Below are 255,226 nucleotides of genomic sequence, written 5' to 3' on the forward strand. Positions count from 1 at the left end.
CTTGAAAATTTGTTCTTGCGTCAAGTGGTTTCGCGATTTATATTCCTCCGCGATCAAAAAGATACCTTTCTAAGAACTGTGATGCAAGTGCGATTGCAGAGGCTGCTCCCTGAAAGGATTGTGTCATGTGAAAGCATGCCTGGTACTGTGACTGGCTACCTGCGCGAGGTTGTTTTTTCGTGCAAGTTGCTGGAAGTGCGGTTTTCTTTTGAATATCTTTACAATGTTCCCAGGAAAAAACTGTATAAAGATCTCATCGACGTGATGCTGCCGGTGCCTTTTTACCGGGCATTACACTGTGGAGGCCCAGGGCAGGACGTTTTGAAAAGAGTTAAGATGCCCGTGAGGCCATCTGCTAAAACGTTCCTTTTCAAACTTCACTCTAATACGTTCCCTGTTAAAACCTGGCTGAATGAAAAAGGTATCTTCGTCAAATGGGCAACAAATTGCCTGTTGTGCAAAAAACCGGAGACAATTGAACACGTTTTCTTACAGTGTTGGGATGCTGTCTTGCTATGGGACGTCCTCCAAAGGACAATTAAAAAGGAACTTCCCTTAACTCCTTACGGTATCAGATTCCTACTACCGCAGAACGATGATGCACCATATTTCCGCGGAGCCTTCAAAACTGTATTTGTTGTTTTTTAACATCGCCGGCATGCGGTCTTATCACTCTGATTCTGGATCGCGTATCAATTTTGTATCCCGTGTTTGTTCATGCACGTTGTCGCGATACGACGCATTATCATTTTCTTTGTTGCGAACGATGCGCCGAGAGCTGTATCGAAGATTCCGATCACTTGCGTATGTTTCTACAATGTTCCAGGTTACTAGTAGCAGTTTGCGACGTTATCTAGATTGTTCTGAGCAGCCTTTAAATTGAGCGTTGACGAGTGTGTCGGGCATTCTTTGTTCGACGATCCTCTCCTATAGTTTGCCTCTTATTGGCGTTCCTTGCAGGGCTACATATAATTGGTTTACAGGAAAGGAAAGGCGCAGTATTTGTCACTTTTTCTACGGCAAGTGTGGGTTTGGACGCTACACTATCGCTACTCTCGCCTGGAGCGTGCCAACTGGCGCGCTTTTAAGTGTGGCATTGCAGATTGCAGGGTCCCTATTCTCGACAATTCGCCATTTTGTTCAAATTGTGACGTACGCGTTACGTGTGCAGTAGGATTGTGCCGGGTTACGTAAGCACACAATCGTGTTAAGCATTCTGAAGAAAAAGAGAATTAAAGCGACAGAAAAAGCGCGCTGTCGTCTGCTACTATGTATTGGCACCAAGTATGAAAAACGACGATGCTCCGACAGGAACCGATACGCTGCGCTGCATTCTGTGATTCAGAAGCCTCTGGTTGCAGTGAAGCAAGTGAAGTATGTTGTGGCATTGCGGTATCAGTGTGTCATGACATACTTGCGGTCGAACATTCGGCATCAGCTATGCACGGAAAGTCTGCGCGAGTTTCAGCTGAAGAGCGAGAACGGCAGCGGAATATTCGCAGTGGTAGAAAATAGGAGATGAAAGTAGCATTGCCGTTCATTAGCGCCGAAGACCTCTCACGTTCACTTATCATCATCATCATCATCATCATCATCATCATCATCATCATCATCATCAGCCTGATTATACCCACTGCAGGGCGAAGGCCTCTCCCATATTTCTCCACTTAACCCGGTTCTGTGCTAGCTGCATCCACTTGACCCCTGCGAACTTCTTAATCTCATCCGCCCACCTAACTTTCTGCCTCCCCCTGCTACGCTTTCCTTCCCTTGGAATCCAGTTTGTTACCCTAAGCGACCATCGGTTATCCTCTCTTCGCACTACATGTCCTGCCCATGTCCATTTCTTCTTCTTAATTTCCACTAGAATGTCGGTAACTTGAGTTATTTCTCTGACCCACTCTGCACGCTTTCTATCTCTTAATGTTACCCCTACCATTTTTCGTTCCATAGCCCTCTGGGTTGTCCTCAACTTAAGTAGAACTCTCTTGGTTAGCCTCCACGTTTCAGCCCCATAGGTGAGTACAGGCAAGATGCAACTGTTGTATACTTTCCTCTTGAGCGATACCGGTAAGCTGCTAGTCATAATCTGCGAGTGCTTGCCAAATGCGCTCCATCCCAATCTTATTCTTCTTGATATTTCCTTTTCATGGTCCGGATCTGCGGTTACTATCTGTCCTAAGTAGACATATTCGCCTATTATTTCCAGTATTTCGCTACCTAATGTAAACTGCTGTTCCTTCCCGAGACTGTTGAACATTACCTTAGTCTTCTGCATATTGATTTTCAAGCCTACCTTTCTACTTTTTCTGTCTAGATCATCAATCATTATTTGCAGTTCATCCCCCGAGTTGCTTAGCAAGGCAATGTCATCAGCAAATCGCAGATTACTGAGGTATTCTCCATCTACCCTTATCCCTAACTGCTCCCATTCCAAGTCTCTGAATACTTCCTCTAAACAAGCTGTGAATAGTACTGGGGAGATTGTGTCTCCTTGCCTAACACCTTTCTTTATGGGAATTTTGTTGCTTTCTTTATGTAGAACTATGGTTGCTGTGCAGCCACTATATATATCTTCCAGCACTTTCACGTACGGCTCGTCTACCCCCTGATTTCGCAATGCCTGCATCACCGCCGAGGTTTCAACTGAGTCAAATGCTTTTTCGTAATCAATGAATGCTATGTATAAGGGCTGGTTATATTCCGAGCATGTTTCTATCACCTGATTGATGGTATGGATATGATCGATAGTAGAGTACCGTTTCCGAAACCCTGCTTGATCTTTTGCTTGATTGCAGTCTAAGGTTGTCCTGATTCTATTAGCGATTACCTTAGTAAATACCTTATACGTAACAGACAGTAAGCTGATTGGTCTGTAATTTTTAAGGTCCTTAGAGTCCCCTTTCTTGTGAATGAGGATAATGTTTGCATTCTTCCATGCTTCCGGTACCGTCGATGACACCAGGCACTGCGTATACAGGGTGGCCAGTTTTTCTAGCACGATATCCCCCCCGTCCTTCAGCAAATCTGTAGTTATCTGATCCTCTCCAGCTGATTTCCCCCTTTTCATAGTTTCTAGTGCTTTCTTGACCTCGTCCTTCATCACTGGTGGAACGTCTGACTGTTTTTCCCTACCGCCAATCTCATTACGGTCCTGACTACTTTGGCTACTGTAGAGATCTGTATAGAACTCCTCGGCTACTTTGACTATCTTGTCCATATTAGTGATGACGTTGCCCGCCTTGTCCCTTATCGCATACATCTGGTTTTTGCCTATGCCCAATTTCTTCTTTACCGCTTTAAGGCTTCCCCCGTTCTTTACAGCATGCTCAATTTTCTCCATGTTATACTTCCTTATATCGGCCACCTTGCGCTTATTGATTAGCTTTGATATCTCGGCCAATTCGATCTGGTCTGTTGGATTGGAAGCTTTCATACTCTGCCGTTTCTTAATCAAATCTTTCGTCTCCTTAGACAGCTTACCGGTATCCTCTCTAACTATCCTACCGCCTACTTCTACCGCCCACTCAGTAATGATATCCCTGAAATTATTGTTCATTGCCTCTAGGGTAATGTCGCCATCCTCAGTTAGAGCTGAATACCTATTCTTTAGCGAGATCCAGAACTCTTCTGCCCTCCCCCTCACCGCTAATTCGTTGATGGGTTTCTTTCTTACTAATCTATTGCGTTCCTTCTTCAGATTTAGGCTAATTCGTGACCTCACCATCCTGTGGTCACTACATCGAAATTTCCCGATTACCTCCACATCCTGCACAATGGCGGGGGTTGAACCCATTATGAAGTCGATTTCATTTTTAGTCTCTCCGTTAGGACTTTTCCATGTCCATTTCCGGTTCTTCCGTTTGCTGAAGAAGGTATTCATGATTCGTAAGTTATTGCGCTCTGCAAACTCAACTAGTAACTCCCCCCCTGTTATTCCTAGAACTAATGCCATAGTCACCTACTGCCTTGTCTCCTGCCTGCTTTTTCCCTATCTTGGCATTGAAGTCGCCCATTAGTACAGTATACTGCGTCTTCACTTTTCGCATTGCCGATTCTACATCTTCATAGAAGCTTTCAACTGCCTGGTCATCATAACTACATGTAGGTGCATAGGCCTGTACAACCTTCAGTTTATACCGCTTATTAAGCCTAATTACGATGCCTGCAACCCTCTCATTAATACTATAGAATTCATCTATATTACCCGCTATATACTTATTGACAAGGAAACCTACCCCTAGTTGTCGCCTCTCTGGTAAACCTCGATAACACAGTACATGCCCATCCTTCAGTACAGTATATGCCTCATTCGGCCTCCTAACCTCACTAAGCCCTATGACATCCCATTTCATGCCCTCTAGTTCCTCTAACAGCACTGCTAAACTAGCTTCACTAGCAAGGGTTCTAGCATTAAACGTTGCCAGGGTCAGTTTCCAATGGCGGCCTGTCCAGCGGAGCCAGGCTTTCTTAGCACCCCCTTATCAGTGGCTGTTAAAGGCCGGAACTAAAACGTTTAAGAACTTGGTCGTAAACAGAAGCAATCGACAAATTTCCAAAGTAGCTCCGGCACTGACGAAGAGGCGCCGGCGCAGCCGGCATTGCCTATGTCTGAGAACAACGCTCGCAGTCTCAAAGTATCAATACTGTTAGGTACTGGCTGTGCTACCCACGTTTTTCGAAAAGCCGCGTTATGACCAGCTACCGTCAGGTCACAAAGTCTGCTTAAGTTCCTAACATATTGTATCGGCATGAATTGTTTAGAGCGCAGAAAGCAGCGCAGAGAGAGAGAGAGATGGAGGGAGACAGAGAGAGAGAGAGAGAGATAAAAAGAGTCTTCTACACACACGCGAAGTGGAAGGCATACGCTGGGCCTTACACCAAGTCGGTTAAATTTTCATTGCAAAAGGCTCTTGCGAAACGCAAAATACGTCCGAGAAAGAGAAAGAAACAGAGGAACGGAATAGCAGGAACGTTAATTAGGCGATGCCCAAGTACACGTGCAGAGGGGGATAAACGAAGAATAAGGAAAGAATGCGAAAGATGACTGAGGAAATCGTGGTATGAAGCTAGAGTGGTCCCGCGCGCTCCTATTTCTTACTGTCGAAATGGTAAATTGCAAATCAATAAAGGGAGATTATTTTCTGGTTGTAATAAAAAAAGCAATCAACACAAAATGTCACTCAACTACATCATATAATTAGAGCGTACCGTCATAACGTGCTTCGGAGTAATTTATTTAAAAAAAAATTAAGCAAATTATGAGCCCGCATGCATTTAAAATAAAACTTAATATATTAAACACACCACATGTGGCAAGCAAACATATGTCATGTACATGGAGCGTAACTTCCTTCATAAAAATAGAAGCTGTGAGTATTTTTGCTTGCTTTGTTCACCGTGGAAAGGCTGCTCAATTCATTAACATTGCAGCGAGTGCATAATGCAAGATAAAAAAGGCTGTGTTTAGGGCCGAAGTTTAAGACAGTCTTTGGTGATCCCTCGCTGCCTGTCGCGCGAAAGTCCTGCTCAGCCATCGAATCATATGACCCCTCAGGTTGTGCTCACGAACCGATCAGACAGATAATTAGAAACTATCAAGGTGCTCTCTGAAATTCATGATGGTTTGGTGGGCGCTGTTTAACACAGAGACAAAGAGAAGAAAACACGGGACTGGCGCTTTTATATCTCTTCTTTTCTTTGTATCTGTGTTAAAGAGCGCCCACGAAACCATCATGAACAACCTACAACTTGCCCAACTTTCCTTTCTGTTGTTCTCTGAAATGCCTCGTCTCGCTCAGATTAACCGCTTGAGTTAGCGGGCCGTATATCTGCGTTTGACAACGACGGCGCGGATAAATGGTTTCTCTATGAGAGCAAAGCATTTGCAACTGAAGGGTAGGCATACCCTCGTGCGGCTGTAAATCTGTGTCGTCATTATTATTCCTCTAAAAGATTACGCAGCTGAAAAGTTCTCTTAAAACGTCGTTTCAGTGCTTTATGCAACTACAACAAGATGTGTCAGCTTACTTCACCATCCACCAAACTATCTGCCAAACTGCGGTGGGCTAACAGCCGCCTGCACTGCACGTCGAATTGGCCATGTATTTTTCGCGGCCGCTTCAAAAGGTTCGAAATGCGGCGCCCCACTTTGGTCATTTACAGCAATGGCAGAACATCCTTTACGTAATGAAGCGTCATTTTGATGTCCTCATTAAATGTTTATGCATGACGTATTTCCCGCCATACAACGTCAGCCAATCAGATTTCAGGAGTCGGCTTCTGACAGTGGGCAGTTCCGATTCGTAATACAAGCGTAAATGCTTCCCTTTCTATCATATATACCTCTGTTTTCCATCCACAACTGCTTATAAATACCATCCAGACATCATGAATACCGCTGCAAAAAAATCAGTTTTCACGCTCACGTCATTTTTACATCACCGCAAAATGCCATTTCGACACACCAAAATTTCCCGCCACAAATTTGAAACACTGTGAAAGACTGTTCTGAGAACCAATCAGAGAAAGAAAATGGCGCCGGACGGCGGCCATGCGTGTCGAGAATAGGGCCCCAGGAATGCTAGGCACGAACTAATCTCATGGAATCTCGCTGAATATGACAGATTTCGAGCACGAATTTCGCGCACAACTCTTGCACACGGGATTTCGTTCCATGAGCCTAGAGAGGCTTTCGCCTTAAAATGAATAGAAAATAATGGGCTAAGAAAATGCGAGATCAGGATGCAGCCTAGGCGAGTGTTGACACTAGCTTCGTTTTCCATCCACTGCAGCAGTTACCTGGAGGCAGGTTGCGATAGTGGTGTAGTGAGCAAAACCTCTGCGAAGATTTGTCCATGCTAAGAACTTATTTGCGGCTGCTGGTTATCTGCACTGTATTTGTAGGTTGCTTTTGTTTCCTCTTCTTTCTGTTTCCTGATGACGATTTTAAATGTATTGTTATAGATTTTACACTTTCCTGCAATGTCCATTTTGTTGCTGCCGGTATTTCTTGCGCCGAAATACACAAACCTTAAACGAATGTGTCACGCTGCATTATAGTGCTCTAGAATATTGGGCAGTGTGACGACCGGCGCCGGAGAGCGGGCCGCTTTTGCGATGACAGGCACTGGCTTCCGCGAAAGGACGCCACGTGCAACAGGGGTGCCACGTTCGCCGCTCGGCGCGTAGCGGCCGCGGGGATAGCGGGGGTACAGAGGAGGGGCGCGGTTCTCTATGGACCTATTTTCACGCGCTACGCAATTAGTTCAATATTTAATAGAGAGGCTACTTATTCCAGGTGCTTGAAGTGATTCCTGAAATCCCTGTACGTCTGGAGACGCCGTACACGCTTGGGTATCACATCGGTGCAGCGCGCGATGTTTGAATCGTAACTTGAAACACTTTCAACGTTTCTTCTTCCTGTGGACACTCATAAATCGTCCGTTTGAGATATTTGTACTCAATGTTTCCAACGAAGCATGGTGTTTTGCATTCGTTCCTCCTGTGAGGGAATAAGCGCTGCCGCCTAGGAGCGCTCTGACATTCGGCGAAAAACAGTATACATGTGAATCAAAGCTTGTGCTTTGTAAAGCCTCTTTAGAAATGCCTTATTTTTTACAAACATTTGCTTCCATTTTGCAGCTTGTGCTTATAAATACATAACAACGTTTATCATAAATCGTCAGTATAATCTGTAATATATCTCCTTAATCGGTGTTCTTTGTGTGCCCTAATCACTGCTTATAGAAATGACAAATACAGTGTGCGAGCAAAACACGTTTATTCATAACCGTACTAATTTAAAGCTCTGTGGTATTTACCGGCAAAAGAAAAAAAAGAACGTATACGCGACTCAAGTATTTTTTATTTGATAGTGATTAACAGATACAAAAATATCACGCACATTTAATTTGTTACGTGCCGCTCACCAAAGGGTGAACCAGCTGCACTGATGAAAAAAAAAAAAGTACCAGCTAGGGCAATACTTCAGATAAAATATGAAAAAATAAATCTGTCACCTACGAAGGAATACGTTCATGGTGGGCACTTAGTGCGGGTGCTTTACTAGCATCAAACGGTAGATATGTACAGAGAAAAAAAAAAAAAAAAAAGCGTGCGTCGTCTATGATGCAGTTCATGGCACGCACCGAGAGAAAATGGAAAAATGCAATAAAGATGACGAACACCTAATACGCAAGCAATGGATATAAGGCTGAATTCAAATGCGGACACAAATGCTTGATTATTCTTCGATTGTGTGGTACGAAATATGAGCAATCGACTGGATATGCTTGCCAACTACTGCTTACAGAACTATAATCGGGCTACTTGCCGGCTACTCTTTGTAGAAATAATATAATTGTTCCCCCAAGAAAACTATAACAAGATTGACATTACACGTGAAATACTTCCATCATCATCATCATCATCATCATCATCTGCATCAGCCTGACTATACCCACTGCAGGACGAAGGCATCTCCCGTATTTCTTCTGTGCTAGCTGCATCCACTTGACCCCTGCGAACTTCTTAACCTCATCCGCCCACCTAACTTTCTGCCGCCCCCTGCTACGCTTTCCTTCTCTTGGAATCCAGTTTGTTACCCTCAGCGACCATCGGTTATCCTCTCTTCGCACTACGTGTCCTGCCCATACCCATTTCTTCTTCTTGATTTCAAATAGAATGTCAGTAACTTGAGTTATTTCTCTGACCCACTCTGCACGCTTCCTATCTCTTAATGTTACCCCTACCATTTTTCGTTCCATAGCCCTCTGGGTTGTCCTCAACTTAAGTAGAACTCTCTTGGTTAGCCTCCACGTTACAGCCCCATAGGTGAGTACAGGTAAGATGCAACTGTTGTATACTTTCCTCTTGAGCGATACCGGTAAGCTGCTAGTCATAATTTTCATAACCCTGAAATACTTCCAAGGGAATTTAATTATTTTCTCCTTTGGGAACTCTTATCGCAGTTCGCTGACTTTGCAAAGAGCGAAGCCGCAAAAGCACATGAAATTTCATTACTTCAAGTGTGAGCTATCTGGTCCAGCTAAAACGTTTTCACCTCCGCACTTCACAGGAAGGTTGCAAAGTCTCAAGTGAAAAGGCGTCTAGAAGGACCACCCGAGTCAAATTCTTGGGTAAATTGCGACCTAGCTTCGAACCTATGGCCCAGTTTTTGTTCGTGGTGAGAAACCGAGTGCCGGCCTCATAACCTCTCTTTCACATAATGTTAAAAGCCGCATATCCCGCCGTATGTAGTAAACTAAACATACGTTATAAGGATGATCTAGCGGAAGCGTATTATAAGCGCACACTATAGCCTCTGCGTCCTCTATCTTTCCGTCATTCTTTCCTTTTCAAAGCTATTATTATTTATTTCTTCATTTTGTATGTGCAGCAAAACAGGACGATTTTCTAGGGGAAATGATTTCATGTTACTGGTTGCTTGAGCACGCAGAATAAAAGCTACCTAGAATGAAAGCATTTTCTGGAACAATTAAGTTATTGTCAAACTATAACGCATTGAGATTAAATGTCTTAAGTATGGCGTACGTCTGGTATTGAAAGAATGTTCCAGCTTATTCAAAAAAAAAAAAAAGGTTTCTTCTTAGATTATGCACAGTTTCACAAAGTTGTTGACTCTCAAATTTCGACGCTTATACCTTTATACGCATTCGATTGCACGCCCCACTTGTAGCCGGTTTGTGCACTGCTTTCCTCTTCCCAGCTAGGCCTTTATTAGGTTCTTAAGCTCGGTTGTTTCCTTTTTTTTTTTATTGCTTTTCATATATCTCCATTTTTCGTCGCCTTTAGCTGCCCGCTTTCTTCTCCGTCGTGCGTTTGCCGTGCTGCACGAAAATTCCAATCCTTTGTTCACATTCGCGGTCTTCTTCTTCTTGTTATTCCTTGATAAACGCTCTTTTAACGGCGCCGCGTGCCTTCCACCTCTTTTTCCGCGTTTTTTTTTTTTGTTTTTTTTTTCTCTCTTGTGCAACCTTATCTCCCACTTCTTCCACCTTTCCTAGCCTACTGTGTTCCGTTATTCAGTGGCCAGCTTACCATGCTGTGTCGTTCGTTTTTCATGTCTTTGCTATATCTCTACCTCCATGCGTGGTAGTCCACATTTAATTATTTCGAACTTAATGCCGATTTTTCTTTTGACTTCAGGTGACGTACTGTAGTCGGCATGGTTTGCATGTGAAACAACGGAATATACCATTACGAACTGTTTTAATAATGGGTTAGCGATGAACAGCTTTATTTAGTTGCGCTCGAACGCACGTGTTGTGTGTTTTGACTCCTTCATACATCCTGTCTCCACACTGCCCTCTTTTCAGAACGAGTACATTCCAAAACGGAAATTAACTGCTTTATGAATGCTAAAGCAAGCTCTATGGCGACTGCAGCGTGCTGTGCGAGTGCGAATTCGTACGCCCATCTCTAAGCCGTTTTCTTTGGAGTCCAACTACTGTCATGTTGCTTCCACGAGGTGTTGCCGACGGCCAAAATGGAAAATAGATGATTGCTAACAGTACTGAGCCCCGTTAGCCCGCATATTTGCAAAATGTCGCCCCGCCGCACAGCGTGCATACGCGGGCGCCCGGAAGGCTGACACACCAGTTGTTGGTGGCGCCCTCTGCGCTGCGGCGCCTCCGTCATCGCAAAAACGGCCCCCCGCTCCCATGCATTTCGCGGCGCAGTCGGCACACTGCCCAATATTCTAAACCACCGCCGTGCCTGAGGTAGGTATGGAAAACTTACGGCAGATGGCGCGAGAGGTCCTGCCTCGGCAAGAAGGTGTTCTATGACAACTCAAGAGGCAGCGGTCTTCTCTTTGAAGCTAGATCAGCATGTCTTAGAACGCGAAGCTACAAAGGGAAGTTTAATCGAAAAGATGAAATTTGTGCTATCCGCGGTAGACGCCCAGATACAATGCAACATCTTATAGAGTATTCAACCAGATGTCGATGCGGACATAGTCACTCTAGACGGTGGTGGTGGTGAAAACGTTTATTGTATATTTAGAGGTTTGACTTGACGTGGATGAATCGGGTTAGCAAGAGGTGTTTAGAAGATTGGTGGCTAAATAGCAGGGCGTGGACGCAACGATACTAAATTGAAATTAAACAAGGATATTAAAAAATATCCCGGGTCTCAAATTAAAGCAGCTAAAGTTGAAGAGCTGTCTAAATTGAAAAGCATGAAAAGAAGTATTGAGCATGGTAACGACTATTACCACCTCGTTTCAAATGGGACGCTCTTAAAATCCGTCCGTCCGTCCGTCCGTCCGCTCTGGAAAGCACGAAATTGAGGCAGCAATATTTAAACAAAACAGTTTTCACAATTCTTACCATGCGAGAGATTAAAGCCTGGGTAGCGATACTCCCACGGAGGAAAGAAAATTACCGCTGCTAGAGTACTACCAATCCCCCTTCGGTACAGCTTATGGACGTTTCTAGACAAGTGGAATCATGGGCCCTAGGCGAACCAAGATGAGATTGGGTCATATTGTATCTACATAAGCATCCTACGCTGGAGTTTTGAAGGTATGGTAGCACCGCCTTGGGCACAATAAAAACGTTTCCTGCGTAGTACATAGACCAGGTTTTCCTATGCTGCAGGCTTTCTGAGTTGACTCATATTTTTTTCAACCCACCCTGAGCGCGAAAAGCATAACTTTTCGAAAACCAATGCAGCATGTGCGAAATGTTACTATCCAAAGGAAATGGAGCAGTCTAACCGGCTAAGCACTCATCTGGCTCTTAGCGTTCTCCAGTCGCGGCTGCTGTGTCGTAAACTGTAGGGACAAGATCTCGATTTTAATATTCAGCTGTACTGTGTCTGGGTATATGGCGCTAAGTAGGGTGACGGGTGCACTCGATATGTACACCTTTTGTCAAAACTTTAGAGCCCAGAGGGTCTACTTCTGAGCCATATAGTATGTGGCTCGTAATGCATTCCCAAGTTTCCAAAATTGCTGAAGGCAAGATGTTTTGTCCTACCCTCTCCAATGGGTAGGACTTCCACGATTGTTAAAGAACTCATAATATACGGCTCAAAAGCAAACCCTCTGGACTGTAAACGTTTGACAAAGGCTGTATGTACGAGCACTTCAATGCGCTGGGTAAGAGAAACATTCTTCGCACTATTCTTGCTGCCCCTCCCTGCTGTAAACTAAAGAAAAAATATGGTGACCAGCTCACAGCTGCAACACAGCTACCAGACAAACTGCATATTAAGCAACTGTATCTTTTTTCTTTTTTCAGCAGTTCCATAACATAAGCTTGTACCGCAAAGAATAAAGAGCGAAGAAAATGCAACAAAACACACCTGACTCGAAACTAGCTATTTCTCACTGCATGGCGAAAATGCACTGCCAAGACAAAAGAAAATGCGGAATTTTGTACATTCAGGACTAGATATGCAACAGTCTCGGTAGCATACTGCATCAGCTATGCAAAATAACGCGTGCGAAACAACGTCAAATTGATGAATTGAAAGTGGTTGTTCAGACCTGCACGGCGCCAACAACGCAGGCTACGGATTTACAATGGTTGGGTGTCAATGGCAAGAAAGCTGAACAGCAGAGTAAGGCTCACGCGTTTTCGCTCGAAACTGCCATTTAGGGACGAGTGCCCGAGTTCATGAGTGCGATGTGAACGCTGCTGCAGTCTCAGATGGTCTTTATGCGGCACACTTCAGCGGCTGAAAATTCAAGTCGACTTTACGTTCCCAAGCATTATGCGTCTAAATGATCCTTCACTAGCATGCAGGAAGCAAAAGCCGGCGCGCGCAGAACCGACACAAAAGATTAGGAACAAGCCGTCAACCTATAGGCCACGCAGAGAAAAATGCGCGCTAAAGCGCACGACTGTTTGCACCTGAAACTGCATTTTTTTTTTCCGCTACATATCACTATTGTGTATTTGTTACCGCAATTTTTTCATGTTTTCTCACCTGTGAAGTTAGTCTGCCGCAAAGCTTTCCTAGTTTGATATCGTAGCTACACTGACCGGAATTGCGACTTGCAGACCCGCGTCTTTGCCACCGATATCTTGCACGTTGTATACATGCTTGACGTGCCAATATTAAAAGCGATTCCAAGCAAGAAATCTCGTTTCACCCAATGTTGTTCATGCGTGAGCATGCACTCGTTGACTTAACTGATGTTCTTAGATTTTTTAAAGAAGCGAGTGTCTTAAACAAAAAAAATATAGAGCAAATTGAACTGAAATAAGAAACACCATCGAATTGTTCCGCTTGTGCTTAGCGCATGATAGCCTTAGTTGCTTATGCACCATTAAACCCAACACAACACAACAAACTAAGCACGATAAAAGCAATTCCATCGGCTAACATTTTGCGATCCCTATCACAGAAGAAACTTACCCAAAGTTTCCATACCAAAGGGCAGTGAGAGGGCGATTTTCTGCACCGCTTTCTTGGCGCCCCTAGAGTAGTGCAGGATGGTCAATAAACGTTTTTCCATGGCGTATTGTATTCGGCTTTCCTGAGTAGAGCCCCAAATCAGCGATGGAGCAGAAAATCCGTATCAGCCAATAAGAGCTCAGGGTTTCAATAAAAATCAGACATCGACGCAGACTTTTTCAGTTCGGGGAGGAAGGAAACGGTGCTCCGTATCACCGATGGGAATCCCCAGTTACAAAGGCTATATTAGCGTCCTTTAAAAAAAAAGCTTCAATAATTACTTATCTTTCCCCACGGCGGCGTTGAGGCTCATTAGCCTCTAAAGGCCCTTTGCGGCATCCTCCAACGTTCAGAGCTCCGCCTGCATCGAAGCTCTCTTCTTCTATGATGGCCTTGGCACGTCGCACTGGCTGGAAGTGATAAAATTCCTAAACATGAATTCATTTATTTTTTGGTGCTACATATCGATACGGTGATAGGAATATATTTTTCCTTATTTAAATTTTAAAATATCCTGTCAGGAGCGAAATTCGCTTCGATCGCGCCCTTTCTAAAACTTTCTGAAACGGAAGTTTCATCGGCAGAGTACACCAGCTGCATTACGGTGTTGAAAAATGAAAATTGAAAGAAGCACAGAAGAAATGTGCTATTCTTCCAGAAGGCAGAACACAAATGCGCCCTCTGTCTCTGCCGAGCGTCAATGAATAAGTAGCAAATCCTTTTTTTTTTTTTCTATCTCCTTTCTTTTTTTAATTTCCAGGTGCAGCAGTGTTGCCGTTGTTCGTTCTTTTGTGGTGCTGTCAGTGTGTTCGCGGTGACGGGAACGCGGTACCTCATCAAGCCCTGAGAAGTGCCTGGGTGATTGCCTCATAAGACACTTCACCGCGTCGCGCGATATCTTGTGGTAGCCGGGTCTGTCGTCATCCACCGTTTAAAAAAAAAAAAAAAGAAATAGAAAGAAAATAAATATAGACACATTCGGGCATCTGTTCCCGAGCATTCATATGGAAGCGCTTGCATTTAAAGCTCCCGGAAGTTTCAGGTGATGACAGTGATGGTTGTTAATGATTCAAGAGCAGCAAGAGAAGCCGACGCATCTGCAGTAAACGAGTGCAAATCGCGGTACAAGACACCCCTTCTGGCGCCATTTTATCCGGTGCGGCCTCGATAAAAGCATCTTGTGCACAGATAGCAGTGCACCACCGCTGATGGGGATGTCATTTTTCAAGTCCTCGTCGTCGTATTTCTCGTGGATTAAGTTCATCCCACCATTGTTCCAAGATTTGTGTGCGCTCGAGGCAGTTACAGGTGTGGCGTTATAGAGGATGCCAGTCAAGAGAGACCGGCAGATATTTGATCTTCACCAGCCGCTTTTCTCTTTTACACAGCTTACAACATGTTGTTTTTTTTTTTTTTCCTGTTTCTCTGCCAATGGGATGCCCCATAGCTATCATTACCGTCTTGATTATTAAGGTCACTGCATAGTTCTGTGTAGAAATCTTCCGCTACTTGAAATATATTGTCCATATTTGTAAAGAAACATCCTTTTCTTTTAGTGTTTACATCTTTCCAGTTTCTTCTTCACTGTTTTAGACCTGCTTTTTGTTGAACATGCTCGAATATGTCCACATTATACTAGCTTATGCTGGTTATCTTCCCCTTGTTGGTAACTGTTGACAGTTTAGCCAGTTATGTGCTATATTTTCTTTGAGCATGGCGCACACGTCTGTTGATCGAAATTTCGCTCGAAGCATGCAGTATTGTTTTAAGGAGGTCGTAAGAGGTAAAGAAGTCGGTTGTCATTCTGGCTGTAGCTCACGTCCTCTTCAGGTTCTCATGATCAGTAAACTATTTCTGCCTGTGAACTCCACTAAATGAATTTTTGATTCTTTTTTTCACCCCTTGGCATGTTGCGTGGCATCGGGACTCAAACCTCATTATTTTTGCATGCTAAGCAGACGGTCTACTTCTGCATCGCTTAATGTTAATACAAATATAGTTTATGCAATGTATAAATTTGCACATTGATAAACTTTATAAGAGCAGGGCATAAGAAAAAGTATCACTTTCATAATGTAGCTGTGAATAAACTACGTGAGGCCAGCTTTATTGCAGAACTGCTTACCCGCGCTCTTAGCCTGAAACACGAAACGTCCCTTGCAGAAGCGCGTGTATGAAAAGTCCCACCTCGTGGAACGTACCGGCTCTGAGCGCCTGTGTATACAGTTTTAAAATATGTTCGTATATCTACAGTTCCCGGTTCGAGCATTCAGAATCTTCTCTGGAGTCTTGCGCTCTCGCTGCCAGGGTATTGAATGTATTGAGTATCGCACTATCTTTTCAGAGAGACCGTAATTTGAGATTCCTTTCGACGCTCTGCAACTTTTCTCGTTGAAAACTCGCGTCTCTGCGAATCTCTGCAAAGCTCATTAACTGCGGTCAATTAAAGAACAAAATACAAATAGATATTTATTCGAAGAAAATACTTTGTTATTGTACTTAGTTTCCATTTCATAACCCGTTCCAGCCTTCTTTTAACTTTCGATCTTCATTACGTCGGACATTTAGGTTACTAAACTTAAGCTCTTTTGGTTTCATAATGGGCTGAACGAAATAATGTGATTTTTTTTTTTTTGCGAGATACATCTGTATTATCAGTACGGAAAGTTAAAAAAAAATAAACCCGCCATTTGAGTTCTACATTGCGCTCATAAACCACGTATGCGTCGGTACAACTCGAACTGTCGTTTTGGTCTTCGATGAGAAACCCGGACGCAGATATGCTAATAAAGTAAAAACTTGAAATGCTTCTCGGCTAGGGCAGGAATCAACAAATGAGACTTGTTTCCGTGACAGTGGTGCGTTCCATGTGACAGGTGAAATTCCTATTATGCTAATGCTTCTACGATCTGGCTCTTTCAAATTTGCGGGTTCCTGAGTAAGAAATAATTATGAAAATGCAGCGCACGTCCTGCTCACGTATTCGTAATCTTTCTTTTTTATCTTTTGGAGCATCCATAATGACAAACGAAAGTTTTATTTTTAATACAGAGATGGATTTGAGTTCCTGAAATCTCTATCTGTACATTGAAGTTAGCCCGCACTTTCTGAAAACAAATTGTGAGGCTGCCATGCAAAAGCGCAGCATTAATTCACGGTGTGCTCATCGCCACGGACAGGATATTTTGAAACGAACGATAATCGCACTAAAGAGAGCCAGTAAAAAAAAAAAGAAACTCCACCATTCTAGAGCCATTAGGAAAATTAAGGTTCTACAACAGGACCTGCGCTGCGTACACCACATATTCTTTTACACAACCTTGTACATCATGTTTCTGTTCAGTTGTAATGTAGTTTTGCAACAAGTGCATGAGCCTCCTTTAACAAACCCCCCTCCCTTCCCCCCTCCACCCACCCATTGAGCGTCTAGCAATCCGTGTATTGTTAAGGCATACCGCTACCGTCATTCGGCAACAGCGAATGTGCCGTTGGCCTCTGACTGCGTCGGCGTGAAGTGGGAATGCGCGGCGGGCAGCTGGCGGTAGCGGACCAGCGGTATACACTATGCTAAAGCTATCTACTAGCTGACGGATCTGTATTGCAGAAGTGGCTACACCTCTCGCATCTACCATTAGATTTCTTTTTTCCTTCTAAAGGGGTTGAGTGAACAGTGCCGGCCTTCAATATTCAGTACTTCGCTCGGGGCGCTTCTCTTTGCTTATTACGTGACTCGCTTTGCTAATCGAGTCCGTTACCTGTGTGCAGAAAATTACCGTTGGGTTCTTGCGCACAGAGCTCACGTTCTATTCAAAGATCGGGAACGAAAGCATTTTCTTTTGGATTCGTATGCTTTATGCCGCTTTCTCATAGGAATCCTTTGCCTATAGATACGTTGGAGACAAAGGAGCCAAGAAAAGGTTCAATTATTTGCTTTCTAGAGGCGTGCTGCCGGATATTGAGGGGTGCACTGCGCACGTTGCAGGAAGATGAGAAGAGCGTACATTTCATTTCGGAGCTGTGGGCTCAAGCGATCAGGCGGCCAACCTTTTCCTTGATTTTCAGGTTCCGAAAACATCATCAGACACGTGCGTATGGCAAGAATACATTTAACACTATAGCTCTGATTCCTTTGGGCCTCCTTTTTTTTTTTTTTTAATGTATTCCTCAAGACCAACCAGAAGCTAGTGAGCTCGGTGGGTTAATCGATCGATCAACCACATCATTAAGTACATCCTTTAAACCCTTCTACCAACAGATGCTATACGAGAATGGCTTGACAGGCAGGATCCATTCTTTGAAAATGTGCGGCTGTGCTGCTTTCACGAGGCTTTCAGGCGACACCATGCACACACGTTGCACATGCACACAAAAGAAACACGCATCCCGTGAAGAATCGACAGGACTCGTTTTTTTTTTTTCTTGGGAATATATTAATGTATATTCACGAATATGTACACACAGACTACAATCGGTGTCGTTGTGCCCGGAAAAAGAAACTAGAATAAAAGAAATGCCGGGCCCAGCAAAAGTCACTTCGCTGGCGTCAAAAGACACGCCGAGGTACACATACACACGCGCACAGTCAGTGTGACGCGCACCACGCACTGTCCCACGTGCTCGCGATCGCAGAATGGTTGACAACTGACGGCGGTGGTGCAAAACTATCAACATCGCACGCTATCGGCGCTGTCGCGGTGGCTGGTGTCGGGGGAGATGCACGCGGACAGTCCGGCTGCAACAAATCCCCACCGTTAAGGTCTACTGCTCAGGCAGCCGGGTGGAAAGGTGAACACCTTGTCGCCTCGCCCAGCAGCTAAGAATAAAGGAAGCAGGAATCGTCTAAGCGTTTTCTGCTACCTTCATTACGCCACGAATCGAAATCTTTTGACCAAAACCTTGTACACATGCCGCCAGACAGTGTTGCTCACAAAACGGCCATTTTGTCGTGAACTGGTGCGAAGGAAAAACTATATTACCTCACTGCATATTTTTTGTCCTTGTGGAGGCTGCTCGTGCAGCAAAACTATACAAAATGACATCCAAAAGGCGCCGACCGGTATCATTATCTCTTTCATTTGAATGATACCGTCCATGGAGACATCGCTGCTTTTTCAACGCATGTCAAGCGATACGGCCACAGAACGAGGCTGCACTGGCAACGCGCCGTGTTGTGCCATCGTAAAGTTGAGTTACAATTGCTCTTTCTTTCTTAGCACGCATCTCGCTTTGTTTCAATATTTAATAACACATGGACACAGCAGGAGAAGAGAACGCAGCATCTAAGTAGGTCCTCAGTGATGATCCTCGCTCATGACCTATCAAACTTTTTCCGGCGCTGTCTAGTTCACAGCGACTGCATTAGACACTAAGCTGCAAACTGTACACCTTTTTGGGGGACAATTCCTTCATTCTGCTCAAAACATCGGTGCGCTTTTTAAAAACTTAGACGTAGAAAACGACACGAGACACGTGTCATTTTCTGCGTCTAAGTTTGCAAAAGCGCCACGATGTTTGAGCAAGTCAGTCACCAACTAGCCCGATTTTAAACCCTTTTTGATCTTCATTCTGGCACCGTCCCCGCAACAGCTGTCCAGCATTTAGTGTTAGCAGGCCTCCCAGCGCTCCACAGATTCTACATTGTCATATACACTCATCTAAATGGTGTACTGCGCGATTTCCTCGAATATGTGTTTTTCCCAAGTCGTTGTTGACCTTCCTCTGTTCAGTTAAGGCATTAGGATCGGCTCAGTGTGACAAAATAGCAACCGAAAGTCGGTAATTGTCCATACCGTGTGTCCCTTTTCCCAAATTCGCGCTTTCTGATGTGCTTTTCATCGTGAACGACTACTTCGAAAACAAAAACAAAATCGAGATCTTTCCTTTTTCTTGTGGCTTTGAGTCACCGTGATTGTTAAAAACAGTCCATGCAGAACATGTCTCTATATAGAGAGGCCGTGCGTACAGACTGAGGCTGAAATAGAGCCGATTCGTCAAAGACACATACGCTACAGTGAGATCACGAGTTCCACTAATGTCACTGAGAGGTGCATGCTATACTCCTATATGTCGGCAATGATGGTCATGATGCCAGCAACCACCAAACGTGAAACATTGTTGACTTTCCAACAATTTAGCGCTCCTTCGCAAATCACGTCGCCACATTGATGTGGCGACAGGATTTGTGGACGTGGCTTGGCGCATTTGCAAGCGGTAGGAGTAAACGCGCTTTGATTTTGCTTCACAGCATATACTTCGTTATGACGTGAGACCACCTGAAAGTCGCTGTTGTTTGGGTTACAGGACTCGCCTTCAGGGTTGAACTTTAGCGCGTGCACTGGGAAAGCATGGGTTGACTTCACATAAACGTACAGCGCTGCTTGTAAAAAGACCCGTACTGTAAATGACTAGATGAATGCGACAATGAAGTGACTAGGAAAAAAAAAATGAGATGAAAGAAAATCTGATATCACAGCAAGCCCTGGGATTTCCTTGCGTCTAGTCAGAGTACACATTCTCTGTCTCTTTTTCTCAAAAGAATAAATTCCTCGCTTATCAGTTGTCATTCTATTTGATGTAGGAGCCAACACGCGTTCCAGTAGTTTCACCAAATCTAAAAGGACTCTCCCTGGCTTAACTACTACGCACATTTATTCACAGACAGACATTAAAACACTGTCGAAGCACATGAAAAACCTGTGCACGACATTTTCTGCACTTGCCACCGTGAAAGCTAACCAAACTTCTGCTCAGCTTTGCTTGCTAATCACGCAATGTTTTAAGACACCATCATATCACCGGATCACCATTTCTTGACTTAACTGCCGCGCTGGCTTGCTGACAACAGGGCACATTGATAACGGCAATTCCCTTCCCTCACGAGCCGTACGGCTGATATAACATAGAGAACAATGTCAGTATCTTAAAAGCAAGCGTCATGTTATTGTATTGAACTTCAACTCTGTGAGCCCAGACTCAATTGCTCCGTTTTCGTTTCATTGGTCAACACACAACACATATAAGCGTTCGTGTTGTCAACAAAACCGTAAATATTTTGTGCGAAATGTTCCACCTTCTTTCTTAGTAGAAACGGTTCACTGTTAATATTTCCCATCTCTTCGCCTAATTCAAAATCGGGATGCAGCGAAGGCAAAGACAGGAGCGCATGAACCTAGCTTTATCAAGGCCGATCTGAACGTCTCAAAACATACCCTGCAGAGCTTGCCTCTCGTGCTTCTTGAAAGCGCACGGGCAAGCGCCTCTCACGCCGATCAATTCTTATTGACGTTAATGGGAAGAATACCAAGTGAGCAATGCAATTCAGCGGCACTGAAAAATAAAGAGATACGGGCATACGTAGCACAATGTCCACGACAGAATACCGCTCTACTGGAAAGGCTTGTTACTACGATGGCTCAGCGACCGTTACACACTGCTGAACGGCGTTGCTTCGCACGGTGCTCTTGGAGTCCAACGCGCATTCCTCATTCAGTCTGAGGAAAACAAGTTATGAGATGAGCGCTGCTTAAATAGCAGTTGCATTTACGTATTTCCAACGTAAATGCAACTGCTATTTCCAAGGGAAGGAAAGCGTAGCAGGGGGCGGCAGAAAGTTAGGTGGGCGGATGAGATTAAGAAGTTCGCAGGGGTCAAGTGGATGCAGCTAGCACAGAACCGGGTTAAGTGGAGAGATATGGGAGAGGCCTTCGCCCTGCAGTGGGTATAATCAGGCTGATGATGATGATGATGATGAACGTCATACCTAAATCTCACTAGCAAACATTCCGTCGTACAAGAATTGATAGCTGAAAAGCCAATTCTTTTTTCTCACCATGTGCTGCTAAGTGCCACCTCCGAAACACCAACGAGAATCGCATTCACGTAAAAAAAAAAAAAAGAAACGTAATATACGCCAGTTTGTGTATGAGGAGCAGCCAGATAAACTTGCACGTTACTAGTTGGCGTGAATAATGCACTAACAGCATGAATAAACAGCACGGACACTCCTTACCTCTCCCAGGAATTCTGTACAAGACCTACTTTTCCGCCACTCACGCGAGGAACCAAGTTCCAATGCAATCACTGGAACTGAATGAAGTGCGAGTGCCGGACAAGTTACCTTCGGCAACCGCATTGTGAAACCGCCATGCTTTTTTGTTGTCATTTTCGGTTGGGCGCAGGCGTGGACTAGTTTGTGGCTCTGGTTGATCGAGAAACAGCCCTGAGGAAGTGCAAGAATAGCAGAAAGACGGCACATACCATCTAGCTCGACTTTGCGCTACTGTATGCCGTCTTTTCGCCATATTTGTCCTTCCTCACTACTGCTGTTCAGTTCCCACGGTGTGGGATAACACTTGCACGCGGTAGCAATGGGCTCTGCTCATGTCCACACGCTCCTACCCTTGCCTTCACCGCAACTCTAGTTCAAGACAGAGGCGCAACCGGCGTCGTTCTTGTGACCGCAGCGACGCTTCGTTGCGCCGGCACCCACGGCCGATGGCGAGGCGAAGCCGAGGGAGCACGGTCGTCGACCGCGCCGATAGCGCGCACCGGGCCTCGCGGCGCGGACCGCCGTGGCTCAGAAGTTCGCTGACGAGGGCGTGCTGTCCATGTCCTCCAGCCACGAGGCCGGGCTGGGCGGGAACTCGCCGTAGGTATCGTCGCCGCGTCCCGGGAACTGGTCGCTGGGCAAACCGAAGTGGGGCCCCAACTGGCCGCCGGGGCTGGCCGGGAAGTAAGATGAGGCGCCGCTATGGCCCGACTGCTGGCCGGGAGAGCCCTCCGGGTCGCTGCCGGTCAGCCCGAAGGGCTCAGAGTCCTCTGGTGCGGAAACCGGCACGGAAAAAAAAGAGCGGGCGCCAGGGACGCCGTGAGCTGAGGCTCGCCACAGTTCGCCGTCCAGAAAGCAGCGTACGCGAGCACACGCGTCAGTCTTTCCGCCGCCTCCAGGACGGTACTGCACTCTGATACAGCTGAAGAACGAAGCAAGAAATGCTCCTAAAAGCAGGCCCTACAGCTAATGACACACCCCATTTGCCATGACGTCGCGGTTAACCACCTGCGATGCTACGCCCAAGGTGGCTGAAAGCGACATCATGGCAGTAGGTCGACGAGGACCTCATTTGAGAACAATGGTTGCTTCGTACTTGAGCTGTATCCGAAAATTATAGGTCACGCCTTCGTCTTTATGGTTCTCGACGTTTGTTTTTTACTCGCAGTTTCTAAGCGGCTGCTATGCACTAAGTTTGGGAGCAAAAGTGAGCCTGCTGAGAGCAGTGTAAGGCATCTGACTAACCTTGCAGTTCTGAAAGGTCCGGCGTGAACTCGAAAGCAGTCGCGGGCTCGAGCCCTGGCCAAGACACCGTTCCGCGATTAAGTGAACCAAGTGCAATCTGTTATTGCCCTCTCTTCCATACGCTGGCCATCTTTTAGGTAGCCGTTCGTTTACAGCTGACGCATGAAGAAGGCTGTGACGATGTATGCATCGTCATCTGGAAGCTACCGTTTTAAAACTGCACGACAGCGGCATGCTGAGAAGCCTTTGACAAGCTCTTAACAGCTCTATAAGCTAGTGTTTCTCCGATTTGCAAATGCTTCTCCTCGAGTCCAACATACTGTCACGTGCGCTACACTGGCTCAGTATTAACATGTATTTCTTTACACTCATTCTTACGGGGCGCCTTACCACTCGGGACGCGGAAGAGGCACGCACGTCGCCTTGGAGTTCGATGTGCACGGAGCCTATGGGGGACCTCGGGGTCAATCTGTGATTCTTATTTTTTTTAGTTGAAAATTTAAGGTGAGAGAACTAAAAATCGAAGCTTATTATTTCATTCCGAAAGTTTGGACCAAGCAGGCTGCCCGCTAAAAATCCGGCTGCCCGCTAAAAATCCGCGAAGAGGGGAATTGATAGCGGGCAGTAGGTCGAACAGCTTGCCTCGTGTGGCAAGGTGCCCTCTGATGTGTGTAATGGCGCGCATACCTGGATGGTCCTTGACGTCCCGTTTTATGGTTGCGCCAGAGGACGAGCGGAAAAAGTCCCCCCAGCGGGTTTTGCCAGCGTCCTTCTTGAGGCGCTTCTCCTTGGCGCGCCTGTTCTGGAACCAGACTTGAACGACGCGCATGTCCAGCCCCGTGTCTTGGGACAGCTGCTCACGAACGTGGCGCGCCGGCTTCGGGCTGTTATTGTAGGCGCTCTTGAGAGTCTCGAGCTGCTTAGCTGTGATGGTGGTGCGTGGCCGCTTGCTGGACCCCTCGCGCGCTTTGGCCGCCTCGTAGTCGGCTTTGCAAACTAGCTTGTTGTCCTCCATGAGGTAGAACTCGTCACCCGTGTTCAGCTGCCTCTTGCATAGGATGCAGGCGAAGCAGTGCAGGTGGTAGACGTTGTCCTGCGCCCGGCGCACCACTTGCGTCGGCGGAATGCCCAGCTCACAACCGGCGCATTTGGTGCCGTACCGCCTGCAAAAAAACGTGCACAGGTTACCCTGGGTCTCACGGCTCTGTTCATTGTTGTAAACAGATTAAAAGGAAGGTGACCCATCTAGCAAGACAGGTCCGTTCGTAGAGAGAAGGATGTAAAAACTAAACGATGCTTGTCAAGATGATTCAAAACGGTTCATGTTTGGCATTGCTGGTACATAGAAGCACTAGCACTGCATGCTTATGTAGAGCCGCCCCGCCGAGATGTCTCAGTCGGTAGGGCCCTCGACCGCTCAGGGTGAGGATGTGGGTTTGATCCCTGCAGCAGGCGGCCGCATTTAAATGGAGGAAAGCCAGGCTCCCGTGTACTGTGTGATATCAGTGCACTTTAAGGAATCCTAGGGCGTCGAAATTATTTCGCGGAGTCCTCTACCACAGCATCTCTTATAGTCCATGTCACTTCGGGGCATTAAGCCCATTCATATACCTGACCACACTTTCTTTAGAGAAAGCGATATACTAAAGATGAGAATGATATCTCTGTTTACTTGTGTTAAAGGAAATAACGAATAAGCGCTAAATTCTCACTGTCTTCAAATCGTTTCCCAAAAACAGAAATAGTATGTCTGTTTCAATAAAAAATTCATTCTACCTAAGTGTGATACTCTCACGTACTCGGCGTCTCGGAGCCATATACGGAGGCAAGGAGCTTTTATGCCACGGGTCAGTCCAGAGAGAACAACAGGAACAGCACAGATGCTAAAGCGCATGCAACACTTCGTCGTCTTTGATGATCTTGATGATGTATTGGTGGCCGGCCCCTTTACAATGGGTGGACACAAACAATGGGCCCAGGCCTAAAGAAATAAATACTACAAAAAACAGAGGGAACAGAATGAAAGATGGAATGAAATTTAAAAAATTTGAGGGTCTCTTAGAAGTCTCTTAAGTGAGGAATGGCGAAAACCTACCCTTCCTCTTATCATCGTTTGCCTCTTGTTGGCGTTCGTTGCAGTGCTACATATAATTATAATTGGTTTACAGGAGAGGAAAGGCACAGTATCTGTCACAATTTCTCCGGCAAATGTGTTTGGACGGTACACCATCGCTCCTATCTCATGTCATTCCTTGGCGCGCGTTCAAGTGTGGCATTGCAGATGTCAGGAACGCTGACAAGGAGAACACATCTCGCGGAATCTTGCGCGTAGATACAACGGTCCCTAATAGGAGGCATTGGCAGATATCGCGTACAGATCTGGCGCACAAATCTTGCGCACACTCTCGCGTTCGGAATTTCGTTCCATGAGCCTAGAAAGGCTTTCGCCTTAAAAAAAAAAAAAAAAAAAGAATGTGCGAAAGCTGTGTCCTTTTTCGATGCCTAGCGCCAGGCTCTGCGCACAGTGAGTGGCTCCCACTTTCAATCATACGCCACCTGCCGGTGGCAATACGAACAACCCTAAGCGAACTAGTTATTCGGCTATTTCATTCTGGAACTCGCTACCACCGACATTAATATGCTGCTTAACCCCGGAAATAATGAAAAACAAATTCGTGCATTTTAAATTGATGAACCGGATTCCTTGAGGACCTTTACTTTTTTCCCATTAATACATGCATTATTGTTTTCATTTACTCAGTTCAGAAATGTTGTCACAAATGTTTCTATATATTGCATATATCAGTTTCTTGCTTCTACGCATGCGGAGAGTGAATCATATCCTGGGTTTAGAGCAAATAATAGCTAGATTGATCGTTTTATCCCTTAAACTGCTCTATTTTTTTTTTTTTCGTTCTTGTTTTTAATTGCTTGTCTCCCGCTGCTTCGCGGTGGAGAGATATTTCTGCGGCGGAGTATCTCAAATTCCGCAGACTGAGAACAAATATTTCGGTCGAGGCTAGTTGGTGCATGGTATTCATATGCATGGTAACAGATGAGCTCAAGTACTACACAATCCACGGAGAAGAGACAAGAACAAGGATCGGCGCTACAATGAATCCTCTAAATTCCGCTGGTGACGTCAAATTATATTTCAGTGTAGATCTCACGTTTCATTCAGAATGATCAGTGTGCATTATTTCTTCTTTTTCCCGAGCACTTCGGTGTAACTAAAGTAACCTTTGCCAGTTCGCTTGCAAGTTGCTAAATAAACCAGCTTTTCAACGAGCCTACAGGGCAAAGCGCGAAGCGTGTCATTGCTAAGAAGGCGGCTATGGCCCTGTTGAAGATACAAGGCGGGGTGGGTAGTTCAGAAAGAAAGGCACTGTCATCAATCAGTGGACGAATGAAAGCAAAGACCAGCTAGCCGGCGCACGGCTTAGTAGCTGTGTGGAAACAAAATTTGGTAGTGGTGGCACAGGGGTGACAGCGGCTGCTAGTAAGAGAGGCAGACTCATGGCAAGTGACTATGTTCAGTTCAGGCGTTCAGTCGTGTCCGACTCTTCGTGACCCTATGGACCATGTCACGCCACGCTTTCCGAGTAAGAGAGGCAGCGCGTCTTAATTAAAATATCGGACGTATCTGTTCATTTGCACCGTTTACGCTTTATTTGTGGGCCCTGACTATGCTGTGGTTGGCCTGACCTTTTGAGATAGCATTATAATTATAATAATATTTATTTAATTTCCTTCCGTATCCTCAAGCTCACACCTCATGGTATGCTTTAAATCATGCTCTCATTCCTGCCAATTTCGATAACCTAAATAGCGTAAAAAAAGGTCAGTCAGGCTGCTGACAAAAAACACAAAATTTCGCACAAAAATGTCTAAACCTCCGATTCTTCGTAGGATCAAGGAACCGCGGGGAGCTAGCAGTCTTAGCTATAATTATCAGCTGACTTCAAATCCCGAATCGCAACTAGGCCCTTAACGGTAGTAGATAAAAGCTATTTATCAAAAGCTAGTTAACCATTAATTAGCACAATTGGGTTGTTTTCTGATTACCGATAATGTTGATATTATTATCTCGCAGAAGCCGAGTTTACTTGTTTAAAATAAGCCCATTTTTAGAAATTGATGGCGTGCTTGCCTGAAATCTTTGCCATTATCGATGCATAAGCTTTTGTAAACAATATTTTTCGGTTGTTCTAGCACTAAAGCCATGTTCCGGCCTTTTCATCTGCCTTCTCGTTTAGCAAAATATTACACTCTGCGGAGGCCTACAAGAATAAAGCTGGCTGACCTACGACTGTGCCCAAGTAATTCAGGCCTCACCGGTCAGTGCAGAACGCGACGAATAGATTACACGCCATCTAGGCTGGGTATTCACGTTCTGGTTTCGGACAAGGAAAAAAGGTTTTGCAGGGATGCGTTACACGGCCAAGAAGATGTCTTTTTTATTGGTGCACCCTGGCATTTGAAGCATTAAACTGCTCACTTTCTCACACTAAGAGTGCCTGTTCTCGAAGTTGAGCTCCAATGCGAGTGCATTGACATAGTATGGTAGCGCGGTATGATATATCGTGAGTGAGCTGAAAATGCTGTGCATGACTACATCCGAAATGAGAACGGAAAGGTCGCTTTGTTACGCAAAATAAAATGTAAACAAACTCATTCTATACCACCTGAGGTTGTCCTAAAGTCGGAAAGCGAAACTTTATGGAAGCATTACAGGACGAAATGAAAAAAGAAAACAAAACAAAAAAAAAACAAAAAAACAGAGGCCCTGCTTACAGTCCTAAAGGGATAACAAGGCAGGTTTCCATAAACTATTTTGCTTTTGTAGCGGATGCCATCCTTCTTCGTTCTAGTTCCGACTTTATTTTTCGCGCCGAGAGCAAGAAAACCAAAACGAAGAAAGCAGGAAGCCTCAAGAACCGGCACAGCACCCTCGAATGCAGGTGCCTGACCAGCCTTTAATACACTGCTCGAATGAACTATTGAGAGTGTGCCGAACACCATCTGCCAACCGCCGGGATCGCACCCCGTACCAGCATTCCTACGACCATGCGACAGTTAATAGAGAAAAGAAAGATTAGAAGCCCGCTGAAGCTTCCTGAAGCGCCCTTAACACGGTCTTTCCATTCCGCGAATAATTTCTATTTTTTGTTTAAGTTGGTTTTCAACGAAATGAAGGAGCGGAATGTCACTTCTGAGTGGACACATACACTTGGCAGAGGCGCATATGTCGTCGGTTCGAATTCTTGTCCCAAACTGGCCTCCAACGTCACTACAAGATGGATGCTAAACGGGAAGCGAAATGGTATGACGTCACCCTGACTTGCGCACAAAGTACAGTTGCTACACAATTTGATATGAAATTATGTGCGTTTTTCCTCCGACCCCGCTTTTTATTTTCCTGGAGGGGGAGGGGGGGGGGGGGGGGGTACGGCGACGACAGAATTTCGGCCGAACGAGCTGTGTACCCTTCGCGTAAAACCTTATGTTAGTGAGCCAAAGAGCTTTAATGAAAGTGCAGTTCATGGCAGAAGCCGAGAGCGGTTGAGCAGTAGTTATTCTCATTTTTTTTTTAGGCAGCCGGCCCAAACATTAGTAGAGAGCTTGCTAATTGGCGCGTATGTTCACGCATGGTTTGAACCCTCTATTTGTTCGACAATAAGAAATGTAACTGAAGTGAGCCGACTGAGGGAATTTTCCAATGTTACCTTTTCGATCCTATTAGTCGGGAATTGCTGGTCGATACGGACAGTGGTCACAAATACTTCTTTTTCCGTGCGTGTCAGTGCCACAAGTGAAGCCACAGCCCAAGGAAAGCAGCCCATTTCAAGAACTTCAAAAAGGGTTAAATCTAGAATGATGACGAGCAGCACCAAGCGACCGCATCATTATCGGAAGTGCTGCAACCGCAGTGGCGGGCGTGACGATGGCGCAAGACACTGCAGGTCGTCCCTTATCGTATCGAACGGGGCAGCTGGCGGACAGGATGCGACGGCCCACTCTGACGCGTGGCGCTGGGACGCGTCAAAGCGGCCCCAGTGGAGGACGCGCGCTCACGCATAGCAGGAAGCCAAACGTGTAAACGTGCCAGCCCCATAAACAGAAAGCGGGGGTGGAATCCTCCGCTCGGCGCCATCGCAGGAAGGGGAGCAGAGCGGCCGACTCGGTAGCGGCACTGCTGCCCCCGCGCCCAAACCGCAGCCGCGTCGCTGGAGCCGGCGTTTCGACGCGGCAGATGGCGACGCAGGCGCCACGCTCCGCTGGGCGCGTGACCACCTCGTTTCTGGCCTCCCCTCATTCGCTGCGTTTTTCTCCCGTTTCTCTTTAGTTTTCCTATGGCGTGTGTCCGCACATGTATATGTATCTCTTCACGAGGAGCGGCGGCTTTCAGAAGCATGCGCGCGCGACTTTACGCGAGCTCTTCGCGCAGTTATTTATAGCGGACGTGCGAAGAGCCGCTGATCCGTTCTCCGGATTAGCGCGGCACATCATCGTTCTAATCTGCGCGGAGCCCCCAGCCACCGAGTCGCAGCCACCGCCCGACACCACTGTGGGGCTGACAAGACGGAGGTGGGGTTAGAAGCCTACGCAGAGTGGGGCGTTAGGGCGGTTCCTATGGGGTAAGCGCTATAAGCTTTCGGCGACATTGAAGCGCTTCTCCTCGCGTTAGCTCCGAAATGTTTCTTGGCTGTGTGAGAATTAACACGCAATGAGAAACAGCGATGCTGGTTAGCCCAGCTTCGAATGAGTAATCGGCTTCTTGGAGAAACAAAGTTTGCGCTCATGGGTGGATGATCATTTTATGACAGTTCAAAGAAAATCGCACAAATCTGCGCACCGAAATGTAGATGGTTTGCTGGAGTTTATGGGCGCTAAACTTTCCGAAACAAACATGATTAATCACAAATTTAGCGCAACCACGTATGAATAGCTGCGCAGTCGCGCATTAAGCTATTCAGTAATATAATAGCTGATTATAGTTCTCATATCTCCTGGCCCTGTACAATATAGTAGCGTTTTTCAACAAGTCCGGGCGTGTCGGCGGGAAGAATTTTCAATTCCGTGGCATTTCTTAAGGACATTACTAGTTTTCTGTTTATTTTTTATAACATGAAGGACGGCTTATTAGAAAAGCAATTCACCTTTGATTTTTTATGTGCATTAGTCTTCATATACTCACAGAAGAAAGGGAAAGACGGCGGCTCTAAATTCGATACAGATTGTGTCATAAAACTTTCAGACGATCCACGATAAAAGGTGGTGAACATCGCTACTTTCATAGGTAACATTTATAGAGCAGATCTTCTAAAATCCCGTCAGTCATGTAGGCTTTCCCTTACGCTGGCTTTTATCCCCCAGTGCAATGACTGAATATATGCAAAAAGCAACAGAAAAACTGTCATTATGTACGCTTTGCATAAAACAAGAAAAATTGATATGCGTGGGAGCACTTCTTGGTCAATCGGCCGCGCCACATAAAGCATATCTAAACCATACACACATAAGCAAGAAAGTTATAACGCGCACCTTCGCAACTTTCTCGACACAACGTAAAAATGTAATATATATACGGGTCTTTTTTTTTTCTCAGGAAAGAAGACGAACCACCATCAGAGTGTTGGAAAGGCCATTCCATCCATCTCCTATAAATTTTCACTCTCTTAATATATATATATATATATATATATATATATATATATATATATATATATATATATATATTGCACTTTAAAGAACCCCAGGTGGTCGAAATTTCCGAAGTCCTCCACTACGGCGTCTCTCATAGCCTGAGTTGCTTTGGGACGTTAAACCCCACAAACCACAAACCACATATATCGATTACTAACGTTAGTTATTATTGAAGACTAATTAGCTAATTTTTTTATTTGTTCACTTGAGAGAAAAGTCTGGAAAAACGGCTAGCTACATTGTTTCCATCAAACTAGTGTTTACGGAAAGTGACCTTTTTCTAGCCGAAAATTACGTCTAGCGCTATATATAAATCTTCCTCATGAACGCGATGTCACATCCCAGATAACAAAATCCGCTTTCCAGTGCCGTGCTATCTAAGATGGAGCTAGTTGTACGCACTCTGCGAATGATTTAAAATAACAGCTGATCCCGTGACATCACTTTATGAAGGCCTATAAACAGGGCGGCGTAAGTCGTAACGCGATGGAAACAGCTTATAGTCAGCCGTTTTTCTAGATCTATAACTTTTGTATTGACACGCTATCGCTCAAAGCAATAATGCAAAAATAGTTTATTTAGTTTACTAATTAACCTTGGTGAATGAAAAAAATACTACAGATTAGCGGAGGGGACGCTGAAGAACTTTGAATTAGTTTCACTGGGTTGAGGCTCACCGCATTTTTTATAACCTTAGTTGCAGGGACACCCGGTATATATATATATATATATATATATATATATATATATATATATATATATATATATATATATATATATATATATATATATATATATATATATATATATATATATATATATACTTTCCGTTTAATTATCTTTCCCCTAAACAGATTCGTTACTAATTTCTGTGATTATCTAAGCAAACATTAAAAAAAAAGACATAAAAGGACCATCCCCAACGCTTTCCTTGGCCTCGCCGACTGTTGGCTTCTTTCCTTCATGTATTATAACGAGCACCCTCATTTCCCCCTAATTGATCTGCACATATATATATATATATATATATATATATATATATATATATATATATATATATATATATATATATATATATATATATATATATATATATATATACATAAAGGAATTACCAGGAATTTAGAAACATAACCATGGATTATGCAGATTATGTCGGAAATAAATCCGCGCTTATGTTTTGGAACTGCTGCCCATCACTATTTAGTAATCAGCTGCAATCACATCAGGTGCATATATATATATGGAGAGAGAGAGAAGAAGGAGGTTTGGTTTGGTTTGTGGTGTTTAACGTCCCAAAGCGACTCAGGCGATGAGAGAAGCCGTAGTGGAGAACTCCAGAAATTTCGACCACCTGGGGTTCTTTAACGTGCACTGACATCGCACAGCACACGGGTGCCTTGCTTTTCGGCTCCATCACCGCCGCCGAGGCCGGGATCTGATCCCGCATCCTTGGCAACAATCATTCGAGCGCCGCAACCCCTGCGCCACCCCGGCGGGCTGGGAAGAAAGGAGTGTAATGTTCTTATAGCGCAGGTGGTAAACTGTCACTCCTGAAACGGCTCCAACGCCGGACGTCCTGTTCTCTGCTTTGAAATCTCTAAAGAAATAATTAAAAAGTGGCGCAAGACGTAGCGAGTGATAGATGCCCATAAAATCTTCCGTGAAACCGTGAAGCAACTGGCCACTGCCTTTTCGTCTGCACGAAAAAATACGCAGAACAAAAAAGAATGCAAAGAATGCGAATGGAAAGAAGAAGAAATTGCCGCTATGAGCAATGCCCATGTATATATATATATATATAGTAATCAGTAAAAGAAAAAAAAAGATATAAAGCACAATCCCCAATACTTTCCTTGGCCTCGCCGACTGTCGGCTTCTTTCCTTCACACACACACACACACACACACACACACACACACACACACACACACACACACACACACACACACACACACACACACACACACACACACACACACACACACACACACACACACACACACACACACACACACACACACACACACACACACACACACACACACACACTCCGGTTCTCTTCCAACTGAGCTACATCGACCGCTGTCCCCCCGTGCTACTTTCTTGTGTAATAATGTTGTCTGTATACGAACCTTGAGAGTGTTCACCAGCGCCACCCTCAACCATAGCGGCGGACGTGGAACGTCCTGTGTTACCGCCAGCGTTATGTAGAACGTGATCAAGAGCAAGCGCGAAAGCTGTGCTAGAACCCTCTTACGCTACCTATGGCCTCAAGACTGCCAGATCCGAGACCCCCGTAATCTACAAGCAGATAAATGAAGGATAAATGAGGGTGCTCGTTATAATACATGAAGCAAAGAAGCCGACAGTCGGCGAGGCCAAGGAAAGCATTGGGGCAATTGGGGCAAAGAGCACCGCACGCGATATTCGGAGGTCGTGGGTTCGATTCCCACCATCGGCAAGTTGGTTTGCTTCTACTTTGTGTTTAATTATCTTTCCCCTAAACAGATTACATCACTAATTTATGTGATTCCCCAAGTAAAAAAGAAAATTAAAAAAAGGCATAAGGTACCATCCCCAATGCTGTCCTTGGCCTCGCCGAGTGCTGGCTTGTTTCCTTCATATATATATATATATATATATATATATATATATATATATATATATATATATATATATATATATATATATATATATATATGCGTGTGTGTGTGTGTGTGTGTGTGTGTGTGTGTGTGTGTGTGTGTGTGTGTGTGTGTGTGTGTGTGTGTGTGTGTGTGTGTGTGTGTGTGTGTGTGTGTGTGTGTGTGTGTGTGTGTGTGTGTGTGTGTGTGTGTGTGTGTGTGTGTGTGTGTGTGTGTGTGTGTGTGTGTGTGTGTGTGTGTGTGTGTGTGTGTGTGTGTGTGTGTGTGTGTTGTTTTTCTCCCTCGCTGAACCTTTTTGTGAAGGACTGCGTCTCTCGATGGGTGTGTCTTTCCTTCGTTTCCGTACAACTGCGAAGCATGCGACCATACCCTTTCCTCCTCCCAAGCACCCTCACGCAGCCAGACGTATCAGGATAGTAAACAATAGCCAAGCATAAAGAGAGAGGGAGTGGGAGGACGAATGTGCAGGGAAGGGCAACCCCATGAAAGGCGGTAGAGCAATCATTTTAATGCGTGCCGGATCCTGGGGATTCAGCGGGAAGAGGGAAATGGCGCTCGAAGGAGAGGCCACACCCTTCCCTCCTAGAACTGGGATCGCGCGGGCTGTATTGGGAAACAGGGAAAGAATCACATTGAGTGGGAAAGACAAAAAGGCTGCGAGCGTTATCACCTCACGTTCGCCATCGTAGCAGGAGAAAGAGCGATGGGACAAGAAAGGGCCTGAACGTTTATTTTTCTCCCCCTCTAGTTTTCAGTTTTAGCGTGGCAAGTCCTGAAGTTGCACTTTGTGACCAAGTCCCTCCACGCTAGGATCTCTATGGGAGGCTTACAGCGGTCAGAAAGAATGGTAACAGACGAGCCAGGTCAAGGTTCTCACACATTGCTCGGCTCTTCAGCCTCAACAAGGCTGCAGCACGGAACCCGTAGATGTCGTCATCCAACCTTGGCACTCGACGGCTGCAAGTCTTCATTCGGCGTCCTTTTTTCGTACATTTTTCGTTACGAATTCAACACACTAACCAGCTGCTTTGTCCATATTTGCGTTATTTGAAGTTTTGAACGCGTGCGAGTACAGCGGCGAGCGTGTTTTCCTGTACCATTTAGCCTCTTCCGAGCGGCTGCGATGCAGTGCAAAGCATTTGTCATGTCTTTTCTTTGTTTCATCTGCAACGCCTCACATACCCAGATATTTTGGACAAGAACTTTTTATAAGGGGAGGTTGTTTACGAATGCATTGTTTTTTATCCAAAGCGTAATATTGTACCTCAACAATATATCTGCAGATCTTCGCTCGTTACGTTTCTAGTTCTTTAGTGTTTATGGTAAAAGAAAAAAATGCACTCTATCAGTTTTCTGAGGAAGTCATAACTACTTCGTGCGAAAACAGGACGAATTTGAAATTCAAGACTTTGCTACGCAACGAATGCTTAGCCCGATCCTATCAATATGTTTATAACAATAGGTCGCAATATTCCGCAGTTGCCTACCAATTAAAATTAATGTTCAAGAAAGCTGGACTTAGCACATTTGCGCATAAATGTGGGTCTCTCCTCGCCCAACGCAACGGACTCGTCACGGCGCATGCGCAGTGCGTACTTGAAGAAGTCGTCCTTGCAGTAGACGTGTCCGTTGCGGGCGAAGCACTTGTTGGCCAGCTGCGCCTGGCAGTCGGCGCACTTGAGGCAGCGCGCATGCCACGACCGTTCCAGCACCTTCAGGATGAACCGGTCCAGGATGGGCTTCTCGCACCCGGCGCACTTGGGGATGCTCGCTGCAAACAGGAAACGGTAGAAAGCAATGTGTACCTTTGGCACCAACTGCTGCTTACCAGCGCAACAAATCGCTATTGTCTGGCGAGGGAAGTGTACCAAACGCATGCCATAGAGCAAATGAGTAAATAAATGTTTAACGGCTTTCTGAGGCAAGTACAGAACAGACGTATACTCGCCCCGCATTCTGCAGCGCATTTAACACGTTTTCCCAGCAACTACAACCCCTCGCTTATTCGAATTAATTATAATAATTGTTTTGTATAGAACATTTACAATTTGGAGATTTCTTTTTCTAGAAAGCCCTAGTTTCGCTTGGTGTTTTTGCAGAATAAGCATACTCTAGAAAGACCCTTATGGCTTAAAGGTATTCGATTCTAGTTCAGTATATAACTTTACATCTGCCTATAAAACAAAATAAGAAAAAGGATCAGCATTGTATATTTTCTAATTCGTCTAATAATGGGTTAAAAGGGATAAAAATTACAACATATTTACGTCCATTTCTTGGCAGGGGTAACAAGCAGCAAAACATAATGTTAGTGATGTTTGCCAGCGCGTTGTTTCTGGCAAGTGGCTATATGGCTAGTGACTATAGCCCATAACCATATAGCAAGGACAGTGTCAAGTCTACGCTTCGTTGCTTGTAACTTTGCTTCTGTCGCTTCTTTCGTGGTATATTTAACAGCCTTTTGCGTAAGCTACTTTGAAATACATACGTTCCGCATCACGGGGATATCTGAAATGCGTATGTAACCAGGAATATCGCAGGAGGTTAACTCGCGCCATGTTGTCATCCCTAAATGGGAGCCCTGAGTCTCAAATGGCTCTTCGGACAAGTGCGTTCAATGCAAGGTACTTTTTAGTGCTCATTCCCATATTTCAAGATTAAATGAATCGCTTGTCAAAACTTTGGCTTTACCCACGGAGACACGTCTTAAGAACTTTCCCTGTGATAGCTGCTGGAAAACGTACTTTACGATGCAAAGACTTTATTATGGGCACACAAGACACGTTCGTCATTTTTCTCTACTATGCGCAATAATTATAGCGGTCTTTCGAACACTGCACATGCCAAGCGTCACTATATATAGTCAAGCTGCCGAGTGCAATTTTACCTGAATTACATAATAAAACTATATTTTAGGCAATTCATTCATTCATTCATTCATTCATTCATTCATTCATTCATTCATTCATTCATTCATTCATTCATTCATTCATTCTCGGCAGTAAACATTCAGAACTACAGATCCCTTACTTGTCAAAGGAAACAGAGTTTGAGCATTGTGTCGATGATTACCACGTATTTAAGTTCGACAGGCATCCTTTTTTTCCCGTTTCTTACCTCCTTTTTCTCATGCCACGTAATAACTAAAAGTAATCTTCCATTGTATTAGAGGAATAACGAAGAAATTCGTCTTTTTGCGCAAGCTGGTTCAAAACATTCATATTGGAGGGGCATGTGCATATCCGGAACAGCATCCGTTTTCTAAGTCTCCAACCACGACCACGAAAGTTTCAAAATAACGCACAGGGGTGAAGAAATTGCTTGCATCGCACGAAGTAAGAAGCGCGAAGACTGAAACACGGAGCGATATTTGAAACGCACAATATACATTTTTTGCTTGGCGTAACAGCTGTATCCCATAATTAGAAAAAAGAAGAGCACTTGCTAGGTTAATTTTTTTTTTTCTCTTTACCACCAACAGTTTAATTCCACCGCCAAGGACTACCTGCGCCCGCGCATAACCCGGCATACTAGGAATGTTCATGCCCACAGCCTTACGCCGTACTTTTCCCGCACAAACCTCTTCAAACGTCCTTTCTTTGTTCGCACTATTAGCCAGTGGAACAGCTTGCCAGACCACGTCTTTTGCGCGCGTGATCCTGACGATTTTAAAGAGCGCTCGTTCCCTTTTATCTGAGTTTTATCTTGTTTGTCTTCGGGAATGTATTGAAGTCGACAGTCTTATGTTTCGTATCCTGTATCTCGCGAAGTGGTGTCATTAGACAGTGTTCATACAGCAATCCCTGTTACCACTGGCTGTCTTCATATTCTACGTGCATTTTTATAGTTGTGTTTTTAGATTTTTTTTTTCTCTCGTTCGAAGTGTGCTCGGATGGAATTTATCTTGGCTGTTGTAATCTTGCCCCCTCTGCTTGGCCTTTGGGCTGCAGTATTTTGTAAATAAAAAAATTAAAAATAAATAAATCATTTTATCTTTTAAAATTTCGTAATTTTTATTCTTGCATCATTTCTTTTATTGAAGAGGTGCGAGCCAAGGAAAACTTTTGAAAGCTCGGGCAAAGCGAGCTAGCCCGCCACTTTGTTTATAAAATCTATCTGTCTTGTCTCTACCAATCGGATGGAGCAGTATGTCAGTCATTGAATAATATTCAGCAGGGGTTCGGCATTCAATACTGGTGGACAGCCAAAAGGAGACTTTTTTTTTTTTTTGTTTCTTTGAAGGGTACCTGCCCTGTGTCCCTCAAGAATATCTCCTTCAAAATGACAAGCAAAGAACAACGCAAGCGCTTAAAATATGCGGACAGATGGCGCGGAGAGCTTGAGTACACATCGACACTAAGTGGCCCACGCTTCGGCTGAAAGGTAACATTTGCATATATCGCAGCACGCGCTCAGTTATGTTCATTTAATAGTTATTCTCTGAATGAAGAACACATGACAAACCGAGAGCATGAGTCGCATCCTTTTCTCCAGTTCGAAGTGCAAAAGCACGAAGCAATTTAATGCAATGCTTCCAGATTTTCCAATGCATAGGCTGCAAGTGTTAGTAAGCACGGGAACCAGGTGTGTAAGCTGGTTAATGACAATACATTCCTTTTAGTGAAAAAAAAAAAGAGTTATACGGAGAGCAATGTCATAGATAATGCTGGATATCTAACCTGTTGCATGTGCCCAAAGAACTCACATAATTTGCTTTGCAAAGGAATGCGTATGCGAATCTATTTCAGCCATGAGAAGAGCAGGCACTCGCTTATGACAAGTACGCTACCTCGTGCAAAGATACACTTAAGAGGACACTGAATACTTTCATGTGAATTACCACATTCAAAAATTCTGGAAAAGCGCATTTTTCTACGGGAAGTTGTTTACGGCTGCAATATTCTGCACATTATAAGCTTACGCCTTACCAATCCATATGCTCCAAGATTTCCCCTCAGGGCACATGTACTCTTATCCTATTAATTGACGAATTATTGTAAAAGAAGAGCAGCTTGTGGAATTTCTGTGGCAGACCTAACTACTCTACTCGATGTAAGTGCAGAACAAAATTGAGATGGAAAATTTGTTACGCATAGTGGGAAATTAGACCGGTTCTTAAATATGTTCATGGCCGTGTCTTACAATATTCCACAGTCGTTTCACCATTAAGAGACGTTTATGAAAATGAGTTTGAATTCGGTCGTAGCATAGCCTCACATATCCTCTCAAAACCCGAGGCCGGCGCATGCGTTTTGGTTGAGAAATATACCGCTGATGGCGTCACCTGTATTTCGTTCCTCGGTTTTGTAGCTTTGCAATTTAACAGCTGCGTTTTCGTTGGGGCGGCCACTTTATGATTAAAATGCGGTACTCTGTCGAAATAGCCGAAATTGTATTTGTCCTATGTTTTCTTTTAAAGTAAATAAGCATGGCAAGAGTGGCGCGTCTGTAGTAAAAATGCATATCGTAAATACAATAACGCTTTGGGGAAGGTTTTCGCTCGTGTTTTGCGATCACGAACGTCGGGGTCGCTCGAGCAACAGCAACTGCAAAGAAATGAGTTTGAAGCAGCTCTTTTCAGCACAATAGCCACGTCAGCGGCACAGCTAAGACGCCACGAGGCCAAGAGCAATGGGCCAGGCCTAAGCACGCAGAAGGCCCTGGCTGGCGGTGAAACAGCAACTCCACATCGCGCGCGCCGATATCAGAGGCATCGGAATTCCGACGTACTACACGGCTATACATCTTCAACCTAAAGTTCTGTGTGTCAGTATTTATTCGTCAGTTACTATTTACGTTGCCGAGCGTGTCAGCGAGCGTTGAATAGTGGCCGCGCAACTTTACGGTGCAACAAACTCGAGTTAAGCAAGTTGAGTGAAAACATAGCTATTAACAGAGAATATTTGTCGACCTATGCGGGAAGAACTACATGGTTAATAGAGGGTCATCTTCTCAGTAAACGTTAGCTTAAGCCACAGCGTGCATTGTTCAGTAGAGTTCTAGAACTAATAGCCAGACAGCGCTTATTTTACCGAAGTTTTTGGGTGTTCTATTACCGTACATATCATATGTATGTTCATTTTTATCGTACGGTGAATTCAGACAATTTGAAAGCAACCTTTGTTAGCCGGCGGAAAATTTCTTTAGTGCCGTCAAAATATATATATATAATCCAAATCGATATTTGAATGTCTCGTTCAGCCCTCTTCTCCGTGTACTATCATTTGCGCTTGCATATGATCCTGAAGCTAACCGTATATAAGCAACGGACAATAAGCACATTTTGCACCTGCTACAAAGCGTTTAAACCATTTTCTACTGCAGCAGCTTCCTTAAATTTAAGTATTTAATTATGCTACTGATGACGCCCACATTAAAGGTCCCTTTGTTTGCGCGACGTTGTAAGCAATGTTATTGTCTCTTTGCGCATAAAATTTGGATTTCATTAGGAGACAGCGAGAAAACGTTTTCGAAAAAAAAAAGAGCAAAAAAAAAAAACACTACTATGTTTCCAGTCTGATTTCGATGCAGTCACAAGAGCAAACAATGACGTCGGGAAGCGTAACATCTCCCTCGCACGCACTTCGCAGAGACAAAACCAAAGCGGAGCTCCGCTGTCCTAGCAGTGTGGGAGGCGGTGCCACCCAAAGCGTAACGAGACGCGTTGTCACTACGGCGGGTCTCGACCCCCTTTGACGGGACCCGCAAGGGCCCCAGCGACGGCCCATCTCGGCCGGCGACGAGACCGCAAGCGTAATCGGCGGGGCCTGATCCAGTTAACTCCGTCGTCTCAGCGTCAACGGCGCCGGATGACAGCAACATAATCTTGTCCCTGCGGCTCTTCTGGGGCTCGTTCCTCTGCTCGCAGAGGAAGAGCGCTCTGAAGAGACGATGCCGCGGTGACGTGCCGAGTTGCCAGCCGTCTTGTTAGCCCCGGGGCCGCAGCGAGAGAGAAAGGAGAGCGCCTTGACAGGTCAGACGTCCTCCCTCTCTCATGAACCCCCTTAATTAGATCAACTTTGCCGCTCTGTGAGCATTGCCCAAAGGCCAAACACGCAGGGCCCGTACGTGCTGGCGCACAAAGAGTTATTCAACGCTAAGCCCGAAAGAACGACGACGAGCAGAGTTTGTCTAGAGGTGGCTTCCTACAGACGTAGCTGTTGTTCGTCCTTGTGCGGAAGAGCGATGGAAAGAAGGTTAGTCTTCCCTGCTCTCCTCCCTTAACATGTAGGCTTTCTTTTTCGATATGCCCCAGAGAAAACAAGGTCAACACGAGAGTTTACCCAACGAGTGAACGTCGTTTCGCCTTTTTTTTTTTTTTTCATATCGAGTGTCCCCGTCTCCATGTTGAGCGGAGAAATGGAATTCGCGGCCTCTCGGCTCTACCACCTGTCAACGAGTGGTGTCTCGCCCAGGCGTCAGACTAACTGCTAATGTCAATATGCTCAACACTCGAGTCCTGACGGCGATGATCGAGAGAACTGCTAGACCAGTTTTTTTTTTTTCGTTTTTTTTCTTTACCCTCAGAAAGAAAGCGGCCCCACTGCCAATGCATGGACTTAACCCGCAGACTTAAATAAAAGAAAGGGACGGGGTGGCCTGAAACCAACAAGAATAGGAGAGTATGGAAGTGGAGGGGAGGAGGTGGGCGCATGTACACACAAGCAGGCGCACACATAAAAAAAAAAATGCGACGAACGCTGGTGGTCGTGCATTAGGACGGGGGTCGTGAAAGATCGTTCCGATTGAGGGGACACTTTTCGATGGTAAAGCGAGCGGAGAGGACTCGGGAGGAGGGGGAAAGACCAGTAAAGGGCAAGCCGCGCTTAGGAGGCGGTAATCACAAATTACGGGGAAAACATGGAGGGGGGTGAAGAAGAGAGGCGAAGGCAGTTAGCGTAATTGAATAAGCAAACAAGCCTAAACTGAATTACGTCCCTCGATGCAGGCCGCTCATTTGCAGGCCTTCGCTCCGGTTTTTTCATCGCTCCTGCGAGCGGAACCGAACACCCTCCGGTGTAACGTGTTCAGCTGTGTGTCCCCGATGGCTGAAAGAGAACATGCATGGGGCGGGAATATATATGCAGAATAAAAGTAAAAAAAAAATGGGCCCGGCGTAGGGGAAACTTGCGCGCGCAAAGTGCACGCGCGATTTTAGATGCGTAACGATTCACCAGCGTGCTCGAAAGCTTCGCACCGTACATTTTGCGGAGTATAAGCGAAGGGTGGGCGGTTTAGTAGGAGGGGACGTGGTTTTAAGGAGTATTCTTTGCAAGAAAAACGAAACGAGTCGTTGGCAAATGCGCTCTGTGATCGCATTTGGAAACAGTGGTGAGGTTTAACGTTTTAAGAACTAGACATTTGTGTTCCGCCTAGCACCACGAGGCAAAGCTTTACACATGGAATTGGTCTTGCATCATGTGTGTAGCGGTGCGCCAACAAAATATACGAAATGACCGCACAAGACATATGAGCAGACTTTCAACATAACTCCATTTAGTTGTAAGCGGCGCAACTTATGCACGGTACAGTCTCTGGCCGTACAAGCCCTTAATTGTGTGCAGGCATCGGAGGTGGGAAGAAAAATGCACCACGCAGGTGTGGCTGGTCTGGTGGCCAGACTGCGCGATTGCTTACAGTACTAAGCAGCAAATGAGACGTGTTCCGAGGTGACCGAGCGATAAATACGGTGGAAAATCTCTGTCCATATGTAAATGTCCTGAACTCAGAGCCAATAGCCCAGTTTTCTGTCAGTGTTGGATCTAGACAAGTGAAACACAAATTATGGTCGTCGCGACCAAATAACCACGCACAGATAAAAAACAGCATAATCCCTGAATGGCAATATTAAGCCCCTCTTATTTCTTTCGGAGAACTGCCAGCGGGCAGGCACGGCGTGAATGCGTAAATTTTAACTTCTACTGATGTCTCATGTGTTAGCATCCGGTGCCGACTGGCCAGGCAGCTCCATGTCTGGGCAAATTTTTGTGCCAAAGCAGTGTACTTCACAGAGCAACGCTTACACACAAATGAAATTGAGCTACAAGGAATGGGCATCATATATGAAGTATTTAATCTTTATTCGCGCGTACATGTCCGGAAAGCAAACTCTGCTTAAGTATCTGTACACCCCAAATTTTAGTGAATGCTAAAACTGCTGGTAAAAGCGTTCCACACTTTTTTTTTTTTGCGCAATAAAAAAAAGCACTTTTTTTAAAGTCAAAGGTAGCTGCTGAAATATTTTCGTTTTGCGCCAGTCGGAATCATTGCTTCGCGGTTGCTAAAAAAGTATTTCGTGTTAAAATCCTTATTGCAAACGTTCGTAGTTTTTGTAACAGGCTCAATGTATACCTTGGTTATTCGTAAAAATTATAGCAGCTCTGAAGTACCAAACGACAAAGAAATACTGTAACCACAGGATATCTACGGTGCTATTTGAGCCTTTTATCATCACTTTTTGGTCGTCTGCGTTCTTTTTTTTTTCTGGGTGCTGAAGATTCTCATAATTAATAATCGACTAACCAGCATGAATAGTTTGATCCTTCTTTTTTTTTTTTTTGAGCGCGGACTCTAGATCGCTTGCATGCAGGCTAATATTTATCCTTGAGTGAAGACTGCGAAGGTGTGTGAAAACGCCTTCTACTCGCCAGATGACTTGAACATCATGGTATCTGATTTTAGATATATTCCGTACTAAGATGTGTACACCTAAATACAAGATCTGTCGGAAGCAAAACATTTTCTTGACAAGAGTTCTTTAGTAAATTTTCTTTTACCTTCGCTGCACCATGTTCAGCAATATATGGAGCACAAACGAAAGGGCTGTTTTCATAATGAAATGCTGTAACACGTATTGTATTAAAGATAATATCTACGGACAATTCCTCAACACTGGTAATACTGATGACTTGACCGCTTTTGAACAGTATAGGAATCATTTAAAAGAAGAAACTGCGCACTGCTCGTAAATAGTACTTCTTAAGTTCTCAGTGTGTCAGCTCTACTTCTCTCGCGCTAAACCTCAAGGTCATCTGGTTCCGAACATTTGACCTTGAACTCTCGTGCATCGTCGGCTTCATTTTCCAAGGTCCTGCATCTGCGAATATACTAGTATCATCTGCGCCATCAACACAGCGGTGCTGCAAAACATTGCCCCAACTGAGTTTCGAACCAACGCCGGAACCAACAGATTAGCTTCCCTGGCCAGGACATGACGGTACTATGCTTTTGTATCAGCCAATAACTAGTGTAAAGCTGCAACATACTCTCGCGCTGTGCAGTAAACGTCGTCGTCTTCGTTAAGTTTCATCTGACGCTCCTTAATTTAACCTAGGTAAATACGCCGTACACGTACGTCATCTGGGCGAGTGCGGGCGAGGTCCGCGAGCATAGCGTCGGGGGTATCCACAAGGCCGCGCGACAAGAGGAGGCGGCGCGGCGTAGAGGAACCCTCTCGCCAAAGACAGAGACCGTAGCCGTACCAGACAGACTGTCGAGACCATCGAACAGCTAGAACTCAAGACTATAGCCCGTTGCCGGGAAGCTTACCAAGCGCTGAAGAGAGCCAAGATCGAAGCGACTGCGGCTGCGGCCGATGGCTTAATTAAGCTCATTATATTTAGTTCAAGGATACCTGAAGCTGCATAATTTTGGACGTCAAAAATATGCCGAGCGAGTTGCTTTGAGACAAATTAAAAACGCTTCTTCGTCGTGATTATTTACGGAGCTGCATCAGCAAACCAACGATTAGTGGCAAAGATGTGCAAGAGGCGAAACTGGCTGATGCTTTCAATATTTGCTTTTTCGCAAACGTGAGCACACCTGGTAGTTCCTGAAACGCATATAAATATCTAAAAAACAAATATTTATTAGTACAGCAGATCATAATACAGGGAGTGATTTTAACAGTCATAAATTTAGATAAAAGCAGCATGCATATATCAATGAAATCCGCAATAAACTTGAATATGGCTCCTCTGTATGGAACCCGGCTCTGGCAAGCTAACACAATCATCCGAACGTGTTCAAAATAATTCCGCTCGATTCTATTTCGCATCTACTGTAGGACTGCCATCATTTCCACCATGAAACGAACTCTCGGTCTACCGTCACTTGCTTCTCGCCGTTGTTCGTCTCGTAGCTGCCCATTTCATAAAATTTACTCCTGTAACACCCACCTGCGCAGTGAACTAATCTCTTGTGCGTACTATCATTCAGATCGCATCGACCACATTCACAAAGCTCGAATTATCTCTTGTCGCACTGATTCGATTTCGCATCATTGGGCACAGTAGTCGAGTGCCCTAAACACTGTACCAACATGGCGGGGCCGGCATTGCGGGTACTAATAAAATTAAATTAAACGCCAATAAAATCAGTAAAATACATCGCAGATGTCGTAATACCAGTCCTTGCGTATATATTTAAAAAATGCCTGGCGACATCGAGATTTCTGATAAATATGCAAATTGCAGAGGTAGCAATGCTTTTTAAAAGGATAAATCGAAATTAATGGGGCAGTTACCCCCCGGTATCTATTTATTCTGCATTTTCAAAGCCTTTCAAAGAATAATTTACTGTTGCGTCGGAAATGTTGCTGATCACAGCAAATAATTAACACAATACTTGTCTGGGTTCCGGAAGGGCGTGTCTACAGAGTTTGTCCCGCTTCCTCAATAAAAACAAATTTTAATGCAGTTTGAAAGCAAGTCAATAGTGGTTGGCCTATTTATCTACCTTTGCGAGGCTTTCGATCAGGTGAATTATTATGTTCTGCTGCATAAGTTGGACATTTGTGGTATGTGAAAGCGTGGTTTGCAATTAATACAGTCTTATTTATACCATTGGCGTCAAGTCGCCCAAATTAATAACTCGGGATCACGAGTCCTACCACTTCTTCGTGATATTCCAAGGGCAGTTAATGGGCATCTTGATATTTAACCTCTATACATATAACAAACTCGTTAGCATTACTGACAGCGCCAAACTTATTATTTAAGATGATGACGCCAGCATTTTTCTTTTTTTTGCTGGTAACAGCCATAAACTCATCTCCGATTGTAAGGACATCGTAGGTCGACTACAGAAATGGCCCTCATACAACTGTATAAAGACTAACGAAAACAAAACAAAAGCCATTGAATATTGGCCGGAAAGTAATTGCGTTCCTCTATATGCGAATATTATTTTAAACTATCATCCTGCTGATATTACTGAGCGTTTCAAATGTATAGATGTGATAATTACTGCCCCCAATTCCTGAGAATCTGATGTGAACTTATTAACTAATTTACTCGAATAACCGCTGTAATCGATCGTCTCAAATAGATTATCTACGCGAAAACAAAAATATCAGTTTACACCTCCCTCTTCTATTCATATGTTAACTACTGCCAACATGTCAGCCAACTACATTCTGTAGCATACAAAAACTTTTGCTATCCAAAAACGATATTTACGCTATGTGTACAATGCTGGCTATAATGCGACCATTTTATTTTATTTTATTTACATATGCCTTACAGGCCTCCAGAGAAGCATTGTGTAAGGGGGAACAAATACAAAGATATCCGAAAAGTGGGTTAAAAACAAAATCACAATCGCAAGTACAGGGAAACAATGGTAACTACACAAATCTATAAGCATAATATACAACATATCGCAATGCAGAGGGAGTTATAGGAAGTACTAAGCAACAAATCATGTAGCGCAAGCGAGAAGATTGCAAGGTATTATAGAGATTCGTAAAAACAAAAAAAAATGTAGATTCAACTATAACACAGAACTACTGCGCCGCGCCAAAGCAGCCCGGAAGTGATGAGAAGTTAAAAGCGTTATAACTGCCGTAAATGCGAGCATAGCTGTAGCCTTTATGCAATACATGCGATAGGTAGGAGGGGCGTTGTAGTTGACTTAGGGATGACCGAGTTCCACGGGCGTATTTATGAAAGAGAGATAGAAGGGCGATATTTTGACGGACTTTTAATGGATGAAGTGAAAGTTCAAGCTTGAGCTGGATTGCGATGAACTGGAAATTATAATTACGCGAGATGAAACGACAAGTCCTGTTCTTTATTGCTTCCAACTTCTCTAGTAAATGTTTCTGATGAGGTGACCAGATGGAGGAGGCGTACTCTAGGAGCGGACGAACAAACGTTATGTAGGCTAATCTACGAACGTGAGATGTAGTGTTTTGTCGGTTGCGGCGAAGAAATCCTAATGAAAGGGAAGCGTGAGCAGAAATGGTCGTTATATGATCTGCCCAACAAAGATTTGGAGTGAGGTGGACGCCTAGGTTTCTGTACCGTCTAGTCCGAGCCAATGTAACGTTATTAATGTGGTAGAAAAAAATTCCAATTCACTGATTTTCGTGAGAAAGAAATTATGTTACATTTAGAAGTGTTGAAGGTTATCAGCCACGTTTTACACCAGTCGTTAACGCGGTTCAGATTATTTTGAAGTAAAATGTGGTCTTCAATGTTCTCTATTGCACAATAGATGATGCAGTCATCACTAAATATGCGTGTACATGATTAGATGTTACTCGGCAGGTCATTAATATAAATCAAGAAGATCAATGGGCCAATGATGCTTCCTTGCGGCACACCTGATGTGACGTAGGAGGGAGGAGAGGAATAATTATTAACAACGGTGAACGGCTGGCGATTGGAAAGAAAGTTACGGACTTATGATAAAGTTAGTGAATCTAATTTGATGGCAGAAAGTTTAGCTATTAGTCTGCAGTGCGCTACACGATTAAATGCCTTAGAAAAGTCCAAAAAGATGAAGTATGTCTGTAGGTTACTGTTCCTGTTGAAATGTAGGTCAGTGGTCAATTCAAATATCTGCGACTCTCAGGAAAAACCCTTCCTAAATCCATGCTGCCCGGGGAAAAAGGATTTATTAGATTCTAAGTGATTGTACATATGCGATAGATGCGATAATGTGCTCAAGCATCTTGCAGCATATGGAAGATCGGGCGATAATTTTCGCATGAAAGTTTATTGCCACTTTGCCCCTATAATGCAACCCTGAAGGGATTTTTTTTTTTTTCATAGTGCTGATGTTATTACAGCTCACAACTATACCGCTTGCCGTCTGAGTGCTATATTTGAATGTCAAGTGAAAAGTAATATACATAGCCTAGATGCATTGGCACATTTACAGCTGATGGTCGCTTAGGGTAACAAACTGGATTCCAAGAGAAGGAAAGCGTAGCAGGGGGTGGCAGAAGGTTAGGCGGGCGGATGAGGTTAAGAAGTTCGCAAGGGTCAAGTGGACGCAGCTAGCACAGAACCGGGTTAATTGGAGAAAAACGAGAGAGGCCTTCGCCCTGCAGTAGGTATAGTCTGGATGATGATGATGATGATGCGCCTAGGCGTGGAGAATATTGCAATACTACTGTACCACACTTTGATTCTGGTATGGAGAACCTGTGTTTTTCTCTGTATCATTTTTATACTAATATCAGTATATTTTTATTTATTTAGTAGTTTCACTCCTGAACTCAGAGAAATGATTGCAGGTCGAGAAAACTGATTTTACTTATCATGTATTTGTTTTATCCAGCCAATGTGTTTTATTTTTGTTCTGCACTGATCAAGCGTCTTGATTTGTTTATTGCCTATGTTTGTTATTTTCTTTAGTCGTGTCCAAACACCGGGACTATGGACTCATCAAGCCGCGTACTGGCAGCTTTTTTTCATGGCCCTCCATCTGCAGAGCACGTAGCGGAAATGAAGATTAGATTTGACAGCTCGCCCTCAGCTCGCACAGCTCGAGCTTCCCGTCGAAGAAAACATACCGATTTTTTTCTGTCCATATTTTGCTGTTTACGCGCACCCTTGGGTATTATATTTACCTGCTTCTGTTCTTATTTCTAACACGCAACTGAATACGCAATAATAAGCCAAACGTGTTGAGCGATTTAACGCACTGAAATAGCGTTGGACGGAAGACGCTGGCAGTATACCGGGCAGTACGCAGATTGTCTCGATGTCGTGGCACCGTCTTCGTAAGCTGAGAATATGTTACAGTTGCCTCGCAATTAAAGGCCTTTGTCTCAGAGAACCGGAATTGCTGCTTGGACTGGCTTATTATAATCTCCAAAGCCTTGCATTCACGTAATGCGAATCAATCCGAATCGCATGCCCTTTCTAGAGAGACAAAAGCCAAGCGCAACAATGACGAAATCAAGACGGCAAAAGGTTGGGTAGAAGGCAAAAAATTGAAAGAAACGCGTAGCTAGGCTACCAGTAAAGCCTGGTTATAGACCTACCTCGTCGGTAGTAGGACAGGGAACAAAACAGTGCCGCTTCAGCCCTAATAAAGTGTCGTGACCACTAGCTCAGGAGGATTGTTTTGGTCTCTATGTCGCCAACTTTATAAGACATCATAATATCTTGGTTTTGAAACAGACGCGTCAGTTTTTTTTTTTTCTTCGTGTGCTGTTGCTCTCTATAACTGAAGCAAAAGCATCATCTTGAACTACTTGCGCCCCGCTTCAGCTGTGCGTTTTATATCCACTCAATGGGATGAAAAAGGTACAATTTTTTGTTACACAATATTTATCGAAAATATACCATATTAATGCCTTCGAAATTTACCTTTTTTTTCCTTTTTTTTCTGTAATAAAACTTCTACCATGAGCTGGATGGAAAGGCAATACAGACGTTTTACATAGTTGCAACCAATATTGATCATGATATTAATCAACAACATATTCCTATCGCAATTTATCGATGGACTGTGGTTCTCACTGTGTGAAGGCAGTGGCGATAATGTTGGTTACTTCAAAATGAGGCAGCAGTTGACAGAGGGCGGATTCACGACTGCCTAATGTCGTCAGTATTTCGCACACGCGCCTTTTCTGTCGATCACTACTTGACAGCTTTGAGGCTTGGAGTCAAGAGGACTGTGAGTGAACGTACAGTGTATGTTTCAAAAATCTTGCAGCAGCTGGTCTAATTTTTCGTTAGCGCCGATGACTTTATTTTTTTTTACTCACTAACGACTCTCAAAGCTTATCTAAAGATTTTCAATTGAAATAATCTCAGATCTACTCGGCCGCTGTATATTGTTCAGCCTCCTCTTCAAATAATTCTTCACAAGCGCAGAAGAGTGTTTCTGGTCGTCGTTCTGTTAAAACACATATCCAAAGCACAAAGTCTTGCTCAGCTACGTATACATAAAGTTTTCAACAATTATCTGAGAAACTTTTTTGCTCATGGTACCTTGAATCAGGCAGAGACCAGCTCCACGAGTGGAGAATTAGCCTTGTGCCGCTACGATCAGCTGCCACTACGGTTTACCAAGGACATTTGATAACAAGGACCACACAAGGCGCGTTTGGTGCGACGCATGCAATGACTCCCATCTTTCCCTCACCCTAAGGACTTCAATTTATCTAACGAAATAACTCCTTTTTTTTTTTTTCGCTGACTGCCAATCTACACCCGGTGTTCCTTCGTATACCTCATCCTGGCTTCCCGACTCTTTTCACTGATGAGCGGGTTTTGAGCTGGACTCCAGTCGTTTAGCTCAACACATACCACATGACGTCTCGCAGTCTATGTATCTATAGTAGAGCTAGATACGAAGACAATGTTCTTTTTTATTTTGCAAATTTCTATAAACGTTTTTTTTCTTTCGGGTTCGTGCAAAGTGTATTTCTCGGTGACATGGTTGGCCAATCCGGCGTGGTCCGGTGAACATCGAAAAAGATAATCTCCTCTGAATCTGTATGTTCCAAAAACTTGCGAAGCCGAAGACGATGTCACTAAGGCAAGCATTGAAAGTTGAGGGCGTGTGAACGCAGAAATGGATCCGGGGATAACGGTCCCTTTTCTACAATGAACAGTCCTAATTTAGAATGTTATTCCTTACACTAGATGGAATATCAACTGACTGGCTAGCGCGGTAACGCAGGAAAAAAAATTCATACCGTGTAAACCTTTCCTCGTGAATGGTGATCTGATCGAGCCGTACACAGAGAAGTTTATCGCCCTTGATAAGATAAAAAAGAAAAGTCGCCCATGCTTTCTTTTATGTTAGTGGCTGTTAGCTCTCTTTTTATGATCTCATAACGAAGCCCTTCACTTCTTTATTTTCTTGTGTTGATTAACTTGACGAGGGCTTCGAATCCGACGGCCTTGACATCACAGGTAGCGTAAGAGTGTTATCACACAGCTCTCACCTGCCCCCTTATATTACGTTCCACTCGCGGTTTCACTTCCGCTACTTCGGAGGAGGAAGGCGGCACTGGCGAACCCTCTCAAAGATAAGTTACACGCAACATGCATGGCTTATAAAGTACAAGATTGAACAGCCGTCACAGTAGCGATATGTGGTAGAGCACCGAAAGCGAAATTCAAAGGTTGTGAGTAATTCGGATTCCATCAACGACATGTGGTTGTATGTGGTTGTGTGTGTGCGTGTGTTTGTCAGACATCTTCATGATTACGTTATTTCACACTGATCACCTCAAAAGAAAAAGGATTCCCTATGTAGTATTGAACCTTTAAGACGCAGCGAAGGGATAGGAACTAAATGATAAATAATGTGGAACTTCGGGAAACAACTTACGACTGAACGTTTCCCTGCAGGTTAGTACTACATTGTGCTCTGAGGAAGAAAACGAAGGTTGAAACATGAACATGAACTATACAAAGGAAAGAAGTTATGGTCCGCGCAACCCGCTCAGAGTATATCCTTGCTTCTGGTCTAATTTGAAATCCTAACAGGGTTATCACAGTAACAGCGCAGTTAGATAACTAGGCAACCAGGACACGGTTGGGTGCGCGGCAAATGCGGTAAAAAAAATAAAGTGAGCATATACTATAACCTACTTATAGGAAAACAATTATTAACCTCATCTTCTTCGATTGAATACGATGATCCCTGCCCCGAGTGTAAATAAGACCCCTCAGAGAAGCAAACTGTGGGTAAATATAAGAAAATCTGTCCCAATAGAGATCTATCACCCCTTTCTGGCATGCACTCTACGAACAATCGCAGGCGGCGCTCTCTCGTTCATTTGGCCGGATGATGTCGTTCATCATCCCGCCCAACGCTCTGGCGATTAACGCAGTGCTTGCAGTTCGTGAAACTAATCCGATGGTGCCGTATAGCAAGACACCTTTGTCTCAAAGAAAAAAACCTCTCTCCAACCGGACTTCTGTCGATGTTCCATGAGGTACTTGAGTATATTTTCTATTACCAGCCGCTACTGGACTGGCTATCGCTTTCATACTGAAGAAGGAATGAAAAATAAGAAATATCAGTCTAATTGAAGTTGTGTGGCTACAAAGCAACAGTAATTACTAAATAATATTAGTAAAACCATTTGTTTTGAAACTGACTTTTTTTCTCACGTGACGAACTATAGCTGAGTTCGTCCACCAAGCGCCCTATGATGACAACAACAGACAAACCTTCAATGATCTCAATTATTAGCCGACTTTTGATAGTCATATTTACAGCTCGACACAACTAGCCTTGAAAAATATTTCTGGAAGAAGCAGATCCATCTTAATATGAATAAATACGCTGTCAAGCGTACATATATAAAAAAGAATTTAATAAAAAATTTAGTGTGAGTCTCCGTAAATTAAATGGCGGGTGCTGAAAAGCTAAACAATCAATATCATTGAAAAAATTAAAATAAGTAGACTTGACAGATGGTCAGCGTGATAGCTGCACGCAAAGATAATCGCGTCGTATGCGAAAAGTGAGGAGATCGCCTCACCGAACCCAGATATAGTGTCCAGGTGCGTCTTTAGTCTCCTCCATAGCTTCGTGTCGCTCCATCAAATCGCCTTCTAACATGACTGCAAGCGCAGTTCTCAAGGAGTGCGCAACGCACGCGTTTAATGATTCCGTCGCCTTCCCACTCCTCATATTTGCAGGACGGAGAAGTTTGAACGCCGGTTGTTCTTGGGATTGGGTAAAGTGTACATACCCTAATTGTTCGATATCATACTTAGAGCTCTCTAAGATTTTAGCAATCCACGACATTTCCCGACTGTCCAGATTGCCTAAGCTAGGGAAGGAGACACACATCGTGCAACGCGAACCTTCGCAGTAATCAATGCCTGTTCGTCAGCCTATCGCTCGCTGGTCGGTTGTAAGCAAGTGCGACGTGGTGTAGTGCGGCCGTCGTGTCCGTGTTCGCAGCAGTCTAAAAAGTAAGCATTTGCACGCATCCTTGTAAAGTGCGCGAAGTTGTGGGACTTCTTTTTTTTTTTTTTTTCTACATACAGTAGGTCTACAGTGCTGCGTTATTTCTAGATATACTTATAGCTGGCTACGTTACAGTGCCTTTAAGCGCTAGACTAATCCATGAGCAAGGCAGGTCTGACGGAGGGCATTCAACACTGGGATGTCTTAATTCACAAATTTACAGCGAAAGTAAAGCAAGCACATCAGAACGACAATGAAACAAACCAATGTAAGCGTAACTATGCATCGAGGCACTACAATGCATCGACGTAGTACCTCTCTCTAACGAAACAAATTCGTGTGCCATGACGCAATAAAACACTCGCTACTCACAATAAGCACTAATGATAGCTCATTTTTAATGGAGTTTAGCTCAGTTTCATTTCAGCTTTGATGTAGTTTAGAGTTTAATGGAGCAGTAAAACGCGCCGTAGTCAAGCAGTCAGGATTGATTTGGACTTAAGATGCGCCACATGAAATAAAATAGCTGCAACGGGATCCTACGGGTTTCCTTTGCTCGCAAGAGGGGACAGCAGGGTTGGTTTCGTGTGCACCTACTTGGAAAGAAATCATCGAATGAGCCAATAAAACAAATCAAAAAGATAAAAACTCTTAGGCTATCGAGGACATCATTGAACAGTGCTGACGATCTGGAAGTGGAACGTAGACAATAGAGGCTCACGGCTGCGCTCTGTGGCATTGCACATCTCTTACCCAAACATCGTCGGTATTAAGCGAAATACTTAATGTTCATTGCTGTTCAATGCTCCCTGTTATTCCGTTGTTGTTTTCTCTTGTCTTTTAGGATGTATTGTAAACTGTCTGTAAAATTGTGACTTTTTTACCCACTCTTGTATGAGTCTGTCAAAAGGCTTACAGTATAAATAAATAAATAAATAACAGAGGGAAATAGTGAAAGGATAAAAGGAGAGAGAGTTTAAATGTCAACCTAGTACCTGTCCATTCTCGCTACCAAACTGCAAGTGCGAACTCGCTCGAGCTGAGAAGCTTGTGACGTGGTAAATTAGGCTGTTCTAAGTGGCGAATGCAGAAAAAGGTTGCGCAACACCAGTGATGAACGACTGACGACAACAATCTAACGTAATAGCTTTAAAAGTCTCCCCCCCCCCCTTTTTTTTTTTTTTTGTGAGGAGAATTCTTCGGTTATTGTGGGCACCGGTGGGATCTCGAGAAAATTGCGAAGTGGTTGAAAGGGTGATGACATCACCAGGAATAGAAACTGCTGAAAACATCGTATAAAAGAGAATATAAAGCCCTATCATGATAGAAGCCTGATCATGATATTTAAGCCGGTGAAAATATAATTGCGCTGAAAAGAAAAACCGTCAATTGAACATGTGATCCATGCGCGGATCGTAGACTAGCAGGTCGCGGTTCACACACAAGACACGACATGGGTCGCGAGTCTGGCACACTACATCTAGGCCACCGAGGCACATAGTTCCGCTTAGTTAAATGGAAGTTTTTTGTTACTTTTGATTAAAAAAAAAACTTTAAAAAACAAAAAAGAAACAGTGTTCGTGTCTACAAAGTGGTATGCGAAGAGTGCCCCATGGCGTTTGAGGAACCTCTTAACATGGTTCTTACTACCCCAGCTTAACTGTCCCATTTATTTTATTTGGCTTGGTTTGTAGGGTTTAACCTCCCAAAGCGACTAAGGCTATGACAGACGCCGTTGTGGAGGACTCCAGAAATTTCGACCACCTGGGGTTCTTTAACGTGTATTGGAATCGCCAAGCCCACGGAGGCCACTCCGTTTCACCTCCATTGAAACGCAGCCGCCGATGGTCGGGTTCGAACCCGAGTGCTCCGGCACCGTAGTCAGGCATTTTAACCACTGCACCACCGTGGCGGGGCAAACGAGGTGATTAGCACAACGCTAATGCGGCATGCGGATGTCATTATACGTGTTTCCTGTGCACACAATAAATTTAATAAACAGAGTATACCCTACTAACTACAATTATTCATCATATCATCATTTATTATGCATCTAAAACGTAAAAGTGGAAAGTGCAAGAACAAAAGAAGATGATATAAAACTGAGGGAAAAGGCAGGGGAAGTGTCCGCACCGAATGAGCATGATGGAATCCGCGAAAAAACGCGGAAACGCGCGCCTAAAGGAGTAAGGTGAAGATAAGCCGCCCCGCAGATCTTTTTACCGAGTAACCGCGGCTACAATCGCACCTTCACAAGATAACCTTGTTCCTTGATGTGCGTTGCAATGGGTTTAACGATTGTGGAAGGATCTTCAGAGAGCAGAGGAGCACCGTAGCGTGAGCATAAGTGTCCCCTTTGTCGCCACCGGGACGCGCACATGCACGCGCACACAAAGGAAGATCTCGACACCCATTTCGCGTCCCAAAAAAGCGGGGCAATGCAAGAGGCGTCCGTTTATCTCGTGGCGGACGATACGACCGACCGCACCGGCTGTCGTTCAAATAAGGACTGCGAAAAAAAAAACACACACACACACACACACAGTGCAACTAACGTTTAGTTTCCACAATAGAGAAGGAAACCCAATGCGCAACGTACTTGGAGTGAAGGAAAACGAGCGCCCTCTAAGGCTCTTTTGTCCACGTTCTGTATGGCTCCTTGTCCGCTTGAGAGGAGCGCGATTGTATTTCACAAAGGTAGTAACGGAGTCGACGCTCAGAACATGCAATTTCTTGCCAGCGTCTTAGTTCTGTTGCTTTTCAGTTGGTCTTTTGTTGTGTACACGTTATAGTTAACGCAATGCAACGGTTGCTCGCTAGCGTGTCATATTGTTATTCATGTAATCTGTATTCTTGCAGTGTCGTCGCGCCTGCGTCATGAATTGTCCGACTTTCAGGGCCCAATGTCCTTAAACAGCAGCTCATTTCTTGCTTATCGACGGTTCTGTTTGAAACATTTTCGAACTACCGCGCCTGGCATCTTTGTTCTTTTTCATCACCCCGTCCGCAAGATTAGAAGTTCTCTGGCGGGAAAAGGGGTGCTTGGAAAAGGCGCAAGGACATTCCAGCAACCAGTCGTTCTGTATAAGAGGTGGCCTGCTCAAGCTGACAGTATTCGGCGCATGAAGGTCCCAGTAAATCCCACTGGAACCGCATTGCTATCTTAAGGAGGAGCAGAGAGGGAGAGCGGATCATAACTCTCTCCGCAGTGTAACACGCAACGTCCATAATATATATGACAGAAAATTTTTATGAGCCTACGGAAAGGTGTAGATAGAACTAAGATATGCACGAAAGAAAGCTGATTCAGTAAAAATCGCGGTGCATGACTACGTTCGCTGAACAGAGCGAATTAGGCGTTAAAACTGCCACCCTTCGTCCTCCGACTGCTGGAGGCTCTGATCGAGCTCCCGCGATAAATAAACTCACTTTAGTGCACGTTTAATTACGTAGTGTTGGGCAAGCTTGCTGGTTAATTTCGCTTACAGTTGAGCACAAGATAACAAAAGAAGCGAGGAAACTAGTTGGACGTAACCCGAATACTGAAGACAATATTATTTGTGGAGAGTTCGCAACACGCCACACCTCAGGCCACCATTTTCGCTACATCATCCACAAAGCGATATATTGAGGGAAACTGTTCTACACCATGATTACTAAATCCAGCTGGGGTAGGCGCTGTCAGAAAAATATGTTACTGTCAGCATATAATCTTTCATCTTCGCCGATAACAAAAATGTTATCATTGGTCGCCATTGAAAACGATGCGCAGATGCACGGGCAAAATGAACAGAACGAAAAGAAGAAATAAACACGGACAAGGAGGTTCCGTCGAGTACCTTGTCCGTATTTCTTTCTTCCGTCCTATTCATTTTGCGCCGTGTATCTGCTCATCATGTACCAACTAGGTTAACAGTCGCTTCTTCTGAACTTCATTAGAAAAAGATGTTTGATATCTTAATGCCAACACTGTCTGCTACAACGCGTGATTGGTGCAACGACAAAACTGGCATCTCCGAGCAAGAAGTGCAGTCGTGAGCAAGCTGTCTAGAACACTCGAGGTCTGCGCTGCAAAACAAAAGATCAGAAATAAAAAGAAAGTGAGTAGTAGTTTTCGCAATGTTTGCGCTCAGTCGATGATGCAGGGCTATACGCGAGCAAAAAAGAGACAAGCACCAGGCATCCAAGATAACATGCTCGCTAAGAGTTGCGCCTTTCATTTTTCTCCGTGTTTTTTTCCCCGCAGCTGATTTCTTCCGCGCATGAGCTCAATGTGACGTGCTTTCGAGTAGGCATCGTGCGCGGGGCTGAAGCTTTGCGCTGTTAATACTGTCGTCAGAGATTTCAACATACAGAAGTAGGGAAACTCTCAGAGCGTAATGCACTTCTGTAACTCAGCGTCAAGTAAGCGCAAAGGGGGGAGCCTTTGCGTTCACCAGAGCCAAGCGAGAAATGTGGCACGGTCTTTGTGAGTGGAGTTCTCACAGCCGTCGTACAAATGAAAGGCAAGTGACGAGGCTCCTAGGCTGCAATTTCTATTATCACATTCTATCGAAAACGGAGCAGTTAAATGTCCCGGAACTCCCCCCTTGCAAAGGCGGCAGTGAACGAGGTCCAATGGCTTGACTGTTGCAGAATTCAAACATGTACAATTTACGAAACCATGGTAAGTGAGATGGTAAAGGAGCAACTTACTTGCTAGGACTGGATGGCAGAACGGATTGAACATCGTTGACAGCGATATGGACACGGTCATAGTTTGCTCCAACAGACCCATGAGCGCCCCTGTTTCAGAGGCATGGAAACCTCCGATCGCAGTCCTGACCAGCGCTGAGCGAGGTTCTCGTCTGGAGGCGAGCTTCAGGCGCCGCGCTGATCGACGATGGATTTCGCCATCGTGCACAAGTGACGACGATGGCAAACGCCGCCGTGATATCGGCGGCGCGTGATAAAAAGCCGGGACTCGGCCCCAGCGCGCGAAAGCCAGGAGCGCGGAGCTAGCCTCGTACCTGCTGACCTGGACGAACGACGAGGCCGTTTTGGAAACAAATCTCTCCCTCAGCCTGTTGGCCACCACGTGCAGGATTTTGTGAGAGGGCCGAGAGAAGGGACGGCGGGAGTCTGTCGCGTGCTACTTTGGGGAAGCGGAAACAGAAGCACAGTGAAAATGGGGAAAGCCTGGGGTGGCGCTGGAAGCGCCGCCACGCGGTGTCAGGGCTCGGATGAAGACTAGCGAGAGAGCGACGGGGAGAGAGAGGTAGGCTTGAAAAAACGGGACGTGCCCTTTCGATCTCATCCCACTCTGCGCCAGCCAATCGCGACACGCGGGACTGAAGCGGGGGGGAAAGGGAAAGATTTCAAGGGAGAGTGAGTTGAATGAAAGGGAGGATGGCGCAGAGAGGACAACCCGACGCTGCGCGCTAGTGAGTTCAGCGAGTCTGCGGATCACTCAGCGGGAACGCGCTTTCTAGTCTGGGCGTTCGTTTTAACAGCTCCAGTAAGCGCAAGCAGCTGTAGATGTAGTCAGGCTCACGGCAGCCTGACGGCATTCTCAACTGCGTCGTCCTATGTAATACGTTTTTAATATCATTTCCCTCGAATAACGTAGTTTCGTTTTTGATCGGCTTGTGCTGTGTTTATGCTATGAGTTCAGTGGGATAAAGGACCGTTTGTTATGGATGGTATATGTTCAGTTCCAACGGATCATTATTTGGCGAAATGACTTTGATAAAATTATGGAAGCCTGCCGTCAGTATCATGGCGAATAGGAGGACACGTTGAGTTACGAACGAATAAACTTTTACGGATCAGGATTCTGTACAAAGTGAAGCCGGCAGCAATAGTCGACCATGAGGCAGAAAATGATTTTCGGTATAACCGGTGAAGCAATGCAAGAACAATGAAGCCTATCATGATACTGTAAATACTATTTAAGATACGGTTAGACCAAGCACAGTGAAACAAATTCAGAGAGGTTCAAAGTCGCCTACGCTAATTTCCAGCGTTTTCTTCGCTCACCAAAGTTAATTAATTAGTAAAGACTACTTAGCTGTTTTTAATTATTGGCTTGAAAGAAAAATTGTCAATGCAGAAGTTGTAGATCTCGAAAAACGACTAGCTACGTTGTTTCAATCGAACTAGCGCTTACGTGAAGTGATATGTTTACCAGCCGAAAACAGCGCCTGGCGCAATAAAAAAAAAAAAAATTCTTCCTTGTGACTGCAGCGTCGCTCTAAAAGCCTCGAGATGCATCTGAGATAACACAATCCGCTTTTTAGGGCCGTGTTCTCTACGATGAAGCTGGAGCCCTATTCTCGACAAGTCGCCATTGTGTTCAAATTGTGACGTACGAGTAACGTGTGCATCAGGACGGTGCCAGGATACGTAAGCACACAATTGAGTTACGAAGTCTGAAGAAAAAGAGAAATAAAGTGACAGAAAAAAGTGATCTGTTGTCTGCAACTATATATTGGCGCCAAGTATGAAAAACGACGGTGCTCCTGCAGGAACCGATGCTCTGCGGTGCATTCCGTGATTTGGAAGCCTCGGGTTGCAGTGAGGCGAGCGAAGTATGTTGTGGCGTTGCGGTATTAGTCTGTCATGACATACTTGCGGTCGAACATTCGGCATCGGCTACGCACGGAAAGGCTGCGCGAGTTTCAGCTGAAGAGCAAGAAAGGCAACGAAATATTCGCAGTGGTGCAAAATGGGAGCGGAAAGTAGCATTTCTGTTCAAGCACCGATGACCTCTCGCGTTCACTTATCAGCGGCTTTTAAATACAAGAACTAGAGCGTTTAAGGACTTGGTCGTAAACAGAAGGAATCGATAGATTTCCAAAGTAGCTCTAGCACTGACGAAGAGGCGCCGGCGCAGCCGGTAATGTCCATCTCTGAGGGCAATGCTCGCAGTCTCAAAGTATCAATTACTGTTAGATACTGGCTGGGCTAACCACCTTTTTCGAAAAGCCGCGTTATGACCAGCTACCGTCAGGTAACATATGTGGCGGCTTGAGTTGTGTAGAGCACGGAAAGCAGCACGGAGAGAGAAAGAGATGTTCCACACGCACAAGAAGTGGAAGGCATAAGCTGGGCCTCGCACCTAGTCGGTTAAATTTTCATGCGCTGGCGTGCGATAAGCTCTTGCGAAACGCAAAAGATGTCCGAGAAAGAGAACGAAACAGAATAGGAGGAAGGCTAATTAGGCGAGTCTCAGCTTACCGTACACGTGCAGAGGGGCATAAACGGACAGTAAGGAAAGAAAGCGAACGATGACTGAGGAAATCATGGTGTGAAGCTAGGGCAGCGCCGCGCACGCGTATTCCTTACTGTCGAAACGGTAAAATGCAAATCAATAAAGGGAGATATTTTTCAGGCTGTATTAAAAAAAAAGGGATCAACACAAAATGTCACTCAGCTACATCATATGATTAGAGCCTACCGTTAACGTGCTCCGGAGTACTTATATATTTTTCTAAAAAAATAAGCAAATGGTGAGCCCGCATGCATATTAAAAAAAAAAAAAACTTCATATATGAAACACATCACATGTGGCAAGCAAACTTGTGCCATGTATATGAAACATACATTCCTTTATTGAAATAGAAGCTGTGAGTATGTTTGCTTGCTTTGCCTATCGTGGAAAGGCTCTTCAATTCATTAACATTGCAGTGAGTGCATAGTGCAAGGCAAAAAAGGCAGTGTTTAGGGCCGACGTTTAAGAAAGTCTTTGGTGATCTCTCGCTGCTTGTCGCGCGAAGTTCCTGCACAACCATCGAATTATAAGACCTCACGACCGGTTCTACTCACGAACCGATCAGACAGATAATTAGAAAGCATCGCGGTGCTCTCTGGAATTCATGATGGTTTGTTGGACGCTATTTAACACAGAGAGAACGAGAAGAAAACACAGGACTGATGCCTTTATTTCTCTTGCTTTTTTTTTTTTTTTGTCTCAGTGTTAAAGAGCGCCCATGAAACCATTATGAACAACCTACAACTCGCCCAACTTCCCCTTCTCTGAAATGCCTCGTCACGCGCAGATCAAGCACTTGAGTTAGCGGGCCGCATTGCTGCGCTTGGCAACGACGGCGCGGATCGATGGTTTCTCTATGAGAGCAAAGCATTTGCAACGGGAGGGTAGGTACGACCCTCGTGCGGCTGTAAATCTGCGTCTTCATTATTATTCCTCTAAAAGATGAATCAGCTAATAAGTTCCTTTATAACGTCGTTTCAGTGCTTTCTGCAATTCCAACAAGATGTGTCAGCTTACTTCACCACCCACCAAACTCTGTACTAAACTGCAGTGAGCTAACAGCCGCCTACACTTCACGTCGAATTCGCCAAGTTTTTTTCGCGGCCGCGTCAAGTGGTTCAAAATGCGGCGCCCAACCTAGGTCATTTACAGCAATGGCAGAACATCCTTTACGTATTGAAACGTAATTTTGACGTCATCTATACATGTTTATGGATGACGTATTTCCCGCCACACAACGTCAGCCGATAAGATTTCAGGAGTCGGCTCTTGACAGTGGGCAGTTCATTTCAGCCCATTCGTAATGCAAGCGTAACTGCTTCCCTTTCTATCATATATACCTCTGTTTTCCCTCCGCAGTTACTTATATATACCCTCCATGCATCATGAATACCGCTGCTGAAATTCCGATTTCACGCTCACGTCATTTTTACGTCACCGCAAAAAGCCATTTCGACACACCGAAATTTCGCGCCACAAATTTGAAATACGTGACTGTTCTGAGAACCAATCAGAGAAAAAAATGGCACCGAACGGCAGCCATGTTTGTCGAGAATAGGGCCCCTGGTTGTACGCACTTGGCGAATGATTTAAATAACAACTGGTCACGTAACAGCGTTTTTTGAAGCGAGAAGGGCGGCCTAAATCTTAGCGTGAATGTACGTAGCTTGCCGTTTTTCGAGGAGGACTGCAACTTTTGTATTGACGCTTTTTCTCTGAAGTCAATAAACAAACTGGATTCCAAGGGAAGGAAAGCGTAGCAGGGGGAGGCAGAAAGTTAGGTGGGCGGATGAGATTAAGAAGTTCGCAGGGGTCAAGTGGATGCAGCTAGCACAGAACCGGGTTAAGTGGAGAAATATGGGAGAGGCCTTCGCCCTGCAGTGGGTATAATCAGGCTGATGATGATGATGATGAATAAATAAAAATTAGATAATTAGTCCTTAGTATAAAATTTGGTGAACGAAAAAATTACTGGACATTAGCAAGGCGACTCTGAACAGTTCTGAATTGATTTCACTGTTCTGGGGTGGGGCCCATCGCATTTTTTAAATGCTTGGTCCACGTTACCTGGGACACCGGGTAGATATGTATGTATGTATGTATGTATGTATGTATGTATGTATGTATGTATGTATGTATGTATGTATGTATGTATGTATGTATGTATGTATGTATGTATGTATGTATGTATGTATGTATGTATGTATGTATGTATGTATGTATGTATGTATGTATGTATGTATGTATGTATGTATGTATGTATGTATGTATGTATGTATGCATGCATGCATGCATGCATGCATGCATGCATGCATGCATGCATGCATGTATGTATGTATGTATGTATGTATGTATGTATGTATGTATGTATGTATGTATGTATGTATGTATGTATGTATGTATGTATGTATGTATGTATGTACGTATGTATGTATGTATGTATGTATGTATGTATGTATGTATGTATGTATGTATGTATGTATCTTCTTGGTACAAATCTGCTCCAACTTGCGGGATTCGCCTAAAGAATGGCCTGGCTAATTGCCCCTAAGCTTCAATTTTCAGGTTGCACAGGCGTTTGGCTATCTGGTATTTCATTATACGAAAATTAATAATGACCATAAAGCAGCGAAGTAACGCACGCTACAAAAAAGCAAAACATTCAGCCAAAGTTGTTGTCATGCATTTTTGATAACCTTTGTGCTACTGCCTCCAGCCGTCATTTTTTTTTTTTTTTCCTGCTTAATTTCTGGGCACGTTTATGGACACTTATTTTGTAAACGGCTGCGAAGTAAACCTGAAGGGAATACTACTACCTTGAAAAATCATCGCCACATATAAAGAAAAAACTGCCAGATCTAACTGCCCATTTTGAAAAATATTTTTCGCGATAAAATTTTTCTCAAACTAGAGCGGAAACAAAAGAGTCAGAGCTGTAGCAATTGAAGCAACATTGAAAAGTTCATACAAACTAATTTTTCCGCCACTGCCTGTCTTGTCAATGAATTACGCCCGCGGCATTTCAAGTGGAGCCTGTTATTAGCTGTACCCATATGACGTTATGTAGTTTATGACACTTCTAATAAGGTAGATTACTGTGAAAGTGCATAGAGAAGTTATGGCAGCTTCACATTTCAGCCGGGAAATAGGCTTTCAGCAACATTATAATCTGCTTCAGTTCCGTTAATTCTCACCGATAGTACGCATCTCCCAGAAATTTGTAAGACTTCTAAAGGGAAGTGGCCACAAAATGGGTTCCTGCGAAAGTCGACCAGCCAACGAACACGGCTCCACACTACGAAGCCTTCGCCGTTCGAAGCTATTCGAGCCGCGGCACCGGTGCAGTAGCCGTGTCCTAGTGAAGCGGCATACGCGCAGAATGCGGCTTCGAATCGGGCGCACAGAACCAGCCACCTCTTTCTGTACTACGAAAAAGGCGCACAGACGCTTACCAGCGCATCACTGCGACTCTTCGCTTTCCTATTCACCGCACCCTGCAAGTGTAGATCGCAGCGATGTGTTCTACCTCCACTCCCGTTATCGCGATTGTCTACCTTTGTTGCCTCTGTAGGCGTCAATTGACGCCAGCAGAGATATCGGAAATAAAAAAAATAAAAAAACAGCTCGGAAGCATAAGATACAGCGGAGCCAGAGAAAGAAGTTGAGATACGGTTTCCTTCTTGCTTTCATTTGGCCATGGAGGCTTGTTTCGTCACTGCAGCCGCTTCGCCAAGTAGTAGGGCTTAACACGTCTCCGCCTGTGATGGCCCACGAGGACTCCTTGGGACGCGGTGGTTCGAAGTATAGTTACTATAGCGCAATCTAAGCGTACGAGTAAAAGCGTACATCGCTGCACTGCGATCTGTCCTTGGATCACGGATTACTTCTTAAGTGCATTATTGTTTCATTAAGGTCTCGAAATTCGGTGACACTTTCAGTGCCTTTCCCTCGTCTTGAATCATTGGTGTGAACGCACGAGATGCAGGGAAATGACGTTAACAGAGTTTTATCCCTAAATCAGTGTTATCCACCGGCTCGAGTTCGCTGTGCACTTACGTCTAATGGCCTTTATTCATGTTAAAGCCGTGGGGACACAAAACAAGTAAGATGTAACTAGCAGCTTTGGAGGGGGGGGGGGGGGGGGACGGTTTTCCGCACGTATTCGCCGTGTACGTGCAAGCGCACTGCATCGAGCTTGACCGACTCAGAACGCGTCCGCGCTGCTGGCCATATTGCCGACCGAAGCAAAGCGTGCGTACGCTCGGCCCAGTCCAGTCCGCGCGCCGTTTCCTCGTCACAACGGTCACCGTGCTGAAAGAGAGAGATACGCGGAAGGGGACTGGAAAGGAGGTACGGCGCGGTAATAACAGTAAAGCGCCCGCTCGGTTGAGGGGCTCCGTCCCCCTTAGCGCGAACGCCGTTTCATCGGCCCGCCAAGTCCAAGCCTGCCGAAATGAGCTGGAACGCGTTGCTGCTTCGGAGAAGCGGACCTCCCTGGCATAAACAGACGAGGGGATTGCGGGCTGCTGCCGCCGGAGCAGTGCGGGCCGACCGAAAAGCTCGTATGCTAGGCTTCAGCAGTCCCTCGCTCCTTTTCCCGCCAGGAAGGTTTCAGGTGGAGAATTGGATGTGCACTGCTACCAGGGACGCGATCAAGGCTCCGCGGAAACGGGCAGCGACAACGAGAAGCGCGAACCAGCAACGCGATACGCTGCGCCCCTCCCCTTCTTCGCAGATTTTGCGGCTTAAGTGCGGTTTTATAGTGGAAAAGTGGCAGGGGCACAACACAAGTCGCATCGCCCTTCTTCTTAAGCGCTCTTTCAATGTTAGGAAACAATTATATGCAAGTTTCAGCGAGCGTGTTCACCTGTGGCCTAGCCTGCTACGCCGCTGGCTAACAGCAGTTGCAGGCGAAACGAATTAACGAATTTCAACATACCCAAGTGCGAAACGATCCCGAAGATGTATATATATATATATATATATATATATATATATATATATATATATATATATATATATATATATATATATATATATATATATATGTGTATATATATGTATATGTTCGGATCCCACCATCGGCACGTTGTTTTTTCTTCTACTTTGTGTTCTAATTATCTTTCCCCTAAACAGAATACATTACTAATTTCTGTGATTATCAAAGTAAACATTAAAAAAAAAAAAAAAGACATAAAGTACCATCCCCAACGCTTTCCTTGGCCTCGCCGACTGTTGGCTTCTTTCCTTCATGTATTATAACGAGCACCCTCATTTCCCCTTGATTGATCTGCTTGTAGCTTACGGGGGTCTCGGTTCTGGCAGTCTTGAAGCCATAGATAGCGTAAGAGGGTTCTAGCACAGCTTTCGCCCTCGCTCTTGATCACGTTCTACGTGACGCTGGCGGTAACAAAGGACGTCCCACGTCCGCCGCTATGGCTGAGGGTGGCGCTGGTGAACACTCTCAAGGTTCGTATACAGACAACATAAATACCCAAGAAAGTAGCAGGGGGGACAGCGGCCGATGTAGCTCAGTTGGAAGAGCACCGGACGCGTTATTCGGAGGTCGTGGGTTCGGATCCCACCATCGGCACGTTGTTTTTTCTTCTACTTTGTGTTCTAATTATGTGTGTGTGTGTGTGTGTGTGTGTGTGTGTGTGTGTGTGTGTGTGTGTGTGTGTGTGTGTGTGTGTGTGTGTGTGTGTGTGTGTGTGTGTGTGTGTGTGTGTGTGTGTGTGTGTGTGTGTGTGTGTGTGTGTGTGTGTGTGTGTGTGTGTGTGTGTGTGTGTGTGTGTGTGTGTGTGTGTGTGTGAGAAAGAGAGAGGAAGGAGGGGATTTTTAGGGTTTGGTTGAAAACACATTCAGGAGAGGCAGACATGGTGAAGAAAATGAACATGTGATGTTTCGCGCGGTCGAAAGGTCAAATACATTCTTTTTCTTCACCAAGTCTGCGTCTTTTGAATATATTAGGGGTGTGCGAATATTCGAAATTTTCGAATATCGAATCGGATATCATAATATTCGATTCGTTAAACGAATCAAATAGTGGAAATTGAAAATTATTCGAAACTGTTCGAATATCTCCGCAAATTTTCGAATAATTTTCGAATACTTTTCGACTAACTGGCACGAATTAACGTCTCGGTTACCTCCGACCATTCTCGCGAAGACAGCGTCAGCTCCGAGCAGGCACAGCTTGCTGCCGCAATAAACCTACGCGATAAGCAAAGATCACCGTTTTAGGGAGCCTACATGCTTCAGCGTGGCCGCGACACGGTCCATTCGCATGGAAACATTCTTAAATATTGGACATATCACGAATCGCGGAGGCAACTTCTCGTAGTCGTGTCCTAGTTCAGACGTCTCTAATCTGCCGAGAAGTAACTCTACATGTTTATTCCCTGAAAATTTCATTCACTTTCATCATCAATAGTTGAGGTTAAGTTTATCATGCTAGTAGCGCATGACATGAGAGTTGCATGAATGTTGTCAGCTCATGCTCATACATCTCTCCACTATATATCTCAGGTCGCCTAGCGCCAGCTAGAGGGGAGCACGCGAGCTAATTGAGAAAGAACGAAAGAGCAAAGAAAGTCACTGAAAAGAAGAGGACCAAGAGGAGATCGCGCGCTCGGCGATAACTAGTTCGAAGAGCCAACAGCAGGGGAAGCGCAACTCTATGGCCTCGGGTTACGCGGACGCAAGTCGGACAAAAGCGTCGCTCAGCCATTCGTAATCTCTGGCATATTGTATCATGCAATCTAGTTCACTAAATAAACTTGTTGAAACGTAATTGTTGTAGATAAAAACAACCAGCAACTGACAATGTGCGTAGAGAATAATAGTTGCGCCCCCTAGAGGAGATCAGCGTTTTCCCGTCAGATCTATTACTCTACGAGTTATAGCGCTCTACCGCAGCGCTATAACAGCGCTATAATGAATAGTAGAGCGCTCTATAGCGCTCTACTATTCGATTCGTATTCGATTCGCTGCTTTCACTATTCGATTCGTATTCGATTCGCTTTTTAGCTACATTATTCGTATTCGATTCGATAGCAAGAGTACACTATTCGTATTCGATTCGGTTTGGAAAAAGTACTATTCGCACACCCCTAGAATATATATTTATATAGCTAGTCCAGAGCAGAAATCCAATCCTCCTTCGCAATTTCTATAGAATTTTTATGCTGCGTATCCAGTTCCGCCAGACGAGACTGAACGAGTGTGGATTTATTTTATATTTTTGGCATAAGCGAGAACATTTTTTATCAGCTTTTTTAAATCACTGTGTAACCAGGGGTTATCGGGTTTGGGCTTTTTTTTTGGGGGGGGGGAGGGGGGGGGGAGGATGGTTTGCGGGGTTTAACGTCCCAAAACGACTCGGGCTATGAGAGACGCCGTAGTGGAGGACTGCGGAAATTTCGACCCCCTGGAGTTCTTTAACGTGCACTGACATAGCGCAGCACACAGGCACCTTGCTTTTCGCCTTCATCGAAAATCGTCCGCCGAGGCCGCGATTCAATCCGCACTTCCTTGGGAAGGGCCGTAACCACTGCGCCACTCCGGCGAGGTTTTCTTGGGTATACTTAGATGGAATGTATTTTTCAGTGAGTGCAGATAACAGATCTCTGAAATAGGCCCTGAGGTTATCGACGGTAGCGTGCTTGGATTTTACAGTAAATTCATCCAGTGCTTCCTCTACTCTATTTATAATTTTATCAAAATTAGCTCTATTATACATAAACACTTTTATGATGTCGTGACTGTTAGGAATTAGTGAGGAAGCATGAAAATAGCAATTACTATGTTGTGGTCGCTAATGCCAGGAAGGACACAAACGTTTTGCGCAATGTTTGGTTCATTCGTAAATATCAAATCTGGGACGTTTTTTCCACGTGTAGGAGCAGAAACGCATTGCTCAAGGCCGTATTTAACAGTTATATAAAAAGGTGGCAATAAAGTTCCTACTCGTGGTGTTTGTTCATGCCATTGTATGTGTGGTGAATTAAAATCTCCTGCATTATAGATGATGTGATCATCCGGAAGAGGGACCAAGATATATATATATATATATATATATATATATATATATATATATATATATATATATATATATATATATATATATATATATAGGGACGTTCGGGCGGCTTGATTAGAGCGAGATGTTATAGTTTGGACTTTCATATAATGGGGCTGCATGCTAATGAGCATGCTTGAGGTAATATATGCAGAAATTAAACGATTAGTAATTAAGCGGGTAGCAACATGCATGCACAAGAACGAAAATCTGCAAGGGAAGACGCAGGCGGGAAGCTTTAAAGCTGTTACGTCATAGGCTTAAAGGCGGAGCTTAAGTGTCTACCGGTTTGTGCGTTTTTTTTTAATTTTTAACTGCCATTTACGCCATCAACAGCGCTTATGCCATATCCGTCGTCGCTTGCTGCGTTCACATCATTGCCATGAAATTATTAGTCAGTTGAGACTGTGTTATTCTTTTTAATTATTTAAATTGCGATTTGTTTGTGCAAGCTCTCGGAGGGTTCCCTGGTTGCACAGGACGCCACTCTTACCCACGTTGTTGAAGGAATAAGCTTTGTAACGTTCTCACACTACACGGCTCACTGAGTTAACCTATCTCCCCTCCCTTCATGAATATTTTGCTTTCTACCACTTCTATTATAGCAGAAAATATTCTTTTTTCTGTTTTGTTTTCTGCCACTTCTCTTATAGCAGAAAGTATTCCGTTTTACTTTTAGAGAGTACCTTTAAAATACCACCAGCATTCTACCCCGGAGCTTTTTATCAGTGTGTAACCTCCTTGTATACAGCGAAAGCGCGCTCACATGATGGTACTCTACGGGTGGCTGTTGACGTCTACTGTTTATCTACATTGTAGAGGCCAGTGTAACAGACGGCAACGTGGTGTATATATGCACTGTCAAGCAGCAGCCCCCGTTGGAGTGTCGGCAGGTATTCACGCTGCGCCAAGTGAACGGCAGTGATGAAAGCTGTTGAAGCGACATCCTAACGACTGGTTAGTTGAGATTGCAAGAGCCGGGCTCGTGCATGACAAAGGGTAGTTGAATCTGCTGGGACGTGGTCCGTTGCTTGTCTTTTCGGCAACAATAACGTGCTCACCGAGGAGGAGGTTGCCGACGTGGCAGATTTTGAGAGAACCGATGGGCCAAGACGACGGCCACTTATCGCAGTACATGGCGCCAAGAAGTACAGGATGCGTCGAGAAGACACGACACTGCCAAGTTGGCACTGACAGCCGTGATGTTGAAATGACCAGGCGCGATGTCGACGAGTAGGCGACACGGGGCGAAAAGGAGACATTGCATTCTTGTGTTTGCTTGTTTTTCCCTCCCACTGTAAGAGAGGGGCCCGCGTAAAAGTCAGGGTTGTGGGGTAGGACTCGGAATTTGGCAAGCCAATTGTAATCACTCGGATCACTGCCGTTTGTATGTTTTAAGCTGTTTTGTTGCTTTTTGCTTGCATGTATGCATTGGAAGAGCGTGGTAATCTCGAAAGAAGTTGAAGGGGGGTGGTAGGCAGTAAGTAACCAATCTGGTTGATACTTGCTGAAATTGGTTGGCTGTAATGTGGGTTGGACCCCGAGAAATCAAAACTGAGCCGGGGGGTTCATTCGTGTGTTCAGAACTGTGGCTTAGCGAGACATCTTCGGCTAGGCCGGGGTAGCCAGATCAAACTTTGCCCAACCTTGCTGTAGGTGCTGTAAATGTGTAAAGCTTTCCGTATAAACTTCATTTAATCTCTTTGCTATATCTCAACAAGTGCCGTTCTCCATATATCATCATCTCTTCACCACTTTCAGGGAAGAACCACCACACCAGGCATAAAATTCACTCTCATTGTGGAATTATATATTTGTGGTGCCCGACCGACGGCACAGATCCGTTCGCTGAATTGTGAGGCTAGAAAAAGAAAAGCTTGGTAGGAAAAAAAAACAAAAAAAAAAAAACGATCACTGCTGGAGAGCAAGTCAGTCGATGGAAACGGGGAAACAAACAAAGGTATGGTGGCATCAGGCCCAGGAATGTAGAGTATCCAATAAATAGCTCTAAAATCCGCTATTGTAGCACTTTCCTTTGAGTGAAAAACAAATAAATAAAAATGTCATTTTTTTAAGTGTTTCTGAAACGGGCTTCTTCCCCCCCCCCCCCCCCCCCCCGCCCCCTTTTTTTTTCATCAGCTAGAAAAATCGGCTCCAGCACACAAGGAAAGCTAATTTCTCCAGCCTTGTAAACCAGTTTCTTGGTTAAAAAACAACAAAAAGGAAACAATTATGATATGCGCAGTTGCGCTTTATTAACGAAATAGCAACTCGCTAAGAGTAATATTGCTGACGATATGCTCTTAATAGAAAATGCTTTAATTGGCTTTGAATTCTTTCGACCTTTACTCGAGTTTTTATTGCCCTTTTATTAGAATAGTTTTAATTGGAAACGGGACAAATGGCGATGCGACTAGGACGGTCAGGTCGCTCACCAGCAGCGTTTAACAATACCGCGCTCAGGTAATTGTGAAACTCTGGGTTACTTAGCAAAGCACTTCACTGAGTTTCACTGACGAGGAACAAGCTCAGAAATTTAGTTTGTCAGAGGTTCTCACTCAAGTGTGCCAATTTACCCAGGCCCATTCGGCTGTGCTCTATGAAATGACATCTGTGTGCAACGAAACACCGACAGATGGGACACTGATTGCCCTGGTATAACAAGAACTGTAAAACCAGAACAGTCTAACGTATGCGGCTACACCTGTATCGCTTGTCATGACAAGGAAGGCTCGTCCGTGTTAAGAGAAAAAGTTCAAATGAGGCGTGGTTTATAAGAAAATCGCGAAGTGCGCGTCACTTCCATTGCTTCGCAACCCCCCACCCCCCACCCCCCTCACTGCCCAAATTCTTTTCCTCATAGTTAGGCCACTGTTTGTTCACGCCAGCACCCACACTCATTTGAACGAAGGTTTTTCTTCCGTCGTTGACCACGATGATTCACAAGTCTCCGGTTGCAGACTGCTGTTGTGCCCTTCACAAAAGCAGCAATCTGCAGTCACATATTTGCAAATAATTGTGCTCAACAGTGCTTGGTCCACCTCTTGTGTTGCTAGCATTTGCGCCTTCTCAAAAAAACGCTGGAAAATAGCTTTCATTACTTGTTTCGCATCTGCGCTCACAACTTATTTCGTAGGACTGTTGTACATTCGCTCGATGTTTCCCTTCATTTGTTTTCCCGAATAAAAGATCAAATTTTCCTGCATTTGACTCGACTGTCAAAAGAAAAAAAAAGGGCATGGAATAAAAAAAAAAGAACACTATGTCACGCTTGCGCCGTTGTAGCCTCTCACGCTTATGTCCAATGGGCGACACCTATGAAGATCACCTCTGCAAACGCATCGCCAGCCGCAACTCCATCCCGGCGGCGCGCGCGCGCGCGCGCCGTGGTGTATTTTGTGTTTGGCTTCTCGCGGCAGAGGGTCAGGCGCGCCGAAGCGTCGCGCGCGACGTGCATGAGCAGTGGTGGCAGAGAAAGCATGCCTCCCCAGGCACGTCACAGCCCGATGACCTCACGCACGACCGCCCGCCATGGCGGCCGAAAGACAAAAGCGAGCGGGGCCGTTATTGTTATCATCATCGGCGTTGGTGGTGAGCTGGGCACGCCCGAAGCTCGAGGGAAAAAAAAGAAGCGCCCTCTGCGGTACGCAGGGGTGAACCAGGTGCGCGAGCGGTGCGTCAGAACCCTGTCTACATTTGGAAAGCGCGCGCGGCCTCCCGCGCGCAGCGAAAAAGTGGATGGAGTCACAGCGAGGCCATAGCACAGGCCGTAGGAGCTCGTCGCACGTTATGCAAGAACAGACTGGCAATGAAGCTGCTCCACTTCGAAGCTGCTAGCGCTGAAGTGGGGCGACAGCGAATTCAGACAAAATAAGGATGCCTACAGAGCTCGTGCAAAACGATCATACGACACCCGGCACAACGTATGCTGCTCGATTACAAATCGCTCAGCGTGAAAATGTGCAGGCCACTAGATAACCAGGCGTGCGACGATGCCTGTTCCCTCTTGTGTTGCGTATATTCGTCCTCACGGAACTTGGTCGCTGCTCGTTCGCTGGCCTGTGTGCACCGGTTTTTTGGCCGTCAGCAGCCCGATTTCTAAGGCTTACGGACCATGAGTGGTGCCGTAATGGAGGTTTGGGAATAACTACGACCACCTGTAGCCACATGACGTGACATCGCACAGCACAGGGTCGTTTTTATCATCTCGCCCCCGTGAATCCCGGCCGTCGCGGCCAGGATTCGGTGCACCATCACCTCTGTCTTTCGGGAGAAAGCCTTGTTCCCAAACCCGTCTTGGTTAGTCACCAAAATTCCGAAGCTTGCTGCCTGTCTTTGCCCTTCTTTTGGTTTCTCGGCGTCAGCTTAGTGAAGAAAGGATGCGCCGTGTACGGCCACAAAACCCGCTTGGTATAGGCCCGACCGGAGCCACTCCTTTTTCTCAACAGTGCAGATGATGAACGATTTCGAGCCGACAGGAGGGTGCGTTCCAGCGGAGAACTAAAGAACAGGAACAACGAGCTCCATTAAGTTTTCTCTTCTTCCAAACCAATAGCCGTCTGCAATCAAAGAGGAATTAAAATCAAAATAACAGGATCTTCAGCCCCCGAAGGAATAAAGCTGCGTCCGTGGTTCAAGTAGTGCGTCGTCGGTCACATACACTTGCTTTCCGCGGCGCGTGAAACTCGAAGTTCGCCGCTAGCCACTGTCCAACAATTCACTCCTGATACTGACTTATCTTGAGAGAGACACAGGCGTAGCGGCTTGTACTATAGCACACTATAAAGTTTCACTCTCTGGCAATGCTTTGCGGAGCAGAGTGTTCGCACGCCGGTGAGACGCTTTACTATTAATTTATTTATTTTATAACTCACAGTGCCTTAGTAAGGCATTACAGTAAGGGGGAAGGATAACAGTCAACTCTTTAGCAATTTCAGGTAATACATTGCACACGAAACATACATAAAAATAAAAACAATAAAGAAGAGAATCCCGGACGTAACTGAAATGCAAGAACGCGAGCACTCATAAAAAAAAATACAAAAAAGCACAGAAATATGGCAACATAACGTTCAAATTACGATTATGATGTCTGTAAGAGCAAAAACACACGGACACGGTGGGCGTGACATCAGCAAGTCACAGCGATTTACTCCGAGATTACACCGAGAAAAGCCGAAAATAACAAACAGTGCCAAACTTGTTTAAACTTTTGTGAAGACGAATTAAATGCGTCACAGGAAGGAAGCCGTACAACAGCGGCCGGCAAGAGATTCCATTGTCGATTAATTTTTGGAAAAAAAAAAAAAAAAATGTTTCTTTGAATGCTACAGCGTTACATTTGTATTCCTGACTTTTCTTTTTTTTTTTTTTTTTTTTGTGGTCCACACGTGCTAATAGGTAATGAGCGGGAAAGAGACTGGAGTTACGTGTTGTTACGTACGCCATATTGCATGAAGAAGTTTTGGGGTGAAACATCATTCTGCTATGATTAAGTTCTTCCCATTTCAATTATTATTTGGCCTGAGTTGCTCTAAACTGCCTTTCTCGTACTTGTCTGCCAAGCACGTACTGGGCTGCTAAGGACTGCATTTTTTCAAGTTTGACCTTCTCTTTTAAAGTAGGAGGGTCCCATATGGTACAAGCGTACTCTAGTATTAGCCTGACATATGCTTTGTACGACATATACCAAGTGTTTTGAGGAAATTCTCGCGTGTTACGTCTCAAGGAGCCGAGTCGCTGACCACCTTTCGCGACAATAAAATCAATAAGCCGACTCCAAGTCGGAACAAAAAATACACCCAGATACGTGTATTATGTGACGTGTCTTATAAGCGTGTTGCGTATTTTGCATGACAAATTTCTAGGAACCTTTCTTTCTTCAACATGGATACCGTCTTGTTAAGATTTAGGCCTATGCTCCATTTCCGATTCCACTCATGTATTATGTTTCGGTCACCCTGAATTTCAATACAATCAGTGTCTGAACCTATTTTCCTGTACAGAATGCAATCGTTGGCAGGCATTCTTATGCACGAGGTATTTACATTTGTATCATTAATATAAATCACAAAGAGCAGGGGCCCCAGCACAGACTCCTGGGGAACTCCAGAAATAACAGCACTACTGCTCTGCTAGATTCAGCTCCATTCACGAGCGCACACTGGCGCCGAGTATGTAAGTAATCACTATCCAGGATATTACTTCTGGGAAAACATCATAACATGCTAGCCTTTGTAGCAAAGGAAAATGGGGCCCCATATAGAAAGCCTTTTTTTAAATTTAATTAGGTACAGTCGACTGAAGATCGGTCGTCTAATGCTGCCGCCAAATCATGGGTGAATTCAGTTAAGTAATGCAAGACAAAAGTCGAAAACTGGGCGATTTCGTATGGATCCATTTTGTTGTGGCACCAGTAAGCCGATAAATATGTGAGCGCGCTTTCGTTGTTATTACTAGACTCAGAGTATTACGGTTTCCCTTGATACGGTTTTAGTTGTTTCACGTGCCGTTTTGACTCGCCCTTTCTGACTTGAACTGGATTGCGCATGTCACATGTTTTTATTCTTTGTGTTCGTTTTTCTGCTTTTTATATAATTTGCGTGTCCCATTTTTTCTTTTTTTTTTTTTTTTCAGTTGATAGTGAGCACTTATTATGTCCTTCTTCGTCTCAGTCCTCGTTCTTGTGATGTCACAACAAAATGGATACGCAGGACGAGCACTTTCTAAATCCGCACTGCAATGGATGGAATAACCGGTTAGCTGCACCAGCGTTCACAAGCAAACTCGATTGTCTAATGATGTTCGAAGCAGCAAAAAGAATTCGCTAATTAAACAGGGGTCCAACATTTAGTCGCACTTTCTTAGAAAGCCAACCGTTTCTTAGTGCGCTGATCCGCCGACGTTTCCGCCATGCTCTGTCGCAAACTCTCGTTCTCAACCCAAAACTCAAGCCAGTTTCAAGCAATAAATTACCTCTGTCTTTTGCATCCGATGAAACGGTTCTCTTATATAGGCCAGAGAAACAGGTTCCGGAGAGGCAAAAACAAAGGGACAGGAGTGCCAGCGGCTGACGGGATGCCCCGTCCTTGTATTCTTACGTACTGCTTAAAACTATGGGAACGATTAAAGGTCGCAGGCAGCTTTCCAGGCGCTTGACCGGGATCACGTGGTCAGCGCTGATGATGTCACGCGCGTGCAATCTGTTGCCTGTCCCGCGGGTCGCTGTTTGAGGAAATGCGAGCGGTTGCGGAGACTCCGCTGGACCGTGGCCGCCGCTGATAGCGGGCGCCGCGACGGCCGCATCCTCGCTTGAGCGGTCACGATACGAGCGATGGCCGAGTGCGGATGCCAACCGGCGTACACTCCTCCCCGGTACCCGGGTAACGTCTCAGGTAACGTTAGTCAGTAGTCTGGCCAACTGGTCCGCCTAACGTGAGTAAAAGCCAGCGCAGGATCGTTAGCACTCGGTTAGAACAGGTTGTAGCTTACTGACGCGGCATTATAAATGAAAGCCAAAAATGATTTATTGCGCTTGTAAATTTAAACGGTACCTGAAATGTACTCGTTATGCTAAACCGCCGGTGGTCAAAAGAAACCCCGCAAGTAACAATTCACGCTAAAGAAAATAGTTCAATCTAAGAGAGTTTCCTGTTCTCTGAAGAAAACTTATGCGGGAAAAGGGGTAATTACTGATAATACGCTGTAGATGTTGAGTTTACTGAAGCAACGAAGCCGGTTACTCACAGAACGGGGCGCTAGAGAAGGGAAATAGCACGTTAAAAAAACAAACAAAAAAAAACGTTAAAATAAAGGAAAAGGACTCACAAAAGCACGAAATCTTCGCCTATTGCGCGCGTGCTGAGAGGACCTACAGCTGTTGCTCTTTTCGAAGCCACTGACGGCAGGAAACATGCCTCCAAGTTCAATGCCAATGACGAAAAGAGAGCGCGTGCTGCTCCCGAAGGCAGTGACTATGCGCTATTCTCGAGCGCCTGCCTGCCGCAGTCGCAGTTAGCCTTGGTGCCGTCATTGTCATCATCATTTCCTCAATCTCTAAATGGTATCATGGGCGGGATTTCCGGCGCACTCTGAGCGTTTGGTTTGGTTTGTCGGATTTAACGTCCCAAAGCTACTGAGGCTATGAGAGACGCCGTAGTGTAGGACTCCAAAATTTCGACCACCTGGGGTTCTTTAACGTGCACTGACATCGTGCAGCACCCGGGTGACTTGTTTTTCGCCCCCATCGAAAAACGGATGCCGAGGACAGTATTCGGTCCTGCATCCTTGGGCACAGTAGCCGAGCGCCGTAACCACTGCGCCACCCCGGCGGGGGCTCTGAGCGTTCAGTTCCCGAATCGAATCCGAAAACTCTTAAATTCAATCGCAAGTATCTCAATATCTGCTGCAGTACGGGACATGCTGCAAATTGTATTAGCGTTGGACCATTACACTCTTCAAAATTTCGATTGCAATATACAGCGTGAAGTGAAGTGTTGAAACGGTAATAAACGAAATTTGGGTAATTAATTAAATAGCTTTGACCGCTATGCCCTTATCTTGAGGCCGCCGAGCCGAATATACATTCCGTGAAGGCGGAATTAGCGAATTCTCGATATTATCAACGCCTGTCTTTCTGTAAAAAAAAACACCCTGTGCGCGCACACACACAGCCAACGTAGCCGATGTAGCTCAGTTGGAAGAGCACCGAACGCGATATTCGGAGGTTGTGGGTTCGGTTCCCACCATCGGCACGTTGTTTTTCCTTCTACTTTATGTTTAATTATCTTTCCCCTAAGCAGGTACATTACTAATTTATGTGATTACCGAAGTAAAAATAAAAAAAAAGACATAAAGTACAATCCCCAATGCTTTCCTTGGCCTCGCCGACTGTTGGCTTCTCTCCTTCATGTATTATAACGAGCACCCTCATTTCCCCTGCATTTATCTGCTTTCAGCCCGAACGAAAGAAAATTTCTTGCCTGGTTATTACGATGTTAAATTTCTCACAATTAGGGAGGATACTTAAGAGGAGATAAAAGGAGGTAAGGCGTTTTGTCTCTTTCAAGGTCAGCGCTGTAAGAGCGCCTCAAGAGAAGAGATGAAGCGGGTTGAATGCGGACCGTCCGAGAAAAACGGTAAGGTGGATGGGCGTTGACAAGGTGCTTGAAAATAAGCACAGTCCACGTTTCGCAGAGCCCAATGATCGGACATGTTGGTATGGTGAGACGGCTAGTACATGAAGGTGAAGCAACTTATTCTTTTTTTTTTTTTTTTGCTTTTGAAGAAGACCCCGAGTGATAGTAATCTTACAATTGTTTATCGTAGTTTGAGAGACATATAGGACTGTAGATAAAACTCTATGAATAAAATTTGCACTATCGCATCATATTAAGAATATTTGATTAAGTGGATGCTCTCAGGAATGAGACGAATAACCCCCTTTGAAGGGAAATGGTCCGAGTTCAATTTATTTGCGTCTTTTCTCTGGTGTGAGAGAATAAACAACAGTCAATTCAAGCTATTCTTCAGGCTGACCCCATAAGTCTGTTAGTCTTGTTTTCTTAACTCATTCCGCTTCACAAACTCTTAAAAAGGGGATAACATCGCGTCGATTTCCGCCCTAGTGTTGCGGTTGTATTTTGACGCGTAGTTTTGTTTTTCAATGATCCACTGCCATCAAATTCGTCATTTTAGAAAGAGTCAAGTGACAGTACTTGAAAACGTTCCAGCGAGATGAGCTGCCTTAATTTTTTTTTTTTTTTGTGAATAAAAAAAAAGTTGCTTACTCGTGGGTCGCAAACTTATGAGAACAAAATAAAAAAAAAGTTCTTCCCTTAAAAATAACATTCCTGGTAGTTTACAAACGCTTCCAAAGAAAGAGATGACTCAGGGAAAAAATAACAAGCAGAAAAACGCCTGAATCTCCACCCAGCGTAGCTTCTCATAGATCCATCGCATATACTCGCGTTTATTCAAACTTTCTTCTTTTATTCCTACATTGATGAGTCTCTGTTTACGGTTTGCTAAGTGGTTATTGCTCCCGCCTGCGCCGTTGGTTTATGTGTTGTCATATCTAGCTGCACTGACTCCACTGAATGATCGCCTTGTCTACGGCATTTGCATGCCAACGACTGGGCCTCTCCCCCAGTCGTCAGCGATGCATCAATTATCGTTGCGCAAACGAGCCCCGGCGCAAACATCATGGACCAGAAGCCATCAATACAAATCGCCAGAAAGAGAAAGGTACGCGAAAAGAAAAATAATAGTCTTCTTGAGCACCGATATCTAAAGTAAACAGTGAGTCGTCTCGTTCTCTCTTGGCGGGCCAATTTAATGCGTACATTGGGCGTCCCTTCCCCCCCCCCTCCCCTCTATCCCTATCTGCACGCATAGCGTTGTTTTACCATGTGATAGAAAATATCGGCGTCCTGACTGTTTTCTTTATGAGCGCGCAAATATATTTAAAGTAATGCTTTTAAAGGATGTGTGGCTCAAAATCAAGCTTCAAAGGTTTCATTCGCGGACCAATAACTCACCCAATGTATGCCCAAAGAAAACACTTTGCAGTTCTCGAGTATCAAGCAACTGTTATTAATGTCCGCATTAACCCTTTGCACCTGCAGATTTCTCCGAAAAACCCCACATTGTTTTCTCAAATAACTCTGATCCCCAAAATGTATCGTTTGATTACTTTTAATCGATGTCAGAGCAAGGAGATGTGAAAAGAAAAAGCTATTTTTTAGATCACCTTGCCCTCAATGCATGATAAAGAGTTATGCGACCATGTATGTTCGAATATGCGAAGCATTGCTTTTTTTTTTTTTTTTTTGACAGACGCACTGCAACAAAATACCGCACTCCTAGCTAGACGCTCCTCCATACTAGCGCGACCGGAACTGCTATGTACCAGCACTACCTAGAGCGTTGTAGCCGTAGTTACACTGAGGTGTCACTGTCATAGTCCATTTCAGATTCAACGACTATGCCATGCCTCATTCTTGGCGATAAGGTCCATGCCTTCATCATTGCCACTGTCTGAGCTACTTCAAAAAAGCTAATTTCGTAGAAACATCGCCAAGGGTAGGAAACTCTCGCTAGTCTCGATTTCAACTAGTTCAGCGCATAGCGCTGCGATAAGATGTGGTGGTGGCACCCCGAAATTGCTAAAGCGCAGGCATCGGGAAACACTAGGGCTCCTTTTTATCCGGTGACGGTTAGAATCGTGCCCGACGACGAAATTTTTTTTTACAGCGATGAGATAGGCTTTTCTACCGCCGCTATAGAAGCATTTGGAGCTTGAATCTCTAATGGGAGACAATGGCTGTTATGGAAGTTTCCTACCCTTGACATCGTTGGCACCGATATAGAGTCGATGTTGTAATCAATGTTTCCAAGCCGCATGTAAGTCAAACGCTAGAACACCTCTTAGTGGGTGAGCTCCACTTTTTGTACTGCAACTGCCAAGTTCGTCCACTTGTGCATTTGACCTTGAGCCAAGAGACGCCGTAGTGGAGAGCCCCGGAAATTTAGGCTATCTGGAGTTCTTTAAAGTGCACTGATCGATTGACAGCGCGGTGAATTAGGAACTCTCTTGTCGGCGCTTGGTTGCTCAGTCTCACTGTGGATTGAGGCACGTGCAGGTCTGAGTGCGTCAACGCTTCGGCGCAGGTGTCAAGTTAGTGTGCAGCCATACTTAGCAGAGCTGAGGGTCGAGTAACTATAGGTTAAACTGTTTAAACCTCTGCTTTTTTCTCTGACTTCTCTTGGTCTGAATTGTAACAAAAACAGAAACAGAAACGAAAGGAAAGGAAATCTACATCGCAGGCTCGACGGGCGTGACTTTTCATTGGCGGCGTTTGTACAACGTTCCCATACGGAGCTTTCCAGGACACTGAAAATAACTGTTTATGATCCTAATGATTTTTTCACTCACTCAGTCACGACTAGCACCAATCGCTGGCCGTTAGTACTGTACACCATTTTGCTAAATGTGGATGTTTTAAATTCGCAAATCTAAGGGGGGGGGGGGGGGGGGGGGAGAGGCTGAGGAGATATTCAGGGCGCCGCGTAGAAATTCTTAACACCAATTCTCTCTACTCGCTGCCAAATATGGCCTAAGAATTTCCTGCTGGGCTCAGACCAACGATCATACGCGCAGCAAATTCAAAATTCCCGCAGTGATTCTTGCTGGCAATCGTGAATACCAGAGCGTTTGTCCAGACCTCCTGGACTTCCGTGACGAGTACAATTTGATTAATGACTTGGTGTGGGCAAGTCGGCAATTCATTGTAGAAAGTGACAGCGCAAAGAAACGTGGACACAAGAGAAGGCACATAGGTGGCAGCACAAGGGCTATCTACGACTTGAGTATCGTCGCGATCCTTGAGGCGCAGCCGCAAGGCAGTTAAAGAAACCCGAACATAGATTTGAATTTGCCGTTCACCAGTTTAATTTGAGGCAGCACGACAAGGCCCTTGATGTGCAGGCCGTGATGGCGGTGAAGTTGACGCACATGGTAACATTATTAGTGGCCTGTTGTGAAAAGAAGGAGGAGCCTTATGTAGGATAAACGGCATCGATTAATAACTTGGTGCGGGCTAGTCATTGGTTAATCGTAGAAAGTGGCAGAGCAAAAGAAACAAGGACACAAGAGAAGGCACATCGTTTTATAGCTGCCTTCTCTTGCCTTCCCGCTTCTTTTGCGCTGCCCCTTTCTAAAATTGTGCAACTGGAGCTCGAGAATAGAGGGTTAAGTAAGAAGTTAAGTCATGGAGTTACTTGTTAGGCTTAAATTATTCTTCGTTAGGAAAGCGTAAAGTGGATAGTTACCACAGTCAAGCGAATACATTGAGAAAGTGCGTCCTTGTCAAACTACGGCTATCACTTGGCCGCTAAAGTTCTACTATTCGCATCAAATTATTTGGCTTTATCGCCCGTTCAGTATCCTAGGATATTGGTCAGTCAGCGGGCTGGTTATTCCTTCTCTTCTGCTAAAGCCCCTCAGGCTTCGCCTTCCGCGGCTGGAGGGCCCGCCCTTTTATTTGCGGGATTCTCGTTCAACGTTACAGTTAATAAACTGGCACCAGACACAACAAGGTGCAGTTCTTGGCAGTGACAACTTGTCAATTTTTACGAATTCTCGCGATATTACGACCACTTGAGACTTTCCCAACCATTTTCAATGAATTAATATAGAAATTAAGATAACAGAAAAAATACCTTAAGGACACCGAATACTATAAAATTAAGCAATAAAATAATCAAAATAGAATAAAAATATCCTAAAGCAACAAGTAGCCGAGATGAAGAAAATACCGTTGTCAAGAAGGTGAGATCTACAGTCGGAAGGTCTCGAAGTTTGCAATACGAACATGTTCGGTAATAAAGGCAATCTAGACTGGAGAAAGCGGTATTCAGCGAAACGCGAGGTTTCGCCATGTATTGAGCAATCGGGAGCTGACAGGCTTTAATGATTTCGGTCTATGAACTGATCACTGGAGAACGTGCTCAGTGAAAGCTACTGCAGCTGAGAATTCATCGTTGCCGAGAAAATACAGTGCCACTTGCGCGTCGCCACCTGCGCTTTCGTCGTCCGGATGAATGGGAAATTCTTAATTCATTTACACGCCAGTTCAGCGTTAGGTCGGCGTATAAAGGTATGCTCGCTTATGTCGCGTGGTAGCTTCCTGAATGTGGCAATGTGGTCACGTGGGCAAGGCAGAGCTTGCAGCCATTCTTTGTTTTCCCGTAAGCAAGCAATACAAGTGCCACAGCTTTTGTCCCGTTGCGCTGCTGAGGCCTACAGTGATGGCATACGTGAAGAAAGCCGTGAGAGCATTTTGTTTTCCTTTTGTGTATGTGTGCGCGTTTGTAGCATCACGAAGAGAAACAGATATGCACAATCTCTATTAACTACAATTACCCTTTGCCGAGGTGCAACGGTGGCGTAGCGGTCGAACATCCGCCTCGCATGCAAGAGGACCGGGGTTCAAATCCCGGTGCCGCGCAATTCTCCACCGGATTTTTTAAAGAAAAGAAAAGAAAGAGAGAAAAAAAAATACGCGTGTCGATGGAATTGCATAAACAGGTTTGGCGGGGTGCGACCTGATACCGGTGACGCCTGCGGCAACGCACTCCCTCACCAGAACAGGAGTCGGCCACCCTGGTGCAGTAGTTGGCCGCAACCTCTCATGATAAGCTCCATAAAACCCCGGCCCTCACTCACCAGCGGCTGCGGAACAGCTGACCACGGCGGCGGTCATACCTGTGACGCAGCAGGGGGTGCTAAGAATGCCTGGCTCCGCTGGACAGGCCGCCATTGGAAACTGACCCTGGCAACGTTTAATCTTAGAACCCTAGCTAGTGAAGCTAGCTTAGCTTAGCAGTGCTGTTAGAGGAACTAGACGGCATGAAATGGGATGTCATATAGGGCCTAGTGAGGTTAGGAGGCCGAATGAGGCATATACTGCACTGAAGGATGGTCATGTACTGTGTTATCGAGGCTTACCAGAGAAGCGACAACTAGGAGCAGGTTTCCTTGTCAATAAGTATATAGCGGGCAATATAGATGAATTCTATAGTATTAATGAGAGGTTGGCAGTCATCGTAATTAGACTTAATAAGCGGTATATATGCTGAAGGTTATACAGGCCTATCCACCTACATGTAGTTATGATGACCAGGCAGTTGAAAGCTTCTACGCAGATGTAGAATCGGCAACGATGCAGTATACTGTACTAATGGGCGACTTCAATGCCAAGGTAGGGAAAAAGCAGGCAGGAGACCAGGCAGTCTATGGCATTGGTTCTAGGAATAGCCGGGGGGAGTTACTAGTTGAGTTTGCAGAGCATGAATACCTTCTTCAGCAAACGGAAGAACCGGAAATGGACATGGAAAAGTCCTAATGGGGTGACTAAAAATGAAATTGACTTCATGTGTTCAACCTCCGCCATTGAGCAAGATGTAGAGGTAATCGGGAAAGTGCGATGCAGTGACCACAGGATGGTGAGGTCCCGAATTAGCTTTTATCTGAAGAAGGAACGCCACAGATTAGTAAGAAAGAAACCGATCAACGAATTAGCGGTGAGGGGGAGGGCAGAAGAATTCAGGATCTCGCTACAGAATAGATATTCAGCTCTAACCGAGGATGGCGACATTACCCTAGGATCAATGAAGAATAATTTCAGAGATATCATTACTGAGTGTGCGGTAGAAGAAGGCAGTAGGATAGTTCGAGAGGATACCGGTAAGCTGTCTAAAGAGACGAAAGATTTGATAAAGAAACGCCAGAGTATGAAAGCTTCCAATCAAACAGACCAGATGAAATTGGCCGAGATATCAAAGCTAATCAATAAGCGCAAGGTGGCTGATATAAGGAAGTATAACATGGAGAAAATTGAACAGGCTGTAAAGAACGGGGGAAGCCTTAAAGCGGTAAAGAAGAAATTGGGCATAGGCAAAAACCAGATGTATGAGATAAGGGACAAGGCGGGCAACGTTATCACGAATATGGACAAGATAGTCAAAGTAGCCGAGGAGTTCTATACAGATCTCTACAGCAGCCAAAATAGTCAGGATCGTAACGAGATTGGCGGCAGGGAAAAAGAGTCAGACGTTCCACCAGTGAAGAAGGACGAGGTCAAGAAAGCATTAGAAGCTATGAAAAGGGGGAAATCAGCTGGAAAGGATCAGATAACTACAGATTTGCTAAAGGACGGGGAGGGGGTATCGTGATATTGTGCTAGAGAAACTGGCCACCCTGTATATGCAGTGCCTGGTGTCATCGACGGTACCGGAACCATGGAAGAATGCAAGCGTTATCCTCATTCATAAGAAAGGTGACTGTAAGGACCTTAAAAATTACAGACCAATCAGCTTACTGTCTGTTACGTATAATGTATTTACTAAGGTAATCGCTAATAGAATCAGGATAACCTTAGACTGCAATCAAGCAAAGGATCAAGCAGGTTTTCGGATACGGGACTCTACTATTGATCATATTCATACCATCAATCAGGTGATAGAAAAATGCTCGGAATATAATCAGCCTTTATACATAGCATTCATTGATTACGAAAAAGCATTTGACTCAGTTGAAACATCGGCGGTGATGCAGGCATTGCGAAATCAGGGGGTAGACGAGCCATACGTGAAAGTGCTGGAAGATATATATAGTGGCTGCCCAGCAATCATAGTTCTGCATAAAGAAAGTAACAAAATTCCCATAAAGAAAGGTGTTAGGCAAGGAGACACAATCTCCCCAGTACTATTCACAGCTTGCTTAGAGGAGGTATTCAGAGACTTGGAATGGGAGCAGTTAGGGATAAGGGTAGATGGAGAATACCTCAGTAATCTGTGATTTGCTGATGGCATTGCCTTGCTAAGCAACTCCGGGGATGAACTGCAAATAATGATTGATGACCTAGACAGGAAAAGTAGAAAGGTAGGCTTGAAAATCAATATGCAGTAGACTAAGGTAATGTTCAACAGCCTCGGGAAAGAACAGCAGTTTACATTAGGTAGCGAAGTACTGAAGTAGTAGGTGATTATGTCTACTTAGGACAGGTAGTAACCGCAGATCCGGACCATGAAAAGGAAATAACAAGAAGAATAAGATTGGGATGGAGCGCATTTGGCAAGCAGTCGCAGATTATGACTAGCAGCAGAGGAAAGTATACAACAGTTGCATCTTACCTGTACTCACCTATGGGGCTGAAACGTGGAGGCTAACCAAGAGAGTTCTACTTAAGTTGAGGACAACCCAGAGGGCTATGGAACGAAAAATGGTAGGGGTAACATTAAGAGATAGGAAGCGTGCAGAGTGGGTCAGAGAAATAACTCAAGTAACTCAAGTTACCGACGTTCTAGTGGAAATTAAGAAGAAGAAATGGGCATGGGCAGGACATATAGTGCGAAGAGAGGATAACCGATGGTCGCTTAGGGTAACAAACTGGATTCCAAGAGAAGGAGAGCGTAGCAGGGGGCGGCAGAAAGTTAGGAGGTGGATGAGGTTAAGTTCGCGGGGGTCAAGTGGATGCAGCTAGCACAGAACCGGGTTAAGTGGAGAAATATGGGAGAGGCCTTCGCCCTGCAGTGGGTATAGTCAGGCTGATGATGATGATGACCCTTTGCCGTATAGCTATACTCTACGCTGCGTAGCCATATAATGATAGCGCCTACGTCGCCTTCCCTTTCAGCCACCTGCACTCGCGCACCACTTCCTTCCTGTATCCGGCATCACGCGAAAATGAATCTCGCAGATCTTTCATGCAGCTGTCGTTGACGCCCAGTTTTGCTACGGCCCATAATGGGCCTCTTCAGATTACAGTGCAGTATGTGCTTGAGCAAGACTTCCGTTTCTCGCTTTCTATTTGTTTGTTTTTTTTTAATGCCTCCTGGAAGTAGGCTTGCGTGCAATACTTACGCGACGGCTCAGAGTTTTAACGAGAGAGCGATTAAGTTTCCTTGTCGCCTTTGTCGTCGCCGTTCTTGCCAGCGAACGGAAAATCCGACTAAAGCAGTACAATTCCAGAATAGATCAAAGATGCCCGGATGGACGCAAAATTTTTTCTTGTAACCAATGAAAAAAAAATTGTGCTGAAAGGAAAATTAGGTTAATCTGTGAAGTTAGAGGTGGGGACAGAACTCACAACCTTCGGATAGCGAGATAGGTACGCTACATATGCCACGAAGGCTCTTTGGTTTGATTAGAATGACCTAGTCGATGCGTGATGCGAACAGGAGCCGATAACGTATGCAGTCCCGTTCTATACTCTTAAAGGCGATGTTTAGGTGTCCTCCATTTCTGTTTTGTGCAGTAGTACGAAGAAACGTAAGATGATGTCAAACTAACAGAAATATTGGGATCACTTCCTAATTCTTTAAGCTCCACGTGTGCACATTCGACGGAACATAAACGCCAATAACTCGTCATTCCCCAGTATCGCCAATTCGCGACATGCTGTCTGTACACCGTGTACTCATTACTAAATGAAGCTGGCATTCTACATTTGATGTCGTTATCGCTTCAAGTAGCCAGAATTTTCCTATCAAAATGTTGGACGTCGCTGTGGTGAGGGATGCTTGAAAGAAATGGGAAGCACATATAGGAATTCAAGCTCGCGCTCAACAATTACTCAACTCTTATTTTCTAAAACTTTACGACAGAAAATGTAGGCATGCGTTGGCTGAAACCTTGTCTGCATAGCACTGCCCTTTCTAGGTGGTTAGAAGCCTTCCACATCATCTTTCAAAGAAGAACCGGCTGCTCAAATTGTCCCTAACGCTCACTAGTGCTAAACAACGACACGCCGATTATCCCCAATTGAGTGAAAGTATAGAAAAAGCTTTCATCTTGAATTTTGAGCGTGAGTGCATTAGCTAGCATACTGTGTAAATATTAATATGCTTTAATTGAGTACTTCATAAGTCAGGACTTGAAGGGTTAAGGTATGTTGCTAGCTCTACTCCGTTCATATTAACGCTAATATGGGAGCGCATGAGACTGCGCACAAAACGCTATGGACGCAGCAGCGCCCATCCATGTAATGCCTGTACTCCGTCTCTGCGCAGTTTTAAGTGATCTAAATGGGCCAACAAATCACCGCTCGTGCATTCCCGATTAAGGTCGGAGAGCCGAAGGCCGTGGGTTTTGAACGCGACGAAAACACTTTTTTTTTTTCTCGTGCAAAGCAAGAGCAGCATGGAGTGAAAGAACAAGAACGAAGATATAGTTAAAAACTAGAAGGAACGGCAACTTCCACTTTCGGTCGACTCCGGAGAGAAATGGCCACATCGAGTCCAAATGGAGCCTCGTAGCCGGGTGGGCATCACGCCACGCTGTCTTTCGCGGATACATGCAGCCAGTTAGGTATACGCTAAGAGGCGCCGCCGCAAGGATCGCTCAGTGGCGCTTAGAAAAGCCAAGGTATACACTCTGCCCGAGAAAGAGGAGGCCCCGATCTAGACCCGGCGTTATCAGCGCGTAAAGACATCAACGACGACCACCGCTGCAAGCTGGGGAGGAGGGCACGTAGGTCATTTTCCAAATGCGGCTTTTAAGTCGGCCTCCGCAGGAACAACCTGATGCCCGACGTGCGCCGGCTGCCGCCGCAAAGGGAGGTTCTCCCCACTAGATAGCTCGCCGCCACCGGCCACGTTCGGCTGGCGCGCTCGCTGTCTCCGGGCTGGCCCCCCTCCGAGCGGCGGTGGCCGCCGAGGCAGTGCATAGCTCATTTATGTAATGCACCCATCGCGCGCCATCGATCCCCTAAGGCGGCCCAAGAAACAGAGGCCTGTTCCCTCCCCGGGCTTTTTCCTTCCCCTCCGACTAAAATCGATGGCCGCGTGCGGAGAGACACGAATCGGCCTTCCAGATGTATACGTGCCGATCTCGCCTGCCTGCCCCGCTTCTTCCCCGCCAGTCATCCTTTCGTTTCCAGACCTCCCCTTTCCTCCTTACTTTTTTTCTCCCTTTGAGCGACGGGAAGAGCACGCGGCGCGCACGCGGGGTCTGGAAAGGCGTTTTTGAGCTCCTCACGGGTACGCGCACCCTGGCAGTGTCGGGTCTGAGCAAGCGTTTCGAGTCGTGCCAAGAGCGGCGAGATCACGTTCTATACTCCGAGGCGCACCGAACGTGGGCGATCTGTACGCGTATGAAAGCATACGATGTGCATGGGTGTCGAGGTGATGGTGGCAGAGGCCAAGTTGCGCCGCACGATCGTACTTGTATCCTATCCACGCTAGGTGCATTCTGTTTCTTCAGGTCATGAACGTCCTCTCATGGGACCAAGTTTTACTGGGCGACAGGTATTGCGAAAAAGGGCTGCTGCAGCCAGAACATCTTCATATAATTGATGGGTGCGTTGGGATAGACCAAAGTGAACAACGTGTGAATTCAGTCGCATCACTGCTGGTGGGTTTTTGAATTCATTTTGCTTTATGGCCACGTCGTAGCAATTTTTGGCTTGCAGCACTCTCGGTTTTTCTTGCACATCTTAACTATAGCTACAGGTTAATTCATCTCTTTTCCAAATATTTAGTGGCCCCTTGACACAGCAGTTCTTCTTGGACACTGTTTCGTTAACAACATTACACTTGCGGCTCAGACCTGGGCTAGTGCGACTGTTCGCGAGGCCGAAAACATTGGGGCATATGTAGACGGTACAGCAGCGGGCAGACACTTCGTTTTCTACGGTTTCTCGTTTATTACCACAGCAAATGATACCTTCGCTTTTATTTATCGCGTACAACTCGCAGAATTTATGGTAAAGTATTATGCGATATGTGTGGTAGCATCCTGCGTCGTAAAGCAAAGTAGGAAAGCAGGAGTCTCACCCAGGTACGTCGTGGTCGAAAAAAATGTTCCCGCCCTAAACCTGACCGTGCGCGAGTAAATGAACAGCAGCGCCGTTCATTGTGTCCGGTCTGATTTAAAACGGCATAAAATTCGGTTTTGATTTTTAGGTTTTAACATCCCAAACCCTCTCAGGTTATGAGAGACGCCGTAGTCAAGGGCTCCGGAAATTTCGATCACCTGGAAACCTTTACCGGACACTGACATCGCACAGTGCATAGGTACCTTGCTTTTCGCCTCCATCGGAAAGCGGCAGCCGCGGTCGGAGTCGAACCCGCGTCGTCCTGGGGTACAACACTCGATTGCGCTAGCCACTGAGCCACCACGGTGGTCGAAAACGAGAAAGCAAAAGGGCTAAAATGACCGTTTTTACAGATAGGGACCCAGAGTATAGCTGCTCCCCTTAGTTGGGCACGCACGAATTGTGCCTGTGGTGGCGGTAAATGGGGGAGAGTGCACTCCGCAGAGCAGTAACTAGCGAGGAAGCCCAACTTAGCGCGCGTCCAGACAGGGAAGCGCGTAAAAATGTGGGCGGGCTGGAGTCATTTTACGCCGCCGGAGCAGGAAGAGCGACCACGAGGGCTGAGGGGCAGGTGGCTGTCGCTCGTCAAGTTTGCGCAGAGGCTTTTTACCTGCGATGGGGGGCCGCGAGGAGACTGGCTTTGGAGGTGACGTCACTTCGGTTGAAACACATGTCTCTCGCTTAAACAAAAGTAGCGAGCCCCAAGCCACGGGCGTTGTGTTCTGCTGATCCAGTGGGGAGCGGTAGGGCGTATACTTGTACGAGCTGCTATGGGACCCACAGCAGGTAACGGCAATTCCGTGGACACGCATGGAGGTTGAGATGAAATAGAAGTAAAGAAAAAAGAACCCCACCGCTGCGAGTGTTGCCGATTCTCGTACATGCGATGTTCTCGAGGAACTTGCGATGGTACCCCTGTGCTCGATCGGACGCAATGTTGGCGACAAAATATAAATCTTTACTCTCTTTGCACGGAGTCAGGAATGCATAAAGCCTAATCATGGGCGTACAAGTTACACAACACATAAATAAGCCTTGAGCAATGAGCCCTGGATGCAGAGAAATTAGATTTCTTCGGTAGAGTAAACTTTTGAAGGCGAGTACAAAGAGCTTCGCTTGTTTCTGGGCGTACTTGAGGTAAGCATCCAATAACAGGGGCAGCAACGTATGGCGAAAGCAAGACGCGAGTTATCCACCCCGTGCCACGATAAAAAATTAAGCGGTTCAGAAATACCTGCCAATGTGAAAGTAAGCGCGGGGCCCTTTTTACGTGGACTTTTACCAGACGTAATAGCCCACGTACTCTTGATATCGAGACACGAAACAAAATCGGAATTCCCATTTGTCATTATCAAACCACTGTACATTACACCTTTCGTCCATTGCTCTGTCTAGCCTCACGCAAAAGGGCGAGGCTTCAGTATTAGACAAAAGTTTTAACCCCCTTCCCCAGCGGCATAACGCTATCAAATGCGTTGCTATAGGAGACATAAGATAAAACTTGGAAGACAGACAGAGTGAGTGAGCGCACACTTCCTTCACACTTGCCGTTATCTGTTCATCTGGCATGTATTGTAGTACACTCTTATAATACGCAGTCACTAAGTTAAGCAGGGAACGAGCAGGTAAAATTCTAAGCAACAAGTGGCAATAGAGGGCGCTCCAGCGGTCAGAGAGACGCATTCAACTTTAGATGACACAGGGATGGAATTACTTGCGAGGATGCATAGCTGCCCAGCTGAAGCAGTAACTTCGCCTTTCGTAATAAACAAGCAGGGGTGATTTTTCCATACTGTGCGCTAGAAAGAGCCTGTTATGACTCATTATTCTGGATTACAGACTGAAAAAAAAAAAAAAAAAAAAAAAAACGGTTTTGTTGTCGAGTGCTTAATGAAACTCCGCGAAAGCCTCCACAATGCTGGTAATCTTGCGTGAAATCCACGCAAAGGTAGAGTGGCAAGAGCAGTAAATGGCGGTCGACGAATGGCACAGCAAATCCGAAATAACGTAGCAGTTGTAAGAAGTCCACCTAAATTTTGTGCACGCACTTTTTTGTAGCACTTGACAGATCTTCTAATCTTTTCCTGGTCTGTTGTGTTTTCTGGACATTTTTCCTTTCGACATTTAAGCTTTCAATAGCTTCCCTAGCGTCAAGAATTTGAGTATATATAGCTTATGATGACATAGAACATGAGGATGAAGATGTAACTATTACAATCATGTTCTGGAAGGTCGCCATCACCTCAGAAGTATACTGGCCTTCGGAACTCGATGCCCCCCAAGATATCGGCAGAACTAGAGACCTGAAGCTTGTATGTTCAACCGATATCAAAAGTGCGGTCCGCCTTCCTCACCTTGCTCTTAGTTTTCGTTACTTAATATACTTTAGGTGGTTATTAAATGCAGGATGATCAAACCTGATCACGCTAGTGATGGATATCCGCTGTATGACATAGCGCTTACGTTGATATGCCGGTATTATTCAAAGAATATTTCTCTCCAGCACGTGTAAAGTATAACGGGTTATCTAGAGTGAGAGAGCGAGTTATTATGCCGTTCCTTCATGCACACGGCTTCCCCATTTCGCTTAGGTCCTAATCGCAGGTCCCGGTTTTATACTCGACCCGGTAGTTCCGGACTTGCCTCAATCCGCTGAACCCCGCCGGGGTGGCGCAGTGTTTACGGCGCTCGACTGCTGTGCCCAAGGATGCGGGATCGAATCCCGGCCTCAACGGTCACTTTTCGATGGAGGTGAAAAGCAAGGCGCCCGTGCGCTGCGCGATGTCAGTGCGCGTTAAAGACCCCCAGGTAGTTGAAATTTCCGGAGTCCTCCACTACGGCGTCTCTCATAGCCTGAGTTGCTTTGGGATGTTACACCCCACAAACCAAACCATCATCCTGCTAAGTGCGAGGATGAAGCAGCAAGATCCGGCCGCAATGTCTGCTTTGCGGCCAAAGCTATTCAAGATTCCCTTATCTGCAGTCTGACGTCAGTGCACATTAGGATCTCTAGGTAGTCGCAATTATACTTGATGGAAAATATTTAAAATTGCACTGTCTAAAGGTACCCCGCTATAAAAAAAAAAGCCATTTATTTATATCCTTTGCATTTGTTTTGTTTGCAAAAATGCTATAGCTAATGAGCTTAAGCTTCGAGGTATGGTTATCTGAGCAGGCAGATACTTGGATACTTCGTTTAAACATATTTCTCGGTATTGTTTATTTATTTGATCTGTTCAAAGCAACGCCGATGGTTTAAAAGCGTCACGTACAACCATGGTATCCATCATTATTGTGTTTTCCTTGTTGCTATCACGTGGATGATATACAACGTGCGCGTCTTCTAAATCGCCTGCCTTACCACTCCAGCATCATATACACATTTTCTACCACTAATGCATGGAACAAGAACGCTAGCTACTAAACACAGAATGTAAACACTTTTATATTTAAGAAAGGGAAGGTAGCTGCTTCGCATTCATAGGATTTCCAGCAGCTGCACTTAGTAATGTCAACGAAGAACGGACATTAAGATACGTTGTGGGAGTGTTTTGCCACGTCAAACTCACTGGACAAAAAGGCACGAAACCGTCTAGGTGGTTTCAGAAAAAGAGATGAGTTCCGATGAAGTTCTATTCAGCCAGTCCACTACACAACGCTGCAATTCATGTACCGAATGTCGGAATACGATGTTGCTTGTGATATTCATTTAGGTCGTGCAGAAAATTGTTTGGAAGGAACTGAAAGATGTCTGCATAATTGGCTTCATGAGCGCGATAAAGAGAGCAGAAAATGGAGGACACTTCAGGAAGTAAATCATACCCAGGAGTTTTGGACTCTTTCTTTTCTTTAAGGAGGGGGAGGGGGGGGGGAAGGGAGAGTATATAACACTGAACATATCTTATTCACGTTTGCATGTCGTATAGCTTTATAATAAAAATCGCTATATCCATAGAACTTCCACCGAGAGACATCTAGTTATTATTATTATTATTATTATTTTCATCATTTTGGAAAACGCGCCGCATTGACTTTCACGGCAGTCTGACTTGTATTTAATGAGCGTAGGACCAATAATGGAAGGCAAATTTTGCTTCGCATCGCAAGGCTCGACCATTTCTATTAATATATTCGCAAGAGGCATCTTCCAATATCCCACAGTGGCCTCATAAATATTCTCGAAACCGCAGCTTATTGCTTTTTATCGGCAGTTTTAGCTACTCGCTGCGAGCGAAGGGAAACCTTTACAAGACTAATTGTTGTCACGCACCGATATCGTAGACCATTTTCTCAAACTTGTGCATAACGGTATCTTATAACACCCCACAGCTTCTTCACAACACAAAGAAAAGGTGCCCCAGATTAGTTGACTTTTTGACACCGCGCAGCGTGTTAGGCGATGTTTTGCTTTAGTTGCAAATATTTATCCTCTCGAAGGCTGCGGGGAATGACGAGCAGCTCTTTCTTTTTTTTCTCTTCCCAATCGCTTCTTGTTTCTTTCTCTCAACTAGTGCCCATATTTTTTTTTTTCACCAGTGTCTGCTTGACCCTCTGCTCGACGCAACGAGAAAAACTAAATTAGACGCTTTTTTATCACAAGAGTTTTTTTTGTGACAGTTTCATTCAACACTACACGCCTCACGCTACACGTCGGAGAAATTTATACATTAGACAATATTATACTATTTTGTTTTGTAGCGCGTATAGAGTGGGTGAGGTTGCTCTCACGCGTCGCTTTTTTTTTTAGTATAATCCCTCATAAATCGCCAGCAAAAAAAAAAAAAAAAAAAAAAAAAAAACGAAAACATTATAATAATTACTCGCTTGAAGAAGCAAGTTGGCTGTCCTGGCGCATGATCGCTTGTTTAGAAGATTACTTTCGCCCCCGTGATATTGCGTGCCCTAGTTCGTGCCAGTTCTCAGCAAGCCGGCTTTGATCTTCTTCGTTCTCTAAGAGTTGGCATGTTTCTAGGTTGAAGAAAGAAAAAGATGAGGTGGTAAACGAGGCAGTCATGGTAGCTTGTGAGGACCAACAACACTGAGCTTTATTTCACCTTCTTTCTTAAGTCGTCAGTACTAGCACAGGCTTCGAAGCAGCTGACGCCTAGTGGCCTAGTGCATTCTCTCTTATCAAGCCTTATCACTACATCTATCAGGATCGTACGCGGTGAAAATACTGTGACCGACCATGAAGACCTTCACTGCATCTCCTCCCACTACAGTAAGTACAGCTCCTCTTCGTTTGTCGCACCTTTTTCATAGAAGCGCCCAGATTTTGCATGATTCGTGTATCGATATGTGCCCATACAATATTCCCTCAGTTGAAGATTTCGGTCACCCGCACGAACACGAAGCCATTCGGTAAGGTCTTGAGAACTATTAGCAAGATCAGAGAGTCTACTCCAAGCAATGCAAATTTAAATCGAAACTCCTTTAAAGCTTGCGAGAGTTCAAACCCGTCGACCCACCCACATGAAGTGAAAAGTCAGCCAAGCTGATGCTCTGCTTTTCGAAACAGGAGCATAAAAATCATCGTGCCATTTTCACAAACGCACTTTGCAGAAGACGACAGCTGGCAGCGTCATAGTCGACAAGGGCCTTGAATGTTGTCTGATTAACTTAAGCGGGGACGCTTCAGTTATATTTACATTATTTATGCGTAAACCATTGCAAAAGTCTGTCAAAGATATGAAAATGCATCTGCTGATTTCAAAACTGCATTTTATTTTAGGCTAGCTGATGTTGTATTTCAGTAATTACAGTTAACGCCCTCTGACCACCGCGGCGGCTCTGTAGCTAGAGGTCTCGACTGTTGATCCCGAGGACTCGGGTTCAATCCTGGCGTTACCTGGGTTGTGAACTTAGAGCACCACCTTTGTGAAAGTGCTGTCCAACAAAGATTTTTTCGCCCCCACTGGCCGGGGGAACCTAACTATGCAACGTCAGGACACGTTAAACAACTCCAGGTGGTCAAAATTGCTGCAGCTCTCTACCTCTCTACTATGGTTTTCCTTATATTAGATGTGGCTTTGGGGAATTATACCCGGTATACCGTATCATACTGTGCCCTGCTACATTGATATTATCCTCGCAAACGCATTCCCAATGCGTTAAAACAATCAAAATAAAGTGCACAAGTTCGTACTTCTTTTTCCTGAGCCAGCATGATGGCAAGAGACCTTTCTGTGCATTTAAGACATTAGTTTCTTTTGACGCTCAGTACTTAAGGAAATAAAAGTTAAACTGCGTCGTTCTGATTCATATAAAGACGTTTGTTGCAAGAATGGCGTTCAAGAACTGCAACGTGTGTATACAAAAAAAAAATAAAAACCTCCCTTGCATTAGTTACGAAATGCTGAAGGGATGGGTGAAAACAATTGCATAAAAATAGAAAAGCAGCCTTAAAGTTTAACGCTTCGTTTAAATCGCTTATCGTATCGTATGCTCATAATTTTATTCGAATAACTGCGGCGTTGTAACCAATGGAAGCCCTGATCTGATCTCTTCTCTTCATGATGACAGTAAGATGGGTCGTGCGCTTTGTCGGCAGCTCGCGGAGTTTTCCATGCATCGACAGCATCAGATCGGCGATGGCTTACGACTTTGAAGATGCTCACAAATGCAAGTTTGTTTATGGGAAAGCAAAGGCGCAATATCTGTCACATTCCTCGGTGGACAAAATGCAAATCGCATTATGGAAAAGCAAAGTCGAAGTATCTGTAGCACTTCTCGGTGGGCACCTGAACCGCACCGTGCAGGCAAGGAGGAACGCGGGAGCGAATGAAGAAAGGGAGAAAGGGGTGCCATAATGGAGGTCTATGAAATAATTTCCCCCACCTAGGGATCATTATCGCGCAATGATATCACGCAGCACACAGAATTTTTTCCTCTTCGCCTGCATATAAACGCGGCCGTCGCGGTTGGCTTCGAACCCGGATTTTTCTGTTCAGTAACCGAGGGCCTTGACAACTGGGCCACCGCCGATGGCAATAAGCTCTCACATGTCCGCAGAAAAAGGTCATTTTATAAACTTGTGCTGGAAACTTTGCTAACATTTTTGTTACAAAAGATAGGGAGACCTTACGGTTATAAAATAAAATTTTCGTATACAAACAAAATTGACCAAAACTGGTCATTTTGCTTGCCGCGTTGCCGCTCAAGCTTGGTTATGCGCTCAATGCCTTTTTCTACCCCAGACTGTGGCGTTCAAGCCTCTCAACCGGATATGCCAGCAAGCCCAGCACTGGTCAAAACTCTACGGGCCCTGTGACCCCTGTTTTTGAATTCTATAGTGAAATGCGTACGGCACCCTAAAGGCCGAAAAGTCTTATGAGGTAACCACGAAGGTCCTCCTTATCTCAGGGCAGATTTAGAGGCTCACAGATGCCTTAAGCTTCCATCTACGTGGATGTAATAGAAACCATGGGGAATGAAGTGCATGAACCACTGGAAGTGTATACGTGATGTGCTTGCTTAGTGGACCGAAAATAAAAAGGACAGAAACATCACCTAATAAAAATTAGAAGCGATATTCCGCGCGCATACCACGCTAGTTTTAAACCGCTGTTCAAAAATCACGAGCAGGATTGGCATATTCTAAAAGGTTACTTCTTTCACTGTGGAAGCAAGTTGCTTCTGAAGCTTATATCTGTTTTAGTGAACATTATGTGACGCGTAGATACACATGACAAATCTTTTAGTTTCATGCTTAAAGAAGGTGAAACGCGTCCTGAACCTGAGTGAAAGACTTCGGTTATTAGACTGCCGCAGGCGTCTTATCGAGAACAGAGTGTTTAAATTATAGACTAGTTTCAGCAGTACCTTGTGATGTTTCATTATTCCAAACAAGAAAGGAAAATAAGACAGACGGCGAAAATACCTTTTGTTGGAGTGTTACTTGAATGGTACGCTAGTTCCCAGCCCCTAGTTTGAGAAGTCACCCTCGGGGAAAATCAGTGATGTTAAGCTGCGGTCAGTAATTGCATCATCAAATCTGGGGAATATTACTGATATCCCTATGTTAGTCTCTGTTCCGTTCACACCATTCAGACGCCCCAGACGTTTCAGCATTAGGGCGTAATCGATCTGTCCACGGCTGATATATTCGCTCTGTGTAGTGATCGAAGTTCATCATCGTTCCTAGGCCTTGTTTTCACTTCTGACTGAGAACATTTTCCCCTGTGAAATGCCACACTATATATGGTTCTAAGCTATACTGGTTTTCGGTATGGTATGGTATGGTATGGTATGGTATGGTATGGTATGGTATGGTATGGTATGGTATGGTATGGTATGGTATGGTATGGTATGGTATGGTATGGTGTGGTGTGGTATGGTATGGTATGGTATGGTGTGGTGTGGTGTGGTGTGGTATGGTATGGTGTGGTGTGGTATGGTGTGGTGTGGTGTGGTGTGGTGTGGTATGGTGTGGTGTGGTATGGTATGGTATGGTATGGTATGGTATGGTATGGTATGGTATGGTATGGTATGGTATGGTATGGTATGGTATGGTATGGTATGGTATGGTATGGTGTGGTGTGGTGTGGTTTAATGTGTTAAAGGGGCACGTGGGCTATGAGAGGCGCCTTAGTTGAGAGCTGCAGGTTGTGCACTGACAGGTTGTGCCGCAAAAATAATGCCGCCCATTTGTCACACAGACAATGAGACAAGCGAGAGTGACCCCGACTGATCCTGCTGTCTTGCGCTTCCCTTCAAATATTTTCCCACGCTGTTTTGCCGCCATGGCAGCGATGGTGTAACGGTGCGCGCAACCGGCACAGGGGACGGCGGCGAAGTCCGGCGGACTCTTCACTAGCTTCGCGAACCTACTGCTGTCGGCCAAGGGCCCACTGAGCGCGGCCCAAGCTCGCTCACAGCTGCAATCGATGCGCAGGAAGTGGCGCACCGAGGGCTACTCGGTCTTCGGCACCGTCTCATGCGCCGTGTTCGTCACGGCCTTCCTCCTCTTCGTGGTCATGATCATCCGGCTGGTGAGGAAGAAGGAAGTGATCGAGACCGGATGCAGGACAAGTAAAGCACACTTTCCTCGCTCGAGTCTTGCATGTTCTCGGAAGTCAGCTCTAGAGCACGGAAGTTCGATATGGTTTGGGCACTGTATCGGCATGTCGCACTGAGGCCACAGCACGGAAGCTCGCTTGTCATAGGTGACACCGACGATACGCGCCCGCAGGGCGCATAATACGTTTTCGACACACGCAATACGTTTCGATAAGGCTTAAGGTTTTACAGGTTCGTGTAGCTGCGAAATGATGTACCAAGGGGTGGGACTGTTCGGTTTAAACTGAGAAGAACAGAAAAAAAAAAGTTGCGCTGAATTCGTATTTCAAAATTTGGTTTCGACCTGAAAACATCAGCATTTTTTGTTCAAGGCGCACCTATTTGGCTGCTTTTTTCGAGCTGCAGTCGGTCACAGCTGATAGTTAACTATACAGAGGCACCAGGGGTGGGATGGGAAGTTGCTATTGTTGTATAAGCAATGCAGCAGTGAGATTTGAAATATTGCTTCACTAGCTTTTGTATAGAACGGCAAGCACTGTCTTTTTGGCACCTGCTGCCTAAGTGCTGCTTATTCACCCTCCCGCCACCAGAATAGAGTAGTTGGTTGGTGAATGGGTTTATTAACTTCACGAATGGCACTGACACGAAACCGTACCTGGATGTTATGAAAGATCATGGCTTAGCTAGCGTGATTATTACGCGGTAATTTCATTGCTGCCATCGAAACACAGATCACGTGGTGTCTCGCCTTTTAGCTCAGCTCAGTGCAAACTCAATGATAATATGTAAGCATTGCTTTTAGTCCACAGTTTCAGTGTAATTTTTGTCTGCTGGCTAGCGAATTTATTCATTGTCACATTTCAATTCGGATAAAATGTTCTTCTGCCAGCTTCAAGTATTATCATTGGAAAGTTTGCTTCTGGTAACTAAGCATTCCATGCAGGAAAAAACGCCGAAATAGGCTAACTGACTTTCGGCCGCACAGGGTTTGTCACATTGAATCCCCGAAAAAAACTTGGCAATTCGTTCTTCAAAAATAATATCTACGAAAGAAAAGAACATGCGTTTTAAAATGAACACTAAAAAAAGAGATGCGACTTAAAGAAAAAAATAAACGTCTAACTCTCAGATTAAAAGCAATCAAACGAGACCCTCCTGCAAGAGTCATTATGGGTAGTGCGGCGCCATTTAACTTGTACAAGGAAGCCTATTTCACAAATGTATGGGACTAGACAGGTTAATTAACCACGTTCGATATAAACCTCTCTGAAGGGCACTGACTAACAACCTGGTAGCAGCACAGCTCTGGTTACCAGCAATGCGCGCACGTGGTCGCTTCTTGAGTAGAACACTCTATTCTCTTAGAATTTATTCTCCTGGGCATCATAGCTTATCTTCTTTTTTTTTTTTCTTTTCGTTCCAGCTGCTTGCGTATTGCGACAACAGCTAAAGGGCCATTTAGGGATCCTCCTATATAACTCAGTATTTCACTCTGGTGCGGCTGAATATTTTATTATTATTAACTATACCCTCCGCGGGCTCATTTTCTTTGCTATTGCGATTTATTTTAGTGCATGAGAGCAATGAATGTAGAGCACTTCGGCGGCAAGTCGACCTCTAACTCAACATCAACGTCGCCTTGCCTCAGTGAAACCTAATTGATTGTTCGGGTCTGCTTCCTAAATGGTTAGTTGACATATCTTTTCTTTCTGAATATTTTTAAAACTAATTTACTACATAAACTACCAGTTGCTTAAATTATTGGTAAATCCTACCGGTAAGTCCTACTGAGCTCTTAATCTTACAAAGGTGTCGGCATTATATTTCACCTTCTTATCTCCGTAAGACTCCGCCTGCGCCAGAAAAGTCCGAATTGTTCCATCTGTCACGTACCTACTACAACAGATCATTCTTTCATCACATATCCCGGTTCCGTCACGCAGAATTCTTTACATTCATGCTCGTCAAAGGTACCATAAATTGAATGTTAATTCAGCAATAAGCTCGTGCCGTTCCACTACTCACTTGGCCAGGCGTGTTAAACGACAAGCCAAATTGCAAGAAAAACAAGCCAGTGCCCGCCCCTGCATTAAGCAAAGTTTTATATGCTCTTCCTCGTTTTGAACACACACAGCAGCAAATTATGAAAGCTTCGTCAGCGCTCAAAAGTTTATATAAGCATCCGTTATCATGCCTGTTCTCACCTCAAGCACCAGGTGCTCTGACAAGAGCCTCTTTTTTCGCTTTTTTATATATTACCCCCCTTCATAGAGACAGGCAGCTGGCTTGAATGTCCTGCAGTATGCAGGGTGGCTGGGTTTTAGAGAAAGCAAACTTGCCTCGTATTAATCTACCTATTCAAAAATCGTCCTCACCCCTTCCAGCCAACATTCATTTTGCTCCTCTACATCGTTATAGTGCCCCTCGTATGAGCAAATGTTCCAAGGAAGCGCTTGCAGCCCATCACTGCCCTTCATTATCCGCGCGCAGACTGTAACATGCACCGACAGGTCCATATTCGTGAAATATGTAATCTTCGCAGCTTGGCGGCAGCGCTCTTCCTCTAACATATGTGGTCCACACAGTAATCCTCCCCGCATTACTACACCAGAGAGTATGCGTGTCATTCATTCCATCATGTTCTACTCTGACCGTGTTCGCATTTCTTCCTTCACCATTTATACTGGTTCTATGGCGGCAATTTGCTTGTCCTTGAGCCGTTTAGATCATTCTGACTTAGAAGCAGGACTATAGACCCCACCCTGAATCTTTGGCTCCATCGTCAGTCACCATGCGGTGGGTCGCTGACCGCAGGAATCTCATGAAATGAGCTGGCTCATCAGATAACACACGATAACCGCATACTGGCACCTGTTATCCCATGGGCAAAGCCCTCCGACGTGGTAGGAGACGCAGCCCCCCAAAACTCACAATTAAGAAACACTGCAGCCAACTGAGAACGTCATATCGACTCGTATCCATTTCAATCAATATCTCAACATTGCTCAATCACATGTACTTTAGAATTAAAACAAACACTCTCATTACATATTTCCGACAATTCCATTTCCGTCTTCGTTCTGCCCCATTCAGTTCGAACCGGTCTAATATATGGTAATTTAGCGCCTCTTCTCCACTTCTGTCCACCAGCCGAGTTTGTACATTCCCTTCCCTTAACCCCCTCCTGGGGAGCATGGCTGACGTTGACAAAGCTACGAGACCGGCTTGCCTTGGTCAACCAGGCGCAATATATGTTCACCGCTTAATCTCCTTCCTTTTATAGTAAATCTCTCTCTCTTGAGTGCAGAGGTGTGCACTATGTATTCGCAAGCCATGGATTTCAGCCACCACCTGTACGCGGATCCGTGCTACAGCTTCTACGAGTACGTGTGCGGAGGTTGGGCTGCGAGGCGCTTCGACAGCGTGCTCGACACTTTGCTGGTGGCGTTCGAGAAGACCGTGACCAATTTAGCGTTGCGGACCCAGGCGCCGACACAGTTTCAGAACCCCAGCCAGCGCGCCGCCAGGGCCTACACGGCCTGCATCAACGTGCTGCACAAGCGTCAGAAAGAGGTGGGCCAGGAGCGCTTTTCGAGCGTCGCCTTCTCAGGAAGTCCTTAAGCCCTACAGATACTTCTGGGCTGTGATAAGTTCTTTATTGAAAGACTTTGGACTAATGTAGAGACTAGTGTAGCTTTTGCATGTTCATCTAACATTACAATATCAGTGCTAAATTTGCAGTACATATCACACTTTATTGTCAAAAAAAAAAAAAAAAATCTCGTACCCCTCTAGATTTCTCGTTGTAATGCTCAGCACTTCTGGCCGCAATCACGGGTTTCGCTTGTGGCGGTCCGACGCCTGCTCTTTCTCTCTCTCTCTCTCTCTCTCTCTCTCTCTCTCTCTCTCTCTCTCTCTCTCTCTCTCTCCGTGAGCTTGTTAAAGCGCAAAGAAGACGGTGGCGACGCCGCGAGGCTAGGTGGTGTTGTGCCGCGTCACGGGTATTAGACAATGAGAAGCCGAAGCGACCTCACAACTGCTACCAATGACAGAGTGGCGCGTATCACAGTTGCGGCCGTCACCGGCCAATGCTGAACAAGCACGTGCTACTCCGGACTAGTAGCCGCGTGTCGCTCGCATACCCTCAAATTCGGACTCTGTCCCCTAGAGTCAGTCACTCCTCGGCCATCACGGACAGCAGACGTGTACGCGTGGTAGACCTCGGCTCCGAGAAGCTTACTGGGCCACTCGTTGATAAGAACCACTGCAAATGGCACGGAGAGAGCTCAGGAGGTGGCTGCGCCGCTCTTTTGATTGGCGTCGCTATGGGTCAGGCCGGGCCGTCTGGTACTGCGGTTCACCGGACTCGACGTGCTAAACAAGAACGGTTACAAAGACAACGCGAACCAGCAGAGCCTAGAGGTTCTGGTGTTGCGGCTAAACGACAGAAGTACCTAGAACAACAAAGAATGAGGAAACGTGCCGAGCGTGTCCGTGAAACGGCTCAACGCAATAAATGTCGTCGTGAAACGGAAGAAATACACTCTGAAGGACTAGTTGGTTCATATTAATTGAACGAGTAAAACTGCCTGTGTGTTTCTTACGTCCCGTCTTTTTCGCGCAACAATGCTATGCAAATACTTCGCATTTGATTAATCATGCAAATCGACTGATTTTTATTTTTCGCAAATCCTGCGTCTACCACCACCAGCATGTGTCACTGGCCTTGTAGTATTTTCTTGTTCTTTGTAGTGCCTTGCATTATTGTGGCAGGACCTTGAGGTACTCTGTTAGAGTCGATAACCAACTCATGTTATAAGATACCCGTGGTTTCGCTTTCTAGTCCTTGTGTCAAATCCCCCAGATAATTTTAACAATTGGCAGCTCTGAAACAAGCTTTAAAGAAAATTATCTCTATCTGACTCCTGAGCCTTGACTAATACTTTTTTTTACCTGCCCAGAGCTTTTTTATTTCAGCATATTCTAATACTACAACTTCGAATGACTGCAACAGAAACCCAACGAACTTACTTATTTGCAAGAACATTCCTGCAAAAAGATTCGATATAGCTGGCGTACTAGCCTTCTGTAATGTTTTAAAAAAGGCAGCGTGTCCTAGCTCGCTGAAATCCGCTGAGAGTGTATGGCCTAGCCTGCAGTGTTTTTCGTTTTTCAAACTTAATGAATCAGCAAACACTAATTGGCTAACTCACCAGTTAGCCGACTTGTGTTTTCGCTTAGCGGCTAGATGTGATGCCTTAAAAAAAAAAAAAAAAAAAAAAAAAAAAAAAAAAGCTGATTGTGATACTTGCAAAGAATTAACGGTTAGGAAAGCAGTTTTTAATCAGCCTTGAACGATAGCTCGCACAACACAAAGCATCGACGTGAAAGCGGTGCCACCTCAGAGTCTTGAGGCGCGCTTCAGAGAACAAAATCTGTTTTTCTCTGGGACGCTATTCCTGGTACGGTCTTGCGTGTTCACTGGGCCACAGAGATGAGCCAGCACCGGGTCACCTGATAGCTTTCTTTGAAGCTCCCGTAAATAACACCACGCATAAATTGTACTTCATTGCAAACAACGCTCGCAACAATTTTTCAATGACGGTTTACAACTTTTGAATAGACGATACGTTTCCTCAAGCATGTAGTCTTTACTAATAATTAATCTGTGACAAAGGGAAAGAAGTGCAGCAGACTAGGCCGGGTGATTCTCAACAGCTTGCAATTGACTTCCCAATTGCTAAGACACTCCGTGTCTTTTAAGGCTCATGGTTAAATTTTGCTGAGATACCTAGCTGGTATACTTTGGCGAGAGCAGTGGCTACAACGTACGTACACCCTTGCTGCTGAGAGCACTGACCAGAATCCATCCAGAATAGAGAGTCGCAGTGTAAAGTATAGAACACTTTTGGCTACTTCAATGTTAGCAGTGATTGATGTCACTCCTATGTCATACGCCGCTTCTAAATGCTCGCCGCCATTAGCCCTGCCTCCGTGGCCATGAAGTCGAGCCGGTCGAGCCAAGTGATTGAAAGATTTGCATGCATCGCCAGCGGCAGCTTTGAGGCCAGTTTACATATGGAGCTTGTTTGCGGCGTCAGACTGGCGATTTTCGACCGACGGCGCGTATTCCATGCTTGGCCCAACGTCGGAAAGAACGCCCGCCACCGCCGATTTAGACCTGCCAAATATTTTACGAGCAGGTGGCATCGCGTCCAGTTGGACGGAAAGCAGCGGCTGACACCAGCACATAGCTGCGCGAAAAGTACGCTCCTGCGGTTCGCACTGTCCCCGACGAAATGACCGACGAGCAGCGCGGTCATACAGTGCCTAAAATATACTGGCAGTATATTCTACGCACTATAGCGGTCATTTGTGCATGGAAATGTGATTATCGGGAAAGTAAATGCTTCACAAAAAATGGAGTGAGCTTTTTTTTTTTTTTTTTTTGATCTTGGTTCAAAAAAACATTTGCCGATGAATACGTTACTTCCTAATGCGAAATTTGAGCGGAGCTCGTCAGCTGTTTCACTTTTATCGATAGATTGAAGCGAAGATTTCGAGCAAGACTTGTATGTACCATTACAGACAGCTATTTTATTTTTCAAACATATTCCTTCAAGAAACACTCGGCTAACAGTTCTTGACTGCCGTGAAGGAGGCTTTGTGGTCGGAGAAATGAAGGGAGCGATTAAATTATCGGGAGGTTGCCGGAGGCAGCGCGTGGGCCCGTAGAAACGTTGCGCGGCGAAGAGACTAATGCCACAAGCTACAGACGAGAAGAAAGAACCTTCGCAAGTATCTTAATCTGACTTGAAAACGTTGTAGCCAAAGTTAGCAAGTGTCTCATCGAATTTCTAGCAATATATGTTTTAAAGAAAAATGAGGACGGGCTAGATCCGGGCCAAGCCTTCCTCGAAAACTAAGGCACGATCGGCTAGAGATCCGGACTATCAAACTAGCTGTACGCAAACTACATCAAAATATGATGCTTTTCTCTGTGAGTGTGTGAATTCTCGGTTACTGCCCATGTTACCCTGCAGTTCGGTATGGGCGCTCGCATTATTCATGAATTGCTTATCTTAGCCGGGTGGCGCAGTGGTTACGGCACTCGACTACTGTTCCCAAGGACGCGGGATCGAATCCCGGCCTCGGCGGCCGCTTTTCGATGGAGGCGAAAAGCAAGGCGCCCGTGTGCTGTGCGATGTCAGTGCACGTTAAAGAACCCCAGGTGGTCGAAATTTCCAGAGTCCTCCACTACGGCGTCTCTCATAGCCTGAGTCGCTTTTGGACGTTAAACCCCACAAACCAACCAACCAACTTAGCAGTGTGTACCATGTGTGGTCACGTCTTCCACTTGAGCTCTGAAGCGTGCCTTTCATAATTATTTCACAGGAATGCAAAGGCTCAGTATTTGTCACACTTGCTTCTATGTACACCTGAATCATGCAGAAAGGGAAGGAAGGGAGGGGGGAGTGAAAGTGGAGCTGGTTATAATGGAAAGGCGCAGTATCTCTCACACTTGTTTCTGTGGACACCTGAATCCTTCCCTTCCTTCCCTTACGCGCCGTAAGGGAAGGAAGGAAGCTGGGAGTGAAAGTGGAGCTGGTTACAAGGGACAAAGCAACGCCGCGAAACCCAGGAACGGGCGCCAAAGAGCTGCGCTCTAAAAGCTGTTCCCTCCCTGATGCAAAAGGTGTCGAAGAAAACCGCGCCAGCGGTATGCTCGACTGAGCGGCGTCTCCAGCGTCTTTATTCACTCGAGCATACTTTATTTACTCTGAAAAACCATGTTTAGTGGTTATTTGACACTTGTTGGTTATATCTGCTTTCGCGCCGAGGTATATGCGGCGGCGCTCGCAGTTTTTTTGCTTGATGACAGCTGGGCATCATGTCTACGCGGCGCTTTTCGACTGAGTACATCGTCGGAAAACGCGTCGCATGTATCCTGGTCTTTATGCATCCACATGCAAAGGTGAGAAGGCGACTCAGCGTATCTTTAAGCCTGTAAAGCTTCATCATCATCATCATCATCATCATCATCATCATCATCATCATCATCATCAGTCGGACTATACCCATAGCGAAGGCCTCTCCGATATTACTCCAATTAAACCAATACTGTGCTAGCTGTATCCATTTCGCCCGTGCGAACTTCTTAGCCTCATCCCCCCACCTAAACTTTCTGCCGTTCCATGATACGCTTTCCTTCCCTTGGAATCCGATTTTTTTACCGTTGGCGACCATCGATTTTCCTCTTTCCTCCCTGCATGCCCTGTTCATTCCCATTTCTTCTGCTCAATTTCCACTATCATGCCATTAACTCGAGTTATTTCCGTGAACCATTCTGCACACTTCCAATCTCTAAAGTCACACCTACCATTTTCAGTTCCATAGTTTAGGTAGAACCCTCTAGAACCACCTCAGCTTAGGCAGAACCCTCTTCGTTAGCTTCAACATTTGAGCCCCATAGAGGAGTACAGATAAGATTCAACTGTTGTATACTTTCGTCTTAAGCGGTAAGCTGGTAGTCATAATCATAAGTGCTTTCCAAATGCACTCCATCCTACTCTTACTCTCATAATTATTGCTCTTTCATGATCCGGATCTGCGGTTACTACCTGTCCTAAATGGACATATTCGCCTGCCACTTCCAGTGCTTCGCTACCTGTTGTAAACTGCTATTCCTTCCCGAGGCAGGTTAACATTGCCTTAGACTTCTTCATCCTAATTTTAAGGCCTACCTGTCCGCTTTTTCTGTCTAGGTCATCAATCATTCTTTGCAATTCATCCCCCTAGTTACTTAATAAGGCAATGTCGTCAGCGAATCACAGATTACTGAGGTGTTCTCCATTAACTCTTTCCCTTAACTGCTCCCCATTCCAAGCCTCTGAATACGTCCCCCAAGTAAGCTGTCAATAGAACTGATGAGATCGTGCTTACTTTCCTAACATGTTTTTTTTTTTTTTTTTTTTTTTTTTATGGGGATTTTATTAATTCATTTATGCAGAACTATGGTTGATGTGTAACCAGTATATATATCGTCTAATACTTTCACATACGGCTCCTCTACACACTGATTTCGCAATGCCTGCACGACTGCCGAGTACTTGATTTAGTCAAATACTTTTTTGTAATCATTGAATACTAATTATAGCGGCTCGTTATATTTCGACTATCTTTCTGTCACCTGGTTAATAGTGCGGATATGATCGATGATAGAGTACCTTTTCCGAAAACCTGATTGATATTTTGGTTTATTAAAGTCTAAGGTTGCCCAGCTTCTATTAGCGGTTACCTCAGCAAATGCACGTAACGGATAGTAAGTTAATTGGTTAATTTTGCAAGTCTTTTGCGTCTCCTTGCTTATGAATAAAGAGAATATCAGCGTTCTTCCATGATTCCGGTTCTGTCGATGTCACCAGGCATTTCGTATACTGGGTGGCCAGTTTTTTCTAGCACTGTAACCCCCTCCCCTCATCCTTTAACAAATCCGTAGTTACCTGATCCTCCCCGGCTGTTTTTCCCCTACTCTGGCTACTGTATATATGTCTGTGCAGAACACCTCGGCTACTTTGACCACCTTGTACATATTAGTGATGACACTGCCCGCCTTGTCGGCGCATACATCTGATATTTGCCTATGCCTAATTTCCTGTTCACAGATTTAAGGATGCCACCTTTCTTTAGAGCATGCTCAATTTTCTCCACGCTGTACTGCATTATGTCGGACACTGCACCTATTGGTTATCTTTGATAGCTCTGCCAGCTGTATCCTGTTGGGGCTTCATGTGGCACATCAAATAGCTCAAGCCGCGAGAGCCGCCTGGGCCTTGCGCGGAAAAGATAAGCTACTGAACGCGGTGGCTCGTAGCAACCCAAAAGCAGCGAAGCTTATATCGCTCCCTTCTTCTCACTGCTCTCTCCCTTCCTTTTTAATCCGACTGCTTAAGGTAGTAGATAGCAATTGCCGCGGCTGGGAGCATTCTTTTCGTTCTTTTGATTTGAGTGTTTTTGACAAGCCACTATACTATACCGCCTCCAGCCGAGCGGACAGTCCACCTAAGGAAACCGGCTGACTACGGAGGTTTGTCGAGGCGCGAAAATCATGCTAGCTGCATATATACTCTATCTCATTACTTCTTTGCTGCAGTGTGGAATCTGGGAGCCCTCTTCAGCCAATCGCGAGAGTCCGTTAGACGTGCTTCTCAGCGCCGCGTCGTCTGCACGTTGCCTGCTCGTGGTATATGTAGACAACGTTGGAAAACAGTATAGACGTTGCCTACGTACCAAACCTTAAAAGAACATTCGAAAGATTTAGAATAGCGTTTCTAGTGACGTTACGCTGTTTGTGGCATCCGCACTTTTGTTGCATCGTACTAAACTGAAGCCGCGGTGGCAACCTCAGGCTAATGTCGTTACCTGGTGTTTCTGGCTGAAACAATTTTTTTTTTTAACCAACTCACTTTCTTATTTAGGCATGAGAGAGGCAAACCCATCACTCCAAATAAAAATGTAAATGGAGCTTAACGCTCATGGACGTTACTGTAGGTGAGATAAGGCCAAACGAACGCACGATGTTCCGTTTACGACCACTGAGCATGCCGAAAAACCCAGAAATATACGGCGAGTTCACTCCGCAGTGAGACTATACCTGCTTCGAACTGCGCCGGCATGTTGAAAACGTAATTTCAGCATACGCAAGAGTCGGGAACGCTAAATTCGGGAAATAACTTACGTAACTCGAGTTTACGTTAAGGATCGATTTGAAATAGCGTATCGCGAATGGGCACTTTAAGCAATGCTATCCCGTATGCTCAGATGACCCCTTTATACCTGCACTGCATTCCGCAGCGTCAGTATTTCTCATCTGCACTCACCGTACCTTTGGTAGTGCTACAAGGAACTTCTGGGATAGAGCGTATAGGTCGAGGAAGAGAAGCGGTCGTGGCCAAAACCGGTGTTCGGCTATACCTCCAACTTTGAGGCACTTTATAATGCGCGACTTTCCTGCTATGCGTGTACTCCTTGCGACGATACTCTACAAAAACACTGACTACCCATTTCAAATCATCTCTTTCACATGCAAGGGAAACCGTTAGTGATTTCTGCCGTGGCGACGCGAAAACCTGTTTTGAGCTGTCGCGGTCACAGCGATCACAGTTCCAACACGTTGGAAATTTTTCTCTGTGTCGCTGCCGCTCGCCGCTGAGTTCGCTTCATCGCTTTCATGTGAACCAGCATTTACGCGATAACGTAAGGACCCCGTATCGCAGAAAGGCAGACGTCGTCGTTGTCGCATCAAACACGAAACTACGCATGTGATTTCGTATCAGAATTATGACGCAACCATTGTTCATGCAGCGTTCAGGGTGGTGTCATGCCATACCGCTTCCCAAATATATACTCTGTGCTGTTCGAGGGATTTGAACTGACCACATATGTACTAATTACATCCGACTAAATGCCGCTAATCTCACGTGTAGGGGCCAACTGGGAAGCGAGGCGGATACTATATACTCCTTCCCTCCCATTTTTCTCTCCCCCAGCCCCTCTTTACCGTCAGCTAAATATCTTGCATTTCCGCCATATTTTCTTTGCAATCCATCTTTCATCATGCCCCGATTAATAAGCCAAAATATCCCGACTAAACATTTTTCAGAGGTGATCTCATTACTAGACATAACATACGGTTTCCTGGGCGCTCTAGTTTTCTTCCTGAAGTTAGAACTAGAGATGGCAGCCATTAAATTCGCTGGCATATCATTGTGGAACACTTCGAATCATAATGTGTGTTACATTCTTTTAGGACTATACCCGTGTTAACCTGTACTTCATTTTTGCCGATGGTTCTGCGTTACGCTTATGGGCCGGCAGTGCTTCATGGTCAAATTCAGTATGTCCCTTTTGGAGGTACGGCACGTATGCTGCGGGCGACGGTGGACGAGTTCGCGTGGCTTGATTCGCCATCATGATCGCCATCCTATGGCGTCATTTGTGGTCTGTGCTGTGTTGCGCTGGTGTGTGTGTGATCTTTTTTGGAACTTGCTCTGGATTAGCCTGCTCCCCATTTCTTTCTATAACCTGTCGCAAGCTTCCTCTGCAGCTTTCCCACTTCTCCGCTCCTCAGCGCACTGTTTATTGAAACTTGTTAGGCCTCACTTTTTCAATCACATTATTATCAGAATTATCAGAGTATTATTACAATTTTTATCACGGTATTATCGAGGCAGACATGCAGGATGTTGGGTAGGGAATCAGAATTGGCGAAACTCAACGTTCCTTGCATGCTCTCTGGGCCATGCACGTACTTTAGTGTACAATGTTTAATCGGGTGCCCGCTTGGGGCAGGAGAAAATATAGTCAAAAACCTGACCCCTAACATAAGTCACTGATCCATTTTCAATGAAAAAAGTGTGGTTTTCACTAAAGCATCTGAAGTTCAAGTTGTCCTCATTTCTACTCTGATAAGTTGCTCTTTAACACGGTATTGCGGTTTTGCTGGATTGAAGCCATCCATAACCTGGCTACTTATGCATTAGCGCGCAACGAAGACGTTCGTGAGCGTTGATAAAAGGCACTTTAGGTGTCATTCAGGCACTATACGCATTATTTTAATTTATTTTTCAGACCATATGAACAGCTACGAGCAAGATATTGATTTTACAGTGATAGCTTCTTTCAATTAATTACAGTATTATCGAAGCAGACATGAGGATTTTGGTTAGGGAATCGGCAATGGTGAAAATAGACCTTCCTTGCATGTTCTCGGGGCCCATGCACGTCCTCAAGTGCACGCTGTCATGGTGGGACTATCGATGTCATTTCTTCCAGCCGGATTATACCCACTGCTTCAGGAATGCCTCTGCCATTATACTCCAATTACCCCGGTCCTGAGCTAGCTGCATTCACTTGACCTCTGCTAACATATTAACCACATCCGTCCACCTAACTTTCTGCCGCCTCCTGCTACGTTTTCCGTCTCTTGGAATCCAGTTTGTTACCCTAAGCGACCATCGGTTATCCTCTCTTACATGCCCTACCCATGCCCATTTCTTCTTCTCCATTTTGACTAGAATGTCAGTAACTCGAGTTATTTATCTGGCCTACTCTGCACGCTTCCTATCTCTTAAAGTTACCCTTTTCGCTCCATAACAATGTGCGTTGTCACTTCTTAGCCTACTGGAAAAGGCAAACACGTGTGGCATTTTGTTCTATACCCGAAAACCAACGGTCCACTTTCTGTTTTATAAAAGTACTTTCTACATTAATGCAGGTTGGAGAGCTGAAAGCCATTTTGTTCAACGCTGAGCTTCGTTGGCCGCAGTTTTCGTCGACAGGAAACCTGGCGTCTCCTTTTCTCTATTTGTGTAAAGACTGGTCGCTACTCTTTCTTGTGGGCCTTTTCGTGGAACGAGGTGGAGGCTACCTTCTCACTCCCACGTCCCAGTTTACCAAGTTGATGGAAGTTTGGTACAATGCCTTGTACAACTCGAAACACGCCAAGCTATTTGAGCGCCTGTACAATGACCATGTGACCGACGAGTCAAATGCCATTACTTACGCCGAAATGTCTGAGATAGAGAACCGAACGATCACTATCCTACAGCGCATCCCGAAGAAGGAAGTGGACGAGGAGTGGCTGACCACGGACATGTTGTGGAAGCTTACGCCCAACCTCAATAGGAGCGAGTACTTCTGGCACGACGCCGTGAAAAACCGAATGGGCATTGCTCCTAGCTCGTCCGTTACTATCAGAGTACAACAGGCTACCTTCGTGCGCGCCTTTTTAAACCTGCCACACGTTTATGGAGTGGCCAAGTTCATGCTCTACATGGGCTGGGTGGTGGCGCAGCTCTTCTCCCTCTACACGGACAGTGATATGATGACCGAGTTCTACTATGGGACACGTGATGCAGCCGGTACAAAGCACAAGCATATGTGCTACGTTATGGTCGAGAGGACGATGGGCTTCGCCTTCAACGCTGAGTACGTGAACACCCTTGTGTCGCCCGGCGTTCGCAATGACGTGACAACCATGGTCAAGCTTGTGCATGGTGCGCTGAGGGAGAGACTTTCACGGCCAGGCACCTTGTTCCCGACGGACGTGCAGCTTCCAGACTACGACAACGGCACAGGGGCCGCGTTGGAGTTCGTGGACCGCTCGAGCAACGTGTACCTGACACGCGTCTTCAGCGCCTACACGGACATGTCTCCTCTATTGTCGAAGACATGGGAGGCTGTCAACAAGGGTTTCTCAGTAAGTGTGCCCGCAGACGTGAGCCCGTGGCCCTTGGCTGTCGTCATAGACAAACGCAGCAATCGCGAAACCCCACTTTTGACGAGTAAGCAGCAGTATCCGCGTGACGACTTCTCAATCATGCCGTACGCGTTCGCCTACCCCGTGTACGAGCGGGAGGCACCGCTGAGCATCCGGTACGGCGCCCTGGGCTCAGAGGTGGCCTCGGCCATGGGGGCATTACTCTTTACGAACAAGGACTCGTGGAACGCAAGCATCTCCGATGATATTTTGCGCGAAGTCACGTGTTTCTTCCGCAAGACGCACGACAGCTGGCAGAGCATCAGCGATGTCGAATGGCAGATCCTCTACAGGCTAGCCTCGGTAGGGGCGCTCTTTGAGGCCTACAGCATCGCCAACCTTAATAATGATGAGTACCTCAGCGGCAAGGGCCACATTACCAACGACCAGCTTTTCTTCTTCTTCTGGTGCTACCTGCAGTGCGGTGAGCCGGCTGGCCCAAACTCGTGCGATGGACCACTGAAGCACCTGCGTGCTTTCCGGCGCACCTTCCATTGCTCCAAGAGCTCTCACATGGTCCTCGACTGGCGTTGCTCTTTCTTCGGTGACAAACCAACCACCACCACCACCACCACCACAACTGTCGCGCCGACAAGGTGAGCGGCAGTGTTCCGCACGCTCCCCGTCGGTGCTAGAAAAGCAGAATATGTGCATAAATACTGGACACCCTTGAATCGCGGCGCTACAAGTTCATGCTCTGCGTCACGTCAAAATTATCTCAGTGTTATGCATCACTTAATATAGATTTTTGGATTCTATTTCAGTCATGTAGCGCCGCTTATTGTGATATGACTATGTAAAATAAATTACCCATTGTGGGCCTGATTCGCCTCCCCACTCTACAGGAAATGCTGAGCTGCTTCTACAAAGGCAATTACGAATGCAAATGTGTTGTAGTACACGGGATAAAAAATGATATAGATATAGATATAGATATAGATATAGAATTGTGAACGGCAGAAATTTAGCGCCATAAACGACATTTGGTGGACGTGTACAAAAGAGGCAACCATTCCAAAGCCGTCCGGTCCCAGTCGAAAAGTCCAGTACAGAAATATGAGGTGCATTGAAGTTTCTGAAGCGTCCTGTATTTCTAAATCGGACTCCATCTGCTTACCTGAGGGGAGTTTCGCAGCTAGGCTCAACCAGATCTGCCGTCGTCAGCACAACCTCGCGAGCATTTTATGGTTCACGCTCGTCGGGACAACAGTCTTACTTCCCAGAAAAGAGCGAAAAACTCTTTGTTCGCGCATCTAAAACCGATGCGCAGTGAAACACTAGAGTTTTCTATTGCCACGCATTGCGAACCCCAAGATAATGGAATTAGAGTGGCCAGTAGATGTATTGTCAAAGCTCCTATGTCTTGGTCCCATGCCTTTTTTCTTTTTTTGGCAGGATCGTCATGCCTCTTTTATTTCTGTTGGTTTAATCTCGTCGGTTAAAGGAAGAGTTCTCAACGCCGTTGACCTTTATCTTGCGCAGCAAAACTCAGGATGCGATGGTATAGGAAGTATTCAAGTGACGTCACGGGCACCATTTCGGGGTGCAGAGCGCAGCTTCAGCAGTGTAAGCTGGAACAGACAACAGGCAACGATAAGCCAAGGCGAGGGCCTGCAGCCTTTTGCCGTGTTTTATGCACCACAATATCACCGCCACTGTGGAGTAGTTGCATACTCCTTATATGTGCGAGCTCGCCGGACACTGCATTCGAATACGGTTGTCGTTCCCTCACTATCTGCAGTCGAGAAAATGAAATGCATGAAATACTGATAAAAAGGTTACAGATTACGAACCATAGGCAGAAAATGCGCAAACTGCTCTATACTTGGCGTATTTCTCCTCGTTCGCTTATTTTCCTTCCATTTCTTTCTTTCTTACTTTTCTTCGCTCGTGCCCTGGCGCCTGCTTCGGCATGAGCGCACTCGTCTTTAGGCGTTTGCTTTGTTCGCATAAGCGTTACGGTTCGCGATTACCTTATGGGCACTTTGCAAATAGCGTAGCAGCGACGGGCCAACTGTTTAAAGGGCAATAAATTATTCATGGCATCACCCTCCCCTTCGTTTTCCCGGCGGTCGGCGAATGAGCCCTAGTTGGGGCGCGCCTGCAGGACGTGCAGCCGCCTCTCTTGTTCGGCTTAGCACCTCCGTGACCACCCGGCCTGCAGTCGAGAAGCTGCTGCCTGGGTTCCCGTGCCGCCTTTTCAGCCACACAACCTCACTGGTCTAACGGGAGTATGTATTTTTTCCTCGACGCCTTGATCCGAGCTCAATCCGGGTTTGAATCGGGCACTGGCGAACACTTCACAGGTTCTCTGCGAAACAGAGAGTGCTCGCGTCTTTCGATTTGTACTCGCACTATTATTCAACAGCTTGCGATGAATGTCTCCCGCTTGAGGCGAATTGAGTGCGCACAAGAAGGGTGCACGTCTCCAGGCTTAACTGTTGCTGCGCCTTTCTGCATCAACAGCGCCTCGGAGAACCGCGCTGGCTTCGTCGCCAGTCAGCGCTGCAGTGCGGGCGAAGCACTCGATTATTTCTGTTTTGTTCCCTTGACCGTATATTCTTCATACCGAGCGCGCGTCTTGCCAAACCGAGTCCAATACCGTCGTTGCCTCGGCTCGCGACGATTACACTCGAATGTGCCCCGGCGGAGGGTGCTTAATCGCTGGAGAACTCGATACCCCGACCCCGCATGCCGCGTCTCTGCGTGCGGACGGGACGAATCCCTCTCTGGCCGGAGTGACGCCGCGGACAGAGGGAAACCGAGCATTTATTGAAATTTATTCAGGAGCCGGGCGGAACCAGCGCGGCCGAGTTGTCGACATCTGGCCCTGCGGGGGGTGGTGACTGAGCCGGCTCGTGAGTGCCTCCTCTCGGCAGCGCGTTCACTGGCCTCAGCGTGAGACTCCAATGAATCACCGCTCCGGGAGTTGGGCGACGACTTGCCGACTCCGACCGTAGCGGGGCTCGGCTTGTCACCGAGCGCTTCCAAGCCGCACTGAGCCCGATGGGGACAAATCGGCCCGGAGCGGGTAGGTGGGAGGGCACACAGGTCGCCGTGACACTCGCGGTGGTCTCCATGTACAGCCACGATAAGCATGAAAAAGAAACCTCTATAAGATCTTAGTCAAAAGCTTCGGACTTTGGGAATTCTTTAAGGTTGGAAGAGCTCCAGTACTGGCTCGTGTCGCAGTCGCAAGGGCAAGCATCCGACGCATGCTTCACTGAAGCGGACACCAGCTCAAGTTCCTTACTTTTTGATATTAGTTAGAGATTTTTAATAATTTCAATCATTCATCATTAAACCTAATTCGGCTGGAGCAGCATCATTTAATCGACATTCCTGTCTGGCGGCATCAGGTAGCAAAAACTAAAGTAGGGAATTCGACTGCGCCACAGTTGGCCTAAAAATCTCAATGGCTTTCACTGTTCCTAATTCTGCGCTTTGTTTTTCCATTGAAATAAGCACTAAAGACCATCTTCTTTTCTACGCCTAATCTTCGGTGCTGAAGTATGCCGTTATACGAGTGTAAGGGATAACATTTGCGATGTCTAACTGTACAATGCGCTACTGCGCTATATGTAGGATACAAGTTTCAGCAGTGCCGTGGTAATTTTAGATGTTAAAGCAATGTTTCAAATGGTACTTCATATTAAAGTAACACGCAAGTGTTGATTATGGTAAATGGCAGAGCAAGAGCGGCCTGCATGGGAGTCCCCTTTCTCTCTTGCTTTCAAACAGTTTGATTTCTTTTGTGGGCACGAATGGAGGAGCAACGCCAGTCTATTGAAATCACCACTGGACGTGCTCTGAAAGGTATTAGTACCGTGTTCATTGCAAGCGCAGGCTCTTGTCTTGTCTTTTTTTTTTTTTTTTTGCCATAATTCTGGAACACTTGCCTCTCAATTATGCCAGAAGAGGGGGGTGGGGGGGGGGAGCAACCTTGAAGGTGCCATTGAATAATTAGTAATAGCACAGTACATACAATCCAGAGTGCTCCGGTGGACAGTTCAGCAAGTCTAACAAAGGAGAACCCGTGGTTGTAGTTAGCGCCGTTCCGACAGCTTCTACCATGACAGTCCCATCGCTTCTACTCGTCGCTGGAGTGGCTTGGTGCGTCTGAAGCATTGCAATGATTTTCACTTGCGATTTCCTCTACCTGTGCAACTTCGAATTCTTAATTGTCATTTTAGGATGACAGGCTGCGTTTTGTTTCCATCTTCAATGGAAAATACAATAACAACAACAGACTCACGTCGTAGTTATTAGCTTACCCGCAAAGTCACAGTTTCTCCCCTGATGGGGCTGGAACCGGTAGGTCACCGCCGCTGGCGGCGGGGGCTTGCCTGCCACCGAAGTTTTATCTGTTGTAGACCGTCATTGCACCCGCCACTGCTTCGGTGGTGGACAACGGCTGTTGTTGCGGCGCGTGTCTTTTTCTCACTCTTCCTTTTATTTCTTCTCTATTTTCTCTTCTGTCTGCACGAGGCAGTGGAGGGGGCTCAGCTACAGAGCCTGTAGCAGGCCCGTGCATTTTCTTTTCCTTTTTCCTACAGCCACAACAACAATAACAAAGTCACGTTAACCACCTTGATATCGAAGAGTAAACCTGAACGCCGCCAACGAAACGCTTCTGCATCTCTCTGAACATTTAACGCGGTCTCAGCGGCTGAGAAAAGCGCTCGCGACCTCTGACCCACAAAAATAAGTCTGCCTTCCTGCGAGCAACCATCTTACGTGACGGCAAGAATTTCCGAAGGACTTCACAGAGTCCCAGCGCTGTTGACAACGCCTGGGGAATAGCGGGCGACTACAAACGTCGTCGTAGTCTACGCACGTCCGCAGCCCCAGAAGAGCCCTTCTTTTACGTGTCCTCAGCGGTTGCGGATCCTCTCGCGAGGCGCGCCGGACCCACTCCGCGCAAGCTCCCTGTTCGGATCGGGCGAAGCCTCGGCTGGGCAGCCGCGCGAAGCAGGGTGGTCGCCTGGGAGGAGGCAGAGCGGGAACGGCACTGCGCCGAGCTGCGGTAAATATCGTTTTATGCCCGGTCATATATCCGGGCTATTGACTCGCTGGCCGACCAACGCGCCAGAAAGAACCGGGGAGGCTTTATGGCTCGCGCATGCGCAGACAGAGCGCTCCACACGGGGTTCTCTTTGCTACCCTTACGTTTCCTCCGAACCCTCACAGGCGCTAACGAACAGTGGGACGCACCGGACACTGCCGGCAGCCCTACATCTGTGTTCTTGGGTCATGAATGACAGCAGACTAATGCCGCGGAGAAAAAAAAAATGCGTGCGAGCAGCGTGGATGGGCGCGAGCACGTGCTCGTTCGTGCACTTTCAAATGTCATTGCGGCTGTATACAGAAGCCTTGTAAATGGTATACTGTTTTGTGTGCATGCTACAGGAGTAACTATAGTTCTAAATATTCAGAGAAACTATTAAAACACAGGCCAGAATTACGCATTCCACAGGAAGTTAACGTACGTGCAAGGGGGTTAGAATAATGGGTATAATTCAAAATTATGGGGACCCGCAAATTTATTTTAGACGTATTCAGCTGATTACATATATACTGAACTTATAATTTAGTTATGTTGGGTTATATTTTACTTCAGGCAATGGCGCCTGCTTATATATTACGTATAATTACACGTGTAAATGCTTCATTTGGCTTCGAAGTCGCAGCGGGAAAAAAAAAATCGAGGTCGACGTGAAGAACTATAAATGACTTACGCCGACTGAAGAAAGCCTTCCCAAGTTGTTCAATGAGACAGTTTATTACATTCAAAAAGACAACAAGCCTTTTCAGCGAACTAAAGCTATGCTTGCGGCGTATGCTATGAAGGAAATTGCGGAAAATGTCTCTTGGGCTGAGTGGCTCATATATATATAGCTCGCTTAGCAAATTAGCTGCGCGTAATTTGAGTGTTTGTCTTCCGCGTTCCTCTCTGCCTCCGCTGCCATTGGATGTGATGCAGAAGAACTCTTGGGCTGTGACCTTCTTGAGCTGCGAGCTTGCCCTGAACGAAATCACTTGAAACGTACGATGGACGTTAATAACAGGAGCGTCACGAAAGCTTGAAGAATGTATAGGGAATTTCAAATACCCCGAGAGAGGGTTCTTTCAGCAGTCGACGTGAGCGTTATTAGATCTTTTTATATTGGCGAATCCATGTTTGATAGGAGTTCCTATGCTCCCTCTGTGGGTTGAATGTGCGCCCTCCCTTGGCACGTGAATGCTGCAGTACATGCCAAAGCAGTTTACACTAGACAGAGTGAGCAGGCAGCGAGTGAACTTTCGATGTCATCTTTTCCATTGGCCTTATCCCCTGTATTTTCGTTTTTTCTGTGGGTGCGAACCCAGCCTCCTTTTGTTTGCTTTGTTTTTGTGAAATTTCTGGAGGCCAACTTCCTCAGCAAAATGTCGGCGCCTCCTTCTACCATCGAAACTGCGGTATTTGCAGGGAGGCGTTTGCTGTGCTAGAAATGAACTCCATAAACTCCTCGATTCGTTCAAGCAAACTTTCGCGCGGACGCACTCCGAGTATCCATTGTTCCACGTGATTCACTAACAGCCGCAACCAAAGTAACTTTTCATGTCCTCTGAAATGAAATTCTGTGCCCCCGTCCAGATAAAGCTAAGCGAGCTTTTATCCACACAATCTGTGAAATGGTAACCAATCCTAAGCCGTGCATAAAAGTTTGTCGCCTGCATTGAGGGGGACCGGCATGTGCGGTTATGACCAATATGTATAATTTCTCCGTTATGCCACACTGCGAGCTGTTACCAGAGGTGAAAACTTTCAAAATTCTCCCCTAAAGTTTTCACCGAGAACTCCGGGAGGGTTTTATTCAAATATTCAGTTTTTGGTCTCATACTTCTTTTGCTCTTTCATTCGTTCCTTCTTTTGTTTGTTTGTTGGATTGTTATTTTGTTTGCTTGTTTGCCAGTCTATTTTTCGTCGAAGGAACTGGATCCGCTTGCGTCGGCTTCGTTACACTTTTGTGCCTGTAAGTGGGGCAATTGCGTGCCAACGCTCGAGGTAGTGCTCCGTTAGCTTCTACAAGTAGCTGTTCTTTTCCTCGGGAAAAAAAAAAAAAAAAAAAAGAGAGAACTAATGAGTGAGGCCTTCCTTGTCATTTTGCTGCGGTAGGCCACCTTCAAGGCTTTCGCGGTATCATCGCATGCTAACCCTAAAATTAAAGATCTTCGTCTTTCATAGACAGCCTTCTATGATAAACCAAATTCTGCTTGCAACGCACAGTTTTACCTACCGGGCCGAGACCGACAGAAAATGAACACCAAGCAGGATAAGTTGCGGGAGGTCAAATCATTACGGACCCTACCCTTATATCTTTCTTTTTCATGAGGGATCCAACAACTAGAAAAACAAATATAAAGCAGCCAAATGTCCATGTTGCTGACGCCCAGGCTATTTCAGTGAGCGCGTTTAGTGGCTTTAGAGACGCGTAGCGGACACGGGCTGGCGTAACAGATGGCCCAGCGGCGAATATTAAAGTCCCATCGATAACGGCGCATGGCGTAACAGTTGAGACATTAGTTTCGGTCACAATGACAGGTGTAACCTAAAGAGCGGCGGGGTGAGCGCGGACAGCGAGGCGATGATCCGCGAACGTTCAGCGCGGGCCCCGGATCGTGGCCGAAACAACGGCGGGGGGTCCCCTCCTGCACAGCCAACCCAACTCGGCGGGGCTTCTTTCCCCTCGCGTCTCGCTTCCGCCGCCATTGTGCGGGCCGCTACAATGGGACGGCGTCGCAGAGCGAGTCGCCCGAGCTGTCCGCTTGCATCGAAAGAGTCGACGGTGCAAAGACAGGTTGCCGACCGCGTTCATTGTGCTCGTGCGCACAGTCTCCAACCTTGACTTTGACACGGTCGACCCTGCGTTCTTGTTCACCTGATGGTGCGGCTCCCGCACCCAAGGACCCGCAGCTGCTCTCTAAGGAATAAAAATAATGCTCCTTCGACGCTTTTAATAGCGGACTTCCTGCAAGGTGATCATACTAAGAACAGGTCAGTGCGCTTCGCTGTAGTACAAGCGCTTGGCGGCTGCGCTCAGGCGTGGAAGGAGTGATGGTGCGAGAGATCTTGACGTATCTCAACATTCCACAGAATAGCTGCTACTCTTTTGCGCATGCGTTGCAAGTGCCCGCGATGCAGCGTAAAAAACCCTCGCAAAGCAATTGGCGGCCGCTGCCCGCACCACGTGGACGTCGCAAGCGACATGTAAATGCCGGCAAAGACGGGTTCCTGTCGCAGGCAGCACCTGTCCCTCGTTTCGTGCTTTCGTTTCAGAAGTGAAACGCTGTATCGTAAGGTGTCCGGTTCAGTATTGTCAAATAAGTGAGGACGATGGCTCTGACGTCCATTCCGCGTAATTGTTGATGCTTTACCTAAAGCTCGAGGACCTCAGGAACGCGCGAACAGCAGAAAGCGGGACGTGCTGCAGTACGGACAACCCAAATAACAACGAAAAGCGAATCCGCTTTACATCTTCTAAGGTGAGTTGAAGAGTACGGGCAATTGCGCGCGATGCTGGTACTCACCGTCGCGGCAGTCAGCTCAATACATTTTCATCACTTTACACGTGGCGACCAAGTGCTCTTTTCTGGTGCGCTTGGTCTTCTGTGGCACCACTAGGACCACTTGTGAAATCCAGAATAGAACTATACGGCATGCACATCAAGGCACAGGAAATTCAAGAGCCGACCGTGACAATATCCGTTAATGGTGCCGGTAAATACCGTAGCTAACAGGCAAAAGAGACACAAAGAAGAGCGGACTATTGCGTTCTCAGCTAAAGCAAAAGAGGACAAGGATACGATCCTCTCGTAGTCACAACTCGAATAAAGGGCACCGATAAGCAGGGCTGGGCGCCGTCAGCCGTGTAATTTCTCACCATTAGAATGTAAGCACAATATGATTTACATTCAGCAGAAGGCTTTTCTTAAAGACTTTTCTGGGGTGATTATGATGACGATATCTGTCACGGATAAACATAGAGTGCGCTTATAGCACCTAAGGGTAACACACAGTTTGTGGGCTTCGCTGAAGCCCTTCACCTTAAGCTCGATTCCTTGGTCCGTATTCCGAGTTTGCCGCGTTTTCACAAGTGTCGTTATCTCTTTGACCTCAAGTCATCTGACTGGGAGAAACACCGGAAGCGAATGTCAAAGCAGAAAGCTGGGCTAGTTGGTTTGTCATCATAAATAAAAAGACCAGCGCAAATAACATAGACACAGACATACATACATAGACACAGACTCCTATGCGAATGTCAAATCCACTTCCGGTTCCGGCGTTCCCACCAATCAAAAGACTCGAGGTCGAGGAGATAGTTAAACTTGTGAAAACTACGCAAACCGGAATACGGACCCTGCAGATCTTTGACGTGCACTGCAAAATGACGCCCCAAGAAGTGTCATTTTGCCCTCATCAAAAGGTATATTCATCGCAACCGCAGGAAAAAGTGGCCGTGGTTTAAGTACGGTTGCACCTAAAAGCCGAGCTATAAAAAGTGGTCGTGTTCCTTATGCTGGTTTCTCAAGTACAGTCAATGTCCATTTCGCTTCAGTCATCACAACTTCACGGCGCCGGTTTATTCCTTCTTACACAACCTTGCGGGCCCGGTAAAATCGCGTTGCCATTTCATATTGCATCTCCCATAGGCACACTTCACTCTGGAGTCACAACACTGGAAAACATTTTACAGATTTTTGTTGTTTTTCTTCTTCCTTAATGCATCGTGTAAACTCAGTGAATGAGAGCGGGCGCCGTTGGGTAGATTTTAGGCGTTTTATTGCAGATGGGGTCGCCATTTCAAAGGAGTTCGGTGAATCGCTCGAACAATTCTATACCGGAACTGTGTACTCCCGTGCGTTACGTAAGTAACAGAATCGACGCAGCGGGAGACATCTCCCTGTTTGCTCCGCTAAACGTGCATGTGCAGAAGTTGAGTGCATACGCAGCGATAGAAATGGGGATCAAAAAAGAAAACTTTCGTGGGACAGAACAGCATGGCCGAAAACGCGAGAACTGTAAAGCGGTATCTACCGTTTAGATTCAGAACAGCTCATGGATCTCCCTCGCAGCGGGTTAGCTTTCGGCGGTATTGTCAGTATGTCGGGGACGAGCAGGGATGCCGGTTAGAGAGACTTTCGCTCACGCTTCTCGCAGCGGGACCCGATGAAGGTCTGCGCGGATGATTTAGCGAGGTAAGCAATGTATGGCCAAGTGGGTACGACAGGTACGCGGACACAGTTGCTTTGAATATTAAAGCAGGCTGTAGTACTGGTGACAAAGTGAAGTTGACCTGTGTCGAGTGATTTACCGCGCTCAATGAAAAAGAGCTTGTACTCTCACTGAGAACTGAGCTTTAGTAAGATAGGAAAAGGAGAAAAACTAAATACAGGTAACACCACCACCGGCGACTTTTGCAAGCAAGCTCTTGTGGCATCGTCCCGACGTTGACACCGCAGGTTCCAAAGCTTATATAGTCTATACACCGCCATTCACTGACAAACGCTGATCGCGAAGTCACGTTCGGCCTTGGCGTCGCGTGTTTGAACTGACTGATTGCGAAAAAAATATTTTTTTCAGAAATTCTCATTTGCCACTGAACAGACATCACCGTAGCAAGAAGTCTTAGAACAGATTTTCGTTGAGAAAAATAGTTGGTCGCAGATGTCCTCGTTGTCCCTTGCAAATAAAAATAGAGCGCAACAATTTATTTTCTGCTGTCGGAAGTTGCAAGGCCTAACTGCTTGATTGTTACTTGTCCCTACTTAATTCATAAAACTAAGTAAAATTGAGGATCCAGGTAGAACGAAAGGAAGAAGATGGTTTGCACGGTATAAAAAAGAACTGAACAATGGTAAATAGGGTACGCCTCAGGTCGCAGATGAGCCAACGTTTCGACAAGTGGACTTGTCTTCGTCTTGCAAAGTCCGAAGAAAAAGACGGAGACGAAGACGAAGTCCGAAGACGAAGACAAAGTCCACTTGTCGAAACGTTGGCTCATCTGCGACCTGAGGCGTACCCTATTTACCATTGTTCAGTTCTTCTTTTTTAGAAGTAAAATTGAGTATTTTGTCATCTTTTCTTGGAAGCTGAAGCAAAAGCATACAATTATTATTATTCCTCTAGCTCCTTAATAAACATCATTATTACAGAAAAGAGCAAAGCTCGCGCGGCAGTAAGCAGCTTTTCCAATGCGATTCGGGGATGAAGCGTTCGACTAAATCTGAGGAACTTGTTCGATTCTGCAGCCACCTCCTATAGGCAGTTTCCACAGCAGCAACGCGAACAGACCTTTACGCGGTCTTTGGCCGTTACTGAAAGGGCCTTCAAGTTCTCACATAAACAAACCGACTCCCGCATCGCCAACCAATAACCGCGATAGGCGACTATAGCGACTAGTGTCGCAACATGATAGTAAAAATATATATATATATATATATATATATATATATATATATATATATATATATATATATATATATATATATATATATATATATCGATCTCGGAGCTGGCGCTTTGTCGAAACAGCTCAGCGTTGGCGCGCCACTTCTACTAAGTGAAATAGTGGCCCCAGGATAAACAAACCGTCCGGGTGTACACTCTCGAAGACAAAACGCAAGGCGGCCAGCTCTGAAGCCTGAAGCGCGGCCCCACGAAAAAAACAGCGCTGCTCGTAGGGGACGCAAATTTAATTTTTTTTTTTTTCAAACAACTTTTGAGAGGAACGCGTTTTGCTTAAGCAAAGCAAAAGCGTTGAGAACGGGGAAATAGCTGTGGGGTCTGCTATAGCGACTCCACTTGGAGCGCCAGAAAAAGGGGGATGGGGCATAAACAGAAGCTGTTCACCCTGCGCGCCAAGAGACAGCGAAGTAGAGCCAACGCATCCGGCGCCGCGTTCGTCGTCGATTCCCGCGTGGGTGTTGTGCGCGCGAGTAACGCGACGCGTAGCCCTCCTCTGCTTCGCTTCGATTTTCCAAGGAAATAAATCTTTGTTATGCCGCGTCTACTCTTGGTGCGCGAGCGAAACGCAACGTCAGCTCAACGAGAAAAAATATATACAACGGAACGCAAAGTATGCAGAAGATACGAGGATTGTGGTGCGTTTCCGCACTGATTTAGTACCAAGGAGAATGAATATAGGATAAAAATGTAGAAGGAAAAGCTGGTAGTAGTAGAAGAAAGAATAAAGCGAGCTTTCGACTTCGGCCTCGCTTCAGCCATTGTTAGTATCTCTTGGCGCAGTCTATACAGATGCTCGGGGGAAACGCATACGCGTCTTCCCCCACGTCACTTACAAAATGGCTGAATTGAAGCAAAGAGCGCTGACAGACTGATCTACGTGTGGATGAACTGCGCAGTTCAGCAAGGTTGAAAATACTGTACACACCAGCTTTATTGACGGTGCCGCACATCACGCTCCTTATGAAAAGCTCGCTGAATTATCTCCACGAATTCGAGAACGTTTTAATTAACGCACTATATTGTCACAGTTTGGAATTAAGCCAAAGCAGCCGGGGTCCACTGAGCTTGGTGTTACAGACAATTCAACGCATCTGAAGTTACCTTCCAAAAGTCGCGGATTTATGTTAAAGCAGTTTAACGACACCTAAACAGCCGCGGAAACAGATTGTGCAAACCTGATCGTATAAGATCACGAGTGCGGTAGCGGTAGAAGGCTAACAAACCCAGCAATTTTTAGTTAGTGTGATGGTATCGAGAACAAATAGTGTTGATGCGTAGAAGACATACATAAACCAATGCGATAGCTTCAGACTCACGTGAGCAGCAAGTACCCTCTGCTGCTTCGCGTGCAATGTTGACTAAATGTGTCAACGTCACTGGGCGCTGGCACTTCCTATTTGTTCCACAACGCGATAAAACGCAGCTCAAGAAAAAAAAGGCGCATTTCTTTTTTTTTTTCTTTTTTTGTACATGTGCGCAACTCGACTCTTTTCCTCAGATGACGCTGTACAGAAAAAAAAATCGATTGTAAAGGTATTCAACGCCGCGGTTAATGGAGAAGTGATAAGCATAAACTTCCAAGTGCGCTCGCACGCCATCGGGGCACTTCGAGTTGCAAGAACTTGTTTGTTAGTTTTCTTTTTCGCTCGAAGAAAAAGACCTACACGTCAGGTTCGCTTTGCGCCGTGTCTTGATATCATGGTTGCCAGCGTTTTAATCTCACTCGAAGTTACGCCGTCAGGTCAACGCTAAATTTGCGCAACTTGATTAAAAACGCGATTTTTGATTAAAAGCAGCCTCCCTCTGTGGACAACAGACGGGCGCTGCGGCCCTCGGTCGAAGCCCGATCCTTTGTATACGCGCGCCATTGTTGGACCGCCAGTCGTAGCGAAGCTGCAACGTGAGACCGACTGAGTTGTTAGCCGTTGTGTCGTTTGTCGCCCTGCGGCGCTGAAAAGAGTGCTGTTCCTATCAACGCCGCATCGAACGACGCTGTTCCAAGTGATCGTCGTTTGTTGTTCTAAGGCGCGGCTCTCTTGTGGTCCTTTTTTTTTTTTTTTTTTCTACTTGGCCGTCCACGGAATGCAATGATTGCGGCCCGTGGCCTGCGGGCGTGCGATGCCTTAACGTCGCTTTTTCGTGCGTCAGCGGTCGTTCGCGACTGAGGGAAGGTGTGTCGAGTTTCCGGCTCTGGGAGAGGCGAAAGTAACGACGCCACTCAGAGCAACAAGAAAGCACCGCCGCGCCTCGCCGAGACGGCTGCTCTAACTCAAACACGCATCTGTCTTGGGTGCGCGTATACCGAAGCAAAGAATACAGAACTGTAGCGAACCTTTTTGTACGGGCACTAAGGGCTATGCGCTGATTCAGGTTTGTGAGGATCTTGACGACTTTATCGTTAGCGCCTCTAGATTCCTTCGTTAACATTTTTGAAAATATTCGAAATTCCCACACGATTATTTCTAGCCAACACACGGATTTCTACCTCCACCAAGATTCATTTGTTTCAAAATTTTCTTCAAATTTTGGCTCGGCCACTGGCTCTCTCTTTTTTTTTTTTTAACCTCCGCAGTCAGTTTATCAGCCGCTCGATAGCAAATCATGCCCATGCCTGTCTCCAGTCATACGCTTCAGTTCGAAAGTGGTCAGCAATGATAGCAACGACGGCGGTTCGGTCTGCACTAGAACAGCATGAGGCCAGCGCTAAAAACTAAAACGCGAGGGCTGGCTAGAAAAGCTCGCGCTTGCTCTAGTATGGTGTGGCCGACTGCTGAAACAAGCATTTTAGTAAATATGATTTGGAAGCACTCCGTTCAGTATTTCCCTTACAAATCGGGCCTGTGGACAAACTAATTCCGAAAAAAAAAAAAATAAGAGCAGTCTTCGAAGGATGCCATTCCATCATTTTATATATATATATATAAGAAATCAGAATATTTAAAATGAGCAGCAACCGTATTCACTCAAGATGATTGAAACGTCTTGTAAAGGCTAACGCGAGTAATCGACAAGAGTATTATAAGCTTATTTCTGTGCTTCGGGGTGGAGACTTCCGGAGCGAAACCTGAAGTCATTGTATCGCAAAGCAGCGCTGATTTCAAAACCACTCTTCAGCTCGTCGTGGATATAAATATGCATATGCAGCAGGGATACCATTCATCTCTGTCGACCAATTCATATCAATAAGAACAATTAAAACGCTGCGGTAATCGGGCTTCCCAACAGGGAGTTTTTGTTGTGGTTGTTGTTGTTGTTTTTTTTCTCGTACAAAAGAATTCACCAAGTAATATGCACAGAAAACCTACGCTGTGAAGCAAGAACCGGAACCAATGAAAGCAGACCGGCAGGTGCGAGATTGTGCACACACTGAGGTTTCTCTAGGATCGAGGAAACTCAACCTGGCATAAAAATCTTATTGCTGAATGCTTCCACTAGAATACAACTATATGCGGGTATTTCAGCAGACTTATTTTTCAGAGCAGCAACATTGACAAAATTGCAAGAGCTGAACTTTGGGCGGGATCATTTGCCGTAAAAAAAAAAAAAAAAAAAAAAAATAGAAGAGCGGATTGTCATCTGTCGTGTTCTGAATCGCATCTCAGTAAATCATCTCATTAGGTTTTTCCTCGTGCACCATGAACGCCGAGCCTTTCATGTGCGCGGTTATCTAACCTAGATTAAATAAATATCAATCAATGTTTATGCCACAGATGATCATTTCCAGTCTAGTCAAACGCGTGGCTTTGTTGCAATATTTTGGCTTCTTTCTAGGTGTACTTTCATATATGTCACAGGTAACCACATGCCACATGCGGAATGTGGCACTGGGATATTTGTGATATGGCATTAAAATGATTTTCCTCGTTTTCGGCACGCCACGACTTTCTCAACATAGACCCTGCAGCAGGCTATTGGGGATGAGTGTCTCAAACACTCTGGAATCAGAAGTGTTTCCAACAGGTTAGAAACAAGCAGCGCTGGTGAGAGCCAAACTTCATCTCCGTATTTTCTGCACTTGTGTGCGCGTCGCATATGGAGCGCGTTTACCGACCATACCCAAAAATTATCGACAAGCGCACTTCTCATCGGGAAATTCTTTGTGAACTCGATATTTCTGCATTTTTTGAAAGCTGCACCAAGGTAATTAATATATTCGCAGATACCCCTTTAGCATGGTTTAGTATTGGGGCGTTTATAATCAAAAAAGCTCCAGATTGATTTTTTTTTTATTATGAAAGTGTTAACTATTTCATGTGAGCGCACAACAAACTTGAAAAGTAAAATTTTACTACATTAAGGAAGGTTAGTCCATTCCAATCAACATGCTCACACCAGTATTTTAAGTACTCTGCAGTTGCCTGAAAATTCAAAGAGATATTCAGTAAAGATCGACCTCTGTCAGTTGAGGCAGGAGAGTCGGTGCTCACCGCTAGAGCTCATGGATAATAATGTACTAAAGAAAACAGCCTCGTATCGCGGATGAATACATTCGCTGCATCTCTGCGAGGTGGTCCAACTCTTCCGCCCCCTCCGCGTATTTGCAGGGGGAGGGGGTGGGGGGCAGAGGCAGGCGCACATTGATAAAAACTCCACCTCCTCCAATCCACACTGTACAAGACACAAAGCCTACAAAAGGGTGGCGGCGATTCGGGCGTCCCTTCGCCATCAGCGAGACTGCAACGGGTCTGGCACACGTCTTTCAAGCTCCCGGTGGAAAGAAGCAACAACTTCTCTCATCTCGCCTCCCTACGCACATACACGCACACACACCAAGCACCGACCCTAATCCGGATGCCGCCGCTGCAACTTTGTAGCCGTAAAGGAGGCGCGTCCCAAGTATCTAAACAAGCGGTGTAGGTGCTGTTGCAAGCAAAATCCACCGGCAGACGCTAACAATACACAGCGAGTAATCCTGCCGCCGGTTCGTTGTTAGCGCAATTCTTTGTATACTGCAAATACTCCTTCGGAGAACATCGCAGAACGTTGCTGAGCCGGCTACGAGAACGAAGAAAGACGGCCCGAGATGGCTGACGCCCTTGCACCCGTTTCGCGTTGACAGTGAGGCTTAGGACTGCCTGCCGCTCAAAAGAAGGATCCGGAGTCGACGGCGTCAGTCCTGCGCGACGCTGAGGCAAGGGGTAGAAGCCGCAGCTTTCGCTTTCATCGCACACATATCGAAAACAAAAACAAAATGAACGTGAGAAGAAACTATCCTGGCAAGTAAAACATCTGTGTCATGCAGGGAACGCGACTAACAGCGGCGGCACCAATTTCTTAATCTCCTTTTGTTTAAATTTTTCTCAGCAATATATAAGAGGGATACAATCGTCTTCTTCTGAGAAAGTAGCTACAAAGCAGAGTCTGTTCGGGGTGAGCAGCGTCAGTGTGGTGTGCCGTGACTTGAAACTCCAGCGCGCACACGCCGTAGAAGCACATTGTTGTCCACGTGTGACAAAGTTACAAGGGATATGTTGAAGCCTGGTTGCGTATAGGATCCTCTCGATAACACGCCATCAGTGATGACGTCATCACGTTCTGCTGGGAGAGGGGGACGATGTGGATTCTGTAAAGTTCTCAATGTCACGACTTCGTTTGCGGGAAGATTAAAATGTTAGAATGTTGCCTTTTTTCTTAATGCGTTAGCGGCAAAGAACTCATTATCTTAAGTGTCCCGAGCTTTGGCGCTGGCTTTTGCGTATGAAGCCTCCACCTTCTGGGCACCTTAAGCGCTTAGAAAGTGCATCTAATATGTGCGTCCCGTTCCCTTCGTTTCTCACGCAATAAATTCAGAAACACATCTTCCTCCCGTAGTGTCCAGAAAATTTGACTGATTGATAAAGACCCTAAATTTTACACTTACAACCTCCATCTCCCCCCCCCCCCCCCCCACACACACACACACAAACAGAAAGCTCGTTGAATAAAGGGCGAATATTGAGTCGATTCTATGTCACCAACTTTTATGGAGTTCTTTGCGGCAAGACGGTTCCTACAGCGATGGAAACAGCAACTGCCAAAGAACGCACTGCGCCCTAAGCCAGTTGTCACGGAAGCTTACTGCAGGTCTGGTAAGGTGAATCCACGTGCATTACAAGGCGGCAATAAACTAGAAACTCAGAACGCATGCGTGAACAAGAACTGCCACAACTCAATTCCACAATCATTTTTACGTTCCTTTTTTGTTGACTTGTTTTTTTTTTTTTTTCAAAAGTTTTAATCCAAAATTATTATTAGACCTATCGTGCATAAATCAATCTGGCATGGTGGTAGTTGCTGTAGTTTGCATTGCCAACACTCCATATGCACATGAAAATGGCGGCTGGATAATAAAAGTATTTTGAATGAAACAAATTGGTTGGCATTGCGGATCCAACCCGGGCCCTCTGCGCATCAGGAGGGCACGCAACGCATAAGTCACGGAAAGTTTTCTTAAACATGCTATTTATTGGAGTGACGGAAGGTTCTATATACATAAACTTTATGCAAACTGCGAGGACAAGCAAAGTGAAGTCAGCACGGCGCTGGATACGACACAACTGATATACTGTATGACCACTTCAGTTTAATAATTATTTATTTCAGGGAACTGCATCCCCAGACAGAGTTCGAACAGGATTACTACATCCTCTTAATGCTGCACTGGTCTGCACTGCCTAGTTTCTGGTGTGTTGCTGCTCAGTTGTATATAAGCCAGGAAATGTAATTGGTTCAAGCATGTTAGAGGGGGCACCTATTGAACGCTTTTTGGTACTTATAACTTTCTAACGTTTGTTTTGAATGCGTACTGATGTTAGAGTTATAACAGTAATCATTGAACGCAACCGAGGAGCGCTGTGGCTGCGCCTACGCAGTGCTTGATGACAGGTCTCGATGCACTGATGCTCTGCGTGAAATAAACAACCCCGAATGCACTTCGACTACGTCTTGCTACCAGGCTGTTCAAACTAGGAAACTCTCGTCGATTTGTAGTAAAAAGGGTGTTGTTTGCAACAAACACGCAAACACATTGTAGAAAATAACTTCAACGAATTTGAAAAGGATTTCGAGCGAAATTGCGGCCACACAAATATTGATGGTTTTGCATCCTCAATGTAAGCATACTTAAGTGTTCCTACCGATTTTTGTTTGTTTCTTGCAGCAAAAGCTCTCCCCCCCCCCCCTCCCCCCCAGCCGAATTCTACCTTGGAATCTTCAGCATGAGCTAAAGACTTAATTATTTAAAGGATAAAAAATTGTCACCTGTCAGGGTGGGCAGTTGGCAAAGGGAAGAGAGGCAATTCCCCATCTCCACTTTTGTGGAAGGTGAGGGAAAGCGTGTCGGATTGAAGAAAGAGAGGGTAGAAAGCGACGAGTGTCCTACAGTGGTTTGGGAGGGTAGGATGAGTGCCAAGGACGGCGCAGTCAGAGGATGGCTACCGCGGGAGAATTCAGGGCTAATCATTAAACCAAAGCTATAAGAACTTTCGGTGATTTACGCGCTAGTTAGGTGTATAATTGTTTCGCTCGGAGAGAAACTGCGATAAATCCATTTTTCTTAGTATTCATATTTCAATCCAAACACATCTAAGAGAAAGACGTGCCCCCTGTGCAAAAGCAGACGGGACTTCAGCCGAGCCATTAAATTTACCCCAGTGTGAAGGTTTGTCAACAATGCACTATGACCTCGAGCACTCCCATAAAAAGTCATGCACACGAACGAATTTCTGCTATTTTTAAGCTCGCGATGTAGCACAACATGAGAGACAGCAGGAAAACAACATTGCGCGGGCTAAGCGGGACAGATAACGAGACGTCAGCTTATGCGCGGTATAGTTAACGAGAAGGGCGCCGAATAGTTGCATAAAGAGCTGACGGGCACCTCGGCGCAGAGTCTGTAGCGTTGAACGGACAAGATGAACTTGCCAAACAAATCACGTCTTGCATCACATCTTGCATGCAAGGAAGGGCCCGTGACTGGCTCGAGCACACTACACTGACAGTCATCATCAGACGGCGTACGACAGCCGAAGCGGTTCCGTCCAATAACGCCCTAGGGTAGTACGGCGACACCTCGTCCGCTGTATACGCTCCGCGCAGGCGGATGAACGAGGAAAACAAGGTGTCGTAAGAAGGAGTGTGGCAGCGAATCCCTCCCGCCGAGTATCGCGGTGAGGCCGCGTGTACGCGAAAGCCGTGTCACGGACGGCTGCGTGCGTCCGCCCGCCTTTGAAACTGGAGACGATGGCGCGCGAAGCTCTGGCGCCAAACCTAATCCGTCCGTAATTGGCGCCTCGCTGTCGGCGAGGCAGCGCCGCACTCGGCATTTCTTTGATCTCTAATTGGTGCTTCGGATTAGCTGTTGCGCCCGACACCTTCTCTCCTTCTCCGCGCCAGTGTGATATACACGTGCTTCCGTTCCTAAGCCGTGGCAACGGTGAAGACAGGAGAGATGAGCACTGAAGCTTGTCTATGTTCTATATATATATACGCAGACAGCTTAAGCTGTGGCTGTGAGCGGGAAGCATTATTCACCGAAAGATTTCAGAGAGCACTCTAAAAGCTGGTAGCGCGCTCTCAAAGCGCCGCTTTGTCTTCAGGCTGCGACAAGTCTCGCATTGGGCGCTCCAGTTCTAAGAGCTTTGCTTTATTCTAGATCCGGAGGCGGCGGGGACACCTGCAGCTTGTACCAAACTTATAGCTGAGCCGGCGGAAAATATTTTATAACTAGGACAGGCTTTATCAGATCGGAAGTTTAATAAACCTTGCTCTTATGCACCTCGCTGCCACGCAAAAGTCACTGAACTCACTGAGATAAACGTGAAGCATCTGGCAGTACGCAGTGACACAAATATGAAAGCCAGCGGACTTCTTAATGTTACTCAATCTTTATATCGCTAAGCTTGTCAGTGTCATGATACTGGCCTCAGCGGAAGCATTTTCATTCAGGAGATACACAAAAGCCGCAAGTGCGCTCTGTAGTGTCAGTGCGCAATCAATATGTTCAGGCGGCTAAAATTAAGCCCTCGTACTCCACCACGCTGTCTTTCGCTGCCTAGTGCTGCTTAGCGATGTCGAGGCGCACATACCATATCATGTCGGTAGCACGTTACCTTAGAAAATTTACTTCCCTGCGAAAACAATATCTAATTTGTTGAAATAGCTCTAGAAAAGTAAATTTAGAACCATTCAATGAAAAAAATTAAAGAAATCATATATGTATGAATCATATTGGTGTAGTGTATGCTTATTTCTTTAAAACCTTTAGCACTCATTCGCGCAAAATCATCTAAAATGTCAGAAATATGAAATCCCCCACCTAGCTTCGTATTATATTCTCACGTATAAGTCCAGCCGATTACAGCACGTTAAAATAACGGGCGCTTAGAACTTTCTCAGAATACGAAGGCGAAATACAAGTTGGACGTTTCGTTGAACTTTTGGAATCTTTTATCAGACTCTACGACAACCAACTCTTTCAGCACACACTTCAATCACCGCAGCGCAATCTTCCACATCCACTTTCCGACGACAGTTACGACGTCCTTCCGGTTACGATGGTACTTTCTCGGTCTTCCTCGCCCGCGACTGAGGCCTGGTGCGTCGTCCCTACAGCGATGTGGGATGAAGCTCGGAGCCCACGCGACGACGTTTAGAAGGCGGGTGGGCGCGAGCGCTGCGAGCGTGCTGTCGCCGTTTCCATAACTTTCTACGGGCAGCGCGTTTCACCGCTGACCTTAGAAAACCTCCAGCGATGGAGCCCTCCCGCGCCATCGTCAAGGAGGTTATACCAAAAAAAAAAACCTCCTTGGCCATCGCTGCCATCTCCTTCTCTCTCTCTAGTGCTGACGTTGTCCTCTACCTGAACGCCCTCCGGCGTCGCCGCTGATATTTCCCTCAACTCTCCTACTGCGCTATGTCGCAGTTTATAAAAACCCTCCTCCTGTTCTGCTGTTCTCCTTTCCAGGCGCACTCCGTTTTTCCGTACCTCTCAAGTTACTTTGAAACATAGAGATTTAAGGCTTTCGCCTTAACCAAGTATTAGAAACAGCGCACTCGCGCTAAATACGAATACATATGGACTCATTACCGAAGAGATCGCGTCCGACATTTCAGCGCTACATCCAGACATTTGTTTACCTATTTTTTGCAGGGCAATGGCCTGCATTCTGTTTCTCGCCACTAACATTTACCAGCTATATATCCGGCGTATTCACATAGTATTCGCTACTTTCGTGTGGGATTCGAATTTGAAATTTATGAGGCGTGGCAACCTTTTCTGGCCTGTAAGCGCTGACGGCCCTGGTTTCGTCCTCCTTTATGTCCGACAGATAGTTACACGATTCACGCTTTTCTGCGATACTTGACAACCGCTTGTACGTGCATTCGAGCAAATCAATTTACCGAATGTTTTTATAGCGACCCTCATGGTGTCTTCTCATGTTTCTGACCGTCTGTCTATGCGGTTTATTGCAGAAGGTGCATTTGGATGTTTACTTCCTACGTGCTTGTTTCTCCGCTGAGTTCGTGTTTACAGTGTCAAGGAAACGGCTGTAAAAGAGTTTTATTTGTACGCAGTTTCTCCCTGTGCCGATGTACCGCTCAGTGTATTTTTAGGGCCAAAGCCTTTCTTGGCTCATGCGCACCGTGTACAGAAAATGCGGCCAGAAATTGTGATCAGAAAATGTTCTTCGCACTGGTGCTTCAAGGAAAAAATATCTGTCTTCTACGCCAGGAATCGAACCCGATCCCCAGCCGAGTGCGAAAACCACAAATACAAGCTGGGCGCAGAAAACAGATTGTAAATCTCCTTGTGTAGCGTAAGGGTGATAGTAGCGACGACAATGACGATGCAATTAGTGATAATAATAGTTATGATAGTAGCGATGATAACGGGCCCTCTATCAACGTGACAAATATGTCAAGACAAGCCTGCCGTCTCCATGGCAACGTAGGGATGCCATTGTGCCTAGATGGAGGATATGGGAGGGGGTGAGCTGGTGGCTCTTGCTTTGTGCCTTTCTGGACCCGGTAGCTAGCAGACGCGCGATGTGTGCTAAGCGAACTCCAGTGTTTCCAAACGCTAAATGCCGCAGAGTGCAAGCGTCGGAAACGTCAGGAACAACGACAGGCGAGTGGTACTCCTTCACCGACCACAAAAGAACGATCTTGGATGTCGAGCCAACAAGTCACCACACACAACTAGACCTCACTCCTCAAGAGGGCATTTGCATCCCAGAAGAAGAAGTAACACCAAGGAGTAAACTTTTTTTTTTTTTCAAAATATGTCTAAAAAACCGTTCTGTCAAATAAACACCACAGCAGAACTAGCCCCAAAGGCTTCCGCTTCATCGCTCTTAGAGGGTCTTAAGTGCCTCAATAATTTTTGTTGTTGTTTACCGGGTCATGACGGGCTGCTATGAGCACTTAAATACGCCCCTCTCGTCATGTACCACTATTTGTTTCTGTAAGCTACACACCGAGACATGGTCGGTCAAAACGTGGTTATGCCGAAAGGACATTTTACGTCTAAAGTAAATTGCCGCCTAAGTGGTGTTACAGAAACAGCTGAGCATCACTTCATTTATTGTTAAGATATGATACTGTATTGGGATACCTTGCAACGGACATTAAAAAAAGAGGCTTAATTCGACGCCTCATTCTATACGACAGCTCACCGCACTGCCATTCGTTGTTGATCCATTAGACATGATCTTTTTTTTTTTTTTTAACATACATGATGGATCACAATTGGAACCTTCAGAAGAGTGTATGTCCCTGATAAATCTAAGCTCATGCAAGACAACTTTAAACGCTTAAATGATGCCGCAAACTTCATAAGATTGAGGATGGTGTCCATGGATTACGAAAAATAAATTTCAAATGCTAATCAGCATTTCATTAATCATGCGTGTCCACTAGCGAGGAGAAAAAGGGGTGAAAAATACCATGAATTAATAGGGAAATAATGCACGCCAGCCGTAAACTGAAACGAATGTGCGAAAAATTGAAATGGGAAACAGAAAAGTGCCACAATCTAAAGAGCAACTTAGACAAGAAACTCGAAATTGCAAAAAGATGCAACTTCAATGCGATATTACTCTATATTTTAAAAAGTGGTCCATCAAAGTTTTGCGTTACCTCCCCAAAAGGCGATGCTAAAGAAGTTAAGCTTAGGGCAAGATAAGTAACAGAAAATAGGAAGTTAGCAAGATTTTTTATTGAATACATTCAAAGTGTTTTCTGACCTTGAAGTGAACATAGTAACTTAAATTCACATAGCAGTTTTGATGATGTACCAGTCATATCAGTTGGAGAAGTCGTCTCTTCCTTGTACGAACTAGTAGAAGAAGAAGAGTCCAAGAAGTTCAGAAGAGCTTTATTAGGCATCTTTATAATACCAAGCAAATCATATTGCATATTTTCTTGCAAATATTTTTAACCTATTCTAGATACCCGCAATGTACCGGCTAATTGTATAAAGCTCGTGTAGTTCCTTTATAAGAACAAAAAAAAAGGAGGGATACATTGACTGAGCGTTTAACAGACCCATTTCCATTACAAGCACATGTGGCAACCTATTAGAACATATAATGCAATGTTATAATTTGTCCTGCCTAGTTGGAAAACAGAACATTTTATAACACTACCACCACGGGTTCATGAAAGAAACGTCCACTGTTACGCAAGTAGTAAAAAATGTGCATGAACTTACAATGACCCGTTGTTATGATTTTGTAAAGAGTTTAGTAAGGTTTGCGGCACTTTACTCTGTAAATTCGAATGCTTTGGCCTTCCTTGCTACCTTATTATGTGTATAGGTTCATACCTAAAAACCATAGATAAATTCGTAGAAATTATTAGCGGTGTATTTGGTGTCCACGGTATAACCTCAATGGGGCCGTAGGGCTCGTTAAGGTATTAGGCCTCTTGCAATTTTTGTTGTATATCAATAGTTTCACCCAGCTAATTTACTCGTAAGAATTCAACATGTCAGTTAATTCCAATTCCACTTTCACAACTGCCGTATTTCTGAAGTCTCTTTTTGTAAATATCTTAATGACACGTTTTTCCGATGATTTAGCGTGAAGTACCCATTATTTAAACATTTGTTCATCAACTTTGGCAAATATTGTTATTTCCTCCGGCTTAAACTCAAGATGCCCCCTTCAATATTATACTTCTGGCTTGCAACGAATGTATGAGGTCTGAGCTTGAGTGGGCTTCGATCAACTCGAGCCCTCCCACCAAAAATGATGTTTATCGTTCTCAATTAGCTTGAAAAAAAAAAGAAAAGAAAAGCTGCGATTTCATCGTTGGTAAATATATAATACGACAAAATCTTCTCCTAACTGAATAGTGACCCAGAAAACTCAGCCTCTACTAACCAGCAAGAAGCTGGCTCATTTACCTCTTACATATGAAATTTCAAGCAACAAACTGAACCTCAGTCCTCCACCTCGTGTCAGAGTTCTCAACACTGATTGAACGCGTCACCATCATAATCAGTCACCGCAGCCACGCTTAGCAAAACCGATATATTTTATGCACAGTTTTTATCTATGGACATTTTCTGATCGAAATTCCCCCTTAAAGAGCATAATAGAGCCAACAAACATATCAAGTGCTAAGGTAATACAATTTTGGTAGACAGTAAGGTGCACTGCATTCTTCTGTTTGCACTGTTTCTTTAAATGATATCTGGATCGCTTTAAGGTAATGATCACTCTTTTTGCTGCTTTGATTCTTGTTCTACTGAATTCATGCCATTACATACTTCTGGTGTTCAGTTTTACAGGTGGCTCATTTCATTTTCATTCTTTCTGCTTTAATGCTATATTTGAGCCTGCCACTCCTGCAAGTCAGAATACTGGTCTACAGAAGAACCAGCCAAAGCGCGTGGAGAGTATAACTGCCACCAACTTTATTTCTTAACTATTAAATTCGATTCACAACTGTCGCCTGTGTTTACTCAAGGGCTACAGTGCTTTCGCAGTGACAATTAGTGAGTATAAGCAGAAAAGGGCATTATTTTCAACTTCGCGTTTATTAAATAAGCAATTTTTTTCTTTTTTCTCATTAATGATTTTGTATTTCCAACGAACTTCTCATTAGGATAATCACGTAACTACACAAAATTATTTGCAACTTACCGAGAATCGGGGTTAAAATGGATGACGAAGCTTAATGTCAGGAATTGCAGTTTAAAAAAAAAATCGCACGCAAGTATTCCTATGCTACATACCCACAAAGGTAGACACTTGGACTTATTGGTGCGTGATACTAAGAATCAACGGGTCGTTCTGGGCCCGTCATCAGCCACTTTCTTCTTACTATATCTCCATACTCTATGATGTCAACTAACACAGGTTTCATTGCATAAATACTTACCATACCTACCATATAAATCAGCTGCAAACCACAGTGAGATAAGTACGCACCTCAACTTGTCACTGACTTTTCGAGAATGCTATGCTTCATAAGAAGATAGCTTTTCTTGCCACTGCCATCCATCTATAAAATTTCGTCCGAAACTTCAGTTCGCCCCAGACACCAGTACGCATCAGCAATTTGGTCTCGTTGTCATAACTAATTAATACCATTGAATAAATCCAGAATCTTGCGACACACCTTGTAACTTCAGGTTATGATTTTTGCCACAGCACCGACAGTATTAGGGCCCAATATCTGATAAATATCTCGGTATCAGCCTACTGCTCCTTAGAGGCAAACTTTATCGCTTATGTCTGTTCTACGATTTGTACAACTGCATTTCTAACCAAGGCAAGCCACTTTTGCATCTGCATGGGCGCACATTTAGTCAATTCCATGAGAACCTAAAGCTCAAGTAACGTCTTTAACATTTATTTTTTGCCTGCCGAGGTACAACAACTGAATCTGCTTTCAGACGCTTTTTTTTTTTTTTTGTTTACCATTGAACGTGATCATTTAAGGTACTAAAGACGCCAAGTCGGTACCTGTGTCTATTTCACTGTATAAATGGTTGCTACCTGTTCCATTTCATGACAGCGACTTTTTTTTTTTTTTTTCGTCGTAGTTGTCTGATTGTACACTGTTTTATTGTTTGTTTGTTTTTTGACCTCCTATTACAGTGCCATTGCTAGTGTACAACCACTCTCATTCCCCACCCTCTCTTTTATGTGATGTCCTACGAGGGGCCCACTGCTTGATGATGAATGACGACAATGATGACACATGTCCTTCAATCAGTATGACTCCCAGGTAACTGTCAGGTATGACTTTCAGGTAGCAAGGAAAACTGCTCCCCACTAAGCGGCCAACACATGCCCTTATGCAGCTGAACCCCGTTATAAGAGACATGGATGTGACAGACAATCAGGTATAAGAGACACCATTCACCCAAATGGTTGGCCGCCCTACGACTTTCAGTAATTGGACCTCTTTTCTAACAGGCATTGGACGTAGAAGAGAACTGGCTATAAAGAACAAATTAGCCTAAAACTCTGGTACTCAGTCTTCCTTATAAAAGACATTTTAACATTAGATAAGGAACCATCCATTGCCAGGTTCAGTAGAAGCTATAGTGAAAACAAAAGAAGAGAGACACATCTGTGCCGGCATTAATTATAACTTCAGCAAGCAGAGAGTAGGTCGGTCAGCTATGAAATGACTAAAAGAAGCTCCTGCAGTGGGAATACAACGTAGACAAAGTCTTCAGGCTTGCCATGAAGAGCACAAGTACGACTGCATATGCGAGCGTCTGAGCGAGCATATTGGGAGTGCACTTTGGGTTCTCCAATTAGTCAAGCTTCCTGTCACGAATTACCGTAGGTGTTGGGTCCACTAGTCTGAAGAATATAGCGAAAATTTTCTATTACGTTGCATTTCCGTATGAGCGGCAAATCTATCTGATAAATGCAAAGAAAGTGCTCATCTGGTGCCGCTGACATAAACAAGTCATTGTGCCTAGAAAGTGAGACATAGCCAAGCCAAGACTAAAACAAATGACATAGAAACAGAAGTGGTTCCGCTCTGGCGAAGACAAATAAACTGCTCAGTGTTTGCTACTCAACCATTTTCAACTCCATTCAGAAATGCCTCGCTTGTGTTTCACTTATTTTTCGTCCCAGTAGATATTCACAGACTTGTTACAGCCACTGTTACACTGTGTCAAACAAGCATAAATTTCTGAGGGATATTTCGGGTGGTGATGCTTTATAATTTTGGCTGCTTGTTGGTAAACCTTGGTGGTAAACCGGTTGCTTTTACGATTTCGTGGCGCATTTTTTACTTCAATTTTGTAGTGTTATTAAACACCTAGAATTAGTTGCGAATCGCTTGTTGCGGTGCCGCGTCACATCGCGATCGCAATTTTCAATCACTGCAAACATAGTTTGCAACACATACAGCTTTGGCACATCAGCCGTGAGACTCTTGGCCTGATATTCAAGCTAGGAGAGGCTATGTTGAACAGCAACAATGAAGCCATGAAGCAGACCAAGATTTACAACTATTGCAGCAGTAAATAAATGTAATATAGTTGCGAGATGTGGCCAGTGTGGTGGTCCACCAAGCAAATGAAATATGTGAATGTAATCTATAATAACGTTTTTGCGACATGATGCACCCTTTGCGTATTTTAACCGTAGGACGCCCACATTGAAATAAAGTCGGGTTAGAAAATGCAAACGTGGTACCCTGCATATAAGGGACCTCGCATAAAAGAGACAAATACTGCTCCCCAGTGCATGTCCCTTATAAAGGAGCTCAACTGTATAATGTCTATTACACACACACACACACACACACACACACACACACACACACACACACACACACACACACACACACACACACACACACACACACACACACACACACACACACACACACACACACACACACACATACACACACACACACACACACACACACACACACATACACACACGCGCGCACACACACACACATTCGAAGTGTGCACTGCTGACTTGCATGATCCATCTTTGGAACAAATAAAGGTAAAGGGGGGGGGGGAGCAATAAATAAATGCAATTCCATAGCTACACTGTAACTTCTATTCGTTTGATACTTTTCGCCATTTGGCCCAGTTAAAGAGCCACACTCGATGCCTGGCAGACCTCGCTAGCCTCACCAGGACTGCGGATACCGCGCGGCGCTTACCGTCACACAGCCCTTGTCTGTTTCCCCTGTGCGGGCGCGACGGCAGAGGCGGTTGCAGGGAAGGGATGGGAGGGGGGCAATTAATACATCTGCTTCGTTTACGGGGCGAGCGCAACGGCGAACTCTCTGCATTATGCATCCACCGGGGCCATCCTGAGTCATGCTTTATGGACGCACCGTCCCAGGACCGGGCCAAGCACCGGTTTCACCTCGCGTCATCAATAACAACTCGCGCCGCCGCCGCGAAGAGGGACCACGCTCGCAGCGTAGCACGCGCGCGGATGGCCAGCGACGGTGCGTGAAAGCCGACGGGCCGACGACGCGAAAGCAGCGCTGCACGTTCGCAGCATGACCGAGCTTTTTACCGCTGGACTTTCTGGCAGTCGGGGTCTCGTCATGCTCCCTCTTTAACTCCTGCCTTTGCCCACTACGCCTGCCTGAACAGCTCGTTTCCCGAAGTCAGTATTTAGCTCTTTCTCTCCGACGCTCAACTGCAGGAAGTTGTGCATCTCGTTCAAAAAAAAAAAAAAAAAAGAAAAAAGAAAAAAAAAAGAAGAAAAAAAGAAAACGAGGAAACTACGTTCATTTAACCCAAACTTTGGCGCAGCGCTCTATTCATTTGATCGAGCTCAAATAGGGCTTCAGTTTAGAGGAGCCTCATGCAAATTAGAAAGCGCTGAAATCACATGACTAATTCAATGCTCAATTTTTATTTTCATTTTTTTTTTCAGAGAGAAATACTCAAATATAGCACCTTGTCAGAAAGTTTATTTGAGCTATATCAAGTTATTATACCATGACCATGACTGGCTAGAAAGTTCACACAGACAGGAAAGAAACGTTAAAATACGAGTTCGCTGGCCGTCTACCAGAGAGCAGATACCTGGGCTGGCAAACATATTTTTCTTCCTTTTTTTTTCCTTTTTGAAATATAATAAAATCATCACGTACTACTACTGTCTGTCATGCATTTTAAAATGAGACGTAGTAGATGCATTCTGGACCAACTATGCGCTATCTGTGCAATTTTTCCAACCACCTAAACAAGCAGTTGCATCTTTTAAAATTGGCTATTGAGTGTATAAATACCCTAGAATTTCAATATTATGAATCTTTTTTTATTCCTGCCACAAATTTGAAACTGAAAAAGTTCACCACGCTTAGGAAAGAAGAAATGAGACAATTGGGAGTTCCACTGGAAGGTCTGAAACTTCAATTACTGCGCAAGTTGCAGATATCACTTGGGAAACGCCCGATGATGCTCCATTCCGGTAATTTTCCCTTGTTCATGAAACTTGAGGAGAAAATTTTTGCACAAAATAAATGCGATTTTCTACACTTCAGAGAAATTAAAGCACCGAAACTTTCACTTTAAAGAAAAAGTTCAGTAAGTTTACAAGCTTAAAAGAGCCTGAGAACGGAAATTTGGCGTTTAGCTGATGTAATTTTCGCTTATGACATCGAGCATCATTGGAACTGTCCCAGTAATAAAATCTTTATAAATGACGGGCTATATATAGCAAGCAACAAAAAATCTACTCCACACGAGCAGGTGAGCAAAAGCGTACTGTTATGCGTGGTGACAAGAAACAGATTTTTTTTTTTTTACACAAATCTCAACAGAAAAAATTTCTACTGGACCGGAGAAGGCCATCGTTTCAATTTATATGAATAGAAGCAAGTCAGTGAATGAACTCCGGTGAAGAAAATACCTTTCATTAGATATTATTCATAAATTCTGGGCGAAGTCCCCGATGCTTACAAGAACGTTCACTGCCTCCCTTCCGTCGAGCTGGCTACATTAATTGCTAAAACGATGCATTTTCGGACTGGAGTTCTGTTGCTCAAGGAAATACCGCAGATCTTTGAGAATGCGCAGCGTTTCTCCAATCGACGGCAGCTGACCTCAAACGCATAACTAATTTTTTTTTTTATACAATCTGCCTGCAATACTCTCGCTTCCGTGAATTTGTAGACTATTTCGTGGGTCGTCTTGGAATGACTCTAAAAAGGCAGTATGTTCTCCAGTCGGTGAGTAACGCTTCGGTGTTTGCACCTCCATATTCAACTCAAGCGCCAACGTCCTTCGGTTTCCTCAATAAAAATGTAACTTTATTTATATAAAGGAGCCACTTTGTTTTCCTCAGCATTGTGCATGCCAACTGTTCCGGATACAGCGCTGTACTGTTTTTTCGGTGAAAATGAATGAAGTATATTTATTCAACATGCTTTCCCCCCTATTTGCGCATTGCAGTAGCGTGGAGATGCAGTTTGATCGCCTTGTCATCGTTCCTAATCATTTTTATTTAGTCATTTACCCATGCTTGCAGTAGCTCTGCTATTTGTATGTCATGGTGGTATGCGGGATAAATCTACGACAATCTCCGCTCATCACCCAAGCTCGAATAAATTAGACCCGGTGGCTTCATGACCAAATTCCGGCGGTGCACTTTCCCGCTCTCACATGGCTAAGAGGATTCTGTTACAAATGTATGTGCAGAAACCAGTCACCATCTACTGTGTACGACTCTTCTTCACAAGAGCGAAACGTAGGGGAAGGCTGAATGGCCCACAGCAAAACTATTTATTCATTAAAATTGTTCACAACACTTACATATATTGAGTTTCCAAAACAAAGCAGGATGTGTTGGAGTACGAACACCTCTTTTGTATTCTGCAGAACAGCATTGCAATATGCCACAACATTCTACCACAAGATTTACCATCAGATGTTTAACCGATGACGAGAAAACCGCGGACTCAGAAGCTCTCAGAGATAAGAAAGCAAAAATATCTAACCTGGCAGCACGTCCAAACAATGTGCATCAGCAGAACAAATCAAATATTCGACTTTGCCAAAACACATAAGCCCTCTGGCAGTATATAGAGAGAAGAAAGGAAGAAAACAATTGATATCGACTAGCATTAACACGACTGAAGAAAGGAGCTCTAACAAAGGAGCTGGCCGGCCGGCCTATGTAGTCAGAATTAAAACAAAAAGTGTTGTGATATGCATTGTGCTATTTCCAAAAAACTACGTAGTAGTGGTAATGTTTTTCACCCGTGGGGCATGTGTGTCTTCTTTTCCCTTTATTATTTGCGCTGCTACTTCTTGCTACGCTCTGCCTAATTAGTTGAGTTTGTGCCGAATCCACAATGCGTAAGTTTAATTGCTATTTGTGTGTGCAGAATTGAGGAATTAAAACCACCAGACGCTCTATTCATATCTTTTTCCTTTTTGTTTTTTGGTTGGTTGGTGAGAAGCCCTACACAAAAAAAAACAAGCACTTTTTGAGATAAATAAAACAAAAGACTGAGTTGCAGATAGCACCTGTAATATCATCCCACCTCAAACACGACCAAATTCGATCAAGGTTTTGCTATTCGTTGCTGTCCGGACCACCGAATTGTATTAGGCGCATCCCTGCTATTTACCAATTTCCTGTTATCCAAACATTTGGATTATTCATTATTATTTGTTCACCGCTATAAGAGATCTAGGGCAACTGACTACAACATGAGCACTTTCCTGCTCCAGCTGAGTGCGGTCATAAAGAGATCCATGAAATCTTATTTCCTATTTCCTAAACACAATGCTCCTGCTAACAAAATTTGGTCATATTGACGCACGATAACTCTTTTCCGCTGTTTCCGTCCGCGTTTGGGCTTCGATCACCGTGAAATCGTATCGCAAGCGGTTCCAAACTCGCGTTTAACATGTCATAGGTGCTCATGCCGACGAAAGCAGTCATAAGACAGCCGATAGCCGAAGTCGGGAAAGAGCTGCTTTCCTCACACTCGCTCGCCAAACAGCGACGCCGTGAAACTTCGGATCTAGCTTGCCGGAGAAATTCTAGGAATCGGAAGCATCACAAGCATGCTCATTCCGGCTGGCTACGCCTGTTCGCCGCCCTTTCACGCCTGGCTAAAGCGACACGTGGCAGCGAAGCGAGCCTGTCGGAACCAATTTGGTTTCGGGCGGGTCTCCGGCGAATCGCCTCCGAGCGCCCCGCGCCAGTCACTCGCGGCGGACCTTCCGACGACGACTGCGACGGCAGCGCCCTCCCTCCTCCTCGCACACTCGTCAGCGCCCTTGTCGACTTCAATTGTCGGGGCGCGCCAAAGAAAAGGCGCTGGCAGCAGTGGAAAAGAGCGCCGGCGAGTTAGTCTAGAGCGTGGAAGAAACAATGAAGACAGGGTGCTACAAGGGGCTGATGCGAGAGCGTTGGATGCAGTCACTGCGAAGCGCAGCCCTTCTCTCAGTCTGCTCCGCGAACCGTTACGACGACGGTCCATGCGCAGAGAAAATTATACGGGCCCCCAGAAGGAAGAACAAAAACACTAGTGTCAACACTCTACGGCTACATGAAATGCTCATACCGAGGTGACATTCCTCCGAGCAGCAGCGAGTAATTAGCTTGTATAGGAAAGTAAGGTCTCAATGAGAGTGTATGAGAGACTTCCGCGACCGAGACTAGCGTGGTGTCTTTCCATTTGGTAATATACGTAAATTCAGTACACACGAATTGAAAGATTAGAAGCAGCACAACGCTTCGATGCGTTCATTTCGAGCCTAAGGCTGAGTTCTATCGCAAACATACTAAGCAGGTAGGCTGTTTCAGTTGTTTCTTCTTTTTCTTTGCCGTTTTTAGATGACATGCGCACAAAACCATTTCAACAGCACAGAGTGATTCCTCAAACACTCTGCATTCGCGGGCTGAAGGCTCCTCATGCAATTCACTTCTCTGAATTTTGTTCACCAAGTTTTATGGCCACCGCAATCTGCCGCACGTACGTAGTAAAAGTGTTGATTATACGAACGAGCTACACTATAAACATCTAGCAGTAAAAGCCTCTTGGTTTGTGAAAACGGTTTCCCTTCCATTCAAGCATCTTTGTGCGCATCGCAGGTGAAAAAAAAAAAAAAAATGTCGACTGAATTCGACGCTGCTATCACAAGCATGAAGAGGAGACAGAAGAGCAGGTCATGAACTAAAGCTGGAAACATCTAGTCAACACGTGTGCGCAGCCTTGAACCAGCAGCATATCGAACTCGCCCATCGAGAGATTAGGGGGCGAAGTGAAATGTCACCGTTCAGGCCGCTCTCTCGACTCTCGATTGGGCCGAAAAATCGTAATAACCATAACAAAACCGCGGCAATGAATGCGAGTACAGCAGGATTGAGGGGGGGGTGGGGGGGAGGCGTAGCGAACGCATTCACACCAATGTGGCGCAGTGCCATATTGCGGCGCGGTCTGCTCTCCCTGTGCCCCTCGGGAACTGGCGCGAAGCGGGGCCTCGCGGTCGCGTGCGCTGGCTATTGCCGGCGACGAACGGGGCAGCGGCTCTCGTCTCGGGACCCGCATTCTCGCCCAGGGTGCAGGAGAGAGTGAGGTGGTGGGGCCTCGGAGCGGGAAATTAGGCGCAGGACGGACGAGTGCTGGAAGTCACGTGGCTTAGTTCCGTTTCCTGGATCGCTCCCCGACAGGAGTCAGCGAGGGTCCTCTGGAGAGCAGAGGCCGAGCGCGCGACCTTACCTAAAAACAGTTTGTAATTCTTAACGGGATTATGCGGCGCAGCGGTGGTGGAAGCGTGCCCATACGGTGCGCGCAGCAGGGAGTGGCAAGGAGGAAGGAAGCGGGTGGAAGAGAGCGTTGGAGATTGTCGGAAGGGGGCAAACGATAAGGGCCGCGGATAATTTGGTTACAGCGCGCGTGCAGCTCTAGGCCGTCGGCCTGACAAGGGGTTCCCTCCACCCCCTCCAGATGATACGCAGACGCCCTAGCTGGTGGCTGAGCCAGGCACAGCAGCACCGCACATGCCGAGTGGGAAGAGTCGAAGGGATGGGTAGCGAAGGGAGATTGGTTGAGAAATGGACAGGGAACGAAGGGAAGAGGAGGCAAGTGGAATGAAGGGATCTAACGCACGAAGTTAGTCCACGCTTGTAACGCGCGCGTGCGCGGCGTCGCGCGTGGCGTTAGAGGGGTGCGAAGAGAGCAGCGGCTGGCATGCTGCCCTGCAGTGCTCTGCGTAATGTGAGTGGCAGCCCAGCCTGAGACAATACCATGTGGAAATCTGCTGCGTACCGCGGCCCGACTCAGTGTAGTCTACCCTTTGCACTGGCGTTAAGCGAACACATCCAGAGTAGACTGATTTTGCGTGAGTTCTGTGCGTAGTGGCTGATCAAGGCGACGTGTATCTTTCTGTAAACTAAGCAGGGTTTTGAAAGGCAGGCTCTACAACGAGGTTTGTTGTTGATAAAATCTGAAGTGTCTTTTGAGACATGAAGACTCAGAGTCAAGTAATGATTTGTCAGCAAATGGAAAGAAATTCTTCACATGCGACCAACATATTCGCATTAGCGATGATCAAGAAGCACCATCGAATATGTGACGTATCACCATCTAGAACGCTGCAAACGCTTTAAGCCAGCGGTTAGGGTGCCGTGGCTTCTCATTAGCTTGCAAGCACTTCAGCAGCAAAAGGCATCATAAGCATGCCTCTATATTATATATATATAGTCCCCCCCCCCCCTCCTTTCCTCTGTTTGAAAATTTTGCAACAATATTTTGCATTACATCAGCACTTTATTTTATTTTTATTTTTTTAGGATTACAGACAGCGAAATTCCGGAGCTCATATTCAGAACTCCTGTCCAGCATACAAAATGTAGCTAAACTGACGCTAAGTGTGTCTGTGTCCAAAGTTTGATCAGCCACAAAACCATGAATATCACTCATCACAACCGAATGTCGCACTCGAAAATTATGAGCAAAAACGTGAAAGAGGTGAATGGATAGTTTATGCGTTTCCGAAAAGATGTTGAATCTGCAAATCTTTTTGCTAATTTCCTGACTGCGTGACCGCTGTAAAGCGGGCGTCACAAAGCCTTTTCACATTTCTTTCTTTACCAGAAATATTTTTCAGAGGCGCGGAAAAAAAGTAAACTGAGCACTCTGTTGTCTCTTAACATTTTCCAACCATCGCCCAGTCGACACTTTCGGCTGTGGTATATGTGCAGGATGGTAATAGACGCTAGGGCGCTTTCTCATGCACAAATGATGTTTATTTATGCCTGGTGGGGAAGGTGCAATTGCCGTTAGAACGGAGACACACACTTCGTTAAAGTGCTGTTCCTACTAACTCATTACATATCAGAAGAGCAGCACGCTTTTTTTTTTTTTTTTGCGGCCGCGACAGTCTGGCTTCTTTCTTTATTTTATTTTATTTTATTTATACATACTGTGAGCCTTCCGTGGATGTTCTTTAATTTGTACATGCCATGATCTTCCTCTTTCATTTGTACATACCATCATCATCGTCCCGCGGCGCCGGCTCCGGCACGCGCCTGGGTTTTGTCACCGGATTAAAACGCTAGACAAGGCATCGCTGGCCTTGCCATCACGACCTTGCCGTCTCAACCTAGCCTTCTTTCACAAGTGGTGGAGGTCGAATTCTATCCCCTTGCTGCCTCTCGCTGGAGCTACGTTCCGGTCGCCGTTTGGCAACTACCACCATAACCATGTCCACCGAGAGCAATCCCGACCCGGCCGGACCCTCTACCTCAGCTGCACCGATGCCTCCGACTCTGCCCACACGTCAACGCGACCCACCGCTGTTCGCTGGTCGTCGTAACGAAGACGTGGATGACTGGCTTTCACAATACTGCAACCTCGTGGAGGGACTTTAGCAGAGTGGGAATACATAAACAAAAATTGCATTTCGTGAGACGGGGGTAAATGTAAAAACAACAGGTTTCAAGAACGCAAAACAAGATAAATCAAGCCCAGTAACACATGTCTTGACAAGAACCTACGGAAGACCTGCCGATGGAATTGAAATAATTTCAAGGGTGGCTGAAGAACTTGAGTGCTGGACAATACATTCCAGTCAGTAAGAGCTCTAGGGAACAATTAATAGCTAAGAAAGTTATTATTTGCGCAAAGAGGCGTTATTGTCGGATTATGACGCTGCCTTGTGGCTTTCCCTGACGAAAATGAAATAACGTTTACAAAATCCACATTGTAATGTCCGTTAATTACTTGATACAGAAATTTAAGACGCGACACATAACTTCTGTTAACTAATGAGACTAAACGAGCTCTTGCGAATAGTGCGCTTGCAGATGCTTTCCAGAGGGTATTATATATAAAGCGAACGGCCCTTTTTTGCACACTTTCAATTTTATTGGTATTAGATTTCGTGCACGGGTCCCATATGATGGCAGCATAATCTAGTATTGGAAGTACGATGGATTTGTTTGCAAGTAGACGAAAGCTCGGAGTATAAAATTTAAGTGCCCTCCGAAGAAAAAATAATCTTGTGTTGTGCAAATTACCTACGACATAATCTACATGCTTATTCCCATTAAATGTGTTCGTTATCCAAATCCATAAATACTTATGTTGGGACACTTCTTTAAATATGCTTTGTCTGTAGCGGTACTGAAATTCTAAAGGTATTTTTTGTTTTAGTTTCATATGCACAGTTTTCTCAAAATTTACAGGCATTTTCCAACTGTCACACCAAGCAATTACTTTACTGAATGCATTATTTAAAACGATTTGGTCACTAGCGTTTTTAACTTTGGAGTAAAGAACGCATTCATCAGCGTACAATTTAATTCTATCAGGGTATGTCTTGCACAATATCATTGATATATAGTACAAATAAGAGGGGTCCAAGAACTGAGCCCTGGGGAACGCCGGAGTCAACCGAAACTGCATTAGTGTGTTCGTTACTCAATACGACGAATTGATGGCGATCGTGAATGTAGGCAGATATCCATTGTACGAGCTGGACATTTCTGAGCAATTTATCCATTTTGAACAATAGTTTTTGTTTGTGTGAGAGAAACCGTCTCGAATACTTTGGAAAAGTCCATGAAGATAACATTTGTTTGGTTACCGTTTTTTATCGATGAGGCAAAATCGTGCACGGTTTCTACTAATTGTGTGCCGTACGTCAGAAAGAGGCCGTGCGTCAAGGCAAGTAAGCGTACGTGCAGTCAAATCCTTACAAATTGTCAAAGTATGTTCATTGATTCGTTGGTTTGTGGCGTTTAACGTCCCAAAGCGACTCAGGCTACGAGAGACGCCGTAGTGGAGGACTCCGGAAATTTCGACCACCTAGGGTTCTTTAACGTGAACTGACATCGCACAGCACACGGGCGCCTTGCTTTTCGCCTCCATCGAAAAGCTGCCGCCGTGGCCGGTATTCGATCCCACGTCCTTGAGAACAGTAGTCGAGTACCGTAACCACTGCGCCACCTCGTTGGGCTGTATGTTCATTGTCTTGCGCGTTAAGGCGACTTGTCGCGATCGGCACTGCGGCATTCGGTCGCAGGGGAGAACGCCTTACACCTCAAATAAATAAGTTAACAAAATGAAATGATGTCGGAAGACTAGATTGCAGCGAACACCGTTAATGCTCAAGTCAAGTTTATGCAGACTATATTTCAAGGCTTGCAAACTGTGCCCAAGCGTATTTTTCTTGCAGAAGGCTGGGAACTGTTCGTTTCTGGACAGATGTCGAATAAACAATATAATCGCCGTTCATCAAGCAAAGAACTACTCCAACATTCAGCAAAGTAATATACTAGTGGGCTGTCAAAGCTTATAATGTAAGCATCCATTTACGCCCCTCTTTTTCGCTCTCAGTGTGTAGGTGTCGGCTTTGCTTAAGCGTGTACCGTCATGCAACAAAGTCTGCGGGAGGTAAGTTCGCAGAATTTTTTTTTTTTTTTTTTGTGGTCAGTCAACGAATGCATAGGGAACTTGCGTGTTTATCCATTGTAGAAAGTACCACCTGAGTGGTTAGCGACACCATGATGGGATCAATTGCTTTTCCTGATGCCGCAACCCGAAAACCTTGGTCCATGACTGTGCGGGAGGATATGCATGTGGGGGCGCTGCAGCACAGCGGAGCTGTCTTTTGGAATCCCTACATGCCCGAAAGATTGCCACAAAAGTATCCAAAACATGAAACCGGCAAACGCCAGCACAGTAGAGCACGAGTCCGACTCCGGAAGTGGGAGTCTTCCCTCCGGAAGTTCTGGGCACGGCCGCCGGAAGTGGGCGCGCGTGCCGCTAGCGGGACCATCGGCTCTCTTACGGCTTCTCCAGAAGTTCCGGGCTGCCAGTCCGGCAGCCCAAAACGCATTCGGCACTGCGACACGGCCCTGTGTCGTGGAGAAGCAGAACTGATTGAAGGCACGCCGTGGGCAAACTGAAGTTATCCTGTGTCAATAGATTATTGTTCTGATGACGAAGAGGCAAAAGTGGCCATTCATAACCTAAAAAACGAACAAATATAAAATAAGGTTGTTCCCATTATCTTTCCTTTGAAGACAGTGTTCTCTACGCCGATTCCTGGGGCCGAACTACTCCGCGATTCACTTCAAAACGGCGATCCTGCAGTTCATTCTGGTCATGCGGACCTGAAATTGGGAGGAACAACCCCACCACCCGGTTTTAACATGCATGCATAGAATTCAAGGTGAAAATGAATGGCAGCAGTAGTAGTCTGTCACCTCCTTGGATTCAGCGAATGTGCACGAAAGCTCGTATCCATTCACTTTCAATTTGTTTGGTGTTGCTTACTGTGATTTATCCCGTCGGTTACGTTGATATTATTAAATGTGTTTACTTTGTACAAAGAGAGAAAGAAGACAAACCGGTTGCGCGCGAGGCAGATCAGACATTTATAATCTTTTCGCGCGCTAGCGAGCCCAATATCACGTGCGCAAATCCTTAGTTGTGATTCTTGTTTCTATGTGTATTGATACCTTGCTCGTAATGATCTTATAAGCACCACTCGTGCCGCTCCAGCTGTTAACATGATATTTTTGCGGTTTCTTATGGTCATGACCGCAAGTTTTTACAGTCGCAACAAAGTAACCATAGTGAATCGGACAGAGCACACAAATTGGCTCTGAATGAGTACCTCTTGTTTCCACGTTATGCCTGAGGTGCGACACCACCTGAATGTCAGAAAACCATCGCCCTCGAAATCGTGAACATTTTACGAAAGTTCGGCGCCTTCCGTCCTCCTCTTCTGGTATAAAAGATAGAGTGATCCAGAACTCTTATCACAAAGCAGCTCTTAGGGACCTGCCTTCGCTGTGCTCATCGCACCTTCGGCGAGCTGTCCTGCCTTCTAAATGTACGCCACAGGTGAACTTGGTCAGTTACTGCTTCTCTGAGCCGTAGCATCACCGCGACGTAATCACTGCAATCCTCGGACGGAAGTTTCCTGAGATGAATTTCTAGTGGTTTCGTTGACTATATGTTATTGATATAATAGAGAATGGTCGAATCGGTTGTTAGATTTCAGCGCCCATACTGTCAACCAGTCGCTTCTACCGGAGCAGGCATTGTGACAGCCTTAATAACTACTAGGTGCAGCGCCTTCTCATGTGTTCTGTCATTTAAAACTGTGCCCGCGAAAAATATTGAGGAAGTATTAGGAAATGCTGTGACTAAATGCATTCCTCTAGTATGGCATAAAGTGTGTTGAAGAGGAAAAAATAAATAAACCTTGTGAAGCAAAGGATGTTTACTTTGTACGCCTTGCAGGCGTACAGACCTACAGGGCACAGTTTTAGGACGTGAGAATGAGTGGCAGGTGTGACAGTTGTGATTTTGTTCCTCGCCCCGTCTTTTTCTCTTTTCTGTCCTCTCAAATCTCTTTGTCACTGCAAGATAGCCAACTGAAATAAATATCTCTGCCTTCTTCTTCTTTTTTTTTTAATCTGCCTTACAGGGCAACAAAGTGGCGAAAGCTATGGAAGAGATCGTCATATTAGAAAGTCAATGAAAGGAGCAGAACTTAGAGCTGAGCATTCCCCCTCCCCCTCCCTCCCCACTGATTCAAATGGGATTTTCTTTCTTCATGCTGTTATCTGCACAATGAATTTCAGCGACAGTAAAATGTTACCATTAGTTGCAAAATCAGTAAGATACACCAAATAAAGAGTGGCTTGAGTACAGAAAATCTGCGCGTCTATTATTGCTTGTGTTTCATCCGCGTCTTAGCCAATCTCTCGTAATGTGTAAGCACATTTTTTCATTGAACCTAATAACAACAAAAATTTTATGAGGCAACTGCATTTGCTGCCAATATTAAATAATGCGTGACCAGTAATCTTGCAACGGGAACAACTAACCGTATATATATATGGGAGACCGTACACTGAGTCGGTTGATATACACTTGCAAAAGACACGATGGGAAAGTGGTAATGATTCTAGCTTGTACTTGCTCTACAACATCTACTCATTTTGTATTTTTATCACTGCTTTAAAGACACCGTGGTCTAATTTCATTTAGCAGTGACAGGTATATTTTGGCTAGGTTTGCTAAGCTAAGCTGGGGCTGGTCAGTTAGCCCCGTACCAGGACGAGTTAGGGGGCGTCAGACAAGGCAGCCATAAGCCACGTGCGCCTTGATTTCTCCGAAGAATAATAAACCAAAAGCAGAGAACCCAGGTTATTAGTCCGCTACTCTATTGTCAAAAGCGAAGTCATTCTGTATAGATACCCGATCCGCTCCGAGGACGAAAGCGCGCAGCCAGTTTCCACGGCAGGACTCCGCAGTGCCGGGCAGATAATCCGCCCCAGTCTTAATCCGTGGGATAACAGTAGCCGCCGTGCAGGGCAGAGGAAATCCCTGCCGCTTGTTCAGCCTCCTGCCGAAATTAGCATCGGATGTATAGCTTCCGCGCCGCCTCCTCATTCACTGCGTGCACACATGCACGTCGACGGCGCGAATCTGTGGGCACCCCTACCATTGACAGTCGTGGACGTCATTGTTCAAATCCCTGCACTGAATAGGACCACCCTCCACCTTCGAAACCCCGCCGCCTAACCGCGACAAAATATGATTGACCGGAGCTCGGTATTCTGGGGACGCACTTGCTGCTACGCCGACTCTCGCGCAGATTAAGAGATTAGCCTCTTGTCTTCTCCTCTGGCCTTCCGGTTCCCGCGTAGTCCCCTCCGCCTACATCCGATGTGGTTGCAGGTAGTTGCTTCCAGTGACGTGAATGCTGAAAGGCCGGAAACGCTCCCTCACGTGGGTAGCACCTTCGTTGAGCTTCGTATTCGGGAGCACCAGGTTTGCTCTCTTGGCCAAGTATTGTCACCGTTGAATGTGAGGTTAGTTAGAGACTTTTGTTAGACCTCTCTGTCGAGGCAAAATTTTTCTCGCTTGTGTGAAAGAAAAAGTAATTAGACAACAATAATGAAAGCCGTCATTGCATATAAGCTATTTTGTAATATTTCCATCTCTTTTCAAAACTCACAGAAATGTCACATTTTTGCACAATGATAACCTTGTCTTATTTCACATCCTAAAGGTTGCTTGAACGTTCTGTTTAAGGATGTAACAAACTGGAAACTCTCAACTGACTCTAAAACCAGAGAGCCGATGCCGGAAAAAAGTTTAAGCCATAAGAAACGGGCTTACCATTCAATTATATCTACTTCTGCGCAACTAAAATTGACACACTTAAAGTAAATGCCATGGACTGAGCATAACATTGCATAAGGGCACAACTAAATATCTTTTATGTCTTTCCGTGCTAGATGAAAACACACCGATATGTTTTTATAGTAGCAGAAATGGACAACTAAAATCAACGGCAAAAGGGAAACTACGCGCGAACCGCATTCAGTTTTTGTGTATGGAAACCAAAAGAACGAGAAAATAAAAAAAAAACTAAGTATACTCTTTTTACTGCAAGTAATGAAATAAATAGAAAATACTACGATAAGGATATGCCTTTCAGTCATTATGCGCACGTCATTACCCGCACATTTGCGGAACTGAATCAACTCCTCGCTTGGTTTTAATATTATCGTTTCATGAAATATCTGCATGCATTCTCCTGTGCTGTACGCAGAAATATAATCGTTGCGTTCAGTGAGCTTCGCGGAGGAACGTTCTTGCCTGTGCTCAACATCAGAGCTGGGGAATTCAGCTATGCGCACGTGCAATCACACCATCAAGGCTTGTTTATTTTAAGATGACGTCCACCGCGCTTGTAGAAGTTGTAGCCTTCTAAACGTCATCATTACGGTAATGACACGGGAAATTCATCGACAGCTGGAGACATTGAAGTCACCGCGTGCAGCCGCCGCGTCTGTCATAGCCGATACATTCGTCGCATCTGAGAGAGGGAGCGCTGGGAAAATATTTTATTCCGGCGTATTTATGTCACGAACTCCGCATCATACTATGCCGGTAGCGACCAATCTCCACACGTCAATTACCTCGGCCTGATTCTGCGCTGTGACCCATCTCTACACACATACTGCGCTTACTCGCATATCTTAGAACATGAGGAAAGCTTGAGAACGGCCTCATTTTTCCGGTCATTGCTTTGAGTTGGTAACTATGGTTACGTGGAATAGTAATGATCCAGCCGACATGACCTGCACGTGCCTCAACATTAACGGCATTAACGCGCAGGCGAATTTATCTGCGTGCCTCGATCCGCGCCGGCACGCAGTACGGACGTCGCAGCGAGCGAGATCGCGCAGAGAAAACTACTAATACTTCTTGCTCTCAATATCATCAGCAGCAGCCTGACCACCCTCAGTGCAGGACAAATGCCTCTCGTATAACTCTCCAGTTAACTTTGTCCTATGTCAGCTTATTCCGCACACTTTCTAACCTCATCCCTCCACATAACTTTCTGCCGCCCTCTGCTACGTTTGTCTTCTCTCAAAATCCAGTCATTTGCTCTAAGCGACTATAGGTTATTTTGGGTGCACTTTACGTGTCCTGATTGTGCCCATTTAGTTTCGTGATTTCGACTCGTATGTAAAATTTCGAAAATACTAATGCATCTTTACCAGTGACCCTGTGTATGGCTTCTTCGCATGTGCATATGTTAAGGGTGGTGCACGCTTTACAGGAGCACCCACGTTCGAGAACGCATGGGAAGCTTCCACTCCACAGGTCGCTCGACAGAATCATTCGTCCCGCAAAACGTGGGGAAGCGCTTAAGCAACTTTTTCCCTCCCCTCTCCATTGTTATGTAAGTTCTAGGCCTTCAATCTGACGCGTATTATAAAGAAATAACAGTGACGGCATGAAGCTGCCGCAGGCCAGAAATCAGGTCCCGATCTGCATCCCATCTAGCAATGGAAAGCAACCGAACATTCAATAATAAATTTCTGAGAGTTCAGACCGCCACACCTAAGAGACATCCTGCATTTGAACCAAGAAAAGACCGCTGCAAGCACTCGATAAGAAAGAAACGGTGGTTTTTCTAAGCCCCCGGTTGTCTTGAGTGGTCATAAATAAATAAATAAATAAATAAATAAATAAATAAATAAATAAATAAATAAATAAATAAATAAATAAATAAATAAATAAATAAATAAATAAATAAATAAAATGTCAAGCAAACTGCATTCACCTTTGGCTGGTTATTTACTTAGCCTCAACACTTACATTTACGTGGTCTGATTGAGGTTATGGGGATGCTCAGCCGCCGAAGTTTTGGTGTGACGTTTAGCTTGTTCCTCTAGGCATGTACCAAATGCAAGAAAACCTGCCAGTAATACTGAATAGTAGCGTTACATTTCCGAAGGCAGAAGGGGTAAAAAGGTGGCTTCTACAGCATAGTATCACTAGTGTCACTGGATACCAGAAAGCAGGTGGGTAATGTGAACGCCTCAGCTGGTTAAACAAATACTGATATGTAAATCTTTTCACTAGGTGATTATTTTAATCTTTTAAAAATTCTTATTGCAAACCTATGAGAAATAGGTCGATGCGGTCTGTTTGATGGGCTGTGCCGCAAGGCGGACGCTATGTGCGTGATAAAATCTGATTATTGGGCGAATAATTAACAAATATTACTGATAACGTTTTCGTTTTTATTTCAATGGTCAAAATTTAATTGCGAAATTGCAGGCCGTCAGTGTCGAATACGCTTTTTATTTTCTTAATCGAAAATGTGGTTCGAAACAATGAAATTCGAAAACAATCATTTATAAGGTTGTTTACTTGGTTTTATGGCATTGCACGTTTATAAAGTGTCGTCGCTCACATTTTTTATTCGTCGAATACGGATACGTATTTCGCATTTGGTGAACTAGAAGAAAATGGCAGGATTCTGGAGACAATGCCACCCACAGCGACGCCATTTTAAGAGTATTTAATGAGGGAAAGCCCAATCAGCGATTATCCAAACGCGCGTTTTTTGCAAACGCTAATTCTAACTATTGCGAAAATTTAAAAAGTGGCCTCCCCATCACTGAAGACAACTGTAATTTTCCAATAGTGCTGATTCAAGTCAAACATTAAATATTTGAAGCTAATTTTAGTTACCTAAAGGCTTCTCATTATCATCACTTACTATCGGTGTTAAGAGTTTACGGGGTGCTAGTGAACGGGAAAAAAAGATTATTTAAGCGCAGTCACATGACCCAGTCACCTGAACTGTGCAAAGGCATGAGGAGGGGAGGGGGGATGATAAACCCTAGCCTCAGGTACCAAAACAAACATGGTACTAGAATGCGATATGCGATATATATATATATATATATATATATATATATATATATATATATATATATATATATATATATATATATATATATATACGAGGCCAAGGAAAGCATTGGGGATTGTACTTTGTCTTTTTTTTTACTTCAATAACGTAAATTAGTAATGTAATCTGTTTAGGGGAAAGATAATTAAACACAAAGTAGAAGAACAAACAACGTGCCGATGGTGGGAACCGAACCCACGACCTCCGAATATCGCGTCCGGTGCTCTTCCAACTGAGCTACATCGCCGCTGTCTCCCCTGCTACTTTCTGGGGTATTAATGGGGCCTGTATACGAACCTTGAAAGTGTTCACCAGCGCCACCCTCAACCATAGCGGTGGACGTAGAACATCCTGTGTTACCGTCAGCGTCACGCAGAAAGTGATCAAGAGCGAGGGTGAAAGCTGGGCTGTAACCCTCTTACGCTACCTATGGCTTCAAGACTGCCAGAACCAAGACTCCCGTAAGCTACAAGCAGATAAATGAAGAGGAAATGAGGGTGCTCGTTATAATACATGAAGAAAAGAAGCCAACATTCGGCGAGGCCAAGGAAAGCATTGGGGATTGTACTTTGTCTTTTTTTTTCTTTTTTTACTTTAATAACGTAAATTAATAATGTAATCTGTTTAGGGGAAAGATAATTAAACACAAAGTAGAAGAAAAAATAACGTGCCGATGGCGGGAACCGAACCCCCGACCTCCGAATATCGCGTCCGGTGCTCTTCTCTTCGGTATATATATATATATATATATATATATATATATATATATATATATATATATATATATATATATATATATATGTCATGCGCCTACGCTCCGTGCAGAGCGCCACACTTAGATTCAACTTGATCTTTGACACACGTGCCACAAGAACTATGTAGCTATTTCTCGGCTGTGCTCCAGTAGTCACTTCTCTCTGCTCCTGCCGACATGAGGAAAAGAAGGTCACACAGCACGTGTACCAACCATTGAGTGCGGTCACTGACTGGCGTCATTACACGCGCAACACAATCGAGCGATCTCAAATCGCAAGATAAAGTATAGAAAAAAAAATTGATTGAAATGCCAGTAATGGCCAGCTACAAATCTCGAAGTCCAACCAAACTTCCATTTATTTACGAGAATTTACTTAACCGGCATACGCGATTCACATACTTCATGACATCTGGCAGCATTGGTGTTACCACGAGAGCCATACTCTTTATTATCAAACTTAATTTTTTTTTTAATTTACTAGTAGGATTTCTCAGTTCACAACTCGAGCCAACGTTTTTGCAAGGGAACTTGTCTTCGTTTGGGCCATTTGTCAGAAAGTTGGCTCGACTTGCGAACTGAGCCTCTCCCTCTACCTTTGTTCAGTGCTCTTTCATACTGTGTAGCCATCTTAATTTTTGTTCTATCCTAGTAGGATTCCCTGAAACTATAAAAAACACTCTGCGAAGGGAATGGCAACCGGCGAAGGTTACGCTGTATAGTGCTCTTTTATCAACCAAATCGTAATGAAGAAAAGAGCTAGACAGGTGGTATCAAAATAATTAGTTTACCGTAGCTAACGCATCGTCCCTCTAGACACTGTGGACACCTAATAGTCATGTTAAGGAATTGAAGCAACCAGAAAAGAAGGGTGCTGTCATAATAATTGGCATGGCACAAAGGGCAGGACACAATCTCTGGCATGAAAGGTTGTGTGCTGTTTCCCAGCACTTTCAGCTAATAAAGCAGATATCGACCAGTTGGTGGATATTAACGTGCCTGTAACTACACATTATTCCTTAATAGAGCCGTAAAGAGTGAAGCTGGTGCTGAAAAAACTCATATTAATCAATTTAGTGCACGTATAAATTAGGTCCAACCAAAAAATGTTTTAATGGTGAGTCTGAGAAGGTAAAGACCGCCTGCTGCGTATCTGAAGAAAAACGAGCGGGCAGGTAATCTTGTAGAAAATCACATTCACGGCCTTATCTTATTTTACATTTCTTAAATCCAGCAACCGGTGCAGCCGCAGTATTGGCATTGTTTTAGGCACTCTCATTTCAAATTTCTCTAGGGAAAAATGTAGAAAGTTTGAGTTAAATCTTCTTGAAATAATAATAGCTTCTTTCTAAGGCATTTCGGCCTTACTGAGCAAAGAGTATTCAAAAAAAAATATCAGGCAACATTTAATTTTTTCGAATAAGCAACTATGTTAAATATATAAAATTTGTGGGCTCCCAATCTAAAAAAAAAAAAGAAACAACATAAATGTGTTTACGCGAAATACGTTTCGCCTAGGAGTTATAAAAAATTTATAAAATGACCAATAGCAATACTTTAACGGCAAATATGATAAATGCATCGGCTAAAGGAATATTGCTTTGACCTGCTAGTGTAAAAGAGATTGAAAAGCATTCGAAGTAGTAGGACACCGTGAAGGGAAAAAAATGAGGGGGGGGGGGGGGGGGGGGTTAAACGCGACAATGTAGCAAGCTACCCTCGCTAAGTGGGGGCCAAACCACTGGTGCCCATTATCTATAGCACTTGTGTAGTGCTATGAAGTAAAGTGAAAGTCACATTAACTTCATTATACTGCCTTAATATGGTACTTCACAGATCATACAAAATTTTAAGTCTGATGCGTTACAAGGACTAGATAAATATCAAGATAAATCGCATGCACAACTTTTTCTATCTGGAAGGACTTTTTTTTTCCATGTCGAAAGGTAGCAGATGAAACAGCATGAATTCTAACACCAAACTTGATTAAGAAATATTCAAAAAATAGTGGAGTAAAATTTAGAAATAAAAATTTAATTGCTAACGGAAATTTATTCAGAAATCAAGGGAACAAGCTTCCTTCAACAACGAAATAGCATATTTCGCAATCCTCGCCTCAAAAAACATGGTACCCGACTTTACCAAAAGTGCGCTTAATTTAGTAACAGCGCAAGTACAGTGAGCCGCCTGCTTTTACTAGCCTCGGCGATTGAAATAGTCAACGTACGTTTATGGGCTCAGATATTCTTTTTTAAAGAAATAAAATTTACTGCATAGCTCACCTCTTTTGTTCGTAATGGGCGCTTAACATTCTAAAGCTCCGCAGCTGTACGTGTGCTGTGAAAGAGAGCTTTACACAGGGATGTGGAGTAATTTCGACAAACTATGGTTCTTTTTTATCCCACGCTGTCAAATAGAAAGCACACGAGCCTGTTTTCACTCGACCGCCATCGAAATGTGGCTGCCGCAACCACACTAAACCCCATATCTTGGGCCCACCAACCTAGCGTCGTATAGACACTAAAGAAAGTTGCCGGGAAAAGACCCTTTTCTTTCTTTCTTTTTTTTTTTTTTTTTGTAGGGGATGTAGAACCCGTCACCTGTTATGGTCCCACTACAGAGGAAAATGTAAAAAAAAAAGTGGGGAAAGGATGAGGGGGAAGAGGCTGGAAACGGAGTCGGTAGCGCTGCTTGTGCTGGCTAGAAAAGATTTTATGCTTTGTTTTCTCAATAGAGACGCAGCAAGTCGTGATGGCAATTAGGAAACTTCGGCTACCTCAACACAGCCGGTCGCTTTCCACATATTACTGAAGCAGGAGTAACGCGCAAACCCCGCCCAGAACAGAAGTCACTGGCGTGAGCTAGAGGATGATTCCTTTGGTCGAAACAAAGAAAACGCAGAAGGAGCAAAAGCTCAAAAAGGCGCACAAATTCACGGCTGAACAGAGTCAGACACAAGAGCGAAAATATAGCAAGAGGAAAACGTGCGACTAAGCACAGTGCCACAAGGCAGAAGCAGGGGAAGGAATGCGCCGAAATAAAGAGCAGCGGCGGCGTAAAATAAAAACAAAAATGAAGCAAAGACGCCAAACGTGGAACAAGGGACGACAAAACAGCTCTCACCCGTTCACCTTCATGAATTATTCATGGCGCACGCGCGCAGCGCTCCACCAGCACTCGCTGCAGCGCACATCTCTAAGCAAATAGCGCAGCGGCGGCGGGTGCGAGCGCGCAACCCACATCCTCGCAAAACTTCAAAGTGCTGCTCGCGAGCTTGCCAGATCGCGCACAGCCGGAGCCCACACGGCGCGATACGATAAAAACAATGAGAGGTGAGAGCGAGACGAAAAAGAACGTAGCAAGGGGTTGCTGAGAGCGGCTCACGCATACGCACCCTGCTCAAGGAGCACAGCAGCAGAACGAGAGGAGACCGGGTTTGTATCCCTTTTATCCGTCGTGCATTCGTCTTGGCGCGAGCAGTGAGTCCCCGCCCTTTTCCTATACCTCCTCGTTTTTTTTTTCTTTGTTTCTTTTCTCTTTTTCTTTTTTTGTACATTCTGCAGAGACGCGCACGTTCGCCTCTTCGTTTTCGGCATTCCTCAGTCACCTCCTTCTCGCGTTATGCAGGGTTAGAAAGGGCACCCGACCCCCGCGTGCCCCCAGTTAGGTCTCCCGAGGAACTAAGGAAGGGAGGGAAGCGGCGGATAGACATGGCGAAGAAGGAGTCCGTCTCTCCATCCTTCCTGCGCCATACAACGTCTCGGCGCGGCCGCCAAACGGCGTGCCCGGAGAGCGAGGTTACAGGCGATGCGCCCATCGCGAGGGCGCTTCGATGAAAAGGCCAAACGCTGGCGCGGCCGTTCCATTGCTTCCAAGTGGGCCGTGCAGCGCGTATATATACATACGCACGCTTTGCCCTGAATAATACAACCGAATTGTGAGCGTGCGCGCACGCATTGTCTGCTTGCCGGTTGGCGCACTTTTGCCTCCGTTGTGTTTCGTTCGCATCTCTTCCTTTCGCTCGCTTCCCTACCCCTCGAGCTCTGGAAGTTCGTGCGGAGTATAAAAAAAAAAAAAAGAAAAACGAATGCTTGAAATCAACAAGGAAGGAAGCGATGCATCCCAAATCCGACTCGCGAGCGTCAGTCAAGAACAGAAGCTCTCTTTGTTTATAGACTTGAAGACTATCTTCGTTTTCTCTCTCCAACAATTCGATTTGGCATCGAGAAGAAAAATTCGTAACGGCGCTGCACGTGCGTCGAATGACGTCGAGTTTGACACTTCAGCGTCCAAGGCGAAGGCATAAGGCAACGCAATGAATTCTAAATGTGAATAGCTTTTGTTCTATGTGCATGAGCGGCGGAATAAAATTCGGATGTCGGTCTGATGGAGAAGAGGCATCAGAAAGACACTTTGTTCAATATGTAGACGCCTATACAGGCAAGCCTGCTGCGGGGACAACGAGACGGGATCGAATAAATTTCAAAAAAAAAAAAAGATATATATGCAGCGAGGAAGCAAAAAAATATAGCGAGGCAGTGAAGTAAGGTTCATTTGACGACTGAACGACCGATTAAAGTGCTTATGCTCTCAAGAATGTCTGGCACATTCTCGTCGATGACGTCGTTCTAGTCAGACTGGCCCTATTTGTACTACCATTCGGGAGGGCGTCGTTTACCACGTCCGTCACTGGAGAATGTGCCAGACTCACCCCCTCTTTCTCTTTTTTCCCGGACATACCAGAAAAATGAATAACGGAATTTTACGAATGTACTGTAACTGACCGTGCATGGCATCTCTTATGGTAGCTGTCTTGTTGGGCCTACTACCGATTTACAGTAAGGAAAGCTGATGACACATAGATCCCTTCTCCGGCTTAGTTTCTAATTTTTTTTTTGCCTCTTAATTTTTTCGGGTTTGTTCATTCGGAGAGGAACACATATTTACCACTTCTAGCAGTAAGTTTACTAATTTTTCGATCGTTAAGCGTGCGTTTCCTTCTGCGATCCGTAGGTTAAAAAAAAAACGGCAAAGACAGGAATATGGAGCACGTTCAATGACGATGACTCACTGGGAGCAGAAGCTGCCTCTTGTAGAAGTACCCGTGCATTAAGTGTGACTCTTTTGAGCATTCTTTCTGTTAATCCTTCATTCTACAGCTTGTTAAAAGTGTATACAGTGGGTCCCTGCAGGGACTTCTGAAATCGCATACATGCATACGTCAACGCGCTCACTCTCTGTCTCTCTCTCACACACACACGCGCACGCTTGCACACACACAGTAGATAAACATGAAAGTGTATTTACCAAAAAAAGCAATAAAATATGTTAAAGGAGGCTAATAGCTTCACAGCATAAAAATCGAGCTTTAGTGCAATGTTGTGCAGTCTGGAAACAAGCTCGCGCATCTTCTCGCAATATATCGATTGGAATAACGCAGCATGAGGTTCGTACTCACGCCCCTTCCCCCCCCTCTCATATTCGTCAGTGTGTGTGTGTGTGTGTGTGTGTGTGTGTGTGTGTGTGTGTGTGTGTGTGTGTGTGTGTGTGTGTGTGTGTGTGTGTGTGTGTGTGTGTGTGTGTGTGTGTGTGTGTGTGTGTGTGTGTGTGTGTGTGTGTGTGTGTGTGTGTGTGTGTGTGTGTGTGTGTGTGTGTGTGTGTGTGTGTGTGTGTGTGTGTGTGCGCGCGCGTCCGTGTGCACAAATGGATTTCATATTCGTACCCATGCCCCCTCCCCCTCCCTCCACATACATACACAAACACAGCCCATTTAATTTTCTCCCTCCACCTTCCCGGCTGTTTTCGTGGTGTGAGCAGTGTTCTCGTTGGGAATTTCTACAGAGTACAGCATATCACCATGGGCCCCTGCCGACAAAAAAAAAAAAGGGTGGCTACGTGCCTGCGCAGTATATTAGGGCATTTCAGTTCACTTTCAAGCACCATACTATGACCCTCAATGGCCTGCTGTCCTGTAAATCTGTGCTGTTTGCCAAAAAAATGTGTGTCAAGGTGTTTCTTTTTTAATACGTAAAATGGTGCGAAGAAGGTGCTGCAGAGTGTCTTTGCTTTTCAAATGCAAATATTTAAGAAGCCCACCATCGTAGAGCGTAACTTCATTCTCTTGTTTATGTTAGTATGTGTGGGGGGTAGGGGAGTGTAGTAGAAACCTGTCCTTATGAAGTAGTAAACGCGAAGGCAGCGCAGATAGAGTAGGAGACCTTTATCTTTATGAATCCTCCATGTAGACTGGCAAACGAGCAAATACGGGCTCGTTGCTACACAGCATAAATTCGCTCGAGCCCTAGTGTTGAATATTTCTATGCATGTATTTAGTTCCTCACAACTTCATCATGAAATTACTGCAAAACTTTAAACTATTTATAAATATTAGGTGCAGTAATATACGTGCATTCCTCTTAGTCTTTAGCTACATTCAGCCGTTGAAGGGGAATAATAATGGAAACCATGTTTCACGAATCGTAAAGCTTTTCGGGAAAGTTTCACGCTGAGTCAAACAGTGATGTGAGGAGGACTATAATAAAGAAAAATCACCAATCACAATACGTAATTACGTGTCCATTCGTAATACACTTCATGAATATATGCCATGAGGGATGCCGAGAGGTAAACATTTTGGGTTCCGTGGAATTACAGCTAAATACATAAACGTTCGAGGAAGTATTTTCACTGCACGGCTTCAGATCGCCAAGCCAAATTACCTGGCTGAAAATACGCCCCGCAACAGCATTACAGGAGCAGACGGAGGCATTCATATCGAAGTTTAGGCAGGTGCTATTGTTTTCGGAAAGGAGGGGGGGGGGGGGGGTCGAGGAAGGAAGGGGTCGGTGGTTGGAGGGAGTGACTGAGATTTTTTTTCTGCGAGACTAAACATACATAAAACAGATAAAACATTAATTCGCATCTATCGAGGAGCACCAGAGACTCGACTTAGCAATTGGATGGCATATAAATATTGCCCATCAGCGACTTGTAAACCCTCCATGAGGTCTAGAACATTGAAGCCATCGAGCGTCGAAAACCGACGGCAGGCATTTGCCCTGTTCTCGATAGACTTCGGTAAAAGCTTTGCAACAGACGACATGCAGGAGAAAGTGCAGAGCAAGAAGCAACATTTCATGTAGAGTATTTGGTTTGCCAAGCAGTGCTGTGCATCAATGAGACCGGCATGAACAATGCACACTAGCGTGCTGCTGATTATTGAAGCAGAAGTTTTTCTGCATAGTTGCTCGGACGTACATAGCAACTTCCCTTATCCGTTTGAGACTGCCGGATCATACTTTTATGCGTGTCTGCATCTCAATTTGTGGTTAATCGCAGTAACTAGTACTCACAAACTAACTATCGTGCTGCTGCACAGAATGGTGCCGCCCAGTGACCGTTGCTCATTACCCCGCAGAGCAAGGCACAAAGCTAGCCACTGTTTCAAAGAGTGGCGCCAGGAATCTCGTCACTGCAGCAGAAGTAAATGATTCAGGCCGAGTGCAGCCACCGACCGAGGCTGGAAAGAACATCACTTACCTCTTCGCGATGTCCAGTCTAGAAAGGTCACTAGGGATAAAGCGGTTTTACCAAATGCTACGGCTCGAAAGCAGCTGCGTCCTGCTCAGGGGCGCACCAACCGTTTATGCGGACCTCGCGGCAATTCTCTGCTCTTTTCTTAAGAACCTTTCTCTTTCCCCGTCCCTCTTTTCCCCCTTTCGGGAAGAAGCCGGCTCTCAGTCTGGGATCTACAAAGGCTCTGTGCCCTTTTCGTCTAGCGTCCAGATTTTGTCATAACTAAATTTACATCCCGTAAAATTTGCTCCGTTTCCCCGCAATTACGTCCTCACTAGAGCGACTGGCCACGACAGCCGGCAGCCTCGTTTCGCTAATTTAATAAGTCAAACGAAGAACGATAATCCTTTTTCCCGTTCCGAGCCTCTTTTCTGGCAAGGGTGTCCTAACTACTCCACTCCCCTCCGTTCTCGCCCTTCCTCAACTGCCCTCACTTTTCCTCCTTCGCGCGCCCTTCGCTTCGGTCTCGTCCTCCTGTTTTCCGCTCTGGAATGCCAGTTTGAAGTCGGAGTAAAGTTGTGATGACAGCACATGGCAAAAGAATCATAATCTGCCTAAGTGCGGCAGTGACATAGGTTGCACAAGAAGCAGCAACTGAGCCCTTTAGGAGCAGACGCTTTCACCGCCAGGATGCGAAGTCGCGGGTGCGCTCTAGTGTCGCATCGCAGTCGCGCTTCGCAGCCAGCGGCAGGCACTGGGCGGCAGGAAGTGAGTTGCAGTTTTCCAATTTGTCGCCATTTGTCCGCCAAGTCGCTAGGATCGCACGGGTCAAATGCATCAGCAAGGCGTGCCGACCGCGCGAAATAAGAAGAGGTCCTGACCTTCGAGTGCCTTGTTCCGCGACAGCAGGGCCAGAAGCATGTCCCGGTTGTGGTCGGCGGTCACCATGCTCGTGGCGCTCATGCTGGCTGGGGGCAGCCGCCGAGTTCGGACGTGTCGCCGGCGGCCGTAGGGAGCGCGCGAGAGCGCGCCCGCTTTTTTTAATTTGGCTAAGTGCGCCAACCGGCCTCTCCGCGCCAATAAAAAGCCCGCCAAATGGCCGCAAAGAGTCGACGCAGAGGGGAATCCGCCCGTCTGCTGCCAGGCGACGCAGACAGCTCGCAGCGCTGGCGAGCGCGCGCCGGCACGGTCGTCGCAGCGCTCCGCTGCCGACGCCCTTTCCCGCGCCGCAGTTCCCTTTCTCCCGGTTCGCTCATACGGGAAGGCAGCCTTTTCTCCCCACGGCTCGAATTCCCGGCATTCCCCTGCCGTCCAGGGCGAAAAAAAAAAGGAGGCGACGCAGGGTTCCTCACCGCGGTTCTAGGAAAGAGAGATCCCCATGGGGGAGGGCGCGAAAAAGACGCAAAGCGAAGGCGGGGCTTGACGAAGACGGCGCGAGCGCCTGGGGAGCCTGGGTCGACCAATGGGCGGCCGGAGACCCGCCAGGAGTGGCGGCTCGGGTTCTAACTCTGCGCGGGGGATGCAAGGGAGGAGGCTGAGTGGAATGGGGAGACCACGGCGACGCGGAGGGTAGCGCGACGCGCTGGGAATCGACGATGCCGTGCGTCGGCGGCGTACGTCTGTTGTCGAAGCGCGCTTTCCTGGTCTCTCACTCGCGGGATCTTTTGATTCGGGCTCAACCTCCGACAGTAATTCCCCGTGCGTTTTCTCAGGCCATGCTTTTTGCCTTCCGTGCTTTCATCTTGGTTTCATTTTATTGTCTCCCGCTATTTCGCGTCAAGGGTTCGCCAAGTCGCTCGGCTGGTCGGCCGGCAGCTCTTTCCACGTGTGATTACAGGCCGAGATTGGTGCTTCCGCTTCGAGCGACGCAAAGAAGCCGAAACTCCCTCTTCTCCTTTCTTTCCTTGGCTTCGAGTGCTTAGGTATTTTCTTTTTGCTTCCCTCGTGTTTCTCAGCTCCCTGAATACACGGCATTGAGATCGGTAAGGATCACCAATATCAAACCTATAGCCGGCTTTTCCAGGTGAGTCGAGTAAACACGCCAGCGGCCGGTACACGCTTACGTCCCTTCAGAAGTACGCCTATTTGTTGACTCAGTCGACGCGAGTGCTAGTTAGCGTGAGCCCTTTTTTTTTTTTTTCAGAAACAGCGAGAGGATATAAGACATACATAACATCACTTAAAAGTAAAACTTTGGAGATCAGCATGCTCTTTGAAGCATGTTATTGAAAGCGAATGCTTTTCTAATGCTTTTTCTAGCTCCTTTAACCGTGGCCCCGTGGTCTTTCTGAACAGTGACCAAAAGGGCTTAAACTGAAAAACATTTATCCACGTCAGGTGCATAACGATGGACAGAATTCTTTTTTAGATAGTAATTTGAACTAAAAATTGCCTGTTGTACTTATTTTTTCTATGAGATCAATTGCAAGCAGTCATTCTGGGTAAAAGCATATCAACATAATCAACGAGCATAATATTGAGTAATGCTTATCTGAGCAGTAGTGGTAAAGTGATAATTATGAACGGGCATTACGGGCATTATTCTATAGCACAGTGACTCGTTAATGATCTGCCAGCGCTTCTCATTGGTTGCTCCCCGACTGTCGCATAAAAAGGCTTAATTTGGGTTTTGCGCATAAATCTAGTGCTCACGACGAGAGAAAAATTGGTCCTCACTACCACCAGGTCGTTCCATCTTGTCTTCTGAAGGTGATCTGCAGCTAAGCGACTGCGCGGTGCCGGTGCTCGGCAGGCGTTCCAGGAGCTTTTGGAGTCACTTGAGACCATGTTTGATATGCTGTGGATCGGACGGCCACATTCGGCCGTCTAAGCTTTCTGACTAAATTTTTGATCAAGCGCAGAGGCGACTAGAAAGCTCTCGACAAAGGCTGTGTCTTTTACCCATTTCTAAAGTCAAGCACAGCACAGCAAGGGGGACAAAAGGCGGTACAAGATGCCCTCATATGTTTCACTCCTGGCCTTAGGGCTGATATCAGCCCTTTTATCCAGACTTACTGGCTTGCTCTATCCAAACGTAAGTCCAATATTTCAGCGAAAGAGAGGGAAAAAAACTAATCAGAAGTCTTCTGACGTATATAGAGGAGGAGAAAGAACGCCTAACCTTCCGCGAAGGAGGTCAGGCTCGAATCGTCAGTGAACACAGTAAAGGCGGGGCCCCCAAATGGCCTCCCGACCAAGAACAAGGCGAAGCGGGCTCCCTGCAAGCAGCTCCGGCCAAGGAGTGGCGACAACTACGCGAAACAGGTCTCCTCACCACGCAGGGACAGAGGGGGCAGCAAGGGTCGAGAGCCATTGGCTTCTCGAGAACAGCAAGTCTTTTCGCGCCTCTAACTTGTCCCGCATAATAACGACGCCAAGCAGTCGCCACCAGGGACACGCACTTTCGAAGACGAAGATAAAAGAAACGTTAAGTTCCTCCTTTTTCTAAAAAGACAGTTATAAAAATAGTTCGACCATAACTGTGTGGTGTTTGTTTTAGGAAACGCACCGTATACAGGCAAATTCTTTGGGTTGCTTTCAAATTACAAGTGTTTGCAAGAAGGAAGGGAAAAGAGACATTTGAAAAGGCTACTTCTCCAAAAAAAATAAAAAAAAATCGCAATGGTGTTCTTGTGCAAATGCTGCCTATAAACGTTGGCAGCCTGAACGTGTATGCGTGTGAATTCATTTATCTTTGAGAAACCTAGCACACGAATACCTAGCAATCGCCTAGCTGTGCTAACCAGCGATACCTTTTTACCGCGTTCGTAGGCAAAAGTGCTCGCGTCAAAATCGGCGCCTACACAGACTTTTGGTGTTGCATTGTTGCCTGCGCATCTTAGCCTCTGTGCACGTGGAGGAGGGGTGGTCCTAGCAGCGAAGTAAACGTTTGGCAGCGGACACCTGCTGAAGAGCTCAGTGAATTATTCAGCTAACTGTCGTTCAAGTGATGCATCAGGGAAAAGAACATGGCTTTCTCTGTGGGAGGTGTAGCCAAAGTTGCCTGCACATGAATAGCGACCGCCAATAGTTGTGTCTCTACTCAACTCAGTAAATTTGTGTGTATGTTTTCGGATTTAGAATACTGCATGCGGGAATTCTTCAGAACTATGCTTAAACCATAGGTTAGGTTAGCCGCAGTTGTCACCGTAATAATGCATCGTCTTATTTATATAAGGCAGCGTTCTTACAATGGATTTTCTTGCGGCAGGTACAATGTACTAATTGCCGCAATTGTTGGCATTAGGTACCCATTAGCCATGTGGCAGGATTATTGCTAAAGTTATTATTCACGAGATCATTGAACGGTTAGGTTAAGGCGTTTGCAGGCATATTCTAGCCATGAAGTTTCAAAGTCTCCTTGCACTGAAAACAGTTACGTCGGAAAATAGCAGTGTGTGGTTTGGGGAGCAGGACAGGAAACACTCCGGCGCACCCAGTCCCCCATTCCACTTTGTTCCGGTGTCTCTAGCCGAGCAACTTGCAACGGCAGCGCTGGTACATCAGCAACATGACAAAAGTGGACTCATTTAGAGATATCAAGGTTAAGCTTCGAAGCTTCCAGCCACCATTATAGTGTGTTCTAAAAGAAGCGAAATTAAACGCGCATATTCTTAAAAGGGCACCGGCTTTCTTTTGAGCGTTTCTTTGAGAGTCCTGCTTATAGAGAAGTTTCTTATTAACTGCAGAGACCTGGAGAGTCCAGGAAAAACTTTCCTCCCTTGTCTCACGAAGAATCGTCGAACGAGAAGGAAGAACTCGCTCGCGTGTTCTGTTCATCAGTAGCCGAACGTCGGGCCATCTTAATTCAACAAGAGCAAATGATGTGGAGCTAGCGCACACACTCGCTTTCATTTCTGGGCCGAACTGCTATCTAAAACGACATCAGCAAACGGAGAGCGCTTACCTTAAATTAAAGACAGACGGAATCAATTTCGAAAGCCGAGCGAATGTCCACGGTTGGTCGTGCGACCGGCGCAGCGTGCGCTATTTGTCTAGCTGCGGTTCCCTTCCGCGGAAGTCACAAAGGACGCCATCTGCGACTGAAGAGAACGATGATTGGCTCGCGCTCATCAGAAAATCCCCCAATCACCATCATGGAAGAAAGGTACTGGAAAGAAATGCCGAATGGGTGATCAGCGTCATTATTAGCTTAGATTTTAGCATCATCTTGTGTTTCTGAGATGATGTAAAGGGGGCGGTAATCTTTCTGAGCATCCCGTGACACTTCGGGCCCTGTGTCGGACAACTTCAGAAGGGGGAAAAAAAAAGTAAGGTGGCTCAGAAGAATTGGATCCTTGTTTGGTATTACGTGAAGCGGATACAGCTTTTTCGGTAAAAAAATGTGTCCTCGAAACTAGAATTGAGAAACTCGTGTCGGGAAAAAAAATACGCATGTGACTTCGTATCAAAATTCTGACTATTAAAAATAAACTTTAAAAAATATCAAATAAAATCAGGGAATATAAGGCGATGTTTAAAATGATATCGCGTCTACTATTAAGGCGAAGCTAATGTGCCATCCTAAATATTTGAAACGCACCTGCAGCCCAAACTTGAATGCCACTAGACTTTGTCGTTCAATTGCTTTTGTAACGCGGTAAAATGTTCAGATTATTTTCATTTTCCATTAGAAAGTGGGATCTGCATTCTCGTGTCTGCTTCCGAAAATGCTCCCGACAGTGTAATGTGCTCTCTCCCTGTGTTTGGGAGCGATAGCTCTTAGGCAAAGGTTCCAGAGAATTAGCAGTAGCAGGTTTTTGTAAACAAAAAGTGTTCGACAGTGAACACAAAACACAGTTACCTGCATAATTTGTCCGCTGCCGCGCCCGGGCTGTAAAAAACAAAAAAAAACAAAAAACAGCTAGGCTTCACCGGAAAGAAAAAAAAATGCAAGAAACGGCGAAGAAGGAAAACGCAATCTATAAAACAGCCCCGGCATTCCTGGCAGGGACGTAAACGAAAGACACTGCTTTCTTAATTGCCCATCTGTCCATCCCATCGCTCGAAACTGGCGAAGAATCGCCATGGTCAGTTTGAAACGGTGCGCAGTTTTTTTTTTTCTACGCTTTCGACATACCTGAATGTCAGTCCGACTACTGACCGGCATTTCACCGTAGCGTCTATATCCTAAGTTTTTGCTATGATTCATGCTAGATCGCACGTTTAGAAACATTATACCGTGTATGTCTTGCCCTGCAGGCAAAACCCTGCGAACGTTCTGCAAGTACTGCGACGCGTCGCATGGCCTCCCTTACACCACACGCCCCACAATACATCTTTCGTCCTACCAAAAGCCCCTTCAAGAGACGAAGGAGCTGCATGACTTGCTTCTGAAAACAAACAAGCTGTGTTCTCAACGGCGGCCACATCAAGTGAGCACCAAAGCACTGGTATCTCAATTGAACCTTATCCACTGAAAAAGTCCCCTATAGCGTCTCCTCTTTTGTCGGCACAATCCCTCCTGGATTGCCGAGGCATTGGTCTGCATGGGCTGTGTATGCAACGAACACGCCGTTCTGTTTATCAAAAACTTGCTCTCGCTCACTACTTTCAGGATGTTTCGGCCCTCATTTACAGCACCTAGCTGGTACGTTTTGAGCAGCCCCTGTCTGAAGCTTAGTATGAGCGAGAAACAACTCACGTAGAGCAGGCACTGACGATCGCGACGTTCCTTACCACGCCCAATGATAGGTGGATCAACATTCGCGGAGGGTTAATTGTGGACTTCGTGAACCGTGGACTACAGCCTGTGTTTTACAATTCGGCTGAAGCAGACACGAATCGACACATCGCGGCGTACATCAGCAGCGAAGCATGTAACGTCATACACTCGTTGTAACACTACTAAATAGTTCCCAAGTTACTGACAATGCGAGTAATACACACAAAACATGACATAAAGTTAGTGACAAATTTGCGCACATTACAGCACATTGGCTGAACCTGCTGCTCGACGACCTCATGCACCTGAAGGTATTAGAAGAGGTTCATAAAACGTACAGGAAAATAATCAAATACACGAAAAACACACGTGTAGTCGCTGCTGCGCTCCAACCAGAGCAGCAAATCAGAGAAAATTTTGCAACACTAAAACTCCCAGAAAGACGATATGGGCGGCCTCATCCTCTCACTGCAAAGCCAAAAACAAGGAAACAGTGCAGGGGACTGTAATCCCGGCAGATGGGAAAAATATTTTTAAAAAATGCTAAGATTTCATGAAATTTTACAGTTCCAGTTAGGGCGCTCGATTATTGAATCCAAGGACGTGGAATCGAATCTCGGCCGCGGTGGCAGCTTTTCGATGAGGCGAAAAGCAAGATTCCCGTGTACTGAACAGTGTCAGTGAAAGTTAAATTTGCCGAAATTTCAAGAGCTCTGTGGCGTCACTCGTAGCCTGGGGCGTTAAACTCTGTAAACCAAACCATGTTGAAGGGCTTCATTTTCCTGAAATAAAACAGAAGTTCCCAATCGGAGCTCTCCTTATGGCTAATTGGGTACACGTCCGGAAGATAACCGAAACAAGATAACCGGAGAAATCACTACGATTGCTCCATCTGAAGTGCAAATGATTTCGAGAGACAGTTAAGGCGGTCAAACATTCACCGAACATAAATGATTCTTGTTACCTAACTGTAACGTTATTTTCCCTCTCACATTGTTAGCTTGAGACAGACTTACACGGACTGGAATCCTTTACACAGACTACATACAGTCCGTGCAGCTTTCTTGATCTGTTTTTTTTTTTTTTCTTTTTAATATAATTTCCTTATACTTTTGACCATCAGTTGTTTCTGTAAATTTTTCGCAAGTATTTTTTGTATTTATATGTTTTCTTGTGATAATATCTGCTGCGACAATGAAAACTCTCTCAGTGCACACGGTCTGGAGGGAAAGGTAGAATGGGAACGTACAGTCGTGAGCAAACGTGCACGTAAAAAACACTTAGCTGGTGGTGATGGAGCTCGGGAAAACTGCATCCAAGTCCCATCTAGGGACACCGACAGGGATAGCGACAGTGACGCATGCATGCTGATAAAATGCGGCACCATCACGATTGTCTCGATCTCAGATAGCTGTTTCTAGATATGGTCGCAATGCAGGTTTCCCGAGCCCATGGTAGAAGAAAATAGCGCAGGAGACGGGACAAGGCAGTAGACAACACGAGCGCTGGCCTTGCAGTGATAGCCCGCCATTCTGGAGCGCCATATAGAGTGGAGGCCCATGAGCATGATTAAATCATACGGAACGCCATCGAGCATCAGCGGGATGCTTGACCCGCTAGAATATACTTTCGAGAAAGTGTGAATTGGTTTATTGCCATACAGAAAGTAGCTGCTGAACCTCCCGAATGGCTCTCAAGCCTTTGCTGTCCCGCCTTTGCTGTCCCGCAACGACAGCCTTTGCTGTCGTTGCGGGAGTTTTAATGTACTGAGACGAAGCCAGCCTGACATTGGCTGACGATGACCTTCCAATATGTACTTTGTTTTGTGTTATTCGTGTTGTGTTCTTGTGAAATGGTATGAACCAAAGCCAGGAAATAAAGAAAAAAAAAACGAGCGCTGGCCTTGTGGTAGAGCATCCGCCTCGCATTCGGGAGGTACGGGGTTCGATCCTCAGTGCCGCCGGGTACCCACCGGTTTCCAATGGGTACAAGGTTTCCCCCGGCCGGGATTTTGTCGGGACCGGAAGGTTTGTCTCGTCTCCTGCGCTATTTTCTTCTACCTCCATCAGTCACCAACTCCCCCAGCAACACACTTTTATGCAGTTCCCGAGCCCCACCACAGGCTGTGTGGTGTATACCACTTTTGCTCACGAGTGTACGAACAGTTTGCGCATCTCTGCTCGTACACAGTTTCGCAGTGATCCGTGCTTCGTTGTTGTTCGCGCTGTGAGGGGACAAAGCTCAATATCCCTAAACATGACACTGTGCTGTGCCGAAGGGAAGCAATGCAAACCGCGGAATATGGGACTAGCCAAACGCAAGGCTGTCGGGCTTGTATGTCTGGAGATCCTTGAGCGCAAGGCTTTCCTACAGCCTAACCATTGCATCACGAAGGAACATTCCGCGCTTGCCTTCCATCAAGTTGAGGTTCTCGAAGTGATACAAGAGATTACGGATAGTTGTTCGAATAGGTACTAACTCTCTACTAGCAATCGAACGCTGAAAAATGGAATTCGACAACCGAGAACTTTACCCCTCAAGAAAGGAATTATATAATCGCAAAATTGGCAGCAACTATTGTTTATTACAAGTAATGCACCATTTGTTACGGGTTACGTACAATTCTGAAGATACTGTAGCCCACTCTGTCGCTTTGGCGTCTTGTAAATATGAAGGATAAAGACAAAGTCCTCAAAGAAATGAATCACTGTGACGACTTAAAAATCAGTGCAAAGCCATTCAGTTCCCCTGGTTCACTGCCTGATTCTGAGTCCCTGCCTGCGAGTGCAGCGACAGTGGGAATCGGCAGAATGAGTGCAATTCCCAGAGACGTGTAAAAATCATTCAAATAAATAAATAAAATAGTGGTAAAGATGGTTATTTACTGCACAGGTAACATAAAAAATTACAAGAGTTCAACGCTGCTGAACCAAATATTGAGCGAAAGCATTACCTGCGGGTGACCGAGCGTTCTTATTTTTTTCTTCTTCCTCAGCCCACATATAAAGCCCCGCTTTAACCAACCGATATGAACGTGCCTTAGTGGCCTACAGGGGTAACGTGAATGCCAGGGTTCTAGCAGGCTGATTCTGACATAACCGTCCCATGTGAAACGAGAGAGCCAAATTGGCAGCTCCTGCCAACTGAGCCGCGGCTCCGACTGCGTCACGCCGAGCACTTAAGTTGGGAGCCCATCTCTCGCTTTTGTGTCACGTGGGGTGTGACGTCACAGCGTCACGTAGGTAAGACGTGGCTGCCACCGCGCTACGCTGAAGGCTCGAAACTTAGAGTAGTACTGCTTTCGGTAATAAAAACGGCTGTGAGGTCGGTTTGTCAAAGACAACGAGAGACCTTTTGAACTTAGCCCAAATTTAAAACGGTTTCAGATAAAGTTATATGCAGTCAATAAAGGTCATATGATAGTATAAAAAAGGTAAATTCAATGCGCTTATAAGAGATCCGTGTAACACAACAAATCTCTATAGAACATTCACTGACATAGTTCAGCTGAGGGGAAGGTAAAGCGCAAGTGAATAAGCAGTGACTACCTAATTCACCTAAAGCCTATTCACTGACGCTAACTTTTCTTAAATGCAGGAGTATAAAAACAAGGCTGATTTTCACCTGATGAGAAGAATGAATAAGAAGCATATCGTAGTCTGAATAAAATCATGGTTCTGCGCGGAAATTTTAGATAACGAGGTATTTTCTGCAGAATACTGCTGCTACAGATAACATAGAAACTCTCATGGAGGCGGCGTTTTTATCCTTCATTCCAGCATAACTTCTTCGAATATTGAAATTGAAACAGGCACTGTTGAACACGTCTGGTGGTATATTTGCGTACAAAATGGGGAACGACTCGCAGGTGGTGCTTTCCACAGACCCCCAGGTACGCACGCAGATGTATTTACATCATTTAGTGGTATTGTTTCTGCTATCAGGTGTGGAAAATTAGTCATATCTAGTGATTTTAACCCGAAAGAAATCCGTAGGAGCACTAGTAATTTCGGGTCAGGAGTGGGTGGTCAATTATTTATCAAATGTTTTTTTAAACTGATCGACTTGTACGCATTTGCCCAACAGGTGTTAGAAGCTACCAGTGATAAACACACATTAGATTTACTTCTGTTTAATTCACCCGATATAATTTTGAATACGCCTGTCGTCCCCGGCATCAGCGATCACGATGTACTAGTCGCCGATGTTAACTTTTCAAATAATAATTCCAGTCATCATTAGCCATTTTTTTACCGCAGAGCAGATTACTCCAGTATACTACCGCCCTAGAATTATACCTTCCAGCTTTTCAAACCATAGCAGACGACCAAGCATTGAAGATCTTTAGCGCAGTTTCAAGCCGAAAATTGCCGATTTATTTAATAAGTTCGTTCCTTCGCGTGTTCTTACCACTAAGCGTGCTCGTGATAAGACCAGAATGACTCGCATGTTGCGCGCTCGTATCCAAAAGAAACAAAAAGCTTACCGAAAATATCGCTCTACAAGATTATCGGCGCATACGGCCAAAGCTTTGTGACTTAGCTGCGTGTGTCAAAGCTAAAATTAAACAGGCTAAAGGTGCCTTTCTTGAAAGGCATCTGAGCGTTAATTGTCGATTGGTGACTGATGTGGAAGATGGATATTCACTTGAAGAAAACCATACATATATGTGCCTTTCTCAAGACGTCTCCAACCACCTGACTTTTCTCAAGCCATTGACGGTTGGTTAATTAAAACTGTGCATAACTTCAAATACCTGGGTGTAATCATTACATCAAATATATCTTGGAGTAAAAACCTTGACTGCAAGTATCTAAGAGGGCAAAAATGCTTGGGTTCCTTTCTTGAAACTCTTGAGGAAAGGGTAAAAATTAATTCTAAGGAATTTTGGAAGTACGTGCACAGCAATGCAAACAATTCTCTATCTATACCGCCTTTGCAACACGATAATACATCACACACGACGACGCAGATATAGACGAATTACTTTTTTTTTTCTATTTTCCACCCACCATCTCAATGCCACATTCCTTTTGACAGACCATCTGTTAACGAGGTAATGCCTCGAATTGGGTATGAACTTCAAGGTTTGTTAAAATTATTGCGCGAACTTAGCGTTAATAAGTCATTTGGTCCCAGTGATATTCCTGCTTTTATACTGAAATCACGTACCAACATAATTTGCCTCTACTTATTCGGGCCAACCTTTCTGCCTTTTCCTTTCAATAAATTTATCTAATCTAATCTTGCTTCTACTGTCACGTGTTATTTGAAAAGTCTGAGTACTTCTTCTTTACCTGAAGCCTGGAAAACTGGCCCAGTCGTTTCAATACATAAAATTGGCCTCAGGAATTATCTAATTATCGGCAGATCTCATTTACAATTGCTGCTGTAAAACATTTGAACACATTTTATATAGGAACATCATAGCTGACGTAAACAGATGAAACCTTCTAGATAACACCCAACATAGATTCCGTCATGGTTTTTCACGCGTCACGCCATTAACCGAGTTTGTTCATATATAGCGGCAGCTCCTGATGACCTAAACAGCATTGATTGTTTTTTTTCTTGATTTTATTAGGGTATTTGATTCTGTACCGGACGATTTAGCAATAGAAAAGCTCCATGAGTACAAACTGGATAGCAAGGTTATATCCCGAATAGATGAACACCTGCCCATTCAGAAGCAGTAGGTTGTCCTAAATGGCTACCAATCCAGATGCGCTGATGTCACATCCAGGGACCCTCAAGGACCTGCACTTGGCCCTGCTCAAGGTCCTGCGTTGTTTTTACTTTACTTGAATGATATTATTGACAGCGTGACCTGCACTGCGCGTCTTTTTTGCGAACAATTGTGTGTTGTATAGAACGGTGCAAAATAGTCATGATTCCAGTATTCTACAAACACATGCCGATTCAATTGTCGATTGGCGCTGGATGTGGAAGATGGGCAATAATTATAAGAAAACCATACATATTGCTACGGGGCGGTAAGCCGATGAACCCGGAGAACTGAGATATGATGTTTGATGACCGTGAAATGGATTATTTTAGAGAATCGCAGCGGGTCTAGCGCGAGCGCTCCTGCCCGCGCCACTGCACGCTTCTTCCTCGTCCGTGACATTACCCGGAGCCATCAAGCGGTCGTCCCGATCGTGGACGAGGTAGCCTGTCGATGTCGATGAGATCCATCGCATGACGATGGGCGTGAGTCGATGGTCGAAGATAGAAGACAACGGCTTGCCGCCACGGTGATTCCCCGATGAAGGCTGGCACGGGACGCTGTCTGGCCACAGGTCTCCAAGACCCGATGGCCGAGGCTAAGGCACGCACCGCATGGCATGGGCAGGGGTGATGTCTTCATTTGTGGCTGCTTCTTGGGTCACGGGATCTTTCGTCGGCGTCTTGGGTCAATGGGGACTTTGGTCGACACAGCGGTCAGTAGGGTCATATGGTGTTCGGCTCTGTCGTCGCGTATTGTGGTCCTGTGGGTGGGGTCTCTGGTCACTCTCTCCTTCGTCGTGTCTTGTGGTCGGGGCGGGGTGACGTACGGCGAGGTCGCGTCGGGTTCGGTAGGCTGGGACCAGCCGAGCGATGCCTCCTATAGACCTGCCGACGGCGCAAGAAGGCGCAGGGCGGCGAAGCTCCGGGCCAGGATGAGGAGAGATGAATTACCCAGCACATCCAACCAAATATTACGGGGCAGCAAGCAGATAGAGAACAGAGAGATAATGTTCGATGACTGTGAGATTATTATTTTAATGAATCGTGGCGGGCCTAGCGTGCGCGCTCCTGCTCGCGCCACTGCCCGCTTCTGCCTCATTCGTAACAATGTGCCTTTTTCAAGACGTCTCCAACCGCCTGATTTTGCTTACACCATTGACGGTGTGTTAATGAAAACTGTGTATTAGTTCAAATACCTGAGTGTAATCCTCACATCAAATTTATTTTGGAGCAAACACGTTGACTGCACAATATAGAAAAGTGCAAAAATGCTCGGGTTCCTTTATCGCAATTTCAAAATCATTCCCCGTTCTCTGAAGGAAAGGCTTTACTTCTCAAACACTCGCTCCGTTCTGGAGTACGCGTGCATTGCATGGAATTCTTACACGACAGCATTAGGTACGAAACTTACTCTCGTTCAAAACAGAGCTCCCTGATTTTATTTAATGTAATTATGACAGGAATCCAAGCATTACTCGTGCTAAGCAAAACTTGGGATAGTGAGGGCTGAGCCGTAGAAGGAAATGCCTCCGTCTTAACGTATTGTACAATATACATGGTTTCACTGGCATCACCAAAGTAAGCTACCTTCAACCCCCAAGCTATGTATCGCAAGAAGAAGAGACCACCGAAATAAGCTTAAACCATTTCAATGTAAAACTAATACTTTTAAACGTTCTTTCTTTACGAAAACAGTGGAAAATTAGAATAATTTGTCAATTTTCGTGGCTTCTATTCTATGCAGAACGACACTATCTATTCAGCGTCGAAACCTTAATGTTTGGCTTCCTTCGGAGTCCCCTTTCTTCTGTTATTTCTTTTAAAGCAGAGTGTAAGGTCAACGGCTGTCCTGTGTGTTGATATTTGAGTTAAGGATTGTGTACTGCTGCTATATGTTGCAAAGAGATATTGTGACATTTGCTACATGTAGGACTGTACCTTGTATGTTATATCCCCCCTCCCCCCATTCTCTACTGTAATGCCTAACGGTCCTGTAGGATCATGCATAAAGAAAATAAATAAATTTTGTTAGAGCGTGGCATTATTGCTCGGAGCTTCGGAGGGCAGCTGAGTCCACCTGCGAGAACAAGCATAAGCTGCCTTTTCGTCATCCTTCTCATCTTCTTCTTTTTCGGCTATTTCTGGGCGTCACACACCCCCCTATGCAGCCGAAGCCCACAAGGCGAGTTAAACAGCGACTTCACTTTTCGCAGAACGACGCCGGCCGCTTGTCGTGAGGCGCACGAGACAGTAGTTGGACTCACTGAGTTGAGGAAGGACGATAAAGAGTCCATCGTAGTGTCATAGTAGATTTTGGAAGAAACCCTGCTCTCTGATAGGCCGCCACAGCAAGACCAAATATCTAGGGTGGTGACTGACGTGACGGCGGTAGACGTCGTAGCATGCTTTTGAGCGATGCTGAGAAGCAATAATGCGAAGGCGGGCAAGCCAAAGGGCTTCTTCGGCAAGGCAGGATGTCTCGGTTACCGAAGAATCTTCATCACAACCGTTAGGAAACGGGAGCACAGTGTACAGGGGCAGTGAAGGGGGGGGGGGGGGGGGGAGCGCAGAACAGGAAAAATGGGCCTAAGCTAGTAGTCTCTAAGTGGGTGGTATTAAAAACGTAGGTGATAAACGGTAGGATGTTATCCCTGGTTCTAGAGATGGCATGTTAGTGATCGTAGAGTTTGTGTTTTCAGTTGACAGTTCGTTTCGAGATGGTAGAAGGATGTAAAACAACGTACGTGGATAGCATGTTAGTAATCGTACAGTTTGTGTGTTCAGTTGACGGTTCGTTTCGATATGGTAGGAGGATGAATGGCGAAAGTGGCAAGCACAGAAGCATAACAGCTGCTACACGACGTCGGCGGTAGACTGGCGACCCCGGTTCTTAGTAATATTTCCTGGTAGTCCTTGGCGGCGGTGAACTGTCGCCTGAAGCATGTAACAGGGCACATGGTATGCGGTAGCCGCGGGTAGGGCTGCCGTCTCACAATATAAGGCAGCCTACGCAAACTATGATCCAACGGTTCCCATCGTGCAAAAGCGGACGTGGGGCAAGGGGATCAACGCTTAATTGCTCAAATGCTTGACAGGGTGATGATACGGGGTGATGCCACGAGGTAATGCCACGAAGTGATGCCGCGGGGTGAAGTTGCCCCACTGCAACGCTTGTGGGGCGTTTATAGCGCTGACACTAAATGACAACCAGCGACGTCCCTTTCACTCGTTGCCCGCATTTTCGGCCAATAGAAGTGTTCCTGGGCGTGGTGGAGTGTTCGCATAGTTCCAAGATGTCTATATATATATATATATATGGTCATCGATCATGATCTGCACAACCGGGTAACAGAGGCCCTTCAGAGCAACCAGTAGGGAACGGGGGCTCATAGAGTAATAGCTTTTCTACCAGAGCAGGCCATCACGCATGCAAGGTTGGTGGGCACCTGTTGGAACTTTAGCAGCTACGGAGAAAGAGTGTAAGGTTGGACCTTTTTGTTGTTCTTCGCTCAACGTGGTGATGTCGGGAAAAGCCGGTGACACTAAAGCTACGCAATTGTTGAAATCGTTGGCATCAGACTCCGTCGTAGGAAGGGACAGACGCGAAAAACAATACGCGTCAGCGTGCCGACGAACGCTGTTGTTTGCGACGGTGAAGTCACACTTGTAACCGCAAGGGTCATCGTGCAAAGCGGCTGCCTTTCATGGTCGCTCAGGCTAACTAGCCAGTAGAGGGTATGGAGGACTGGGACGACGGTGAACGGGCGCCCGTGAAGATATGAACGAAAACGTTGTGGGGCGAAGATGACAGCTAGGCATTCCTACTCTATGACGGTATAATTCCTCTCCAGCTTAGTGTGGGAGCAACTCATGTACTCAAAAATGTATTCCTTGCATTCCCAGCGTTTGACGACAACCGCGCCGATTGAACACCACTTGCTTCGGTATGTACCAGTTTGGACGCTGAAGAATCGCACTGCGGAGTAGAGTGCGTGACTTGAGAAGAAATGTAGGCGGAGGAAGGCGGAGTAGCACTCAGATGTTTACTCGAAAGCCACATCTTTGTAAAGGAGGTTGCCGGAAGATGTGCGATGTCAGCAAAGCGGTGAGAAAAACGACGAAGTCAAAACAAAACTCCAGAAAATTCCGTAGTTATTTGGCGGACTGAGGTGGCTGGTCCGCTGCAGTCCTTGCAAGGTCAGGCCTGAGGCCGTCCCGTCCTTACCCAGAACAAACACTTAACGTGAAACAAGGCGGCACTTCTTGGAGTTCAGCACAATTAAGGTACGATTTGCGCATACGGGCATCACAAAAGCTCAACGGTCGTTGTGATCGCTAAACGTCTTCCCAAAAATTGCATCGCCCAAGTAGCGCATACATATATCCCATTTTAAACTGCGAAGTATAGTATCCATGAATCTCTCGAAAGTGGTGGGATCATTAATGTAAATGCCGAATATATCATCGCAATAAATTCGTGAACACCATCGTGTGTAATAAACGCAATTTTCTGTTTGTTTGCTGAATGCATAGGAATTTCTCAATAGCCCGATCTGAGATAACCATAGAAAAGTTGTAGGCCGGGAAAAGGCCATCAATGGCGTGCGTCGTCGATACGGGAAAACGAGAATACATCTTTTTTAGTGACCACATTTTGACGACGGCAACCAGAGCATAAAAAAAAACGCCAAGTACCATCCTTCTCCCGGAGAAGAATCATAGCCCAAGGACTTGAGGACTCTGAATAACACCCTTCTTGAACATTTTTACTTGCTCATTTCTCACGTTTCGTTCAGACTGTGACACTTCGTACGGCTTATGACGGATCTGGTGTGATGCGCCAGCGTCGATCCTTCGCAGAGCACGAGAAGGAATTGAAGATGGGCCACCTGTTTCGGAAAAGTCAAACAAGGAATAAAGTCTCCCAAGAATAGCCAACAGGACACGGCGCTCCTTCGTTAAAACCAGTCGGTATATCAAGCCAACCTATCGCAATTAATCGTGGAACTCAGTCACTGTCTTCCCGGCGGCGACGGTAGCCAAGGCAGCAAACATGGGCGGGTCGACGCTGCAAGGTCAATCCGTAGAGCAGACCGACAGATTCGGTGAGGCGATTCACTGCTCAGCGTGCAGTGCTACCTTTGGAGACAGACACCATAGCACGAGGAATAAAGACGTTGTTTTTGACGCGGGTAAAGTGCCTCGGTTCTAAAGTCGCGTCAAACATATCGAGGGTAGTGACATGACAGAAACGCGGTACGTATACAGCCAAAGAAGGAGGCACAACGGTATCTTCGGAAACGCAAAGCACACTCACACCTCTTCAAGAGTACCCCATCAGACCATGGACAACATATTTGTCGATGCTAGCTCAACAGTGTGGCAGTCAACATTAATGCCACTTACCTTCAAAACTTCGAGCCCAAAGATGACGTTGCGCGTTTATTGGACTAGCACCGCCATTTCCGTACGGAACACTTCATCACCCAAGGAAGCTTGAACACTGCACATCCAGATAGCAGGCAACATCCACTCTTACCACAAAACTGCCTGTTTAATACCCTTGAAGCACCACCTTTCGTCCCAGGCGACGCATAAAATAAACACTCATATGGACATGGTGGCGCCGGTACCAACCAAAGCCATGACAGGCAAACCATCAACTAACACTGACTCGTGACATAAGCACAGGCGAGAGTGTCGCGGTTGTCCAGCGACCTCACCCCCATCGGTCGCGCCGACTAGATTTCCGGCGGAGGGGAGTGGCACTGGGGTGATGGAAAGGGGCGCGCGGGAAGCTGGAGATGTCATGCTCATATTCGGCCGGTGAATGGTAACGGCGCGAGGCACGAGGCACGAGACCCTCGAATGAGGAACTGTAAGGCGAGTGCCAAGGAGAGCCAGGTTTGTAATCTTGGTGCGACGGGTAGGTTTAGGATCCGTAGCGCGATGTTTGCTGCGATGACAATCGCGAGATGTAGCCGGGGTGACCACAGCGGTAGAGCGAGAGAGGAGATAGAAGACCAGGATGCCGCGCAAGTAGTCGCCACGCAAAGCATGGCGTCAAACGTAGTTACACGTGATCGGTTCCGGCAGGCTGTAGGCAGTCCGTTTCCACGGAGGTGCTCTCGGCACGTTGCTTTGCTGCAGCCGCTGTTGTTCCCGTTATTCCTCAAAGGCCGCTGCATTAGCGGCGGCTACCGTAGGCGGACGTGGCTGATACAGTGGAGCAAGCACTGAAGAGCCCTAAGCGAATTCTAGCGATTGGTTTACTCCTTCCCGAACTATCTCCAGAATCATGGGTTCCAGGCCGCGAGATGACGTTACGTCAGCAGTGTCAGCAATGGCCACTGAAATCACGCCAGACAGACATCCAAACTTTAGTGTGATTTGACATTTTCAGCGTCTCGGACGTTCAGAAGGGCTCAGTTACGTCAGCCGCAGAGTCGAGGATTGATTTGTCGATTATAAAATTCTAAACGTATTCGACAAACACTTTGAGCAAAGGGTCAACTTGACATATTTCGTCATGCCCGGAGATACAAGCTTGCATCGCTTCAAGAATTTCTCCGCGCATGCTTCGCTGGGTAGCTGAGCTCTTTGAGAGAGCGCTTTTCAGCTCGCTTCTCCTTCGGGCCAGAGTCATGGAAGCACTTCTTGATCTGTTCTACTAAGCGGTCTCACATTGTGAAAGTGTACTCTTGGTTGTCGTACCACGTTAGAGCCGTGTCACTAAGTGCGAAGGCAACATTGACAGGCCGGGTCTAAGAGCCTCACTTATTGCAATGGCTCACCCGCTGGTGATAGCAAAACCACTCTTTCGTGTTTCGCTGGATCAGCCCGTGAACGAACGCGACTTTTGGTGATGCTGGCTTGAGTTACTAGGTACGATTCTCGGAGCGTCGACCTCGAGCGACATTGTAGACACATATGGCGGTGACTCCAGCGCGGTTCAAGGGGAGAATCCGTCTTTGGGGTATCTGGTGAACGCTTATCCAATAACTCCACTAATATATCAGAGGGGTGTTTTATTGCCCGGAGAGTGAGCTTCGAAATCCAGCTGAAGCCGCTTGCGAAAACCAGCATGAAGCACGCCTCCTCGTCATCCTCCTTACCTTCCCTCCCGTCTCTTTTTGGCTTACATAACAATCATAACTATTTAAATACATAAATTCGTTATTTAACGCCTGAAGAAGCAACAATAGTGTCATAGTGCTGCAGTACAAATAAAAAATATAAAATGAATACGCACATTTACGTGAAGAGATAACAGGCAAGGGAAGAACGAGATAACATAAAGAGAAGACGTCAATAAGAAAGGATTCCCACACAAAAAGAAAGCCTTAAATCGGATGGTACACAAGTACACTGCATACATGGAAGAGGGCATGAAAACAAAAAGAGACCGTTGTGTATAAATGTGAATTACATACATAAAAAATAAAAATTAGGGAGGTCACTTAAGCTCCTCTTTTGAGAATTAGGAGCGATAGCGTTAATGGCTTCCCTTGTGCATCCTGAAACCAATCCTTTCATTTGGGCCTCTGATATTCTCAGCTACCTCATTATTCATCTACTATTCGTAAGCTACCATCCGACATAGTCATAAAGCTCCGCTTTAATCACTGCAAGCGAACCTCCTTGCTTGGCCTAGGAGTATAGAGTGCCTGACTCGGCGGCATCCAAGAGGTTGATTAGATCCCACAATCCCACCTCAAATGAGCAAATTGAGTTGTCAGCTCCTTCCAACTTTGCGATATCATGCGTTCTCGTGACGTCACACAACCCATCGACGAATCTGTGCTCCGCCATGTCAAATGCCACCTATTTTGTGCTCACAACGCCTAAAACGACGACAACGCGGACAATGTCGCATTTTCTGCAGAACAGGGCCTTAATAACTCTGCTCTTTAAAACGAACCACAAAAGTAAGTTTTACGAGACAATCATGGGTGGCGCTTAAGCTCCTCCGGGTGTGACGTGATTGCGTAGGCTACCAGCCCACATATAAAGCCTCACTTTAACCGAGCCGTATGAACGTGCCTGCGTGGCCTGGGGGTAACGTGAATGCAACGGTCCTGGAAGGGTGATTCTAATATCACCCTCCCATATGAATGAAGAGGCCCGAGTTTGGCAGCTCCTGCCAAAGGTAATGTCAGGCAACGTCTATTCAGAGCGTGGCCATGTCAGATGCCAGCTATACCACCTGCCAGTTCCATGCTGGTGATTTTTCGCTCACAACGCCAGCGCTGGCAAACGGCTGTCGACACCAAATTTTCGCTGAATGGAGTCTATCTTGCTACTGTAGCACTAATTATAGGCCATAAAATTGCAGAATAAGAATATTCCAGATGCTTGTAAGTGTTTCAATTATCACCATTTTTGTTAGGATGAAAGGTTGCAAATTGCAGCTGTGAATGTGTGCTCGTTTGCACAGCGCATCATTACGCCGCAAAATCATAAAAATTTCTTCTACCGTCCACGGTACAGTAGGACGACGAACGCGCGTACGAAAGGTATGCGACTGTGTCCGCTCTGCGCACCTATATAGGCAAAAAAGAAGCAGCACGAGCAAACACTTAGTAACGTCGAGATGGACTCATCCTGACGACATTATGCGGCTAGCAAGGCGCTGAGTACCAAACGAAAAAAAAAGAGAGAGAGAGAGAGAAAAAGGCTGAGCAAAGACGGTGCTGCAAAGTCTACACCGGAATGGAACGCGTTTACCTTCGGCGGCCCGAATCAAACACGCCACGAGAGGACGGCCTCCTCCCGGAGGATTAGCGTGACTTCGATGCTGCCGCAACGACCCGAGGCGAAGCATCCACAAGAAGTGCGCTCAAGAGCACAAAAGGGATGAAGCAGCAAAAAGGTGCCTACGGGAACGCGTGCTCACAAATACTCAGTCACGCCGTGTTCGAACGACTACGAGGAACGAAAGAAAGGGGCCGCACTTTAATCTCAAACACGTAATCACATTTAAACGCGAACGAACGGCTACGTTCCCAACGCGGGCGCCGAGCCTCAAGCTCTCGAACTCCGCGTAATCCGGTCGCCCGGCGGGGTGGCCTCTGAGATTAAACAAACTTCAAACTGCCTGGCTGGGCGCTGGTGCCGCCGGCGGCCCTCGTTCGGGCCTTTGTTTTCCTTCGTTCCGCTCTCGTTCCGTGCCGTGGCGGGCGGCGAACAGAGCGCTGGTTTGCCTTTCGGTTGTCACGGCTGATTATTCCTGCAGCCATCGGCCGCCCCTCCTTACTTTTCCCCGCCGCCGTGTCATCCGCGTATTGTGTTGCCTCCGCGCCTGACAGCGGCCTAGCGCTCCATAATTTGCGGCCTCTTTTTTTCTTCTTCACTTTCTTATCCTACCCGTTTCTCCCTCCTCCTTGCCTAGGTTGTTTGCGCGTTCGGGTTGCCCATGATCGCTGTAATTCTTTAATTTTTTTTTTTTTTTGTTCCTTGTAGGCTTAACGTTCTCGCAACGCCTCTCCTCCCCCATTTTCCTTCTCCAATACCCCCCGTTTTCGCCAGTCCACATTTCTTCTCACTATTTATTGTCCCCTTTATCCCGTAGCATGCCGTTATATCTTCTTGTTACTCCGCAGTCTGCTCGTAGTGATTACTTGGTTACATCTCACCGTCACCAGCTTCGACACTCTTTCTCATATCTGCACCTCCTACATGTGGCATGTTTTGCTGGGCCTAGGGAATCGGGGCGAAGATCGCGTGCCTCAGTCTGCAGGGCTGCCCTGATTGCTTTCCTGGCATGCCTGGAGTAACAACGAATGATTACGCGAGCGTTAAGGAAGAAGCGGAGCGCAGCTAATTCCGTTTCTGGACCGCAACATAAGTTGTGTGCTTGCCTGCGTCTGTTGCTTCTGGAATCCGCTGACATGTTCGTAAACAACAACGTACAGTACATTGCTGGTTCAGTGAATCGATGGCGTCCTATTGGAAAAAAAAAAACTCGGGACGACTTATTGTCGGTCTGCAGACCCCTCGCAATGTTTCGCAAAGCATCAGTCGATAAAAGTCATTACCTGAAAAAAAAAAAAAAAAGAAAAGGTTATATGTCTTACAGTCTGAATGCTACAGGTGTGTTTTGAGGCCGCATAGCGGACGGCTTCAAATTAACTTGAACAGCTCTTGAACGCATGACGAAACGGTAGTGGACAAGGGCTCTCGCTTTTCTCTTCAATCAAAATTTGAACTCTCATATTGATGTTGCGGAACAATTGTATAGTCGCTAAGGAACCGTTAGGTGCCCGAGTGTAGGCTTTCAGAATGCACACGTGAAGTTCTCGGTAGCTGCTTGTTTTTCTTTTGAGGGCACTTTTAAGAGCGGAGCTTTTGGACGAAATTACATCACCGTATCACTCCTGTCAACTACTAATGTGAGCAGTGCGTCAGAGGTATCCAGAGTAACATTTTCATATAAATATACAGTGCTTGCCTCGTGTGATGCACAAATTTTACCAATCCACACTTTTGCAATGCTGCCACCCACTTATTCTGCGTCATCCATATGCAGGCTTGTAAATGTAGTGCACAGAAATTTGCTTCTCAGTTTTTAAACCTGCAAGTCAGCATGTGCAGCCCGTTTCTTTTCTTTGAAATGCGAATACGTAACGCGAAATAAAATAAGGGTAAATTTGTTTGAAAACGTCATCCGGCTGTTGTTCGAACGCTAGAGGCAGGCATAAGCTAGCAGCTGTAGGATGGCGATATTTTCTGGCCGTTCATATGCGTATTATCCGGCTGGTCACGTGAACGTTTAACTGGAGTCTTTGTCTTTCGTGAAATCGGTCTTGCGAGAGCAGTTCTCCTCATTATTGGCGCTCCTCGCTCTTCTTCAAATATTCGAAAGCTTCTTTGTAAGCATTGCATGTCTCGCTAATGTATTAGTGAAGAAGCACAATAGGGTGACCTACAATGCGATTTATCCGGCAGTGCTCTTAAAAGAGAATTTGGTACGAATTTGCTTGCAAAGTTTCTCGCCGCGCAGCAAGTTGCGTATTAACAACAAAAATTGCTAAGTGGCAGAAATTACTGTTCTTTTAAAGATATCAAAATCGATCGCAGCGAATTGCACACTTCAGACTCCTTTCCGGCCATGAGCGACCAACTCTCAATTCCTCCAAATTCTTCTTCACCAAGAGCAAATAACTGACAATGTGTAGACGATTAAACTAACAACAGACAAACCTTGCAGGCAACGAACAGTCAGAGCTAAAACATTGGGGTTTTTAGCAGACCCAATGTGTAGACGATTAAACTAACAACAGACAAACCTTGCAGGCAACGAACAGTCAGAGCTAAAACATTGGGGTTTTTAGCAGACCATGCACTGGGAACTGTTTGTATAGACGATGCACTGCAGCTTATCCTTGACGGCTACGTCCTGAGCTTGCAAAAAGGAGGCAATTAGCTGTGGCTTTTCGGCGTCCTGCCGACACATTAGGTGATCGTTCTTTGTTTTATTTTTAGAAACGAGAATGGACTTACGAATAAAATGAATAGCTGCTTCACATACCTGTTGTATTTCTCTTTTTGGTTCTTTCGTTCGTTCGTTCGTTCGTGCCCTTCCGTTTCTCCCACTTGTTCTTTTTTTTTTTTTTTTAGACTCACTGTCTCGAGCATAACGCCACACTTCTCGAGCTGAAGTAAGATTCAAAAACTCTGTTCATACACCTTCGCATGCAATTTTGCGTCGTGATTAGCTGATGTCCATATATCTGTGGCATCGTTTGCTAGGAAGACTGTCACCGACGCCTTTCTCAGCTACTGTATTGCTTTCTCTCGTGATCCGCAAGCCCTTAATTGCCCGCCGTCAACGATTTCATCCAACGTACCATCGCGCAAGGATGGCATTTCTTATCTACCTCACCGTTGGACCCCCACTCAGGACCTTAAGTCACTGGTAAAGCCTGCCGTCCAATTCACCTAATGACTCTCCCATTTGAAATGCAATAGTTCTGCCGCCCTACATTACTCCGCGCGCCATGATACTATCTTATGATGGCCTCTACGAATGAGTAAAATGTAGTTTTTTTCTTTCTCAGTTCGTACAGCATAACTATACCTAGCACCAAGGTTGTAATGAATTAGCTGGAATTGTTCACTCTACCACGTGATTCAAGCGCTTAGACGCGGCGCGAAGAAACCTTCAATCAGAGGTACATGCAGGTGTAACCGCTGAACACCTTTTCCTCTCCTAGATAATTATGCGCGAAAAAAAAAAGAAACGCCGAGGGGTGAGCATATGAAACCAGAACGAAAAAAAACGAAAAGAAAACAGCAAAAGATAACCGTAAAAACCGCGAACATTCAAGGTTTCTGTGGGCCCTCACCACCTCAATGCGCATTGGCAAACGCCACTATCAATCTGAATTATTAACGCGTACGTTTGCGTGCATCGCCCGTAGCCTCCCAAACTGCGGTCCCTCCTTGTGTTCTTTATTTTTCTTTCTCATTTCTCTCTCTGCAGTCAGATGTTAGTATGACGTGCGGATGATAGCGCCACGATAAATTACCTGCCTATCAAATTCCTATTGCGAAAGTTATAGGCGCTATACGTTTAACACTTGGCAATAGTATATTTTGCGTGTCGAATAAATGGCCGCGGGCAGCTAAGAGAACAGTGCGTGCGTGCGTGCGTGCGTGCGTGCGTGCGTGCGTGCGTGCGTGCGTGCGTGTGTGTGTGTGTGTGTGTGTGTGTGTGTGTGTGTGTGTGTGTGTGTGTGTGTGTGTGTGTGTGTGTGTGTGTGTGTGTGTGTGTGTGTGTGTGTGTGTGTGTGTGTGTGTGTGTGTGTGTGTGTGTGTGTGTGTGTGTGTGTGTGTGTGTGTGTGTGTGTGTGTGTGTGTGTGTGTGTGTGTGTGTGTGTGTGTGTGTGTGTGTGTGTGTGTGTGTGTGTGTGTGTGTGTGTGTGTGTGTGTGTGTGTGTGTGTGTGTGTGTGTGTGTGTGTGTGTGTGTGTGTGTGTGTGTGTGTGTGTGTGTGTGTGTGTGTGTGTGTGTGTGTGTGTGTGTGTGTGTGTGTGTGTGTGTGTGTGTGTGTGTGTGTGTGTGTGTGTGTGTGTGTGTGTGTGTGTGTGTGTGTGTGTGTGTGTGTGTGTGTGTGTGTGTGTGTGTGTGTGTGTGTGTGTGTGTGTGTGTGTGTGTGTGTGTGTGTGTGTGTGTGTGTGTGTGTGTGTGTGTGTGTGTGTGTGTGTGTGTGTGTGTGTGTGTGTGTGTGTGTGTGTGTGTGTGTGTGTGTGTGTGTGTGTGTGTGTGTGTGTGTGTGTGTGTGTGTGTGTGTGTGTGTGTGTGTGTGTGTGTGTGTGTGTGTGTGTGTGTGTGTGTGTGTGTGTGTGTGTGTGTGTGTGTGTGTGTGTGTGTGTGTGTGTGTGTGTGTGTGTGTGTGTGTGTGTGTGTGTGTGTGTGTGTGTGTGTGTGTGTGTGTGTGTGTGTGTGTGTGTGTGTGTGTGTGTGTGTGTGTGTGTGTGTGTGTGTGTGTGTGTGTGTGTGTGTGTGTGTGTGTGTGTGTGTGTGTGTGTGTGTGTGTGTGTGTGTGTGTGTGTGTGTGTGTGTGTGTGTGTGTGTGTGTGTGTGTGTGTGTGTGTGTGTGTGTGTGTGTGTGTGTGTGTGTGTGTGTGTGTGTGTGTGTGTGTGTGTGTGTGTGTGTGTGTGTGTGTGTGTGTGTGTGTGTGTGTGTGTGTGTGTGTGTGTGTGTGTGTGTGTGTGTGTGTGTGTGTGTGTGTGTGTGTGTGTGTGTGTGTGTGTGTGTGTGTGTGTGTGTGTGTGTGTGTGTGTGTGTGTGTGTGTGTGTGTGTGTGTGTGTGTGTGTGTGTGTGTGTGTGTGTGTGTGTGTGTGTGTGTGTGTGTGTGTGTGTGTGTGTGTGTGTGTGTGTGTGTGTGTGTGTGTGTGTGTGTGTGTGTGTGTGTGTGTGTGTGTGTGTGTGTGTGTGTGTGTGTGTGTGTGTGTGTGTGTGTGTGTGTGTGTGTGTGTGTGTGTGTGTGTGTGTGTGTGTGTGTGTGTGTGTGTGTGTGTGTGTGTGTGTGTGTGTGTGTGTGTGTGTGTGTGTGTGTGTGTGTGTGTGTGTGTGTTTTCTTTACCCCAGTAAAAATTATCAGAAGTCAGCTTTTGCTGCATATGTTTAGGTGAAGATTGACTGGGTTTGTGGACGACATCAGCAGTATTTTTTTCCGTCCTACTCGAAAGCCGTATATTTATTCATAATACCTTACAGGGCCCAGATGGGTGCTGAGTAATGAAGAATAAAACCGTGTCTACAAGGAAAACAAATTAATCGAATACAACGTCAGATTCAAGGCAAGAAGTACACGCGAACTATTTGTATCCATAATCATGTCAGACATTTTGAACATTGAATGGGAAAAATGTTTTGATCGTAATTTCTTCAGGCAGTGTTCAATATCACGATAACAATCAATATTGTTGCGAAGAAGAAGATAGGCAGTGACGCGAGAGGAGTCCTCGGGCTAGGCCAGCCATAAAATCATCCTTCACCCTGTCGCCATATTGTGCCGTCTCCTGGCTTGTCGCCACGCAACATTTTGATGGAGGTGCGGCGTACGTCATCCCCATCCTCGCCTTGGAGCATCGACGCCATCCTTACGCCGGGACCATCGACCGAGAGCCCTGGGATATCGCTGCGCAGCTTTGCCCCAGCCCTTCCTGCCCAGACCCGACCACCTACCGCCGCCCAGTCCCCAGCCCGGATCTCAAGACAAGGCGCGCACATTAACTGACCAGAGACCAGATCAGAGCAAAGACCCGACGGACCCGAAGAACCGAAAGACAAGAGCACGCAACCCCCGCCCCGCCCAGCCGTCCGACGCGACCTCGTGACATCGGTCTCATGAATGCTTTGGTGGCGTATGGCTTAAGAGCTCCAAGGGAGGCGGATCCCCCAAGATCACCCAAGGTGAAGATTGTTGTATGTAGTTGCATGTGCATTGCCTGTACTTTGTACCCGCTGCTGTTGCGCCCAGTGGGGCCAGGATCTCGTCAGGAGACTAATTACCTCCTTTTGTCCTGCTCCACAGGCAGTACCATCCATGTATTGCCCACACAATCACTGAATAAATAAAAATAAAAAAAAATAAATCATTGCGGTCTTCGTCACCGTGGTGACAAGCGCATCATTCTCTTTATCTGTTCTTGAACATCTACACCGTCACGTCACCATCAACTTCAACGAACCGATCGGGATGATCGCTCACTGGCCCCCGGAAGTGTTTCGAAGAAGATCGGCAGTGCTAGGCCAGTCATAAAATCATCTTTCACCCTGTCGCCATGTTGTGCCGTCTTCTTGCTTGTCGCCACGTAATAATTTATTCGCATGTATTCCTTCTGCAGGCTTCTACTTCTTTGCTGTTAACTTTAAAAAACGCGTTTCCTTAGTTTTGGATGGCAATCTGTCTTATTTTCTTTGAGCGCAGAACAAACTTCAAAATCAACCTTTTGGAACGCATTGGACTATTTCAATCGATAGGCTTACGAAGGAATTCCACAACTTTCAGCAGTTGCCCCATACTTATTGGAAAGCACACACCATCGGCTTTCCACGGCACATTTAACCATTCGCTGCTAGCGCAATAGATGGTTTATAATCAAATTTTTGTCACACATCGAAATATTAGGCTATTCCTGTCAATGCATTTATTATAGCACCTGGTAATATACCACACTTGCCCCACAATTAAGATACGTCGCCGAGTCCTGGACCAGTGCACTGCCCTGGTTTATCATTCATGAAGTGTGAATAAAATAGTGTGCTAAATGGTGGGATACCTATCGTATGGCCTGGTTTATAGTTTTTATTGTTTGCATTATGACTGAGTTATCTAAAGCAAAAGTAAACAACTTTTATGAAATAATACATTTGCTCATGGGGCCACCAAAGACGCAGTAACTGGCTCACTCAGAGTAGGTATCCAAGTCACGCCGTGAAGGAAGGATACTTGAGGGAGGGATGGAAGGAAATAGAGTGAGAAAAAAAGCCCCCACAGTTGAGGGGCTCCACATTGATTTCGATCACTCGAGTTTCTTCAACCTGCACGGACACCGCGCAGCATACGGGCGTCATTTCCATTTCACCTCCATATAAAAGAAGAAAAAAAAAACAAAATTGGCTATTAAGCCAAAATTGAACTCACAAGCAAAGACTTTCTCACGGCGACTTTGTTTTGAGCTTATCAGTGCAGAGGAGGCCAAGTAAACAGAAACGACATATGTATTAATTAATTCGCTCCTTCATTATTCAGAGAGTTTATGAATTCAGAAACAACAACGCGCAAAACTATCTTCATAATGTGAGTTTCTTAGATCATTTTCTTCTTTTGACTAGTTCAGCGAAACACATAATATGCCTTAGTTTTCACTCCCAATGAATGCTGACTTCGGAGTGCGCTCCATTAATTAAAGCAAGTCACCCTATCGGATGCCGACTTCACTCCTGTGCGAAAACAACTACTGCGTATGGCGAAGTGCGCAGACTCGCTTGCATTAATTTGGTCTGCATCGAATCGTTCCCCACGAAAGGAAAGTGTTGAAACGCTGCATACCATGGTAATAGTTTGCCCTTGCGTAAGACATCCAAACTGAAGGGAAAAAGTCTATTCCTCTTCTTTTAATTCAGTAAACATTCAATCATCATTTCAAGCAATGAATTCCCGTTTTGATTTGAGACAACCGGGCGCATTTTATGCGTAGTTTTCAAGTGCAACCCTCACTCATCATCCCTTCGCCACCATTGTATATAGGAGGCCTGAATAGAACTTATAGAAATTTTCGCGAAGTTTCCTAAACTGCACCTAGTCCGCGTGCGATTAAACTGCTTCAGTGTGTTGAACTACAAACTCCGCTAAAATAAGCATGTCTATTTTCGGTGTGCCTGCAACTCACTGGACTCTTTGTCGCTCCTTGCCGTCTGAGCCCAATCGAGCCGTGAAAGAAAACGGGTGGGCCGGAGAAAACAACTTCCCTTAAAATCGTATGACCTGAACGTGCGTCCGCTCCTATACCTAGCTTACAACAGCGTCTACTGTTTGCTCATTTGCTTTTCTTTCCATCTGGTGACTACCGCTTTCAGCGCCAACATCGTGGGCCGCACAACATGTACGTACGCTCCTCCGCATTTGACTTCCTGCTTTCTCGTACAAAACCTCCACCTCTCGACGGGAAAGTTTTTAAGCCGCAATCGAAGTAACTGCAGTAAAGGCAAAAAGCGATCGCAGGTAGAGAGACAAAGAGCAAGTAAAGTACCGCTCCAAATGGAGCAGCACCAAGAGGGCAGAGTGACAAGGGTGTGGCGTGCCACACATCACGACGACTCGGTATTACGAACGCGCACACGACTTTGCCCGGTGCCGGACTGCCGGCGGCGGCAGCGATTTTCATTCTGATTGCGCCCTCCACCCCGTTCTCTCCTCTCCTCTCCTCCTGCCGACAGCTCCCCTTTATCCTCCCACCTCCGCTTCTTTCTTCTTATTTTTTTTTTTTCATTTCAACTGGCACCACCGCCGCACCACAAGGCTCTCAGGTACGGGGTGGCGCTGATGGCGACGGCTGATTCCTTAATGCCTGCATTACACGAGTCCGAATGACACATCGAGAGCGCACACGAACCACCGTTTCCTTTGCAGCGCAGACGTACGAGAGACGCAGCGCGGCGCGCACGCGAACTTAACGGTAAGCAATACATATAGATAATATGCACGCGCATTCAAACTGAGGGGAAAGTTTTCGGGCCCCGCGCCCTGGAGAGGCTTCTTTTTATCACGCTTATTACTTTGCTGGCTTTGGTCCCCGCTATTCTCGCAGCTGACCCGGCGGTGCCGGAGCCCGCGCAAACGACACGACCGACCGCGATCCCGCTGATCCCTGCCGTAGTTTTGATGATAAGAGTGGCAGCGACTCCGGCCACGTTTTGTTTTACTCAGTCGATCTCTTGTAGATTTACTAACCTCCCCCCCCCCCTCACCTCCCGACCTGCTTTTCCCTGTCGTTTTTGTTTTTCTGTTTTCTTTTCAAAACGAGCCCATGCTTAGGCTTCGTGCTGATTCCTTCAGTGCTTCGACTCTTAAAAATGTTCTGTCTGCAGCAGCTGTAAAAAATTAAGCATGTTTCTTTTTGTGATGTGGCCCTGCGAGGAAGTGTAGGAGGAACTGTCTTGGCCCCAAAAGAGTTCACTAGAGGTTTCATGCGCATGACGGCGACTGCAAGAAAGCGATTGCGAATATTGCGGATTCTGGTTCGGTTTGACGTCACCGTAATAGGCTAATAACGGCCGCCGCTGCCGGGGCTTCATTTTTTTTTTATTATTATTTTTTTTATAGTGAGCACTTCGGCACTCAGCTGAATACGAGTCAGATTAGAAATCCCGCTACATGAAGTATTACGACAAAAGGAATGTCGCTGGCTTGATAACGCGAAGTACAGAGCAGGGATAGCAGAAGCACTTCGCTGATTACAGCGGCGCTTTACCATGGCGTTGAACATTGTCACAAGACGTACAAAGTAAGCATTAAACAAAAGCTTACAGACCTGTCAAATGGATAACTTTAAGCAGAGAACGACGATGGGGGCCCGACGAGGCCTATTGCTGCCAAGTGCTGGGCCCTTTGTGATTCTTCTTTAGTCTTGAATAGCTGCGGAGCAGAACAGACTTCCACGAGCAGGCAGATGTCCACTTCAAAGTCGCTGCAAGCGCATTCAAGGGCGGCAAAATAAGCCCCGGAAGGGACGCCTAGTTTTTAGTGTTAGCACGATTTAATACCACCGCCACTTGACCTTGGCCAATGATGTTCTAAGGAAGAAAGCAGCATTGCGTGGTTGCTCATAAGCATGATCCTTACCTTAAGCATGTGACAGCAGATGACCTAGGTCAGTTCCACGCGTGTGTGTGTGCGTGTGCGTGTGCGTGCGCGCGTGTGTGTGTGTGTGTGTGTGTGTGTGTGTGTGTGTGTGTGTGCGTGTGCGTGTGCGTGTGCGTGTGCGTGTGCGTGTGCGTGTGCGTGTGTGTGTGTGTGTGTGTGTGTGTGTGTGTGTGTGTGTGTGTGTGTGTGTGTGTGTGTGTGTGTGTGTGTGTGTGTGTGTGTGTGTGTGTGTGTGTGTGTGTGTGTGTGTGTGTGTGTGTGTGTGTGTGTGTGTGTGTGTGTGTGTGTGTGTGTGTGTGTGTGTGTGTGTGTGTGTGTGTGTGTGTGTGTGTGTGTGTGTGTGTAATGAGCGAGTGGTTTACGCGAATAGGTTCGGTGTTGTTTAATTTAGTGAAACCTTCTCTTATCCGAACTCATTGCTCTTCCTGGGCTTGTTTGCGCCTACATTACATGTTTAATAGCCCACCTCTCTCTATCTCTCTTATGACTATTTTGAAATTTTCAAAAATCTGGGAACTAAATACAAATTTTTTAACCCATTCATTGCAATAAATATTGTAAAAGCTTCCCATTTTCTGCTATATTGGAGCGAGCAGTGCTGAGCACAATTTTTTTTTTAAAGCGTGTGCGTTCACAAGGCTGAAACGAGAATTAATAAGAAATATTATAAAAATATTGTGATAGGAATATTAGTATGTTATAAAAAAAATCTCAGCGCAAATATTACCGCATGTGAGAGCACACGAACGTTCGCAGATTCTCAGCGCGGTATAAATACCAAGAAAAGAGTGCTACATCAAGTGCATTGGTCTTTTCCAAGCCTATCTAGGCTGCCTTTACCGCTGCTCACACCACCAAGACACTTATTATCACCCAGAGAAAGTTAGTGACAGCGCGTGGTCCACTTCATACAGACTATCCTGGCAGCCGAGGAGGGCTGGCGACTACAGCGTCGCTGCTCCTCAACCAGACCGCCTTCTCCGCGATCACTGCAGCCTGCTTGCTTTTGGCAAAGACGCTGGCCAAGGAAGACGGATAGATTGCCGAAGCTAAGCAGCAGAACATTCCCCTTGAAGAGAAGGGCGATTCCACGGCTCGTTGCTACTCAGCGCCGGAACACACAGCGAGACGCGCACACACATACACAAAAAAGCGAAGCGGCAGATAGTAGGCAGCCTTATACATCTTTTATGAACGAGCTCGTGCTGGCCGGCGTAAAGCCATCCCGTCTCGAATGCTCCTTCTCTGTTTCTGGCCACCCTCTCACGCGATGCTGTCTCTTTGCCTCACCTTAAGCTACTCGCTCATCTGCGGGAGCCAAGCGCGAAGCAGGCCCTTTACTCCAAAAAAGTTGTCTCGGATTTGTGAAGCGTAAAAGGAAATACTTAAAGAAAAAGGGAAGAAAAATAACGTAAGAAATAAACCTTAATCACTCGTGATGGCGAAGAATGGTGTCCTTGGACTCTGAGAGTGGTTCGCGAGCTTAACAATAAATTCGACGCAAAATCATCATGCAGAAAGTCTCCGACAAATTGTTTCTAATGAGATGTGGACGGGGTGTGTAGTTACATAGCTTGCGTCAAACGCCAAGTCAGGACAAATATGACGAGCATGCTTAAAACCCACGATTGTTTCGCGAATTGCGAGCCCCGCGGTTTAAGTTTTCGAGAAGTGGGCCGATGACTCCATGGTTTTGACATAATCGATATTTTTCCTAGAGGGGATGGGCGACGGCTCCGGACAAACGGCATATATTAAATGTTAGCGCTTGTAAACTCCTGAAGTTTTCTGAAAAATTGTCTGGAAAACAAGCGTCTGACTATCATCAACAGCTTTATTGCAGCCGTAATTCTTGCATTTTTCTCCAAACTATAAAAGCCAGGACAGTATGGAACATCACTGCACCTTTTAGGAAACAAAAAATATGCATTCCGTCTATTCTTCCTACTTTTAACCCTTATTAAGAGTTTAACAATATAAACATGTTAACAACAATTAATGGCGCAATGCATGTTTGGAAACGTCGTCGCGTACTAAGTGGCGTCAGATTGAAGCCTAAACTTAGCGATTATTTTGGCCCTTAATGTAATATCATATAAACACTCAAACCAAGAGCGCTACTGCTAATAACGTTTGTTTATTAACTGCATATTACGTTTTTTTTTTTTTCCAAGAAGTTTAGAGTGAATAGAAAATAATCCCATGATTAACCAGAGCATCAACCTCACTTTACCTGTCAGAGCATTATTATGCGCTCTTCGGTGCTTTTAAAACAACCCGTGTTGAACTCTAGCAACGCAATTTTTGTTTTGCCACAATATTTTAAGGCCCCCAAATAACGCAAAATATTAAAGACATTTATCAACTTTTTTAACATATAGACGTCCTATGAATCGGTTATTAGTTGATAAAAACATTTGTTTCAGCACCATCCTGCACTTTGCAGACAGATGCTGTCGTCGTCTGTTCACGAAGATAAGAAAACGACATGAAAAGCAGGTGAGAAACAATATCACGAAAACTTACGCAATCGTTTATTTATCCGTGTCATTGCACGATTATGAAACGGTGTGCAAAATAAAATGAATCAATTATTTTATTATGTGTGAATTAACTGGGAGTGGCGATTCTGGGGATTTGACACGAAGGCAACGAAGACGATGATCGAAAACAGTGGGCTTGTTTTGTTTTTTTCACCGACACTTTTGAACGCGAAGGCGCTAAAGAACTCATTCTACCCAAACTCCAGCGGCACTGTGAGCTAAATATCACGGGCATTGCTCTGGCAGATGGCACCTGGCAGACGGCATGGCCGTGCTCTAGCTGGTCATCGTGTTTTGTGACGTCACGACGCCACGTGAGATGGCAAAGTTGGCAAGCGCTTACAACGCGAGCTTCCCCTGCGCGATGGAAGCGTGAGACCTCAATCCAGCCTTTCAGGAGCGTTGCATCCCGAGCTAAACACGCTGTCCTTGGGCCACGCAGGGAGTACGTTCGTACTGCTTGGTTTAAGAGGGAATTTTTATCTGTGTATGGTGGCCTTTCAGATAATGTGGTATCCTACGACCGCATACTGATAAGTATATGCGGGGTAAGAGATATCAATATAGTGATTAAGCGAGTAGCAAAGGGCTTGTACGCGGAAGAGGACCTGCATCAGGAGCCTGCAAACGGGAGCCATTGACGCTGTGGCGTCGTACCCTCAAAGGCGGAGCTTAAGAGTCCCCATTTCTGGCCTCTCAGGTAAGTTTTCACATGGCAAAATATGTTGGCTGTGCGATCTAGTGAGCAAGTAAAATTGCAGTAAAACAAAGAGAGAGAGAGAGAGAGAGAGAGAGAGAGAGAGAGAGAGAGAGAGAGAGAGAGAGAGAGAGAGAGAGAGAGAGAGAGAGAGAGAGAGAGAGAGAGAGAGAGAGAGAGAGAGAGAGAGAGAGAGAGAGAGAGAGAGAGAGAGAAACTTTTTTCTTTTTTTGCGCTTGTAAAGTGTGCACCACCTCAAAGACATTCCTTTGCAGGAGAAGCCACAGTTGCAGTTTTTATGATCGGATGAGTTGTCAGGGCCGGTCAGAAATGACGTCCTCCATTATAAAAAACAAAGCCAGGAAGAGGTACAGAATTGAACGCGTGAGTAACGAGACCGACAGTATGATGTAACGACTGCACAAACTGCGAGAAATATTTTTTTGTATAGCCAGGTGAGGGGACGTTGGCATCCGTCGGTCGTAGCCGGCCGCTCCCCTTTCTGGTCATAGGAAAAAGTGTATTGCGGAAAATGAATGGGCAAAACGAAACACTCTCACAACTTCGAAAGAAGGTCTTTGCGAGCGATGTACTACAAAACTATTCATTACGTGGGATCAGCAATCGAAGCTTACAGCTATGTCATCAGTCGGTGGATCTTTATCACGCTTAAGCGCTCTGGTTAGTGGTAAGGGAAAAAATTGATCATTGGAAAAAATATAAGTTAAGCGCGTCGATCCCATTTGGCCTGTCTTGGAAATAATTATCCTCGATAGTACATCATCATCATCAGTCTGACTATACCCACTTCAGGGCGAAGGCCTCTCCCATATTTCTCCACTTAACCCGGTTCTGTGCTGGCTGAATCCACTTCACCCCTGCGTACTTCTTAACCTCAAGTGTGATAGTACATACAAGACGCATTGCACATAAGACGTCTAGTAATGGCACATGTAAATTACCAGGTCGTGTATATGCAGTTGTTAGGTCAATACACATATCAGAGCCTATTCATGATCACGCTTGCTTTCGCAAAGCTCATAGACGCACATGCGCCAAATACGCACACTAAGACAGTTCATAGTCACAAATTTCGAATGCACATACCACATTTAGTGGATATGTTCTAGAACCACAGGAAATAGACGAACATCGTTTCCAGTGCTACAGTGTAATAAGGCAAAAAGACACAATGTTATCATAGCTGTAACAATCGATGGGACCATTATTGTTATTGAATGGAAGTTTATTTGTCCACACACATTATAGTGGGAAGAGAGGACACTGGGCAAAAAACTGCATAATGCAGCTTGAGGTAGCACCCAGTGCCCCAAAAATACATGGGCAGCAGTGTGTTTCGCGAACATCAAGCTTAAGGGGAAGTTAACATCCCCATCAACACAAAGAAAGAAAAAGTACAACAGTATAACACTGATTGATGTAGATAAAAGTCTGCAAGCAACAGTTGATTATTTCAACGGGTGCAATATATCAACAGACCATATTGCTTTAAAGTAAGGAACCGCATGAGAATGCCATGGTACATTTCCAATCAATCTGACAGCACGTTTCTGTGCAATTATTAGCTGGTGTTATGTTTTGTTGTGGTAACCCAGACACGTATGCGATAGGTAAGAATAGGAAGAAAGTATGCATTATAGATAAGTATTTTTATCTTGGCTGGAAGTGTGTATCTATGTCGACACAGCACGCCATTGATTCGGTTCAATTTCTTGCGGATAGTGTATATATATTTGTCTCAACTGAGGGTTTCCGTGAGCACCACACCGAGGCATTTTATACTGTCTACAACTTCGATTCTAATGTTACCCAGCATGAGATTAAGGTTAATGGAGATAGACTTATTCTTTGGACAGAAAATAATTGCATTAGTTTTCCTAGCATTTACTTTTAAACTATTCTTGTCCGACCATTTGCGCAAATATTCTAAAAATTGGTTTCCATATAATAATAGATATCTTTCATTATCACCGGGCAGAAGCATTGTGAGATTGTCTGCGTAAGCTATTAAAGTCACTGGTAAGGGCATGTAAAATATATCATTAATATAGATATTGAAGAGTAAGGGGCCTAATCTGTGGGACACCAGAACACATAGCCTTTAATATTGATGATGTGTGATCATTGACAACCATTTGCATGCGCTTTTTTAGGTAGGATTCAATTAAAGGTAAACCTATTTCACGGATGCCATAATGGTGTAGCTTATGCAGTAGCATAATGGTGGACTAAATCAAAAGCCTTCGTAAAATCAATATAAATTCCGAGAACAATTTTTCGGTCCTCAAAGGAATCTATGATCAGCTCCTATTGTTTATTAAGCGCGATTTCTGTTGACCTCCCTTTCCTGAATCCGTATTGACAGTCAGGAAGCGCCGAGTGTTTTCCTAAAAATTTGATTAGTCTGGTATAAATATTTTTTTCTAAGCCCTTGGACAGTACAGGAAGAACTGAGATTGGTCTATAATTGGAGAGTTCTGTTTTCGCACCTCCCTTACACCTCCTTTACGATTTTCATTTGGTCCGGAAACGTTCCAGTAGAAAGAGCAAGATTGTAAATGCTTACCATTACCGGTGCGAGCAAATTAATCACGAACCTAAAAGGCCCGATTTGAAAGCAGTCTTTATCCTCTGCTTTACTATTTTTTTAGGTTTGTGAATACTGTTATTATTTCGTGCTCTGTTACAGGATCAAAAAACATCGACTCAGGAACATTTGGTGTCTGATAATCATACACCCTGTGGTAGTAGTGAAAGAAGCGCAAAGGTCCTTTGTAAAATTAACAAAAAAACTGTTTAGTTCATTTGAAAGCTCTTCGCCCTTAATAAGTTTACCATTCCTTGCGATGCTATCAATTGTAGTCTTTGTATTAAAATTCAAAATTTTATTCAGATGATCCCTAGGTTTAAAAGTTTCGCTGGGCGATCGAGAAAACTTTCTAGTAAAGTAGGCAAGCTTTGCGTTGCATAGCTCCTTGTTAAGGTGGTTGCGGAATTTTTTGTACTGTTTCAGTTTTTCGAGATGCCCAGACTTCAGAAACTGCCCGTACAGTCTTTGTTTTGTTTTGTTTTTTTCTTTATTTAGCTCAGTAACTCTTCGGTAACCCATTGTTTCTTTGCTCTCCGTTTACGGCTACATACTAGTGGGAAACCCTTATCGTAAACTTCCTTTAATTTAGTTGACAGAGTGTCATATGATTTGTTAACTTCCTTGGGATATTCAATATCGTCCCATGTTATCTCACTAACGTCCGTGTAGAAACGCTCAAGAGTGCTGCTGTCTATTCTCCTAATGTATGAAACAGTCCTTTCTGGTATCGAAAAAGAACTGTGGTCTGGAGTGAAGGCAAACACGGGAAGGCGATCGCTCACGTCGGTCAGAATTGTTCCAGCATGTGTGTTTGTTTTATCAACGTTTGTGATGATAAGGTCAACTGAAGTTGCAGTCGAACAAGTGATACGCGTTGGCACATCAATAAGATTGCAAAACCCGCAACAGTCCAGCATTGTAAGGAGTTCTTCCTGCGACGCAGAAGCAGTTATCCTGTCAACATTGATATCACCACAGAGATATAATGTAGTCTCGTTCAATGATGCATGGTCCAAAAGAATTTCTCAAAAATGTAGCAATGCATAAAATTTCCATTGGGTGGACGATACAGCACACTATACATGTGCTTCCCGTTTTCTACAGTTAAAATTTCGTATTCAGGAGTAGATTCTGTAAAACTGCTATTTATATCTAGATAGCGTGTTTTCAAAGCCTGTATTGAAACGCCACCGCCCCTGCGGCCACTATTAAGAACAAATTGACTATAATCATTGAGGCTTAGATAACTAGAATCATCGTGGTACCACGTTTCCGTGAACATGATCATATCAAAAGAAACTTTAAAGGAGTCAATTAATGACGCTGTTTCTTCACTTTTATTGTTCAAGGAACGACAATTGAAATGAAAAACTTTCATGCAATCCGGGTCAGTACTGTATGCTAGCTCGTTTAAGGCTGAAGAGGAGAGGAGATGATGAGAAGCCATTTGGAAGCAAACAGTCGAAAATGTACTGATGGATTCCTAGTTCAGTTGATTTTGGCTACATCATCCATAGTGTTGATCTTGAGCAATGCACTGCTCTCGTATTTACGCGCGTAGATTCGGCCATTGCGTACGCAGACAAACTTCCAATTCATCTCCTTTTTCCTACCAAGCGCTTTGCCAAGTAGTCGCTTCCGCTCTGGGCACAAATGCTCATTGCCGAATACCACGTCGTTAGCCTGAAACCCAAAGTCTTCGCAAGTCAACCTGGCCTTCCATGCCTTTTCAACAACGACATCTCGTTTCCGCCTGCTTGTGAATTGCACGACAATGTTTTTATCAGTTTCACTGTTCGCGACGGATGTTCTATGCAGCACGTCGATATCAGAACGAGGGATGCTTTCACCGAGCTTATCTCCCATTGTCACCGTGAATTCTTCCAGTTTTTCGTTTGTCTGTACAGGTATGCCATTGATTTCCAAGTTCGCGTTCCGCGAATATTGCTCACATTGTACTATCCGCTGTTCATGAATTTTTGCTCGGGCAGCAAGTGAGTCACAGCATTGCTTCGATATAGAGTTTTCTTCTTTCAGTGTTGTATTTTCGTCGAGGGTTTTCTAGATCTTTACCTTAATTTCTTCGTAGTTATCATTTATGAAGATAAGGCTAGCCTTTATCTCTCGGAGTTCATTGCGAATGTCACGCTCAAACGAGTCCTTGAAAGTCTTTAATTCTGCTTTAATTTTCTTTTTAAACTCTTTAAGAGCAGAGGCCAGTTCTTTGTTCATTTTTGACATGTTCAATGAGAGCAACGTAACGCAAAAAAAAAAAAATCACAGCAGCAACAGTGTGGCAGACTTTTGAAATCCCACGGTTACAGCAACTATGAATGCAAAATCGCCAGCCTGTTGCAATGAAAAGAAAACGGGGGCTCAGTTCCGAGGCGCGGACAGTGCTGCTCACACCACTGCTGCCATGTGATGCAGGCCGTCACGTTGATGCTGTATTTGTAGGCGCAGGCTTGGGACGTCGCAGTGACGCAGTTATTCCTTTCGGGGCTGCCAGCGTACGCTTCTGGCCGTTTCTTGCGATCTGGTGGCAATCTGGTGCGGCCTTGGTCAAGAGCAGGAATCCGCGCTTCACCGCCGACACCGTTGTCATTGTAGCATGAAATGAGAGTTGAATGCGTGAAAGAGTGAGCACTCGCAACTCTTTGGCGAAATTTCTTGCTGTAAGGTTTCTTCATCATTGCGAATGCATTTCGACAAATGTACTGCTGAGGAAATCGACTTCCGAATTGGGTAAAGCAGTTGTACCAATTAGCGCAATACGAGACTCGCGATAGTCATTCATGAGAAGATTAGGTAATACCCAGTTACGTATTGGTCCCAAGCGAGATTTTTCCTGCTTGTATTGTTACAAGTAAACCGTGCACAAGGTTCGACAGTGTCAGCGTCGCTAGAATGTGATTCAAGAAAAATGCACACGCTGTATGCGCCAGCTTTCTTACTTTTCTGCAGTGCCTGCTAGCTTGTTATACTGCTACTTTGTTACCTAATATCCTCTGGTTTCTTCTTCTCTTAGGCTTTTGTAGGAACTATTTTGCTGCCCAATCAAGCCTAAAATTAGCAGTACTGCATACAGCTTTGTCGTCATACCACAGTGTCCTTTTTGCGAGAGTGTCTTGTGCTTGAATTGGTATTAAAAGGTTTAGAGCAGCAACAGGTAACGCAAGTGGTTTATTGATAACATGGTTGATCTTATTTCCGTTCATCTGGAAGGGTGATTAGTTTGTTGTAACTGCTAATTTGGTTTGTTGTTGGCCGTTAATCAACTAGACGACCTTAAGCAATTCTAATGGTAAATTTGTTGCGAGAGCTTCCGCATTTATCGCAACGTATGACACAGTCAGCGAAACTTATTTTCTACCCTCCCGTATCTAGAAATGCTGGAAAATATTTAGGAAAAAGCCTTCGTTCGCTGTGTTTTCATATGTTGTATAATTTCATGGCAAAAATCAATATGTCTTCAGATCGTCCCTCGCCAGGGGTCTGGTTTTTTGGTTATTTATTTCCATACCCATTGGCTTTCTTTATCAGTCTTAATCACGAGTAGTGAGCACAAAGCAAACCTTATAGAAGCGAAATTTTGCTGCAGATTGAAAACGTAAAACAGTTGTATTAATATGTTCATAAACTTTCATTACAATATTTCGCAGCTCCCCAAGATTTATTTTCAAAAATGCGGATTATTTATTAAAGCAGCTTTAATTACTGCGTGCGAGCAGAAAAAAACAACAAAAAGCTTTAGAAGCAAATATTTACTACGCATAGGAAATTTGGAGTGTCCCAATCAACGCCCGGGTAACAGTATCTTACTATATCCCCGCAGTTGCGTCGCAATTTAAGGTTGTCCCAGAAAACTGGACCTGAAAACATTGCTACAGCTATCGATGCCAAAACGATGATCCCACCATAATTAACTTACCACTTTGCTACTTAAATGCAACTCTGCAGGATTATGTGGAATGTGAAAAGAGAGTTTCCGATGTTAGTTCAGACGTGCACTCAATGGCACCGGAAAGCGTGGCGTGACATGGTCCATAGGGTCACGAAGAGTCGGACACGACTGAACGACTGAACTGAAGGATGTATACTGACGACACTAAGAGAAGCAGCAGAAAAACGAGATACTGAAATGGGCGACTGAGACCACACAGAGCGAAAGAAAGGGGAGAAGTGTCCTAAAGAATACTGTCGCGGACCCATTATTAAAAAAGCCTTTAATAACACAGCAATGTACTTTTCCTCTCCCAGAGCAATTTCCGTATTTGGAAGCTGTATGGAGAGCGCCAGCGAGTGTTTATGTGCAATACCGCAAAAAAAAAAAAAAAAAGAAAGAAAGAAAATAAAACGGTCAATGCATTTTTCTTCTTTTGCGTTCATTCTTACCGCACCCTCTAGTCTGCGTAGCCATCATCTCTGTACATGACGGTGCTCATACGGACGGTGCCAGATTCGAACCAACAGTAGATCTTTCCATCAACATTTCGGCGGCACACATCCTCAAAGCAGCTGCGCATGTGCATCACTGCCACGCTCAAAAGGAACGCACCGCGTACGTCACTGCTGCGGTGAGTTCTGATCGTCCTTCGTAACATCGCGTGTCAAAACAAGAGTTTTATGGGCCCATTCGACAATGTCGTGCGGCGACACGGAAATCGACGCTTCTAGGAAAGCACACCCGATGTCATCCAGCATACGCGTTGAGAGTAAAGCGGAGGGAGGACTGAGAAATGGATCTTTGGCGCTGGAGGGGTAGGTATGGTGGTGCACGTAAACGTAAAATGCACACCGCGCGCACGCAAGCGTAAGAGAAGAGCGGCAGCCAGCTTTTTTTCTTTTTTGTTGTTGTTGACTAAGCAAAGAGAGGGTCGAACAGGGAACAATTCTTGTACGTACACTGTGCGGCAGCAGCCGGCAGCTTGGTAGCAGCAATTGGAAAAAATGCAGCAACAGAAAGCAGGCCGGTTGGCGGAGGTGAAAGAGAGAGAAGCGTCCCGATCGACGTCAGCAGCCGCGGCAGAGAGGCGCGTGCGGAAAGCTGCTGGTAACGCAACCGGCCACGAGGCCCAAGAGAAACAACCCGCGCGCCGCAAACACAAGCACGTGCGCGATAGCCGCGCACGGCCGTCGCTCTCGAGGCCGCACGGGCCGCTGTCGTACACCGCGGAACCAGTGCGGCGGCGGCGGCCGCCGCCATTAGGGGTATTAACGGAGAGAAGAGCGTCCGCCGCTGTTGCGTTGTTCGCGTTTTATCGCTTCTCCTCTCTCCTCCCCCGCCTTTCCCTTGTTGCTCTTTAGTGGCCTCCGCCACTGCTCCGTGTGTTCTCACTTTTTTCTCTTCTTAATTTTATTTTCTTCTTCACATCATCTTTAGGCTAGTGTTGCCGTTGGGCGCACTTCTGCCGCTTCTACTGCTGCTTCTGTTGCCTGTCAGATGAGCAACAGCGCTGCGGAGCTCGGTGGGCGAGGATGTGTCCAGGCAAACGGAGCGAGTGTACGCCTCCTGCCGAATTAGAGAAAGGCGAGCTCGCTGGACTTCAAAGACGAAACGAAGTTTAGGGAGTCTTTTTTTATTTTATCTTTTTTTTTAATTTCATGTATGTCTTTCGAAGGCCCGCCTCCAAACTGGCCTGTTGGTTCGAGAACACCTGGATTTGTTAGCGTATCACATTGCACATCCTATGTCATTAAATGTTGTTGTTTCTCACAGGTAGCAGTAGCTGTCTTTTATAGCCATGACACAAACAGTGGCTTCACTTGTGGCGATTAAAATGCTGTCGAAGTATCACCTTCTCCAAGGAGATAGCATTGTCTCTCAGTCTTTGTGGTAGCATCCCACGTGTCGGCAGTCAAGCGGGCTGTTTCACCATTGCAATAAATATATCCACATATCATCCCTTAGAAGACTTGTATCTTTTTTACTCTTTACTGCCGAAAAGGTGCTTCATTGATGTCACATGACAGTGATAACTAATCGGCGCGAGCGCGCAACGAAATTTAAAAGTTAGATTTTGCTACACGCCGTAAATTGAAACTTTTTCCGTAAAACAGTATTTTCGAATTTTCCACACTTGCTTGACGATTAAAAGTCACGTCCAAGAAAGCTAGACTTCATTTAACTTGTAGGCACCGAGCATTAACTGCGCCATTGCGATGGTGTTCGTTGTTTTCTCCTAGTGTGTCCATGTCTCCGCGATAAGTATGGGACATTCCTGAGCAACCTGAAGATTTTAAATGCATAAACGAACACAACTGTTCGCGTTTGTGTTCCCAGGGTGTATACGAACTAAGGTGTACGCGTTATATATTTCAGTTTAATTCATTTTTATTTCTATAAAGACCCCTGTTCAAGGTCATTACACAAGGGGTGGTTACACGTCGAGCTTGGTAGTCAGGTGTTATGATGATGAAAGAAAGCTGTTGGCTCTGCCGCGAAGTTTACATGACAGGTTACCATTACATTGTCGTCAGAAAAGGCATTCCACTCTGCGGTGGTATGAGAGAAGAAAGAAGCTGCAAAGGGTGGTTGTGCGAGCATATATGGACGGATGATCTGGAGCTGATGAAGAGTGCGATGAAATATGCGTGCTGGTGGCATCATGAAGGGTGCAGCGCGTAGATGACTGTAAAAGGACTTATGACATAAAGAAATTCTCTACAGCGGCGCAGTTCAAGTGGCTGTAAGCTCGAAAGTTATTTGAGAGATGATTTGGGTGATGCTGTTATCTAAGCCATTTTTGGACTTTTTCAGAAGATAAGGACCTCTTGTAACATAAGGACACTGATAACAAGTGCAACACTTATTATTTACTACTACAAGGCAGAAATATTGCCAACATAATTATTACGAGCCTTATTCATCCTGCTTCTTGACATCCCCACTGCCACAGCAGCAATGTCCTAGTGGTTTCAGCATCCGTCCCGTATGCGGGATGCGTGAAATTCGATGCCAGCATTGCCACGTACAGGGAGTCCAAAGCTCCCAGGACATCATTTCTGCTTCTGGTCGGCATATTCTGGCACGTGAGACCCTTTTAAAGCTATCAATAATCTCAGAGCTTAGAATAGTGCTTCTTCTACCCTCCTCAGATATTTTCGGATTTGGGTAACCGTAGCTTTCTGACACTGCTCAGAAGCAGACCCTGTGGCTTGGGAATTTTTAGATACCCCTGTACTTACCGGTTTTTGCAATAAGTAGAAGCGTAACCTACCTCTGGTTCTCGCCTTCCTCTCGGGAGGAATTCATTCGCAAAAATGGCGTCCTTGAAACCCTCCTTTGCAAACTAAACACGCCAGCGAGGGAAATGAATGGTTAAGCTACCTTAGTACTATTAAACAATAATCAGTCACCTTACCCCCAATATGCATTCGTGTTAAAATGAAACTAGGGCTACTTGAACTCCGACACGAAGAATCATTTTCTTTGCATGTTAGCATCACGCGGATAGGCATGAAATACTCTTTAAAATACGCAAAATAATTTTTGAGACATGCGCAGATTGACAGCGAATATTAATGAGCAGCGTAGCGTAGGGACGTATTTTAAGGCCGTAGTAATATTTTAACATTTCGCGCACATTTGCTGATCGTACCGACGCAGCTGAGCCCTCTCCTTCGAAGCGACTTTATACAGCGGCTTCAGATTGTATGCAACTGCTGATTTTACCCCCTCCGCATAATAGGACTCACCGTTTCCTTAACAGCCTACGGGGCCCATGGCGCACTCGCATTGCTGATCAAGTTACCCCTGTCCCACAGCCGCTCCTCGCGAACGCTGCTCGACAGCCTACCCAGCCAGTACACGCGCGCTCGTCTACACGAGACGTCATGTGCTCGCCCACCAGAATCGGCGTGGGAACACGGATGTCGCGTGCCTCCGTGTTTGCCCCGAGGATCGGCGCAAGGGGCTCACGTCGCCAGCGCTGAGCCGCAGTTACTGTCGGGCTCATTCGATTGCGTGGCGACCGCGCGCCTTTTCCATGTGCCACGCGTCTCCAGTAGTGCTCCCACCGACCGGCACGGCAGCAACCGTAATGGAGCAGGTGCTGAGACGCTGAGGTTGCGGGGCGGATAAGGCGGCGCATGGATTTTTTTTTTTCGCAGTATAAGGACTAAGGTGGGAAGGGGTGGGGAAGACATGGGTATAAATCTTGTGAATTCCTAAACGCCACTTACAACTGCTTAGGAGGGTATAATAACGGGCCAGTAGATCCCACATATTCAAGTACAGGTAGCGTGACGAAATCGACTCCAGGTTTTCTGGAGAGTGCTTACAATAAACTTGAACGACATAAAGGATGCGAACACAGGAAAATAAGAGGGACAGAAAGATCGTGCTGACTCTGATATAAACCGACGTGTAAAAGGTGGTGTCGTCTGCAATGAACTCGCTAGTATACGCGCTCTTTCGGTTCCTCTTATTTTCCTGTGTCCGTGTCCTTTGCGCCGCTCCAATGTAGAGTATGAACCAACTAGCCCTACTGTAAGTACTTCTGCGGTACTTAGAGGTTTTGCCGTTCTGTTGCTGAGCCCGGGACATGTAGAGATTGAGTCTCGTCCGTGGCAGCCGCATTTCGATGGAGACTGAATGCAAATCTACCAGCGTGCTGTGTCATGCTAGTGCCTGTTTAAGGGGGTAGAAATTCCTTTTTATCCTTCGCTACGGCATCCTTCGTGTTCATATTAGTAGCTTTGGTCGGTTAAATTCTACATACTCAACCAAATTGTACCGAAAGAACGTAATAGCGAAGACGCAGACAGGACGATTACACTCTCTTTTCTTACGTCACGCCCATCGCGCTGTATTGCCTTGAAAACGCCCACAATTATTTCCTTATGAACTACGTTCTTCTTCCACTTATGTCTTCCATCTTTGGGGTTCCAGTAAAAATGTCCCCAGAGTCATCATCATCATCAGCCTGACCATACCCACTGCAGGGCGAAGGCCTCTCCCATATTTCTCCAATTAACCCGGTTCTATGCTAGCTGCGTCCACTTGACCCCTGCGAACTTCTTAACCTCATCTGCCCACCTAACTTTCTGCCGACCCCTGTTACGCTTTCCTTCCCTTGGAATCCAGTTTGTTACCCTAAGCGACCATCGGTTATTCTCTCATCGCACTACGTGTCCTGCCCATGCCCATTTCTTCTTCTTGATTTCCACTAGAATGTCAGTAACTTGAGTTCTTTCTCTGACCCAATCTGCACGCTTCCTATCTCTTAATGTTACCCCTACTAGTTTTCGTTCCATAGCCCTCTGCATTGTCCTCAACTTAAGTAGAACCCTCTTGGTTAGCCTCCACGTTTCAGCCCCATGTGCCCCCCCCCCCCCCCTTAAAAAAAATGGCTCCACAAAACAAAGTCCCCATTTGCAATATAAGAAAAAATGTCCCCAAACGGGTGCAATCAAACACACTGGAACGTTGACCTTTTCGCACAACCTGGCGCCTGGCTTACAAGGGGTGAATTGATTTTGCTGTCACCCACTTTTGCTGATCTTATCTTGCATCTTCTATTACCGTTTTGATAGTAACTACAGTGACGGGGCCCGGCACTTTAACAAGGGTGTTACAGTGACGGAGCCCGTCACTTTAACGACAACGCACTACAGTGACGTTAAAGTGACGTTGCTGTTAAAGTTACGGGCCCCCTCACTGTGACGCCCTTGTTAAAGTACCGCGTCCCGTCACCGTAGTGCGTTGTTGTTAAAGTGACGGGCCCCTCAATGTAACGCCCTTGTTAAAATGCCGGGCCCCGTCACTGTAGTCACTACCTATTGTTATCTTTGACCTTATTTTTATTTCTGTTTCCCGCTGTTTTTAGCTTTCCATGTGCTGTGGTTTTTTTTTTTTGTTTTTTTTTTTTTTGTTTTTTTTTTTTTGGGGGGGGGGGGGGGGGTTATGAGGCATAGACTGTTTCCCCATAGCGAGCAGCAATATAGTGGGCTACAGCACTTTTCCTTTGCGATGTTCATTGCCTCGGGGCATAAAAGAAATGTTGTGAAGAATGAAGGGTACGGTCAAATAAATGAAAAAAGGTTGGCTGATGTAATGAAGTTAAGAAGTGAACAATGATTCGGTGCCTGCATCCAAGCGACATATGACGACGGATTATAGGGGGAGAGGCCAGCTGCCACCAGGTGCCGGATCCGAGTCAGCTTCAGCACTGAACATTCCCACAGCATGGTGGTGGATATTGGCTTCTGTATCTCGGGACCTGCAGACGGACCACCCAGGGTGGGGATACAAAACTAGAAACTGAGGCCACTTTCGAGTCCTCCTCCCGTCGACCTAAAAATAATCAAACATCGACTGTGGTTTTTCATGACGTGACCTGCGCTGCGTTATCCTGGTGTGATCTGGTACTCCAACAGAAGCCACGTCTTCAGTTTGTTTGAGGGACCATCGGCTTTGGTGGACAGGACGCTGGAAGTGGTGCTTCAGGTTGAACATAATCAATGTCGGGCTCAGGCCCGGCCTGCCCGCCTGCATCTCCGTCACCACTGGAAGTGACTGCACACCATCGCCACCGGAAGTGTTGACACTCGTTGCCGAATGATTTTCGAGCGTATTCCAGGGAAGTCTCCTATTGTCGGCGATACCTCCAGACTGCCTGTGCCTCCAGCTGAATGTACATATCTTTCTTGATGAGTAATATTACTCAGCCGATTCGAGCCTTCTTAATGCGTGTTTAATGAGGTGGGAAACTGGGTACCACGCACAGTATAAAAATTATCCTGATGGCATATTATGGTGGGCTCTTTCGCCAAGCTTACTCGCCTTGCCTTCTCCAGTGCCGGTAAAAATGTCAGGCACACAAAGAACCAGATTCCGAACAAAAGCTACATCTATTCTCAACGTCGAGAAGGAATCCACTAAGAGGCATAAATTTTCGAGAACTGATTCCCGAAAGAATTTGATCTTGAAGCCAGTTTTTGTTTTGGGAACTTTTTATTTTTTTCTGGGGGCCGTTTCCTTGGGGACATGTTTTTCCGGGGACGTTTCTGCCTAACCCAAGTTTGTGTGTATATACTGCTCGTTCAGAACTTGAAAGCTTTTGTCTCGTTTGTGTAATTTCTTATTAGGTCATGTTCGTCATGCTATCTATTTAGGGCCCTTCACCTACGGGTAAAAGTCGGTTTCATCTGACTGTTGCACATAGTATTTCTCAGAGTTGTGGTGAATCTGATTTCTGCACGGGTATGCGCATTCAGAAAAGCCTAATTTGCCAGATGATGTCTTGTGCTTACTCTACAGTAGAGTTCGCGGTCAATAATTGAGCATTTTTTGCCTTCGTAACACCTTTCGGCTTAATCAGGAAATAAATTTGTGAAGTACGTCTAAGAAGCGAGAGGCCAGAACGCAGATGCTCTGCAGCGGGCGCCTTACTGATGTAGGATAAAACTCAATATGTGCCTGAAAGGAGGTCGCCTAGCCAATTGCGTCGACCGATTGTAGAAGTCAAGCAAGACGCTGACAGGTACATTAAGAATGATGGGATTAACCACCACGACTTGGCAAAAGGTCGTACCCATTTGCTGAAGAGCCTGTTTAGAGCTTTTCAAGGCTACTCTAGGCCTGGGTGATATTAGGCGACTGTTTTAGTTCCCCAGTACTAAAGGTGTCACTTTCTAAAAGGCCATTACGTACGGATGAAACCTCTTGAAGGTGCTAGTTGGTAGCTGAGATTCCTGGGCAGTCACAGGCTGGCGGATTGTGTGCCGTCACGAGACCACGTGACTTAGCAGGCTCTGCCAACTCATTGATATGGGCGGGTGAACCTATAATCGAACCTTTCAGTACCCCTGGGGTTAAGACACGCTACCCATATAGGCCACGCAGGCACATCCGTGCTTCTTGTTTACAGCCGGGCTTTATATATCTACGTCGGGCGGCTGCAGTCGGTGGAGAGCTGCTGAATACCTCGAGATGCGTTGAAGGGCTGGGCATCAAAAAAAAAATAAATCAAACCAATATAAAATAAAGCTAAACTAAGGTATACGGAAGCAAACAAGGGCAAAGTGTTCGAACGCACCTAAGTCGCAATTAGCTTACCCATATAAATCGGGGGTCATTTTTAGCAGTATACACGCAAAACTCAAGTGAGCACATATATCTAGTATTAAGCACTAAAAAATATAGCTGCATAAAAAAATTTTAATGTCATGTCCAGTGTAGAGTTTATTGACTTAGCCTGCCATTTTAATTCGTACAGTAAACAACAGCATAAAAAAAATATAAGATTTCAAGAATCGCGTAAATCTTACTAGGTAGCCAATTATAATGGCTAAAAATAACTAAAACAACGACAAGAAGACTACAATTACGACAGGCACCGTTAGATGTCACAACTTCTTCCTGAATTTGAAATGACATTTACTGCACCCATCTTTTTACTTTCGAAATTCCGGAAAAGAAAAGCAATGCGAAAATAAAAAGCCTTGCTAGACTTACGTGGCTTTTTTTTTTTTTTTTTTTTTTTTTCAGTATGCTGCTAACTTCGCTCCTTGTAAGAGACTGTTGCATTTTGTTGGCGTATGTCAAAGTTTGGTTGCGCCTAATTCAGTTCAGTTCAGTTCAGTCGTTCAGTCGTGTCCGACTCTTCGTGACCCTATGGACCATATCACGCCACGCTTTCCGGTCTCTCACTATCTTCCTAACATCACTTAACTTCATCTTCAGCGCCTCGAGGATGCCATCTAACCACCGCGTTCACTGCCTACCCCTTCTACGGTGACCCTCAACCTTTCCCAACACCAAATCTTTCTCCTAATACTCTTGGTTTATCCATTTCAGAGCATGACCGAGTGAATGGAAAGGAGAAGGAGGAGGAGGAGGAAAGGCAGGGAGGTTAACCGTTAAAAGAAACCGGTTTGCTACCCTGCACTAAGGGAAGGGGGTTAATGGATATAAAAACAAACGTACAGGTAAAAGTTACGGTACGGCAGTTTCATCGGACAATGCTTACGCAGTCATCGTCCCGCGGCTTCCTTTGTGCGACGAAAGCATTTGGACACGCACAGGATTTCATTAGTAGCTAATCGATGACAACTGTTAATTAAATAGACCCAAACACGAATTAGCATGCCTTATGCGATGTATGTGGGAGCCACCGGATTATAAGCCAAGCGATCCCACCAACCCATTCAACTTCCTAGGGGGCTGAGGCCTACGCCAACGCGGTATCTTCCTCTGGCTGATGCATTAATCTTCCACTGGCAATTTTTTTTTTCTTTTTCAGGGAATTTCTTGAGTAAAATTTGACAAACAAGGAATTCTAATCGGTTTTTTTAAGGGTCAAGATTTTCTCGTTTGCGTCCAAATTTCTAGGCTTTGCAAACTACAGCAAGGCAAAAGTGCCAGAAAACTGGATGCATATGTTTCTGTCTCAGAAGGGATTATCACTGTGCAGCGGATGGGAAGCACTTTAAGAAGACGCCGCCTAGACTGATATTACTGGCGCTTATTCTGATTACAGCGTCTAACTCCTTTCTCTGTGCAACGACTGCGACTCGTCCTCAATATGTCAACCATTTATCGTGACTACTGAATGCAGCAGCGGGAATCTGGATTTTCTAGCCTCTGGGGCAAAGCTATCGTTTTGCGCTCCCTGCTTAGTGCAGAGCTCAGAAAGTGCTCGCACATCATGTGTCAATTTCGCTTTGAAAATTCATAAGTGCTGGCTATTTTTCTGCTTAACCTTCAGTGGCTGGAGATTCAATACGACGCCAACTTTTTTCATACCATATACCATAATTTTATTCTCTGGAATTCAGATTCATAAGAGAAAACAATGCGCTATACGAGATATTCACTGATTTCCCGGACGCTATTATGCCGCATAGTTCACCGCTTCAACGGTGCAGCATGGAGTATAGGTGGCGATAAGCCGCTTAATCATGAGCGGGAACGAATTCGCCGTGCTCAATACACAACTCAATTGCGGCCACCGTGACATCGGGGCATATTAGCTGTACTGAATTCTACATCCCTCACATAAGTTGTCCTTTCCTCAATCGAGCTGCTACTTTATGCTTTCTCTTCAGTTTAAGACACGAAGCGGTTATTAAGGACGACCCATGGCCCGCCGCTATGACATTTGTTGGTGGGTGTCGATGCACCGAAGCGCGGTCCACCTAAAGCACGGAGATAGAAGGACCTAGAGAAGGAGATAAAAGATGGAAAAGCCTTTTATCTCCGTCACCTAGAGCCTCTCTTTGATGGTGTTTTCCGCTCACGAATTTGCCTTGAAGATTGAATCCTTGCATGGCGTAAACCGCCGGATGGTGGCAGAGTGAGACCTCACGAAACTTTTAATGCGAACGCATTTCTTCTCTCATCTGTGGCGTAGACAGGATCTGTGGACAGAGCGTGTCTGCACGAACTGTTAAAAATGAAACACATTGCTGCCACTGGGGTTTGAACCCGCGCTAGGACGACCAGATGAGCTTCCCTTGCCCAAGCCCGACAGCACTGTACCATCGCCGCAGAGAATCACGCCTCGTGTAAAACTGCAACACACTCTCGTGCTGTGCAGAAGCATTGTCGTCTTCATGAAGTTCCATCTGCGTCGCTCCTTCATTTAACTTAGGAAATTATAAGCCATACACATACGATCTCGCCGAGTGCGGCGAGGTTCGCTAGCGTATAGTGTCAGGCGAATCCTTCAGGTGGTGTGGCAAAACTCGAAATGCATTCGCGTTACTTAACCTAGGCAGACGTAAGTGCACCCCTAGAACTTTTTTTTTTTCCTCAGTGCCAATGTTTCAAGTTTTGTAACTGTTGCTTTAGTCGCTACTTGTACGCGATTTCTCTGCATTTCCAATCATGAAAACTATGCCGCTTCTCTGCAGAAAATTCACCTCATTTCTGCACGACGTATTACAGTGGACACTTTCTTCTTTTTTTCTTCCTAACTAAAATCATACATTTGAGCAAAAACAAGTCTAATATCTAGATATGAGCAGGTGGTAAAAGTGACTTTTATCGCAGCCTCATAATCAGCATCCTTGCGCAGCACCGTCGTGCATGTAAGGTACGCTTCCACAGTGAGGGAAACCAAAGCAACGTGATTGATTCGGGAGCGTTCTTCCGGTTTTTATATTTTATGCTTTATTATCCAGAGCGGAAGAATGGTTTGAAGGTGATATCACGCAAATTTAACGCAAACGATCGTCAAATGTGCACACGAATACTTCGTCCAAGAAATGTAAAATAGTCTTTGTTAGCATCTTAGTGCATTATATTATGATTGCATTGTGTGCTTCTGCATGGTACATTTTTGTGAGATAAAGTCATGGGACGAAGTTCTATTGCTGAAAGAGATAGATTCAAAAAGACTTACTGACGCGTCATCTCTTTGAAACTACACCTGCATGCTTCCTCTGTCGTCATGCGCTAATTTCACACATGCTCCACTATGGACCTCATTCGAAGCAAAACTTCCGTTTCGCTCTGTACATTTATTCCTTGTAACAAGAGCCTTGAATGCGTGCCGAGGGGATGAAGAAGGTACAATTAGTCGTTGCAACATATGTGCCGAAGGCTTTAGAAAGCCTCAGGTTTCTCCTACATCTAAGTCAGTCCGCGAAACAGGGTGTCAGACCGGATGCTGACGCAATGACCCCATTCCCTTCGAACTTCTGTATAAAATGCATAATATACATGGAGAAGCGTACCATCACCAGCGTGTGTGCTACGAAAACGAGCAATCATACCGCTGAAACATTTACTCTGCATGCAATACTTACGCATAAATGTAAGAATTATCTAAAGCCGCCTTTTTTTTTTTTTTTTTTGAGGACAGGGAGCTTATAGATAGAACCTTCTTCCTTGCTTACTGTCCATTTATTTCTTGCGGTGCCGTTTTTATTTGCTTTAATCGTTATACTATAATTATATTCCTCACTGCGTAGTGGTTTTTCACCAGTTACTGTTAGTAGTCCAGGCGTGTGTATTGCGTTCTCCTTTGTTGTACACTGTGTGTCGAGCGCTGTTTTGTTTTTGTTTTTTCTGTATTGTCAACGTCGCTTCACGACAACACACGTCACCCTCCCTATAATGCTAGGAAACGAGACTATGCCTCATCGTGTTCGAAACAGAAAGCGACGAAACCATTGCATCCCCATATTGGACTACGTCAGCATGCTGCGAGCTTTATTACAGCGTAGCAAGGGCTAGCGTTGCGCAGGCAGTACATGCGAGCTAGTACACGGGGACGCTCCCTAAGTTTCATACTTTATGTACATCCGCCGTTATAAATTTATGGAACGCGACTTTTGAGAACAAATCCTATCATTTTCATCTAGGAAGCATTCATCGAGATTTAATGACGTAATGTGTAATTTTCGCTATAAAATTTAAGCTGCATATATTTATTCTAGGCTGGCTGCATAGACAGCGATAACTTGCTTTTTTTTTTCTTTTTTTTTTTTTTTTAAGAAGAAGAAGCTTGGTAAGCCACTTTTCTTATGCTGCCATCCAAAGCTTTTCAAAACAGGTAAGCAGTTCGAACTGGCTGCAATATATAAGCGTTTAACAAGATGGACAGCCAAAACTTGGCGAATGGAGAAGCCATTCGCGGTCTCCCAACTCCCTGCGTCGGCTTTCTACCGTATTCCACCACGCTCTGGAGCTCGAACCGGCACATGCTGCAGTTCGAAGTCCGTGGGCGAGAGAGGGATTCCCTCTTTTTCACCTCCGCGCCAGGCACCGCCCTCACCCGCGACTGGCGCATGCGCAGTGGGCGATTTAATTAGGAGCAGACAGCCGGGCAGCCCGACAAAAGGAGGCTTTGAGCCGAGGCAAACTGCAAAGGAGGCCGCGCGCTGCGCTCGCCACGCCGCTCTGGTCCCCTCCCCACTCCGTTTTTATCTTCCTGACTGCGTCGCGCAGCTTCTTTCGCTCTCGTTGTTTCCTCCTCATTTCTAGTTCGCTGCGTTTTTCCTGGCCGCCGAGACTTGACATGAAAGGAAGAACAAAGCACGCGGATACGCGGAAGAAAAGAAAAGCTGGAGAAGGAAAAGGTTCAAGTCAGAGAGGGAGAAAACGAGCAGCGAGAAGAAGAAACGGGCTGGAAGATGGAGAGGAAAGCCAGAAAAAGGGCAAGAAAAAGAGTAGAAAAGGGAGGTGTGCCGTCGGCCTGCGCGCTTGGTTTCTAGCGTGGCTTCGGGCGTAGCTCATGGGTTGCTTGTGAGCGAGAACAGGAAGAAAGTAAGAAAGCTGAGAAGAAAAATGGAAAGGCGCTCACTACGTCCCGTATAAAAGGTGCAAACTCTTGGAAGGACTGCGGTTACGCGAGTCTTCTAAGAAAATAAAGCAAGCAAGTCTCATGGCAGCGTGCAACAGTTAAACTCTTCGGCATATTGAATACCTAGCTTACAGAATAACTAAACTGATGTTACGCCTCTTTGTTTCTTTTTACTAACAACCTGCTGCGGCAATAATTGGCACTACGTCTCGAATTCATATCATTCTCCTTCAGGCCAAATGGACCGATATTTTTTGACGCGAGGCCCCTCCGGTGCATAGTTCAGCGACTACATTTACTCGGTTTTTATAGTTGCACTTATCGCATGCTATTTTTCGTGTGCCCTCGGCGTCTTCCACTGCAAGCTGCAGAGTGAGTTGTCATATTGCAACTACGGCCCGAAGACAAGAGTTGAATCCCGGTCGCGGTAGTCGCGCTTCGTTAGAGACCGAACGTGAGGCACCTGTCGCGCGATACCAGTGTGCGTTAAAGAACACCAGGTGGTCCAAATTATTCGACGACGGTTTCGGACGTTAAATGTTACCTACCATATTATGCAACTGCAGCATGGTGCTACAAATTTGTTTAAAAAACTTAAATTCACAAGGAAAAACCAGTGGTGCACGGGCTGAGAACTCCACGCCTATGCGACACGTTTGTATATACGCACGCATATGTCAAGGCGGACAATAACATGAGCTCTAAACTGAAATCCCCATAGCATTTAACAAACGCAAAATATTGTTGAGATCAAGGCCTGCAGAAGAGCCAGTAACATTTTAATGGCCTGTCTCTTTTATACTTTATTTTTTCATCAGTGGCATCGGAGTGCAGGTGTAATATAGGTCGAGTATGGCGAATCCGGCTGTTCCGTGTGCACGCCCAATCACCCTTAGGTTACACTGTAGTGTAATGCAAACGTTCTCCCCGATAAATCTCTGTACAGAAGAACTTTATTAGGTCCCTTGATTATTGTTGTGTTACGCATTCACTCTCATATCTCCTGCATTCCTCTTTCCTTCAGTACACTGTACACGAAAGAACTTTCACGTATGGCCCTGGATCACTGCCGCACCACTCTCGCAGGTACACTGTAAAAAAAAAAAAAAAAAAAAAAAAAAAAAAACAAGAAAAAGTTGAAAAATACAAAATTTATCTGTTCTGCCATATTTTCTGTTTTTCAATTTTCCTGTGATTTCACAGTTTTTTCTGTGTACAACTGATCGAAAACTTTTGTAAATTGACAAACTTTCTGTGATACATTTTTTGTTTTTAGTTTATGTTATTTTTTTTTGCTGTCGCAGTGAAAATGACGCAAATATACTTTTTTTCTCGCCTTTCATTTCACGTTTCCTGCCTGTAACAACAATAAAATTGCGTTAAGCGTCAACTACATCTCACGAATATCTCACGGCGCTGGCAACACTCGATGGCACCCATAATGTTGACCTAGCAACAGCCGCTGTCTAGCTACCGAAAAATCGAATCCAGGCCTCGGCGGCCGCTTTTCGATGGAGGCGAAAAGCAAGGCGCCCGTGTGCTGTCCGATGTCAGTGCACGTTAAACAACCCCAGGTGGTCGAAATTTCCGGAGTCCTACACTACAGCGTCTCTCATAGCCTGAGTCGCTTTGGGACGTTAAACTCCACAAACCAACCTAGTTAGCGAAAAGAGGCAAGTGGAAAAATGCGTAACAGATACCACTGTAGCAAGCAGCCAACCAACAACCAACCTCAATGTGGCGCCACTAGTTATCTTCTTTCGAATCGAAACTGTTAAGCAGCCGATCATCGGACAGCGTCTTCGGGGTTGTCATACCATTTTGATTTTTATTAAGAATGTAGCGACTATTAAAGTAAAAATCGGTTTGCGGTAGAAAATAGAACAGATGGCAAAAATATATCGAATTGTTTGCCTTCCAATCAAGGTTTCGGTTTGGAAAGCAGAAAATTACTGTTTTTTTTTTTTTTTTTTTTTTGTGAACGTATTTCGGTCAACGAAGTAGAACAGATATTCTCTGTACTGGTACAGAAATTTTCTTTAAAAATGCCTGTAATTTCGCGCACATTTTTTTACAGTGTACGTTTGTTCTTGCCTCGTCAAGCCGACTCCCCCGCCAATTAACCACTGATTATGCTGCCACGCTAAGATAGCCGTCAAGTCTTCGACGACGGAAATATTTTTGGGGCGCCGCTACGAAGGTTTCTTTGGTTTATAATTAGTCCCTTCAAACATGCGGAGCAGCGGCCCTGAGCACTGCGTGCTCAAATTTGCATGTTTGTTTCAATAAATGCAAGGGGAAATATATTTAGAATCCACAGGAATCCACTCGACAAGAATATAACTTTTCTTTTTTTTTTCAGAACTAGGTGACCCTGCTGTACCAAGCTTCAACCATTCATAGACGATAAAACTTGTATGAAGTCAACGGGAAACAACTATCGAAGCCGTCACGAGGCATGCAACGTTCCATTTTCGGAAAAAGCCAGTAACAATGGCTGTTCTTAAAATGTGGCCCTAGACGAAGAAACTGCTTTCACAGTAGCGTTCACAGAATGCCAAAGGCCATTGATATACACGCAGATAACATTGTCGTGTCTTGCGAGGGGAAACGACACTGTAGCCGAGGTGCAACAAGAACTCGGGTTTATTGTCATCCGGCCGTCAGACCGCGCATCCCGCTAGTCGACGACTCCCCGTGCAGACCAACACGCATGTGCTTATATCGAGATACAGACAGGCAAGGGGGCGGTGCCCAAATACCGGCACGTGGCCGTGAGTTGGCCGTTTGCTTATCGTGATACAAACACTACATTCCCCCTTCCCTAGACGATGCATGCTCTCATTACACATGGTTGACATTTATAACAAACCGTTAGTTTTTATACAGAAATAAGAGAAACAAGTGAACGGTTCAAACTCTAGTTCCAACAGTTGGTTGACACAATCACGGCACTGATGTGTACCGATCCGGCGGACGTCTTTCCCTTGTCGGATACCGATGTCGTGTTGAGGCTTCGTAGCCCCTGTCGCCAGGAGAAGACCCCGAGTCGTGATCGATGTCTTCGGAACCGAGGGCTTCCGTCGATACTCCGCCTCCTGCGGCAAACGCCCCTGGATCTTCCTCAACTGTGCCCGCTGCTTGTTTCGGCGGCTGCATAGCACTTTGTTCATCAGTGCCCGTCGATGACCCAGATGGTTGCCACGGCTGCCAGGAGTCTTCACCATGGGCGCCACAACCGCGGTCTGCAGACGTTGCCTCCGGGTCTGCCTGCCTTGTGCGTATGTGGTCTTGATGCCTCTTCCACTCCATGACCCCACGTGGTGTTGTCACCTGTAGCACATAAGACACTGGCCCCGAGCGTGACGTCACCGTTGCCTCTAACCATCTTGGACCTACTCTAGAGTTCCTCACAAACACTTTGTCCCCAACGAAAAAACTTCTCGGAAGTTCTCTTCGACTGCCAGTTTGTCGAAATTGCTTTTGCTCGACCACTTAACGAGTACTAGGCTTAACTAAATCGAGTCGCGTTCTGAGAGGTCGCCCGATCAAAAGCGAAGCCAGAGATTGCTGGGTGGTTGCGTGAGGTGTATTCCGGTACGCTAGAAGGAAACTGGCTAGTCGCTCTTCAATGGGCCGGGCTCTGTTCTTTCGCAGAGCTTCTTTAACTGTTCGTACAAATCTTTCAGCCAAACCGTTACTTGACGGGTGATATGGCGCGGACCGTACATGTTTTATTCCGTTCACCTTGAGGAATAACTGAAATTCTTCGCTGCAAAACTGCGGCCCGTTGTCTGACACGATGACCTCGGGCAATCCAAAACGGCTGAAGAGGTCACGCAGCTTACCGATGGTAGCTTCTGCCGAGGTCGACGGCATCAGGAAAACCTCCGGCCACTTTGAATGAGCGTCTACCGCCACCAAAAAGTTGCCCTGAAGAAACGGGCCAGCAAAATCCAAGTGGAGTCGGGCCCATGGCCTCGTAGGCCAAGCCCACGGATGAAGGGGAGCTTGGGTAGGCAGCGCTCGTTGCTGCTGGCAGGCCACAATGCGCATTCCCCAAAATAAACATCCTTGGTTAACCGACAACTCCAGTCTTTTTGAAACGAATGGTTTCATCTCATCAGCCACTCGCTCGGGCCATTGACCCGTTACCGCGTGAAGAACCTGCCGTAAGGTATGGTCACGTGATGTTTCCCGCGCAATGTCCGAGCTTGTTATCGGGAAAGTCTCCCACCGAAGTGCGTAGCAGGCGGTTACTTCGTCGTCCTCTTCCTTCTCGCCACTCCCGGGCAGCGGTAGACGCGACAGACAGTCTGCCTCTACGTTGCTTTCCCCTGAACGATATACTATATCGTAACGGTAGGCCGACAGCGTAATTGCCCACCTCTGCAAACGAGCCGCGGCAATGCTTGGTATTCCTGTTTTGGGACCGAGTATCGTCTGTAAAGGCTTGTGATCAGTTACCAAGCTGAACTCTCTACCGTAAATATAGTAATGGAACTTCTTAATTCCGAAGACTAAGGCGAGCGCTTCTCGCTCTAACTGGCTGTAGTTCCGTTCACTCGGCGATAATGTGCGTGATGCAAACACGATCGGCCGCCTGGAACCATCTTGTTCCACTTTCGATAAGACTGCACCCAGCCCATAAGATGAGGCATCGCACACTACCTGAAGCTGAGCTTCCGGATCGTAATGTGCCAGCACCGGCGCTTTTATTAGCAGCCTTTTTATCTTTTTGAATGCCATGTCGCACTGTTCACTCCAGACCCACGGCACATTCTTGCACATAAGCTGATTCAGTGGGAAGATGACTGTTGATAACTCTGGCAAAAATTTTCCGTAGTATGTCACCATGCCCGTAAACGTTCTCAGCTGTTTCTTATCGGCTGGGACGGGGGCTTCTAATACGGCCTTTACCTTCTCTGGTGATGCTGCAATTCCTTGTTTACTGACCACGTGACCCAGAAACTGCAATTCTGGTTTCAAAAATTCACACTTCTCTGCCTTAATCCGCACTCCTCTTTCGTGCAACCTGTTCAGTAACGCATCCAGGTTCACTAGGTGCTCCTTTTCGTTCCGGCCCGTGACGAGAATATCATCTAGGTAGCATATCACACCTTTCAATCCTTTTAACATGTTGTCCATTATCTTTTGAAAAATCGCAGGCGCGCACGCCACCCCGAAGGCTAAGCGATTTACTGCCTACAGTCCTTTGTGCGTGTTGAGGGTGAGGTACTCGCGCGAAACCTTGTCCATTACCACTTGCTGATACGCTCTACTCAGGTCAATCTTCGAGAACACCTGCCCTCCGGAAAGTGTGGCCAAGATTTCTTCGATCTTGGGCAAGGGGTAGCTGTCAATGTTTAAGCAAGGGTTCAAAGAGGCCTTATAATCTCCGCAGATGCGTACGCTGCCATCTTTTTTTACCACAGGTACAATTGGTGAGGCGAAAGCACTGTTCGAAATGGGCTCGATCACGCCCAGACTAACTAGTTTTTCCAGTTCTTTCTCCACCGCTTCTTTCAGTGCGAACGGAATGCTTCTAGCTTTACAAAACTTTGGATGCTGTTCTGGCTTCAGGGAAAGTTGAGCTTGCTCACCTTGAATTTCGCCGAGTTCATCGTTGAACAACTGCGGATATCGGTTTAAGACTTGTTTCAAGTCCCGGTGGTCTTGCGCACCCAAGTGATTAACGCTACTCCAATTGAGCCTGAGCTGATATAACCAGTCTCGTCCTATGAGAGCAGAACCCTCCTGGCAGAGAATGTGCAGAGGTAGCTGGAGAGACTGGTGCTGATGCTTCACGTTTACTGTTGCCACTCCTTTCGGGCGCACGCACTCCCCTGTGTACGTACGAAGCAACACCGATGCCGGGCGTAACTTCATCTGTGGGAAGCGTGAGCGAAATAAACTGTACGGCATCACTGACACTGCTGCTTCAGTGTCCAGCTCCATGTCAAGCGGCATTCCCTGAATACACAGCGTAAAGCGTATCGGCTCTTGGCGTGGTTTCTCGAGCGCTGTTTGCAACAGTGGCTCGATGTCTTCCTCGGTCTCGAACACGCCGAAGCTTTGCCTCCGGAAGTTTCCTTTTCGTGCGTCTTGCCCGCTCGCTTTCGAAGGGTGCGAATCAGATTCAAGCTGGGGGCGGCAGACTTTTTGAATATGTCCTACTTGGTGGCATTTAAAGCAAGTCGCTGTTCGGAACCGGCAAGCCCGGTTGCGATGACGCAAGCCACATCGACTGCATGGTGAACCGTTCCGTGCAAGGGACTCTTCTGCAGAAAACTTCTGAAGGTCTTCCTGGGTTGCACTGCTAGATCGGCATTCTGTGACGTTCTTGGAAGCAGCCTCAACTGATAAGGCTATCTCAACCGCCTTTTTGAAAGTCAGAGATGCATCCTCAACAAAAAGCCTCTTCTGGATGCCAGTGCTAGCAATACCACATACAAATCTGTCTCTCAGAGTTTCTTCTAAGTTAGCTCCAAAGTTGCATGTTTCTGCAGATTGCTTGAGGCCTGCCACGAACTGCGCGATGCTCTCCGTTTGTTGTTGCGTTCTTCGGTGAAACCTTGCTCTTTCCGCAATAACCGATGGCTTGGGTGACAGATGCTTTCGTAATGCTTTCTGCAGTTCTGACAAAGACTGACTAGCAGGAGCGTTCGGGGCAGTCAAACTCTTCAATAACTTGTACGTCTTCGGACCCACGATACTCAGGAAGGCATCTACTTTGTTCTCGTCTGGAATCTTATTCACTCTAAGGAATGCATTAATCCTTTCTTCGTAAGTTTCCCAATCCGACTGAGATTCATCGAAAGATTCCACTTGCCCAATCGTGACCATCCTGGCTGTTTCCGAGTCGCTCCGTCGTTGTCCTTCTTGTACGCTTGGCTGAATATCAGTCTTTACGGTCCCCGTGGGATCGGTCATCGTTCTGCTTCAGAATCCCATCCTCGTCGCCAAAAAGTTGTCGTGTCTTGCGAGGGGAAACGACACTGTAGCCGAGGTGCAACAAGAACTCGGGTTTATTGTCATCCGGCCGTCAGACCGCGCGTCCCGCTGGTCGACGACTCCCCGTGCAAACCAACACGCATGTGCTTATATCGAGATACAGACAGGCAAGGGGGCGGTGCCCAAATACCGGCACGTGGCCGTGAGTTGGCCGTTTGCTTATCGTGATACAAACACTACAAACATATTGCCCACAACACGCACAATGTGCATTCTAGATTCCAACTGCAGTGTTAACTCTGCCAACGTTGTGCGCTAAGTTCAACTAATAAACGGAGTTGCATTATTTGTGTCACATTCGGAAAGCAATCCCTTTCCGCAATTAGGAACGGCAAATGTTTTGTTATTTTTGCTGTTGTTTTTGTTAACGAGTTCCACTCCACTCCATTACTGTGTCTGCAGAGTTCTCGAAGCATTTTACTAGGGCAGCCGGCTGAATTGGGTGAACACATTGATACCCATGCTTTTCGCCCAAGTTCGTGCTCCTTCGTCTGGGCTACAACAAGAGCATGTGCAGGAAGCCTGCTCTTAAACTTTTTGTCGGCATTTTACCCATGCTTTTCGCCCAGGTTCGTGCTCCTTCATCTGGGCTAGAAAAAGAGCATGTGCAGGAAGCCTGCTCCTAAACTTTTTGTCGGCATTCTTTCACAGCAGGGGACGGGTAACCAAAGTTTACCACGGAAAGCAATCTCTGCAAGGAGCCTCTGCTAGCAACCTCTTTCTTATCATCATCATCATCATTTATTAACCCTTAAAGGTCCCGTTCGGGACATTACATAAGGGGGGGGGGGGGGGGGGGGGGCCTCCTTCTTACTCCGCATACCATGCCTAAGGAATAGGATTGTGGAGTATTCAATATGCCATGGCCCTTGATTCGACTCTCGTTGATGTCTTCGCTCGATGACGATCTGCACAGCGCCAGCCAAACGAATTCAGTGCGCGTTCGGGGCAGGTTAGTGTCATCGCAGGCGAAGTCGGAAGGAGCATTTTCTGCCACAGTGCTGCCGGCAAACCGTTATTTTTGAATCCGTATTTGGAATGTGGGAGCATCGAGCGCACCCGACAATAATCTGTTCCGCAAATTTCTTCGCAACGTTTTTACACGCTTCCCTGCGTTGCGTAAAAAGAGCTAGCGTTTTCTTTTTCGTTGATTTCTTCCCTTGTTTACAGTGTACGTTTGTGGCTAAATCTTCATTTTTCTTTTTTCCCCCTCCCGCATTCCTCTAAGAGCGATTTGTGATCATTTGGTATTGCAAGCAGAAGGGCCACGTTCGATTCCTTATTATGATGTGTTTGCTCTCATATTTTTATTTTTTATTTTCTTGCTTGTAGTGTACGTTTTCGGTGCTTCCGAGTATGGTGTGAGAAGAAGAAACTGACCGATGCCGCTTGCGCCTCGCCGCGGGATGAGAGCGCTGACAGATCGCGTTCCCCGATGAACTTGGACCAGAATCAGCCGAGCACGCAGCAACGTGCGCTCACGCACATGACCGCCGACCTAGCGGCGAAGACTCATCTTGCGTTTGCTTACTTTTTGCTTTACGGAGACGCGTGGTGTTATATCTTTGTTTCAGAAGAACACCCGCTAGCGTCATCCTATTGGTCATCCACCGCAGTATTAACAGCATTTACTCTCCCTTGCGCAAGAAATAGTTCGTGGAGCTCGAGAAACAGTTACATGTAATAAAATGTGAAGCTTTGCTTTGAAGGTATTCTAATTTGGATATTGTATATGGTTTATGAGGTTTATGCGAAAGTTATAAGCCGGGAGATTTTTTTTTTTTTTTTTTTTTTTTTTACCATGGCGCAATGACCGTGAGATGAAAGCCACAGTTTTTTAAGTGCCGGGTAAGTTTTAATGAAATTGCGTATTCTAAGAAAAATTAGCAGCAATGTCTTCCACTTACACACGACTGCGTCAGCTCTAAGTACCTAAATTATTACTGAACGTATACTTCTTTACACGATCACGAAGTGAAACCACGAATCGCACTTAAGTGCGATTCCAGATTGCACGTTGTGAAACGCACGAGCTTATTTCTCTTTCTCTTCCCTCTCTTTTTGCATTTACAGCCACCTTCCACTCGGACGATTATCTAGTTAGACTTTCTAGATCATCTGCCACTTGCAAACAATCACTGATGTTAGTCTCGGAGCTATAAATGACGTCGTCATCGACAAACAATCTATGTGGAGAGGTAATATTAAGATAGATAAGCATCGTTAATGTAGACACAAAAAAAGACCTTGGCCCCAAGACGTAACTCTGGGAAATTCAAGACTCTAAGGCCTTGAATTATTTTTTATTTCATATTTGAATCATTAAACCCCCGCCACTTCCACATCCTGCTCGTGCATCCAAGCCGGACAGGTGAGGCAAGTTTTTATGCCGAGATCCGATGCTGGGGGGGACTCCTCCATGTCTCCCCCAAGAGGTCGTATAAGTGAAGCCTGTTGTCGCTTTTGTAGTCGAAATTAAAGCAAACTAGCTAGAAGAAGAAATGGAAGAAGAGCGAGAAAAGTAAGGGAAGTAAGAAGCGAAACCAATAAGAAGTGGAGGCGGAGAAAGAAGTAGAAAGGAAGAAGTATTGAAGTTAAATGGGAATAAAATTACGATGGACTTATGCGACTAAAGTAGTGAAAGGCGAAAGCCTGAGTGCCGCATTCTGCTACGCAACTGGCACTAATTAGTAATTAGTTAATCAGGTAATATAATTAATTAAACAGTTATTTCACCGTTATATAGTCAAATAATGAATTCCTTAAATAGTCATTATTGTAAATATCATCATCATCATCAGCCTGACTATACCCACTGCAGGGCGAAGGCCTTTCCCATATTTCTCCACTTAACCGGGTTCTGTGCTAGCTGCATCCACTTGACCCCCGCGAACTTCTTAACCTCATCCTCCCACCTAACTTTCTGCCGCCCCCTGCTACGCTTTCCTTCTCTTGGAATCCAGTTTGTTACCCTAAGCGACCAACGGTTATCCTCTCTTCGCACTACATGTCCTGCCCATGCCCATTTCTTCTTCTTAATTTCCACTAGAATGTGCGTAACTTGAGTTATTTCTCTTACCCACTCTGCACGCTTCCTATTTCTTACTGTTACCCCTACCATTTTTCCTTCCATATCCCTCTGGGTTGTCCTCGACTTAAGTAGAACTCTCTTGGTTAGCTTTAACGTTTCAGCCCCATGGGTGAGTACAGGTAAGATGCGACTGTTGTATACTTTCCTCTTGAGCGATGCCGGAAGCTGCTAGTCATAATCTGCGAGTGCTTGCTAAATGCGCTCCACCCCAATCTTATTCTTCTTGTTATTTCCGTTCAGGAAACTGACCCTGGCAACGTTTAACGTTAGAACCCTAGCTAGTGAAGCTAGTTTAGCAGTGCTGTTAGAGGAACTAGAAGGTATAAAATGGGACGTCATAGGGCTTAGTGAGGTTAGGAGGCCGAATGAGGCATATACTGTACTAAAGGATGGGCATGTACTGTGTTATCGAGGCTTACCAGAGAGGCGCCCACTAGGAGTAGGCTTCCTTGTCAATAAGTATACAGTGTAGCGGGTAATATAGATGAATTCCATAGTATTATGAGAGGTTGGCAGTCATCGTAATTAGGCTCAATAAGCGGTATAAATTGAAGGTTGTACAGGCCTATGCACCTACATGTAGTTATGATGACCAGGCAGTTGAAAGCTTCTACGAATATGTAGAATCGGCAATGCAAAAAGTAAGGACGCAGTATACTGCACTAATGGGCGACTTAAATGCCAAGGTAGGGAAAAAGCAGGCAGGAGACCAGGCAGTAGGTGACTATGGCATTGGTTCTAGGAATAGCAGGGGGGCGTTACTAGTTGAGTTTGCAGAGCGCAATAACTTAAGAATCATGAATACCTTCTTCAGCAAACGGAAGAACCTGAAATGGACATGGAAAAGTCCTAACGGGGAGACTAAAAATGAAATTGACTTCATAATGTGTTCAACCGCCGCCATTGTGCAAGGTGTAGAGGTAATCGGGAAAGTGCGATGCAGTGACCACAGGATGGTGAGGTCCCGAATTAGCCTTTATCTGAAGAAGGAACGCCACAGATTAGTAAGAAAGAAACCGATCAACGAATTAGCGGTGAGGGGGAGGGCAGAAGAATTCCGGATCTCGCTACAGAATAGATATTCAGCTCTAACCGAGGATGGCGACATTACCCTAGAATCAATAAAGAATAATTTCAGAGATATCATTACTGAGTGTGTGGTAGAAGTAGGTGGTAGGATAGTTAGAGAGGATACCAGTAAGCTATCTAAGGAGACGAAAGATTTGATTAAGAAACGCCAGAGTATGAAAGCTTCCAATCCAACAGACCAGATCGAATTGGCCGAGATATCAAAGCTAATCAATAAGCGCAAGGTGGCTGATAAAAGGAAGTATAACATGGAGAAAATTGAGCATGCTGTAAAGAACGGGAGAAGCCTTAAAGCGGTAAAGAAGAAATTGGGCATAGGCAAATAAGGGACAAGGCGGGCAACGTCATCACGAATATGGACAAGATAGTCAAAGTAGCCGAGGAGTTCTATACAGATATCTACAGCAGCCACAGTAGTCAGGACCGTAACGAGATTGGAGGCAGGGAGAAACAGTCAGACGTTCCACCAATGACTACGGACGAGGTCAAGAAAGGATTAGAAACTATGAAAAGAGGAAAATCAGCTGGAGAGGATCAGGTAACTACAGATTTGCTAAAGGACGGGGGGAATATCGTGCTAGAAAAACTGGCCACCCTGTATACGCGCAGTGCCTGGTGTCATCGATGGTACCCGAACAATGGAAGATTGCAAACATTATCCTCATTCATAAGAAAGGGGACTCTAAGGACCTTAAAAATTACAGACCAATCAGCTTACTGTCTGTTACGTATAAGGTATTTACTAAGGTAATCGCTAATAGAATCAGGACAACCTTAGATTGGTAAATAATTCATTCATTAATCAGTAATTGATCGTTGATAGAATATGGTCATATAAGGCACGCATTCGCGCATACTATGGTGGTGCTCTGTGGCTGGTCGAGACATCTAGACATCATCCTGCCTCGGCCAGTCAGAACGCCGCAAAAGCGGGACACATTTTGTCCACGACAGCATGAGCCATTAAAGGTTTTCGCCTCAGTAAAGAAGAGGAAGAAAGAGGAAAGGAGAGATAAAGAGGAGGCGAGAAGAAAAAGGGGGATAATAGAGGAGAGAGAGAGAGAAAAAACTTTTAATGAGCATATAATCAGTAAAAATTCGCAGGAGCTGGGTGGTCGGTGCCCCTAGTCCAGGGCTCCGCTGGCAGCAACTGACTTGCGGACTAGCTGGATAATCCAGGCTTGCTGGTCCAGGTTGTCGCTGGTCAGGGCCGCCTCCCACTGCTCGTGTGTCGGGCATGGCACTATTAACGTTGGGTCAGGTTTGTCCTGGCATTCCCAAGAGATGTGAAAGAGTGTGGGGCTTGCACCGCACCAAGGACAGTAACTCGTGTATTTTGTTGGGCTTATCTTATTTAAAATTCGAAGATTAGGGAATGTGTTTGTTTGTATTTTTCTCCAGTCTATAGCGTCCGAGGAAGGAAGGTGTTTGTGTGGTGGTGAGAAAATTCTTCTTTCTAACCGTAGGTGTTCCAGCCTGTCGCCGTAGGGTCCTAGGAGAGGGGTGAGGTAGGGATGGGGATCCGCCCGGTTTGTGAGAGCTCGGGCTAGATCATTCGCTACCTCATTTCCTTCTAGGCCTTCGTGTCCAGGTGTCCATGTAATTGTGTGCGTCTGGGAGATGGAACGTAATATTGCACACGCTCTTTTGTGAGGTTTTCCGGCCAGGTAGTCCCTGCAGGCTGGTTGGGAGTCCGTCACTACGTGTGATGACTTATTTTGGTTGTCTTGTGTTTTTATGGTGATGGCTATTGCCAGTGATTCCGCTTCCGCAGGATCGTTGGCATAGATCGAAGCCTGAATAATTGGCCTCTTCTTGTGGTCAACTGCAGCTATTGTGAACTTGCCAGGTTCGCCGTAAGCCCCTATGTCCACGTAGACAACTTCAGTGTCTTTAGACAATTGTTTTTCCAATGATTTGACTCTGGCTTTCCTTCGACCCTTTTGTAACTCATAGTGCATGTGCTTGGGTATAGGGTTCACATAGATGTTGTTTCTTGTGGATGTCGGAATTTGTGATTTGATCTCAGAAGTTCTTAGTGCCTGCCATAGCCCTAGTTTTTACAGGATTTCCCTACCCGCCTGCGTTGTTGTTAGGCGTTGTTTCTGACTCTCTAGAACCGCCTCCTTGAGCTCCTCGAAGTTGTTGTGCACTCCGAGTGCCCAAAGACGTTCCGTTGATGTTGTTGGCGGGAGGTTTAGGGCCGTTTTATAGGCTCCTCTTATAGGCTCTTATAGTGTCAATGGCCCTTTTATCAGTGAATCTAATTTCATGATATGGGAGCCCGTAGGTAATCCTGCTAACGACTAGGGCCTGTACAAGGCGGAGGGTGTCCTCCTCCCTCATCCCTTTCCGGTGCCAGGTCACCCTTCTAATCATTCTGGAAATTTGGTTGACTGTGGTTTTGAGTGTTTTGATTGTATAATCCACTCTCAAATTGCTTTGCAACCACAGCCCCAAAACTCTGATCTTGTCCTTCTCTTGAATTATCTGGTCTCCTAGAGAGAGATAATAGAGGAAAATCACAGCTCTCGGCGAATGTTTCAACTGAGCCGCAGCCCCAAATCCCTTCCTATTTCTTGTTTCTCCCTTCACTTGGCTTTCGCTGTGAGTCATAGGAAAGCAGATTCGTCACCTTAATAGTTCGTATATATATATATATATATATATATATATATATATATATATATATATATATATATATATATATATATATATATATATATATATATATATATATATATATATATATATATATATTGCATATTGGTATGCATCATGTCCAGTCGTCGTCGAGTCACGAGAGTAGCACTTCGTTGGTTGCTGACGTAACGTAATCTTGTTCTTGGTACATTATCGCCGTCGTTATTACTTCACCATAGGCGCCATCGAAATAGAGCTGCGATTATCGTTTCTGCTTTTATTTGCCGTACGGTGACCTATATCGAACAGCAGTTGTCTCCGCCATCACTTGCACCGATCCGTCATCGTAGAGTACACGTGATTGAGTCACTTATATTGCTGCTTCACTCTGCATTTAAGCATAAGCGGCCCTGGAGGGCCTCGGCAGAGTGCATCTTCGCTGTGAATTCTGTAGGCAACGAGCCATAGCTATAGGCGCTCAAGCCGAGTGCCTCAAGGTAGCGCTGTTTTGCAGTCGTGCTTCGCACTGTCACCATGTCTGCCTTCTCCGCGATTGTGCGTTTCTGGCACCACACTTCCTCGACTACCTTGGATGCTTCATTCACACGTCACTCCATCATCACTGACCACGTGCGGCAATTCTGAGCATCCAATAACGCTCAAGTCAAACGCGACATCACGCGGGAAAGTTATTAAACCATGACATGCAATGCGAATTAAAGGCCACCGCATGCATGAAGTGATTCGAGAAATGCGAGGCACGCTTGTTCTCTCTGAGACAAGCAGAGGTTTTAAGTATGCATTACGCTCTTTCAGATAAAGCGATGTCTTGACTGTATGCTGAGGAGCATGAGAGTAACTAGAAAAAAGCTAAGGCCGCTATCGCGTCACACCTTTAAGGCGTTACATTCGTAATCATTGCCTTTGATTTTTTTTTTGCTTCTTTGCTTATTAAGTGGCCCCAGAATTTTTATTGTTATTGGCATAGTCTGTATGCTACATCACCCGGGCAGCATCTGTTTGAAGCTGGGAAATATGCAAATATTGTTCTATATAATGACAAGCGACGAACGCGCCACGACTGCAGTTTCTTGTCCGTGCCCGAATGGTGATTTTACTTTTCACCCACTGGCGTAGCTGCGTATAATGTTCTTTGCTTTTACTGGACGGTGATGCGCAAATTTAGTTGAAATTTTGAGGAGGAAAGTTAATAAAGCGCACAGAAAAGGTTCGAAGAAGGCAGAAAATGAGCGGTAGTGCAAGATACAGCGAAACGCCAGGCTCACAGTGACTGAGACGTTAGTCGGAGGTTGAGGTCATTGCGTGCTGTAGGTGGGATCGTTCTAGTTGCCGTGAGTCCCAGGTGCCATGGGTCTAATGTCCCGGTACTTTTGCCACAATCAACATTATTTTCTACAAACTCGAATTTTGGAACGCCGATTCACCGGTGCAATCAGGTGTATCGAATTTGTTTTTCACATATCGTTTCTTTTTTCTTCAATGTACCTGTTAGCTGCAGGATCTGTACTCCGAGTTTGTGGTGTGAGCACCGTAGAACGAGCTTTTCACCAAGGTAAAGCAACATCTGAAGCATGTTGCTCTTAGTAAAATAACGACGATAATCATTGTTGCTAGGCCTACAGTGGCCCATATAGTAGGGAGATGCCAGAGTATCAGAACAGTTCGCATGCAGTGTTTCAATCACCTCGAGAAAAACTTCAATTAGCACATCATGATTCCGATCATTTGAATACTCAGATGCTTACGTCTCATAAATATATGCAAATAAACATCGATGTTCACTTTTTTCTTCATTTGGTCGCACTCAAAGTGGGATTAAGGATCGAAATATGCGTGAAGTGGCCGGTAATGTAGCTGTGTGAAGTCGTTTGTTGCGTACAGCCAGCCCCACGTCCCACGTGCAATAACAAAATAATGAACACGCGCATCAATAGGTTCCATTATTTGAGAACCCGGTATTCGCATTTCCAAGGCACGATGAAAAGTGCGTAAATTGGCTTTCTTTTTTCAATTCCGATTCGGATAGCAGATGTTGACGTGACGGTACTGTTCACGCTTTCGTCTACGAATTGGATTTTCCCAGGTGCCCTGTGAAGTTGGTGTACGCCACGTGCTGCAGCGTGGATCGCTCTACCTGCCACGCTTTTCGGCGTTTAAGCACTCGCGCCACGGATCGAAAAGATCCGAGCTGACCTCTAGATAGTGGTCTAACCGAAGGTCACACAGTATGCACCACTTATGCTCCCGACTCTTCCTAGCTGTGTTTTGTTTGGTGCGTGTTCATGTTGATATCAGCTGAGAGGACGGGAAGGCTGCCACAAAAACAGCACGGGCACATTGTTATCCCTCATATTACGAGCATCTGGCGCAACCTGCATAGTACCCTTAAGCTCTTGAGACAGCGCTGGCATGCAAACAAAAGAAGAAGCCAGATGCCCTGCGACGTGCACGTGCCAAGGAGAAGGCGAGCAGGAACTTTTTAGCACTTTTCAACGGCTTCTTCAGATCGGCGCGCACATTTCCACAGAATCCTTTCAAATTTTTTTTTAGGACGATAGAGAGGGCTTCTGGTTTCCCAAATCAGCAGCCCCTGCAAGAGGAACAAAGGCCTGCTCGGCGCAAAAAAAAAGGAAGGGCGTGCCAGCAGCAGGCTGATTGTGCAACAGAAGAAAGCGAATCAGGATGGAACGAGCGCAGAGCAAGAAAAGGAGCCAGCTCGAGAGCGTGGGAGGCGCGAAGCACAACTGACGAGATCGGCCGGCGGACCGGCGGCAGCAGACAATTGCGTCCTTCTTGTGCAGGATTTAGGGAAGCCTTCAGGAAAGAAGACGGCTGCTGCGCGCGCCGGCATTCTTTCCCTACGGCTCGATTCCCTCATTGTGCACCGCGCGCGGCTCCAGAAGAACAGGGACAGCGCCAAGAAAGAGGGGCGCTAGGGGTTGAGAAGATCCTGGCGAAGCGTGCCTCGTTCGAGAACATTCCGCCCTGCCTGATCCCTAAGGGCAGAAAATCGTGCGCCAAGTTAAGACGGGGATTTACTCGGCGCTAGCGAGTGGATGAGCGCGAACAAGCGCGCGTATTGTTCCGCCGAGCGAGGCGTTAAGCTTTTTTTACGGAGCACGGTGCTGAGCTTCCGTAAAACGAGGTTTATTTTTCTTTCATTTGTATTTCTCTTACTTTATCCCATGCGCGGGTTTCTATTCCCAACATTGTTTTTTTTTTTTTTTTTTTTTCTTAGACCCAACATATTTCTCGCGCAAACAGTGAACGCCTTCAAGCTTAAAAAGCGCGTTACATTCGCAATCATTACCTTTTGTTTCTTTTGCTTATTTCCTCGCTTTTCTGTGTTTCTTAAGCCACTCGTTGCCTTTCACTTTCTCCAAAAGGGCATACAAAGCCTAACCCCTTTTTTTATTTTTTGTTTTTACCATACCCTTCATCTATCATAAAATACCATTTTATGCCCTGAGGTAATAAACATCGCAAAAAAAAAAAAAAAAAAAGCCCAAGCTTTTTATCTTCCGCCCTTTATGTTTTAACCAGGTTAAACCCATACTCGGCAGCCTGCGTCCGATTCCATCGATGCTTCTTACAGAGTAGTAAATGAGCGAAGGTACAACCAGTGCAAACTAGATCGAGCCTGGTGACAGTCGCCAACGTCTCATGGGAGACGCTCTCAACATGCGGCCCATACATATTTGGAACAGTTGGAGCGTCACATGCCCGCAAGCTCCTGAAATCAGAAGTCATGTTTACTTAGGGCTTAATAAGACCCACTGCGCCAAATCGACCTGCGATCTGTCAGTGCCCTACAAGCTATCGTTTCTTCGCGCATAGCGACAGCTAAATACGCGGGTTAGTTGATGCACCTTGCCCTAACCGCCGACTCTTTTCGTAGCATAAGTGGCAATCTTCAACCAGGAAAAAGTCTCTCGGACGCAGTAGCCGTGTGATAAGATTTGCTTACCTGGTCTTAGAGAAGCATCGATAATACGAAATCCGCCGAGTGAACGAGAGAAATGGAAATAACATATTAAGGGATTTATCCAGCCTACAGCCGCCAAAGGAACACTAAAGTTAAGCTGCGATGATAGGTCAGTGTCGATGACAGCGCTTGTGTCAAATATACCGAAAACAGACCTCTGATAAGCCAGGAAATTGCGTAACAATGAGGTACACGCAGCAGCACCCGTTACATATTCGTGCAGTTACGCATGGTAGAGCAATTTTTCCGGGATTGACCCCCCCCCCCCCCCCCACCTCCCCCTCCGCCGCAAATGATAGTAGGCTCTGATACCTGCTGCAAATTAAGCCCGCGTCTCTGTGGAATTGTGTACATGCTACGAGGTTCTATGAATTTAGAGAGCATCCGGTCAATGTTATTAGTAAGCGCTCCATATCCAGAGTCTCGCAGGGAAAACGTCTCCTTAATTTCTCGAACCTTACCTGCACCCCCGAGTGGTCGCCACTTTTTATGTCCTCAACGTTGCTTCGCAGTTGAAGTCAGTCAGCATAACTGCTCACAGCAGAAGTGAGTGCAACGAACCGGCATAGCCCTTGTCACAGGCTTTCCAACGCAAACCCTGGTTACGCTGAACATTTAAATAGCATAAAAAAAATCAAGAACCATGGAGAATCTTGGTAACAAAAGAGGTCACTACAGCGTTTGTATACTGCTTGTTGTTGTTTTTGTTGTTGTTGTTGTCCAAATATTGCCCACGTTTCTGCTTTGTCCACGTCTTATCGCGATGCTTTATCTTTTCATGACAAGTATCCCACTCGTACGAAGCTAGACATCAATTAACTTCATTATTTATTTATTTCGGCGCATAGAATCGAGAGGCAGTGTGTGCAGGTATATCAGATGCATTTCACCGCAGAGTTCGAACACTGCGGTGGATCGAAAATATTCGATTGATTTAATGTTTTCTGCCCATATTGTATGCCCCACGCGCGCACAAGGCTATTATATTAACCTGTTGCCATGGCTGTGAGAAAAACGCAGCCCCGAAAGTAATTATGCTCTACACGCGCAGATAGACTGAACTAAAAGTACAAAAGTTGGATCGGACACGCCGCACCAAGCCGAACGCCGTTTGCTGGTATCACAATAAAGGGCGGTACTGGAGGCGGCCGCGTAGTAACGGCACCGTATGGGAAGGTTTGGGATATACAAAAGGCGCGTGCCTCATACAGCGGCACACCTATCTAGAGGACCCTTTCCACAGCGCACAGTTTGGATCGGCGAGCGGCATAGCACCTTACACTTTCGAAAACCTAAAGCTGACATTGTTATTACTTACGGTAGTCCTCAAGCCTCTCAGTAAGTAAGGAGCCTAAGAGTTACAGTTAAAAATGTTAATTATTATATATTAGTTAACCGGCCTACTACTTAACATTCCTTACATGTATTTTGATGCACACAACCACTGCCAGTTCTATACCCAAAGACTATAGCTCTTCTAACTTAAATACTCAATTTTATATGCTGATCGAAGATTTAGGCGCAGCACCCTGCATTCCCACGTGAGCGAAATGCAAGCAGCTGCGAAATTTGCCGTTTAACACTTCAGGAGAAAGAAGTAGCCCTCAATATTCTAAAAATAGTGCACGAACTTCTCTCCCTTGACAAAGCGACAAGCACGGAGTACGCTTCTCTTAGTGCGCTGTGTTGTTAAAAATATATTTTCTAAGCGGCAAGCACGTCACAAAATGCACTAAGACTAGGTGTATTCGTAACCTCATTCATAATTTTGTAATTCATCAAGTTTCGCGCATTCCTTGTGAAGAATGCATGAGACGAAGGCACACGAACGGACGACGACAGGCTGTACTCGTTGCGCGAGAACGTATACAGCTCGTTCCGTCGAAAAGCCGTCACAGAGCCCAATTTTTGGCTCGGGCGTTGTCGGATTTTGTCGGAATTGCTCGGAATGTGGTTGGAAAAATGGAGGCCTCTAGCTGAGGCAGCGTCTCTTTCCTTACGCTCAGGTGTCCACCGAAAAAGAAGACGGATGCTGTGCTTTTTTCTTTTCTTTCTTATAAAACAATTTAGATATTAAGCGCAGTCGTCCATTGAAAACTGAAACAGATACAGCGCCTTTCTTCCGCTGAAAACAACAAAGGATATTTAAAAAGTCGCGGAATGAAAAAAAAAAAAAAAAGACGCGTCAAAGGCTGTATCGCGTTTACGCTTAATGCGAAGCTTCGGCGTCCCCTTCATTTTTTTTTTCTTTCCACTTGCCTTTACTTCGCGAATATTACTTGCCATAACAGGGAGGTTTTTTTGTCCGCACTCGAATTTTCGCGTTACTTCGCGTGTTATGGTAGGTAATATCCGCGAAATAAATCATGGACCGTTTTCCACTCCTGTTTTTGATAAACAGTCATTGACGCTCGTAGACTTCCATGCTCGATGCGAAAACAGGTTGAACAACAAAAACAGCAAGAACAGCGATCCTTAATACGCAAGGTGCATTAATCCGTCCAACGCAAGGCGCAAACCCTCGGCGAGTCACACTTGACGACGATGAAAACGTTGCAGAAACTGCGCCCGTATCCGTGTGTGACCGTAATCAGCCGCTTTCCTAGACATATGCAAATAGCTAGGCCTAAAGCCTAATCTCTACGCTCGCTTGCTATGCGGCATTTGCTGCCCCATTCTCTCTATCGAAGCGTCTCTAGGCGCAAGGAACATTGTATAAATATTGCTTAATTTTAATGGGAGTTTCTTGTCGAAAGCACCTACCTGGGGACACACACATGTGCACGAGACACCGAATCATCAATGGTAAAACCCTTGAATCACGCCTGACTGCGTGAAAGTCACTGCTGACCTAAGCAAGATGCGATAGAGCTGCTGCCACCAGGCTGGGCAGACTGGAGGTGAAAGGAAGGCTTAGTGTAACTATAACTGACTGTTTTTAAAGCAGTTTTCTCATTTTACATTGCGCATATGATGTCGTCGCTCGGTGCAGAGCAACGATGAACATCGTAGAACAGATCATGAAAGTATGAAATCTCATTACAAAGGCGGAGGGTTTTTATTTATTTTTTTTTTTAGCACACCACGAAACCTAGAGGTGGGTACAAGTCGGGCGCGCGACCCGGCCATAGAAACACATGCAAGGAAAACGTACCAGAATATTTTTTCGATTTCAGAGAGCGCCAGTAAACGCGGCCGATGGTTAAAAGTTAGCTAGTGTTTTCAACAAAAATGTGAAAAAGTGTGCTACGTTGTATTGAAGTGAATGTATATTTAAAATGTCTCGATAGATGTGTCTTGTAGAGTCCGACATACTCCTGAAAAGTTAATTTCCGCTAGGTGCTTCTCTCAGTCGCGACAGCTTGTCGTGTTGTCCGACATGCAGTCGCGCAGGCTACATTCCCTCTTAGACACTGCCGCTCAGATGATAAAAAATATTTCAGCTGAAGGCAGTCCTCACTGAAGACGGCGATTTAAAAAAAAAAAAGAAAAAAAAAACTCCGACAAAGCATGCAACGACATTTCGAAGGCAATCTATATTAAGACGCTCCGATAAATGTGTAATTGTGAAGCCGGACACACACACAAAGCACAAAAGGCTCACAGTTTCACGTGCAGTCTTTCCAGGCTACCGCATGCGCTAAATACTCTTATTAATGCTGTAGCTGACATTATAATGTCTAGACAGCTCTGCATTCAAAAATAAATCTTCCAGCACCATGGCTACGGGACGGAAGAGAACGGCGAAGTTAATATACATGGCCGCCGCCGAAGCCGGCGTTCGCGAGTACTTCCCATGTATGTAAAGGCGGTGTTGGTCGTCTGTTACTGCGTTTGGTTCGTTTATAGTTTGTCCGGCTGTCTAAATTCTGTTTCCATAGAGAGCATTTCCACTTTAGAATGGTGGCATTTGCGCGACAAAGTAGAGTGTTAATACCATGTCAAACAGGAGAATATTTCGCTATTTCAGAAAAGAACACTGCGGACAGTGATCATTTTACAGATATGCCCGGATTCACAACATACATCAATCGGAACGGTTTCAAAATAGATTGCTTTCTAAATTTCGCTGCATACGTTGTCACACCTTTCCTGAAAACACATAATAACTGCTGTCGTATGACTGCTTGCTTGGGCACCATGTGACCGGAGAAAAATGTTTTGGCAAGTTCTGCTTACATGCGTTTCTATGGGTAGCGCTTCCGACTCGCACCCGAATGCGTGTTGTATCAAATATGCTCCGTGCGTAAAATGACGCTCCATACAACCTGCTCTAGAATGTGCATGGTTGCGCTGCATCAAGGGAGGACAATTATACCCGCAATGCGAATTTAGAGAACTCCATTCTCTAGAGAAAGTTTTCTTCCCATGCCTTTCTATGAGAGTGAAGCCTACTTTTCACCCCCAGTCGGTCCAGCTTGGCGACACAAGTGTCACCGCATCTTGGTTACGTCACAGATCCGTGATGGTTTATAAGCGTAGAGGCAGGCTCCAAGCGCAATCGTCTACAGAGCTGGAGAGCTGCCAGCCGCCATCGCCACCGTCTGAAAATGTGGCTGACATCATTTCTCGCGCGTGGTATTCTCACTCTGGTTGGCCGGAGAGCTCCGGCGATCTTGCGTCCCCGAAATTTTTTAACTGTCGCGACACAAGAGGCGCATAGCAGGGAAGGTAACGAAACCATCTGAATTCTATATTTTGTTGTTGTGCTAACATTTCGTTCAGTAAGTTCTTGGCTGCGAGTGTGCGTGCAGTGTTGAAATTTAGTTTTCCCAACGCCCACTCTTGAATAGAAAGTAAAGCCGACAGAGGAGCATACGAATCAATTAGTTCATCACTTGCTATCACAATTTAGACTCATGTGGCAAAGTAAATGTAAAACGGCGCACGGATAGAATTTGTGATGGAACAGGCATATTGTCAAACACAATGGTCTCGCTGCGAAATGATATCACGTGTGTTGGAAGAAATTTTTAACGTCACTGGCCTCCGCTAAAGTGCAGCTGAAGTGTTTTATCAGTTGCGGGTTTATATTTTCGCGTCAAAGTTGATAAAAAAAAAATAATCATTGACACATATTGCCTGCGACAGGTTTATACTGTCCTTAACGCTATTCCGTTTTCTTTTTCTTTTCGCTCATTTATTTGTTTGGTGTCCTTTCGACATACTTGTCTCTTGCGCCAATGTGATCCATCTTAAATTCTTTATTTATGCGAGCGTACAAAATGCCAGAAGAAGAGGAAACGTGGCAGATCGTCTTACTCCATCCACCGAGTCGTCAGTGTAGGTCTCTAATTTATAATTTCATTTATTCCACAAGTGGAAGTAATGAATTGGTTATCGCTTTGGTCGCGTCGCCAAAAATAAGCAGCGGTCCTGGCTTCCGTTGTCATAAAACAAACGATATTTTCGGGCATTGTTCAGCGCGCTATTCAAGCAGCATGAGGATGCGTCAACAGTACAGCGTACAGTACACATTTTCTTTTTTCTTTTTTTCATTCTTATTTAGTAGCGACGAGGCGGGGACGCCATAGCTCGGTTAGGAAAACGAGCGTTAGGCCCAGCTTCACAGCTTCGCCGAGTGCCAAACGCTGTCTACTCCCACCGTGCTCAACCGCAGCTGAAACTAGAGATGACGCTAATGAAATAAGGAGAGCGCGAAAAAAGAAACAAAATCCATAGCGCACCCAAGCATGCCAACGAAAGGAAAGAAACCAAGCCGAAGCCCATTGTCGGCTCCCCAGCGATGTGAACGAATAACACGCGCCACAAATTAGCCAAGTTACGTAGACCCTCAGCAGCACGAATAGACCCACGCTGCGAAGGCAAGGGAAGTTAAAGGCAGAAAAAAATGTATATAATAAAGAAGAAGAAAACGAGATCCGTGGCGGGAGGAAGGAAAAAAAAATGGCTAGCGGGGAAGGAAAGATGGAGACAATGAGAGCTGGCGACGTAAGAACTCACTCCAATCAGGCTAGCCACTCGGCGCGCACTATCGTATACGAAGGCCTTCGCTCCCTTCTCGAAAAGCGGACAGGCAACCGCCCTCCCCACACAAGCCATTTGCTCCCCCACGGACTCCCAACTACTCCGTGCCGTGGGCTTGCTCCGTTGCATGCGCATTCTCGGCGACGACGCGGCAGTGGCCCGTTAAGCGAGATTCCCTCTATGCGTTTGGAGCTACTATACGGTCCTCCGCTGCGATTGTTCGGGGGACATCGAGCAGGCTGCACTAAACTTGTGTCCGTCCGAGTCAGCCTCTTACTTCTTGCATTATCCAGTCTCTTTACCCAGCATGCAAGAAGGAGAACGGGAGAATATATGTTGTTTAGTGAGAAAGCGTTCACGTCGAAAACACAGTGGCAGTCGAAGACGAGTCATCTTGTCGAAACGTTGGACAGCGAACTGATCCTCCCCATAACCCTTGGTCACTTTGTTTTGTTACTGTCCAGCACCCGGTCTCACTGGCTCCTCTCTAAAATCGCAAATATGAACCTAAGCTAGCTAGGTAATTCTATGCTATTTTTACTAGGAAAGAGCACGTTGTATGTTTCAGTCAATCTGTACCGTGCTTCTATAATACCTCTGTCACACGAGCAAATTTAATGTCATTCTTATCGAATGACATTAGCATCTAATGTCATTATTCCACTCCTAACGAGAAAATTTAATGTCATTAGGTTCGAATGACATTCTTCATTTCTCATTCGATTGCGAACCGAATGTGTACTCTTGACACCAGATATGCAGCAGAAACAAGTAACGCAACAACATATTCTGCGCACAGTGAAATTAAAAAATTATATTTCTAGAGTTTTGTTTTAAAACCTGTTAATTTAGGTGTAAAATTATTCGCACTGCAGGCTCTCGCGGTACGGCATTACTCTAGGTCACAGCAGTGGTCCAGTCATGGCAGCGACTCACGATCATTTTGGGCTCTTTGCTCCTAGGTGGTCGCATCTCCCCGTATTTATCTTGGAACTCATTTAAAGTTGTGACAGTGTTTCTCACAGTTTGGACGTCAATTACATGCTCTACGTGTCTCCGTGCGCCTCCGCACTGTGTATCTTCGCTCCGCTGTATTCAGCCATATTGTTTGTTTACATTTATCGAATTTGAGGTTGACTCAATACTTGGCTTGGATTTTTATGGCTAAAATGCTACAGCACAGCCAAAAGTAAAGTTTTTTGCTTGAATTGTCGTACAGAAATGTTTTGATCAGCTTTAAAATGTTACACAGTGATTTCAAACGCCTTTTATGCGCACTGATGTTCCTTAAGTGCAGTAGAGTATTTTTTTATAGCTGATCCTAATTGCCATAGTTTGCGAATGACATTATATTTTACCGTGTAGCACCGAAAGAAACCGAATGATATTCGATGCATCAAATGACATCCGATTCGAATGGCATTAAATCTGCTCGTGTGACAGAGGTAGTAGTCACGATTCATTAAGTACCCGCAGAACAGAATAAGATGTGCTTAGGAGCAACATGTGTTCGAAAAAGAATTGACAGTGCAAATTTCAACGAACATACGATGGTAGAGAGGGAGGGTGGGGGAGGAGGGGTGAAATTAGTGTAGGGCAGAAGATAATGTGCACGAAACAAAGGCAAGAAGCTAACAAAGGGAGCAACAAGAGCAAAAAGTAAGGAAAGTGCAGAAAACATTATTAAAAAGACTACACTAAATCGACCTAAGCACGCAGCTGGAAAAATAAAGTCGGCTTTAACAAAGGAGCGCAGTGCGAAGACCTTCGAACTTGAAAATGAAGTGAATGAAATTTATGTATGTCCGAAAAGCCTGACCAATAAAAATGCAACATATTTCAAGACACAGATCGCACAAGCGACAGAACGAGGCACTGCAGTTGCAGTCTTCAAAAACCAATGAAATTGACTGCGATGTTTTTTAAAGAATACTGTGGACAAAGTTTAAACAGAAACTCGCCTTTCAGTTTCTGCGAAAAGTAAAGCGCCAACATATTTTAGAGTTGGCACGGGAGTCCGACGTACGGCAGAGTTTGGGGACATAATAGTGCAGCTGGTGTACAAGAAAGATGTTTTTGCATACTTTGTGACGAGTCTTAGCAATACCTCGCTCGTCCAAACAACCTCTTACCCCTCCATCCAAATGAGAACTTCTGCATTCAAAGAACCGCACTGGCCCCGTATTTTTTTTTTCTACAATGAAAGCCCATAAAATCCATAGTGTGTCTACAGCGTACACCGCCAACATGACGCCTGAGACAGTCACCACTGGACACTTCTTCCTTGTTTGAAACTAGACACATTATGAACTCCGCTATTATATTTGACTCACCATAAGGGGACCTGTATTGAAGAAAGTCACAGCTCATTTTTCTGGTCCATTGATCCGTGTGAACCCTCGCTGAGGTAAAGTGCATATGCACATGCAGCTACGTCACTCGCAGCGTTATCTCTCTGTAGCGATTCGGCGCGTTCACTTCAGCAGGATTGACATCATGCCAAATATCTTTTCGGATGGATGGTGTCCTCCATCAAATAAAAGGTGCTTTGAACAGTGGGTGGGATAATATTAGGCGGGGGATTCTCTCCTTGTTAGGCAACGCTGAAAGTGGTAAATAAAGATGAATTAAGTGAATACTTGCGATATGATGAATGCGAAATAACATTATTTAAAATTATTTAAAATTAAACTGCCGCAAGATTATCACAAAAAAAAAGTTGGTTTGTGGAGCTTAACGTCCCAAAGCGACTCAGGCTATGAGAGACGCCGTAGTGGAAGACTCCGGAAATTTCGACCCCCTGGGGTTCCTTAACGTGCACTGACATCGCACAGCACACGGGCACCTTGCTTTTTGCCCCACCGAAAAGCGGCCGTCGACATTGTAATTCAATCCCACATCCTTGGGCACAGTAGTCGAGCGCCCTAGCCACTGCGCCACCCCGGCGGGGGATCACAGAAAAGTGAGCGGCCTGATGTGTACGAAAACGAAGCACTCTTAAAATGCTGCTATAGGCTTAATCACAAGTGTTTTCTACGGAGTACGAAAAGAGCTTTCTCGGGCTTAGGTAGGTACAAAACAGTCAGAATCCGTAAATCTTTAAGCAAACGAATCCTATCTGTTCATTGACGAAACAATGCACAAATTGATGCTGACTACGTCGAAGGCAAATCTGTATTTATGCACTTGTTTTTTGGTAGGGAGTACCGGATGGGGGGTCGCTTTCCTTACCCAGTAATGTAGAGAAGAGCCGTAGGGAAAAACTAAAACTCACGTCATGCCATCCAAGGCAATAGCGACTGTAATGTACTACTTCACGTACTCTGTTATTAAAAACACTCCAAGTTGTTCTTAAAGCTTCAGCTTAGTACTGAATGGCCGTCGGTGTTGTTCTCGCTAGGGTAGCAAAAGAAATTGCGCCGCAAGGCACCACATTAGTGCTTTGTTCGATAATGTGCTAATAACATAAGTCTTTTTTTTTTTTTTGCAATGAGGCAAATCAAGAAACATAGAGGAATTAAGATTGTCTGTAAAAGCAAAACATTCACATCTCTTCAGTTAGCAAAACAGCTTTTAGCAAAAGTTTTCATAAAACATATAAAACTTGCATAAGTATTCGATGCTAAATAAAACTGACCCACATCCTGCTGACGCACACATCAAAATGTGCCAAATACACTCGTGACAGTTTTTCTCAGTCAGCCTGAGCCTAATCGTTTGAAGAATGGTTTTATTTATTTCTTTTTTCAACTCGGCTTTACATTCTACTGCATAACATAAAAATGTAGAGAGACGGGCGACCGAACTCAATCCAAAAGATTATGAAAGGATGAATAGTTCCGTCAATGAGTAAGCGAGGATCACCTACACTGGCTTATAAGCTATACAGTTGGGCTATTTGGCGTTAGCTTGTCTTGCTCCTTCGTGTCTAGCGTGTCTTGCTCCTAGCGTGTCTTGCTCCTTCCTGTATGTGTCTGCCATATCCTTTAAGGAGCAAGACACGCTATTGTCCTGACGTTTTATCTGCGGTATGCGTGTACCATTTCGATGCGAATCATTATAGGGAATGCTACATAATAAACTTTAGATCCCATTCACTTACTTTTCAGCTGGCGAAGAGGAAATACAAGAAGCTTGTCACGTTTGCGCTTGTGACAGAAGCCTATTATTTGCATCTTTTTTATTCTCTTGCTAAATCACCGCGGTGGCATTGACTGCGCACACTGAATGCTATAATCGCTTTCCTGCTAACTTCATATACTAATAATTATGGGATTTATGTTCATAAATACAGCTCGAAATAATTAATACTATAGGAGTAAAATGTTCAGAATTAGTAAGGGTCAAATATTGAGTTTCAGGTGGGCGAATCCATGTCCAAAGTTTACATACTGATAGAGACCAAATAAAATTATTTACATACAGAGTTGCTCTAACTTACACTTAAAGTTCGTTACATAACGGCTCTGATGGCGCTAATATTTATGTGGATAGGGAACTTTCTCTTCTTTCTCGGTTATTGTTGAGGTGATTTTGGCCTGTTTCGAAAACATAAATCTCTTCATATAACTGTTCAAGGTAGAACCAGGTGAAGAATATAACTACGTTGTATGAAAGAGAACCGAACAAGAATTCATGGGGAGCCTCAGTTCCCAGCCCAAGCCAACGTTTCGACAAGGGAACTTGTCTTCGTCTGGGCAATGCGATACTCCCTGGCAGGGTTTATATTCGCTTTTGCTTCCAAAGAAAAGCGAAGGGGCGAGGGGAGGAGGGGAACAGGAGCACAGTGAAAGAGTGTTTACTTAGGTAGGTGTGGACATGAATTTCTATTAACATGGAACCGGTGCTCCCGTAACCTGAAAAAGAAAATAAAACGACACCAGCAGCAAGGAGAAGTATTATGCGGGCTACTATAGAACTGTGTCTGTGCACGTATGCCTTTAAGTAAGGGCATGGAACTGAGTAGACTTGAATGCTTTTATGAAAGGCGACCAAAAAATGTCAAATTATGCTTCCTAACTGATTTATTTACCATTTGTGCAAAAGCATCAACACATTCACAATATTCTCTGACGCTATAAGTGTCTAATATTTCCTCTCACTCTTTGAAGCATCCCTAGTACATCGCAAGCCTGATGTTGGTGTGTGCCTCTTGCGAAGTTATTTTCACCTCATCCACTGATAAGTTATTTTTAGTGCTTTCTTTATTCATCGTCAAGAATGAAAATGAATCATAGTGAGAGACGTCCGCAAAATATATTACTGTTTGTGAGGAATCACAACAAATCCAATAAATCACAAAGAAGCCGAATACCGGATTAAAAGCAAAGCTGTTCAAGCCGAGGCATTCTAGTGGTGGGAGGCCAGTCACCTGATGTACCCAAATTTGTGCGCTTTCTTTTCTAGATTCCCAATCAGTGGCCTCAAAACATCCAATTGGAAATCCTAATTCATTATCTGTACAGTGAAAACTAATACCCGTTGCGCGATTCCTCCCGCGTCAAAAAATAAATTGTAAAGAAGACAAAGAACAGAAAACGCTGCGGCATCGCCATCACCATCGCTTGTCTCCGACGCCCATCTCGCTCGCGCTGAAGCTGTGCCCTGCGGCTGGTAATTCGATCCTGCTGTGCCCAAAGTACTGCCAGCGCTAGACGTTCCAACCAACCATTAAATCCACATTTCACTTGGTGGAGGTCAATCTGAGGTTCCCTGTACCCATCTCGCCCTGGAACTTCGCAGCAGAACATTGACTACCCCAATGACGGAGCCGACTTCATTGCACCTGCCTCCGCCCGTCACCTGCACAGGTGCGCTTCGTCAACGGGACCCGGCTACCTTCAGTGGAAGCAGCGATGACGACGTCGACGATTGGCTGACCACTTACGAACGGGTCAGCCGTCACAATAACTGGGACGACAACCGTAAGCTCAACAATGTCATCTTTTACTTGAGCGACGTCGCTAATCTGTGGTTTCGAAACCACGAGTCGGACTTTGCCACCTGGGCGAATTTCAAGACGAAATTTTCTGATGTCTTTGGCCGCCCCGCCGTCCGAAAACTCCGCGCGGAACAGCGTCTTCGATCGCGACTACAGCTGCCCGGTGAAACGTTCACCAGTTATATTGAGGACATTGTTGATTTGTGTCGCCGCGTTGACCCGACCATGACCGAGGTCGTCATGTCCTCACAGGAATTGATGCCGGCGCTTTCAACATGCTTATCGGCAAAGACCCCAATACGGTCAAGGAAATCTACGACCTCTGTCAAAGCTACGACGAACTCCGCAAGGAGCGTGCTTTGATTCGCCAGCCTCATGCATCACTCGCTGGATTAGCCGCGGAGAGGGAGTCATCTAGCCTCTCTGAAGACATCAAGGCTTTTGTACGTCAGGAGGTCGAGCGACAACTGTCCCTACAGCCATATGTTAAGGAGTCGTCAACAACTGGCCTTGTTCTGGAGCTTCGCCATGCAATCCAGCAGCATGTATCTGAAGTCCTCCATAATCCTGTTCCTCAATCAGCTCCGGTCGCACCCTCAATGCCGTTACTCACGCCCACAGTTTCATCGTCCGGCGTTGCGCCACTGAGCTACGCTCCAGCATTCGCGCCGGCTCCTCCTCAAGTATTGCGTCGCACGTATGCCGAAGTCACTTCACGTCCACCGCCTGAGCCAGCATATGCCTATGCTTCGCCCCCCATGCGGTCCGCACCAACAGCCTTTGCTCCCCCCTTGCGTCAGACACCATCTCCATGGCGCACTGCAGACAACAGGCCTATTTGCTACCACTGCGGCATCTCTGGACACACTACACGCTACTGCCGGCGCCGAATAAATATGGCCTTTGCTGCACGGCCTGCGCCACATTATTTGGCCCCCCAGTTCCCAGTCCCATCGGGTCCTCCAACAACACCCCCTGATCCTCCGGACTTCCTCCCTCGTCGTTCACCATCACCACGTCGCCGCTCCATTTCGCCAATGCGCCGACGACCCGTTACCCAGCCGGAAAACTAAACGCCGCAGTTCGCGAGGCACGAACTGCGTATTCGACAGAAATTCAAAGTCCTCGTCTTAATCCCGCGAATGTTATTCCTGTCATCGTTGAAGGTGTTCATACTCTTGCGCTCGTCGACACCGGTGCCGCTGTATCAGTTATCAGCCAAAAACTCTGCCGCTCCATCCGAAAGGTGACTACGCCTCTCGAGGGACTATCGCTTCGTACCGCATCCGCTCACAGTATACAGCCGACAGCTATCTGCACTGCTCGCGTCGTCATTGCTGCAGCCTTGTACATCATCGAATTCGTCGTTCTCCCCACATGTTCTCATGACGTCATTCTCGGCTGGGATTTCCTGTCCCAGCATCATGCTATCATTGACTGAGCCAGTCCTCAAGTAGAGCTCATTGAATCGAGTGATGCACCGTCTGATGCCCTGCTCCACGAGCCGTGTCCTCGTTTTGCGACCAAACTCCTCGTAGCTCATGACACAACCATCCCACCCGTTAGCGCTGTTCTGGTTCCCCTCACTGTCTCTTTTACCACCGCCGCGACAGTCCTCTTTGTGCCCTCTAACTTTGTCTGCCGCCGCCGCCACTTACCGCTGCCGTTTGCCGTCCTTGACATGAACAACGGCGCTAGCACACTTCTGGTAGCCAATCCTCTTGCGCCTCTCGCTATGTTGATCGAAGGGGAGTGCCTCGGCCGCATCGAGCCCGTGGACCTTCTGTTCGCCTTTGATGATTTGTCATTCCCTGTTTGCCAAGTTGACGCCTTAACTCCAACTCGTGCGGCTTCAGATCCGCTACAGCGGGATCTTTTTGACCATTCTGTGGACAGCGCTCTAGAGCCGCGCCACCGAGAACAACTTCTTGACCTTCTACACCAATTCCGCTCCTCCTTCGACATCCCGCAATTTTCCTTGGGCCGCACGACGACCGTTACTCACCTCATTGACACTGGCACTCACCCACCTCTCCATCAGCGGCCGTATCGGGTGTCCCCGACTGAGCGCCGTGTTATTGCCCAACAAGTCGATGACATGCTGCAACGCGGAGTAATTAGAGAATCCTGTAGCCCATGGTCGTCTCCTGTGGTCCAAGTTAAAAAGAAGGATGGCTCCATACGATTTTGTGTTGATTATCGCCGCCTCAACAAAATCACTCGTCGTGATTTGTACCCCCTCCCACGAATCGACGATGCCCTAGACTGTTTGCAAGGCGCAGCATTCTTTTCCTCACTCGATTTACGCTCCGGGTATTGGCAGCTGCCCATGGCAGAGGCGGATCGTCCGAAGACCGCCTTTATTACTCCAGACGGACTATACGAATTTAATGTTATGCCATTCGGACTCTGTAACGCCCCAGTCACATTTGAAAGAATGATGGACACTGTACTGCGCGGCCTGAAATGGAACATCTGTTTACGCTACCTCGATGATATCGTCGTCTTTTCAACCGACTTCCCGACCCACCTGACTCGACTTCGCCAGGTCTTCACCTGCCTAACCCGCGCCGGTCTTCAACTGAACCTCAAAAAGTGCCGCTTTGGTGCCCGCCAGCTCACAATACTCGGACATGTTGTGTGTAAAGATGGAGTTCTGCCTGATCCTGAGAAGCTGCGCGCCGTCGCTGACTTTCCGAAACCGACCACTTTGAAACAACTGCGAAGCTTCGTGGGCCTCTGCTCGTACTTTCGTCGTTTTGTTCGGAATTTCGCAACCATCATAGCCCCCCTTACACATCTCTTGAAAGGCACCCCTAACCTCTCCTCTTGGTCGCCAGCCTGTGATGATGCATTCGCGACACTGCGCAATGTTCTGACGTCACCACCAATCCTTCGCCATTACGACCCTACTGCACCTACAGAACTTCACACCGATGCCAGTGGTGTCGGCCTCGGCGCCGTCCTCGCTCAGCGCAAGCCTGGCTTCTCCGAATACGTTGTCGCCTACGCAAGCCGTGCTCTCACCAAAGCCGAGTCCAACTACTCCGTTACCGAAAAGGAGTGCTTAGCAATCGTGTGGGCTGTAACGAAGTTCCGCCCTTACTTATACGGCCACTCCTTCGAGGTAGTTACAGATCATCACGCTCTCTGCTGGCTCGCGTCTCTCAAGTATCCGTCTGGCCGTCTCGGGCGCTGGGCTCTCAGGCTTCAGGAATACGACATCCGTGTAGTGTACTGCTCTGGCCGCAAGCACTCTGACGCCGACGCTCTTTCTCGGTCACCGGTGCTCTCGCCTAACTCATCGTCCCCTCCTCAAGCATTCTTGTCAGCACTCACCATTGAGAATATGCCTTTCGAGCAACGACAAAATCCTTGGGTTTCTAACCTGCTAGATATCCTTGGCACTACTTCCGCGGCTATGCATCCTCGGGCACTCCGCCGACAGGCCTCCCATTTCGCCATTCGGGACGGCCTTCTCTACCGCAGGAACTAAAACTCAGACGGCAGAACGTGGCTTCTTGTCATTCCGCGCAACCTCCGCTCCGAGGTTTGTGCCCACCATCACATTGACCCGCAAAGCGCTCATGCCGGCGTCCTCAAAACCTATGATCGAATTCGTCAGAGGTACTACTGGCGGGGAATGTACAATTTCGTACGTCGCTACATTCGCTCTTGTACCGCCTGTCAACAACGCAAGATTTCTCGCCACCCTGCTGGCCCTCTCCAGCCTTTACCGTGTCCAGCTCGCCCGTTAGATCGCGTGGGAATTGTCTTTATGGTCCGCTACCATGCAGTGCCGCTGGTAATCGATGGGTCATCGTCACCGTCGGCCACCTGACCCGTTACGCCGAGACTGCTGCACTTCCCGCGGTGACAGCCCGAGAGGTAGCCCATTTTCTTCTGCACCACTTCATTCTTCGACACGGCGCCCCTCGCGATCTACTGAGTGATAGAGGTCGTGTCTTTCTTTCCGAAGTAGTCCGAGAGCTCCTGTCGTCTTGTAAATCGATACATCGGGCTACAACTGCGTACCACCCACAAACAAACGGCCTCACGGAGCGCTTCAACCGTACGCTTGGGGACATGCTCGCAATGTATGTCACATCTGAATCGGGAAGCTCCAACTGGGACCAGGTACTGCCATTCGTAACGTTCGCGTACAACACTGCCACCCAAGCAACAACTGGGTTTTCGCCCTTCTTTCTCTTATATGGCCGTGAACCATCTTGTACTCTGGACACAATTTTGCCATACCATCCAGATACCTCTGAGTACAGTGCTTTGTCAGATATTGCACAGAAGGCCGAGGAATGCCGTCAGCTAGCTCGCACGTTTACCTCCAAAACTCAAGGCTATCGCAAAAATCAGCATGATACCGATACCCCTGCTCCCACGTTCCTGGCCGACAGCTTTGTTTGGCTATGCGTTCCTGCCACCAACAAACTAGACACCAAATACCACGGACCCTATCGCGTCTTGGAACGCACATACCCTGTGAACTACGTCATCGAGCCAGTCACCCCTTCTTCCGACCACCGCCGTCGCGGCCGCGAGGTTGTCTACGTTAGCCGCCTCAAGCCATATTACAACCCTGTGGTCGTCTCTTCTCCCTGAGTCGCCAGGATGGCGACTTCTTCACGCGGGGGAAATGTAAAGAAGACAAAGAACAGAAAACGCTGCGGCATCGCCATCACCATCGCTTGTCTCCGGCGCCCATCTCGCTCGCGCTGAAGCTGTGCCCTGCGGCTGGTAATTCGATCCTGCTGTGCCCAAAGTACTGCCAGCGCTAGACGTTCCAACCAGCCATTAAATCCACATTTCAAAATAAATAAATACTGTTTCTCCTTTGACCACCCTTGAGTCAATTTCTTTATTGGCGAAATTAACGCATCCCATTGGCTGGAATTTTTGCAGGTTTGCTGTCACTCATAGCACCAAATTTTGTCGCCCCTGATAACGCATAGAACATATTTGGGACACTTTCAGTCAGATTTTGAAACTTTTGGCGTATACTCCGACGGCTATTATTCTTTTCTTCCATGCGTTATATCAACAGGAAAGAAGCAAACTTCGCAGAAACGCATCTCGTATTCAAAGCCGTGGCAAAAATCCGGTTGAACTCCATCAGATCCATATTGCTTCTGAAAGCTAGTCAGTTGTGTATCGACGAACCTATTGACTTTCTTTTAAACGTTTTGGCATTCTCGTATATAAGTGACTTGCTGCAAGGCGTTCAAAGTTAACGTGACCTTCAACGCTCAAGTCTTCTGAGCCATGGCAAACATTCGAAGGCGTACGTGCCGTTCAGCTCTCCTTACGAAAAGGTGTTTAAATGCTTTCACCTGCTCCCGTGGGTATTTCCTCCCAACAAAAATAAAATTTCAAGCATATTCGCTGTTCAGTATGGCCAGACATATATATTGCATGTATTTCGCAAAATTGGATGAGCAGACCTTGGGACTTTAGACAAGGCCCACACAACCTTCTACAACGATCTCTTCATGATTACTAACTCCTGTCAAATATACCACTACACTGAACTTAATTGGTGCGGGAATACTCAGCTACGATTAAAGCGGTAACAGCATGAGGTGACAATCCTTGGCGATACGTCGCGTGACACCAACGCCAATGCCTGTCGGTGACGCTGGTGCACCCCGCACGAAGCGACGGGAGACTCGACGACAGAGCGGCGCGTTTTCAGCGTTGCTCTGTTACCGCCGCCTTGTCGCTCGATCAAGGAGAGTAAAGTTAAGCTAGTAGCCTGTTTGTAACACTAAACAGCACGAAGCACGATAAAACATCGAAGAAAATTGTAACGCATCGCGTTTTTAAGGGACACTGCCCAGTGGTGCGCTACTGCAGTAACGCACTGCTATGCAGACTTGCATTGCAAGAAGTGACTTTCTCCCACTCCTTCCGAAAGTTAACATCTAGCGACATGATAGAAAAAACAGCGCAACAGACGTGGACGGAGGTGAAGAACAAGCAAGACGGACGCTGACACTAGCGACACTAGCCTTTCTTTTTTTTTTATTGCCTTACCAAGTTTTCACTGAACTAAACCGGACTAGGAAAACAGACTTCACTCGCGAAAAAGCCACAACGGAAATTGCGTGCCCCAGACCCTTCTGCGATTGGCTGCTTCGCGAGCTGATTCTGGGCGGCAGGCGAAATTTTCTGAAAACCAAGAACCTCAGCAACGCGCCGAGCGGCAATGCTTCGGCGGACCTCAGTAGTAGTAGTAATGCACTTTATTCAGGACTCAAATTAAGCATCCAACA

At 45.7% G+C, this 255,226-nt stretch overlaps 2 protein-coding genes across 3 annotated transcripts; one reads left to right on the forward strand and one right to left on the reverse strand.

Annotated features, from left to right (window-relative positions):
* Positions 1-21,344: 21,344 nt before the first annotated feature.
* Lim3 (Lim3 homeobox protein) lies at positions 21,345-165,755 on the reverse strand. 2 transcript variants are annotated; one of them, XM_084584754.1, is made up of 4 exons: positions 165,674-165,755; positions 34,675-34,849; positions 23,411-23,886; positions 21,345-22,248 (listed from the first exon to the last, which is right to left on the reverse strand). In XM_084584754.1, the coding sequence occupies exons 1-4, from the start codon at positions 165,753-165,755 to the stop codon at positions 22,007-22,009; spliced, it is 975 nt and encodes a 324-aa protein (XP_084440880.1). In that variant the 3' UTR covers positions 21,345-22,006. The 2 variants fall into 2 exon arrangements, with proteins under 2 accessions (XP_084440880.1, XP_084440886.1); XM_084584760.1 differs by lacking the exon at positions 165,674-165,755 and adding an exon at positions 56,953-57,034.
* LOC146202529 (uncharacterized) lies at positions 93,156-111,905 on the forward strand. The gene is made up of 4 exons (XM_084587508.1): positions 93,156-93,188; positions 96,748-96,997; positions 100,293-100,558; positions 110,262-111,905. The coding sequence occupies exons 1-4, from the start codon at positions 93,156-93,158 to the stop codon at positions 111,903-111,905; spliced, it is 2,193 nt and encodes a 730-aa protein (XP_084443634.1).
* Positions 165,756-255,226: the final 89,471 nt, after the last annotated feature.

Source organism: Amblyomma maculatum, chromosome 1 (assembly GCF_055883805.1).
Source record: "Amblyomma maculatum isolate TAMU_Amacu chromosome 1, ASM5588380v1, whole genome shotgun sequence".
NCBI classification, from domain to species: domain Eukaryota; kingdom Metazoa; phylum Arthropoda; class Arachnida; order Ixodida; family Ixodidae; genus Amblyomma; species Amblyomma maculatum.

What these genes read in the sequence shown, in the direction of transcription:
- LOC146202529 (XM_084587508.1), top strand. Translation starts at nt 93,156, where the DNA reads ATGAAGACCTTCACTGCATCTCCTCCCACTACA. An exon ending in CTGCATCTCCTCCCACTACA is followed by an intron (nt 93,189 to 96,747) that starts GTAAGTACAGCT and finishes CAACCGGCACAG; the next exon opens with GGGACGGCGGCGAAGTCCGG. An exon ending in CGAGACCGGATGCAGGACAA is followed by an intron (nt 96,998 to 100,292) that starts GTAAAGCACACT and finishes TCTTGAGTGCAG; the next exon opens with AGGTGTGCACTATGTATTCG.
- Lim3 (XM_084584754.1), bottom strand. Translation starts at nt 165,755, where the DNA reads ATGAGCGCCACGAGCATGGTGACCGCCGACCACAACCGGGACATGCTT. An exon ending in GCGGAACAAGGCACTCGAAG is followed by an intron (nt 34,850 to 165,673) that starts GTCAGGACCTCT and finishes TCCTGTTTGCAG; the next exon opens with CGAGCATCCCCAAGTGCGCC. An exon ending in TGCAAGGACGACTTCTTCAA is followed by an intron (nt 23,887 to 34,674) that starts GTACGCACTGCG and finishes GTTTTTTTGCAG; the next exon opens with GCGGTACGGCACCAAATGCG.